This window comes from Pelodiscus sinensis, chromosome 8, assembly GCF_052426305.1.
Source record: "Pelodiscus sinensis isolate ZL-2025 chromosome 8, ASM5242630v1, whole genome shotgun sequence".
NCBI lineage: Eukaryota > Metazoa > Chordata > Testudines > Trionychidae > Pelodiscus > Pelodiscus sinensis.
The window spans coordinates 22,822,577-23,101,246 of NC_143059.1; the positions used below are offsets into that span (position 1 = coordinate 22,822,577).

Here is a 278,670-nt window from a genome sequence, read left to right on the forward strand (position 1 = left end):
GACCTGGTCTTCGGATATAATATTTGCAAAACATTATGCAATCGATGCTATCATTTGGGATTCAGCACAGGCCTCCGCAGTGCTCTCCACAGCACAGACATCTTAACTCCAATCCCACCGCCATAGACCAGACGACTGCTCTGTACTCACCTAGAGTGGAGCACCCATGGGGACACTACCTGAAGAAGCAGAGGAAGTTACTCACTTTGTCCAGTAACGACAGTTCTTCGAGGTGTGTGTCCCCATGGGTGCTCCACGACCTGCCCTCTTCCCCCGCTTTGGTGTCTGTCTTTATGTCTTTCAGAATGACCCGATTGGGAGGAACTGGTGGGAGCCGGACCACACACAGACTCAGAAACAGAGTGAAGGGCATGCAACACCGCCATGCATGCGTGGTCCAACTGAATCACGGCTGATGAATCTCTGACCTGTGGCACAGGGATGAGCCCGAAACCTAGAGTGGAGCAGCCCCGGGGACACACACCTCAAAGAACCATTGTTACTGCACAAAGTGAGTAACTTCCTCATCAGAGGCCAGATCCTGCCGTTAGTAAATGTAAATCCAGAGTAGTGGCAGGGAGCCCAATGAAATACATTTACATCAGCGTATGGAGAGCAGATTTTTGTCCTGCAGTAGGTGTGATTGTGTTAGTAGTTTGGATTAGCAGTATCCAACTGCAGATACAAATTCACCAAATTATTTGCTTTGCTCTCTGTAACATGTTAATGAAAGTGTTAAGCTGTGACAGGGAGAAGTCAAGCCAGGAACAATAAGTTTATCTTGGAGAATTCTGGTATTGCAAACAAAAGGATACAAAACTGTGTCCAAGGTAAATATTGCTCTGACTCAAGAGGAACTAGTAAAACTCGTAATGAAGCTGAAAATACTGCATGCAGGAGATGATTGTTATAAAATATGAAGCACTTGCATGGAAATGATTACAAGACGAGATATTTTTATGTAAACCAATGTGGAAGACTATCTTTTGAAAGAAGATATTGTTGCATGTAATTAGGGAAATGGTAATCAAAATATATAAAGAGTGCTTGAATACTGAAAAGGTATAATCAGTAATTCAAAATGGAGTCTGCCTTCATGGAACTGTAGGGTAGGGATAGAACCATTCAGATCTGGGTTTTTCCTGCCTAAAGTGCTTTGCACTCAGCGCACATGGTGTTGCACTCAGTTCTAATTTCTGCACCCAGCCTAAAATCTGTGCACATGATACGCTAGATTTGTGCCCACAGTACCAATGTGATGCACTCAGCGCGCTATTAATTTTCCCGCCTCTAACTCAATAAAAGCCTCCTGCAAAGAGAGTTTGGGTTGCTGTCTGCTTGTCTCTTTGGACCAAGGATGCGTCGTTATTGTCATTGTTGTCACCTACCTGTAGCGAAGGCTCAGGATACGGACTGGGCACTTGGGATAATAGCAGCCTTCTCTTCACTAACACCTTCTGGACTGCCCTCTGGTGTGCATAGTTATACTGAAGAGTTATCCATCTCCACACTAAGGAACAACTGCCGCCCATTGTGGACTTAAAACAGCTTTGGGTTCCCTCACCATCCTGTGCTGAAGGCCTGGATTCATGTTTCTAGGGATTTCCTTGTAGTTCCTCCTCCGTGGCTTTAAATTAGCCAACAAGTAGTAGGTCACAAGCAACACCAGTGTGCCACAATCGCCTCCACTTACCAGGAGTGTGTAACATATTTCCTTACCATGTTTTTAGGGGCTTTTCTATCTTCTTTCTCTTCTGGGTTAGGGTTGGTTTGGTTCTTAATTGTTGTAAGTTTCATGCATTGTTGTTTTACAAAATTTACAATATATGGTTTGGCCCTAAACTGGATTCTGAGTGTTATTTGTTTAAGGGAAAAATCACTAGTAATAGAGAGTCAGTAGTTCACCAGCGGGCCTGGCTTTTGGCTTCAAGGACACTTAACATCTTCTTTAGAAACAGAGCCTAAAATAGTTCAAAGTGTTCTAAATTAATCCGTTGCAGAGATCCCTGTGCAACCATATAAAGTGGGTGCATGTTACTTGTGAAAGATGGTAAAAGTGTAATGTCATCAAACTATAAATTAATAAGTAATAATGGAAACAAACTGGGATATTCAGAGTAGCTTTAGTCAAATAAATATTCCCAGTTCATCAGGGTTCCAGAATCCATCCACTGACTGCTGAACTTACTCTGTGTGTGCACCACAAGGTCAAATTTACCCCCTCATTCCATATAGATATATCTACACAGCAGCGGGGGGCAGAGGTGGTTGCTTCTCAGCACAGATAGCTCTGTCTGAGCTAGCACACTAGAAATAGTAGTGTGGCTGCCATGACATGGGTGGCAGCTAGCTGCCTGATAACTGCCCTGACCAACCCCTGGGTGTGCACTGAGCCACAGGGCCAAGCCGCCATGGCACCCACTCTGCTATTTCCAGGGCAGTAGCCCTAGCAGAACAAGCACGTGTATGTCTACTCCTGCAGGGAAGCACGCTCCCAGCTGCTGTGTAACCATACCCATAAAGTCCCACTTGCTGAGAGGCTGAGCAAAAACACCACGACATCCAGGAGGGCATTCCTGAAAGACGAAACTAGGCCAAGAAAAAAATGTTGATGCAAATGGGAACTACAAGGAGTAGTTAGTTGTCAGTGTTGCCCTGGGAGGCGGCTCTTAGCCAAGATCTACAATGGGCAAGGAAACATAGAGGCAGAGAGCTATACAAATAAATCAAGGTCAAATAAGATATCAAATAATGTTTTTGTTATGTTTTCAAATGCATTGATTTTGTGTTCATTAAACCATTGATGGTTTTTAAGAAAATGGAAATGAGAGAGGAATTAAACACCAATTCAGATAATTCCTGGAAGATTTTTTTGTTGCTTGTCTTTTTGCACCATTTTATTCTTTATGTTGTCTTTATACCAGGTCAGTCGCTTTTCTTTTTTCTCACTGTTACTTGTAAGTCAGAAATTGCAACAGTGGACATTCAGATGGTTGCATTTTTAATGATATATGAAAATTCCACAGCTGTGTAGTTATTTTTCATTTTTGTTTTATGAACAAGATAGTGTTTGTGCAACATAGGGTACACATCTCAGATCAGCATGGCTTTGTGTGAGGATGCATTTCTTTCAATACAGTAGTGTCTAGGTTGAATGTGTTGCAGGATGAAGGACTTGTTAGGTAAGATAATATTCTTGGGATACATCTACATAGCACCCTAAACTTGAAATAAGATACACAATTTGCGCAGCACAAATTGTGTATCTTATTTCGAATCTATTTCGAAATTGCTTATTTTGAAATTTGGCACATCTACACAGCACCAAATTTTGAATAACGTGCTATTTTGAGACATCCCTTAACCTTCGTGGCATGAGAGTTACCAGGATGCCAAAATAGTGCACCTGTTATTTTGAAAAATATTTTGAAATAACAGGCAGCTTGTGAAGACGTGGGGTCACTATTTCGGGATGCCTCCGATATCCCAAAATAGCCGTGCAGTGTAGACGGAGAACAGAATTTCATCTTGGTACTATAATATTCAGGAGCGTCTTAAACAACAGATCACTAATATGGGAAACGGGAGTTCTGGAGAAATGTAAAATGAACTAAATTAATAGGGTCCTCTCTTCCCCACTATCTATAGGGATGTGCCAGGAAAATATTTTTAAGTCATGGATTATTTAAAATCAGATCATTTTTTGTGTCCTTTTGCAATGGTTGTGAAGTCACATTGTAGGTGATAGTAGGTACTGATAAGTTCACAGCCCACTCAGCAGTTGAAGCAAATTGGTCACTGGAATTTTCAGGTTCTGTTCAGTAGCCCCAAGCCACTGTGAGTAACTTTGGAGTTATAAAAAAATTGTTCAACCCAAGTAGCAGAAGAGACTTCTATTTGAGATTTTTCCTATCCACAAGTTTGAATTTGTTTTGAATGGTGGGTTTAGGGTTTTTTTATTTTGTTTTATTTTTTGCCATGGTATAAAAAGAAAATACATTGAAGTTTTAAACATTTAAGATCCCTTCTTCAAAACTTATCTGAAACTATAACGGGATAATTTCCTGAATGTTGTCAAACCCACCCCAGGAGGGGAATTCTCAAAGCTGTGTGTTTATTTGTGGGGTATGGCTAATTAACATTATATAGCATAGCACTCTTTCTCTGTAGAATGAAATTTTACTGTACTGTGTACTCAGGAAGCAAATAAAGTTCTTGTTCTCACAGCCAATTGCCTTTAAGCTTATATCTCTAGCACCAATCCTTGATGTTCATACTTCGCTTTCCTTGTGAATCTTTCTTTAAGCAGAAAGTATGTCGCCAAAAGGACTGATCTTATGATCCTTAAGCAGTTAAAAAAAGAACCAGAGTGAATTCTGGATTATCTCTGACACCTTAGAAATTCAGACAATTGTTTCTTATGTGTCACTCTATTTGAAAAGCAATTTATCTTTTCCTTTTGTTCTCTTTTCATTTTTGCTTCACTTTTTAAATTATGTTTCTAGGCTTGGTATAGATGGGAGGGTCTACAGTTCATCTATTTAAAGGCTTAAAAATGTCTTTTTGTAATGTACAAGAGCATATGCTTTCCTTTGTGGCCGTGTCTAGTGATAGACTATAAAATGAGATATATTGATTCATATATTTTAAGGGTATTGCTCTACTTTCTCTGTATTTAAATAATTGTCAGTCACTTATTTTAAAGGGATTTATAAAAGTAGATCCAACAGAAAAATAACTTTTTAGAAAATAGCTCAGCATTTCAGAAGGCATTTGTGTATATCTGATGGGGTAGACTAGGCTCTGAGGAGCCCTGCTGGAGGCCTTGTGAGCCTTACTACACCCCAGAAAAAGGGCAGTAGAGAGGTCCTTGAAGCAGGCTAGAGTGACTGTAGGGGAAGCAGCCAATCAGGGGCAAGGAAGGCCATATAAAAGCAGCTGCAGAATGGAGCATCAATTAGTTACTTTGTGGTGTTCAAGGAATGAAGACTGGGTGGCTGGCCAGAAGAGTAATAGTGCTGTAGACAGCTAGTGTGGAAAATTCATGGCAAACAAAACAGAGCCCTGAAGTAAGGGCAAAAATGGCACAGGGCCTTGATGAAGAGGCCCACAAAACCAGAGCAGCAGTGGAACAAACAAAGCAGACAGCTGCTATCTGCTGGGGCCCAGAATAGAGGGTGAGACTGGGTCTCCCTCCAAGCCCACACCAGCCCCTGGGGGAAGTGGCCTAGATTTTGAGGCATCCCAGAGGGGGAAATTGAACTATAGTAACCCAGCCAAAGGGCAGGAACCAGAAAGGCCCTAAGATGTTGCCTCCAGGAAGGAAGCTGTGGGGGCACTTCTCTATTCCAAAGTGGGAATAAGCTGGGCGACATTACAGAGGGCACCAAGAGAGGCCCTGTTAGACTTGTACCTCGAAGAGGTTTATTTTATTTTGCACACAGACTGTGTGAAACTTGACAGGAGGGCAGAGTCACCAGAGAGACTCGCAAAGAGCAAGTACAGGCGCACATGCATGGCTTGGGGCACTTCTGAAGAGTGAATGCAACTCCATTACAGTTTGCCAAAACGTTTGGGGCCTGTGACCCTCTGGCTGCAGAACATGGTAGATACCTCTCCTCCTTTAGTATGATCAAGTGGTGATCTGGTGGTCCACTTCTTGAAACTCAGCCCTCCAGTAAGGTCATTCTTAGTCCTGCCTCTTGTGGGAAAACCCAAAGTCAGTATGCTACTGGTCTGGCAGCATTGCACCATAGTTTCATCTCAAAACAGGCTTTTTGGCCTTCTGGCATAGGGCTCTGAGGTCATAAAGGCCCCATGCTCCGGGGGGCAGATAGGAAAACCCAGGACAGTGCCCTACTTTGGGTTCCAGCTCAGGGATCTTGTATGAAGCAGTTGAAGCCCGTAGTTCAGAAACTCTGCTGTATCCATGATCTGCTTCCTGTGGTGGCCTGCAGCTAGGCTTTTCTCACAGTTTCTTCCTAGGTTGACTCTTGTCCAGGACTTGACACAAAGGAGATGCAAACTAGTTGAGGAACTAAAGAGTTCTGTACCAGGTCTACTTGCACCAAGGAGCTCTGACTCCTAAGAGCCCCTATTTAGGCTCTAACCTCGGGTGATCTTTATTCAAAGCTGCTTCAGTGCAAGCCTTCTTTCCCGGGGCTAGGTCAACAGGTTTACTCCTTCTCCCAGTCAGAGCCCCCGAGCTGAACTTCTCATCTTTGATCGCCTCTCTCCATGATTTTGATGAGGGCCATTTGAACATGCAAACCCTTCAGGCCCAGAGGAAAGTTGGAACAGCCCAACTGAGTCTGTTCTCTGCTTTCTGTCGCACCGAGCCAATCCACTGATGTGAATGGAGCTTTAGTTTACAGCAGTGCAGAGGAAAGGTGACACAGGCCCTATATTTTGTGTTCAGTGGTAGATGACTGAAGCATAAAAAACAAGTATTTGAAGGGCAGATGATATCTGAGAAGCTTGAGACATTTAATAGATTCATGGAGAAAAGTAAAGACCTTTTAGTTTAACAAATAGCAGCATTTTAATGCCATCTAAAACAGCACCTATCATCAATGAATCAGCAATGTGCTATTTTTAGCTCTGCTGTAGGAATACAGTTCATAATCTTGTTCTGTCCTTCCTATTTATACTTTGTCACGTGCCCAGCTACTCATAGCTTTGCATTTTTTCTATGTAGTGAGATGATGTCATCATGAAGCAGTCATTTGAACCGAACAAAGGCTTGCTTCATAATGGCAGGAGCCAAGCCAATGGAACAGCACAACAGCTGGCATAGATGGGTCTGCCCAGTGCATAAGTGAGAATCCCACCATTTTAAGGTAACTCTGACAGTGAGCATAAGAACTGCCATACTGATCAAATGAATGGTTCATCTTGTCCAGCATCCTGTCTGAGTGTCAGCAGAATGCACAAAGCAGGACAAGTGGAGTTATCCGTCCCGTCTGCCTCTCCTGGCTTTGGGCAGTCAGAAGGGACACCCTGAGCATGGGGTTGTATCCTGGCTTATCTTTGATAATGTAATCTACTCTCCCATGGCAAGTAGATTTTAGCCTGGCTCAGCCGCTTAGCGAGCCCTGATAATAGCCATTAACGGACCTATCCGCCATGAACTCGCCTTGTTCATTTTTAATCTAGCGAGCCGTCCTTTGGCCTCTTCGGAAACGTCTACACTTTGGGACAAAGTTGAATTAAGCTACGTAACTTCAGCCACATTAATTGCATAGCTGAACTCAAAGTAGATTAACTTGGCTTTTGGCGCTGTCTACACTGCAGGAAGTCCAAGGACGAACGCTCTTACTTCGACTTCCCTTACTCCTCATGGAAGCAGGGTTACCAGCATCAACTGGAGTGCCCCTGTTACTGCAAGTTGGCTGTCTTAACTACACTGCTACTTTGAACCCTGGAAGACTAGCAGCAGCTTTGATCTTTCTCTGTAGTGTAGACGTACCGTTTGAGACTAAATAATGTATTATTTATTAGCTTTCATGGGCAAAACCCACTTTATCAGATGAGTTGGAGTAGAAATTATAGAATTTGAGGTATATGTAACAGCAAAAAAAGTTACCTGTCAGACCAGTGTTAATGAAGCTAATTAAGTCAGGGTAGATGTGCATCATTCATTAACACTGGTGCTACACATAAAATCTCATGACCTAATAAATTTCTTAGTTTATAAGGGCACGCCTACAAAGCAGGGCTTAACTTGAAATTAGCTACATAAATTGAGCTGCATCAATTGTGTAGCTTATTTCTACATAGCTTCTTTTGCGTTTTTGGTGCTCTCTACACAACACTTATTTCAAAATAGAGCGCTCTTCCTCTGAATTCCCTTACTCCTCATATAATGAGAGTTACAGAAATTGGAGTGGGAAGTCCTCCAGCTTGACAGTATTTTGACATATCAAAATAACTGCCAGCTGTGTAGACACAGACTATGATATTTTGAAATAACAGTAGTTATTTCGAAATAATGTTGCTGTGTAGACATAGCCTAAGATGCCACAGGACTGCTCATCGTTTTTGCAGATACAAACTAACTAGGCTACCCCTCTGAGGCTTTTTAATTCAGTTAGGGTATGTCTACACTACAGCGTTATTTCAAAATATCTTATTTCGAAATAGTTAATTCTAAATAAGTTATTTTGAAATAACGCGTCTACACATAAAATACATTTCAAAATAGCATTTTGCTATTTCGAAATAGCGCATCCACACTGATTGGACACTGAATCGCATTTAAGGCTAGCTGAAACCGGTTCCAACAGGGCATCAGGTCAGTAGTTGTTTTGTGTGGCTGCTGTCTGAGGCTTAAAGGGACCCCCCTGGACATTCGGTTCTCAGGTTTTCCTGCTTGCTTGCCTACCTCGCTGAGGGACAGCAAAGCATTTTTTTTCTCCGATTGCTTTGGTTGCCCTGACTCGGGACACCACAGCACTCGGCACCATGGAGCCAGAGCTGCCTCTGGGCACTCTGGTGCTCATTTTGGATATCTTGCGGCAAGCTTGGCAGCAAGTGCTGGAGACTGCCTGGCAGCTTCTGTGACAGCCCAACCTCCAGGTCCTCTATCGGACCCCCCTGGGTGCCGTGGAGGAGCAGCGTCTGGATGCCAGTGTGCCCTGCCACATCTGGCATCTGGACAGCAGCAGCAACTGGTGGGACCACATCGTCCTGGAGCAATGGGGAGACCAACAGTGGACCCAGAACTTCAGGATGAAGAAGGACACCTTCCTCAAGTTCTGCGAGTGGCTCGCCCCTGCTCTGCGGTGATGGGACATGCACAAGCTCCGCCATTCCCCTCCAGAAGTGTGTGGCCATCGCCCTCTGGAAGCTCTCCACACCCAATAGCTACCGATCCGTGGGGAACCAGTTTGGCATGGGGAGATCCACCCTCAGAGCAGTGCTCATGCAGGTTTGGCAGGTTTGGCAGTCTCCAGCCACTGTGGTGGTGGGGGGGGAAGGGGAAGGGTTTGAGGAGGGGATGGGCTGCCCATGGGAAAAGAGGGGGAGGGGTGCAAGTCCCCTCCATGGGAGGGTTTGTTCTGTCCAAGCTGCACTACAGCCTGCACTGCCCATGGTGGCCAGGATTGCAGGAGGAGCTCCTGGGGAGGGGGCACAGGCAGGGAAGGAGCACTGTCAGCCACCCTGGCACCCCAGTGACTCTCGGTAGTTTTGTGTGTCCCTCTACAGATGGTCAAGGCCATCAATAGAGCGCTGCTCCACAGAGTCATCCACCTCACTGATGTGGACATGGTCATTGAGGGTTTTGACGCCCTGGGCTTCCCCAACTGTGAGGGGGAGGGGGGCCTATTGACAGGATGCACATCCCCATCTGGGCCCTGGGACACCAGGCCTCTCTGTACATTTACCGGGAGGGATACTTCTTGGTCATCCTGAAAGGCTGTATCTGACCACCAGGGCCAATTCTTGGACTTTAATGTGGGCTGGTCCGGCAAAGCACACAACGCATGGGTTTATCACAACTTCTCCATGTGCCGGAGGCTGCACGCCGAGACCTTTTTTTTTTTAAATTAATGGAGATTGCCTATCTCCTAGAATTGGAAGGGACCTTGAAAGGTCATTGAGTCCAGTCCCCTGCCTTCACAGCAGGACCAAGTACCATCCCTGACAAACTTTTGCCCCAAATCCTTAAATGGCCTCCGCAAGGATTGAACTCACAACCCTGGGTTTAGCAGGCCAATGCTCAAACCACTGAGCTATCCCTCCCCCCATTGTACTCACATGCGGAAGCCTCCCCGGCCGCGGAAGACAGCAGTGATATTGCTGCTGTGCTGACTCGGGGGTCCAGGGTGAGTGCCACGCTCCCTCCAGGCTCCTTCGACTCCTGACTGTCGTCCTCCTCCTCCGTGCTCTGGTCAGGGCCCTCTGCCCCAGGGTCAATGACCACCTGGGGGGTACGGACCATCTGGCCCCCCAAGATGTGGTTCAGGGCCTCAAAGTAGGGGAAGGAGTCTGGGTCTGCCCCTGGTTGGGAGCTGCCCCCTGTGCCCCTGGCATAGGCCTGCCTCAGCTCCTTTATCTTCATGTGCACCTACTCCTGGTTGCACATGTAGCCTTTGGTGGCCAGGCTGTCAGCCATCCATCTGTAGACGGCTGCGTTCCTGTGTCTAGTGCGGAGATCATGGACGTTGGGGGCCTCCCCCCAAACCATGATCTCCGCACTGGACCAGGAAGGTGCCCACCTTTTGCAGCCCCTGGCAGGCTCCTGGGAGCTGCCAGACTACTCCTGGGGAGCGGTGGAGGGCTGGCTGGCACTGGCTGGCTGGCTCATGCTAGCAACTGGGACAGGGGCAGCGCCTGCGGGCTCTAGGCTGGCAGGCCTAGAGATGGCACAGGCCCTGTGGCCAAACTGAGTCTACCCATTTAAGGGCTCTGGGCTTGGGAGGGGAGCAGAACAGTTTTCCTGGTTTGGCCCAGAGTGGGAAGGGCTGGAGGTCCCCTATTTTGAAATAAGTGTCTATACAGCGCTTATTTTGATTTAGCTATTTCGAATTTGGCGTTATTCCTCGTAGAATGAAGTTTACCAAATTTGAAATAGTGGTTTGCCTGTGTAGATGCTATTAAAGTTAATTCGAAACTAAAACGGCTACATCTCTATTACTACAACTATAAGCAGACTCTCTCTGAGGGTATGTCTACACTACAATGTTAGTTCGAACTAACGGACGTTAGTTCGAACTAACATTCATAGCCGCTACACTAGCGCTCCGCTAGTTCGAATTTGAATCGAACTAGCGGAGCGCTTAGTTCGAACTAGGTAATCCTCATTTTACGAGGATTAAGCCTAGTTCGAACTAGCTAGTTCGAATTAAGGGGTGTGTAGCCCCTTAATTCGAACTAGTGGGAGGCTAGCCCTCCCCAGGTTTCCCTGGTGGCCACTCTGGCTAACACCAGGGAAACTCTATGCCCCCCTCCCGGCCCCGGACCCCTTAAAGGGGCACGGGCTGGCTACGGTGCCCATGCCAGGTGCAAGCCTGCCAGCACCCAGCCAGCAGACCCTGCACCTGGCACGGCACAGAGCCACCCACCCGATGTCCCCCAGCCCACCCCCTCTTCCCGGGACCAGGCTGGCGGCTCCCAGGAGCTTGCCCTGGACCGCAAGAGGCGGGCACCTTCCTGGGCTAGTGCGGACATCGTGGACCTCATCCACGATCTCTGCACTAGGCACAGGAAAGTGGCCGGCTAGGGCAGGAGAGCTGCCAGCCTGGCCACCCAGGAGCAGGTGTGCATGAAAATCAAGGGGGTCCATTGAGACCCCTGACCCTGAGCTTACAATGGCCGTACTGGGTCAGATCAAAGGTCCATCTAGCCCAGTAGCCTGTCTGCCGACAGCGGCCAACCCTAGGGACCCTGGAGGGGATGGACCGAAGACAGTGACCAAGCCATTTGTCTCGTGCCATCCCTCTCCAGCCTTCCACAAACTTTGGGCAGGGACACCACTCCTACCCCCTGGCTAAGACTACTCCATGGACCCAACCTCCATGACTTGATCTCACTTCCCTTTCAACTCTGTTCTAGTTGTAGCCTTCACAGCCTCCTGCAGCAAGGAGTTCCACAGGTTAACTATTTGCTTTGTCAAGAAGAACAACTTTCTCTTACTAGTTTCAAGCCTGCTACCCATTCCTTTCCTTTGGTGTCCTCTAGTCCTTCTTTATGGGAACTCAGGAAGAACTTTTCTGAATGCACCCTCTCCACCCAACCCCTGCTTTTAGAGACCTCTATCCTGTCCCCCCTCCGTCTCCTCTTTTCTAAGCTGAGAAGTCCCAGTCTCTGTAGCCTCTCTTCATCTGGGACCTGTTCCCAACCCCTGATCATGTTAGTTGCCCTCCCCTCTCCCAGCCTTTCTCTTCCCCTCTCCCACCTCCTTTTCCCAGTTTCCCCCAGTTTTGTTCAATAAAGACAGAGTCAATGTTGGAAGAAACGTTATCTTTATTTTGTACATCAATAAGAAGGGGGGCTAGGGAAGGGTAAGTGGAAGGAGGTGAGGGAGGAATGGGGTACGAGCCCCCGATGGGGAGGACTGGGCTGGCTCTGCGGGCTTCTGGGGGTGGAAGCTCTCCTGCAGCTCCCCGATTGCCCCCTCTCCTCAGATGGCAGCTTGCGGCAAGTGCAGCCGGGCTGATGGCCGAGTGCTGTGATGTGCCCAGTGTGGGTACTCCGGGCACTCCAAGCCAGGACTGCTTTGCAAGCGGGGCACCCCTTAGAACTGTCTGTCCGGGGTGGGGGTCGGGACCCTTTAAGCACAGCCCTCGGCTAGCCTGAAACAGCATCTCCACGCTCTAAGTCCTCCTCTGATGCCCTGCCGGCACTGCTTCCGGCCATCCTTAAGCCCTGTTCAGAGTCCACTCAATGTGGACTTGCTAGTTCGAATTAGCAAAACGCTAATTCGAACTAGTTTTTAGTTCTAGACGCGTTAGTTCGAATTAGCTTAGTTCAAATTAACTAATTCGAACTAAGTTAGTTCGAATTAGCGCTGTAGTGTAGACGTACCCTGAGTGAGTTTTTCCTCCCCTCCCTTTGCCCCATTTATCAAACCATGCATATACCATCTGGTCAGTGTGAAAATCTCCTCCTATTTATTTGGTAGTGCCCTTTATTATGTGTTGTTAATTTAGCTACAATAATGAGATGTTTTATATGCAGCATATGAAACCTGGGCAAGATCCTCAGCTGGTAAAAATCATTGTAACTCCATTTAAACTAATGGTGCTAGAGTGATATATGCCATGTGAAGCTCTCACATAGATCTGTATCCAGAAAGATACAACCAGGTCATTTATTGCTCATCCATTACTACTGCTATCTTTCAAGAAGGCCATAAATTAGGGTGACATTTGACATTCATTTCAGAGATAAATGCTCAAAAACCATTCTGCTTAAGCAATGTAATAAAGGAGGAGTCAAAAGAGAGAACCTTTCAGAGATGTGTTTGGCTCCTAAAGTCTTTGGTGACGGTGCATGAGAAATGCCTAGATATACAAATGGAGTCAAAACCTTGTGTGTAAGAATTGGCTACAGTTATGCTGACCTTCTCCAGAAAGCACAGCATGGAATCAAAGGAATATATTGTTTCTGGAAAAATAGACATTGATCATAACCAAACAACGCCCTTGTGATCCGTCAACATCTGCCACACCGTTGAGAAGTACCCCTTGCAGTTCATGTATTTTTTGGCAAGGTGGTCAGATGCCAAGATAGGGATGTGCTTTCTGTCTATCATCCCACCACAGATATGGAACCCCAGCATGACACAGCTCTCCACTATGTCCTGCACATTCTCCAGAGTCACTGTCCTTTGTAGCAGAAGGGTATTGATTGCCCTGGCTACTTGGATCATAGCCCAAGTGGTAATTTACAAAGTTCCATGAAGGTAGCCTTATTCATACAAAAGTTTTGCAGCCACTGGTCATTGTCCCACAGTTGCATAATAATGCAGTCCCACAAGGCTGTGCTTGTCTCCCAGGACTAGAATCAACATACCCAAGTACTACCAGCACATGCTAGATCGCTCCATTCCATTGGTTCTTGCACATCTGTGTGCGCAGCCTCCTCACATTCTTCCTCTCTCTGGCAGCTCCTGGCCAGGCTCTGGCCAAACCGCAGCATAATGCACAAGAGCTACGTCTACACTGGCCCCTTTTCCGGAAGGGGCATGTTAATTTCACCTATCGTAGTAGGGAAATCCGCGGGGGATTTAAATATCCCCCGCGGCATTTAAATAAAAATGTCCGCCGCTTTTTTCCGGCTTTAAAAAAGCCGGAAAAGAGCGTCTAGACTGGCCCCGATCCTCCGGAAAAAGCGCCCTTTTCCGGAGGCTCTTATTCCTACTTTGAAGCAATTCCTTTGAAGTAGGAATAAGAGCCTCCGGAAAAGGGCGCTTTTTCCGGAGGATCGGGGCCAGTGTAGATGCTCTTTTCCGGCTTTTTTAAAAGCCGGAAAAAAGCGGCGGACATTTTTATTTAAATGCCACGGGGGATATTTAAATCCCCCGCGGATTTCCCTACTACGATAGGTGAAATTAACATGCCCCTTCCGGAAAAGGGGCCAGTGTAGACGAGCCCAAGGTGTTTGCAGGGCTTACCACAGCAGCGTGCAGCTCAGCAGGATCCATGCTTGTTATGCTTTGGTGTCTGCACTGCTAACCAGGGGGAAAACAGTGTGAAATGATTGTTGGCTGTTGTTTTCAAGCAGGGCAAGAGAGAGGAAGTAAGTGCATCATGGGGAGGCGTTGATGACATCTACCTAGGACCATCTGTGACAGTGTTGTTGTCCCATCAGATGCTGAGAGCCTAACCTAGAATTTAAATGAGCAGCAGGAACTGTGGGATGGCTATCCACAGTGCATCACTGTTAGAGTCAATGGAAGTCATGGTAGTGGGGACAAACTCTATCGACCACATGTGCTCAGTGAGGACACGTGCCTTCGCCTTTATAAAATTGGATGCTAAATGTTGACCTCAATAAATCAAATTACTTTCATAGTATATGCTTACCCCTAGTGATGCTCATGGTCCCTGAGAAGTACAGCTGTCCTGGTGGTTCATCGATCATAATTCAGTCTTCAGTGTAGCTGGGCAGTGGTTCATTAATTACTTTTAAAAATAGACTCAAGGCCTTACATTGACCTTGGCAATCACTGCAGAGCCTTGAGCAAGGACCTCTTGTATTCATGGCCTCCTGAGCCAAGGAGAAGGAAGGGAGGCGTATTTGAAACCTACTGGAGCTTGTGCAGCATTTTCATACTCAGCATCAGATAGAAGAAGTTACCTACCCTGGAGCAATGGGGCCTCCATCTGGGGCGAGATCCCGTCCCTGGGGCATCTATCTGGGGCAAGGTGGTTAATTGGGAAACCTCAGTTTTTAGTTGCTAAATGCTTTGTCTTATTTCTTATTCTAAGGTGGAACCAGTGGGAATACCAGGGAATGGAAATAGTCTAATCCAAAGGAACAGCCTGGATACTCACTCACCCCTCTTTCTCTTGTGTGGTGGTTTTGTCATGATGGTATGTTCTGGAAGGCCTTTTTAACTGACGGAAAACCATCCACTGGCTGGAAATGTCCCTGTCCTCAGTGCACAGCATAGGAGGCAGGAAAGGGAATGGGACTGGGAGTTGGTATTGATGTGGGAGGGTTAACACACTTCTTCAGTTACAGCTAGGAGGGCTCACCCCAAACTATGCAAACTTCGGCAGCAGAGGCTGAAATACAAACTAGACTCAAGAGTCCGAGATTTACTGGTAACAAGATCCTTACATTGTTTTGAGATGCCGCATAAAAACCCTACATCCTCAAATTGATATGGTTTCATGTTCACCACAGACTTAAAAAAAAATCAGTGCATCACGATGGACAGAATTTAATCCTAACAAATCAGGAAGTTCAAAGTAATACATTCCTACAGAAACCTGGACTGTTACTTTATAAGGTTATATTTAAGAATTAAAGATAACCTCATGTTCAGTAAATTAAGATGTATGAGCAAGGAGATGGTTAAAATCTTTCCCAAAAAATATATTAGAAAAAAAAACTAGCAAATGTTTGTGGCCAAATTTCCCACACATTGATTCTTCTGCAAGTAAGCATCAGATTGGTTATACCTATATTCTTTTTTGTCATAGGTCTGCCTCAGAAAACCTTATTTTAGAGGCCTTGGTGAAAATGACTATTTTAGGCCTTATCTGTAGTAGCAATATGTACATTACTATAGCAACAAATTATGCAATTTAGGGTCTAAAGAAAGCAACTGGTGATGTCCCCTTAAGAATGGACCCTGCCAAGCTACCAGATTTAGCTGAATATGATGTCCTGATTTAGCATCCAGTCAAAATTGTTCATCAGCAATTTAAGAAAAGCTTATTTAAGACTGTAGACAACTTAACTGATTGTTCTTTGTCAAGTATTTGAAAACTGCATTCATGTTGGCTGTATTTTCTAGTTTTAGAGGAGCTGAAGGTTTCTTATAGAATTGTGATTACAATAGGTGATGTTAGAGTTTATTGCCTAATCACATAATAGAAAATAGTGGCCAGATGTTTAAAGGTGCATTAATTCAGCCTGTGTTGTAGGTATAATTTTGCCCCTACAAACCTGGAGGCATCTTTTGATAGTTATTTTTTTAAAAAATTAGGCCCAGAGAGTATGCTCTAAAGCATATTAGATGACAAGACTAGAAAGGCTATGATAAGTAACAGCCATTGATTGCATCATGTCTTTTAGTCTATAAGCTTTTGGAGCTTGTCCAATATTTGTACAGCACCCAGCACAATGGAGCCCAAATCTCACTAATGTCTCTAAATACTGTCACAATATAAATGACAAATAATGATCAGGGTAGAAAGATGGAGGGACATGGAAACTGTTTTACCTTCTGTTGGACTCCTGAGATTAGGGTTAAAAGTCTCACTCAGTGTCTAAACTATGATTGTATTTTCATTTATATAAAAGGATTGTTAAACCCTCAAAACTACTGCACTTTAAAATAGGTCACAACATACTGGGTGTAGTCAAGAGCTGCATTTATCACCGGCGAAAGACATGCTCCAATAAAATAAAACAAATAACAGAAAAATCAAAGTTAGAGAAACACATGTTTTTAACTCAGCATTGATGACTGTCAAGGAAATCATTGATGATTTGTTTCAAGCTTGGATGTGTCTAGACTACAGTTTTTTTTAAAAAAAACTTCACCTGCGTCTAGACTGCTTCCATGTTCTTTCAAAATTAAATCGAAAGAAAGCAGCAGTTTTTTTGACAGTGGAAAACCTCATTTTATGAGAAATAACACTTTTTTTTCGAAAGTGCTCTTTCCAAAAAAGGCATTATTGAACACAAACAGTGCTTTTATGAAAGAGAGAATCCAGACTTCCTGGGTGCTCTTTTTCAAAAAAGTGGCTCTCTTTTTTGAAAATACTGCTTGCTGTCTAGACCATCTCTTTTGAAAGAAGCTTGTAATCTAGACATAGCCAAGGAAAGTGGGCCCTCATGAAGCTGTAAGTATGATCCAGAGTCTCTCCTATGCAGGGCATTCTCCGAAAGCTGGCAACTCAACAAAATGTCACTATTTCACACCATACAGACTGATGCAAAGAGTTTTTGATGTTTCAGTTCAGACAGATTGAGGGCCCCGTGAATTATGATTTAATTTAATTGGGGGGGGGGGGGGCGTTCATTTATGTTTGTAAAACCACACCATGGAATTACATCTAAAACGATAAACCCCGCCCAAAATTTCTCATAACACAGGGAAGCCCTGGTCAAATATTTCTCCAGTCAACAAACCTTCTGACAAACCCAGAGAATGTTTCCAATTTGAAAGTAAGCCCCAGATCAAGTGAGTTTTGCAGGGGTTGGGATTTTGCTACTGAGATTCACTGTAGTCCTAATCTGAATCCTCTCTAGAGGGCCCGGTAGTGCTTTCACTGGTCATGTTTTCTATGATAGTCCAATTCCTGACTGATAGCGTAGCAAACACAAACAAGATAATAAATATCAATCTTTAACGTGTATTTATAGATCTTCAAGTAAACGCAATTTGGAGATTTATTCAAATTCTGCTTATGTCCATTCATATGTACCAATTTGTACAGTGCCAATTATTTTAAAGTATTAAAACAATGTAAAAAGCTGTATTATATACTTTTGTAAAGCAGGAAATTAATCCAGAATAAGAAAAAAATGCCACATACAATCTGTATATAACCAAATTCTGATTTTTTAAAATTGAGAGGTAACACCTCACCATGCTTTATATAATAACTGAACTTCACTTGACCAAGGAAACTGGAAGTAACAGGATACATCCTTGATGTTGCCTTTATTTAAAACTGCTGCCAGGATCTGTAAAACATAGTAGTTTTGAAGCAGATGGTTGAATTAAGATTATAGGAAATTCTTAAAAGTCCTGTGTTGTCTGACTGGTGTATATCAAGTAATAAATATGATCCTGGTGTACGAGTATCTGAGAATACATAGTCTCTTCTTTGCTAGCAACCTTTCAACAGCGAAGTTAAGGACAATCTAAGCTTTTTCTTAAGTGCTCTTATTTAAAGCTTTAGCTCAGCTAAGTGGAGACACCTGGTGTTTCTTGTTGCAATTTCACTAATACATCAAAGGTCAGAAAGCAGAAGTGTAACAGTTAACTGGATAACTATGGGAAAAGCACCTCACAATGCATCTGAGAAAATAATCTACCCCTACGAGGATTTTCCATGAGCCTAATTTGTTCTTGCATTTTTTGCTTAATTAAAAAGGCAATGGACATAGATAAATGCTTGTCAACCCACCAATACTGCATGTATTTAAGGAAAAAATGTCTCCTGTCAGGTAGTAAGTCAAAGTGCTAACTTTCATGTAATAACTGTTTTGTAATACTAATAAGTAGTTTATATAATGCAGTTATGGGGGGGGGGGGGAGAGGGGAGAAAGTTTATACAAGGCCAAAGGAATATTAAAGTTTCACTATAGAAGAAATACTGCTTGTTGCTAAGGTCTGATTAGTCATAAAATCCACAGAATTATCATCATCCCTCGCTGCCTGCTTTTAATGACTAAACTGAAAAGAGAGACATCAAAGTTTTAAAAGAGAAGTAAGTTTCTACAAATGCTGGGCAAATACTAAAGTCCAAAATATTTTGATAGAACCCTAACCCAAAAAATAGAAAAATCATTTAAATGAATCGCAAAACATATGTTATTATGTTTTTCTCTAAAAGCCATGAAGTTTATGCAAAGCTCTATTATGGTAACTGCTTGGCTTTTCATGCATTCCTAAATTACCATGTAATCTAAAACCTTGTTTTCAGCTGCTCTATATTGGAAAGTCCCTTGCAATAATCAGAATGATTATAGGCTAGGAGGAAAACAAAACTTGTTTGTATTATTGCAAAATAAATTTGTAATTTATCAGACATCCTATCTTTTTAAAGGGAAAAGAATCAAAATGCTTTTTTTTTTTTTTTTTTGGTCATCCTTCCTGGAAATATTTTTAACAAGGCTTTAATTTTGGCCACTCTACAACTTTAAAACACATGGATACTTGGTGTAAAAATATGTTTCTTTCCTGTAGGGACTTGACTGTAATTGGTGTGCCAAAACTATCTCAAAGAGATTTCATTGTCTTATCTACTTACATCATCTTAATGCGATTTTATTTTACTTTGTCAAAGTCTTATTAATGTAAATGTGTTCTTGATAGCAAACAGAGTTCTTTTTTATGCAAAACAGGACTCAGCTGACTCTAATAAAACAGCTTGCAATCCATTAGACTATAACAGTAATGTACTTATTTTGTTTTCCAAATCAAGACTGTGTCAGAAAGCTATATAAGGAGATTTGTCTTGTTTTTCCACAATAATTGCTTGGGTGGGGTTACATTATGATCTTTAAATGAATAGTATCGCTTAAAACAAACACTTCATATATCTTTTATCTTCCCCTGCATACATTTCTGAGTTTTCTTTGAAAACGCAAAGCTACTTTTTCCAGATAAGTCATCAAAATGTTTCCAAAGTATTTTAACTGCCAGATTAACTATATCTTGAACACAAAGATAGATGGCTTACATTCTTTATGCAGAAATCATGCCAATGTGTGGCAACTAGCAACAAATTAATTTCTTTTGCAACAATGAAAAATGTTTTGCTAGGCAAAGCTCACAAAGGTAAATAGATACTTGAAAAGAAAAAAAGGTTATTCATTCTGAAAGAGTAGTCTGATGAAGTAAATGAAGAACAGAGGATTAAATGTACTCTTTCTTTTCTTAACATCTCTGTTATAGCATCTGTTAATGTATTCAGTTAATTAAGGATTGCAGTGACCTTGTGTCAATTTGTGAAATCGAGGAATTTTTTAAATTCTGCCTCCCCCACAGAGTCTAACATAATCTGTTTCAGGTCAAAGTCTGTTTATGTCAGCAGTGTTCATAGTATGTAACTCAAAAATGTTTTAATAAATTTATCAGCTGGAAAATATTGCAAACATTTCATTTCCTTTGATACAGACACAAAAAACCCTCTTCCTTCATTGCAAATTCTTGCTCATATGAATCACTCTGAGTAATATTTGCTTTAACTTTCGTGTGGTTCTACAAACAGTCTTTATATGGCCAAACTTCAAAGCTGGTAGAAATAAAGGTTAGAAATGTGATAGCAGTAATCTATTATTAGACATGAAACACTAAACCACTTTTAGTTATAAACATTAAAATCTGAATATTCTGGGTTTTAAAACTTGCTGTATGTTTATTGTGTTTTCACTTACTTAGGCATATATCATGGAGGGCTGTTTTGAACAGAAATATTTTCCATAGGAGTATGAACCACAATTGGATTTAATTTTGCCTAATATTTAATTTAAAAAAACTGTACTCTTATAACAGGCTTCTCATATGTCAAAGCAGAAATACTTTGCTTGGTGTTTCTTGCAGGGTAAAATTAATCTCTTACCAGCATGCTGACCTAAAAGTCAGGCTTCAGAAAAATAGGCATAGGATAAGCAAAGGGGATTGGGAAGGGAGAGATAAAATCTTGTTTTTTGAATGGGGGTGGGAAGGAAGAGGAATGTTACATTCACCACTGACATCAAATAACAGAAAATAAACTGAATGTATATTTGAGTGAGAAGTACTGGGAAAATTCATTAGATTTATACATAGCAGCATACATGGTAGGAATGTTAATTGTTAAAATCTGCCCTATAGTATTTCTTGTAAGCCAAGAGAGTTGTATTTAATAGGAGCTCATGTTTGTCTCTTCACCACCACTGCTGCCACCCGCCCCCGGTATATTTACAGTGAAAAGAATGTACTAATGTTCAGAAATGAGTCAGATGTCAGAGGGAGATCTTTATAGAATTAGAGAACTTTGAACTGATATGCACATGTAGGAACAAAACTTAGCATTGGTAACATTTTGTTCTTGATTAAGTTTGTACACTAATACAGTAGATTAAAAATAAGTCCAACACTTGAAAACACATTACAGTTCAAACAGAGCAGGTCAGCCAGAAATAAGCTATCATTCAAACCCAAAATTTAAAATTCTTGGGAATTTTGGAAAAACAGGGATACAGCCTGAAAGCAAGGTTGAACAACATTAGGGGCAGATTTGCTCCAGCTGCAGCCAATGGGAATTTAGCCAGCGATAACAAAGGGAGCAGGAACAGGCTCATGAGCCCTAATTTTTGTTTGTTTATTGTGTTGTTTAAAGCCTGAAAATGTCATAATGGTTTCTCCAGTCACACTGTGGTTAGCACAGGTTTCATTTTTGTTATGTTTTCTCAGGCTACGAGGCACAGGTTTCACAAAGGTGCTAACTGAGCAGTGACCTGGAAATACAGTTGTATGTTTTTGCATGTGCCGATACAATATTCAGGGCCCAGATCTCCAGGCTTGCAATGGGGGCACTCCTAGAGGTCACTTTTGAAGAGATACTGTCAAAAGTAGCATTGGCCCTTTAAGAACAAAGAAGCTAATGTAAGGGGGACTGGTCAGCTGATCCCCAGATGGACTTAAAAGAGAGCACCAGGAGCCAAAAGGTGGAGAGACCTGGTAAGTGAGGGATAGAGCTAGGAATGTTAAATATCAATTAATTGAACAATCAAGTAACCTCATGAATTCTTATCGGTTACAACTATTCTATAGTACCCAGGAGTGGGGCTGGCAGGCAGTGCAATCTGGCCCCACTCCTGAGCAGCCCTCTGCCACTCTACACTGCTGCCTCTGCAGCAGCTTTGGGTGCCAGGCCGGAGCTGGTTGGTGAGGGGAACCAGTTTTAAAAAACAGCTCCCCTTGCAGACCGGATTCCTGTTGCCCCATGCTGCTGCCTCTGATATAGGGGTGGCAGCAGCCCGTTGTAGGGGAGGGAGTGTCTGAGCTCCTGGACCCAGCATAAGCTGCAACTGAGCCAGGCCGCCTATCCGACTACCTTCTAATACATTTTCAATGCAGAGCTGCAGCAGGGGTAGGTCCTGGACCCAGCACAAGCCAGGACTGAACCTGGCTGCTGGCCAGCCTGCTAAAAAATGTACTGGCAAGGGTGGGGGAATGCGTGTAGTCTGTAGCATTAACCTATATGCTTTTGCTTATCAGTTTATCACCTACACCAGTGGTTGCCAACGTGGGTGCCATGGTGCCCACTGGGGCATTTATGTGCGCCCGCCTAGTGCCACCCCCGGGAGCACGGTGCATGTGCGGCCCCTGCCCTGGGTGCGCAACACATGCACGGCCCCGCCGTGGTCACGCTGCTCATGTGCAGCCCTATCCCTGGGTGGCCTGGCACCACCACATGGCGCCCACCACTCAAAAAGGTTGGGGACCACTGACCTATACTGTTCTATCCCTAGTTAAAGTACAGACTGAGTCATCCAGGATAAGAGCAGGTGAGAGTGGTGATATCTTACTGGAAGGCCACAGCCCTGGAATGGAGTGTTGAAGATTGGAGGGGTGGGATTGAAGGAGCTTACCTGAGGATACCTTCATGCCAGAGCTGGCTGCAGGAGAACAATGAGAGAACTTCAGGAGTGAGGAAGGATGTGGAGAAAGAGTGGAGTTCTCCTTTACCTGGGAGAGATGGGGTGTCTGTCTTAGCAGAGCCTCAATGTGGCAGAAGACACCATAATATGATCTGGAAGGGCTGCCAGCAGAGAGGCTGGTGAGGACACCTGTTGTGAAGATCAGGGTGACAAGGACTATCTCCAGCAGGTGAAGGAAATGGACTTTGTTTGAGACTTCCTGTGTTGAGGATTATTTAATCTGTATTTTGGTAATAAATTAGCTCCAAAGAGGAGAATTATTAAGGCAAGTGAGCTGTTGTGAACATACTGGGAACTATGGAAGGGGAAACTATGTGCTGATTCACCAGCAGCCTGCTGCAGGAGGGGTTGCCTTATAACCAAGACCTTGTGGGAGTGTACCTTCATCTACAAAAGAAGTTGCCTAAAGTCCCTGACCACCTGAGAGAAATTAAATCTTTGCCATGTAAAAACATGTGAAGGGAATAATATTCCCATTAAAAAGGAGTCTCTGAGTCCCAGTGGTCTCATTTTGTGTTAGTGAGACTTGGCTGAAATTCAGCAGCTTTGCTTCTCTGGGGTTCCTAGGCCTGTTCCCCTGGGATTTGGTCCCCGCAGAGATTTGTATCCCCTCATTCTCCTTTCGGTTTTAGGTTTTAAACTCAAAACTCTGTCAAAATGGACACATTTTCCCTGATTTCACAGTAGAACTTTAAGCCATCATAAATTTTACAAGATGTCAATTAGGAGACAGATGCTGTCCTACGTCTAGGGATGGAACTGGGCCTATATCTGTAGGAAAATCCAAGAAACTTAGTAAACTTTCTAATGAACCTTGGCAGCCTTAAGTGCATAATGAAAGCTGAAACCAAGCAATTTTCCCTTTGTTTCAGATTATGTTTGGACCATTTCAGTCTACTGTAGTTTACAAACGATCAAATATCAGTACAGAGGTGAGTGGAAATATCTCTTCAGCTATTTACATCTAAGTCTGTGAAGCAATTCAAGCCACACCCACATACTTTTTTAACTTTAAAAAGCAACAACTACTTCCTCTCCCTCCTCCACCACCACCAAACCCAATATTTCTGGTTTGATAGGTTATCTGTTGCACATACGGTCACATCAGAGTTTGTGGTACTGGGGAGGTAACACATTCACAGGAAGCATACATGCACAAAGCTGTGACAGTCAGAGCCAAAGGAGTAATAGCTCTAGCAAGCAACTCAGCTATTAATATTGTGGGGAAAGGTGAAACTTAATAGAAACAGTTTATTTTGGGGAAGAGGGGACTGAACAAGATGATTGTTTCTGAGCAACAAATTCACATGTTATGGTCTTACAGATTTCTAATTTACTCTGCACATGTGGGGTACCTAAAGAACATGTAAACACCAGACAGAGTGTCCCATTCCACACTAAACTTTTTGTAGGTTGGAAGACCTGTCTCATGGGATTAAACACAGAAGAGGACAAAGATGCTAGCCCTACTGTAAAAAAGAGAGTAGGGTATTGCCATTCAGCTCTGACATCTTAAAAGATGCTTTTGAAAATTCTAGTCACTGAGTCTCCTTTGGAGTCATTTGTTACCTTCACTGTAAACAGATTGTTTACTTGCGTAAAGTTTTCCCTAGCTGGTGGTTCTCTGGAATCTCCTATTCAGGGACCAGATCCTGCTAGCCTAGCAGGCATTGAGTATTCAGGGGTGCTATGAACAGGGCTATTGACAGTCTTGGGATTCCTTGTAGAGAATGTTAGCACTCAGAAGCTGCCCTTTTATTCTCCCTTTTTTTAAAGGTCCCAAAACCCAGTAAACTTTCTTTCACTATATTCCACCTGTAAAGCAATAGCTGAGATGCTCCCAGAGTTTGGATATAGTCTGGGATTTTTAAAATAGCCTAAAACACTTAGGTACCTGATTCCCATAGAGATCCCCATTAAGAGTCTCCTAGGAACCCTAGAAAATCCCACCATAGTTGTCTCTCTTTGTTGAAAGGGTTTTTGAAGCTCCATGTATAGAACAGATCCTACTCCTCCTATGGTCTGCTTGGTATCCCAGGAGACGGAGAAAGAGCTACATTTCATTAGCCAAACATGGGGAACGTATATAGAAGGAAAGGTGAGAAAACTATGGGTAGAATAAATATTGGGCCTAGTGGGAAGGATAAAACCAAAGAGAAGAAATCCTCCTCTTACCATTCTTTTCTCCACTTGCTATTCCTTCTGTCCCTTCATCTTTGCTCTCTCATTTCCTCCTATCTTCTGCTCTACTCCACTGCCATCTTTATGAGTTAAACATGCAGTTGTCACTCTTCCTTTCAGCCCACAAGTCAAACACCAGAACTGGTGCTTTCCACATGTGGCTGGAGTTTAACAGCTAGTTAATCCCTTAACAGCTAGGGATTGTCTCTTTAATAATGCAGCCCTAGGCATTTTGCCAGGAAGGTCAAAAACATTTCTGGCACACACTCAAGCCAGTATACAGGAGAGGTATATGCAAAGAGTGCAAATGAGCTACCCATATCCCCCCGAGTAAGCGCGAGGGGGCTCCACAGCTCGAGCTCAACCCCTCTTCCTCCCGCAGCAGGAAACCGGCACTGGAGCTAAAGCTTCGCCCTCCCTTCACCCCCTGGAAGGTTGGAGGCCAGTGCCAGCTCCCAGCTAGGGGTGGGGAAGAGAGAAAGACCTGAGTCTCACTGCACAATCTGGCTCATGGGGAAGAAGCACTCCCCCTCCCATGGCTGAGGGTACAGCACCACACAGATATGCTGCCTCAAGGTTTGCCCTGCTGCTCCCTTTGACTAGAATCTGGCCAATGGGAGCAGCAGGAGGCAGTGCCTGAGACCAGCGTGGGGCGCAAAGGCAATTAAATGGCCCCCACCCACTTGTACCCAGACACCAATCCACCCTGTTCCTCCCCCTCCCCCAGTGGTGCTGGAGTGCCAGAGGAGTGAAGTGCATCAATTAGGGGCCACATCAGTTGAGGGGTTTTTTTTTTCTTTGGGGTTTTTTTTTTTTTTGCTTCTCACTTTGCCTGTGGGTCAGACCCCAAGCAATCCATAAAAGGCTCTCTACCTCTGCCATATATAAAGAAAACACAGGAATCTTTTGTGTTTGACATAAATTAATATTTTACTTTATTTAAAATGAAGTTTGATAAACGAACATGAGAAAGTTAAAGCGCTTAGTCTGTTTAATAATTTAATATTTCCTTTCTTACTGGTTGAATTAAACTGTTCTCCCTAGCTGCAGCACCAGCAAAATAGCTCGGGTGTAATTATGTATTTAACAGCGAGTTTCCATTAGCAGCTGGTGGTCCATGGGAAGGTTTGCATTGAGCCAGGTGGGTCAAAAAGTTTGAGAACCGCTGTGTAAGGGGGATGGGAGAGCACTGTGTTGTGGGGTGATGGGCGGCGGGGGACTGGTGACAGTGCAGCAGGATTGGGGGAATGGTACGAGAAGCAGCCCGGGCCTGACCCCGCTGGCCAGAAGCCCTGCCCACACTCACCCGGTCCTGGCCTTGCTGAGCAGGCAGAGCAGCAGTAGGAGAGCCAGCTGAGGGAGCTCAGAGCCATGGCTGAGCTCCCCACCATGATCCCAGAAGGTAATTTCCCTAAATCCTTTATTATGTATAAATCTTTAGAGAGTTATAACAAAATCATTGTACCAATCACTGTTTCCACTCACATTTTTCATAAACCTCTCTTACGCACACTCTTTGCAGGACTAGTTTGAACTCCTTTGTATTTAAAAAATTAAAGTCCACATTTACAAAAAAAAGCATCCCCCAAGGAGCAGAGCAACAACAAAAAAGTGGGGGCAGCAGTTCAGTGTCTCCCAGAAGAACTGATACCCAAGATCCCACCTGCTTGCTTGCCTGCTGCCCCCCAAACCAACCCTGTTTGTATAGCACAATAAAGTCCCCTTGATAAGGACTAGTGGCATTACTGTAGAATAAATAATAATCAGCTAAATGGGGAGAGACACAATTGTGTTAGGGCCAAGAGTATAAAATGTCTGTCACAGCACTGTTAGAAGGTGCACCCCCAGATGTAGTCCAGTCAGCAGGTGTTCGGTCATTTCATTGATAACATTGCTCCTCCAGAGCTCAGTGCTATGGTATGTACTTGTACCTCACTGCTGATTCCTAACAACGGTACTTTGGCTATTCTGCTTCAGCACAGGGAGACAGCACTGTAGTCACATTGGAGATCACTACTACTGCAAGGTGTCCAGAGGCAGCTTGGGTATTTGGCAGCCTATTTGTCTTATGTACTTCTATGCTGTAGTATCTGAGAACTTCAGTCTCTCATGTATTTATTCTCTCAAACACCCCTGTTGTGCATGGAGAAGATCTATAAAAATCTATGTAAGGGGACATCCTAAGTTAGTAGCAACGAAAAGATGAATATCAAGCAAATGTGGTAAGTGTTATCTCGTCTCCCATGCTTTTCCTGGGAAAGTGCCTTGGTGGGGGTTGGAGGTGGAAGTTATTTGATGGCTGTTGAGATCTGGAGGGATATTTCTGATGTGTTATAGTTGTGTGCTGGATCTGTAAGGGTCAATTGAGGTCATGAGGATACTGCTTTGTTTTAAGGCTAGGATTGTTTTATAGCACATTTGTGAAATGTATGGGGGCTCTCTAAAAATGTTGTAAACGCCAAAGGATTATTAAAAGATACAATAAATCTTAAACCTTAAACTGTCTGCCTATTGACTGCTGGGTGCATTTTAATATGTTGATTTTTGATCTATGATCCCTGAGGTTTTGTCTTGGCTAGGAAAAGTGATTGAGTTTAGTCTGGGTGCATATAAAACATGCTAACTAAGTATGACTTAACCACAACCTTTTTTCCGAACCTAGATGCAGGGGAATCTGTAGCTGAAGTTAGCTGGTCCAAGTTCTAGTCTATCCTAGTCTGTGACTCAGCCAGCTAAAATCAAGCTACAAAATGTTTCCCTCTGTTTTAGTTACTGGCTTTGTTAGCACATATTAGTTCAATTTGACCTAAACTCAAGTGCTTTGTCTCATCCAGAAAAAAACCTAAATGGCTTAGGAGCTGCCTGATTTAGAGATCAGTTTCTCCCTCTGCCCATCTGCCATAATTAATTCACATCAGCTGCGGTATTTGTGCCAAACTCCACTGAGTTTAAAAGGGAGTCATCTGGTAAAAGAGCAAACTCCATGAAGGGCTTTCAGTTGCAGAACCTGCTTCCCCGTTGTCATTCGAATTTGCTTGAGTGTTTTTCCATTTAATAACCAAGTTTATGGCAGGTCCTAATGGCCTATGAAGAATGGGGCCCTATGGTGCTAGACACTGTACAAAGTAGACAGTAAGAGCTTACAGTTCTTTGATTTTTTTTTTTTTTGAAAAACCAACAGTGATTGGTCCAAAGCCAGTTCTGAGCAAAAAAAAAATTTTTTTTTCAATTAAACATAGAAATTTTCTGAGGAAAGCAGACACTCTTCACAAAATGAAGGGTTTAATCAAAATCCAATTTTCTATTCAAAAACAGTTTCAACAGCTCTTTTGTGGAGTAAGATACTAATCAGCATGAGTGGGGTACTGGCATCTGGATTTTGTGAAAGATAAGGTTTGTTGGGAGCTAATGTTCCTGGTTGTCTTTCTATGAGCAACCAGTAAGTTTGCTGATACTCCTGTTTGACTTAGTTACTCAAGGCACCGAATAATAGGTAAGGGCCTTGCTTGTACATATCCACAATCTCAAATAAGTAAACAGCCTTTTGCTTTTCAAACAGATTTCAAATCAGTCTGAATGTGGCAGAGGCCTCAGTATCTCGATAACACATAGTTGCCTTTACCATTTCTCTCCATGCTTTATTGAAATTTGACTTTTTAAAAAAGTATATTGTTAGATATTAGCTTTATGCAGATCTTCTGGTAGCTTTTAGCCACTGGCTACGTCTAGACTGGCATGATTTTCCATAAATGCTTTTAACGGAAAAGTTTTTCCGTTAAAAGCATTTGTAGAAAAGAGCATCTAGATTGGCATGGATGCTTTTGCGCAAAAGCACTTTTTGTGGAAAAGCGTCTGTGCCAATCTAGACGCGGTTTTGCACAAGAAAGCCCCGATCGCCATTTTCGCCAAAAATACATTTGCGCAAGAGGGCTTTTTCCCCGAACGGGAGCAGCATTAGTATTTGCAGAAGAACACTGACAATCTTACATTAGATCATCAGTGTTCTTGCGCAAATTCAAGCGACCAGTGTAGACAGCTGGCAAGTTTTTCCACAAAAGCACACGCTTTTGTGGAAAAACTTGCCAGTCTAGACGCAGCCACTGTGTTTACACCTTTGTTTTACATAATTAAACATCTAGCACTATTCAACAAAGAAATAAATAGCATATCAATAAAGTAGTAAATACTTAGATGCAGGCAAATACCAAAGCATTATGCATCAAGCAGGGGCTGTGAGCATTAACTTTGATTAATCAATAATGTTATACAATAGGTAAAGGATGTCGGTCAGGGCAAAACTATTAATTGGATCCTGAATTAAATAGAACACCCAAAAGCTCCTCAAGACACTTGAAAGGGTTTGTCAACAGAGATCTAGTGGTAGAAATATCTCAGTAAGCTCCCTCTGCAGAGAATTTTTACCAGTAGCTTAAACCAGTTCTCCACAGGGAGTAAACTATGCCAATAAAGGACCTTTTTTGCTGGTCCAACTGCCTCTACACTAGGGCTACGTCTACACTGCAGGCTTTTTGCACAAGAACAACTGCTCTTGCACAAAAACTTGCGGATCGTCTACACTGCACACGGGTCCTTGCAAGTAAATTTACAGTAAAGCATCAGAACAAAGGGCTTCTTGCGCAAGAATTATTCCTCTCCCCATGAGGAATAAGCCCTCTTGCACAAGAGCTCTTGTGCAAGAAGGCCGTGTGGATGGGCAACAAGGGTTTCGTGTGCAAGAAACCTCTATGGCTAAAATGGCCATTAGAGCTTTCTTGTGCAAGAAAGCATCCACACTGTCATGGACGCTTTTTCACAAAAGCACATCTCTTGCGCAAAAGCACATGGCAGTGTGGATGCACTCTTGCACAAGATCATTTGCACAAGAACTCTAGTGCAAAACAGTTCTTGCGCAAGAAGCCTACAGTGTAAATATAGCCTAGGGTTTTTGCCTTCTAAGCCATAAGAGTGATAAAAGTGCAACATCAGTGGTTTCTATGTCAATGTAAGCAGGGCTTAAACTGCTACTTGCTATCAGCCAGCTAAAAGGAGAGAGCTGCCCTGGGGATGGGTATGCTCACTCCAGGGCTATGTCTACAGTGGCGTCTTCTTGCGCAAGAAGAAGGGTTCTTGTGCAAGAACACGTCCACACTGCCATGTGCCAGCTGTGCTTTTGCACAAGAGCATCCATGGTAGTATGGATGCTTTCTTGTGCAAGAAAGCTCTGATGGCCATTTTAGCCATAGGGCTTTCTTGCACAAGAAACCCCTGCCAAGCATCCACACTGCCCTCTTGCGCAAGAGGGCTTACACCTGTTAAAATAGAGCATAGCTCTAGCGCAAGAAGCCCTCTCTTACCATGCCATACTGTAGGGCTATGTCTACACTGGCAGCTTCTTGCACAAGAACATCAAGAGGACTTACACCTGTTACAAAAGAGCATAGCTCTTGCGCAAGAAGCCCTCTCTGACTGCGCTTTACTGTAAATCTTCTTGCGCAAGAACAGGCGGGCAGTGTGGACGCTCTGCGGAAGAACAGCCCTTCTTGCACAATAAGCCGCCAATGTAGACATAGCCTAAATCTTCTTGCGCAAGAGCCGTTGGGCAGTGTGGATGCTTTCCAGAAGAACGGCCGTTCTTGTGCAATAACCCGCCAGTGTAGAATAGCCAAATTGTTTAGCTCTGCAAGATAATTAACTGTTAACTGTTGATATGTAAATACAGCTCATGCCAGGAGGGGGAAGGAATTTGGGGTGTGGCTATATAAATCCAATTCAGCCAGGGCTGACGGAGGATCAGTTGTTGGAATGGAATGTGATGTATTGTAACTAATTTGGGCTGCTGTGGGGGTCACAAATCATGCTACCCCTACATTTGGGAACTGTAAAATATGACACCAGTGCTTGCAGGAGAGACACCATCATTGTAAGAGGTCTCAGATGAACAAGCCTCTCTGTTCCAGAGTTGAGTGTTCTGAGCTAGGGGGAAATGGCTTGAGTCAGCCTGCTCATGCCTGCCAGGTGTGAGTTGTAAGACTGGTGCAACCTGCCTCTTTCCTCCTTGTTTTAAGGACAGACCTAAAGCAGACCCCAGCAGGAGTCTTTTTGCTAGTCCAGTGGGAGCTGGAATCGTTTGCCAGCGCAGGTGGTGGCTAAAGAGTTGAAATCACTAAGAGCTGAAGTCACTGGTTTGGCCTGGAGCCAGACCCCTTGCAGCCAGTGGAGTGGCTGGTGGGCACGACGAGCAGGAGGCCGGTAGGAGCAGCGGCAAGCGGCTGGCAGGAAGGACTGGCAGGAGGCCGGTAGGTGCGGCGGCAGGCGGCCAGTGGAGCGGCTGGTGGGAGCAACCAGCAGGCAGCCTGTAGGCGCGGTGGCAGATAGCCAGTGGAGCAGCTGGCGAGAGCGACCGGCGGGCGGTTGTAGGAACAGTGGCAAGAGGACCACAGGAGCAGCTCAAAGGTGGCATGGCCTCAGGCTCAAGGAGTGGAGTCATCAGGATATTGTGTCAGGGTCTGCACTGACTGGACAGAGCTGTAAGTGGGGGGTTTGAAGTGGGGTACGGAGAAAGTTTGGGTAAGTGAATGGAACCCTGACACTGTTGGACTAGTGAGCCTGAGAGGCAAAAGACATTGCTCAGTCCTTTTGAGCTGGGATGGTTACTCGTGGGAGGGGGGTTATGAACTCTGTAGCATTTTCCCAAGTTAATGTCATGTGACTTTTCTCTCTCTTTCATTAAAAGTTTCTTTTCTACACTCAGACTCTGTGTTTGTGAGTGGGAAAGCATTGCCTGTGAGAGGCGCCTGGGGTGTGTGAATTTCCCGGACTACTGGGTGGGGGTTCGAGTCGGTTCCGTGTGAGATGATATTGAACCCGACCCTGGTTGCTGCTGGCACTACCTGGCAGAAGGGTTACATTAAGATGGCCGTTCTGCAGTGTGTTAGTTTTAAATAATCTAAAATCTAACAATCCCAGTATCATCCAGATAAATGCTACAAAGTGAAATCAAATTAAATTTACTGCACTGTTCCCCTTAGAAAACAGAAAGTAGATTGAAAAAGTGTCAGAAGAACCTTGCTGCCCATGGACCTGGTCCAGCTCACATTACAATCAATGGAAATGTTACCATTTACTTTGATGAGTATGAGATCAGGCCATCTGTTGGGAGAAAAGTCTCCCATAGTTGTGACACCACCTGTCAAGACGTACAGTTTGCAAGGATAAATTTGGTCTGGGTTAAACTTTAAAAGGTAAATTATGAACATTAATCATAAATAAATATATTTTCCCTGAAAGGTTTTGATTTTTTTTAAACAATGAATGCCTTGAAATTGATGAATGTCCTCTATGGAATTTCTTTCTTCCTCACGACCGGGAAATGTACCAGTATTCCAGAAGTGAGGGAAATGTTAAAAATATTTGGCCAAGCTCCTCCCTAGTGTGATTCTACTGACTCTAGAGTGTAGGAGAATGTAGTTGTTGTTACCAGATTTGCCCAATACTCTGGGGTATGCTCATTTATTGGGGTTACTCTTATTGGACTGGGGGGAGGTTAACAATTCTATCAGTGTGCTGCTTGTGCTTACCTGAGCTCTCTTAGGGTGTGTCTAGACTACATGCCTCTGTCGATGGAGGCGTGTAGATTAGACAGATAGGCAAAGGGAAATGAAGCCGCGATTTAAATTTACATGGCTGCCACGCTGAGCCGACAAACAGCTGATCAGCTGTTTGTCGGCTCAGCGCGCTAGTCTGGACGCTCCGCGCTGACCTGAAAGCCCTTTATCGACATCCCCCTTATGCCGCGTAGGATGAGGTTTACAGGGGATGTTGATAAAGGGCTTTCATGTCGGCAGGGGAGCGTCCAGACGAGCGCGCTGAGCCGACAAACAGCTGATCAGCTGTTTGTCGGCTCAGTGCGGCAGCCATGTAAATTTAAATGAAGCCGCGATTATTTAAATCACGGCTTCATTTCCCTTTGCCAAATAAACAAATCTACATGGCTCCGTCAACGGAGCTATGTAGTTTAGACGTACCCTTATGGAGCTGAATTCTCCCTGCTGCCAATTCCCCCTCCCACTGGAGCTCCCCTGCAGGAACTAGGTTCCTCAGGATGGGGTTCTTCCCCAACACACACAGACACTCACCCCCACTAACAGAGCATGCCTGAGAAGACTGGGTAATCAGCACTCCCAAGATGACCCCATATATATCCCTGGACTCAGCAGGCTGAGTTTTAACAGCAATGCCACACTGCACCCTCATGAGTCTTTGGACTCAGTGGGCTGGATTATACAGCACTTTAAGCTCCCATCCTCATAAACCCCCAGGTTCAGCTTTTCCCTATCCCCACTTTCACACCACAATCATTCTCAGGTAAACCACACGATGAGCAAACCCCATAGGGTATGTCTACACTAGCTTGTTAATTTGAGCTAGGTAGGCAAATCAGGCAACCAGAGTTGCAAATGAAGCCTGGGATTTAACTATCCTGGGCTTTATTTGCATGTTTCCATCGGGCCGCCATTTTTAAATCCCCCTTAGTTCAAATGAACTGCCCACGGCTACACGCGGCAGTTTAAAGTTAATCCAAACTAAGTCCTTAGTTCGGATTAACTGTTACACCTCATTCCACGAGGAGTAACAGTTAATCTGAACTAAGGATTTAGTTCGGATTAACTTTAAACTGCCGCATGTAGCCACGGGCAGTTTGTTCGAACTAAGGGGGATTTTAAAATGGCGGCCGGACAGGAACATGCAAATAAAGCCCAGGATATTTAAATTCTGGGCTTCATTTGCAACTCTGGTAGCCTGATTTGCCTACCTAGCTCAAATTAATGAGCTAGTGTAGACATGCCCACAGGATTTTGGGCACTACAGGGATCTTTAGCTTGGGTACAAGAAGCGTTGTTGCAGAGTGAATGGGGAAGCCAAAACAGCACCCCTTGAGGAAGAATGAGCGAAAGAAAGAAAGAGAGAGAGGCAACCAGCTTAACAAAGTTATTTATTATATGTATAGGGAACCAAACACACAAAACAGTTACAATATTAAATCTAACAGTTAAAATGTTAACTCTAAATTGAAACTGATCACAAATGTTAGGGCTAGCTAGCCATATTAACAGTTTACATAGGGCAGAGTCAGGAGGCTATGCTTGGGGTGGGGTGGGGTAGGGGGAAGAGAGACACAGAGAGAGAGAGAGACCTCACCACTCCGTGGAGCTTGCACTGATTGGGATTCCCAGATGGTGATGGGAGCTGGGGGTCCAGAGAGCAGGAGACAAGCGGAGCAGAACCCCCAGCACGATCAGACAGGAGATGAAGAAGTCTCAATGGAACTGATTCAGTTTAAATCCAGGTATCAGAACAGTTTTTCTTGGACAAGGGTAGGAGTTTTTATAGGGATAGGACAATAGTTCAAAGAGAACACTGGATTTGTTTATGGGTAAACAGGCGAGACAATAGAGACTGATCACACCTGGCTATAGGTGATGTTCCTTGAACACCTCACAATGCAACTAGGCAGTTTCAGTATTTTGGATGTCAATAGGATCCATTACTAGAATTGGTCAGATAATGACTAATCTGGGGTTGAGCAGGCCTGGGTTTATTAGCATCTGGAGTAGAGATTTCCCAACAGGCACTGCTTCTCTGTTTTTGGTATCCCATAGTTCAGTGCGTTTCCTGCTTTGGAAGAGTTGGTCTCCATTCTGTATGCTAATGGAGATGTCTATGGGTATGTCTACACTAGAAAGTTAGTTCGAACTAACGGACGTTAGTTCGAACTAACTTTCCTAGGCGCTACACTAGCACTCCGTTAGTTCGAACTTAATTCGAACTAACGGAGCGCTTAGTTCGAACTAGGTAAACCTCATTTTACGAGGACTAACGCCTAGTTCAAACTAGCTAGTTCGAACTAAGGGCTGTGTAGCCCTTTAGTTCGAACTAGTGGGAGGCTAAGGCTTCCCAGGTTTCCCTGGTGGCCACTCTGGCCAACACCAGGGAAACTCTATTGCCCCCCTCCCGGCCCCGGAGCCCTTAAAGGGCCACGGGCTGGCTACTCACTTTGTGCCAGTTGCAAGGCTGCAAGCACCCGTGCCTGCACAGCCTGCACCTGCTACACGATGAGCCAGCCATCCGAGGGCTCCCAGCCCTCCACTGCTCCCCACGACCAGCCTGGCGGCTCCCAGGAGACTGCCCGGGGGCGCAAAAGGCGGGCGCCCGCCTGGTCAAGTGCGGAGATCGTGGACCTCATCGAGGTTTGGGGGGAAGCCTCCAATGTCCACGATCTCCGCACTAGCCACCGGAACGCGGCCGTCTACGGACGCATGGCTGCCAGCCTGGCCGCCAGGGGCCACCAGCGCAGCCGGGAGCATGTGCGCTGCAAGATTAAAGACTTGCGGCAGTCCTACTCCCGGGCTTGCCTGCCAGGGGCCGACCCGGAGGCCTGCCCCCACTTCCACGCCCTGGACCGCATCCTGGGGCCTCATGCCGTCCCTGCCCCCCGGGACGTGATTGACCCTGGGGCAGAGGGACCGCTCCTGGACACGGAGGAGGAGGAAGAGGGCTCTGAGAGCCAGGAGCCTGCTGCCAGCCTGCCCAGGACCCGGGACCCCCGAGGCACGCCACAGACCCGCTCGCCTGCATTGTCAGAGGCCGGGGAGGCGTCCACCTGTGAGTACCCTCGTGTTCCCCTTATGTGTACGGGGGGCTGGGGCAAGAGGGAGCCCTGGGACCGTGCGCCTGGGCCTTGCCCACCACGGAGCAGCAGCTGGGGATCCTGCAGGGGCCCTGGCCTTGCAGAGGGGAGCTGGGTTTCACACACCTGGGCCCCTGGGGAAATTGACCGCTGGTCTTCTTGCACCACAGCTGCAGCACCGGGGCCTGCAGGGCGCACCACACCGCCTGCAGCAGCCGCCCGCGCCCGGGCAAGCAGGACAGCCAGGAACCAGGAGGACTACCAGAGGCGGCATCTCCGGTTCCTGGACCGACAGCTCCGTCTCCAGGACCACTGGGTCCAGGAGGACCTCAGGCTGCACCGGAGGAGTCTGGAGGCCCTGGAGGAGCAGGGCCGTGCCCTGTGAGGCCACCTCCAGAGCCTGCTGGACCGCTTTCCATTTCCTCCTCCCCCTGCTCCCCCTCTTGCTCCCCCTCTTGCTCCCCCTGCTCCCCCTGCTCCTCCTGCTTCCGCTCCTGCTTCCGCTCCTGCTTCCTCCACACCCCCTGTCCCCTCTGCACCCCCCACAACCATTTCCCACCGACGCCCCCGGACCCGCAGTGTGGCGAGACGGGAGAGGCAGCCGGACTCCCACCCCTGAGCTTTCCTTTCCCTTCCTCCCTTCCCTCCCCTCCCCTTCCAGCTCCCTCGTCCCAGGTTTCCCCCTCCCTTCTCCCACCTTCATTCCTCCCTCCCCCCACCCCAGTTCTGTGAAATAAACAGATGTTTTTGTTTGAAAAACAGGTGTCTTTATTTGACAGTAGGTAGGGAGGGGAAAGGGGAAGGGAGGAGGTAGGGTGGAAGAAGGCCCCGGTGGGGCATGCAGGGAGAGGTCAGTCCTCCTCCTCCTCCACCTGGACGCTCTCCCGCAGGGCTTCCCGGATCCGGATGGCCCCCCGCTGGGCTTCCCGGATGGCAGCGGTGCGGGGCTGACCATAGTGTCCAGCCATGCGGTCAGCCTCAGCCATCCAGGTTGGCAGGAAAGCCTCCCCCTTCCGCTCACACAAATTGTGGAGCACACAACATGCCGCCACCACGGGAGGGATGTTGTGCTCGGCCAGGTCCAGACGTGTGAGGAGGCATCGAAAGCGGGCTTTCAGTTGCCCGAAGGCCCCCTCCACCACGATGCGGGCCCTGGTCAACCTGGCATTGAAGGCCTGGCGGGAGGGATTGAGGTGCCCCGTGTAGGGCTTCATGAGCCACGGCTGCAGTGGGTAGGCGGCATCCCCCACCAGGCAGACGGGCATGTCCACGTCCCCGACCCTGATGTGGCGGTCGGGGAAGAAGGTCCCGTCCTGCAGCCGCTGGCACACGGAGGAGTTCCGGTACACCCGTGCGTCGTGTGCTTTGCCGGACCAGCCCACATTTATGTCCCCGGTGGTCACACACGGCCTGCAGGATGATGGAGAAGTACCCCTTGCGGTTCACGTAACGGGACGCCTGGTGTTCCGGGGCACGGATGGGGATGTGCGTCCCGTCGATGGCCCCCCCGCAGTTGGGGAAGCCGAGGGCGCCGAATCCCCGGATGACGGCGTCCGGGTCGGCGAGGTGGACCACCCTGCGGAGCAGCACCCGGTTGATGGCCTTGACCACCTGCGGAGAGAGACACAGCAAAGCGCCAATCAGTGGGGCGCCCGGGTGGCTGGGAGCGTGCGTGCCCTGGTAGTGCCCCACTCCCGGAAGCAACCCACCTGGCGGCGTGTAGTACGGCCGGGACAGCCCGACCCCTCCGGTGCGGGGCGCTTTCGCCTCCTCCCGCCCCCCCCTTTGTCCCTGGGGCGGCCCATCCCCTCCTCGCAGCCCCCCTCCCCCCCGGCTCGGTGGCCGACGAGCGCCGTACCTGCATGAGCAGTGCTCCAACAGTGGATCTCCCCACGCTGAACTGGTTCCCAACGGATCGGTAGCTGTCCGGCGTGGAGAGCGTCCATAGGGTGATGGCCACCCGCTTCTGGAGGGGGATGGCGGGTCTCATGCGAGTGTCCCTTCTTTGCAGGGCAGGGGCGAGCCACTCGCAGAGCTCCAGGAAGGTGTCCCTCCTCATCCTAAAGTTCTGGGTCCACTGTCGGTCGTCCCAGCGCTCCAGGACGATGCGGTCCCACCAGTCGCTGCTGGTGTCCAGACGCCAGATGCGGCGGGGCACGCCAGTGCCAGGGCGCCGCCGCGGCTCCTCCACGGCCCCCAGGGCGGCCAGGCGGAGAGGCAGGGGGCTGACGTTCCCCAGGTGGTGCCAGGCAGCCTCGAGCCATTGCTGGCAGGCTTGCAGCAGCAGCAAGTCCAGAACGTGCACCAGAAGGTGCAGGGGGAGCCGTGGCTCCATGTTGCCACCTGCGGCAGTCCCCCCCGAAGGGAAGCACCGACACAGATGGGCACAGAGACCGACGCTTTGCTGTCCCTCGGCGAGGTTGGCAAGCAAGCAGGAAAAGCTGAGAACCGGCTGTCCAGGGGGGTCCCTTTAAGCACGAGCCTCAGATAGTCTCAGACAGCAGCCACCCAAAGCAACTGCTGACCTGATGCCCTTCCAGAACCGGTTTCAGCTGCCCTTAAATGCCCCCCTGCGTCCAATCAGTGTGGACGCGCTAGTTCGAACTAGCAAAACGCTAGTTCGAACTAGTTTTTAGTTCTAGATGCGCTAGTTCGAACTAGCTTAGTTCGAATTAACTAATTCGAACTAAGTTAGTTCGAACTAGCGCTGTAGTGTAGACGTACCCTATCTGTGCTGTTTTCCATGCAGATGAGGCTGGGGTGTTTCCTTAATTCTATCACCCTTGTCTGAAGCAGTTTAGGTGTGTCTTCCCTGGCCTTTTCATTGCTTTGTCTTTGATTCTAGCAGAGGCCTGGGGAAAGGGAATGGTTTTCTATGAGTGTCACTCCTTGGCTCCCCAAGAGCACAGGGCTGGTAGGTAACATTGTACCGGGGTTGACTCTGACTGACTGGATATAATAATACAGTGCACAAGGAAAAATATGAATGCCACAGTAGATAGACAACATAATTAATTATAATATGGGATGCAAAACAAGATCATCTTTCTCTGGAAATGGAACATATCTCGAGACAAAATGCTTTAAAAGGATCATGCTGACTCACCATTAAAATTCACTTTATCTTAACTGAAAGAAAGTTTGTTTCCCTTTTCGGCCTGAGAGATTAGCCGAGATTCAGGGTTTTGCTGAATGCTCCTGCGAGGTCCAATGAAAAGCTGATGATGGAGTGGGATATTTCTTTAATGCAATCCAATGTGTTTACAAAACTGGGTGGGGTTGCAACTTCTTTGGAGGATAGGGACATAATTCAAAATGACCTTAGCAAGTTAGAGAAATGGTCAGAGGTAAACAGGATGAGGTTTAATAAAGAGAAATGCAAAGTGCTCCACTTAGGAAGGAACAATCAGTTCCATACATACAAGATGGGAAGCGACTGTCTAGGAAGGAGCATGGCGGAAAGGGATGTAGGGGTCATAGTGGACCACAAGTTGAATATGAGTCAACAGTGTGATGCTGTTGCAAAAAAAGCAAATATGATTCTAGGTTGTATCAACAGGTGTGTTGTAAGCAAAACTCGTGAAGTCATTCTGCTGCTCTACTCTGCACTAGTTAGGCCTCAGCTGGAGTACTGTGTCCAGTTCTGGGCGCCACATTTCAAGAAAGATGTGGAGAAATTGGAAAGGGTACAGAGAAGAGTGACAAGAATGATTAAAGGTTTAGAGAACATGACCTATGAAGCCAGGCTTCATGAACTGGGCTTGTTTAGTTTGGAAAAAAGAAGATTAAGGGGGGACATGATAGCGGTTTTCAAATATCTAAAAGAGTGTCACAAGGAGGAAGGAGAAAATTTGTTCCTCTTGGTTTCTGAGGACAGGACAAGGAGTAATGGGCTTAAAGTGCAGCAAGGGAGGTTTAGATTGGACATTAGGAAAAAATTGCTAACTGTCAGGCTGGTCAAATATTGGAATAAATTGCCAAGGGAGGTGGTAGAATCTCCCTCTCTGGAGATATTTAAGAAAAGGTTAGATAGACATCTGTCAGGGATGGTGTAGACGGAGCTTGGTCCTGCCTTGAGGGCGAGGGGCTGGACTCGATGACCTCTCGAGGTCCCTTCCAGTCCTATTATTCTATGATTCTATGATTCTATGATACAAGAAGTGTACACAAGGTCCTCTTTCTCTGAACACAATAGAGGATGCAGTTTCCTTGTTCACAATTCCAAGCCTGCCTTGCTAGTTAGTACTCTACCCAAAACCTCTCTCTGGCTGGGCCTGTTTTCAAGACCACACTACATACATGTGGGTCTCTTCTTGTCTCCTAGCTTTATCACTGCTTCTGAGCACACAGCACACACAGCTCACCGGCTACCACTCTCGCTTATTTTGCATATACAGGCAGTCCCCGGGTTATGTACAAGATAGGGACTGTAGGTTTGTTCTTAAGTTGAATCTGTATGTAAGTCGGAACTGGCGTCCAGATTCAGCCGCCGCTGAAACTGATCAGTTTCAACAGCGGCTGAATCTGGACGCCAGTTCTGACTTACATACAGATTCAACTTAAGAACCCCAGGCATCCCCAAGTCAGCTGCTGCTGAAACTGATCAGCGGCTGATTCCAGGAAGCCCGGGGCAGGAGCTTCCTGTAGTCAGCCACTGGTCAGTTTCAGCAGCGGCTGACTTGGGGACGCCTGGAGCAGAGCAGCTGGGGTGCTGCTGGGTTGGTCCAGTGGCGCCCAGAGCGGCGCTACGGGACCAACCGGCAGCGCCCCAGCTGCTGTACCACAGGCGTCAGGAGCAAAGCTGCGGAGCACGGGGGCAGCGGGACAGCCCAGACGCGCCGTGGCTGTCCTGCTGCCCTCAGGCTCCGCGGCTTTGCTCTGCTTTGCTCCCCGTCCCCCTGGTCTGCAGACCAGGGGGACGGGGAGCAAAGCAAAGCGGCGGAACACGCAGGCAGCGGACAGCCCAGACGCGTCTGGGCTGTCCGCTGCCCGCGTGCTCCGCAGCTTTGCTTTGCTCCCCGTCCAGACCAGGGGGACGGGGAGCAAAGCAGAGCAAAGCCGCGGAGCACGTGGGCAGCGGACAGCCCAGACGCATCTGGGCTGTCCGCTGCCCGCGTGTTCCGCCGCTTTGCTTCCTCTCCCTGGTCTGCTGGAGACCAGGGAGAGGGAGGGCCCTGTTCGTTACTGCGGATCCGACGTAAGTCGGGGACTGCCTGTAATCTAGTCTGAGGACAGAGATGAAACAATGGAAACAAATCACTAAACAAAGGATATTTAATTGTTCCTGCACTGAGTCTGAATGGAAGGGGGTTAACAAGCCCATTAGCTTCAGTGAGGATCAGTGACTGTCCATAGATCAAAGCCGTTCTTGCAGGGAGCCGTGCATCTCCATCATAACATTTCAAATATGGCTATGCTCAGATTTTCCGAAGTTCCTAGTGAGTTAAGTGCCTCAGCTGTTAGGTGCTGAACTTGAGATGTTTTAACGGGCTAATTTACAGACAGTGAATACTCAAATGAAATACTTTATGAAACACATGAATACTTCATGAAAATCAGTCCATGTGAATCACTCAAAAATCACTAGTCATTTTTAAAAAATGTGCCCTAAATCTTTCCTGTGACTCTCCTTATGTAGCTGTTACAAATTCAATGCCTTTACACTAGGTTACCACAGTAAACAAGGTTTCTTCTGCAGGGATTTCCTTATTAAACATTGCCCTTTGAAAACCTTCTCTAGCCATTCCTTTTCAATGTATGCACACAGGATTATGCAACTGCATCATTTCAGGCTATCCAGGGTAGTTTAAATCAGGTTAGGTATAATCAAGAAGAGCTAGAGCATCTGTCTCTCTGGAAGATTAAAAAAAATTCCTTCGTCCCCCAAGACTTGGGTCCATATTGATTGTAGTTTAAAGACCTTTCTGTCCCCAGAAAAGTGCCTAACATCCCCTTCAATAAAACCAGAAATATGTTACAAAAGAGGAAGTAGAAGATCCCTTGGTATAAGAGGTTTGTATGTCAAACAGTAGTTGGAGAGTGTGGCACATTTAGCAGAGCTGGATTTACAAATCAATTTCATTTCACTTCCTGTGGTTTAATTTGACAAGCTTACATGAACCAGTAGAATGGAAAATTATTTCTGCATGGTCTCTGGTATTTATTAGGTAAATGATGTGTTTAAAAATCTATTTAAAATAGCCAGGCATGTCAGCTGGGTTTTAACTAAGGGTTAGTGAAAGGCACAATAATGTCAATCAATCATTCTGCTAACGTTGGGATCATAGAAGTCAGGGATAGAAAGAACACTCAGATGATTGAGTCCATTCCCCAACATGTGCAGGATAGAACCTGGTGACTGAGGGGGCTGGTGCCAGATCCTGATGTCCTTTTCCAAGTAAAGCTCCCATCAAGTTGTGTGCTTAGGGCCCTATCCTGAGTCTCAAGAGGGCTGTGTTCAGTTCTCTGCTCCTGAGACATTGGGCAAGTCACTTTGTCCTCTGTTCCTCGCCTGTAAAAGGGGAGGAACAGCATTACTCTGTCTCACAGGGTGTTAGGCGGGTACCAATACACAGTGAGGTACTTGCATGCCAAACACATGGGGATCATCATATATCATTGATAGAAACTAACTCTAAAGCTTTTGCTCACAATAAAAATAATACTTGACCAGATCAATTGCAATGAACCACAGGCTATTCGTCCAGCGATAACATAGAATTCACTATCCTGCTATCTTAAACATGGTCTTCAAGAGATGGTTTTGAGTACAAGATAAATATAAACTGAGGGCAGCCCAGGATTTTTCTCTTATGGAAAATCCCAATCTTTTCCACCTTCTCCATATCTTCTCTTGGGATTTTTCTATGAAAACTGCAATTCTGTTTAGGTTTACATGTTTGACTTTTCTTGTTTCATCTTTCAGCACAGAGACTATATAGTTTAAAAGGGCAGATGGGAGAGTGGCCCATATGTTCCTATTTTTGATGTAATTAATTTACTCCAGGCAGGAAGGTTAGTCATGTGTGTAATATTTAAGTGGTATTTGATTCCAAGTGAGTGTCCTTTTTATGGGGGAAAACCTCTTCATCACAACAGCCCACGAGTACTTTAAACTGTAAATGACATTTAGGCCTTGTCTCTTACTATAAACAAAACCATGTTTGACATTCGTTGTCATCACAGCTCTCCGTTCCCCCCAACCATGGTTGAACACTATCATCCTGCTGGTATTGACTGGTTCAGCCAAGGTAACCTGTTTGTAAGAAAGATGCATCAGACTCTTGTTGGAATTACAGTCTAGCATGGTGTATTTCAGTAAGTGTTTGGCTCTATCCATCTCTTCTTGCCATGGCTTGGAAGGGGCAAAGAGGAAAGCCATATTTGAAACCCTGTGGCTCACTAAGTATCTACTATATATTTGAGAGAGTCCATCTGTTTGTCTGTTCAAGAACTCCTCCTAAACAGTAAGAAATAGGAGCACTAAATGTGGTACAAAGCTTCCTCTTATCACAACTTACAGCAAGGTCAGGGTTTGGTTGTACCAGGAAAATGGGATGTGCCTGGAATGGGATTTCTTCTCATAAAACCATACAGAAAAGAGAGAAAAATCACAAGGCAGGTGAAAGGGGCTAACTGGGGGTGCACCCCACCCGTGTCTGGGATTGCCCCAACTCTGAGCTTCTCACCTGCCAGATGCCTTTTAAGGCTGGCAGGGAGGTCTGAATCTCCTTTCTCCACCACCACCCCCAATTTGTATAGGAACATTGCTAGCTGTTCCCCTTCATCAGAGAGTGAGGAAAAAGTGCACCTTTTGCTGCATTCCTCACTCTGGCTGTGGACTGCAGGTAGCAGACAAACCTAGACATGCACCCCTTCCCCAGCTATGCCCACTGCAGCTGCCATGGAGAGGCACGTCTCCTCTGGCCTAAGCTGCTCCGATGAGTCCTTCCTCCCGAGGCCAGCCTGCACACTGAACCCACGATCCCCAGAACAACGACTGAAGTGAAGCATGGACATTTTCATTTTATTTCCCAAAACCCCAAAATTAATTGAGTTAAGGAGCTGAGTAGTCTTCTAGTAGACGTATATTAACTTTGGAAAAAGAGAAAAACTTGTGCATTCCAATACCTTGCTTGTCATAGCTTACATGGTAGCCTAGTGAGATCCAAACCCCTGAATCTGCCTCCCTTTGAAAACTGGAGCTCTCTATTTGTTAACATACTAATTTTACAACTATAATGCGTATTCATGTGAGTAGTCTCACTAAAGTCCAATGGACTACTTGAGTGAATAAGTGCTACTCAGTGGTTGTAAGCTAAGCTGTTCTCTTAGCACTTATTTTGACTATTAAAGCCTTAGACACAGAGTGCCCAATATGAACAAATAAAAGGCTGCAAAATACACAGAGTGCACTGGCCAACTGTCAAACTAGATGGACTTTTGCCATAAATCACTGCTGATTAGTTCTTGTGCTTCCATACGAATAATGTCGTAGGCCGGGTCAACACTAGGACTTTACATTGACTGTAGTCGCATACGGTCAATTTTCTAGGTGATGAATCCACTCTACAAAGCCTGTCGCGTGCCTCAATTCCACGAGGCATACAGCTAGTTCGGATTAGAAGCCTAATCCGAACTAGCTACTCCGTGCCGCATGTAGCCGCGCGGCACGGAGTCTGAACTAGCCGGCATTTAAAAATGGCGCCGGTCGGCTTCATGCAAATGAAGCCCGGGAAATTCAAATCCCAGGCTTCATTTGCAACTGCGGATGACTACATTACCCCCGCTAGTTCGAACTAGCGGGGTAGTGTAGACATACCCCCAGATAATGCAGGAAGCCGCCCCTTCCCACCTGCAGGCTTCTGCTCTGGCTGGGAAAGTAGCAGTGTCTCCCATGAGGCTGTGTGTGCTGGACACAGTGGGAAGCCACCCTCTCCTCTCCCTCCCCCATGCCTCCCACCTGCAGGATCCTGGCCTGGCTGGCTCTTTACCATGTCTGCTTGCTTCTGGACTGAGTGCATCCCACTGCTCCCCTGAGATGTCTGGTCACCTGATGTAAGTAACTGCTTTAAAGCAAACATTTGGCCTTGCATGGAACACTTCTCCATTGTCTTTACAGAGACCTTCAGTGTATGCTAAGAAATCACAATGTATCACATGTAATGTCTGCCCTTATAACTTTTCTTTGCAGCTCGACCAACAGCCAGCTCAGCGTATCCTCCACCTTCTACAGCATCTGCCCACCTAGCTCAGATCTGCAGGTGAAAATGGACAAGGGTAGAGATGTTCCTCAAGCAAATGGACTGCATGAACTCCCTTGTTCAGGAGATCCAGGCCGAGTGCCTGGACCAGATTGTGGGGCAGCAGGAGAAGAGTGCCACTAGGGAGCAGCTTGTGAGGCAGTATGAGATGATGTTTATCTCCCTGACTGCTGGCCACCTCTCAGAACACCACCCACCCCAATGACACTGCTGGTGCCGCCTCCTCCTACCCCATGGTGTCCCCTTTCAGGATCCCCAGGGATTGCTGGGACCCCAGGACATGGGAGGGGAATCAATGGGAAGCCATGCCCTCCTGGGCCTGAGGAGGCAGGAGGCACCTGCATTCCTGAGCCCCCCTTCCCTTCCCGTTTGTTCATTTTCCTGTTGTTTTTTCCCAAATAAAAACTCATGTCTTTACAATGGTCTTTTTAGTGCTTGATCTGGAGTGGGGTGAGGGATTAAAGGGAAACACAGGGAATGCAGGGGCATCTTGTGGAGAGCCCTGGGGAAGAGTCTCAAAACTGGCCTTGCAAAAACTGTCCTTTGGGTTATCTCTGATTAGTGCTGCCCCTTGCTGTGCTCTCCTGATCGTGCTGGTAAACTCTCTGACTCAGCCCCCACTCTCCCTCTTGTTCTCCCACAGATTATGGAGCACACACAGGCCGATACCACAAAGGGAATGTTTCATTTGCTGAGGTCAACCAGTCAGGAGCCTCCTGAACATCTCCTTTTAACATCCAAATGCACATTCCACCACCATTTTGCACCTGCTCAGCCTGTTGCTGAACTCCTCCTTGCTGGGGTCCAGGCTGCTTATGTAAGGCTTCATGAGCCAGGGGACCAAGAGGTTGGCTGGGTTGCCCAGGATCACAATGGGCATTTCCACCTCTCTGATACTGATTGTCTGGTCTGAGAAAAAAGTTCTGGCATGCATTTTTCTGAAGAGGCGGGAGTTCCTAAAGATGAGTGTGTCATGCACCTTTCCTGACCATCCCATGTTGATGTTGGTGAAACAGCCCTTGTGATCCGCCAGCTCCTGCAGCACCATGAAGAAGTACCCCTTATGGTTCATGTACTCGGAGGCATGGTAGTCGGGGCCAAGATGGGGATGTGTGTTCCAACTATGGCCCCATGGTGGCAAAGCCATCCACTATGTTGTCCATGTTTCCCAGAATCATGACTCTCCATAACAGAATGTTGTTGATGGCCTTGGCTACTTGTATGACAATGGCCCCCAGTGTAGATTTCCCCACCCCTGAACTAATTCCTGACTGGAATGGCAAGCTTCCATGGGCAATTGCCACGTGCTTCTCCATGGTCAGAGTGGGTCTCATGCAGAAATTCAGATGCCTCAGCGTAGGGGCAAGCCATGTGCACTGTACCAGGAGTGGCTTTATGCTTTCGGACATTCTGCAGCCACTGCTGATCATTCCATCTCTGCATCATAATGCTTGTCTCACAACGTCAGACCCGGTGTTGCACTGGGTCCAGAGTATTGACTGGTGGCTCCACTAGCATGAGTGTCAGGCCTTGCCTATGTACCATGTCCATTCCACGCCAATCTTCATACCTGCCCTCTTCATGGTGGAGTGCCGTGAGTACGCTCTCGGAGTATAGCACCATGCAGCGCACCACAACAGACATGAACATGACAATGCTTTTCTGCATACCAGGCTCTATGCCAGTGGTGCTGTGGCATCTGCTTGGGCAACCAGGGTACCCTAATGCATGAGCACACAGCTTCCCCTTTATCTCACACCCGTGGGGCAGGACGAGATGAGTGCTTTATGGGACACTGCTAACATAAGCCCCTCTAGCTACCCACTCCAGAGTTTTGGACCCAGTGGGCACTGGAAGCAGAGCCCAGACTGTGAAGTTACCCATGATGCCTTGCTCTCTGAGTCAATATTGCCTGCTCTCTGAGACACAGTTTGGAGTACATTCCATTCTTCCCTGCAGTGAGGACACAGACCTTTAACTTCTCAAATTCCGGTGCCCAGAAATCGAATCATGTTAAATTCAACTGCATCTTGCAGTGTAGACGTGCCCTTCCAGCTGAAACCCACAACAGAAGTAGTGGTTCTTTGTTTCCTTCTGAGTGCTCCCCAAAAGAGAGTTCTACAGTGACCAGCTGGAGGATTCAGTCCTTCAACTCAAGAGGCAAAGGTTCTTTCCAATGCCCTCTGAAGCCAGCAGGAGGATTTTGCATTGGTTTCAATGAACTTTGGATCAGGCTTTAGTACTGCAGATTGAGTTCACACCCACCTGGTGACCAAAGAGGGATCAATGCTACAGCCATTGTGCCTGCTGTAGTGAAATCTGTGACTCGGAAGCACGTGACTCATTGTGCCAGTAAAGCTGTGCAAACAAACACTTTTTCTGTTCATCTACCAAAGTGAAAAGTCTAAAAGAAAAAAATTGAGGGGGGCAACATGAAACTCAAATGTTTGAAATGTGTGGTTAACTAAAAAGGTCGAAAATTTTTAGCTCACTCAAAAAGAAACAAGGTTGGTGAGGTAATATCTTTTACTGGATCTGCTTCTGGTGGTGAGACCTGCTCTGTGTTGCTTAAAAAGGCTGTCTCTCTCACCAACAGAAGCTGATCCAATGAGATAGATTACTTTCCATATGCTGTCTCACTAATTTCCTGGAACCAACATGGCTCCAATGACATTCCAAAAAGAAACAGTTTGTTCAATTTTGAATTTAATTTTTTTAATTCAAATTTAGGGATTTCTGTAAAAGTCTTTCCAAAACTGGAAATGCTGAAATGAACCACTTTAACACTTCTGATTTTTCTTTCTTTTGCCAATCAAAACAATTTGTCAAAATCAACACAAACTCAAATTGTTTCATTTCACCCAAATCTGAATTTTTGGCCATTAATAAATGGTTTTAACACACAATATGTCACCAGCTCTAGCATCATTGCTAGGAACAGAAAATTTTTGTAATAGTTTCCATATGTGAGGCATTGCATTGTGGAATGATACTGAGGACCAGCGTACATTCTGCTTCTTGCAACATTTGTCTCTTCCTGTCTTCATTGGGGATAAAGCTTGCACCAAGTCAGCCAGATCTGAGCTCCTATGACAGACACAGTTTGTAAAATCCCTTTTCTGTGTAAATGCACATGGCATTGTACAAGTCCTGCCACCTAGACATTGTAAGCAGTGGTTTCTTGCAAGCTCTTACACAATGAAAATAATGGTGGAAGCAAGGTTCATTCTTAGTGTCTATAGTGGTACCTGAAAATATCCCTATCCTCTCTACACTGGTATTTAATTTCATCCGGAACTAGGTCAAGGGGATGCCACTGCTGACAATTTTTTTCAACAATGAGGTCCATTCGCAGTGTAAAAAGGCTCTACAGGCAGATTCGATAGCAGGGGTGAATCATCCATAATCATTACTAGGTCAGATTTCATGATGTAAGCAAAAAATGTAAAGGAAAGATATAGTCCAAAATGAAGGGGTAAATGAAAATGTCAACAACAGCACACAAAATGGTGGCAAAAACATTCAAACTTAAAAAGGACATGAGAACCCCCTCCTGGGGTTCTCCCTGTGGAATCCAGATGATCATACCTCCATCAGCAAAGAATTCCATCTTTCCCTCCCAGAATTGTTCCCATTTCTATATCTATGCCTTGCTACTTAAGGTCATGTGACCATCCTCACTGATGCTTCCCTCTGTGGTCAATCAAATTCATAAAAATCCAAGTATTACTTTAGCTCTGAATAAAAATGAAGTGGAAAGAAGACAATTTGTTTACTTAAGCTGACTGCAACCTGGCATAGTGAGAATAGCAACTTGTTTTGATCACTGACTTAAGTAAATACGGCATGGGATTCTTATGATAATATTTACAACTCTTAGCTCTCCGTGTGTGTGTGTGTGTGTGTGTGTGTGTGTGTGTGTGTGTGTAAATTTCCACTAAAAATGGTTTGAGGTAAATTATTTGACAGGAGATGAAATGTGAAATGGTTGGTGTGCATATTTCCTGTGCATCATTTAGAAAACGCAATGATATTTAAAGCTGCAACAGCCGAGCTTCCTTTCTGTGAGCTATGAATAAAAACCTTTTGGTTACATTTATTATTGTTTCCATTGAAGAGGTTTTATTCTGGGTTTTGTGAAAGAGCAACTATTTTCAGTAGGGAAATTAGCATGTTTTCTGTAGTTATAGAAACAGAAACAGCCAGCTTACTGGATAATGTGATGGCTTTGAAATGACAATTCAGTTCATGCAGCTCAAGATAAAATGAACTCAGTGGCCTTCACTCTTTCTCTGTTTCACAGTTGTCCACACTAATGCCACCCATAACAAGGCATAATTTTACATAACTAGCAGTCTGTGCTCTGAGTCAGTATACAAGTCATACCTGATTGAATATCTCCATTTCAGAACTGCTGTCTAATCACGTTTTTTCAGGCTGCATGAACAAAATAATGTTAATATAATTACATGAACATAATTATATAACTATTAATGACATTTGAGATAATATTGCTTCTATGAGCTGTTGTGGTATTAATAAGGTATGACAGAAAGTTATTTGATACCATTTGAAACCCCACTTGTATTTCTGCATCTCTCTTGCTAGTAATTTAGGGACTTGATTTTTCTGAGTTATGGCTCTGGTGACACTTGTGTTTTTGCCCATAATGGGTCTCTCTGGAGCAACACTCATGAACCCACATTAATAACATCTCAGATGTGTACCTTCGTTAATAGCTGATCAAGTGGAAACCTCATGATTTTATTTTAGCTGAGTGATTTTCTTGTGCTATTGTAGGAAATTGGTCTTCATTTAGCCTGGGGAGATTACCTCAACTTAATTTTTGCACAAGAATAAACAGTTTGTTAAACTTCTCCGGGTCCAGCCCATGTTAAGGGGTTCACATAATCAGAATGGCAACTTATCTGTTGTTATGGACTGTGAACATCCAACAGCTCTGCCTGTCCTAGAAACTTTCGTTTTCACGACAGTAGTGCAATGTTGCCAACTCCTCGCAATTTAAGCTCGAGTGTCACAATGTTCAGTGGATTTCTTAAAGCCCCACCTCTGTACCTAAATGAGAATCTCAGCATTCATGGTTTTTAGAAAAGAAAATTTGTAATCCTTCTGTTTGCAGGGAACAGCTAGAAAACGTGATGTCGAAAGTTTAAAAAATGAGGAGTTCAATAAAAAGAATGTTAAAAGCACTGGTCTGGTTTAAAAGTCAGGACATGGAAAAACAAACAAACATATTTTGGGGGAGCCTGACTCATGAATTTTCAGTGCTCCAACTTGCTAAGGTTGTGATCTGAAGAATTGCATGACACAGCGCAGGGCCGAAAGCCTGATGAAATAAGTGCACAAGCATTATTGACTTTCAGCACGGTTTGGATCGTGCTCTTCTATCTGGTCTGGTGTGCTCAGAGCTTAATTGTTCCTTGATCTACCAAACCAAACTCTTTCCACAAAGCTCCTCCACAATTAAAAACCCTGGGAGAGCAACACTCTAAACAGAAAATAAATAAATGAAATAAAACAACAAGCCTGCTCTCTCCACTTATGCAAACATACAAAGCTTAGGATTGAATCTCAGCTGCATTTCATTCTAAGGATTAAAATGGGCTTAGAAGACTTCAATTTAAAATTGTTTCCTGTCTCCTAACATTCTTAACCACAAATATTTTTAATTGTAACCCATGAAAATAGAGCTATTTAATATATGTACACTTTAAATGTTTTTATTCAATTTTGACGGTTTTTAATAAGTCTTATTTTGGCTTTTATGCATTCAGTTCCAGCTACTATGCTGTCTGTACCCTATCTTATTTCCTTCATGTAATCTACAGATCTTCCGTTATTGTTGCTATGTTTTATGGTTTTGCATTACTTTATTGACTCATTGCACTGTAGCTTCTCCTCCCTCCGTCTCTTGAAAACAGCCTTTATGAGAAGCTTAAGTAAAAGCCCCAGAATGTCAAAAAGAAAATGTAGGAACATTACAACAGTTTGCAAATTTTTTTTGGACAGTGAAGGTTACAAAATATGCACACAAAGAAACTTAGCTTGTGCCTGCAGGACAAAATCCAACTTCTGTTTATACGTGGACTCTAAATTCCTGCTATAAACAAACTATTTAAGTGTATGGGGTCTGAAAAAATAATCTATCTAATTTATACCATCACAGCAATGAAAAGTATATATTCTCTTGTTACTGGGAATAAATGTTCCACTCACTAGGGCAGATGCTATTGACACCACATTTGAAATATTAAATGCATTTTAAATTTAAACAGGATGTCTACAGTCATCAGAACAAATAGAGTTGGTTAAAGAAACACTGTCACTATCCTCTCAGAAAATCACAACTTCCCTCACAGTTACCCTGCTGCTCCAGGTAGGAGTTAGCTGCGCAGGGTCTTGTCTCAGTACAGTGTATATCCCCCTGTATACTAGCACAGGTATGCCAGTTGCATTTTGCAGTGACAGAGCCAAAATCCACTTCAGTCCAGTTCATTCTTTGCCATCTATGAGTATCCTCCACCCTTCCCACATAGCTACAATCATTCAGGTATAAATGGGATGGAAAAGTATAGGCCCAGCGCCAGCTGAGCCACAATCTGGTCCTAAACAAACTGGAAGAAGACAGACATGTGTTTTCACTGACTTCTTTCAGTTGGAGTTATCTGTGGTGTTATTCGTAACTATTATTTAAATCAGGGCTACTTGACTTTGGAAGCCCTGGGGGCTACGATACTCACAGCACATGCCAACATCCACAACTTAAGTGCGGTTGCATATACATACAAATATATGTGCAAATATATGCAAATAGTTTCTTTCACACTGACGGGCATGAATACAAAGATTAAGGCAAGACTACACAACACGCAACTACACAACACACAATTTAAGTCAGTTCTGCTGATATTAATAAAATGCAATATTTACCCAATTTCCACCCATATGACAGAACTTTTCATGAACAATGGCAGCCCAGGAGTTTAACTACTAAAATTCGTATCAACAGAAGTCCATTATATTGACTACTTTTTGGTTTTGGCTCCCACCACGTAAACCCAAATTGCGCTGTGGGCCACAAACAAATGGGCTGCGGGCTGCATGTAGCCCACAGGCCGCATGTTGAGTAGCCCTGATTTAAGTCATTGGAACTACTTGAATGGTTAGATGTTACCCTGACATATGAGCATCATTCTTTGGCCTGGTAGTAAATATTGCATTTTCTTAGAAGTGTGTAATTTTTCAAGCTGATGGTATCCCTTTAAGAGGGCCTTCCAAAAACTTGATTTGGCACTGCTTTCAACGTTTTGATTTCTAAAAGTCAGCTCTTGAGTCTGACGCAATGAAAAGAAAATGATAGAGGGATCTATGGGGGGAAATGCTATTGCAAAATACTCTGATGCTGAATATTCACATTTTTCATCCATGCATGCATGCATTCATGTAAGGTGTGTGTATCTTAAATTAGAATACAATACAGTCCATTAAACTTTTGGTGTTAAGTCTGCCAGTAAGGGTCTGCTTCCTGAAAGATAAAACTCCTGTGACATTTGGGCCAACCCCATATTTGAAGGTGTTTGAATATGTTATTTCAGATTAACCTTCTATACAAATGGGCTCAGCTGTGAATTTTGGATCCGAACTTTCCCCAAAACTGAAGATTTTGTAGATGCTGGTCCTTGGTTCTGATCTCTGGCAGATGCTCCACCACAAGAGAGGCTTGATGGAGAAATAAACAGAAAAGTAAGAACAAGTTTCTGGTCTTATTGTAGTGCTACATTTAGATAATGCAAGAGAGTCAGAGGAACTCAGACATGGATGGAGAGTTGGGCTTTTTCTGCAGTGCTCACAAATGACTTAGTTCTTTTTGAAGAAATTGTAAATGAAACAAGCAGATCAACCTGCCCGAAGTACAACAAATAAACAAATGAAAACCCGTTTGTGCCCAATACTTTCCAACAATTGTCTAAGGCTAGTGTGTCTGTGCGAGAATATACAGTAACCCCAATAAATCTTCAAAGGTCAGTGCAACATACCTAGGGTGTTATGGGATAAGAAGGAAAGTCCTTTCATGGACTGATAACTGGTTAAAAAGGAAGAAAGGGTAGGAATAAATGGTTAGTTTTCAGAGTGGAGAGAGTTAAATAGTGGGGTCCTCCAAGGGTCTGTCCTGAGACCAATCCTATTCAATTTATTTATAAATGATCTAGAGAAAGGGGTAAACAGTGAGTTGGCAACATTTGCAGATGATACCAAACTGCTCAAAATAGTTAAGACCAAAGCAGACTGTGAAGAGCTTCAAAAAAAACTCACCAAACGAAGTGATTGGGTAACAAACTGGCAAATGAAATTTAATGTTGATAAATGTAAAGTAATGCATGTTGGAAAAATAATCCCAACTATACATACAATACACTGGGGACTAAATTGGCTACAACTACTCAAGAGAGACATCTTGGAGTCATTGTGGTTAGTTCTCTGAAAACATCCACTCAAGGTATGTCTATACTGCAGGGCTACGTCTACACTGGCATGATTTTCCAAAAATGCTTTTAACGGAAAACTTTTCCGTTAAAAGCATTTTCGGAAAAGCTTGTCTAGATTGGCAGGACGCTTTTCTGCAAAAGCACTTTTTGCGGAAAAGCGTCTGCGGCCAATCTAGACGTGCTTTTCTGCAAAAAAGCCCCAATTGCCATTTTCGCGATCGGGGCTTTTTTGCAGAAAACAGTACTGTGCTGTTTACACTGGCCCTCTTGCGCAAATGAGCAGCACAGTATTTCTGCAAGAACACTGACGATCTTACATGAGATCGTCAGTGTTCTTGTGGAAATTCAAATGGCCAGTGTAGACAGCTGGCAAGTTTTTCCGCAAAAGCAGATGATTTTACGGAAAAACTTGCCAGTCTAGACACAGCCCAGGGGTTTCCCAGGATACCAGAGGAACGCATTTGCTCTTCCTCTTTTTTTTGCGGAAGAGCAATCACGCTCTTTCGGGGATCCCTGTATTCCTCATTCTATGAGGGATAAGGGCTCTGCCCAAAGAGGAGGCTCTTCTGTCTAGACTGGGCCAAATAGCAGAAAAGCCTTTTCCGGAAAAGCAATTGGAAAAAGCTACATAAATGGAAGAGGACAATTTGAGTAGCTTTTTCCAACAAAGGACTGTAGTCTAGACCTAGCCTCAGTGGGCAGCAGCAGTCAAAAAGCAGATAGAATGTTAGGAATCATTAAAAAACAGGCTAGAGAATAAGACAGAAAATATCTTATTGCCTCTGTATAAAAACATGGTACGTCCACATCTAGAATACTACATACAGACGTGGTCACCTCATCTCAAAATATATATTGGCATTGGAAAAGGTTTAGAAAAGGTCAACAAAAATTATTATGGGTTTGGAACGGGTCCCATATGAAGACAGATTAAAAAGACTTGGACTTTTCACCTTAGAAAAGAGGAGACTAAGGGGGGATATGATAGAGCTCTATAAAAACATGAGTGGTGTGGAAAAAGTGAATAAGGAAAGGTTATTTACTTATTCCCACAATATAAGACCTAGGGGTCACCAAATGAAATGAACAGGCAGCAATGAAATGAACAAAAGGAATTTTTTCTTCACTCAGCACATAGTCAACCTGTGGAACTCCTTGCCAGAAGATGTAGTGAAAGCTAGGACTTTAACAGGGTTCAAAAAAGAGCTAGATAGATTCATGGAGGTTAGGTCCATGAGTGACTGTTAGCCAAGATGAGTTGGAATGGTGTGCCTAGCCTCTGTTTGTCTGGAAATGAGTGGCAGGAGAGGGATCACGTGAGGATTACCTGTTGTGTTCACTCCCTCTGAGGAATCTGGCATTGGTCACTGTTGGCAGACAGGACACGGGGCTAGATGGACCATTGGTCTGACCCAGTATGGCTGTTCTTATGTAGGTTGAAATGCTGCAGAAATGCAAGTTACACAGGCTAGAAGTTTATGTTGGTTAAAATTAACATACATGCCCAATTTTTCAAGGGTATTTAAAACCAGTAGGTCTCTCACTTGCATTATCTCCTTTCCCTTTCAGAAATGTCATCACTCCTTTAAGATGACTACACTCCCTATGAACGAGCACCAGATTTTAGTAGAAAAAGTGCCAGCAACATGCCATTCAAACAAGAGTAAGAGGGCTTCTCCCACTGTGCTCTTCTAAGGTACACATAAGAGAGAAGTATGTGGAAAAAACTGAGAACATAATGTTTGTATATGTTTGACTGCCTTGAAATGTGCCCAGTCAAATGTTCCCCATTAAATTCTCCCTAATAAATCCCCATGTATAAACGTTCCTATCACTTATCCTATCCACTCACCTCCTCCCCAGATAACCTGACAATCTGAGAAAGTGCATAAGCTTTCCAGTGTGACCTTAAAGTCTTGATCTCTAGAAAAACAGGGGAAGCAAGAAACCATGTTCAAGGACCCCTCACTGAAAGTGTCCTGCTTCCAGCCCCCTCCTGTTTCAGCCAAACAGCTTTTAGACTGACCACCGAAGGTCTCGCAGAAGGAGGGAGGGGGTCACTGAAGTGTGCAGGAACCAACCAATTGAGGGCTTTGTAGATTAAAGGACACTTTTGAGTTCTCTCAGTATCTGAACTGGAAGCCTGTGTCGCTGATGGAAGGAAAGCAGAATGTTCCCAGTGAGAGGCACCACTGAAGTGGCCAGGGGCATTTTGTATCGCATGAAATTGTCAAATGGTTTCAGAGTCCAGTCCATGCAGAACTCACCACAATAATCTAGGCTTGCCACAACAGTGACAGGAATCACATTGACAAAGTCCACATACAAGAGAAAAGGCTGCAAAGTTCTGGCCAAGTTAACATGACCGCTGCTATGCATCTAGATACTTATTTGGCCTCCAGTACCTTAGTATCTAGTGCATCATCATAACCCCCTGCGAGGAAGGAGAATAGCATCCCCATTTTACCAGTGGCAAAGAGAAATTAAATGATTTGCCCTGAAAACATGGTAGATCTGAGAACTGAACTCAGTTCTCCAGAGTCCCAATCCAGTGCATGCTCAACAAGGCCTTCTTTCTTACCTTCCTTCCTGTCTTCCGTCTTTGAATCTTGTTGGGGCTATGGAGAGAGCAAGTTAGGCAAAGGGCCCAGGGTCATCACAGGAGATCCTCCTTGCCATCAGGGAAAGCAAGGGCAAGACACCTTGCTATGGAAAGGCCTCGATCCAAATGAAAGTTGTGATTATCTTTAAGAGGCAGAAGCGTTACATTCCAGGAGGCTTTTGTTTTGTCAAACCGCTGGAGATAAATCTGCGCAGGACAAAGCCTGTTGTTTTGGCCCACAGTCCATGTGGCATTTCCTGATGCTCATGGAGCTAGCCGGAGGGTGATGACTGTGAGTGAGTTGCAATATGGAGTTACAAATCTGTTGAAGTAAAGGGCTAGAGCCATGGTCACCAACCAGTCGATCGTGATCGATTGGTTGATCGCGAGGCCTTGACCAGTCAATTGCGAGGAGTTCTGGGCCCCCCATTTGCCTCCACCCACAAGAAGCTCCACTACCTACCTCGAGTGGCAATGGAGGTAGTGGCAGCTTCCCGCAGGGTGAATGAAAGTCCTGCAGCTGAGTGTCACTTCCAGGGGTTCCGGAAATGCGCTGGCTGCTTCCTTGCCCCAAGTCTGTGGCGCGCTGGGACTTCCCTTCTCTGAGGGAGGAGGGAGTCGGGCCTGGAGGGGGCACGTGCATGGGCTTCCCTGCACCACGGGAGAGGGGGGTCAGGCCTGAGGGGTGGTGTGCCTGGGCTTCCCAGCCCTATGGCCTCCCCTACTCCGCTGGAGGGGGGAGTCGGGCTCAGAGGAGGCATGCAACAGGGCTTCCCTCTTGTGGGAGGGGGAGAATCCTGGGAGGAGGTGGATGCAGGATACTCTCTGCCCCCACTAGCCCCCTGCCACAGAACCCTGTCCCCTGCCCTCCTGGCACCCTGTTCCCTCTCCCCTGCCCCCAGCTGCAGAACTCTGTCTCCACTGGCACCCTGTCCCCTGCCAAAGCACCCACTAACACCCTTCCCCGGTGCCATGTGCCCTGCTCCCACCAGCACAGTTGGGGCCACATTAGTGAGGCTTGGGGGGGGGGGGTTTGGAGGAGGTTTTTTTGCATCTCACTTGTGTGGCCCCAACTGACTTTTCTTGGGTCAGTGACCCCTGACTCAAAACAGGTTCCCCGCCCTTCTCAGAAATAAAGACAATGCAGAAACTTTTTGTATTTGACATGGTATTTTATTTAAAAATGAAGCCTGGCCAACAAACTCCCAATTGGGGCCAAGCCCCCATCTGGCCACAGCATCATAACACTCCTGCACTCCCCTTTCTCCCAGACCCTACATCTGAACCTATCATACACTGGAACCCCCTGCCCTGAGCCCCTCACACACTCCAACCCAAATTCCTGCACCCTCACATCCACAAGCCTGTGGCTTGCTTAGTATCCCAACTCTACATCTGACCCCAACACTGCCCGGCCTGCAGCCCCCTCCCCAAGCCAGCATCCCCTTCTCCACCTCCTCCTGCATCCAGATTTCCTCCCAGAGCTTGTACCTCTCACCCCTTCCCACACCCAAATCCCTCATTCCCACCCCAAAGCCTACACATCCTGTGTCAACCCAGCGAGGTTACGACTAGACTGCAGGAGCTTTTCAGGATTCTGGAGATATCCCAGAAAAACTCTTCTGTATCCAGGGTTGCATTTGTTCTTCTGCTTCTTTTAGTGGAAGAGCAAACATGCTCTTTCGGTCACCCCTATATTCATCTTTCCATGAGGAATAAGGGGGCTTCCAAAAGAAGGGGGTTTTCTGACATTTGGTCCAGTCTAGACAGGCCAAATGTTGGAAAAACCTCTTCCTACAGAAGAATTGGGGGAAAAAAGCAGCAGTATAAGGGTTGGGGATAGCAAGTGATGGAAAGGAGAAGAATAGAGAGGGTGGGGCTTCAAGGAAGGGGCGGGGCGGTAGATCTTGGCTTGTTCTGTCATTTAAAAAGTGATCTTGGGGGTAAAAAGAGACCACTGGGCTAGAGGGAACCACAAAGATGATGATTTGAACACCTCTTGGGATGGAGATTCCACCACCTCCCTAGGTAACCCATTCCAGTGCTTCACCATCCTCCTAGTGAAACTATTTTTCCCAATATCAAACCTAGACCTCTCCCACTGTAACTTGAGACCATTGCTCCTTGTTCTGCCATCCCTCACTACTGTGAACAGCCTTTCTCCATCCTCTTTGGAACCTCCCTTCAGGAAGTTGAAGGCTGCTATCAAATCCCCCTCACTCTTCTCTTCTGCAGACTAAACAAATCCAAATCCCTCAGCCTCTCCTCAGCGGTCATGTGCTCCAGCCCCCTAATCATTTTGGTCGCCCTCTGCTGGACCCTCTCCAATGCGCCCACATCCTTTCTATAGTGGGGGACCCAGAACTGGACACAATACTCCAGATGTGGCCTCACCAGAGCTGAATAAAGGGGAATAATCACTTCCCTAGATCTGCTGGCAATGCTTCTCCTACTGCACCCTAATATGCCATTAGCCTTCTTGGTACAAGGGCACATTGTTGACTCATATCCAGCTTCTCATCCACTGGAATCTTGTGTCAGCATTGGTTCCTTTCTCTCCCAAACCTATCCCTGGAAACCAAACCTTTCTACCTGGTCAGCAGCTGGAACAAGGGCTCATCAACAGGATGAAAAGCTGTCCAGGGGATGAATAATATTGTATCCAACTGAAACTACAGTGGAATTTAGGTAGGCATAATACCAATGTGCCCACTTTGAATTCAGTCCAAGACACTTGTGCCAGCCACCTCCTTTTACAAGAAGAGCTTTGGGAATTTTCAGTATCTTTATTTAATATCACAAGGGAAATTTGCTTAGGCAATATATGCTACATAGGAGAAGTATGAACTGGATGATCTTATAGGTGCAGGCATGTTGTGATCATATTGGCAACACAGTTGGAACCAAAGGGCTGCACCTAATTTCACACCTTTTAGTTGAAAGCATAGGTGCATGCTCCTATTTTACTTCTATCTTCTTTGAGATATAGAAATTAGGGATGTAAGCGACTAGTCAACTAGTCCCTTGACTAGTCATCCCCCCCTTGATGCCTGGATCAGAGGCAGCGGGGGGGGGGGGAGAGTGGGAAAGGAGCAGGAGCTGGTGCTTGGGGGAGCTGGCTTAAAAGCCAGCACCATTTCTGTGGGGGACTGGGGAGGCAGGGGGGTAGCAGGGACCAGGTATAAGCCAGGAATCAGCAGATTCCCAGTTCACGCCCAGTCCCAGGACACAGCACCTTTGCTTTTTAAATGTATTAAGAGCTTGCTGGCTCTTAATACATTTAAAAAGCAGAAGCAGAATGGGAGGGACCCAATGGGAGCTGGGACAGCTGATTCCTGTCTTGGGCTGGCTCTTAATACATTTAAAAGGCAGAGCCACAATGGGGTTAGCTCCCAGAGCTGGAAGCTGGAAGCTAACCCTGCTGTAGCTCCCCCACTTATTGTCTAATCAACTAGTCAATAGAAATTCCATCAACTAGTCAAGTAGTTGTATAAACTAAATGTAACATCACTAATAGAAATTGCTCCTTATCTTGCATTACCCATCACAGCAATCTAGAAATGATCAGCATTGTCAACACCTTATGTTACAGGCAGAAAGCAGCATCAGAACATCCCTGGTCCTTAGCCCACTTTGTGCCTTCCTCCATTGCTAACTTCATAGTTTAATGCCCATAAATGGACAGAAGCCCAGATTCCTCTGAAAGAATGGGACTTCCAGCTGAATAGCACCTCCTAGCACCATGCTAAGGTATGACTTTAGGCCAGAGTTGGGTGCATGAGAGCCATGAACAAAAAATCACCCCCATCACTTCCTGCAGTGCCCTTCAATCCAAGCCTGAGATGCTCAGGGTTCTAGTTGTTGGCACAAATAAACAAACATTGAGCTACAATGTATCTAAGTCTTGGGGCACATGTATACAACATATGACTTTAAACAGGGAACACTATTTCTAAACCAAATATAATCAAAGCAATGGGCTTTGCAGCAAGGGAGGTTTAGGTTGGACATCAGGAAAAACTTCCTGCCTGTCAGGGTGGTTAAACACTGGAATAAATTGCTAGGGAGGTTGTGGAATCTCTATATCTGGAGATATTTAAGAGCAGGTTAGACAGACATCTACCTGGGATGATCAAGACGGTACTGGGTCCTGCTGTGAGGTCCCTTCCAGTTCTAGTGTTCTGTGATTCTGTAATTCCTATGAAAGGCGTCATACATTTGCCCTTACCAGAATCTGAGCCTGCAAGCTCCTAGGCGTGTGCTTAAGGCATGTGGCTAGTTTCATTGAACTATTGAATTAGACACCTCAGCTAAGCATGCGCCCAAGTGTTGGGTGTATGAGGACCCCTGGGATACGTTTTGCCTATGGATGCGCAGGGAGAGGCACTCCTGCGATTTGAGGGGAGCACTTGGAGAGCAGAATTCGCCTCTTAAGAAGAGTTACATTTCAAACTTTAAAAAGGGGTCCCCAGCCATGACACCCCCGCCGCACGGCCCTCGTTGGCATGCCCATTCATTAAAAACCAGCCAAGTGGGATTACAGAGAGGGTTATTAATAATAAACACCAACAGTGCGCTTGGCTTCCTCCGGACTCCAAAGATAAGGACATTCCTGCCCTCCCGAGCTTGCAACGGGCAAGTGTTGGGCTTTCTGTTATGGGCATGGCAGGGTCCGAGCCCCCAGCGCTGCGTGGTGTCCTCTGCCCCGCGAACAGCTTGCCATGAAAACGGGTTTGTAAAGCCTCCTCCTGGATGGCCGGAGCGCGGCGATGCGCCCATGAAGTCGGGCCTTAAAATAGCCGGGCGCGGGGGGAGCCTGGCTGCAACAAGCTCTGTATTGAACCCAGGGCAAACGCACGGAGCAGCCAACGCAGCGCCCCGCTGCCACGCAACCGCTGGGCGCTAGGAGTCGCCAGGAAAGCTCCGGCCAGGGGAACCTCACGCCCCCCTCGCCCAGAGACTTGTTGCTGTCTCGCTGGCCGCGCCCGGGCTCTGTCGGATCGGGCTGTGCAGGCTCCCGCGCGGAACGGCCCAGTCTAAGGGCAGGGCCGGATTTGTTCCGAGGCTGGGCTGGGGGTAGGGCGCATCCCGGTGCGGGCTGGGATCGCGCTGGCAGGCTCCCCTCTCGCAGGCTGGCCCTCGGGCCGAGGTCCTCAGAGGGGAGCAGCGGATGCTCCAGCTCGGCCAGTGGGCAGCGCCGCGCACCGCAACGGAGCCACGGCAGCGGGATGCCTCGCTGCGCCTCGGGTCTGCCTGGCTACTCCGGGCGGCTCTTCCTTTCTCCTCTTGCCCCCTCGCACCCACCGGCCTGGGGCAGAGCTCTCGGGGCCATTCGCTCTCTGCCGTCTGAGCTTTAGTGTCGCCGGGAGAGAAGCGGCTGCTGGCGAGGAAAGCGGGGGGGAGAGGGGTGCGGGGGGAGGAGAAGGGGGTGCATAGCCAGCCAGCTCGAATCTCCGGGTCTTCTCAAGGCATCGTTCACCGGCGCAAGAGCGCTGCAGTTGCGGAGTCAAGCCACATGCGGTGGTGTGTAGCAATTAGTAGATAAACTGCTGACTAAAGTACTGAAACATAAAGTAGTATTGAAGTCAAGGTCGAAAGGCTTCAGCTCGCTTGCAAAATAAAAAATAAAAAATAAAAAGTGGAGCGAGAGAAAGGAGGGCGGGGCATTTGCCCTTGCCAAGGAAGGTCCCATGCCTGCACAGCGGACTGTTTATGACAGTGGTTATTACAGATGAAGGTCCCCTGATTATTTCACTGCTGGTTTAGCAGCTAACTTAATCCTCCGGTTCTTTTACGAAAGGGTTCACAGACCCATTGAATAACATCCCCCCTCCCTCGGCCTTCCCGCCTTATTCAAGAAATCAGATAAAAAGGGGAGGGTGTATTATAGCTATATTAAATATAAAATACATCCACACACAATACACACACACACACATCCACACACACCCTTTTATCTATATAATGAGACCACGAAACAAACTAGAAATATAAACACCCCAATCTGCCTTTGTCACTCTTTTATATTCCGCAAATCCCAGCTTCGGGCTTTGATAGATAAAGAAAGCAGTTGCTTTCATGATTATAACTGTCCTGACTGGATTGTCTTCCTCCACCATTCAATCTGTTTATGAGTATTTACTTTACATTAGTAGAGAGACCCTGCACTGCAGGAGTTTGCTTCTTTTCCCCTGGGTGTCAGTGTCTGAAGCCTTACATCTGCTCTGTGATTGATGGAGCCTTGAATACACGTTATTACTCTTTCACAAGCAGAAATCAAACAGGCTATTAACTACATTACTTCAAAGAACAGTTTCTATACAATCTACTTATCTTAATTGAAACTTTCTTTGTATGGATATTTGCAGAGGAGATAATTTACAGGTGTGTAGCAAGCATCACATTAAGAGAAGGTAAAGCAGAAGTGGATTTAGATCATGATTTTTAAAATACACTTTTAAAGCCATTCACAGAACTGGACGCACGCTTTGATTTGAGGTAGTTTCTTGGGTCGAGAGGCTATTACTTTGCCTGGATCTGGCTCTCTGCAGCACCAATCTGCAGTTTTTCAGAACTATCCAAGGCATTGCACTGCAATTGTTAACCTCAGAAAAACCTTACCACTGATTTTTCCCTTCAAGGATTACGCAGCATGCAGTACCGTGGAGCGCCTACCTTTAAGAGACAGTGATACAGTGTTTCTAATTAGATAAAGTATCTTATAGACACTTGGAGACGCAGCTTCAAACAAAACAGAAGTTGCTCAGCTATTGTAAAACGTTGTGCATGGAGGGGGGAGGAGGTTAATATACAATAGAGGAATGCCTGGAGGCTTTCTATTGAGGTTTCCTGCATAAATGCTGCTGCATTGCTTATACAGGAAACTGACTCAGTCAATCTTAAATATGATCTTGTCAAAATACTGCAACCCAAGTTCTTTAAAACAAGCTTACTTCATTTGCACTAGATGTTTACCAGAACAATGCGTTGCCTAATTCACGCATCAGTCGCCTCTAGTGTTAAACAATCTTTAAATGCCCTCTCATCACCTATAGGCATGCTATTTGAAGATGGATAAAGTAGGTTAATTTAATTAGATGTATACTATACTGACTGCATGGTAAAGAAAGGCACAGTAGAGTCCTTTAATTCCGTAACCCTATATTCCACAGACTATAACGATCACATGAACTTTCAAGAAAAACTCATTAGCCTGATGCCCACAGATCATCTAAGGCAGCTATGCTGAAGAATGGAAGAGAACTCTACAAACTGCTGCATGGCCTCCTACATCTGGCAGAGTTGTAATATTACTTTAAATTATTAAAATAGTTTTCGACAGCTTCCAGTTCTTTGGCATGGGCTTTTATTTCTTATTGTAATCTGAGGATCTGCCATTTTCTTTCCTTTCTCTCTACAGAAACAAGCTAGATCTCGCATGTATTACTTCAGCATATTTTTAAATGTGGTTTAGATAATGCTAAATACGCTAATCTCACTGAAATGAACGCATGCATTATGAAAATATAAGAAAGTCTATGATCTAAGCTGCAAGTCACTGAGAATATACATTTATCACCCTAGTTTTCCCATACTATTAACTTCAGCCATGTGAATATAATTTTCATTAGAGTAATCGTGTTTCAACTAGACTCTGTGACTAGAGGTGAAATGTTGCGAAAGCGTTAAAAATAGCTTACTAGTAATTTCAACATCCTGTAATTTTATCACAGATCAGGTTTCAACTGTCATACTGTACAGACCTTATTTCCCATATATTGTATGTTTACTTTTTAATATGCCAGACCTAGTTTAATAGAATCGGTGTCAGTATAATCAAATCAGAGCAGGAAGAGAGAGAATGCACCATTTTACACGAAGGCTGTGAAAATGCCTCTAAGGTTGCTGGTGAAAATATAGGCTGCTGGATTGGCGCTGGGCTTTGCCATTTGATTTCATAGCTCACTGTGCCTTTTCCTTGTTCTGTCGCTCCTAAGTTTCTCAATGTTTGCATAATAACCCTTGCAATGCTTGAGGGCTCCCGAACAATAAATATACACATTTAAAGCCTTTATTGTCTCACGGTTCATGCCCCCGGTTTTAAACAGCTTAATTTCTAGTTGTATTTAACTAGTTTCCAAATGGATTTTTCCCTCTCCTCCCCCTCCTCCCGGTTCCAAACTATTACTAAGGTAGCTCTCTAGCTCTCTCCAGCGTGTGTGTTAAAGTCAGTATTTCTGCGGCACTTGGTTATATAAACACATTAGGCTTTGCGATCGCCCTTGGCAGAGATCAGCATTGTAAACACGTACTAATGTATATACATCAAAATTAAAGAATGCACACGCAGATCTGGGAGCAGCCTGAATTCATAGGCAGAGAAGACCCGGTGCTCCCATGTATTGATTTATCATGCATCGTTTATTGTTCCATTCCCTATATGCAGTAGCTGGCCGTTCAATACTGTTTGCAAAATCCCGTGGTTCTGTGTGTGTGTTCATTAGTCCCGTCTTTTTTCCAAAGCGAACAAATGCATTAATATTTATATGTTTATATAATCGATAACCCACTTTCTCCCTCTCTCACAGAAAACAGGCACCAAGCCGCTAATGTAACGTATTAAGTTCCTTGAAAATATGGCAGTAAGGGAGCGTAATTTAACTATCAGATAAATCTACATGTCTAATAAAGGCAAATCTGCTAAAGAGAATTAGAAAGACGAGCTGCGCCCCAGAATCTCTGCAGGAAATGTTCTTTATATTAGACATATACAAGCAGGTCCTGTCAGATCCGCAGCTGAACATGGCAGTTTTTTGCCGATCAAAAAATGAAACCATGATCCTGTCCTTCATCATTAGGGGTTTGCAAGAATTAACTCGAGTCTCCGCACAATCTCCAGTTTTGCAATGTTTTTTTCAGGCTCTCGATCTCAATTTTGCCTTGATCCCTCCGTCTCTGTCTTACTCTTAGATTCAACCCCGTCCCATGTTGCCAATTTGATCAGGCAGCAATCGGGATTAAAAACTCGTCGTTTCCACATCTCTGGGAAATTGGGGGCCAGGAAAAATATTAGGCTGCTTTTCTGGTCATTTTAGGTGAGCTGGGAAGGCGGGGTTCAGGTTTTATATTGAGGGTTCGGGCTGGCTGCTGGCGAAGAGAGCTTTACCCTGCCAGGACCTGATGCAATCCATTCAAGCCAACAAGTTTGGAGAGAATGTTGAGTTCAATCAATTCAGAACGTCGAGATGGAGCCCAACTCAGTCCAGGTATTCGTCTCTCCTCCGCTTCTCTGCCCGGCCCCCCCTCCAGCCGTGCCCCCCGTACCCCAGCACCCCACCAACAAACTTTCCAGTAAACTTTTCCCCTCTGCACCCCAAATGGCATTTCCCCCCTTTTACAATTCCTTCGCTGATCATACATAGCCACAGATTATTATCACATAGAGGATTATTATTTGTTTGGGGGGGGGGGGGAATCTTTGCTGGCTACTGCCTGACTCCCTATTTTAGGTGATGTTATTCCCACCTCCAGCCTATTTGTGTTCTTATATGCGATTGTCTTATTTATTATGATGATTATATTTATTTTATTGACTTGATTTTTTTGTATTCCCTGCAGTGGGTCGGCTCTCCGTGTGGCTTGCACGGTCCTTACATTTTCTACAAGGCTTTTCAGTTCCACCTTGAAGGCAGACCAAGAATTTTGTCCCTTGGCGACTTTTTCTTTGTAAGATGTAAGCCAGAGGATCCGATTTGCATAGCGGAGCTCCAGCTGTTGTGGGAAGAGAGGACTAGCCGGCAACTTTTATCCAGCTCCAAACTTTATTTCCTCCCAGAAGATACTCCCCAGGGCAGAAATAGTGACCATGGCGAGGTGGTAAAACATGTCTCTGCCTCTCTGTGTATGTGCGCGGCTGTGTGTGTCTGTGTGTGAGTGTGTGTGCGGACTGCCCCCCCCCCCCCAATGTTTATTAAAAGACAGGATTGAAATGTTCCCTTCTGCAGGCAACGCAAGGCTCTTTTAAAGGGACAGTGTCACAAACAAGGGCTCGAGCTGTTTGCCATTGTAAGAGTTTCGATGGCAGCTTTACGGGGGGGGGGGGGGCAGCTCGTCTGCTCTTTAAAATAAACCCTAGTCAAATAACTTATGGGGAGGGGAGGAATGTAAGGATTTTTAAATGGTTTTTTTTCACTCATTGCTGATGCTCTGGGAACGTCACATGCTGTGTGTGGTGTTTTATGTTCTCCCCCACCCCCGGATTTCAGTGGCTGGCTAGGGGCCGGGGGATTTGCTGGGTTTAGATATCGTTAACATTTTTTTAGTATTTGATATATTTAAGAGGGCGGAAATTACGAAATGGTGGCTGAGTGAGATCAAAGCTATTGAGCTGGCAAAGACGTGTTGAATAAAGTGATAAATGACAGGTACTGGAATAATACATTCAAATAACTTGCAGATATGCCTGGGCGTATTTCAAAGCAGTCATGTAACCAGCACAAACACGTTAAGCATTCACAACGATCTCTCTGTGCTGGTGCATTTCACTAGATGGGCTAGTTTAAAATGACTATGAAAAAAAGTGGGCATTTTCCAGGAAGACAGGGGGGCGGGAGGGAGGCAATGAGTTAAAGGCTAATGCTAAAGTCAAGCCGTTTGGTTTCTCCTGCAGTCTCCTTGAGTTACTTCTATTAGGGACAGCCCATTGTCAATTTCACCCTGGACAGTTTGATCAGAAGTGCCTCCGTCAGTTCAGAGCCAAGGGCTGGAACCCAGAGATTGCGTTTACCGTGTAGCCTGCTAGCTCTGTAATTTCATGTGTGACCGCAATTTTGCTGGCTACTCTAGTCAGCTGACTGCACTGTGTTATTGAGGAACTATTTCAGTGGGGTGTACACACGGCGCTATGTTTATGCGGAGAGATGGCCAGTTAAAGAGCGCTCAGAAATAGCCAGATGTGGCTGCAATAATATTTCAGCTTCCCAAAGCATAGGGGGAAGTGACTGGAAGCCTTCCTTATTTCCACAGTGAGCCCCCATACAAATTGAGCTGCCAATGCCTTCAACAGTCCATAGTCTGATGGAGTTAATTGTAGTTTTTCTCAAGCTCCCCCCCCCCGAAGTATCGGGTTACCCATTCCTATTATATGTTACTTAATTACTGTAACCTTTGAAATATTCCCTTATCCACTGCTTCTTCTGAAATTAACATGTAGTTCCGCTGTCCGACTTTATTTTTTTTTTAAATTGCCCATCTTTTCTGATGTCAATAATTAAGAGCTGACATTTTGGAGCATGGAGAGGGTATTGAAAAACATTAACAGGTTGACCTCTCTTCTACTGAAAGTGCCTCTGTCCCCTCCCCCTGTCCAACTTTCCTGTGCAGCTGTCTCTCTTCCCCTCCCCCTTACTAGTACTTATTATTTGCTTTTCAAATTTATTACTTCAACATGGGCTGTGATCTGGAAAAGGGGAGGATTAAATATCCAGAAAGGACTACACGTGTAGTAGACATTCTGCTAAACCAGACAGGAAATCATTCTGAATTTTATTAGACATTTTGTGGTAACTTCTTTCGAAAATGTATTTGAAACATTTCTTGTAAACCTCTTCTCAGTTGACCACTTACCTATTTTAATTTCGGTATTCACAATTGAAACTGAGGACTCTTTCCTTAAAGATTAAAAAATTACAACCAAGGATGGATGTTCCTAAAACTGCTCCTGGTGAATATTTAGAAGCCATATAGGTGTGTGTGTGTGTGTGTTTTTAAATGAAAGAGTTTTGGCTGAGAAGGGGTGGGGAAATGGGCACAAATCATTTTAATATGCTGTAATGGTCAGATCATGTTACTGTGGTATGAACATCAGAGAACATTAATCCTGCCATTACATATAAGAATGGTCCTGCTATGCAGTCATTCTCAGCTGCATGTACATTCATAATATTATGCATGATTTGATTTTTAAAAAAATGCAAACACTGATAGTAATTAGCAGTATGATTATACTTGTATATTTCATTAGAGCTTTAACTGATGTCATTCTGAATTATTCAACCATTTGAAAACAATTTTCAATTGAGATAATGGCATGCCTTAGAATTATGCAAATGATTATTGCATTGTATAGAATAATTATGACAAATGTAAAGCAGGTGGAAAGTTTCCTAATGCAGTACTATTTTACACCCCAGTGATGTCATTTCTCCTCTGGCCTAAGTTAGTCATTCATTAGCAGAGTAACAGCAGCAGCAAGAAACAGCAACAGCTCACACAGATACTTCTTTGGCAGAGAGCCTACAGAAACCAGCATTTAGAGCCAGGGCCTAGAGAGGGCAACATAACACTCTCATTAAGAAATGTACTTTGTTTTCACTTACTCCATTAACTTGTTTATATACATTGACATGTTTTTATCATTGATTTTAAATAGTTTTGAATGATAAAAAGATCTGTTCAGAAACGTGCAGCTAAAAGACAAAAGGCTTCATGTTGATTGGCAATTTGTTACTTAAGGAAAACATACTGTATTTGTACCTAGTACTGTTATTTTAAGTCATTAAACCAGAGTAATAATTATTTTATGTTAAGTGACATTAACATCTATTCCTAAAGCACAGGCAGGGCTGTGTTTGGAACAGAGAGATTTTGTATGTTTTCTGGGTATGGAAATGGTATTCTTGAGCTATAAGTAATTTATAACCATAAAGAAGACATTCTTCTTGGTTTAAGAAATAGATGCATTAAAACTCCCTATCTTGCATTGAGAAAACTGGTATAAATGGAGATTGCACTTTTATGTGTATTGTAAATCTGCTTTATCAAAGGCTTTCTGTGATGTCAAAGGTCAACAGAGACACTTGTTGTGAATAAAATTGTTTATTAGCAGAGCAACTGGTCTGATTGTAACTGTTGATCGAGCCAGTCAGAGGTATAATTATTGTCAGGAGCAGATATCTTTGCTCGTTTGATGATTAGTAGTACCAGCCTTTTCTAAATGTGGCATCTGCACTACTAATGAACAATTTTTCACCATTGTAATATTCAGTCAGTGGGTACTCATAGAAGAAATAGCAAAGTAGGTGTGTAATGGTTATGTTACTCAGAAATTCCTGATGGCATATTTTATCTGATTGCCAAATGTTTGAGCTAATCAGAGATGGGTTTATTACATCCCGTTTATCCATCAACTGTATCTATATTTAACTCTCTGTGCTGGTAAAACTGGATTTTGCTACCACTAATACACAGGCTCTATTTTAAGCATGTTTTGCAGTCCCCTTGATGCCAATAGAACTACTCATATGCTTATAGTTAAATATGCTGGATGGGGCAGTAGAGCTTCATTATACAATCAAGCAAGCAAAACTCAGTGGACTTCAACTGACTTTTGAATGTGCAACAAATGCAGGATCAGTCTCATAGTTCACTGAAAGTGTAGGTATTAATATCCCAAAATTAACCTCTCTGGTTACACATATGTAACCCCATTTAGAGTTAGGGGAATGAGAGCAGAATAGAGCCTCTATGTTAGGTTTATGCTGATGTTCTTTCTGTGCACTCTTGGGCTACGTCTAGACTGGCATGATTTTCCAGAAATGCTTTTAATGGAAAAGAGCATCTAGATTGGCAAGACGCTTTTCCGCAAAAGCACTTTTTGCGGAAAAGCGTCCGTGGCCAATCTAGACGCAATTTTCCGCAAAAAAAAAAGCCCCAATCACCATTTTTTGCAATTGGGGCTTTTTTGCGGAAGACAAATCTGAGCTGTCTACACTGGCCCCTTTGTGCAAAAGTTTTGCGCAAAAGGGACTTTTGCCTGAACGGGAGCAGCATAGTATTTCCGCAAAAAGCACTGATTTCTTACAGTAGGAAGTCAGTGCTTTTGCGGCAATTCAAGCGGCCAGTGTAGACAGCTGGCAAGTTTTTCTGGAAAAGCGGCTGATTTTCTGGAAAAACTGGCCAGTCTAGACACAGCCTTGGAGAATGTCAGTAAGAGTTACTTGTTTATCTGGAGAGGAACTCAAACTTTCAAACATGTAGTTTTCTAATTTCAGGACAAATTCTAGTGCTCTGATATACACAGTGGATCTCCATTATAGGACAGAGCTCTTCTTAACAAGACACCAGGCATGTGAGAAGAGCACAATATAATTTGCCCATACAGATCCTACAGCAGAGATTTGCTCTTAGTTGGGGAAAAATGCCATTACATGTTTTGGAATCTGTGGGCTAAATCATATAAATGCTTTTCAGTGCATACATGCACCTCCCCCAACCATGTAATCAGTGGGAGGGTTGACATTAGCGAGAGGATGAGTGAAAGTTGGTTTGCCTCTGGTGGTGGTCCCAAGTTCCAGGGGAAAACTTAACTTTCAGCTCCTGGGGTATTCACAGCACTACTTTTTGAGACCTTACTGAGTCATGTTGCCAGGAGTTCCTGAAATGCCTAGTGGCCAGCTCCTGTAGGCCCCAATCCAGCAAAGCACTTAAGCAGATACTTAACTGAGCACAGGACAAGTCCTTTTGAAGTCAGTTGGACTAATCGCATGATGATAGTTCAGCATGTGCTTAAGTGCTTTGCTGGATTGAAGCCTCAAGGAGAGTTGCAAGTGTCAAGTGTGAATTTGCATAAACCTGTGCAGACTGTGTCAATGTAATCTGATGTTTGGGGGGGAGGGGAGACTGGAGAGGGAATGTTCCTAGTGGATTTGCAGGAAATTGATGCCATGAAAGCAGTTCTTCCTTGATTTTGCCCCTCCATACCCTCCTGATACCAAGTCTACAGCCCTCCCTGAATCTCTCCCAGACTCAGCCTATGCACCCCAAGCCATATAGATCCAAAGGTACTCACAGAGGTCAAAGCAAACTGGTGGTGATGCTACACTGACTTACCCACACCCCACAAATTCAATGGAATTGTAGCTAAAGATTTCTGCAGATTTTTCTGCTCATTTAACCCTCTCCTCTGCAAGCCACAGAAGGGAAAATTTGGCCCTATAAAACACTGACCTTTTTGGAGAAGCTCTGTTAGAATACAATGCTTGTTAGCAACTTGTATTTTCATGTTTTTAAAGCTGTCAGCATTAATTAGCCTATTCTTTAAAAAAAATGAAAAGCAGAGCTCATTAAATGTACGCATGGTATTTGATAGGGAATGTACAAGCTAAAAATACTAATTTTTTTAGTCTGAAATGTCACTCCTTTGAATACATTGTTATTAATTTTACTTCTACTTATACGGTACCATTTGTTATGAACTACTTGAAGTGAATGTAGCTAAATCTAGCTTTTTTAGATATCAAACACTGAGTCAGTCTACCTTGCCAAATGATGAGCTGATGGTGTAACTTTTACTCACACAAGTAGTAACTTGCTCACCACCCTATCCCTGTAATCAGACAGTATTTTGTATTTTCAGACTATTTTCCCAAATTTCACTGTTAAAAATATGTTGTTTTATAAATACAAGACTGACTTTTTGAGACAGTTTAGAAAAGCAACAAGTGTATCTTTTATTTGTGGAGGGTCAGATTCTTTCACCTTTTACATGTGCGGAGTAGTAATTTGTTTCTCAAAGAATTTCCCAGATTTCAGTGTGATTATTACATGAGTAAGTGCTATGCAAATAAGTAAGGGTGGCAAAACCAGGGCCTTGAACAACTGATTGCATCCTCAGATACATGGTCATGCATTGCCACCTTTCCCTACTATTACACTTGCATGCTAATGGTTTTTTTTTTCAATCTAAGTCGGGATTGGTGTACTCTTATTTAAAATTAGAAATGAGCCTTAGACTTCAGAAAGTGTATCTTGCATCCAGGTCTGTACACATCAATTAAGATAACAAATTTCAAATATGCAGAGTACTGTTATTAAAGGATGGTTTTAAAATAATGTTAATAACATCAATCACCAGTGTATTGTTGCTCAATTGAATGCAGCTTTGGAAATCAGGTGCGCTATAATTGCAACGTTAGAGGTATGACATCTGTCATAAAAGATCATGGTTTTGGCAACTGCATGCCCACTCTTTATATTTTTGTCTCTCCCTACCAGTAACATACACTAGGGCTACGTCTACACTGGCATGATTTTCCGAAAATGCTTTTAAAGGAAAAGTTTCCCGTTAAAAGCATTTTCGGAAAAGCACGTCTAGATTGGCAGGATGCTTTTCCGCAAAAGCACTTTTTGTGGAAAAGCGTCCGTGGCCAATCTAGACGCAGTTTTCCGCAAAAAAGCCCCGATCGCCATTTTTGCGATCGGGGCTTTTTTGCGGAAAACAGTTCTGTGCTGTTTACACTGGCCCTCTTGCGCAAATGATTTGTGCAAGAGGGCTTTTGCCTGAACGGGAGCAGCACGGTATTTCCGCAAGAACACTGACGATCTTACATGAGATCGTCAGTGTTCTTGCGGAAATTCAAACGGCCAGTGTAGACAGCTGGCAAGTTTTTCCGTAAAAGCAGATGACTTTGTGGAAAAACTTGCCAGTCTAGACACAGCCTAGCAAAGGAAGAAGCGGGAATGATGCTACTCAGTGAAGCCACATGTTGCTAGCCATTAGCCAGCAATCTGGTGTCTATGGTCACTTAAGCAGATATTTTTCCCCTTATCTTTCATTTCTCACTGTATTCAGAATGTAAAATGTACCCACTGTGCTCCATAGTTGCTGTTCCTAGCTTGATCAGTGGCACTAAACATTAAACTCTTGTCTTTTGAGAATAATAGGCTTTATATGCTACACCCTCAAGCATGTTGAGATACTGTGCAGGCTGGAAAATAAAAATGTTCTAATTGTGTCTTTTAAATAAGCATAGAAGTGAATTAATTAGACTATATTTTGTCTTTAGTTGCTTAGTTACACAATAGTATTCCTAAGCACAAGGAAGATAAATTGGCTCTTTTTGTGCTGTTTGGCCCTTAATCATAATTACTGTATTGCGCAGGAGAGTAAAGCATACATAGGTTTTGCATTTTTAATAATGTTCAAACACTATGCATATGGTATAGAAAGTATGTTCTTGTTCAAGTTCTTCTGTGGTTTTATTCATGAAGAAGTTCTACACTACAAGAGCAGTATTTATATTAGTTGTCCAGAAATGGAGTTCTGGGAAATGCATAACTGAAATATTCTTGAAATGCTGATGCTGGATCTTTCATTCATATTCAAAATAACAATGCCTTATGCCTTAGAACAATCATATATCTTAGACAGATTTTTCTTTGCGTGTATGGGTGTGGATGCACACCCTGTTTTCCAGCCTGTAGGGACTAATGTATGTGTGATTGATAGTGTCAGATCAAGTTGAGCTTTTTATTTTGTAGCTAAAATGTAGTCAGAAGGTCAGAAGGACATCAGCGTTTTACAGCATTAATCCAGTGACCTTAATATTGGCAGCCATCCAAGTTGCTGTGGGAAGGTGCCAGGGTTCTAGATAATAGTCTGTTTTCATTTTGAAGATATTTTAGTCTGAACAAACAAGTCTCCTTTGAGGTGTATTGTGATGGGGCTGCCACTGGTGAGCTAAGAACTTTACTTTCTTTCTGCACTGCTCAGTGTTGGCTATGAATGACGGGCAAATTGATATAGATATTGAACAATGGAAGATTCTGGCAAGAAATCTTCACATGCTCAGTAGATCTATGTGAAAATTGGCTCCATTGTTCTGTTGTATGAAAAGCAAGTAAATTATTTACAGATATTTGCTAATTAAAGCACATATTGTTTTACCAGCACAATAGAACACAATACAACAAAAGACAAAAGAATATGCTTGCATAATTTAAACCTGCTAATGCAATGTACTCTTTGTTTAAAAAAATATAATTATGTAATCTGCAAGGAAACCTTTTCAAACTGTAACAGTACTCGGGAAAATTAGCAATGAATTGCTTATCAATTTGCCTAATCTAAAAAAACTACCTGAGATGCATAGCCCATCTGATGAGAAAACATTCTGAGTGAAACCTATATTCTCCTTGGTCATAACTTCTATCTGCACTGGCACACAGAAATTCAATTTGAACCTCTGTTCAGGAAAACACAACAGTTGCTATAGAAATCAGAAATCTAAGTGTTTGCACTCATCTCTCTAAAAAAGCATCACAGACCAGATTTACTAGTATCCCACAAAGAGCCGGTAACACTCCATTCCTTACCATTTTACGAGATTCCTTTTGCAAATGCTGAATCATGGAGAGGAGATTGCACAAAAGATGTATTAATGCCAAGGGAATAGAATCCCACATCGTTTTAATTATGTTACTAAGATCCCTCGTGTTATGTCTTTGCCTTGTTTATGGACCCCAATAGGTTAAGAGCTACATGATGGGTCTTAATGCTCCCAGGCTTTGCATTTGAACATAATTCAGTTGCAAACAAATATGTAAACTAAACATACACCAGTATGCAAATTAGAGAAATGGGAACAACACCTGTATTAAATCAGATCTGTGTTTCCCTTTAAAACTGGCCAAGAATATAGCTTAAAGGTTATAGCCTATAAAATTCTCCTGTGTCATGTAATTTCCTGTGCTGTATGTATTTTCAGTTCAGACTTTATACAATGCTCTCAAGTGCTTGGCTGAAAAATGGTGATCAAATAAATGTGATTTTGATGTGCATATATAGGTTTTCCCTCCCCACGTGCTTGCCTCTTATGGGTAACTGACAAATTAGTTGCTTAGTTAAGAAAGCTATTTGCCCAGATGCCCTCCAAAATGCATGAGTATGTGCTGGAATCACAGTGTGTAAGAGGCAGTGAGAGGGTTGTTTGGATATGATGTGCCAAATGAGGATTTTAGGGTGAAAAGTGAAAGCATTATCTGCTTGGTAAAGCACCTAATTGATCAGTCAGCGCATTTCTAGCTCTGCTACTGGCTCACCATGAGATCTTGGGCAAATCACATAACTCCATTGTGCCTCAGTGTAAACATCTGCAAAATGGGAGGACTGGTACCTACCTCATTTAGATGCTGTTGGGCTTAATCTGTGGCTTTTTGCAAAATGCTTTCAGTGGAAATACAAAGTATTATTATTGATTAAATGACATCCCAAGCCTTCATGTGCTCTAGAGATTTAATATGGCATCTACTTTGCCACTGTAAGGCAACTTGCTCTGCTACAAGGGATGAACACATACTTTGGAGCTTCATATTCTGAGATGAGGATTATTAATTTTAATAATTATTAATTATTAATGTTGGTCTCTTTAAAAAGCAAAACTCTTCAGGAATAGAGCCATAAATGTCATGAACTGATTTATGGCCTTAATGCCTTCAACAGTATTTGCCTACAATAGCCAGAGTTAATTAGCTTGAAGAGGGGAGAAGGTAGATGCTGCCTACATTGGAGAGTTTGTTTAAGAATGATTTACTCTGATAGAAATGTTCCTTACCCCTTTCATGCTAGTGAGGTCACTGAAGGGAGGATGGTTTTGTGATTAAAACTATTGGCTGAGACTCTGAAGACCTAGGTTCAGCTCTGTCACAGACTTCAGGTGTGACATTGGGTAAATCATTTTATCTCTCCAGACCTCAGTTCCTTATTTGTAAGTGGGAGTGATAATACCTCTCTTAAGTAACAGGGATGCACCATGGATAACTTCTTTAATTATAGATGAGAGGTGCTCAGACACTTTGGTTATTGGGTCTATATAAGTAAGTATGCCGTGACCTATAGTAATCTGCTGACAGTGGGTAGCTGAAGTTAAAGCTGCATGCACAAAATATATTTGAGATTTCCCTTTGTTTGTACATTAACTTGATAATTTAAGATAATATCTCCCCTTCCCCCCCCCCCCCCCCGCCCCTTTTTGGACTTGTACCACAGTCCTCACACCTACCAAAGTGATCAAAGTGTGCACACGGTTCTAGGGGCAAGAACAAAAACAATTTTGTGTAATTTACATGAGGATCATGCAGTATCAATTTCCATCTAAATTGCAGAAAAATAAAAAATACATGAGGTGTAAATAAAGACGATAACAGAGCCCTTTATGTCAAAATGGAATATACAGCTCTATGTTTCTTAGTGACTATAGTCCATAATAGTCTAATTGTGTTTTGAACTCCTATGGGTGAATGTGTTTTCGGCAACAATACCCTGGGTTGTAAAATATGCATCCCCAGCTATCTATTGTGGAAAAGGTTTACAAAAAACAAACAAACAAAACCTGAAGATATTTTTCTGAAGCAAATTATACTGATCAGATAAATGGCACACAGTGTCTCCTATAATTATCAACAACGGTTTTTACAGTATGTCCCCTGTTTCTCTAAGCCTTATATTTGATGTTACTAGATCAGTAATTCAGTAGACAGCCGAGCAGGTGTTCAAATCACTCTTGACCTCCAGAATTCCTTAAATGACCCCTGGAAGCACTGGAGTGAAAACATTCTCAGCATGTCAAAGTTTTGAGATATCTTAGTTGCCATAATTTTTAAAAAGCTGCTTTCACTTTTTTTTTAAAAAAAAACCTAGTTATTGGCAGTGAGTGTGAAGTTGTGATGCATGGTCTGCCTGCTTTGAATAAAGTTGTACAGTCACACCAAGTTGCCTTGTGGCAATCTGCCTTCCAAGAGTTAATTTGTCTTTTCAAAAAAATAATAATCTGTTTTAAACTGTTCAACTACCTGATCTCTTTCCTTGGATATAAGCCTTCCAACCATCTGCTGAGTCAGGCAATATAAGGTTTTGTGCTTTCAGGAGGCTGTTATGGTTGCTTAGACAACAATAACGTATTTTAGCATAATGGCTCTCAAAGAGGTACCATCCCTTTCTCCAGAACTTCGCCTCTGAAAATGATAATCTGACACCTTCAGATGGGCTAAAACCAGAATACAAGAAAGAATCATTTGTATCAGTGTGTTTTCTAATCCTCTCCCCACACCCCAGCTTGATAGTAGAAAATATTTTACTTCACTCTGGAGGCTTGTAAGATGTATTACAATTATAGTCTCACTAGATACCACATTTTACTGGGATAGAAGAAAAAAGTGGCTCCTTTTATAGTCAGTTATTTCAAGATTTAGACAACTGCATGTACAGGGAAAATATTCCCATTGTCTGGTCAATATTCTTAAGGGGGCAGTAGAGATAAATCTAATTTCCAAGCAAGAGTTGAAATTCACCTCTGTCACAGACCTAAGATCATTGTGGTAGGAAAAATTTGTAAATTCCCTTCATTAAAGTCTTACCATGCAACAGAGATTTCATAAATATATCTCTTCAGAGCATAGTTAATCTGATATGAGTTCAATATATTTATGCAATAATCAACTTGGGTGTTTTTTCATGTTTATATGGAGATATAATTATGGATGACATAAATGGGTATAGAGCAGATTTCTTTAATCTTCTAAAGATTTGGTAGTCATAATTCATGGTATACCTGTTTTTATTTATTTATTTAACATTTCTATTAACTTGTCATCTTATTTAAGGGTTTTTTTATAACCAGGGAATCTGTAGAAATAGGTATGGAACAATGTATGTCAAATAGTTAAGAAGGCCTCACTGTGTTTGATTCCAGGATTTGTTGATTTTCTGAGGGATTCCATGCTCTCAAGAGATTAATAATTTGGTTGTGCCTGGTACTGTGAAAATTCCCAGAGATGTTATAATGCCATGAGGGACACTCGACTATCATTACTTGCATCATGCTGAAATCAATTCCGTTGAAGAAAAAGTCCTACTCATTTTCATTTTCTTGCTCAAAAGATGTCCCTTCTAGTTTGGGTTTTAACAAAACACCAGAGAATAGAAAAATGTGTAGTGGTTTCGGCATTGAAATATTGAAAGGTGCCCTGTAAAAACAAAGGCAAAGATGTTTAAAATTGACTAGTGATTTGGGGAGTCACCTTTTTCAGTTGCCTAATTTAGGAAACCTTAAAGTAGCCTGGGGTTGGTTGGTTGGTTGGTTTGTTTGTTTTTGGGAAGAAAGAAGTGCTCAGGCCTTGAAAATCAGTCCCCTTTACATTGGTTCAGTTGGAGCAGCCAGCATATGAGGCTTAAAGCCACAAGTCAAGTTTTGGAAATGCTAATCCAAATCTATTTTGTTTTCAAGGATAAACATTGATCATTTAGCATTTAGAACTTGGTACACTGATTCTTATCTGTTTTGCAGCTTGAAAAAGCCCCCTACATGCTGTGAATTGTTGTATACAGTGAGGTTTTGGTCCATGGGCCCTTCTTACTGATACAGCTTTTCATTCATAAAACTCAACATGCTTTGTAAAGTGGGATAAACATGATTACTACCCCCATTCTGTAGAGGGAGTGACTGAGAAAGTGTGAACTTGGGCAATTGCTCTGTCAAGGATCAAACCGGGATCTAGTATCCTATCCAGGGGCTCCAAACTGACTTTGGCGGAATGAATGCCGCAGTGTGAATAGACGCAACACACTAGGTTCAGCTTTTAAGGGACAAACGCATAAGCTGACTTTTTAACCAAATGTGCTTTTTGGACACTTTAAAGCATTTGCCTATCCCAGTCATCGATCCTGATTGTAAATTTGCTCTTTCTTTAATGTTAATTTAGTCTGCCTGGGGGGAGAGAGACTAATATTTTTCAAACTAATTGACTGTGTTGATGGAACCCTGGGTTGATTTCCATTGAAGTCCACGTGGGTAAAGGGATCTATCTGCATGGAGTCAATTTCAGAAATCAAGGTTTAAGTTAATTCCGTTAGCTATATCAGTCTGTAACCTGAATTATTTACCAGAGTGGAACATGTCAATAACCCCACAGTGCAGAAACTCAGACTCAAGCACTTTTTCAACCATCTCACAAAGGGTAAATATTTCTACACACTGTAACCAAAGCTGTGATTCCGATCCTTTAGGGTTTCAACTATGTAGCTCCAGCTCCCACTGCTGTGTGTTTACTCCCCTGATTGAAGTCAGTGTGACTATTTGTATGAGTTTGTAAGTGTTCACCATCATGAGTAAGAGTTACAAAGTCTGGCCCTTAGCTGGAATTGCACATATCAAAGCTAAGATGAGTTTGCAAAGGGACTAATCCAGAGCCTACGGAACTCATTGAAAAAGACTCCTGTGACTTTCAATGGTTTTAAATCATTGTGAACAGAGTAACAAACTAAGTCCAGCAAGAGGGAGCATATCTAAAGTATGATTTCATATAAGACGAGATTGCATAAAACAGAAGGAGGTACTTGGTTTGTGCTTTAAAGCATAGAATAGCCTGATGCCTTTCTCCATGAGTCAGCTGTGCAAATGTAACCATGTTGCTCATAGCACTCCCAAAGTATGTTTTGTTAGATTATTCCAAAAACAGGAAGGACTCATTCAGATATGCAATAGGGGGGAGGAGGAAGGTAAGTTGCATTTTTTTACTTTTAAATTAATTCAAATGTATTTGCCTTGCAGAATGTCAGGGCTGGCCTTAGGAGTGAGTGATGTGGGCAACTGCTCAAGGCACTGTTGTCCAGACTCTGTGGGTTGAGTTCAAGGTCAAGGGAGGGAACTTGGAGTAGTGGGGGTGGGCAGCAGGGCCACGGGTGATAGGGTATTGGCTGGGGAGGAGCAGGGCCATAGGTGGGAGGGCAATGGCTGGGGAGGAGTAGGGGCTAGGGAAGATGGGTGAGGCTGGGGGAGGAATTGGGGACCAGGGATGATGGGGGCAAGACCAGAGAGGCAACCTGGATCAGAAGCACCAAAACAGACATTTTCCCAGGGCACCATTTTCCTATAGCAGGCTGGGAATGGTCCATCGAGAGAACACAAAATAGGGGTAACACATACCTTAGAAGCTGTTTAAAAGACTTAGAAGAAAGTCCAGGAATCTTGCTTTGTTTTTCCCTTGCCAGACTATTGGATTCAAATCCCAACCTAGACCCGCGTGTCTCTTTAGCCTTTTATTTGAATGTTAGGATGGGTGTTTGTGTTTTGTTTAATGGCTACAAAGAGGCTTTGAAGCTAATATCCCTTAGTAAGACAAATCTGGGAAATTCACCCCTCTGGTGTTGCTGTTGCATCAGCATCTAGGGCTGCAGATTCGAAAACCCTGCAATGCTCACGAAGGGTGGCATCACAACATAGGATTTGTCTACAGGCTGCTGACGGGGGGCGGGGAGGACAAATGGGCAGTTGTCCCAGGGTCCAATGATTGAAAGGGGCCTCGGGGCTGCCAGCTGCTGTCACTGCTACTGCATTTGCAGCAGTGGCTAAAGCCCTGGACCCTTTAAGTTGCTGCCGGAGTGCCACTAGGGTTGCCAGTTGTGGCAAACAAAAATACCGAACCCTCTTCCCCCCAAAAAAACACAGTGAAAAAATTCTGTTTAAGAAAAAAAAGGGGGGGGGACCAAAGTTGTAGAGAAAAAAAAATTAAAATAAAACAGCATGTCCCCTTTAAGAGTGAGTGCAGGGATAAGAACAGGGGAGCAGTTATGCACTAAGACCCCTTAGTTGGCAGCCATCTTGTGCCAGCAGCCTTGCAGAACCAGGTAAGCATGGGGGCTGGGGTTGGGGGTTTTGGGAGCCGGGGGGGGGGGGGGGGGGCGTCAGCAGGGGAAGGGGGAGAGGCCAGGTGCTGAGTGTTTGTAGGGTTGCTAGGTGCCCAGCATTTTTGCCAACTGGCCGGGGAAAAAAATCAGAAAATACTGGACATTTTAGGTGTTAGGTATTCTCTGAATTTTTTTACCGAACAGGAGGCAAAAATACCGGACTGTCCGGGTGAATACTGGACACCTGGCAACCCTAAGTGCCACATGATTCACTCTGGTCGGCTCTGGCAGTTGTGAAGGCGCAGCATGCTCTGGGCAGCATGGGGGGGCTGGCTGTCTCCAGCCCAGCCCCTTCTGCCAAGGCTCTGTCCCCTTCCAGGAGCACAGCGCTGCCCCCTGCATCTTGACCAGGTGCACACAGAGGCTGTCAATACCCCTGATTGTCTACGGAACAACCAGGTCAGACCTGTAAGTCACAGCTAGCACAGCTCCGCCAGTTGGATTGGGAATAGCTATAGTGTGGACAAGTCATAGTTGTTTTTAACCATCGTGCTTTGTAACCTCGTTGCCTCCAATAGATAATCTTCTTTGCTTGTTTGGGTATTAAGAGGTAGATCAGGCTAAAGAGAAGGGCCTTAAATAGAGTATCAGCAGCCCAAATTTTCCATACATGGAGCTGGATTTCCCTTGCTACAAATCTATCCTGGCATGGAACAAAATAATTGTTTATCCACAAACGGTCCTTTTCCATATGCAAATATTTTCAGTGCAGTCAAGGAAGTGCTGGAGGTACCAATATAGATGTTTTCTGTGTTTTGCTTTTAAGATTTACTGCCTGGCAAGTAAGAATGGACTGAGACGGATCATGCCGGAACATACATTGTAGGTTCATGAGCCCACTTAAAGGGTTGTGCTCCAGTTTAATATGGTGTGGGATGATGCACCAGCGTGGAGATCTGCATTGATTTGCATTAGTGCAGGGATAAATTCTGCCACCCAGTGTAGCTCAGAACGCCCAGACGAGCTCAATGAGAATGTTGTTGATTAAAGATGGCAAAATTCAGGTTAACATGTCTTTGCATTAATAACGCAAATGGCAGATTACAGCTACTGCACTAGAGAGGCACCAGAGAGCCTCCCCATCTCCAGCACTCATCACCAGAGGCACTTAGGGTGCTGCATCCATTGTTCCCCAAGAGTAGTTGTGGTGGTGTTAGTGCTGTCTGAGGAGGTGTGTTTGGGTAGGTTGGGGTCATGGCAATGCCAGTGCTCTAGCCACAATGGCAGGTGGCAGGAGACCTTACCAGGAGTAGTCAGGTCACATGAGCTAGGATTACTAGCATTCCTGCTCCTCTGGGCACTGGAAGCATTCTGCCTACCTCTGTCTTGCTTTCCTCCAGGCCCCTAGCAAATTCTGGCTCCAGTAGCCTTAATCAAAGACAACACCCACATTGAAATCAGAGAAACTTTGGAAGGCAATGGGAGATTCTGCTTCATAAAGACAGTGGAATCAGGGTCTTGAGGTGCAATTGGCTGCAGTTCTGAACCATTTTCATCTTGTTCCCTAAAGATGCAGGCGCGCGATAACCCCCTTGCTATCCCACCTCTAAGGGAGCATTAAAAGGAAACTAAACAAGGTGAATCCATAGTCCTTTAGCCCCTTTCTGCTGATTCTACTGTGGCCTTGGCTACTGATCTGTGACATTCACAGTATAGGGCCCCATTCAGGAAGATATTTATGTACATGCTTAACTTTAAGCATGTGAGTAGTCTCATGAAGGTTAATGGAACTGTTTAGGATGAGATTTTAAAAAAATCTATGGGAGAGTCCTATCTTCACTTAGGCACGTCCGTGAGATTTTCGTACCTTTCTCCATTCCGCATTTTTGAAAATCCTATCCTAAGTGTTTAAAATTATGTGCACTTAGCTACCTTTCTGAACCCATGCCATTGGGACAGGACTTTCAAATGCATTCAGCATTAGCCTAAAACTGTTCCCCCCGACTTTGATGTGAGATGAGGCAGGCCAACATAGAACATTTTGAAAATATCACATCTAAGAATTTCTTTATAGATAATGAGGCAAAGAATTATTTATAGGTTAAAGCAGCTAAATGATTTAAGAGCACATGTCTCATTGATTTTCAAAGATATTTGTGCTCCTAAGTCACTTAGGTACTTTTGAAAATTCCACACAATGTATTTAATTGCATTTTGATCTGTTTTTTCCTCTGCACACATCTATAAAACGTTCGGAAAATGAGACATCCTTAATTGCATCCGTTTCCACAGTAACCAGATAAATTTTTGTTATGGTTTGTATTCATATACTTGCCTTATGTGCTAATCTGATTCAAAGTGCCTTTTGGTGCATACCTTTTGTATTACATTAGCTGCCACAACAGTATTTATGGTCCTAATATTCATTCTGCAAATTGCTAATGCGATCACATGACATCTTTTGTAATGATTCTTTTCTTAGCATTCACACATGTAGACAACACGAAGTATAAAATGTGTTGGTTATGGCTGCTGCATGGTCATTTTGCTGCCACACAAAACTTGAAATGTGAACACGTGATTTATGCTCTTTTGTGTTTCCTGATTCTTGTATCTTCCATATTTTTCTGCTTCTTTATCAAATTTCCAACTAAATCCTGGCATAAAACTATGTTTCAGAGTCAGTTTGCTGGTGAATTGGTAGTGAAACACATGGATTGTTTTCCCACTCATTTTCTTGGATTTATGGTTTCTGCATGTACTATGTGTGTGACGGTTGTAGTTTCAAAAACAGGTTTACTCATTGATGATGTTACAGTGATTGTACTTTTCTTTTAGTTAATAGATTGTTTGCTTGACTAACTTTGTATGCTAGCCAAAGTTAGTCATACCAGTTCTTGGAAAGGAAATGAAGAAACTGGTAATTGAAATCATAATCATTTGGCCATGAAAGTTATTTTGAAAATAACACTTTAACCAAACATATATCTAATCTAGAAGTCAGATTTCTCTGAAAGCTGCTGCTAAATAGATTGCTTCTAAGTATTCAGTATAAGAAATTGTGATACTTAATGATTCCATTCAGTATCCTATATAGAAGAACCCATCCAGAAGCTGTTAAGTCTGTCTTCATGCAGACTCAATTTTTTCACTCTGACATTTAATAATCACCATGTAATGGCTATAAAATGCATAGCAACTACAGATCTTTTATTTCAAGTGGATGGTGTAATGAAATTGGGTGAAACCATCCATTGAAAATGTGCTATGTAGTATGCAGCATTGTTTACAAAGTAATAACATTTGTCATAAGCAGAAAGTTAAAATATTGTCTGCTTGTTTGTTCAACAGAAGTTTATATTCAGCACAATGATAAAGGGAAAGATTCCATTACTAATATTTACTTAGCATATGAGTCTGATTTGTTTTTGGGCAAATATTTGCTACTGTACTAAAAGTAATAGAAAATGACTGCTTATAAAACAACTTGATGTTATACAAGGAAGACTGACATTTCAGATCTCTGTTTTACCAGAGCTACTGTGCAGGTTTCATATTGTGTGTAACTTATAACAAAACATACCCACCCTCCCTCCCCTGAGGAATGTATTAAGCCAAAACAAAACAACCCCCCTCCCCCCCAAATCCACACATCAACCATATCAACCATGCATTTGTTTAATAACTGCAAGAATTTCACTTACTCTTTCTTTGCCCCCCTCCTATTCCTAAATAGTTGTGTATATTTTGGAAAAAAGAAATGATTATGGTTAATACATTTAAAGTGGCTACATTACCTACGTTTTATCTCGAAATGTGTGGTGTAAATGTCAGTTCAAGTTAAAACATCAACTGTTTCAAATATTGAACTTAGAAATCACAAGTTTCAAGATCTAAAGTAGGAGTTGGAGTTGGGTTTTTCTTTTTCTGAAGCCTTCTCAAGCCCTGCTTACTGTAGGCAGCCATAAACCATTTTGCTTATTCATCATGACGAGAAGAGTTGATTGTTTCCTGGAAGGATAAAAATGTAGCAATTAGAGATGTTTAATTCACATATATGTTCAGCAGGCTAAACTAAGATTAAATTGCTTTTTCTTAGACTGTATTCTTAAGATTAGAGAAAAATACAGTTATTTTCTGTTCTTGAAAAAGTTTTAAGAAACATGAGAATATGTGAGTTTCTTTTGGTGGGAAACATACAAGACATTTATGAAGTATTTCTTTTGGGATTACATCATAGTTTTATTTAATTTTTAGGACAAAAGTTAAATTCAATATTTGTGTATAAGCCAAGGGAAAATGTACCATAAACAGAGGAATTTTCTGGTGAGTCAGAGTTCTAAGAATCTAAGATTTACGTAGCCCATTTATTTGAGGACTAGCTATAACCATTAGTCATCCAGCCATGAGTTTTTACATTTGTAGCTAATTGCACCTAAAAAGCAAGCTTTCATCCGAGCCTTTGGGATATACAGAATGCACTTTGGCAGTACACATTTAAAATGCATTTTAGGACTACTGCCTTGATGTTCTTGGACATTTTTTATCACATAAATATTTGCTCCAAATAAACAACTAACAGTGACATTAAGATGGCATGCAAATTGCATGAGTTATTGGATATTCTGTATCACAGAAAAAGTGATCTGCCAGGAGCAAGATAAAATTTTCCAATAACATGTCAAAGAGGCAGTGCGACAAGCTTATCATTCATCATAAACCCCACATGACATGCTCTGTTCTTGTTTGACTACATCTTGCAGGATGAAGTTATTGCTGTTTCAGAGAAGGTGACTGTGAAGCTTGAAGACTTGGCAAAATGGGCACATTCCGATTTCTCCAAGTGGAAGTGTGGTCTCCGGGCTGACCCCGTCACACCCATGGAACTGGGCAAGAATGGACAGAAGGAAGCCCTGATGAGATATAGGCAATCCACACTCAACTGTGGCCTGAACTTCAAAGACATTCTAAAGGAAAAGGCTGATCTTGGTAAATATAGTTTCCTTTTTTAAAATCGCTGTTTGCCTACTTGTGAATGCATTTCTAAAGGTAATGGGCCCAATCCTGCAATGCTCATTCAAACAAAACTGATAGTGACTCTAAGACTACATCTAGACTGCATTGGCAACGCCGCATCCAAGGAACGCGTCCACTTTTTCAAAAAAAAAATGAAAAAGCAGACGTGCTCTTTCACCATCCCTATAAACCTTGTTCTACAAGGCATAAGGGATGTGTTGAAAGAGCACTTTTTTCCAGACATTTGGTGTCATATGGATGCATGAAATTTTTGGAAAAGGCTCCTTTGAAAGTAAATCAAATTGCATATCTTTTTCCAATTTAATACTGCAGTCTAGACATAGCCTCAGACCGCAAGCACTAAAGCTCAAATCCTGAAGCTCCAAGCAAGGTAATTTACAAGAGCTTCCCACAGAACCTATGTCGGCATGGAGACCAGTGCATGCTAGAGATCATATGGGATTGAATCTGATGCCTTCTCTTGAAGTAGTTAGACTCACTGAAGAGAGAAGTCAAAGAAAGACCTATTCAGTCATACTGGATATGATTTTGCCAACTTCGGCTTGTTGCCTATCACTAGTGCTTGTCTAGTCTTTGTCCAATGAAAGTGTTAATTGTCTTAAGTAATGAGGTTTCCACACCTAGCTTTGGGACACTGATCCTCAGTCTAATGCATTTTACTTTAAAGTTTATTGTACCATTCAGCCTTCATTTTTAAAAAACATTCCCATTTCACAGTACTTGCACCCATTGGTACTGGCACTTTGTTTCATGAGTCCATGGATCTTTTCTTTCTCACTTTTCCCTCCCTGCAAAACTGGAGAGGCATGGGCACTCATATGGATAGCTTCTCCCCAGCATAGGGTCTCTTCCTGCTTTGGCTCTCTGCAAGTGGGCATTCAGTATTTGGGGCGCTTATTGTTCTTCATGTGCATATAGGGCCTCACTCCTATAAGCTGGGTCACGTGGATGAACTTTGCACTGCCTAGCTTTTCTTTGACTTCAATACATCAGTGGGATTTGGATGCAGGAATCTGCCCAAATGTATCAGCTGGCAGGAGTGGGAACTAAATGGGAGCAGTATTTGGGTTTACAAATGCCAAGTTTGTAGAAGTTGTGAGCACACAACTCCCATTTCCTTTAATGTGACACATTCTTATGATGTCTGAGGTGGTTGGTTTTCTGTTGGTAAATACACATAATCCCATTAGTTTTATTGGGAGGTTGGCATGCACACCGGCTGATAGGAAAATATTTTTCTATTTGTATTATAATAAATGTATTTCCAGTCATGCATTTTTTAAATAAATTAAGCATAGGTAGCTTCACGCTTAGCACGTACATGAATGAAAAGTAAGAAATAAAAAAAGTTGAGGGTGATACCTCCGTGTGCAGAATTTTTTTGCCAACCTACATGAATTGAAGGTAGCAGGCCAAGTTCTCAGTTGGGTAAGCAGCATGTCTGTCTACACTAGTTGAGGTTTTGCCTTTTAGAACTTGCCTTACAACTGTGGTGAGTCTCTGGTTTCCCATCTGAACAAATGTGAGGTGATTTTGACAGCCTTGCTTTATTTTATGGGCTAGTCAAGATGGAAGTTTCACATATGATTAAAACTGATATTTTTAATCAATATCTACAGTAAAACACTTAGAAAATTTTTGTTAGTGGTTTCTTCTTCTTTGTAATTAGACTATCTCATATTACACTTCAGTCTTCCTTGTACACTTCCTTGCATCTGTTTGGTGTTGCAAAAAAATCTGAATGCTTTTCAGACAGAGCTTATGGGTTGTAATGTTCTTTGTTTTGTTTTTATCAAACAAACAAACAAACAAACCCTTTGGGGTAACTTTATTAAACCAGTATTATTGACTCACAAGCCAAAGAAATCATCTTGAAACCTCGAATGCTCAGTTCATAGCTGCATGTTAAGCCTTTGAAAAGAGGGATTACTCTAAAAATGCACACAGAATCTGAACTATAATCATGTAATAGTGAAAAACCAACACTAGGAGCACAGAATGTGCCTTTCTTTTAGTTCATGAATCAGATTGCACTGCCATTGCCTATACAAAAAATAGTGGCCTCTCATAAGTTTCTCTCTCTGACTGGCTATGATTGGTTTGAAACCAACAGGAGCAAGAAGATAAACCAGATAAATAACCAGTTGGGCATGTTGCTTTTGAGAATGAGTCCAGAAACAGAAAGAAGGACAAGAAAGCCTGTAGGCTAGCAAATTTCTGATATTTTGTTGACAGGATCTAGATAAACAATGTGATTGCCTGAAAACCATTTTCCTTGTGGAAATTTACATTTCCTTGATGAAAAAATTCTGTAGCGTTGAATAAAATGATTACTTTCCTATAGCATATATTTGACCTTCCTGTAAAATTTAATAGAAAATTATATCCCTGCTAAAGAATTCTAAAGGATGGCTCAAAAACATATAGAAAGCATATTATTTTCCACTGAGTTCAATAGAAACTTGATTTAGAATAAATAAACCAATAGAATCTTGGTTTATTTACACATAATATAAACATTAAAGGGACTAAATAAATGTACAATAGAACCTCCATTGAGAACTCTTTGGGAATGGAGGTTGTTTGTAGCTCTGAAATGTTTATAATACTAAACACAACATTATGGTGGTTCTTTCAAAAGTTTACAACTGAACTTTGATTTAATACAACTTTGAAACTTCACCATGCAGAAGAAAAAAAATGCTGCTTTTAACCATCCTAATTTAAATGAAACAAGAACAGAAACAGTTTCCTTAGCTTGTTCAAATTTAAAAAAATAAACACTCCCTTTATTGTGTAATTGTTTACATTTAACGTAGTACTGTCCTGCATTTTCTTTTTTGGGGGGAGGTGGTAATTACTGCCACCTGATTGCGGACGTTGGTTCCAAAGGAGTTGTGTGGTTGACTGGTCAGTTTGTAACTGGTGTTTGTAACTTTGAGGTTCTACTATAGGTTTCCTGTTTAGTAAATAATCTGGAGGAACTATGATATCTCTTGCTAAGGAAACAATTAGAGACCTGACGCTGATATTTGGTTTGACATAGGATCAGGATTTAATCAGTGACAGTTCAAAGGATGTTTAATTAAATTTACTCTCCTCTGCACTCACTGTTCATTTACAGAGAGCATTGTGTCATCTAATTGACTCATCGCAATCATACGTTAACACAATAAAATTTGTAAGAAGAGGGAATCAGTTAGGGTGCGTCTACAGTGCACCGCTATATTGAGATAACTAGTGGTATTTTGAAATAACAGTGCAAGCATCTACACAGCCATTCCGTTATTTGAAAATAGCAGATGGCATGCTCCGAAATCTGTACACCACACTCTGGATATGTCTGGATTGCATCCCTCTGTTGGCAGAGGGATGCAGAGTAGGCAGGTTGAAATTGCAAATGAGGCAGAGATTTAAATATCCCGTGCCTAATTTGCATAAAAATGGCTGCCGCGTTTTGCCGACTCAGCACTTTGTCGGCAAAAAGTGGCAGTCTAGAGAGGGATCTGTGGAGAAAGAAAGCCTTTTTCGACAGATCCCTTATGCCTCCTGGCTTTCTTTCTCAACAGATCCTCCTCTAGACTGCCACTTTTTGCCGACAAAGTGCTGAGTCAGCAAAACGCGGCTGCCATTTTTATGCAAATTAGGCATGGGATATTTAAATCCCTGCCTCATTTGCAGTATCAACCTGACTAATCTGCATCCCTCTGCCAACCGAGGGATGCCAATATGAGGAATTACGCCTATTCTGAAATAAATGTTTTGAAATAAGGCGTGTGGACTCTCCACTGCTGCTATTCCAAAATAGCCCTTCCCCAGGGCCATTCTCAGTTATTCCTCCCCAGGGCCTGTTGGGCCTCTAAATCGAGATAGCACGTCTATGTAAGGGAAGCCTGGATTGGACTAATTTTGAGGTTTCCTTGGAGTGTAGACGTGTTATTTCGAAATTAGCTATTTCAGAATAACTCCAGAATAGCTTATTTTGAAATAGCTACATAGTTAGATGTACCCTTAGAGTAGGGAACCTTGCGCTGTTGACCTGTCTGCATGGTAACTTCACTTTTGTCAAAATGGCACCTTTAGTGAGTGTGAAGTACACACCCATGAGTTCATCCAACACTGGATCATGCCAACAAACCAGTGCATGCTGCTATCAGATTGTCTTGCTCTAATGATGGCAGGTAGGGTTCCAAGAATGAGTTCTTAAGCCACTGTGGGTAAGGTTTTTTCTCATCTTAAAACAGTTCACGAAACGTTTCTATAGATGACAGTGCAAAGTGATGGTCAGTTTCATAGTGGAGCCTCTCCCTTAGGGAGGTAGTTTATAGCCTAGTTTCTAGGGAGAAAAAAAATCTTTGCTTGTATTTGTCAGGAAAATGATTCATGATCTCTGCTATTAAGACCAATGTTTAATGCTGGATGTAGGCTAGCAAATTTCTGATATTTTGTTGACAGGATCTAGATAAACAATGTGATTGTCTGAAACCATTTTCCTTGTGGAAATTCACATTTCCTTGATGAAAAAAATTCTGTATAGTTGAATAAAAATGATTACTTTCCTATAGCATATATTTGACCTTTCTGTAAAATTTAATAGAAAATTATATCCCTGCTAAAGAATCCTAAAGGATGGCTCAAAAACATATAGAAAGCATATTATTTTCCATTGAGTTCAATAGGCTTTAAAGGTACTTTCTATAGAAACAGATTACATTTCCACAGAAACTTATTGTTTTCACCCCTATTAAATTATGCAGTTCTTTTCCTTAGGAAATGCATTAAATATATAAAAATCTCATATTTCTCTGGTTAAGTTTTTCAGCCTGAAAAATGATTCCAAAAATTGTATCCCTGCCTCTCTGGGTGTGTATTTTATACATTCTCTCTCTTTGCAAATATGTCAGCATTAAATGTGAGTAATTAATATCTTAAGTCTATTTATATTTTTGATTGCTTATTTCAAAGGTTTATACAAATAAGAAACAGCAACAATGCAGAATATTAAAAATAGAACAGTTGAGTAATGTATTATTCATAATAAACACGGGAGCCTATTTTTCCCGAAGAAGTGGCCTGACACTACTAGGGCTTCTAGTTATTTATTTTTATCTTTGGAATTACTTAGGGACTTGAGGTTATTTGTAATAAATGGACTTGAATGCCCATATTTGGTAAATCAATTGGAAGTAGCCAGATGAGGAATCATTTCATTTTTTTATATATTTTTTCACAATTAAGCAGTGTAAAGACTATCAGTTAAACATGGGTAAGTTACAAATTTGTATTCCTTGGGCTATAGTTAAAAATATTTCAGATTATTTTATATAACACTGTTTCTTACAGAGTTCCTTTAAGTGAAGTATGAAAGCTGTAATGTAAGCTTTATTGGCCTATAAATATGTCATTATAGTTGGACTACATTTATATGCTTTGGATTGTTGTTTAAGCCAAGAAAATATGTCTCTACAGGTTGACTTTTTATTGAAACCCTTTGGGGCATACAACAGAATGTATTTTAGGCTCAGGTTATTAAAATAGCATTTTCCTTTTTGCAGTAGACTCATTGTCAATTATGCTGCCACAAACTGTCTGTGGATAGGCAGTTATGAATGGGCTCATCTCTAAATGTGTCTTTGGAAACAGAAATAAAAGATAAAGAAGTCCAAGCTGAAATTGAGAGAAGAGACTGGAGGTGGGTAGGGGGATGACTAAATATAGCACCTGGGGGCACCATTGATTGGGATTCTGCTGTACTGTGGCAGTGCTTGTGTTTAGTCAAGAAATGGTCTGTTCCCCCACCTCTTCTGTGTTGCTGCACCGAGCATGAAGGGATTTTAGATTTGGGGGGGCGAGAGGGTCTGACTGCTGACTCGGGGTGACTTTATTGACTCTTGACCTTCTTGGGCTAATAGATCACTTAAGATGGATAAATAGATTCTCATGAGCATTTTAAAGCAACACTGTGGATCTGGGCCATGAGCAATAAAAAAGCATCAGCCTGCTAGGGTTAGTCCCTCGCAGGCCGCCGCTGCTATGTTTACCTGGGCCTCCGCAGGTATTGGATGATCGCAGCTCTCATTGGCTATGGGTCGCTGTTCATGGCCAATATAAGTGGCGAGAAGCTGCGTGGACCAGGACGCTGCTTTCTGCTGCTCACATTGGCCGTGTATAGCGATTCTCAGCCAACCAGAGCTGCCATCCTCTGATCCCTGCAAAAATGCAGGTAAACATGGAGGTGGGCGCCTGCCAGGGACTAACCCTGTGGACCAAATCTGGCCCACAGGCTGGAATTTTCCTACCCATGATCTGAGCCCCTACTTTTTATTATGGCTTATATCCATGGGGTTTTTGTTGTTGCCTTTTATCATGCCAAAAATTGCAGCTGAGGTTGCCACACTGTGATGTTGTCTGAAGGAGTCATCAGGTTCCGGGACAGAAAGAAGTTTTCTACTGCAATCTGTGCCCATTATTTTGCCCTTTAGCTTTGAACTCCAAAATGGTGGTGCGGAAACTGAACTGATAATACACCTTCTCTGCCTGTAGATAATACACTCAGGAGGCTAATACATATTTATGTAGAAATATTAGTATCCTGGCTATTCCTAAATATCTAAGAGCATTGAGCACTGCCATGACTGAGGTTTATCTTTCAGCAACCCTTCCCTCTGTTGATGGAGGATAAGGGGCAATGCCTGATTCTCCCCCCTCCTCTTTCTGCTTTTCTGTCAATTCTCTGGTATTGTTTTCTTGTGAACACTTTGGGTCTGACTTGCATGGAGTTACACTGCCATAAAGCTGGCGAAGCATGGAAGCAAACTGCTCATCCTGCCTTTTCCTGTCCCATCTTTTAATTTGCATTGGGGCCAACGCGTGGCTATGCCTCTGTGTAAGCTCTCTTAGGGCACATCTACACTTCAGTGCTAAGGTCAAATTAAGCTCCGTCAATTGCGTTGCTGAAGTCAAATAGCTGAATTCAGCTTTTGGCACTGTGTAAACAGCAGGAAGCGGAAGGAAGAGCACTCTTCCTTCGACTTCCCTTACTCCTCGAGAAATGAGAGTGAAGGTGTCCTCCATCTTGACATTATTTTAACATCATGGCTTGCTGTGTAAACGCGCATTTTGTTATTTCAAAATAACATCAGCTATTCCGAAATAACCTTGCTGTGTAGGCGTACCCTTACTGACACATAGGCCTTGCCCTGCAGCTGCTGTTACTTCTACTATGGCAGCAGTGGTGGCCGGAGGCCTGGGCCCCTTTAAATCGCTTCCAGAGTACCATGCCACATGCTCTGTACAGCTCGAGGGCTGGGGGAGGTCCAATGCCTCTAAGTGGTGCTAAAGGCTGGCTGCCCCTGGCCCCAGTCCTTCTAACCTAGGCCCCACCTCTTCCAGTGTGCAGAGCAACCCCTGCACCCTGGCCTAGGGGCCTGTGAAAGCTGTCGGTCCCTCTCCTGCCACTTGTAGTGGCTCTGCAACATTTTTGCTAATCCGCAGCACATCACTGTGGACTTGGGAGGAAGAATGGAGCAGCTCCCTGGTAGGGATGCAGGCTTTTCAGAATTTAAGCAGTGCCACCTGGGCTCTGTGTCCTGGTGAGAGCAGGGTCAAGGCAAGGCCTGTATGGTTTCATGAACCAGTCACAGGAGAACAGCTGTGAATTCTCTCAGGGAATATTAGGAGTGATTTGGTTATTGGGACATCCAGCCTTACAGTTCTTGGTGACTTTAGAACTGACATCAGTTCCTTTATTCACATTTTATCACGGTCTTTTGACTTCTCAACCGTCAGGCTTAATTCAGTTTGCTAATTTTCTGATTAGCTGTTTGTCTCCCATTGAATGTCATTGTTGTTGCTCTCACTTCCCCATGGCTTCCTGTCTCTGTGTTCTTATCCCGCACCATCTTGATCTCGGTTAACCTTGTGTGAACATCCCGTCCACATTATTTCATTTTCCCTTTGATACTCGGGGCTACCTCTGCACCAGCACTCCTGTCATCCTCTGCTAGGGATCAAGGCAATCTCTTACTGCTCTCTTAGGAAGCGTAATCAATGCAGCCCCTCTTCAGTGGGTAATCAACCTTATTACTAGGGATGTTAAATATCAGTTAATTGAATAGTTGAGTAGCCTCAAGAATTCTTATCGGTTAGTGGACTATTTTATAGTCCCCGTGGGTGGGGCTGGCAGCCAGTGTGCTCTGCCTCACCCCTGCCACTCTGCGCTGCTGCCTCTGATACAGTGCAGGGTGGCAGGCAGGAGCTGGTCCGTAAGGGGAGCCAGTTTAAAAACTAGCCCCCTCACAGACCAGCTGCCTGTTGCCCTGTGCTACTGCTTCTGATACAGAGGCAGCAGCGCGGGCTGGCAACAGCCCCTGTCTAGGATGGGTCTGAGCTCCCAAACTCGGTGTGAGCTAGAACAGAGTGAGGCTACCTGCCTTCCCATTTCCTAATACACTTTAAATGCAGAGCTGTAGCAGGGGTAGGTCCCGGACCCATTTCAAACCAGGGCTGAGCCGGACTGCTGCCGAGCATGCTAAAAAATTTGGCGGGTGCGGGGAATGCATGTAGTCTGCAGCATTAACCTATACGCATTTGCTTATTGATTAATCGGTTAATCGACTACACTATTACATCCTTACTTATTACCCTGGCTTGTCTGTGGGGATCTGAGGAGTTTGAGAAAAGAAAACTGGCTCTTTGGGAAGAGAGTTAACTCCAGATGTACATTCATACAGCTGCTAGCACATTTTGAGCACCACTGCATGATAAATAACAGCATGTGCAGGCTGGGGTACCATACTCTGTGGATCACTGTATGGAGTGTCTTTAAAGTAAGGGCTTTTTTTAATCATACCCATAGTAGCTCAATTTACATACAATTTCTAGCAATCAGTATCTTTTGCTCCTTTTTAGAATGGGGATGCCAAGGCACAAAATGGACAGTTAACGTTGACCAAAGACACACAGCAAGGGGCCCAATACTGTAAGATACCGAGGAAATTCCCACTAGGGTTGCCAGGTGTCTGGTTTTGAACCGGACAGTCCAGTACAGGCAGTCCCTGGGTTACATGGATCCGACTTACATCGGATCCCTACTTACAAACGGGGTGAGGCAACCCTGCACTAGCTGCTTCTGCCCAGCAGACCAGGAAGATGCAAAGCTAGCGCCCCCCCCCCCCAGCAGACTAGGGAGACGCGGAGCGGCTTTTCTCAGCAGACACCTCAGCTTGAGAATAAAGGACTGAGGGAAGTGAGGTGTGGGAGAATAAAACTGAGCTCTGGAGAAATGTTTGGCTAGAGTTTCCCCTACAATATGTACCAGTTCCGACTTACATACAAATTCAACTTAAGAACAAACCTACAGTCCCTATCTTGTACGTAACCCGGGGACTGCCTGTATTTGTGCTTTCTGTTCGGGAAACAAATTGAGAAAATATAAATGTCCAGTATTTTCTAAATAAAATGTAATGTAGATTGTGATGTAATGTCAAATGGGTCTGGTATTTTTGTTGAAACCATCTGGCAACCCTAATTCCTGCTGAAGCCAATGGTGGCTGAGTTCACACAGCATTTGAGATCCATATACAGATTTGATGTTGCAGAGTTGATCCACATTGTTCTTCAGACGTATCCACATCTTCATCTACAGCATTTTCTCCCAATAAGCAGTTTTCTTATGATGATTTATTTTTGCAGCTAGGCCCTGCAACAACTTCTTGCACCGCTAACACGTGACACGTTTTCCTGTTTTACCCAGGAAACGAATTTCTTCAAGCTATTCCCAGATAGGATCAGAAGCCATGACAGTTTTTCTGTGACAAAAGCATAGAGGACTATAGAAAGCTGCGTGTGTGCTGAATAATGTCCTCCCTTTTCTTTTTGAGGCCCCTCCACTGTTCCTTTCCATACTGCCTCCTTCCTTTCCTAGATATTGTTTCTGTCTTTAGACAGTGTCCTACCTAACTATTCCATGCTTGGCCCAGGTTCACTTCCACATAAGCACAGAACAAAAACAATCCCATCCAGCCTGTGCCCATCTTTGCACATGTGTCTCAGCAGACTAATAGAAACTGAAAGCCCGAACTTTTAAGGAGCAAGAGCTGGTTGTTACGCTGGACAGACTAGTGCCATTCGCTCATTTTGATGAGACTGTAAGCGCAGGTGTAACATATTTGTGAGGACATTGAATTGTAACTGTTAAAAACTGTTAAAGGAGAAATTTAGTATTTTATTGAAAGACCAATTTAAATTTCAAAAATCCATTTTTTAATTTAAAAAAGCATTGATTTCTATCCAACCTGTTTAGAATCACCGGTCCCTCTTACATGCAGAATGGCCATGCTGTTCTTAGGGCTCACGAGTCTTCATAGCCCTCTGTGGCTGTTGCCTTTCTCCCTGCTTGGATGACCGTAGTAGCCTCTGCACCTAGCTCCCCATTAGCAGTCCCTGCCCCCAACACGCTCATTTTACCTTGCCCCAGTCTGCTAAGAAACTGGTTTTCTCCTTTGAACGTTCATCAGCAGCAATCTGAGGGCATTGATGGTGTTTAGCCAACTGATCTTTCAATTCCCTGGGTGAAGGGGTTGCCCAAGCAGTATTTGGGTGATTTAAATACTGTGATTTTCTTCTGTTCTCCGGAGACCAGGCATTTTGTTATATTTGAAGCTTATTGTAATGCTGTGCCCTGGCTTCTAACTAGCTTGCTTGGTACTTTAATTATCTTTTCTCACCAAGAAATTTAACCAAACCCAAAATAAATACTCTTGTTGTAAACCCTACAAGAACAACATGTTTTCCCTTTGATTCCTACAGCAACAGTAAACTAGCATTGTCCTCAAAATGTGCTGATATCAGTTATCATTGTCTGCATTTTCAGCTATGTACCTGTATGATAGGACATTTTGCTAGAGTAGTGTACAGCCATTTGCATTTCAGTTCCATTCCAAACACTAGGGAAAAGCAATGTAGCTAAGTGGAAAAGAAAAAAGAGACAAATTCTGGTCTAATTGAAGTCAGGGGGCACAAGTTGTGTTCTGATTTACACTAGGGGCTGTGCCCCCTGCTTGCTACACTCGCCAACCCCTGTCTCGCTGGCTGCTTTCATGGGCAGAGACCTTTTTAATCTTGCAGTGAGCCCAGCTGCGCTCTCCATGGCTCTAAGTCACTCATACACTTCTCCCCCTGCCACCTCTGGACAGGCCCCTCTATCCGAATGCTCTTGGCCCATCCTGCCTGCTCGTGCCCTTCAGTCACCAGCCAATCCCCCCCCCGTGAACACCCTTCACGTTCTTGCCCCCCCGCCAATAAAATAGTCCTTGGCCCACAAACCGCACCCTTCCTTCCATTCCTAGCCCCACCTCAGTCCTCCATTCCTACACCCCCATTCCCCTGCCTCCATTTCTACCTCTACCACTCAGGGCCTGTTGGAGGATGGGGCAGCAGGCAGCAAGGGATGAAGAGCCAGCCTCTGATTCCATGTGAGTGGGTTACACCCTGAGCCTCATACTAGCTGAAGCAGCCCCCTGTACCAAGCCCCTGCTTGAGAGGAGCACAACTTTGTGGCCCCCATCCCTGGGCAGCGAGCCAAAGCTCAGCCCATCTCACACATATGGTTGTGCACCACAGCCAGCTGCCAGAAGGGGACTTGACACAGTGGTTGCTTCCCCCAATCAGGGGGCCACCAGGGCTGGCTCAGTGTGCAGCCAGCACCTCTCCTCAGCCAACAGGCCCCACGACACTTTCCCTGTGGGCCTTCTCCATGCGGCACCTCAGGCTCTCTGGCCGCTGGGAAGGCCTCCAAGATCCCCAGGTCCAGCTTCCCGGTACCCTCTACCTGGGGCTTCCCCTCTAAGCAGGGGCGGATATAGGGCAGGGCGAACGGGGCGGTCGCCTCAGGCCCCGTGCTTCAAAAAGCCCTGCGCATGCGCCGTGGCAAAGGGGGGGGGGCGTGGAATTATGCTGCCCGGGGCCCCGCAAAACGGTCATCTGCCCCTGCCTCTAAGCAATGGTGGCAGCGCTGCTGCAACTCCATTCCCTGCAGCAGGTTGATCCAGAATGGTGCCCAGGCCCAGGATGGAATCTCTCCCTGCCCCGGACACTGTTCAGGGAAGGCAAAGCCGCCTGGCAGCCCAGCCTGGCAGATTCTGCCTCTGAAGGATCCTTCCCATTCAGCTCTGGCTGCAGCCTTTTGTGTGGCAGAATCTGCCCAGCCCAGGCTGCCAGGCAGCTTTACCAGTTCCTGAACAGTGTCTGGAGCAGGGAGGCTGTGGGAGGGTGGAGTCTCTGGGATGCTGGAAATTTTTTTTATATATATAGACAGACTAGTGTTAACCTGAAGCAATGCCAATTTGTTCCAGAATATAGGTTGAACATCTCTAGTCTGGCACCTTTGGAACCTGACTGGTGCTGAACAATGTGAGGTCAATATTTTCTGGCAGCATTACCAACACTTCAACTGCTTATTGGGCTCTTCAAAGACATTTCAGGATAAATAAGAGCTGAATAACAACACAGAATACTGAGAGCCCAAGTCCTAGGCCCTAGTCCACTCAAGAACCCACCCCACCTCACCCCACCCTACTTTCAGGGCATCCCTTATCTTGCCTTCCTGATATGGGAGGCAGCTTGATCCCTGGGGCAGTCCGTGTTGGCTGTCCGGCTGCTGCCTGAGTGGGTGGGTGGGGTGGGGGCCAGGGACTCTAGTCCACCACACCCTGTGCTCCAGGTGCTGATGCCCTAGGCCACTTCAGAACTCACCCCACCTCCCAAGGGACCCTTATCCTGTGCTGTCTGTCTGTTGGTTGTAGGTTGCCAGGTGTCTTGTCAGGGCTGGATTAAGGGTGGGAGCTAGCCGGGCAGCTGCCCGGGGCACCAACCTATGGGGGGGTGCCTGATGGCAGCTGGAAGGGATGCTGTGCGCCCGGGGTAGGGGGCTGCATGACACCCCTCAGAGCTGCAATCAGGCACTGCGCGCCCGATTGCAGCTATAAGGTGCGCAGCACACCGAGAGGGCGGGGCCATGCATGCGCCGTGCGATCGGGGTGGAGCTGCACATGCATCGTGCACCCACTGCCTGGGACACAGGAATGGCTTGAGCCGGCCCTGTGTCCGGTAATGACCCGGACAGTCTGGTTTTTTTGCCTCCTGTCCGGTAAAAAAAATCAGAAAATACCGGACACCTAAAATGTCTGGTATTTTCTGATTTTTTTTCCCCTGTCAGGAGGTGAAAATACCAGACACCTGGCAACCCTATGACACACTCAGCAACTGGGCCTAGTCCCCCGGCCTCCTCGCTGCCCCCCCCCCCACCTGGTTTCGCAGGGGCTTGTCTTGTGGCTGAAACAGAAAAACAAAATGGCCACCGGCAAAAAAGGCCTCTTCTTAAAGGGGCCATGCTGATTTTGGCCATGTTGATTTTTTAATTTTTTATTTTTCATTTATTTATTTATTTATTTATTTTTGCTTTGGTCACCCCCTTTTTTTTCTCAACAGAATTTTTTTCCTGGTGTTTTTTTTTCGGGGGGGGAGGGGAGGGTTAGTATTTTTGGTTAAACCATCTGGCAACCATGGGTGGGTGGAGGGTGGGCTGGTGTCTGTAAACAAATTTTATGGGATTGTGGGAAACTTGGACACACCCATGATAAGTGGACATCCAGCTAACTGAAGACAAGGAACCAAGAATCTTTCTATGATTGGATACACATGTGACATTGCAATAATTTCCCATGACCTCCACATCTGGAGCATCCCGTCTAGTTCTGGGCCTCCCACTACATAAAGGATATGGACACATTAGAGAGGGTCCAGCGGAGGGCAAAATGATTAGGGGGCTGGAGTACATGACCTACGAGGAGAGGTTGAGGGATTTGGGCTTATTTAGTCTGCAGAAGAGAAGAGTGAGGGGGGATTTGATAGCAGCCGTCAACTACCTGATGGGAGGTTCCAAAGAGGATGGAGAGAGGCTGTTCTCAGTAGTGACGGATGGCAGAATAAGGAGCAATGGTCTCAACTTACAGTGGGGAGGTCTAGGTTGGATATTAGGAAAAACTATTTCCCTAGGAGGATGGTGAAGCACTGGAATGGGTTACCTAGGGAGGTGGTGGAATCTCCATCCCTAGAGTTTTTTAAGTCCCAGTTTGACAAAGCCCTGGCTGGGTTGATTTAGTTGGGATTGGTCCTGCTTTGGGCAGGTGGTTGGTCTCTCTGACCTCCTGAGGTCTCTTCAGCCCTATGATTCTATGATTCTATGAACTCATCTCACTAGTGATGAACTAAGCAAATGGTGTTAGCCTATCTGAGGAATAGGTGGTGGACCCCTCACTCTGCCAATAGCAACTGCTCAATGGTAGAGTGCACAGTACCCACTGGCTAATCTGCCACACATTGGATGGGAGGAATAGAGATCTGCCTGAGTGAGTGCATAGCTCTAATTAATATTAATGGGAATTATATATATATGCATCCCCTCTGTTTGGACTCTGAACAATTTGCCCTGCTAAATGAAGTCTTAAGACTCCCTTTATTAGTGTAGTGACTTCATAATCTCTTTCATTTTAGATTATACTTGTCATATGCTTGATGATGTTTGCAGGAGGTGGAAGTAATTGATAGTTTTGTTTAACCTAGTAGATGGAGACATTTGAAAGGTGTATATGTGTTTAAAAATCTATAAAATGCCATGGATTCTAATTTACTGGATGGCCTCTTTGCTGCATTGCCTTTATTTACTTCCTTTAGTGAAAGCTGTACCATGTAATATGAGTTCCTCCTCAATTTTATTGCTACTGATAATTTGCTAGTAAAAATAAATACTCAATATTGTGAATGTTCAGCCTATATCTCAATCAAGCTGACTCTGTTATGTTGTGAAGTACAAATACTTAATAGCAAAATAAAGCTTTAGTGATAGGTAATGTATGTCATTTTAAAAGTTGAGTAGCTCATGAAAAATGAAGTCTGTGTATTGCTGCATAATTGATATAAGATGATGTTGAAATGGAAACATGCTTTTACAAAAGCATACATTTGGCTTTCCTAAACATTTAAATATGTATATCTCACTCTCATTTTAAAGGGCTGGTTAATGACTTTATGAGCACATTGGCAGTCAGAACATTGCATATGGTTTGAGAAATGTGTCTAGTTGTGCCTGGTAAGCAGTATTATTCTGACAGTGAACTAAAGGCCATCTTCAGTTTGACTGTGCTCTGTTTTGCTATGCTGTGAAAGAAAAAGATAATTCAGCAGAGCATTGTGCTGTCGGCTAGAGAAACCACACTACAGAATACAAATATTACTAAGGATAAATGAAATCATTAAAAGAACAGTAGCATAAAATATTTGATGAATGAACTCCAGGAATCTGTGTTGGAATACATTTAGCGTTCAGGGACAGTACCATAATACATGAACTAATAATATCAGTTCTGCGCTCAGATGCCAGAAACACTGATAGCCCCAGAATAATTGTGAATTACATGGCTATAAATACATAAAGAGAGTTTTGCTGATATCACAATAAGCCATGAGAAAGTGGTTTCTAAAAGTTACCAGAACCTTGGGGGATATATATGAGTCTGTGTGTGTTACCCTATAAATTTAAGAGAGTCTCTCTGTCTGTCTCTCTGTCTGTTCATTGGGACAGCCAGGGCTAGGAGTGGAGAAAGGGATAGCTATCTACTATATATTTTTAGAAGAGTTTGTCTGTTTGTGTGTCTGTCTGTCCCCTGGGGGACATGCACCCTTCCCCCAGCCACAGATAGGCGCTGCTACAGTGAGAGAGGGCTGGGGTTATCCTCTCCCCACAAGGGGAGCCTGCATACTGAGAACCTCATTCCCACCCCGCCCCAGAGCAATGATTCAAGTGACTCAACATACTCATGATTGCCATTTGTGCCAAAGGAAGTTATATATGGGTGCGTCTACACAGCATCCTCAACTTGAAATAAGATACACAATTTGTGCAATGCAAATTGTGTGTCTTATTTTGAATCTATTTCAAAATAGCTTATTTTGAAATTTGGTGTGTCTACACAGGGCCAAATTTCAAAATAACGTGCTATTTCAAGCCACCCCTTATCCCTCATGCAACGAGGTTTATCGGGATGGCAAAATAGAGCTCCCGTTATTTCAAAAAATATTTCAAAATACCAAGCGGCTTGTGTAGACGTGGGATAGCTATTTCGGAATACCTCTGGTACCCTGAAATAGCCGTGCAGTGTAGATGTATCCTCAGGGTGTGTCTAGACTACAGGATTTTGTCTTACAAAAGTGGACTTTTGTCGACAAAACTATACCTGCGTTTCCACTACCGCCGAGTTCTGTCAACAGAGCTCGGCAGTTTTGTCAACGGCGGTACCCTCATTCTACGAGGAATAACGCCTCTTGTTGACAGAGTTCTGTCGACAGACAGCGTTATTGCATCTACACTGTCCTTTGCGTCTACACTGTCATGTTGACAAAGCAGCTTGCTTTGTCAACCGAACTGGATGTAGTCTAGATGCTCTTTGTTGACAGAGGCTTTGTTGACAGTATCTGTCGACAAAGCCTCGGTCGACAAAAGCCTGTAGTCTAGATGTACCCTCAGTGTATCTATAGTAGAATAGATCCATGTATGTTGTATAACATAAAGGTGTAACAAATCCAAAATACAATTAATAAGAAAATTTGCCCTTTAGTTCCCATTTGTGCTCCCTTGTGCCCTGTTCATTTCCTCTTGACTAATGCTTGTAAAGGAAAATAGGTAGAACGGGACAGCGTGGCTCTTGCTTCCCTTTGTGCTATACCCGCTTTTTCACTCTTGGTTCTGGCAAAACTAAACAATCAAAACCCAAATGTTCTGGTGCCAGTTTTATCTGAAATAGAGATTGACACATGTAATAAGCATGTTTTAAATATGAAGGAAAAGTAGGAAGAGCTAGCATGTCTTCTAAATGGGAGGCTTCACAGGTGGAGGATCAGATTTGTGCATGAGTAATGCAACTATTTAATACATTGAGATTTTGAAATCTTGGAGGCCCAAGTCAACTAAATACTTAGGTGCATGGATAACTTTAAGCACATGAGTAGGCCTAGAGAGGATGCACATATATATGGTTTAGACATGCTCTGAAATACCTGTTGTGGAATTGGGGTTGTGCTAGATATTGGTTTTGTATATAACTAGTACCGTGCAATAAATAATCTGCCAGTGTGAATATTGTTTCATATTTATACCAGTATCTGGCCTCAGGAATTGAATATCTTTTCTTTAAATAAATAGCTCCTTTGCAGCTCTCAAATACTTTTACACGAGACAATTACCAGACAAATTATACACATTGTTTACATATCCAACTTAAAAGGGAAAAGAACATAGAGTATTTCAAAGCATCAGTACAAGCTTCCATCCCCCCATTTTTTTCAAGAATACTATAATATAATGCAAATAATATTTTGGAAATGTGTTCTTTAATTTATACCTCTTGTATAGCTTTTGGGTACATATTGTACTGTCACATGTATCAAAATAGAAAGCAATTTTTCAAAAAAAAAAAGTGTGCAGTTCCAGATGCCCAACAGTAATGGACTACAAGCTTTGGCTTTTTTCTACTAACAAATGTCTTTGGTGCTAAAATAATTTTGCTGTTGGGCAGAGGATATGTTTCGTTATCCATATGGGAAAAATAATGGCTAGTATGCGTGAAGAAAAATGTTAAAATAATGTACTAAACAGGTAGATACCATAAATGGGTAGCTAATGATTAGCTGTTCTCAGTCCTAAGGGACAAAGTATCTTTTTATAGTTTTATGAGCTTTGCCCAGCCTCTCTTTAGGGGGAATTGTATGGTTAGAATTATATATTTTGAATGTTCAACTATTTAGAATTGCTAAGCTTTACAGATTTAGAATATCCCTATTTAAAGGCTGTTGGGGAACATAAACCGAGACTCATATTCTTACTGCTATTTTTTTTCATTAAAACATCTTGAGGTGAACCTAAGTAGAGGAGAAAAAAAATCTGGTTTTAAAACTGTAATCCAGAATCCATTTGTGTGAGTCACTAAAATAAAATCACTCAGTGGTTTGGCTAAAAAAACCTTTGCTTCCAAAGGGAATGTTCTATTAAATTTTTTAAGCATTTGTCATGATGCTTCCTGAATTATATGTATATTGTCCTTGTGTAAAGCACCAGGGTCAGATCCTATCATTCTTACTCATACATAAGTCCCCTCATTTCAATGGATTTGTGCACTTGAGTTAGGGCTTTAGGATTGGACGCTTGGAAATGTTCAGCCAATTGTGTCATACAGTTAACGAAATACTCTGATCCCTGTAATTTTCTGCCCATGGAAGATCTCTGACTTTTCCATGTGGCAGAGGAAGGAGATGTACCAATGGTGATTTCAATAAAAAGTGGAAGTGCTTTTTTTAATAGTGATTCTTCATACGGTTATAGGGAGCCCTCAAGCTATGTTCCTGAGCCTAGGCCTGCTTCCTTTGATTTTAATAGCAAATCTTCCAATAATTTTATAATAGGAGCAGGATCAGACCCTGTATGTACTAACAGATGAGCAGTCCAAGGGAGAAAGGGAAATTGGACCAATTATCCTACCTTCCTACAATGCACTATAACACAAAAAGAAGCACAATTCAATTTTAATCTTATGAACCATCATCTCACTCCCAACCCATTCAGTCCTTCATTTTTTAGAGGTCAGCACCCTCTTCCTTATTGTTATTCTTTAACAGTTAAAATTGGCCTGGAGAAACCACGTCAAATGTATTATAGGACACAATTCTGTGCAGGCAGCGATTGGCTGCATGTCTTTCCATAACTATGATGGGACCAAGTACATTGGAACGAACCTATTTTTGCTGCATGGGGGCTCTTAGTTTTCCCTTCCGTGGTACAGAAGAAGTCTCTGTGATGGCATCATGCACTGCAGCTCAGAAACAGGAACATGATCAATCAAAGGGCATGGTTATAGGAATTATGCCCAGTGCCAAACCACCAGGGTCAAACCCTACCCTGGGGTATGTCTGCCACTTCTGTTCCTGTTGTAACTGGATCCGGCTACATTGGTGAGAAGCTTCTAGGGCATTCTGAGGATTACTTACTCCACCCTTTCTGCTTTGGCATATTTTTCTTGGGGTAAAGTGCTGTGGCTTAAATTTTAATCAATTTTTTAGGATTTGGCTCTCTGACTCCTGTGGATTGTATGTGAATGAGCCAGGATTTGGCTATGTTTTTTGGAGCTAGCAGGGTATGGCTATAGCATGTATTACAGTGGTCTAATGGACAAGGCAGTGGCCTCCTAAGCTAGGAGTTGTGGGATTGAGTCTCATCTGGGGATGACAATTGTGATGCTTCCTCTCAGTAACAAAATAGCTTGGATATTAGGAAAAACTATTTCCATAGGAGGTTGGTGAAGCACTGGAATGGGTTACCTGGGGAGGGGGTGGACTCTTCATCCCTAGAAGTTTTTAAGTCCCAGCTTGACAAAGCCCTGACTAACATGGTTTAGTTGGGGTTGGTCCTGCTGTGGGCAGGGATCTGCACTTGATGACTACTGAGGTCTCTTTCAGCCCTAGGATTCATGTGTACATGTGACTTATTGGTTTAGGCCTATTTGCTATCTTGGGAGTATATAATAGGAGAGCAGAAGTGAGCATGGCAGCTTTTACATACATCCATTGACAGTATACTGGGTGTACACTTAAAACTATGTGAAATATGCAGGAAATGAGGCCAGATTTCTGTGGGTGTCACAGCTATGTCTATAGGAGTATGTCTACACTACCCCGCTAGTTCGAACTAGCGGGGTAATGTAGGTATACCGCACTTGCAAATGAAGCTCGGGATTTGAATTTCCCGGGCTTCATTTGCAAGTGCAGTATGCCTACATTACCCTCCTAGTTCGAACTAGGAGGGTAGTGTAGACATACCCTAGGAGAGTAGGGGGTTAGAGAGATGGAGCATGTTTGGATAGGAATACGTGTGTGTGATATCAGTGCAAATGCAATGGTGATATTTTCTCCAGTGCAGCAGGAGTTTCATTGGTAGTTCTTTTGCCTTTTTGAGAGATGACACCTATCTGATGAGTCATCCACAAATCTACATATAAATTAATATTATAAATCATTACCTCATTTCTAGCCAGTCGTGTCCTTCCTAAGTATCAGAATTAGGTATGTACATGAAAAGCACAACTCCTTTGTGTTCTTTTTCAGAATGTAAGATGTCAGTACCCTTGAAAGAGCAAAGACAAAGCACTGCTGCTATTAGATATTGCATGTTCTTCCCCCTTGCATTTGATAAGCATGCTGTGTGGATCAATATTAGATAGTTTTCATATTTTTGCCTGTAGTATGTTTGTGTTGCATTTTCTGTAAAGCAAGACATCCTCGCAGGCACAATGAAATTATAGTCTGATTGCCTGAGAGGTCTGAAATGATTTCTAATCGTGCCATCACTGTCCTCTTCTGCGGTGTAAATGAAATGTTCCAGTCTCAGCAAGATTGTCAGACTACTTGGGGTAGGGTTGTTTTTCTTAACTAAGCACTTCACTTTTTACTTGCGAGGAAACCAATACAATTCTCTTATTTGAAGAGAGACTGTTATAACAACACTTGGAAATTATACTGCCTGGCATGTCTTGGACATGTAAACATTTTGAGGGAGCATGTCAAAGCTTGTATCACATACCTGATCAAGCATGTAATAATTCTGAATAAATAAAGTACTGAAAAGTTCATTGGCAATAGTGATGTTTTGGGTCAACACAAATGCATGACTAGGCCAGTTACATTTTGGCTACATCTAGACAGCGGGGATGTTTGTGATACCGGAAGTATCCTGAAATAGCAATTTTGCGTCTTTAAACACACCCGTTACTTCAAAATATATTTCTAAATAACAGGTATGTTATTATGGCATCCCTGTAGCCCTCGTTCTACAAGGGTTAAGGGATTTGTTGGAATGGTGCTTTATTTTAAAATTTGGCACTGTGTAGACAGCGTAAAATTTCAAAATAAGCTATTTTGAAATTACCACAAAATAAGTGACGCAAATTGCATAGTGCAAATTGTGTAGCTTATTTTGAGGTAAGGGTGCTGTGTAGAGGAATTTTCTATTCTTTGAGTGATTGCTTATGTGCATTCCAATAAGTTGTGTGTATCTGTGCCCAGTCGCTGGAAAGCTTTTATCCTAGCAATACCCGTCAGGTCTGCTGTGGAGCCTCCTGGAGTGGCACCTCTATGGCGATGTGTATAAGACACTGCCCATCCCCTCTGACCTCTCAGTTCCTTCTTGCTGCCCAGGACTATCATGGGAACAGCTCCAGTCTCTTGCTTTGCAGGCTTCTCACAGTTACCCAATGTAGACTTCCAGCTAGTTGGTCACTTTAGTTAGCTGTCCCCCCACCTTAATTCCCTTTGCCATGCTCCCAGGGGTTTAAAGCCTGCAAGAGCTGTGGCAAACAGAAGCCCTAGGGTGACTCTCATACTGATTTCCTCAAGTGTCTGGGAGAGGGCCATCAGACTGACAAGTGCCCTATTTATTGTAGCTTCTGTCCCCAAGCAAAGAGGGAGCAAGATCCCCGATTCAAGCTCCTCCTAATGGAAGTGGTGCTCTGATCCCAACCAGCACCGAAGTCAGCCTCTGCTCCAATGGTGCACGATGCTCCTGCTTCAGTATGGGATACCCCGGTGCCGAAGAAGCACTCCAACCGCAGGCATCGCTCCCCTGCTCACCCGACAGGGTGGAGCCCACGGCACCACTTTCAGTCTCCAGTGCAACACTAGCAGAAGTAGCTGGAGAGGGATCAGTTGCCTCCCAAGGCACCATACAAGACCCGCATGGGACATGCCTGGTGTCAGGGCACCAACAAACTGTATCACAGGCCCTAGAGCCATCAAGCCTGCTCATCCCACTCTTCCCACTTCAGGAACAACCGGAGGAAAATCTTGACTTCCCTTCAACACCTGGTGCATGTGAAGCCACAAGGGCCCTCAGAGTCATGACAGCGTAGCCCCCAGCATGACCAGGCACCATTTCAGCACCAGTGCAGGGTCACTGCAAGGATCAGCACCTTTACTTCTGGCTGGCAGCAAGAGGTGCTGCTAATGCTGGCCCCACATACTACAAGGTTCTGGGTGCCAATGATGGCAGCACTGCCTATTCAACAAAGGTCCAAGCCTAAAATGCTTCACCATGGTACAGCCCTCCAGCACTGTCAGGCTCGGTGCCTCTGCAGCTCAGCATGCAATACTCTTTAGGCTCTGGGCATGAATCTTCAGTATCCTCCCATAGCCAGTACCAATCTTGCATGGTTCTTGGCACCCCAGACCACAAGACACTTCAGCACTGATGGTTTCCTGGCCCCCTTAGTGACAGGGTTCAGCAAACTGGGCCTTCTGGACCTGCTTGGCCATCTACCATGCCCAGATGCTGGGCTTGTGAGTGGCATTGGTGGTGTTGGTGCTGCAGGCTCCTCCTGCAGCCACCAGTAAAAAGGCTGCCCACCCTAGCTGGCACCCACTCTTGTGATCCTGGACTACCTGCAGCAGCTGAAGCAGCGAGGCCTCACAGTCTCATCCCTAACTGTGCACGTAAGCAGCCATTCCCACATTCCTCCCCAAGGGGCTCACCTCAAGACCGTGTTCACTCACTTCATGGCGGCTCACTTCTTGAAAGGAGAGATTGTACCCACATGTCAGGCAGCCCACCCCCCAGTGGGACCCTACCCTCGTGCTGTCCAAACTTATGGGCTCACTGTTCAAACTGTTGGCCACCTGCTCCCTCTTGTACCCATCTTGGATGGTGGCCTTTTTGGGGGTGATAATATCTGCTAGGAGGGTCTCCCAGCCTTGAGCACTGAGCCCTTGTACATGGTATTTTATAGCGATACAGCTCAGCTAAGCCCACACCTGGCATTCTTACCAGGAATGGTCCCACAGTTTCACATGAACCAAACTCTGTTTTTGCCTGTGTTCTTCTCTAAGCCCCATGCCAAGGAGTGCATGCTCCAAAGCACTGGACTCAGGCCTGCCTTTGCCTTTTATATGCAGTGCACAATGCTGTTTCATAAGTCACCATAGCTTTCTATTGCCATCGCAGCGAGGACAGGAGGACTTCCCATTCCCTTTCTGCACGTCTGCTATTGGGTCACAGCCTGCACAAGCATGTGCTATGACCACACCTCTTTGGCAGCATTCCTTGCATACGTCCCCATATAGCAGTCAAGGGATGACACAGCCCACACCCTTTCATTTGCTGCTGGAGCACTACGTGGCGCACTTTGGGTGGCTCTGCAGGCTGCGGGGCAGCATGCTGCCCTCTGTGCAGCAATGAAGACTGGCTGGCCCAGCCCTGTCCCTTCTGCCCAAGGATCCACCCCTTCCAGGAACACAGCACCACCTCACCCCCACTTTGCCTAGGGGTGCAAGAAAGCTGTAGGATCCTCTGGTGACCAGAGTGCCTGATCTGTCACAAAATGCTGTGAAATTCATAGGATCATTTAAAAACACTTTCTTGGAGAAGACAAGCAAACATCTTATCTAACGTCAGTACCAAGCAAATGAGTTGAAACTATAGTTAAGAATAGAATTGTCAGACATCTAGATGAATATAGTTTGTTGGGGAAAAGCCAACATGGATTCTGTAAAGGGAAATCATGCCTTACTAATATACTAGAAAAACTTAAAAAAACAACCAATCGTTTTGCAGAACCTTGGAGACTAACCAAACATGTAGATGGTATCATGAGCTTGAATTTCACAGAGATTTCAACAGATTTCAGAATTTCAAGAGATTTCCATCCCACCATCAACCTCAGCCTGGACCAGTCCACACAAGAGATCCACTTCCTTGACACTACAGTACAGTTACATGATAGACACATTTCCACCACCTTATACTGGAAACCGACCGATCACTACACTTACCTTCATTCCTCTAGTTTCCATCCTAGATACGTTTCCCAATATAGCCAGGACCTAAGATATGACCGGATTTGCTCCAATCCCACATACAGAGACAAACACCTAAAGGATCTATATAAAGCATTCTTAAAACTGAAATACCCACCCGGAGAAGTGAAAAAACTGCTCGAGAGAGCCAGAACCATACCCAGGCCCAGAAAAGAAAACAATAGGACATTGCTTGTCATCCCCTAGAGCCCCCACCTTAAACCCCTCCAAAGCATTATCAACAATCTACAACCTATCCTGGAAAATGGCCCCTCACTCTCACAGGCCTTGGGAGATAGGCCAATCCTCACCTACAGACAGCCCCGCAACCTGAAACAAATTCTTTCCAGCAACCACACAGCACACCTCCTTCATACTCATCCAGGAACCTACCCCTTCAATCAGCCCTAGTGCCAACTCTGCCCACACATTTACACAAGCAATTTTAGCACTGGACCCAACCACATCAGCCACTACATCAGAGGATCATTTAACTGCACATCCACTAATGTGATCTATGCCATCAAATGCCAGCAATGCCCCATCACCATGTATATTGGCCGAACTGGACAATTTCTCCAGGAAAGAATGAATGGACACAAATCAGATATCTGAAAAGGCAACACACAGAAACATGTTGAGGAATATTTTAACCTGCCTGGGTGCTCATTAATGGATCTCAAAGTCACCATATTGTTTCAGGCCAATTTCACAAGCTAACTCCACAGGGAAGCCTTTGAAATTAATTTCATTTACAAATTTGATTCCTATAACAGAGGCATGAATAAAGACATTGGCTGGATGGCCTGCTACATTCCATATCCTAATGACATAAAAAACCAAACAATGGGTATTTAAGAACACTTAGTACCTTCTCTATCAGCTTCATGTAACATGGACACACTGACTATTTCTTTCCCCTTTTTTTCTTTCTTTTCCTTCTTTTTCCTTCTCTCCTCCCCCATCCCTTATTTATTTAGTAACTGGACCTTTAATAACTCCATTCAGCTGAAGAAGTGCGTTATGCCTACGAAAACTCATGATACCATCTACACTTTTTGTTAGTTTTTACGGTGCTTCAAGAATGTTTGTTGTTTTTTATGTTTTTCCAGTTAAAGATAACTTGGCTACCCATCTAAAGCTTTTAATCTACTAGGGTATGTCTACACAGCAAAGTTATTTTGAAATAATAGCTGTTATTTCGAAAAAACTATGCGAGCGTCTACACAGCCATTCCGTTATTTCAAAATTAAATCAAAATAACAGAGGGCTTATTTTGAAATTGGTAAACCTCATTACACGAGGAATAACACCAATTTTGAAATTGCAATTTCAAAATAAGTACTGTGTAGACACTTATTTCAAAATAGGGAGCCTCCAGCCTTCCCAGGGTACCCTGGTGGCCACTCTGGCCTCAACCAAAAACACTCCTCTCCAGGTCCAGTCCCAGTGGTAGTTTGCCTCCTGGAGCTCTGACGTGCCTCCTTCCTCCTCATAGCCAGCCCAGACTCAGCCTTTCTCTAGGCCTTTATACCTGGGCTGCAGTCCGAGCATGTCCAGCAGGGCTGCAGGGTTTAGACTTCTTCAGCCAAGTGAGACTATACAGCCCTTGCTTTCCCAGTGCGTGGCTGGTACACCCCATCACACCACTCAAGAGAGATCTTGGAATTACTGTGGATAGTTCTCTGAAAACATCTACTCAATGTGCAGCAGCAGCCAAAAAAACAAACAGAATGTTAGGAATCATTAAAAAAAGGATAGAGAATACAACAGGGTATGTCTACACTAGCCCCCTATTTCAAACTAGGGAGGCTAATGTAGGCATTCGAAGTTGCAAATGAAGTCTGGGATTTAAATATCCGGGCTTAATTTGCATGTTCCCGTCTGGTCACTATTTTTAAATTCCACTAGTCTGAAGTAACTGCCCGTGGCTACACACGGCAGTGAAATGGCAATTCAAACGAAGTCCTTAGTTCAAATTAACTGTTACACATCATTCCAGTGAATAAGGAAAATCTACAAAAGCGATGAGGAGTCCTGTGGCACCTTATAGAATAACAGATTTACTGAAACCTAAGCTTTCGTGGGCAAAGGCCCACTTCGTCAGATGCATTTGACGAAGTGGATCTTTGCCCACAAAAGCTCATGCTCTAATAAATCTGTTAGTCTATAAGGTGCCACGGGACTTCTCGTCACTTTTGCAGATTCAGACTAACACGGCTACCCCTCTGATACTTGACACCATGCAAGGAAAATCTACTTACTTGTTCCCATCACATAAGAACTATGGGTCATCAAATGAAATTAATAGATAGCAGGTTTAAAACAAACAAAGGGAATTTTTTCTTCACTCAGTGCACAGTCAACCTATAGCACTCGTTGCCAGAGGATGTTCTGAAGTCGAGGACTTTTAACAGGATTCAGAAAAAAACCAGATACATTCATGGGGGTTAGGTCCATCAAGGGTTGTTGGCCACGATGATAGGAACAGTGTTCCAAGCCTCTGTTTGTCAGGGGCTAGAATGGATGACAGGAGAGGGATCACTTGATGATTAAACTGTTCTGTTCGCTCCCTCTGGGGCATCTGGAATTGGCCACTGTCAGAAGACAGGATCTTGGGCTAGAAGGAGCTTTGGTCTGACCCAGTCTGGCTGTTCTTATGTAAGATCTTCTTTCAAAATTATATGAACTAAGGGTCTGTGCAAATGGTGCTTTTGCTTCCTCAAGTAGTGTGTTCCATCTCTGGGCAAAGAGATATTGAAGTTGGTCCTGGATCTAGAGTCTGACATACTGGATCATTGTGTACTGCTACCCAGGACCCACAAGCCAACACTCAATGAATACATTATGGGTAAGAAGAAAAATCTAAATTGCCTGTAAAGTGCATTCAGGTTGAATAATTCTCTGACCTTCAAAATCATTGAATTCTAAAACAGATTTTAATATAGACAAAGGAAATGTTATTTTAGTGTAGATTAAACTTACATCTAAGATATAGAAGGATTATTGTGCTTGTTTCGGATGTAATTTCATGCCTGAGAATTTACATTGAAGAAAAACTGGTCTGGATCACATTAGTGAGGGCCCTGTTTTGCTGTCAGTTTAATTAAATGGAAACTGCTGGCAAGGAGACTGGAGTAGGTTTATAGAAGCAATACTATTTTGTATGTTGAAACAGGAAACTGTCTTCCAGTTTGAAAGAGACACACAAATGAAACCTGTGATTCATTCTTGTTGACAAACTCCCAGCTAGTTTACAATGGCCTTTGGTGATAAATTAACTACAATTACAAGTTATAAATGGAGAGCTTTACAATAGCTGAAGACTTCATCGTTATGAAAACTTTGACCTTTGACAGTGAGATTAGAACATAAAGTTTTTTTCCAGACTGTACATTGATCTTCCAAAGTAGGCACTGTCTCCTTTCTATTTTATGTGAGTAGGTTGACAAGATGTGTAGTGGGTGTTCTGTTTGCTTGTTGCAAGTTTGTTGTCAGGCAAAAAAAAAAAAAAAATCCCTTCAAGAACAGTGATTTATCTGTTAACTGTGTTTGGCATACTGCCTTTTGGCTTTGATTTTTGAGAGAAACATATTTGGTTACTTTAATAGGCAAAAGCTCCAAACTTCACTTGTAGAAAAAAATGTTTTCTCTTTTTCAATTCTGTTTATTGTGTTATGACATCCTGTGTCATAATTGTAAATTGGAGTGAAGAACAGTGGAGCAGGGCTTTGGACTCCTCCTTCCAGCTGAATTATTTGAAATCTAGTTGTTATGAATAACTCACAGATCTGACTGAAAATGAATGTTTATGCTTTTGAATAGTCACCTTTTGACATACACTGAGATTACACCAAATGCTTTCCCCCCCTCTAAAATTGTTTTTTTGTAACTCCCTTGTACGTACATCTTTTGGAAATTCTCAGTAAAATTTGTAAACAGAAAAGGGGGGCGAAATGGGCTGGTGCCCTTTATTGCTTCTTCAAGGTGTATAAAAAGGCCTAAAGTATTTTTGACTGAAAATTATATTTCTTGTCCCTCCCCGCTTCTCTGCCTATTCCTGTTTTTTATTTTGGAAGTTATGGGCTTGTCTACCTTCTCTATGGCAACTGGAGAAATGATGCCATTACAGGATACTAAAAATTGAGCATTTGACAAGGGAAAGGTTTTTAGTGAGCTCATTAAAGATGATCTTTGTTAATGCCTGTTGAATTCTGATGCCTAATGAGCATTCTGGCAAAAGAATGTATTTGTTAAAGAATCTATATCATTTAGCTAAGGTGTCATAACCACCTATATGCATTATTTCATACTTGCTAGGGTAAGAAAAAGCAATCGGAAAAGGAAATACTTTACAAACAGAGCAACAACAACAAGCTTTCAGGCCTTCCTCATACGTCATAGAGAAGCAAAATGAAAGGCACAAGCACATTTAAAAAAAAATCCCATGTAGGGATTTTTTCAGGTAGTAGGGGAAAATAAAAAGATTTAAGATGAGATTTGCCAAAGCCTAGGTGAGGCCTAATTAGGTGAGGCCTAATTCTGTTCCTTTAAAATTCAATAGATGCTTTACCATTCCCATTTAAAGGAATTCCGTTTCTTTAAAATTAAATAGAAGCGTTACCATTCCCATACCGGGAATAGATTCTTCAGGGGGTAGCCGAGTTAGTTTGTTACAGAAAAAAAACAACAAATGGTCTGGTAGCACTTGAACAAAACATGTAGATGGTATCATGAGCTTTCGTGGGCACAGCCCACTTCTTCAGATGACTTCAGTGGTAGCAGACTTCAGCCAACGTGGAACACTTTTGAAAAACCTATTCTGAGAAATCCCATGGTTAAAGGGCTAGCTTTATTTTCTTTCTTAACTCTTTAGAGGCTTTGAATGTGTATGTGTATAGATATGTTTCAGTCATCCCATCAAATGAATTGTTGAATCAAATGACCCTTCCATGATGGTGTTTGATTAAATGACTAGACCCTAGCCGAATGACTTAAAACAATCACCAGTCATAGAGCATAAAGTTGCTGAAGGATACAGGAAATTGCCACGTAGTGGGTCAGTGGTTCATCAAGTGCTATATCCTGTCTCTGACTGTGGTGCTGAACTGAATAGCCCAAGGAACAAGAGCACTGCATTTTACTGCATACTGTCTATTGCAAGATAACATCAGTCACTCAGTAATTGTGAATACTGCATAGTTTTGTATCACCGTGTGCCAGCTGTCGGTTCCAGTCTCTTCTGGAAGTCGTTATATCTATTGGTTTTATACTTCTAGCATCCTGATCAGTTTCATTTTAATAAATCCTCAGCCACCAAAGGAACAGCCCCACTTTACTGGTACACAGAGCTCCAAACGTACAGTTTCATATGTCTTTGGAGAGGGAGTATCAAGATGGCTACAAAATATTTCCTTTTCATATCCCTGATGTCATATTCATTTTGATTTATGTTCTTAAGAACCCCAGGAATGTTTCTTAGATTTCCCAGGTCTCTGCCCACTCATGACATGGGTTCAAACTAAGTTGCCTCTCTCTTTACTGGCAACCACTAAGATTTAATTAGATTTCACTTTTCTGCTGCAAATCATGGTTTTAATATTGTCTTCCTTTTTTGAGGATAGATAGGATCTCCTCAACAGCTACTTGAAGATCCCAATGACTTCTTGTTGAGCTGCTGCTGGAAACTTAGGCTTTATCTATGCTACCAAATTTTGTCACCAAAACCTGCTTTTTGGTGACAAAATAGTTACATCCTGCAATGCAATTTTAATTATAGTTATTTCAGGAGTTATGATTTCAAAATAACTTATTTTGAAATAATCTAGCAGCGTAGACACGGCCTCACAGATGTCAGCAGAAGGGCAATCTTTCTTCAATTTGTTTACATGGTGCATTTCACAGCACATAGTGTTGAAGTCACTCTGCTTCCATGATGATCAGTTACATCACTTCCATGTCCAGCCATACTGGGTCAGACCAAAGGTCCATCTAGCCCAGTGGTCAATGTCAGATGTCTCAGAGGAAGGGAATGCAACATGTAATCCTCACATGATCCCTCCTCTGTCGCCCATTTTCAGATTTAAGCTCGCTGCAGTATATATATTCTCTGCCATGTTAGTTTCACCCAGGTCAGTCTGCTGGAGGCAACCTGAGTTAGATAATCTGCTGGGGGTGACAAAAACTAGGACCCAGAAGAGCCTTCTGTAAAACCAGAAAGGGCAGTCAGAAGATGCATTATGAGTTATTTATTTGTTTATTTATTTTGCAGGGTATGTAGCAGGTTGGTTCCAAAATATTTCACAAGACTGGCAAAAATGCAAGGGCTTGACACTTCTCCCCCCAGAACCACCAGCATTACTTTGACTTTTAATAGTGGTGCTAGATATTCTGGGTCTTATCCAAGGGGTCTTCCTGTTGACTTCAATAGGCTTTTGAGCAGAAACGCTCTAATTCCAGACCCACCTTCAGACCTGGGTTACCCTAGTTAAGTTGAAAATTCCTGAGCAATTGTAATGCAAATGTGTCCATTCTAATATGGTGTTGTAGAATTCTTTTACATAGCTCATACCAATGTATTGAAAGTTACAAATGAACTCTTAATGGAGAAATTGCCTTTTAATCTTTGGCACTGAGATAGTTTATATTTGTGTTTGATATTTTACCTAGAAAGGAGAAAGGCTTTGCCAACTGTCATGTTGCTGGGAATCAATGCCAGCAAAAAGCTTTAGAAAGCAAAATGAGATTCTCATGTAGCTAGTTTATTTTATTTTTTTTCTTGTCTTTTGCAGTTCATGATGGTATGCCAAATAGGTATGTTGATTTATGATTACAGATATCTTAACTCTATTGGATGCTATAACAAAGCAATGCCAGCTTATTTTTTCTGGCCCCATACAATTATACAATCAAGAATAGGCATGTAATAAAGCTATAACAAAAATATCCATCGTACTGGATTGAATTTCATGAAGCATGATGTAAGGATATTTCTAGCTTCGCTCTTAAAGCCACTGCTTGGTTAGAATATGCCTGCTTGGTTTGGCTTTTGAAGAAAGGACCTTTGCTAAATCCAGCTCTAAGCCTAATATGGAGCTACAGCCCAGTGACAACAAAGGAGGACATTTTGACGGCAAGCAGAATATGATAGAATAGAGTAATTATTTCCACTAGAAAATGAGAATCCTGCATTATTTGTACTACAGCACAAAGTCATTATTTGGCTACACCAAGTAATGAAACAATAAAGATCATATTTAATTTAAGTATCATCGCCCGAGGGACATCTTGTTTTCTTTCAAGTGTTTTGGCTACTAAAACACATTTAAATTGTTAGTAGAGTTTCCCACTATACTTAGAGAGGGAATAAATGGATTCTCCCCTCCTCCCCAGCCCACTTATATGTAGACCTCTGGCATTCCAGAAATCTGACCTTGTTTGTAGAGAATGGTTCATTTTTGTAAAATGTAATATGAAGCACTCTTGTGTTTTGATTCCATGAACTAGAGAGTTTAATGTTCCAGCTTGCCATGATAAGGATATGATCTGTTTAACATAGACCCACTAAAGGAAATTAGCTATTGTACTATTCTTTAACATATTGTTTGTATAACAGTTTACTTAGAATAATTTTGAGTAATCTTGAAGTTCCTTTTAAAAGATTTTTTTGGCCCAGATAAAAAGTGCAGCTTTAAGATATTTCCCCTAAAATAAATTTCAGACTGCCTCATTTATAGTCAGCATGCCTTGATTACTTGCAGACATACTGGAAATTTACATGCGCTTTTCTCCATTATAAAACACTGATCTGTTCATATCATTAGTTCCCTCATGACTAGAGTTTGGCAGCAAGCCAATGCAGTCTAAATCTGTAGCTGTAAATCGTGAGTTGAAATAGCAGAAAGTGGATTTGTAACTTTAAAAGTGTAAACAGTTTGGAAAATGAAGTAATTTTAGAGTATGATTGATTGCCTCGAAATTGTACTTTAAATTAGCCCAGGGTCTGCAATGCAAATATATGCACTAACTGCTTATTATACATTTTCACTATTCTGTGGAATAATAGCATTGTTGATACGCTTCTAAACAATGTAGGCTTCTCCTAGACTGACCTTTTAGGAAATGAATAGTTTTATTGTATGTCCATTACTTTGCCTGAAACAACATTTTTTGAGTTATTAATTTGACTTGTTTTATAAATAAAGGATTCAAAATGCAAAGCAGCTGCATTACACAGTGTATAGTTTATCAGACCTACATTTAAACATCACCATTTGAGATTGATAATGCACACCAGAAATAGTTTTTCTGTGATAAATTAGTAATGTTTTGTGTAGGCTCCAGTTACTGAAAATTAATCTGTGAATATTATAGTGGCAAAAATGATGATTATTTTAGCACAAGTAATTAGCTATTATTATGGGGATTCTCACACCCACTTCTTTCAAGGGCTCAGGTTCATTTAATTCTATACTTAAGCATCAGAAATATTTTACTCTTACAGGAGAGTTTCTGGATAAAGAAACGCAGGGCTATTGCTGTTACTGGTTTTATAGATATGTCCTTTATAGTCCTGGATAGATCTTGTGGATGTCAGTTTCAGGTCTCCTTCCCCAAGTCTTTTCTTAAGAAAAGGAACATAATGAAGACTGTGTGTTTGTACAGCACCCAGCACAATGGGGTCCTAATCCTGACTGGTCACTATCATAAAATAAGTATTTGCCACTCCTACTTACTACAATAATAATGGATCCAGTTTAGTTGAAGCCAGATTACCAGTTTCCCATGATGTAAAAGAAAGTTGCATAAATCAGCTCTCCTGTCTAGATTACATTACAACCTGAAATGGGCAGGATATTGCAGAAAAACGAGGGCTTGTAGGTGGCAGGCGTTGTGGTGGGGGTGGACATTAGAATCACCGTGCATTCATCTTCTAGCGCAGGAGGAACTGGAGAAGAAAATTTGGAGGTGCTGTAGCCTGTAATAATGTTCGTGAACAAACTGGTGCTTGTGGACAGAACTGAACCTGCAGCAGAGGGCAAATTAAATGAATAGGAAAACATGCTGGGGAGAGGCGTATTTAAAAAGAACTTTCAAAGAAAACCTTTAATTGAGAGTCCAAAGATTATCAGGGAAATCCTCTCTGCCTGTGCATTGGAGTACTGGGTAAAGAAGGCAAGAGGATGAAGGAAGAGTCTATTCTTTCCTTTGCCTTCTGGACAGGAGTCAGACACCATATCAATGCATTGATGCCCCTTGTCTGCATCAGTACTCCATGGCTTCCAGGGCCAGTTCAGAGGATAGTTGGGGCCCACACCTCAAGTCAATATGCTAGTGTCCATTAGCAGATGCTGGCAAAGCACCTGATGTTGCTTTTCAATGAGCATCGTGCAGCATGCTCTCACCTACCTCCCAGGCCAGCAACATGCATCTATCTCTGTAGATTAATTTGGCTACATAGATGAGTTCAAGAATGGCAAATGTCAGCAGGCTTGGAAGCAGTTCCCTGGAGCCTACATGAAGATGCACGAGGCCCTGCAGAGCCGAGCCTTTTTCAGACTGGTGCTGGTTGCTCACAGGAGGGTGGTGAGGCTGTATTGTCCTCTAGAGGAAGCTCTCCATTAGGGGCAGGACAAGGCAAGAACTACCAGTTTGGTTTCATTCCCAAAAGCCCTGGTATAGGGGAGGCAGTTGCTGTGGAAGGTTAGGTTCAGGGGTGTGTGATGCCTTTATATCTAGCTCAAGGCAAGGGAGTTGGTCGCGTAGGGTCCCTGCAAAGACAGCTCATTGGAACCAGAGGGACAGGGCAGCCAGTTCTGTTTACTGTGCTGGTGGGGAAAAACAAGGGCTGGAATATTACCTTGCAGCTCCTGTATGTTGGGACTTTCCAAGGAGGCCTGAAGGAATTTGGGACCCAGCTTCCATTGACTTTCAATGTACACTAGGAACCAGAGTTCAGATCCAGCTCCCGCGCACATCTCTAGTGTGAATCATGTCCACACACTGGGCTTATCTCTGGGTACATAGTTGTTGCAAGATTAAATCCCACTGTTTGCAGTTGTGTATTCCTTTGATAGCTACATGTGCTATAGTGCTGGAGGGATAGTGCCGTATTTTTGTCAGTCCCCACAATTTGAATACTGGAAGTCAGACCTCCCAAGATCACGAGAGTGGCTTAAAAACCAGGAGATTTAGAACTAGTAAGAAATGTTGGGGGGCTTTGGTGTGGGGGTTCCTGTTTGTGGCACTGTGTGGCATTTGCAATCTATCTCTATCCCTATGGATTCTTGCATCTCGCTTAAGGATGCCATTAACAAGCAAAGCAGAAGGGGCCAAGTTCTAGTTTCACTGAAGTCTGAGAGCTTTGCTAGATTTTTCAGTGAGACCAGGACTTGAGCCAAGTTGACTAGTCAAATGCTTATTTCTCTCCATGTGTGCATCACACTTCCCCCAGGGGATAACTAATGTTCAATTACCTGAAGAAACCATCTACCATGGCCTAGACAGTACTGGGTCCTGCTGTGAGGGCAGGGGACTGGACTTGATGATCTCTTGAGGTCCCTTCCAGTTCTAGTGTTCTATGATTCTAGCTGTTCTTTACAACTACCAGGGTTAAGAGCTTAAAAAAAAAAAAGAAGTATGAGAGGAAGCACTAGGATTACAATGAAATCACATGATGCCAGTAGGCTGGGGCTTTCAACTCCCTCCTACTGATCACCTAGGGTATGTCTACACTACCCCGCTAGTTCGAACTAGTGGGGTAATGTATGCATACCGAACTTGCTAATGAAGCCCGGGATTTGAATTTCCCGGGCTTCATTAGCATAAAGCCGGCGCCGCCATTTTTAAAAGCCGGCTAGTGGAACGAGGAGTACAGATAGTTCGGAATGGCTACGTAGTTCGAACTATCTAGCCCGTGCCGCGTGTAGCCGCGCGGCACGGGGTTCGCACTAGCCGGCTTTTAAAAATGGCGGCGCCGGCTTTATGCTAATGAAGCCCGGGAAATTCAAATCCCGGGCTTCATTAGCAAGTTCGGTATGCATACATTACCCCGCTAGTTCGAACTAGCGGGGTAGTGTAGACATACCCTTAGAGACTCATAATAAAATTGTAAGATAATCAACTGATTATGTTAAAGTAAAGGTAGCAAGGCAGCGTTGTCTCAGTTTCCTTGCTACTTGCCTCCCCTGTAATTTACTTTTGGTGCAACATTTCCAGCAGTCTATAGGGCAGCTGGGAAGTAGGCATAATCAATGTGGATTGCTGTTTATTTGTTTTTTCTAAAACAATGTTTCATGTTATATCTGCTGCAAATGAAACAGATTGCAGTATAACTATGGAAAATAGCTGCTTAGCTTATAAATTAATTTAAATTCATGGTTACATAAAAAGACCAAGAATTTGATATTGCCCTATTTAAAACCATAACAAATACTTATCGCAATAAGTGTCTATCACTACTTACGGCAAACATGTAAAGGAGAAATTATAGTCATGGAATCTGAATATACTTACCTTGTACAGTAGACTTCTGATAATCCAGAACCTTTGGGACCTATGTGGTGCCGGATTATCGGATATGCCGGACTATCAGGAGGTACATAAACTGGTTATATATATACAGTATATATTGTATATAAAGTGTTTTTAACCCTTTTTATTGTAGCACAAGCACTGTCCAGCATCACGCAATGCCAGTGGCAGACTGACTTGGTCCCGTCCGGTTTTGCTTGGTTCAGCTGCTGCCGCTGCTGCCTTGTGATTCTTTTTTTGCCGAAGCTCACTCACTAGGTTCTTTCCATTTTGATGCTGGACTATGAGCAGTGCTGTACAATTGGATGCCGGAATATTGGAGTTTTACTGTATTACATTTGGGGTGCAAGACTTGATTTTGGGGTCCAACAGAGTGCAAGGTTTTGTCGTCTCTATCCCACAAATGATAGCCAATCCCTTGAGAGCTTCATATTTGTTCTCCTCAGTTGTAATTGGTCCTAGCACATTGGTAGTGGCTTTCCTCATAAAGTGTTTTCATGGGCTATTTCCCCTTCTATCTCAAAGGTTTGCTGTTACGTTTGTGGAAGAGGTATAGTTTAGAGTAGTGGTCACCAACCAGTAGATCAGGATCTACTGGTAGATCCTGGAGCCTCTGATGGGTGATCCTGACTGGTTTGGCTGAGAGGCATTTCAGTTGCCCCTCCCCCCTCTGTCCTGCTGCTCCTGCCCAGAGCCTCAGAACTGCTCCATGGGAGCCTCCTGCTTGTTGTGCAGGATGGGGGAGACAGGGGCAGAGGGGCAGTGATGTCACTCTCTCCCACTGCCCTTTACCCCATCTTCACAGACTGAGGTGGGCGGGGCCTTGGCAAAGGGGTAAGGCAGGGGCAGGACCTCGATTTGGGCCACCCCCTTGACATGGATCCAGGCTGGCTACACTGTCACCCACTAACAATGCCAGAAAAGAGAATCAGGCGATTGGGCACATCGGCTTTGCAAAGCTAGATGCCCTAGGTGTCTCTGGCTGAGGTGATAGCTGGTGACCTCAGCCTTTCTGCAGGGCCATGAGGGTGCAGGTTAGGATTTTGAAAGACATCTGAGTTGCACCCAACTCCTGTTGGAAGTTCTAGTCCCAGTCACCTTACATGGCTAGCACCGTCCAATCTTTGTCATTAAAAATTTCGTAATTTTTTCATCCATTATGATGATTCTGCTTCTTTTTGGCAATCTCACTAAAACAAGACATGCAGAAAATGGTAAATAAATTGGAATGTGCATGTCATCCATGAGGCCTTCTTGGTAACAACACCTGTCCACTTAGGGTACACCTATCCTTTCTTAACGATCCCAAGAAGTCCATCCAAGCGCTCCCTGATCCTAAGTCTGTTATAGTCAATGAGAATCTTTGCATTTCCTTCAGTGGCTTTCCAATAAGGATATGTGTCCCTTAACCAGCAGGGACTTCTTTACCTCTAGGGCTGACCAGCTAGTTTCTTTTTTCACTTGCACATCTCTCTCCCCATGGATTCTTGCATTTCTCTTAAAGATGCCATTAACAAGCAAAGCAGACGGGACCAAGTCCTAGTTTCACTGAAGTCTGAGACCTTTGCTAGATTTTTCAGTGAGACCAGGACTTGAGCCAAGCCAACTTGTCAAATGCTTATTTCTCTCCATTTGCGTATCACACTTCCCTCAGGGGATGACTAATGTTCAATTACCTAGAAAACCTGCAGGAACACTTTCAAGAAAATTTAGAAGTAAGTTTTCTAACTTTTAATACAATTAATACGTTTTCTGGGCACTTTCTCAGATGTCCTGGTATTTCACTGAATGCTCATCAGACACTCTGGGTGTCCTTTGCAACAGAAACACTCCTTTAAAAATAAGGCAAAGAGCTCTTCCTTTTACAAAAAATAAGCTTACATGGACAAGAATTGGCATAGTACACCCATTCCCAATATGCTCCCTTCCTTGGCAGTGGGAGGAATACAGATGCAGGAAGAGCTGCCCCTTCCAAACCTCCTGAGAAATGCAAATGTGTCCCAGAGTGACTTAGTACAAATCAAGCAGGGCCTCTTCAGCCCAGCTGAGAACCAAACAGAGATCTCATGAATACCAGTCTGGTACTGGTTTCACCTCCCTCATCTCTCCCTCATCTCTTTCCTGCATATCCTTCAGTCTTCTGTCAAAATGCTATTTGATGGCAGAGGGCAGATTTTAGCTACCTTCTTCTTCTGACCCTCCTATTCATTGTTCTCCTTCAAGATAAGGAATTCCTTGGGATCTGAGGTCACATTAGTTGATTTCTGGCCTTATGATCTATGAATTTATGCTCAGCTTCCATCTCTTCCTTTTCTCTCAGGGTACATCTAGAGTACAGGCTTTGGTCGACAGAAGTTTAGTCCACAGATTCTGTCAACAAAGAGCATCTAGACTACATCCAGTTCTGTCGACAAAGCAAGCCGCTTTGTCAACAGGACAGTGTAGATGCACTAACGCCGTCTGTTGACAGAACTCTGTTGACAAAAGGCGTTATTCCTCATAGAATGAGGTTTACAGCTGTCGACAAAACTGCTGAGTTCTGTCAACATTATGTCATCAGAATGCAGTGGCAGTGTAGACTCAGGTATAGTTTTGTCGACAAAACCCTGTAGTCTAGACACACCCTCAGTCATGGAGAAGGAGGAGAAGTGCTCCTAGGTAGTAGTGAATTACAGAAACTTTCTGGAAGGAGATTGGTGGATGGACAGAAAAGACCAAAGAAAATAATTCACAAGTGGAAATGTTCAATTATTCTTATTTTTAAAACAATCACATGTTCCCAGCATTAAATGCATTTTTCACTGTAGGCTCTCAGAGCACAAATGTGTAATTATGCTGAAAAGAAAAACATGAGATTATCTGTAAAATATTTTGAACGGGGTTTTTGCTTCCTGGCTTGATTTTTTTTCCTTTCCTTTGATTGACTTCCAAAAAGTTATTAAAATGTTGCAAAACAAATATAAAGAATAGTGGAGCTTCTTAAAATTGGTTCTTTTGTTCATATCTGGCAGTTGACAAATTGTCTTGTGCTCTATCTTACCTGTTCTAGTGTGAAAGGTTAACAGAGAAAATGGCTGCAAATAAATTGCTACTGAATGTTGTTGAAGATTAAGCATACTGCGTCTCTATTAAGGATCTCTTTTAAGGCTCTCTATTCATAGTCCTCCCTGCATGTCTCTCTAACACTTGTCTGTTACAGTATGTTTGGCACACAAGGAAACATTAAATAGAAAAGAAACGCCTGACTGTGGTGTTACTAGACCCTATTATCTCTCTGTCACATGTCTGCATGAGAAAGGTACAATATTGGTCCATATTGATGAAGTTTTCTGAAGGCTTTACTAACCCCCTTCATAGAGAATTGCTAGAAACAAATGAAATTGAAAATGATATTTTTGCAGCTTTGAAAATCTTATATAAATCAATGTAATGAGACACTCGGTAAAATGTAATTATTCTCACTTCTCCATGTGTCAGAGAAATCACTGTAGTGAGCTCATTATTTTTATACAGCGCCAGATATTGCCTGTGTGTTGTAAATTGTAATTCGTGTAAAAGGCAATTTTTATGTATACTGAATAAATTATACCCTGCAAGAATTAACAGAGTTGTAATTTCATTAAGGGTTTCAAAGAGGGCATAAATGTCAAGAGCGAAGCTTAACTATTTAAACCATGGGACTGTTTCCACCCTCCACTCCATATCACATATTTTGTGGGAGTGGCAGCTACTGTACTTGCTATTTCAAGGGGGCCAAAGTTCTACTGAATTTTCAGAATGATTGTGAAAGGGCTCTTGCATGAAAAACAGAGAGAAGACTTTTGATTCATACTTTTGGGGGTAGTGGAAAGTGAAAGCACTTCATTCTGCCTTATAGGAAAAGACAGTGATAACAGTCCCTTTTAACTAATGGTGCATGAACGTGTGTGTGTGTGTGTGTGTGTGTGTGTGTGTGTGTATCTATTTCAAAGCTGCCAGAATAAGGGCAACATAACCTATTTAACCAAAGTTTAGGACCTTTAAGAGGAATTTGGTGGGACTGATAGTTGGGCTTCATCTTCTCAGTTTCTTCTGGTCAGACACCAAAGGCAAGGTACCCGTGGATGTCGCAGAAATTTCTTATTACTGATCAAATCAATAGCTTTGGAGGTTCTGTAGAAATGCTTTGATTTTTGGCATCAGAACAAGATATATTTGTGCCCCCTCCTCAGCTTGAGGTTGGTAGCCTAAAAAGGCTACCAAACAGTAAAGAGCACATCACAGAGCTGGAGAGGCTCAAAATGCCTAGACACTGAGGGTACCTCTACACAGCAGGGCTAAAGTCAAATTAAGTAATGCAACTTCAGCTACATCAATTGCATAGCTGAAGTCGAATAATCTTGAAATGAGGGTTGCAGGAGTCAGAGTAAGAAGTCCTCCAGCTCGACAGTATTTCCAAATAAAGGCTTGCAGTGTAGATACACATTTTATTATTTTGGAATAACGTTAGTTATTCAGAAATTACGCTGCTGTGTAGACATACCCCCTGAGACAGAAAGATGGTGTGAAAACATTAGGTTTTCCATTTCCCCCCCAAAATCCTGCTGCTAAGCATCATGTCATTGAGTTATAGCCTCAAATTAAAGTTGTTTTGTCATGGGAAGTTACGCACATGATTTGATTCATGGAGCAACCCAGCAGCACCCCAGCTGTTCTACCCCAGGCGTCCCCAAGTCAGCCGCTGCTGAAACTGACCAGCGCTGACTACAGGAAGCCCGAGGCATAGTTGCTCTGCCCGGGGCTTTCTGGATTCAGCCGCTGATCAGTTTCAGCAGCAGCTGACTTGGGGACTTGGGGTTCTTAAGTTGAATCTGTATGTAAGTCAGAACTGGCGGTCAGTTTCAGCAGCGGCTGAATCTGGACGCCAGTTCCGACTTACATACAGATTCAACTTAAGAACAAACCTACAGTCCCTATCTTGTACGTGACCCGGGGACTGCCTGTATTAAGGATAAAATACAATATATGGCTCCAGTCTTGAAAAAAATTAAACATGTGCGTAACTTTAACACGAGTAGTTCATTGAAGTCAATGGAATATTAACATAAGTAAAGTTACTCACCTGTTTAAGTGTTTGCAGAATCAGGGCATGTGCTCAGCAACTGCTGTTAATGGTACAGTTACACTGCACTTTGTGAATTGCATTTAACTGCAAAGTGCTGGTTCAGTTATGTCTGTGTGAATGATAACACTTATTATCTGGCTGTTCACTGTGCAGATCCCATGGCAGGAAAAAATGAAATGGTGTCTGAATTCAGTTAAAGCAAAATATATGATTTTCCCTTCATTATTAAAAGGGATATTTACTGTTTGCTAAACCTGAAGCAGCTGCCATCTTAGGACATTAGATTGTTTAAAAGGAAAGACAGAAAAATAAAAACATTTATATTGCAGCCTATTTAGATTACAGTCAGCTTATTTGATGTCACTAGATACTTCTTCTTGATCTCATCATATTCCGAAATTATATTTTAGTCCCTTTTTTAATTATTTTCATTATCAGCAGAATTGAATCTTCTATCAGTAACCAAGACAACCAGGATAAACATTTGTTTCAAAGCTGATGTTCATATAACTGGAATGTTCCACATTACGCAGAACATTCTGTGTGTTAAAGGGTCTATTTTCACTAAGCCTTTCCCCCATCTACATCATATTTAGAGGTTCAATAAGACAGATAGCAAAGCCTTTTGCATCACAGTGTGTGATTTCCTGATCAGATCCCTGATGATCCGAGATCTTGGAGATTTGAGCTGACCCAGTCTCAACACTGGTCCTGTACCTTTAAAAATAGAGAACACACTTTTAGTTTCACTTTTGTTTGGGTTGGGTCATACCACTCTAATCTCTTGGGGAGGGGGAGATAGGAGAGCCTATCAGAGTCCATTTCTGAACATGTTGTACCCTTTGTAATAGCTACATTTTCTGCACCCCCAGCTCCTGTGGTACCACAATTACCTATCACTAACTAGGAAATGAAAACAAGGGTCTGAAAAATATCAGACAAGAGAAGGAAGACAATATGTTCCAGCCCAGAGTGAAGAACACCAATAAGAAGCAAAATATAATTCTGTAAAGTAAGGCTGAGATTTCATGGGACACTGAAAACAATTTTCAGATCAGACTTTTTTTTCCTTAAGAAAGAAAATGGTGGCCCTCAGTGTGTGATTTGTGAGCTGTAAGGGAGGTAATTGGTTGACCTAAGAGAGTCTTAAACCAGCTCTCATTTTCTCAGCCTAGTTTGTCTCTGGAATAGGCAAGAACAGCCTTGTAGAGTTGTTTGATGATGTCTAAGATGAATTTTGTGAATTTCTCTGGTCTTTCTTGGAAGCATGACACCTGATTGGTGGATAGTGCATTGGACTATGAATTGAGAAAAATCAGGGAGAAAATCTTGGCCCCATTAATGTCAATGGCAATATGTCCATTGACCAGGTTCTCTTCCCTAATTCTGTTACTGGCTCTGCCATTGACTAGAATTTGTGACCTCGGATAAGTTAGTTAAGCCTTCTCTATCTCAGTGTCTCTATCTCTATAATGGGGATAATAATATTTACTCATCTATGTAAAGGATTCTGAGGGCTATGAATGAAAAGTGTTATATAAGAGCTGAATGTTATTATGTTTGTCAGGCAGTCCTCTTCAAATCCTAAAGTACCTCATAACCTGCTTCCCAAGATATACAAAAGATCTGGGGGGAGGAGGAGAGCTTAAGAGCTGCTGTTTTGATTAGCTGAATATTAGTTCATAGTATAAAAAAGGATGAGATTGCCTGGCTGGTAACCTGTATAGATAAAGCTCTCTTTTTTTTTCAATATTAAATCTCCTTCATCTTCTTCAAAAATTGAATTTATTATTTGAATTCAAAATGATTTAACAAGATAAATATTATGAAAGATTTGATTAAGTGGATCCACTGCCAGTCGTTGGATCAACATGCTCCATTTTGACTCAGTTAAGTAGGACTGGAACTGATCAGATCCAAATCACTAGCTGTAAAATAATGTACTTCAGCCTCAGGCTTTAAGTACATATTAGTTCTGGGGGTTTTATATGAGTGCATTACCATGGAATTGAATAATAGTTTCAGTCTTTAGTAGATTTGTATTTTCTTTCTTTCAGATGCTAAACTAATTTTAGGAACTCTCTGAACTGGTGATGTTCTTACAGAAAACAGAAGGGTTGTGGAATGACATAAAACTCTGTTCTCTTTAGAGGGTGGGGGGAAACATTTGACACACAGAGAAAGATTTTGTATGTATTTCTTTATGTATATTGGTCTTATATCTTTTCTATTTGAAGATATCAACTAAAAAACCAAAATAGGATGGCTAAATATCCATGGGAAATTATTGTAATGGACAACTTGTCAGTGTAGCCACTATCTAGTAAATGGATTAATAATTACGTTATTCCATATACTATAACATTTTGCCTTTGTTCTTGATTGCATTAGTATTCAGAGGGGCGTAGCATAAAACAGAGACATGTGTGGATTTGCTTCCTAAAGGTCCTGTTAACAAAGCAATATTCCTGTTGTGTGGATAATTTGCCCATATTTCTTTAACCCTCACAACAAAGACCAACAGGTTTATCTAGCAAGGTTATCTAATTATTTTATTTGCGTTTCTTCATGAACTAAATATGATCATTCAAACATTAATATTTTTTAAAATGTTGTAATTAATTACCTAGCCATGTCATATTAAATAGTTTTACAAGAACAAATGAAGACAGGGAAAATTAAATGAACTCTTAACATTGTTCTCCTTTCTCTTCGGGGTCATCACTGGTACTCTGCAGAATGTACAAGATGCTCCACCCACATATCACAGATGATTGAAGCCCTTAGGGCATGTTTGCACTAGGAGATTATTTTGAAATAACTTATTTGGAAATAATAACTCCTGAAATAACTATTTTGAAATAGCGTGTCCACACCTCAGGTAGCTCCCTTAATGTGATGTGCTACCTCAACTTAGAGCCCCAGGAAGCCTTGGGGAGTAATTACGTTGAATGACTCTGGGGAGTAGTTATTTCCATATTGCAGCAGTGGAGCGTCCACACTACCGCTATTTCTGAATAAGTGTTATTTCTTGTGAAAAGCAGGAGTTATTATTTCAAAATAACCAGCCCATTATTTCAAAATAATGGGCTTGGTAGTGTCAACACTCCACTTGTGATGAAGTTGAAGCCAGAGCTGTTTCTTGGGACAAAGAGAAATGGTTCCTATTGGACCCATTCACCTCCTGACTAGCAGAAGGGACCACAATGTATGCTGATTAATTGTCACAACCCAGCCAACAAGAACTCACCTTCAAGAGCTGTTTGTCTAGGAGAAATGGCCTATTCCCCACTGGACTAATCAGAGATGTAGCGTGTTCTTGACCCTGAAACTGCATCAATTGCCCACCCCTGGCAATAGACAAGGAAATTGTGACTGGATGGTGGTAAAAGTGGCTGGTGAGGAGTGATGGTCCTTATCGCCTGTTGACTCTGTTTGGAACTCTGCATCCCAGGTGTGGGGTTTTTCTTGACCCTCCCATCTCATAGGTCTATTATTTTTCATAATTACGTATATGGTTTGTTTGTGCCTGTTGGACAGCTGTGTTACAGCTCTCTGATTTTATTGGAATGTTCATGTTCACAGCACATGTTTGTCTTTACATCCTTTATGGTGATTGCTTTTCACTGAAGCACTCTCACATCTCCATTTCTCATACATATGTATATTGGTTTCACAGATGTTATTTCATGATGCAGACAGTCCTACCTAAAATGTTTGGAGGAAAGATAGGAAGAGAGTGTTCTTCTTTCAAGGCTGGCAGCTCTGTGGTTCATTAGCACTCCTGAGTAAAGCTTTATCATCTTGGATGGCAGGTGTGGGTAAAATGGTCTCTTCCTGTACAAATTTGGGCCATCCCCTTGACATGGATCCAGGCTGGCTACACTGTCACCCACTAACAATGCCAGAAAAGAGAATCAGGCGATTGGGTACATCTGCTTTGCAAAGCTAGGTGCCCTAGGTGTTGCTGGCTGAGGTGATAGCTGGTGACCTCAGTCTTTCTGCAGGGCCATGAGGGTGCAGGTTAGGATTTTGAAAGACATCTGAGTTGCACCCAACTCCTGTTGGAAGTTCTAGTCCCAGTCACCTTACATGGCTAGCACCGTCCAATCTTTGTCATTAAAAATTTCGTAATTTTTCATCCATTATGATGATTCTGCTTCTTTTTGGCAATCTCACTAAAACAAGACATGCAGAAAATGGTAAATAAATTGGAATGTGCATGTCATCCATGAGGCCTTCTTGGTAACAATCTGCAGTGAAAGCAAGCAGCTGGGTTAGTGTTCTTCCTAGTTTCCTTTGCAGTTGATTCAGAAAAAAAGTTTGATGGTCAAAAACTCACATCTTTCTTTATTTTCATTGTGCTTTCAAAATCACTGCCTGCCTTGTTCAATCTGCAGCCCATACACCAATCCATCACCCTGCTTTATTTAGTTCTTCTAATACTTTCATTGCTTATCTTATGAAGGTCTGAGTTAACATTTATCAAAACAAACGGCAAGCCTGGGACCTTTTAGTAGTTTTTTAGTTAATAAAACTAATCTTTTAGTTCTGTTATGTTAAAAGTACATTATCTTTTTATTACAAACGCTGCCTAGCTCTGTCTGTTTTCCTTCTTGGCAATTTCGTGACTGCTTTAGTTGATTGCTGTATAGAGAATTACAAAATCATTAAGGGTGGGGCTTTACCAGCTGACTTACAGTACAAACCATTTCTCAAAATAACCACAACACTACAATACTGTTGTGCAATTTACGTCACAGTATGTTTTTATTAAATAATTCATGGCATATTCATTTAGATTTAGGACTGAATATCTCTATCTCATTTTAATCAAGCTTTTTACTTTTTAATGTTTTCCACTCCTTGCCTTGGCTTGCCTCCAATTTAACAGCTTTGGTGAGAAAAAAAATAACTGATCTTTTTTTCAGCAGCTTAACTGCAAGTGTATTTTCCTCTTTGATGTATACATTTCTGCTAACTTAGCAGCCTTGGGGGAGATATTTAGATTTGTGGTTGGCTGCATTGCACAATGCTGAAACAGAGAACTGATAAAGTTGATGCACAAGTTTGGAATTTTAAATACTACCAGCCAATTCAAGCTATTGAGTCGTATGCACTAGCACATTTCCCTTTTACAAATGTCTTTCTGTATAATGTCTTGTAATTAGAACAGGAAATCATTGAGTAACTGTAAGATGACTAAGAGCACTTAGACTGAAAGGAAAATTACCTTCCGAGAAATTATATTCACATTTTTTTTTTTTTTGCTTCACATTACAGTGTTGGTAATGATAGTAACAGATGTATGTACTCTTATCTGTATCATTGTTCTGCTTATGTTTTCTGGAATAAAAATTCATTTTCAGTAATATCAAAAATGAATGGATAGAATATGAGAAATGCCTTATTATGAAAAATATTCTGTGTCACAACAGAGTAGCAATTAAACTGAAACTTCAATATAATTATCAATAACAGTGGAATCTGGAATTGTGCCAGGTACATAAAGTTGGTGCTCAGCCTTTGCTTGGTTGCTAGGAGCACAGTGAAAGTATAAAGCTTAGCGAAAGGAATGTCTAATATAATAAAGTAACAGAAGGTAGCATAAATCATTGTGAGAGCAGTGCATATTGACATTATTTTGCTTAAATTGGGCTGAAACTAGACATTTAGTCCTACGAGAAGAGCAAATTCATTATTTCTTTTGAAAAATAACTACATCTACTCTGGGAGGAAATGGAGAATTTGTATTTCTAACATAGGCCTAATACATATTTGGAATCTTTTAAGCAAAAATCTTTAAATGTTTGTTTCTGTTGGCATGAAAATGCATTCACACTAATATGATTAAAAGAACTAAAGGGCAAAATAGTTGGCAGATTTTGTAGTTGAGGCAATTAGGTGCAGGAAGGAACATGCATACTTTTTCCATCAAGCTCTATAAAATCCTAGTGTGAAGGTCTTTCTAAAGAAAGAAAAAAGCTCACTGATGTTAGAAGTAGATTATGGTGGTTAGCAATAACCACTATAGTCTGATGTTTTTGAAAGAAGCAAACAAAAAGCAAGTTTCTGTATATCTCTTTTCTTTCTATGTGTAATTTTTGATCAGAAAGATCTTGTCAGGAATTCATGGAAGGGAAGGTTTGTGTGTGCATGTGTGTGTGTATGTGTGTGTTGTCCTGCATAACATATTAAAAAGTCAACCCCGCATAGATTCATTGTGTTTGGTATTTCCTGCAGTTCTTACAAAGACAGCTTGAACGACATGCAATTCAACATGACGGCTAGACCATGCCAAAACTGCCCCGCCGCTTCAAAGAAAATACATGGATTAAAGTTATACATATATAATTAGTATTAATGTTTGCAAAGCATGGGTTGAACCTCACATGGTGATTACCATTTCTCCACAGAAATCTATTTTGAACTTGAAATATATAAATAAATGAAAACTTGACATTGAAAGAGGTTATTAAATATATAATTATGATATAAACATAGGATTAGAGTAATTTCAGTGGAGTTTTACAAGCTACATACTGTAGGTATAATCTTTTATTATGTACAATACTCATTTTTGAAACTAAAATTAGCTTCACTAATTTAACATGTTCTGTTCAATAAGATCTTAATGAAATATTTTAAAATAAAATTATTTTTCTGTATTTTAAGAGTGATTATCATTGTTTAAATATCATTCTGATTATTTTATCGAAAGCACAGCAATATAGAAAACTGTAATCAGATTACATGTACTAGATTATGTTAGAAGAAAACTTTTTTCCTCTGGGCTGAATTTTGTTAGGGTTACATCTACTTTGGTTTTCTTTTCTCCTGTGGGTGTGGTTGAAAGCAAATCTTTGTTCTGGTAACACTGTCTTTTGCTAAAGAAATGTGCAGTTTATCCATTCTTTATTCATTCTTAGATTTATCAGTTGAACCAGTTGTGAATAGAGAAGGGGGAAATGCATTACAAACAATTTCTTAGAGACAGTTATTGCATGGTTAGCTTTCCATCCAAATTTGCTTATGTTCTAATGAATTGTGTAAGAAAAAAAGCGAAAGTAACAAATATGTAGAATAACAGCTCTTTAAATGGCTCTAATTGATGGTATCAGCTTGTGTTAAAATGTCATTCATCAAGCCCAGAATAGCATACTGAATTCTGTGTAGTGACATCATACATTTTAGTGGAAACAAATGGTTTGCTACAAAGACTTATGGGAGGCATATTTATATATACCTTGTTACAAAGGCTGACCACATCCTGGCATTAAAAAAAGTGCTGTCTGATCCACAGATTCAATTTACTAATATTTCTATGAAGACACAGAGTAGCAATAACTAGCAGGCTTACATTAAACCTTCATACTACCTCAAGGACAAATCATGCGCTTGCTGTCTCTTGAAAACTCTGGCTCCTGATCCAGATAGAGGGGTTCTTAGTGTAACAATTTAGATATTGTCATAGATATTAAGTGTGCAGATGATACCACGCTGGGAGGGTTGCAAGTGCTTTGGATGATAGGATAAAAATTCAAAATGATCTGGACAAACTGGAGAAATGGCCTGAGGTAAATAGGGTGAAGTTTAATAAGGACAAATACAAAGTACTTTCACATGTACAGAATGGGAAGTGACTGTCTAGGAAGGAGTACGACAGAATGGGATCTAGGAGTCAAAGTGGACCACATGTTAAATATGAGTCAACAGTGTGATGCTGTTGCAAAAAAAGCAAACATGATTCTAGGATGCATTAACAGGAGTGTTGTGAGCAAGACTTGAGAAGTCATTCTTCCTCTCTCCTCTGTGCTGATTAGGCCTCAACTCGAGTATTGTGTCCAGTTCTGGGCACCACATTTCAAGAAAGATGTGGAGAAATGGGAGAAGATCCAGAGAAGAGCAACAAGAATGATTAAAGGTCTAGAGAACATGACATATGAAGGAAGACTGAAAGAATTGGGCTTGTTTAGTTTGGAAAGGAGAAGATTAAGAGGGGACATGATAGCGGTTTTCAGGTATCTAAAAGGATGTCACAAGGAGGAGGAGAAAAACTGTTCTCCTTGGCCTCTGAGGATAGGACAAGAAGCAATGGGCTTAAACTTCAGAAAGGGAGGTTTAGGTTGAACATTAGGAAAAACTTCCTAACAGTCAGGGTGGTTAAACACTGGAATAACTTGCCTAGGGAAGTTGTAGAATCTCCATCTCTGGAGATATTTAAAAGCAGATTAGATATCAATCAGGGATGGTCTAGATGGTATAGGGTCCTGCTGTGAGGGCAGTGGACTGGACTCAATGACCTCTCAAGGTCTCTTCCAGTTCTAGTGTTCTGTGATTCTGTGAGTCTAACCTGGAGGCATGGAGGCTACATCTACACTACAGCAGAAAGTCATCTTAAGGTACACAACTCTAGCTACGTGAATAACATAGCTTTAGTCAATGTACTTAAAGTTAAGTTGCCACGGGGTCTGCACCATCGGGAGTGGGAGGGGGGAGTCGATGGCAGAAATTCTCCCATCGGCTTCCCTTACTCTTCTCATCCAGGGTAGAGTAACAGGGTCTACCAGAGAACTGTCTCTAGTCAATTAGGCAGGTCTTCACTAGACCTGCTAAATCAACTACCAGTGAATCAATCTCAAGAGCGTCGATCTCTGTAGAAGTGTAGAAGTAGCCTGAGTTTACTGAGAGAGATTGGTGAGTGGGCTATACAGCCTTAGTTAAGGGCTTTTAGCTCATGAAGTAGAAGCTTATGCTTTTAGCTCCAAAGGTCCCAGGTTCCATCCTGTCTGCCAAGGGCCTGGGTCTGTCAGTGTTACATTAGTAATGAAGCAAGACTGCACATACATCAAAGTGCTATTGTCACAGTTATGTTGCATAGGCTCACAGGATAAATGAAAAGATCATGCTCACATCCTGACTAACCAAACGGTAAAAGTCTACTTTTCTTAGATGAGTCATTCAGGTGCTGTGTACCAAAAGGTATTACCCAAGTTTGTAGACATAGGAATGGTTTTGATTTCCTCTGTTAACTTGGGGGAAGAGGGAGAGGCTTGGTACTTTAAAAAGTGATTGTTTTCAAGAACTGTTTTGAAAAAATACAGATTGAATCTCTCCTGTCAAGGACTCTCTGGCCCTGCATTGGGCTGGACCATGGATGTTGCAGGACCAAATAGCTCCTGGACCAGAAAGCCCTAAGAGCCTAGCAGCCTGGGCAGCAGAGTCCCACTGCCCCACAGCCCCAGGACAGTGGGAGCAGTGGCAACTCTGGCAGCCCCGGCAGCCCCAGTTACCCCACGGCTGTGGCAATACTAGTGTACCCAGCAGAGACCCGGAAGCCCCAGCAGTCCATCAGCAGAGGGATGGAACTGATCTCCCTTGGTCCACCAAACTCCCTCATTTGGGATAAGTCAGGCTCCAAGGGGGCCAGACCAGAGAGGTCCAACCTGTAGTACTTTTAGCTTAACATTTAATATTGATTTTTCAAATACTGCTTTCATCCATGACAGTAGAGTTTTGGAGACAGTCAAAAGTATGGCAGTATTTATTTTTTTCCATATAAATACTCGATCGCATATTTCATACCTTTTAAAAAGCTCTGTTTTTATGCTTTAGAATCTCAATCAAAATTAGCATTACTTGCAGACATGAAAAATACAATCCTATCAGTGGGAGTTTTACCTTTGATTTCAGGGGAACTATTGTTCTTTCCAACATTTGAAGTAGACTTTTTACTTAAAAAAAGAAAGATTATGTAGGCCTTGGTATTGTGATTAAATATTTAATTATAAGGTCAATGACCGGAAGAGTGGCTAGGTTAACTCAGCAATGAAGCAGTAGAAAAAGTAAAGTACAAACTATAGCTCATCTCAATAGATATGCAGAGAAAGATAGATCCAGCTAACCAACACGACGACCTAAATGAACAAGAATAGAAATACAGCCGCGTTGTGACCTGAAAAGATTATAGCAAATGCCTTCTGTTGCTTTACATGTAATTTATTTTTACATTTTCCACTAGTTACTGGTTAATTAAATGTTATTGTGATATTTCAAAATCAGCTACCTTGATGCTTAATTTTGTTTAAGGCATAACAGAATGGAAAATGCTCAGTTCTGGATGTTTTCCATTTTGGTTCTGCAATTAAGACACTATGCAGACGTTCATTTGACTACATTGTATTGTACATATATTTTTGAGCAACTGCCTTTACAGTTCATGAGAGTTATTTCCATTTGGTGGGATTGCTTAGGATCAAAGGCATTCCCAGCCTCGATCAGACCAGTGGTCTGTCTAGTTCAGTATCTTGTCAATGACAGTGGCCAGTAGTAGCTATTTCAAAGGAGGGTGCAAGAAGTGATCAATTATAACTGTCCTCAAAAAGACTGTAAATGGTGTAAAGGCTAATTCAATAACACTATCAGATTGACCCTCTCTAGTCCGGTACTCTCTGATTTGGCAACATTCGTGGTTCTTCATGATTTTAGTTAGCTGGATGTCTGCTTACCATAGGTGTGGCTAAGTTTCCTGCTGTCCTGTAAAATTTGTTTTCAGCCACTAGTCTTGGCTCTCAGTGTTCTGTGCTGTTGTTTGGCTCTAATTACCCCAAAATGTCTTCTAAGAGGTCAGCAAGCAGTGGAAGTGTTGGTAATGCTGCTAAGCTTAAGCATGGTTTTCATGCCAATATAGTAAAATTGTGTAACAACGCTAATAAATACTTTGTTATGAAGACAAACCTTGGCCTGGCATAGGCTAATATGGGTGTATCTGTATAGTCATACATTATTAAGTGGCAGTGCAAGCATTGTTTGGTTTATTCACCTTAGAGAAATAAAAATATAAAGAGACACACTCTCTACAATATTGACCTTCAGTTATTTGGCAACTTCACTGGCTCAGTGCCCGTCAGATCCTAAGGGTTCCAGAATAGAGAGGTTCAACTCATAGTAAGAATTTAGGGTGAATGGTCATGAAATATGTCTATTAAAGCATTTACAACAAATGTAATGAAGTGCAAGATCATTTTCAGAATAGCTAAAGGTAGATTTTGCCACTCTCACATAAAGTATTGCTTTGCTCTACGGGTGTAAAGTCAGACTCATTGTGAGTAACAGAGTCTGGACCTGAGTCTGTAAGAAATAAATGTGTCTGAATGTATCAGTCTGTATTACTGTTTGGCTCTCTCTGAGTATGAAACATAGAACTTTGAAGAGCAAAGGCTGAATCCTGCTCCCATGTAAATCCTGCTCCCATGTAAAACTTTTGCCATTTCCTTCAATGGGAGCCAGATTGTGCCCCAGAAGTGACTGGTACATTCCCTTATGTCCCTTATTTGTTTTTTTTAGGAGGGGGAGGAGTTTGAGGGGATGGAGTGTTGCCCTACTCCTTGATTCATATTACATATAATTTATATATTTTTATTTCAGGCGAAGATGATGAAGATTCAAATCTGCTAATCCTTAGTTATCCACAGTACTGTCGATATCGTTCCATGCTAAAGCGTGTCCAAGACAAACCATCTTCCATACTAACGGACCAGTTTGTTTTAGCCCTTGGTGGCATTGCAGTAACCACCAAGAATCCTCAAATCCTTTACTGTCGGGATACATTCGATCATCCAACTCTTATAGAAAATGAAAGCGTATGTGATGAGTTTGGTAAGTCATTTTGCCTTTTTTGTATGACAAGAAAAAGCATTTTCCCCTATTTAAGAGTTTGCACATTTCCAACTGAAAAATAATACTGAGAATCCTTTAAAGAAGAGCAACACTTTATTTGAAGTGTTAAATATCGAATGTGCTGCCCAATGCTCTATTGGGAACAGAGAGCTTTGGCAATGGGCTTTTATCTACTTGCAATCTTCACATTACAACTTCTGTTTATCATACCAAAGTTAGGGTGGAGTACATAGTGCAGTTATTCAGTGTAAATTAAAGGGACTCGTGTTATGTTTTGAAATACCTACCTGGTCAGTTAACCTGTACTTTAGCTTTCCCTTAGGACTCTAGCGTTATGAAGTTTTGTTTTTATAAAGAAATCATTGCTGCAGCATGCTAAGTAATGCAAAAGAAAGAAGACTCTCTTGGTGTTTCATTAGCATAGTGCATATCTCTTATCATGGTGCCCATAGTAATTATATAATGCCTACTGTTGCTATCGCTCTTTAAGTTTACCAAGTACTTTACAGATAGTTGTTATTCTTCACACCAGCCTTGGCAGTAGATAGCTGTAAATATTATTATCTTCTTGGGGAGACCACGTAACTTGTCCAAGGTTTGCAGTCACACAGTTGCTTTCACTGTTCCACGATTGCCATTCAGAAGAAAAAGATCCAGGATTAGCACTCAGAAGTGCTTGGCTTCTTGCTAGATGCTCAACCCTTTAGCCCACACAGTTTGATTCTAAGGGTATGTCTACACAGCAGCCGTTATTCTGAAATAACAATGCGAGCATCTACACAGCAATTCCTTATTTTGAAATAAATTCAAAATAATGGATGGTTTATTCCAACTTCTGTAAATCTCATTCAATGAGGAATAATGCCTATTGTGAAATAGCTATTTCAGAATAGCAGTAGTGTGGATGCTCCACTGCTACTATTTCAAAATAGCTCCTCCCCAGGCCATTCAAAATAATTACTCCCCAGTGCCTCCTGGGGCTCTAAAGTAAGTAGAGTGTTCACATTAGGGGAGCCTGCCTCTGACTAATTTTGAGGCTTCGCTGTAGTGAAGATGTGCTATTTCGAAATAAACTGTTTTTAAATGATCTATTTCAAAATATGTGTGCAGTGTAGCTGTACCCTAACAGTGCATAGGAGAAACAGTGACCATATACACGCATTATTGGTGGAATGACTGTCACAGTAACATCAATTAATGGGAGTGTTGCCAAAGAAAAGTGCTTGATTCTGCAAGTGCTAAATCCATCCTATGAGTTGCTCCCTTGATTCAGTAGGAACAGAAGATGCTCCATAGTTCCTAGGAGACACTCAGAACTTTGTATGTTCAAGCCATGAAGAAGGTCTGTAAGATCTGCCCCACTAAGACTACCAGAAAACTATGATTTTTTTTGTCAGATTAACTGGCACAGATGTATTTGTGACAGAATACATGCTCTGTGTACACGCTGGATAACTTCAGTAATAGTCCAATGTTATTTGTAGAATGTGCTGTGAGAATCAAATTTTATTAGCTATATCACCAGATGGATAAATATTGCAGTGGATGGCAAAGAGTATTGTTTATGGCATTAAGACCTTTGACACATTAAATTAACAAATCTCTGCAAGATAGCATCTGTTTCTTTTAGAAAAACAATTTATGTTTATCCATTTAGGTCATAGTAATGTTTTTCAGGAAATCTAAGTAGAGAGAAATGTTCCCTCTGTTTTGTTTCCCAGCACCCACCTGCTAGCTGGTATTATTTAAGTCTTCTTCCTTTCAGATTATATTGTTACCCTAAAGCTGTAAAACCCACCTCTGTGACTAGATTTGGGTGTTTCCTATATGCAGTGCAGAAGTGTTTTATTGTAAGTCAGTAATACTTGTAGGGCCTGATCATGCAGTCCTTAATGTATGGGAGAAGGTATTTCTTCCATGAATGGCAGCACTGAAATCTGTGATTTCTTATGATTAAAACTATTCACATGAGTAAAGAAGTGGGCCCTATATGTCATTGACATTCAATAAAAGTCCTAGCATTTTATTAAACCGTTGAATTAAGACATTGGTCGATATTGGGGAAAAATAAAATGAATGAAATATCATGAAAATCTGATCCAATGTACAATAGTATCATCTTCATTTTTAGTTCCATTGAGTTATCCAGAATGGAAGATAATGTTCAAGTTTAATGAATGGTCCTTCTTACATTACAAAGGTTATTTTATGCTTAGGAATTTGATGAGCACGCCATCTTTTTTCTGCGTTGTATCTTACTCAGGGTCATTCCTTGATTACAGCTTTGCTGAAATTGTTGAGCCTATAATGTAAGCATATCATGGAATATTAGTTATAGGTGAGGCAAAGAGAACTGGAGTCACACAGGAATCACATTTAGTGAACTACAGCAAGTGCCTTTGTTCAGCCTCTGAAAGCTATGCCATTCTCTTGACCTTTTCTAGACAATTATCTGATTATCAAACCAGAGCTAAAGAAATCTTTTTCCCCAACATTAATTATGTGGATTTTAAATTCGCCTTAATTTAACCAGGAGGATTTTTAAATATCCAAAAGAAAAAGTTGGACTCTTTTAAAATGTATTTTCAAAACTAATCATGCTGTAAAATTTGCAAGAACTGCTGTGTTAGGATATTGCAGACTGCGCTTCATAGAATTCTGTGCCTGTGTCGTAAAATGTGTGGAGTCAGTTAGATTACCTTGGTTGCATGCAGTACACAAAGGTTTTTCTTCTTTTCTTCCTGGCAGGACAATAAACGTGCAACACTTTGTTATGCAAACTGTTTACCCTGATATCATGAAGATTGATGTCACATGTGTAAAGTAATGACTGCTAAATGTAAACAGTGGCAGGGTGGTATAGTACATAAATGGATTACTCTAAGGCACTGTTGTTTATCGTCAAATCTGAGGAGGAGATTATATAAATGAGAGTAAAATTCTTAAAAGGTGTTTACTAAAAAAATCCAAATACACTTCATTTGACAGTCTTGGATATTTCTCACACTGGGAAAGAGAACGTGAGGGAAAGGGCGTGGAAAAGGTACAGATGTGTATTTCTCCCATTCCTAAAATATCTACATCAGTGTTTCTTAAACTTTTTGAGACTACGGAACACCAAATAATAATATGTTTTATGCAGAACACCTATGGAAATGTTCTTAAAAAAATGGTTGTCACACCAAAAAAAAAAAAAAGACAAAAACAAAGAAGTAACAAAAACAAAGAAGAGGTCGCGACACACCTGCGAGTTGTTCACGGAACACCAATGTTCCGCGGAACATAGTTTAAGAAACACTGATCTACATTAATTACAAAAGACGTGCACTTCTTTAGGAGGGAGTCTTATACTTATTACTCGTCGTGCAAGCCCTGATATGCACTCTTATTTCCAATGTGGATACTACATTACTTATTGTGCTACTTAGTAAAATTGTACACTTATATTTTGGGAACTGCAGTACCTTATGATAGATACAATATGTAATAAGTGAGATACCAAAAACACCTTGACAAAGAATTCCATTCACGAAAGCATAGGAGCTTCTGTACACATTAGACCACTTTAATAGAGAGAAATGTTCTTCCGTAAAGCTTTTCCCCAGTTTTATTATGCATTTTTAGCAAGAACATTGTGTTCTCCTGCATATGACCTTTTTTCTATCCTGTTTTCAGTTTGGTGAAGGGGGAAAAAACAGCGACACAAGGGATAAAAAAATCTTGTCTCAGTGTTCTTCATGAAAAAAAAAAAGAAAGGTGGGAAATTGTTCTGCAACTGTCAAGGGCAGCTAAACTGTGTCTGTCAATCATCAAAGGCATGGTGGAAAAATAGTTCACTGTCCCATCTGTTGGCACCAAGACCACTTACAGAGAGAATAATGACTGCCCTATAGCCTTACCTGAGAGCCAGCTGGTGTTTAGCTTACATGGTAGAGGCTCATGCCCTAAGATCCAACAATCCCAGGTTCAGTTCTGCCCACAGATTACTGGGCTATGCTGGTGTTACATGTGCACCATTTAACACCCTAATCCTGCAAGGGATTTCACATTCACAGGATTGCCACCAGAGTCTGGCCTTAGGTTAATTAAAATAAATTACTGCAATGAATGCCCACAGGCACTTCAAGCTGAGTCTGGGTATAAGCACATCCCTTTCTTCTTCTCCCATATCTTTCTCCAGAGACATTATGGATACCTCTACACTGTTATAAAACTCCTGTGGTTGGTTCATTGGGATCAGGCTGTGGGGCTGTAAAATTATAGAGTAGATGTTGGGGTTAGGCTGGAACCTGTGCTATGGGCTCTTTCTCTTTGCCAGGTCCCAAAGACTGTTGCCTGAACTCTTTCCCTCACATGGGGTTCTAGCCTTTCCCCTTGATGGGGTTTCCCTTCTTGGGTCTTTTAGGCTCCAGCCTGAGCCCAAACATCTATATGGCAGCTTTACAGTCATGCAGCCCTAGCCCCAAAATCCTGGGTCAGCTGACCAGGCGGTTGAGTTGCAGTGCAGATATATCCTACAAAGGCCCAGCTTAGCAAATTAGCTTCTGAGACTGGTTGCTATCACATGTGTAAGGGGTACAGCTCTCCACTGGAGAGACTGGACCCATCCATATCCAGTCTTTTAGTTCTCTTAAATTTACCAGGGAGAAGCTTGTGGTGATTAGGAAACCTGGAAGTGTCACCCTCACGAAGGGTAAATACCAATATGACTTAAAGATCCCCATCAAAGGAAAACAGGCTTAAAAGTGGAGAGCTTGCATGTGTACAGGAAACAGAAGGCATCAAACTGAGTTCACATCTCTTAATACCCAAAGTGAATGGTAACAGCTGTGGTAAAAGAGCATATCTCCACCCCAAGGAATATCAGTTAGATACCCCTGCAGACAAGCACCACCCATATAGAAAACAAGCTGCAATAGTTAGTGATTACAAGCAAGAAAACTGAGCAATTTGGACTTGGGCAAATTTCCTAGGGCAGGAACTCTACAGGCCACTGTGGGGGAGAAACAAGGGGCTTGATCCCTCTCTGTGGGCACTAGGCTTCCAGATGGCCAACAGAGAAGCTGTTCTGAATATGTGTCCACGCAGTCAGTCTAAGGGATGGTCAGGGATGGTCTATGGTGTTTGGTCCTGCCATGAGGGCAGGGGACTGGACTCGATGACCTCTCGAGGACCCTTCCAGTTCTAGTGTTCTATGATTCCATGAAAGGTCAGGAAAGCATCAGATTCCCTGCTACCTTCTCCCTCTTCTCCATCCTAGCATAAGGATGAAAATGGGCCAGAGAAAATGGATCAAGAGGGATTGGTTCTTCACTTTCACCCCCATTGTATTTTCATGCATGCATGACTAGACTCCATACACATATTCTCTTCCCTTTAAACACCAACATAAATTGGTATGTTCAAAAATACCCTAAAAAGATTACTGGGGGCCAGTGAGTAATTCCATTAAACAGAAGATCATCAGCAAAGTACACACTGCATATGATTCATTTTTTTGGTTGCTGTTATTGAGAAACTATTGTAAAGGCGTGTCATTTACTTTTATTGCTGTAAAGATAAATAGAGAGAAAAAAATTAAGGACCCCCATTGATTTTTATTATAAATTCCAGTGGACTAGCCAGAGTTAAAACCGTTTGTATAGATCTCAGCAGCCACTCTGTTGAAAATGGGAGTTTGGGGTCAGTGTGCAAAAATGTGAGGTGCAAATGTGTGTATGAAGTTGCACGTGCACTTAGTACATTTGGCTTTGCACATCAGATAAGGATGGGCTTCATTCTCCTATCATTGCCAAATTCACTCCCAGAACTGCTGCTGATACATAGTGATGACAGTAGGAGATGGATCAGGCCTTGTGTGTGCAGATGGGTAGATGTCTAATTACCTGTTTATGTTTGCTACTGTCATGTTTGTATGGGGGGTTGCAATAGATGCACACACAATGTACACAGTTGCATGCAAAAGGAGGCCTCTAGCTTCTGGGAAATTTGTCTTCAAACGTCTCTTCTTTTGCAGTAATGAAGGAGATATCAGATTGGCTTCAGGTACAAGTAGCAAAGAGCAAGCAAGTAAATAAGAATGTTTGGACACAGGCCTTAAAAGCCAGAGGATCAGATGCACAGATGACGTAGCTCAATACAGTTCCACGGACCTCACCAGCTGAGAGGCTAGTGCAGAATGTGTCATCACAAAAGTATGGTGGCTAATAACATATTATGGCTACTGGAAGTTAAGGCTTTCCTTGGTTTTGTGAGAATGTTTGCTCTAAATAGAAGCAGAGTGTGAGGGGAAGCTGAATAACATTTTTTCTTTATTTTTTCAAATACGATTGTTAAATTTTAAATCATTCCGGATTACTTTCATAATGCGGTGGGCCCCAACTACCATTAAAAAGCTGTTTGGTCCCCGAGGTACAATGAACACTTCTTTACCACCCAAAGAAGGCTAAAAGTTTTATTAGTGTCTGCAAAAGCCACTCTTTTAGTAAACAGATCATACCAAAAAGTGAGAGAGCTGTATCTAGTTTAACTATTCATATCATTTTTTCCTCTGAAAGATGAAACTGATTCCTTTTACATAAAAAGAGCAATGCACAGTAAAAACCAGCTAATTGAAAAATGACACGTACAATCATTACAGTACCCATTTCTCTCCTCCACCTTAAAAGCCAACAGTATATGACATTAGGAGAAATAATATACTTAAAAATCCACATTTTTCCTTAAACAATGTATAAAGCAGATTTATGGGGTAATCAAAAGATGTCCTGTGGTTTACAAGAAATGCTATCACCCAGGTCTTCGTTGGCTAGGTAGGGTGTGGCTGAGATGAGGGAGCTGTAAAACAGAGAGGACTGTGGGGGGCTAGCTAACATTCCATAAAGAATGTAGAGGAGGAAAGCAGACTACTGTAGAAATAGCAATGGTGCAGCTAGTTCTAGTATACCTGAAATTGTGTCATTGCTTTCAAAATATGTCTGCACATCCAGAGTTTTGTGACTCATAGATAAAATCAACTGTTTGGAAAAAATGGCATATAAAATAACTCTTAAAATATGCATGGTTCCAGTGCAATAAAATATAGAGAACTTCACTGTTGGTGACACTGCTTTATTCCTGTAACTCAAAAGCAGCTTCCTTTTTAAACCAACTGAAGTATATAGGTCAGATTATTGACTAAAACATTTTTTTATAAAGTAAAATACTGAAGTTATTGGCATTTGGCTACTTTACATGCGCTATAGCTTGTTTTAATGGAAGGAGGAAAAACCAGGACTAGAACTAAGGTCGCCTGATACCCAGGACTGCCTTTTAATCTCAGCACTGACCTTCACCATATAATAATACAAAAAGCCTATTGCCTCTTCAGGAAAGGTATCTGGGGTTCCTTTTTTCTCTTTTTGTGGTTCCCATCACTTTATATTTATCTCTTACGTGTAAATGAATGTTGTTGTTTTCCTCAATATTGATCAATAATTGCTTTCCATGAATAGATCATGTTGCATGCTATTCTTGATTCAGTCTGGATATAGTCTGTGTCAGAAAGTAGCACCTTAATCAGAAGAGTTCTACTCAAATCTAATTAGCTGGCATTAACTGTGATCAAAAGCAACAGGCCCCTTCTGGGGACTGTATCCAATGCTAGAATGTGCTGGTAGATTTGACGAATTCAACAGATAGCATCTTCTTTCATACTGACATGATCCCTAGACCTGTCTGTGTTGCATTACTTTTTTATTCTTTTAAAATAAGTGCTTCACTGTTCTCTTTACAAGATGCCCGCATCCATGCATAGCCTTTTGTGATAACATGCTATGTGAGTTCCTGACATAAGAAGACAAAGTGGGCTTCCTAACTTTCAGGTTTCTCCATGCATCCAGGCAAAAAGTAGGGTTGTCAGGTGTCCGGTATTCACCTGGACAGTCCAGTATTTTCGGCTCCTGTCAGATAAAAAAATTCAGAGAATACCGGACACCTAAAATGTCCGGTATTTTCTGAATTTTTCCCTGGCCAGGATGCAAAAATGCCGGGCACCTGGCAACCGTACAAACACTCAGCGCCCGGCCTCCCCTCCTCCCCCTGAGCCCCTCCATGGTTCCCAACACCCCTAACCCCTTGACCTCTGCCCCCATGCTTACCTAGGTTCCCCAAGGCTGCTGGCCAAAAGACCTAGGGGGAAGCAATGCTTTCCCCTGGGTCTTAGTGCTCAACCGCTACCCTGTTTCTATCCCTGCACTAACTCTTAAAGGGAACATGCTGTTTTATTGCTGGTTTTTTTTGGGGGGGGGCTTACTTGGGAGTCCTTTTTTTTTTTTCTCAACAACTTTGGTCTCCCCCCCTTTTTTTTCCTCTTCAACAGAATTTTTTCCCTTTTTGGGGGCAGAGGGGGGGTGTTCGATATTTTTGTTTCAACCATCTGGCAACCCTAGCAAGAAGAAAATACAGTGGTCTTTGTTATGATCTTACTTATGCTGCTTTTATGCTAGTGTAACTATTATTTGCTTGAGATGAGCTATTCGTGATTTACCCGTGTGTCAAGGCCTGATTCACACTTTTCTGTAGTTTTTCCATTGACTTTAGTGAGCTTTGCATCAGGTATTCAGTGAGATCAGAATCAGGCCCAACATCTTTGCTGAGTAGTCACAGAGGATCTACGACTATGTTGTGGAAAGCCTATACCTGGGAGTCTACCCATCCTATGTACTACACAGCTACCCTGCCAAAAAAGTGCATTAGTCTAAAAGCTGTATATTGTAGGGAACAATAGGCCATTTCTGGCTGTCTCCTGCTCATGCTTTGTAATAGTGAATGTCACCTGGTCTGCCAGGATAGAGGCTTCTGTTCTGTTCCTATGACTTGTATAATAGGAATTAGGGTTTTAGTTGAAACCCATTGACTTCATTGGGACAGCTCTTAAGCTTAAAGATAGGCATGGGTCTAAATGTTTTGCTACTCAGCAATTTTCTAGATGGAGCCTAGAACCCCATACAAATAAAATTCATTTTGTTTTCAAGATATTAATACAAACAGTGAGAAAAACTCACATGCATGGTTTTTGGAAAATGTATTCTTTAATCTTTTTTAAAATCTATTTTTTTCTGCCACCATTTTTAGTGTTCCCAGGGCATGCTATCCAGTACTGTATTTTAATACAAGTGTGATACGATAACAGGAAAGTTGCTAGAATCCCAGCGGTAAGGCTAGAACATTTTAGCATTTATATGTATTCTTAAAAATGTGATACGAGTATATGAAAACCTTTGTATTAGCATGGATTCTGGGACCTCCTCAGATGTAGCTTTACAGTGGCATCCTCAACAGTCTGAAAAATATGCAAATCTTTTTCATGGCTCTGGGTAGAGTGGTTTAGCTAAATATTGTAATTTTTAACTTTCTCAAAACAAAAAATAGCACATAGCCAGAGGGGTAATAATGATTAATGCATGAATGTTATATCTAACATATATATATATATATATACACACACACACACACACACACACACACACACACACACACACATTTTTTCTCATCTCTGCACATATAAGCCTTTAGTTTTAAAGAGAAAATCTGGAAATGTTTTGAATTCTTGGTCAGATCTTTTTTTTTTATTTTGTTAATCCAACTGCAGAGTAAGTTATTAATGATCCCCAGATGTTGTTTATAATGATTGATTTTTCAGTTGTGCAATAATACTTCCAGTTTTTTAAACAAGTGATATTTCCTAATATGCTCTGCAGCATTTGAATAAAATATCTAAAGCCAGAGCTGTTTATATGCCCAGCATAATTGCTTCTGTTAAGTGATTTCTTCATTCTTAACAGTTTTAGCTCTAATTGCTTTTTCCCCCACATCTAAAAATAAATATTTTCAAGTTTTGCATTATGTTGCTCATTGTAAAGTGTAAAATATTTGTATACTTGAAGCAGAAAGCTCTGATAATTGATCCTCTAATGGTAAAAATCCAGAATAACTCCATCCACTTCAGAGATGTTACTCAAGATTTACACCAGATTAACTGAAAGCAGAATCTAGCAGAATTGTTAACAATGAGCTGCTAAGTGAAATCATGTAACATGTTTTAAAGTGAGATGAATTTGGACTAGATGACTTCTCAAGATCATTTGTAGCCCTACGTTTCTATTATTCTGTGATCCATATAAATTCAAAAGAAACTATATATATATATTGCTAAATACATTTTTCAATAGCAACCATATTTTGGAGTTCTACACATAATCATGTAGATTTACTTTTGCTGAACAAAATTAGAATATACAATTTCTGTGTTAGGAATATCTATTGTAGGCATTTTTACAGGGCAATTTATTACTTTAGGTTTCTATGCTCCCGCCCCGCTCAGTAAAACCTATTGGAGCAGAGAATCCCTTGTGGAATCTCATTGGCTCCTTTTAAGCTCTGCAACCAGTCTTCAGAATACAATTGTATTACAATTGTAATACACATCCTCAACTTCCACCTCATTCCCTCGGCACCCAGTATCTACTAAATGCGCCCTGAGGTATATACGCTCTATAATGTGTGTGCATCCGTCCACAGCAGGAAAGCTAGACTAGTTCAAAACACTTACAAATTATGCATTGAATGAGACAGAACTCTATAAGAGCTTTAGCCCATTCTGTGCTCACCTTGCCTCACTGGTGGCACACAGTACACCGTGTGTCGATGAGGCAGCTCCTCATTCAGTACTTTACAGGAACCATTCCCTCAATCTCTTGTCATTTTGAAAGGTAAAAGCGTGCTGCTTCTGAGATGCAGAAGACAAGGGTTCCCGCCTATAGATCTTTGACAGAGGTAGCATCTGGACCTTCCTTTCCCCTCTCCCCATCTGCTTTTCTTGTAACTAACAAACAAAAACCCATACACACACATGCCTGGAAATTCTGTACAAAAGTACTATATTGAAGAAACACAAAGGCTGTAGTGTTAAGCACTTGAAAATAAAAAATTTCCCAAATTAAAGTTTCACATGCAACCTTAACTGTGCCCTTTGTGTATATGTATAAAACAGTACAGACAGATTGCATGCTAACATGTTGTAACATAACATGATATGTTTTATTTTACTGAAGTTTTATTGAAGAAGTCTGTGGCTCAGTCACCATAAGAATTTAGGTCTTTGGTTCAAAGGTTTTGTTTTCTTAGATTTAGGACAATGATAGTATCAGAAATAGTTCCAGCAAAGAAAGATCAGTGGGCAGAGTACAGGTGAAGTAGGCAAATGTATGTGATGTATGTAATTTATCAAATAAGTATCGCATTGGTAGCCATATATTGGTTTCTGTTAATTAAGTGGGTATAGAAATCACTTTTAAAATTGCTGATTACGATATTTGATTTTCAGAATGTTGCTGTTTTTGTGATTCAACTAGCAAAGCCATATAAAGAGCTACATTTTCAGGGTAGTAAAACACAGATTGTGTTAAGCTCACGGTGACTGTGAAAACAAAGTCATTTGGCTATGTTGCTATTTTTGAAGCCATTTTTCTTTATATCTATTCTTTAGAGCATCTTTGTTTAATGTTGCTCCAATTTTAGTCTCTTCCCCTTGGACCACCATGTATTCTAGAGCTCTTGAGCTTTGCCTTGGAAGAATTTTCAATCAATCAGAATACCAAATTCACATTGTTAATTCCATCAGGTGTTCAAGCCCTGGAATCAGTAATTGTTGTGAACAGAAAAGAACTTTGCACCCAGTCAGTGCCAACATTCCAAAAGCCAGTACAATGGAAATGAGATGCAATTTATGTCAGAATACGGTCACATTCTTCTGATTAAACCCACTCAAAAAAAAGACAACATTGTAATATTTTCCAATGACTGTTTATCATGAATTACGTCAGCCTTAGTTTAAATTGCTATTATTTCTTCTTAATGCTTCATGGTGCCTGCATAATTTATAGCATTGGCAGCTGTGGGGCTATGAAATAACCTTTCCAATCACCATACAATAGCAAAGAACATGAAGTTTTTGTTGTTAATTATTATGGGACTGCTTTAACTTTTTACAAAGTGACATAAAATATTGTTGAGGTACTTATGGTTAAAGCTATTTTTACATGGATCTATTTTGCTTCTGGCTAGTTTCTTAACTAAAGCAGCCATTTGTGGTTCTTATGCCTTGGGAGATATTATGTCAGAACAAGTTTAAAAGAATTATTATGTATCACATGTCATACATTACATGTCAGCACTTGAGGCTGTCTTTCAATAAAAAAAATGTAATTTTAGTTAACACTGTTTTACGGATAGTCCATTTGTAAACTTACCTAAGTTAATTTGAAGCTTTATTCCTTCTGTAGTGCACTAGAATAATTTCATGTTGGTTTTGTCTGGAAACACCAAAATATTTGTCATTATTTTAATCAGAATATAGTGATGTGTCTAAAAGCAGATAGTTTTTCTAATAGCAGGGTTAATTTACACATTTCAATGGGTTGGAAATTATACCCATTACCTTGTTTAAGGCTTTTTTAACATAAGGTATTCATAATGGTACTTCTAATAGGGGCAACCAAGGCTACTGAACTGCTTAATGATGATACTTCAGTTTTGTACATCTTGTCATTGTGTAACTCGAAATGGTTTATATAGCCTAGATAATCCTTGAGTGAAGGATGGTATAAATTAAAGGTTGTAGGCAGGTCTTGAGTTTCCTTAAAGCTACATTTCAGATATGGAAAATGCAAACTTATACAACAAAGCAACCTTTGAATTAATGTGTCATTCCCTTTAGTTCCAAGTACTGCATATATTTTCCAGTGCTTACTTATGTAAAGCATGAAATGAAGCATCCAGAGTGTGCTAGCAAGTTTACAAAGAATAAAAACACATGAATGACTCATGTGAACATTTTCTGATTTTTCTTACATGTAATTAGTTACTGTGAGCCAAAACAATTTGCATGATTTTCCCCATTATCTTTGTTGGAGGACCATAAAAATGATCAAAGCCTCTATTTGTCTCTCCTGGGGTAACATTTAACTCCTTGGTGATAGTGGTTTTGGTGACTCTATTGTTGGCAGTGGACACCCTGTTGGGAGAAAAATCAGTCTCTGTCCCAACACAAATGGTCAAGTTAAAGACTTCAGAACTGTAAATGTAACTTGAGAGAGAGAGAGAGAGAGAGAGCGAGAGAGAGCATTTCATCTAGTTACTTAAAATTCAACAGGGAAAAATGACTCTTATGAAACTTGGATAAATTTACATGTATCCTGATAGATTTTCAAAATTGGACAACATGCTTGAGTGCTCTGGAAATGAGTCTGCAATGCAGATTTAGAATTCTTTAGTTTTTTAATCAAAGGCATTTTGCAAGCCAATTGTGAGTGGAAAGGGAATCTAGCATTACATAAGAGTGTAGCAATTTTTTCTGTTTAATGAGTGAATATTAGGTATTTATAAAGCAGATAAAAGATGGTAAAGCAGGAGACAGAGCTGAAGTTTCAGAAATTTTAATAAAGACTGAAGTTAGTAGTGAAAAGGTCAAAGTGCCATTTGCTGAGCCCCTCATTTTGGCATGCTTTCAAAGCTCACAGAACTGACTGTGGGACTGTGATGTGGGTTAATGAACAGTTATGGCACTTAACTGAGATCATGGGTTTGTCACATGAATATATATAAAAAAAATTATGAGAAAAGATTTTTTTCATTTTGCTGCATTGTGTCTGTTGGAAGGACTAAACAGTTAAAAGAAACATTTGAACACCACATTGTTAAGTCACATAGCTGGACTGTAAAGAAAACTAGTTTTGAATAATTGAATACTGATGATAGTTAAATATAGTTATTCCAAATTGTTTTTAGTTACAGATGTTACGCCATTTTAGAAACTTAGACTAAATAATGTCAGATCTTGTTTGCTTTTTTAGTATGTTATTCATTTATTGGGAAATTCAAAATGTAAAACAGCTGAGAAAAGTTTGGTGTTCGCAAAGCAATCTTTATAATGTGTACATTTCAAACCCACTCTTATAGAGCTGTTTAGAAATGTCAGAGCTGTATATTATCGTTCATAAAGCTCTGTAAACATACTCCAACATGTATATGACAGAGAAACATGAAATAGGAACATGAGATAATTTTAAAATAAAAATCAATTTAGTATAGTCTATAAAACAGCAAATTGCTCTTAATTCAAATAATATGTAATCTTCAATAGCATGCATTAAAATTATCTATATTACATGAAAAATATCTGAAGAAAAATTTTCATTCATATTTAATTCTCTCTGTGATGCTTATTTCAAAATGAAGGAGTTAATTTAAGAGTTTCAATGCATGAGTTAGAGCTGTACAAAAGCAATCATGTAGAAATAATAGGCTATCACTGGAAATACTGTACTATTGCAGTTGCAATATCTTTTCAGTTCTGCTCAACAGTTAGTCCAGATGCTTTATATCTGGGCCTTTAAGAAATGAGCACACTCAGCACAATCACTGTAACTGGGAGAGGATGCAAGGTAGAGACATGTCCAAGGACAAATTCACAGCAAATCTGAATAGTTTTTATAATTTAAAATATCCGAGTAAGATGATCTGGAGACCAAGATTACCAAGATTTCTTCAGCTTTTTAAAAGTGTTGACATAATTGTACTATATGCAACATTTGCAAAATACACATATACAAAAACTGTGATTCCATCTGATCTCTGATGTTAGATGCTAGAATATAAGGAAGCAATTCTAAGCCTACTGAGTTCAAAAGGAGTTTTTCCACTGTCATCCATGGGCTTTGGATCGGGCCCTTAGTCTCCAAATTCATATGTTATAAATCTGATCAGAGAGGAGTATGGAGAATGACAGCTTTCGTTCTGACTGGTTCATAATTCAAGCTAGAAACAGAAGAACCCCTCAACAACCTGTTGTTTTACTCCCCTGATATTATCGGACCTAGACCTGTGCCTTAATTTCTAGCTAGCACCTCTTCAGCATAGTCAGTGGACATGCTGTCCCTTAAGGTATGTCTACATTACAGTGTTATTTCAAAATATCTTACTTCGAAATAGCTTATTTCGAAATAATGCATCTACATGCAAAATTCATTTTGAAATAGCATTTTGCTATTTTGATATAGCGCATCCACACTGAGTGGACTCTGAATCGCATTTAAGGCCGTCTGGAACCAGTTCCAGCAGGGCACTAGGTCAGGACTTACTGTGGGGGCTGCTGCCTGAGGTCTGTGCTTAAAGGAACCTCCCCGGACATCCAGTTCTCAGGTCTCCCTGCTTGCTTGTTTACCTCGATGAGGGACAGAAAAGCATTTTGTCTCTCCGTGCTCTGCTTGCCCTCACTCAGGACACCACAGCACTCCGCAACATGGAGCCAGAGCTGCCCCCTGGCACTCTGGTGCTTCTCATGGATGCGTTGCTGCGAGCCTGGCTTCACTTTCTGCAGGCTGCCATCCGGGAGGTCCATCGGGGGGCTGTCAGTATCCAGGAGGCTCTGTGGGAGAGCTTCCACCCTGAGGAGCAGTAACAGTCTCCCTGGTCTGCCCCACTGGGGTCTTGTGCCTCATTCCTCCCTCACATCCTTCCAGTTTCCCCTCTCTAACCCCCTTCCTGATGTCAAATAAAATACACGTATTTTCATGAACACAAACTCTCTTTATTTAACAAAACTGGGGGGGAGGGAATGGAACTCTGGTGAGACTGGGGAAAGGAGGCAGGAGAGGGGAGAAGAGAGGGTGGGAGAGGGCGGAACCTGGGAGGAGGGAGCTGGAAGGGGGAAGCAAGGGGAAGAATGCGTACGGGAAGCTCAGGGCTCAGGGTTGGGGGTCTCACCGGACCAACTTGATTGTCATGCACGTGGCCTTTGGTGGCCAGGCTGGCAGCTATCCTGCCATAGATGGCCACGTTCCTCCATCTAGTGTGGAGATCATAGATGCTGGGGACATCCTCCCCAAACCTGAGTAAGGTCCATGATCTCCACCCTGGACCAGGAAGGTGTCTGCCTTCTCTGGGCCCTGGCAGGCTCCTGGGAGCTGGCAGACTGCTCCTGGGGAGCAGTGGAGGGCTGGTTGCCAGTGGCTTGCTGGCTCATGTTTTAGGGCAACTGTGTCGGGGCAGTGACTGCTGGCTCTGGGTTGGCAGGCTTGGAGCTGGCATATGCACTATGACCAAAGTCAACCCCTTTAAGGGCTCTGTGGAGGTGGGGAGGAAGAGAAGTGTTCTTGGTTGAGGCTGGAGTGGCCACCAGGGAACCCTGGGAAGGCTGGAGGCCCCCTATTTCGAAATAAGTGTCTACAAAGCACTTATTTTGAAATAGCTACTTCAAATTTGGCGCTATTCCTCGTAGAATGAGGTTTGCCAATTTTGAAATAAGCGCTCTGCTATTTCAATTTAATTTCGAAATAGCTGTTGGCTTGTGTAGATGCTAGGAAAGTTATTTTGAAACAACAGCTGTTATTTCAAAATAACTTTGCTTTGTAGACATACCCTCTGGTATTAAGGATAAGCAGTAACTATATTTTAGTAACTAGATAAACATAAAAACATAATTGTCTTCTGGAGAAAAAGTAAAGTGTTTGGCTTCCCTGAGCTTTACAATACCCTTCAGAACTTTTACCATGACAGTTTAAGGACTGTCTGTTTGCTAAGGACCAAATGTCAATGATACCACAGAACTTTTGACATTGGCTTCAATGGCACTATGATTTGGCCTTTAATACATGTAGCTTTATCTCAGTTCTTTAATTCAAATCAGTCAAACATCCTCCATATCAGTCAGGTCAGATGTGTTGGTCCTTGAGGCTTAAGGATAATGGTGGACAACCAACTGTGTGGTACCAATGCTGTTATTAGGACTGCATATATTGTTAGAGAAGTTACTTTTGGAACAGTGTGTCCCATTCTGTATTCACAGTAACAGTGATGTTGCAAAATTTGAAAGGGTTCAGACAAGACCTACAAGAATGATTTAAGATCTGGAAAACTTGCCTTAAAACAAGATACTAAAGAAGCTCAATATATTAAATGGTCTGGTAGTACTTTATAGACTAACAACACATCTAGATGGTATCATGAGCTTTCGTGGGTACAGCCCACATCTTCAGATGACCGGAGTTTTGAGTTTTCGATGTGCAGACCGAGGAAAGCTCATGATACTATCTACATGTTTTGTTAGTCTATAAAGTGCTACCATACAATTTGTTTAAGTTTTTTTTAAAGTTTATCCTGTACAGACTAACTTGGCTACCTCCTGAAACCTCAATATATTAGTTTTTCCAAGAGAAAGAGATTACTTGAATTCACAGTTTATAAGTAAGTATAGGATGAGAAGATTTTTGATAGTAGGGGGCTCTTTAGTTTAGCAGGCAAAAGGCATAACAAGATCTAGTGGCTGAAACTAGAAAAATTCAGGCTTAATCCAATCTTTAGTGGAATTTGGAGAATTCACAGAGTTCTGTCCCTTTTCAGCCACATACATATGCCTCTCAATTTTTACTAGCAATCTGTACATTTGAAGCATAGTTGTTGGCTTTAAATTTCACAGATAGTGCCTAATCCATTAGCCCTGTATCTGCCCTATTGTGTTTTAGTTGAGGCAAAATTTGAAAATCTAACTTGATAGCATCTCATTTAAATAAGTTGACTAATACATGCTCCAAATCACATACAAACTAAAGGCAGATCTACACTAAGAGACAATGTTCATCTAAGGGATACAACTCCAGCTATATGAATAATGTTGTTGGAGTTGACATACCTTAGCTTGAGTTGCAGCAGGGTCTCTACTGGGGGCGGGGGAGAAGGGAGTCAACAGAAGAAACTCCCCCATTGACTTCCCTTATGCTTCTCATTCCAGTAGAGTACTAGAGTTGATGAGAGTGCAGTCAGTGGTCAATTTATCAGGTCTTTATTAGACCACTAAATCAATCCCTGGGGGATCAATTGATGCTGCGCCAATCTCTCTGTAAGTATAGACCTGCCCTTAATGTGACTCCTTTCTTTATAGATCTTTCAGATTCAGGGATATCTTTAGTTACCTGAACTTTTTGCATAATGATTTGAAGCCTTATGTTAACTGAAAGTTTTGGGTTTGCAACACATGGGTAAGAGATACAGAGGAATTTTATTTTAAAGAATTGGCTTCAACCCATAGAAATGGTAACAAGGTGTGACGGCGCATTGGGGGTCCCCGTCTCTTGCACCCCGAAATGGCACAAACAGACTACACCAGCCGGTGGAATAGAGGAAGTTTATTGCCTCTCCAGGATACAGCACAGCACAGATGTAATCTGCTAACAGAGCTGGGCTAGGATGCCTCAGGCCCCCTTGAGATGGGGGAGACTGGGCCCCTAAACTCCAGCCCCTTCCCCTAGGCTCTCCTCCATGCTCACAGACAGCAACCAACTAACTAACTTCCAGCCCTGCCCCCCAGCCAGGGCAGCATCCCCCTTCCTTTGTTCCTCTCCATGGGGGGTGTCTGATCACTGGTTTGCATAGTGACTCATCCTGTTTCGCTGGGTCGTGGTACCCACGGCAGCCAGTGGGGGTTACCCCAGAGCCAGCAGCATAGAAACCAGCCAGGTACCCCCACTACGTCACACAAGGTAACTGAAAAAGGAAACTGTAATAACCTTGTCAATGAGGATGACATACACAAACCACAGCTGGCATCACGATGATAGGTATACTGCTGTAAGAAAGCTTCCAGCATCATTGGGTTTCGTTCCAGACTTGCTATTACCTTAGGGTACGTCTACACTTTCACCCTAGTTCGAACTAGGGATGCAAATGCAGGTGACCGAATTAGTAAATGAAGCGGGGATTTAAATTTCCCACACTTCATTAGCATAATCTTTCCCACGCGCTGTTTCAGAACTCAGCTGTTTTGAATCAGGAAGTGCACCCCGGGCCGCATTAGTTCGAATCAAACTCCTTGGTTCGAACTAACATTATTCCTCATTTTTTGTCCGAAACAGCGTGCGGGCGAGATTATGCTAATGAAGCGCAGGATATTTAAATCCCCGCTTCATTTACTATTTCGGTCATCTGCATTTGCATTCCTAGTTTGAACTAGGGTGCAAGTGTAGACGTGCCCATAGACTACAGTGAAAGAAGCAGGGAAAGTGGAGGGAAAAGTTAATAGGACAGTGAAAGCTATGCCTTCCTATGGTATAGCATTCTACAGTAAGCATTGATGGTTTTATTTCTCCTTTCAGTGGTGAAATTAAGCATGACATGGAATGTAGATCCTTATCTTGCAGCCCTAACTGTACTGGCTCTATTGAACCTTACAAAGACAGGCCCATGGCCTATTCTATAATGATATAGATGAAAACGCGAAGATTGAAAAGCGGGGAAAATATCTTTAATGACATACTTAAGATCCTGTCTGAACCTTTTGTAGCAGAATAATACATTAAAGTATTAGCGGTGTAGTTATCCTTATTAGATTGTGTCAGGATGGACTACAAACATTTGACTGATTTACCAAAAATGATAGCTCTTTAGGGTTTTTGGTGGTGGTAATTATGAAACACTTTCTGTAATTATGTTGAATGTGTGTTGTATATGTTTAGTTATGACAGAGAGGGGTTTGTTATAATAATAAAACTTAAAAAATCCTACCTAGCTTCAAATCTTTTCAGTTGTTTAGTTTAGAAGTTAGAGTCAATTTATGGAAGTCTGTGTTTACTGTCTTTCGAGCTTGATCATGACATTGGAATGTTTTGGTGTATTTTTTTTTAAAGAAAAAAAAAGCCCTATAAAATAAAATCTGCATTTACTGGTAAGAAGCACAGAGCATTTGGCATCAGCAGTGAGGCTACAATATCTGTTTGAAGTGAAGAAAATACTTGTTGGTTCCATTCTGGGTTTAGAAGATAATTGGCCGATATGTTCAGCAAATTCTAAAATTAACTGTAATAACAGAGGAGCCCTAAGTCATCAGTGACTTAAAAATGAAACTATAAAATGTACGTGTCAGGGAAAAAGTATGAAAAATTGTAAACAAAGTAACAACAAGCAAAAAGATTAACAGGACATGAAGTAATTTATCTGTTGAATAAGGCTGCGTTATAGAATGAGGTTATTAATTATTTTGGTTTGCTTCTGAGACTTGCACTGCATGTGAATTATTATTATTATTGAGACTCATCTATCTCCTGACATACTACAGCCATAAACATTCCCAGCCATAAGAGTTGCTTGATATAAGGGAACTCTCCCATTTTAGGTATCATGACATTCTCAATTTTAAAGCATTTTTAAGTACTCAGACAATTCATGCTTCATGCATGATTTCAACAATAGCTGCAAGAGGGGCAGAGATAAATGACTAGACATCTGAGCTCCCGATTCAGGTGAGTTAAGGAAAGGTGTTACTTGGGTCCAAAAGTTAATATCCATGGAAAGGAGAAAGTCTTAAGATAAAGAATATCCAAAGACAGTCTAAATAAGATACAATATTTCATCTATACACTGTGGAACGAGGCCTGAGTCTGTTAGGCTTCATTAATCTCACAGCCCAAAGCCCAAAAAGTAAACCAAACAAAAGAACTCCTCAGTTTTGAGGGGAGGGTTTGTAGCTAACACCCTGGGTGTCACGTACCACCTGCTGCTGGACAGCCTTTAAAATTCTGGTGGCTTAGTGGGGCTTTTTAGGCCCAAGTCTTAAATACATAAGTAAAACCACCCTCTTGGACTTTGACCTGACCTATCTTTCTCTTTCTATTTTCTGAGTTCCCACTTGCATTTTTTTTTAACTTCTGTTTTAATTCTGGCATTATTTTAGCTACTTATATTTCATGAGCATGAAAGATGAGCTGTTTGGAAATTTCCCAGCAAAATGTTTTTTTTATGAAAAATGGTATTTCCCCAAAATCAAATGTTTCTGCAGAACATTTCAGTTGTGCTGAAACGCTTCTATTTCCCATCAGTAAAAGTGAAATAAAGCATTTCATTTGGGATATGGTTGTTCCAGATCAGAATATTTTACTCTGTCAAAGTGAATTGAAATGTTTCACATCCAGTCATTTCAACAATCATCTGTTCACCTGGCTGTTGTGGTGCCATGTGGGATCTGTAGGATAGATGCTCATGTCCCTGTGGTCTGAGTTGACTGGCTTGACTTCATCTTCCATGATATCCTCCAGTCTCTCCTTTTTGTGAACTAGTATCATGGGAGAGTTAGTTTGGCAAAGAAACCCAGAGGAGTGCTGGGACATGAGGCACTCAAATTACATCTCCGACAAGACACTGGGAAAATTCAGGGGAATACAGGCAATGAGTGAATCAAATCAAAATGAAAGATTTCAATTTGGGAGTATAGAAACATTTTTTTTTGCTTGCAGATTTCAAAATCAAACATTTTGAGTCTTCCAAATAAAATGTATTGGAATTTTCTACTCCAAAAAAATTGATATTTGGGGGGGTTGTCCTGATGTGGGATGAAAACAAATTTCAAAATACTGGGATTTCCCATTAAACAGAAATTCTGAGTTTTGACAAGTTTTCCTTCAAAGAATAAGGTTAACAATGAGATTCTGATATCAGATCACTCATGTAAAACAAAAGGAGCTCCAAAGGAGTCTATGAAGTAATTCTTGGATTTACACCAAAGTAATTTAGATCAAAATATGCCATGAAAGCTACCTGCGTCTGATCCTGCTCCCACAGATGTCAGTTCAAAAGTGCCATTGACTTCAGTGGTGCAGAATCAGACCTTGTGCCATCTGAAAGCTGAGACTCGACTTTTGGCAAGAATTGTTGTTATTTGCATTGTGGTTGTGCCCTGAGGGGGCCATATAAAACACTGGTTTACTAGATTTAGTGGTTGGAGAGATTAACTGCTAAAATGCTGTTATCGAAATATGTGGGGGAAGCAAGATGGCAATCAAAATACTACAGTTTTTGAGTTTGATGTTTTGTGACCTGACAGGGCCAGAAGTAATTTGTTTGTATCGTGAATGTCTGAGAATCCCACATTTTCCAATGATAAAAGACTTTTTATTTCTGAACCTAATGGTTGATAAGATATTAGACTTAAATACTTCAGTGGTTATAGCTTAATAATGGCTTTTTGGCACTGCTCTGCAACTAAATATAACCAATCCTGAACCAGTGTGATTAATGTTCAATTCCAGGTTTAACAGAAGATTCCAAATAGGTAAATACAGTACCGGAAGTAGCTATTTTGGACCAAATCGTTAATATGTTATAACTTCCTTTGTTACATTTTTTTCTGTTTGCAAGTATTTGTCTGGCAACCATCCAAAGATTTTTGGTACAGAAAACTGTTAACCTAGATACCTCATCAGTTCGTATTGATGAATGCTGAAGCCTAAATTTTCTTCATAAATTGCCTTTCTTCCTTTTTTACCAAGAAGTGGCATATATCCAATATTTGCATTTCCAACATCACCAGTTGTCATCAAAGCAGTATAGTTGGACCATGCCTACTCTCATGTAATATTGTCAGTGTAGCAATATTTATCTGTAATATACTCGTGGAGGGTTTGGAATGTAAGTTTTGGAGGCGGGGAAATCTCTGTTTTTAAAAGTTGAACTTCTGAAATTTAGCATTATTTCTATATTTTAGTAAGGATCATTTCCCCCCCTTTTAACTCACATATTTCTAACAGACTATTGTTTAATTTCAAGAGGGTTTCTTTGGTAGAAAGATAATCAAATATAATGTCTTCCACAACCTTTTCATATGCATAACTGCATGAAGTTTGTGTAATTGTTTATTATTGTAAAATTAGTGTAGCATAATATAGAACAAACTGGGACCATAGCCAGATGAAATAGACAATGAATAGTTATATAAGGTTTTGAAGCACATGTAGGAGAACACAAGCATACTGTATTTTCTTCACAACTGTCTGCTGTGCTTTAACGTTTCCCTTTCAACGAGATTACATCTCAGTTTAATAGCACTTGCCATTTCGGGGCTTACAGTGCCAGCACTTTACATAGTTATATCCCCTCCATGCTATGAGTTCTGCATGTGTATATTAAAACTGAACTACACATTGTTAGCTAATGGGTTTTTCAAGAGATAGGCACTTGTAAAATTAAGTGATGTATGCAACTGTTAATTTTGTGTTAAGTTTGAAAAGTGTATTTCACCAATAACTATAATGCTTAGTTCTATGAAAATGTGACTTTTTAATTTTTGTCAAATGATTTCTACCTCTATTCTGGGGTTTTCATGGCAGGATATTATTTTGCTATTGATGCAAAAGCATTATTTATTAAAGTATTACATTATTGCAAATTTTAAATTTCAGATTTATCTCCTGTTTAGAAAAAGCATTGTATTGATTTTTTAAAATTACATATTTGAATTTAAACTCAAGTTCTATATTATGGATTGCATATTATTACAGAAGCAGACTGGTTTTAGCTGTTTGCTAAGACCTAAAGCTGCTTTATAAGAAACAGTGAATTTTACACACCTAAGCATACACCATCATTAAAGTTTAGAATTATGTACATGTGGATTTTGTTTATCAGAACAAGCCTGAAGGAGAAGATTCAGAATGTCAGAACACTGTTGTTGCTCATTGAGGCTATGTCTACACTAGAAACACTACAATAGCACAGCTCTAGCAGTGTAGACACCACAGCAATGGAAGTGGTTCATCTCCTACTGTAGTAAATCCACCTCTCAAAGAGGCAATATTAAGTTCAAATAAAGATTTCTTCCATCAACCTAACTGTGTGTACACTTTGGCTTAACTACATCACAGAGGATCTGACATTTTTCACAGCTATAAGTGATATTTAATTCAACTTCACTTTGTAGTGTAGATGAAGCCTGAACAAAGATATAGGGTATAGCTGATGTCATTTAGACTTCACAGCAAAATAAGATAATCTCATTCACCAGTAGAGAAGGAAGGTGATAGAGAAAGAAGAGTAAGATTAAACACAAAACAAAATGAATATCTGAATTGAATTGTTAAACAATTACTGTTGACATCAAGGGCCACAGGATCAGCTGCATAATACATTTGAAGACACAAAGGTGAGAATGTGTGTTCATTACTATGTTTTGGTGCTTGAATCTGGATGCATAAAAGAGACAGAACAACTGCTTACTTTTTGTTTACTTAGGCTGTAATTGTCTGAGAGAGATAGAATCCCCAAACCCATTGAAATTCTATGGGATTTGGGTATATCATTTCCTCTTGCACCTCAGAAAAATCTTAGCTTTTATCAATTATTTGGAATTTTTATTTTATATAGGCCAGGTCTAGAAGGCTAATTGAGAACACTCCGGCCTCAATAAAAAATAGCAAGATGGAAGATCTATTCAGAAATGAGATAATATGTCTGAAACCTTAGATAAATAGTAGGTCTCATAAGATTGCCACAGCTGTTAATAAGGCTGTACCTACTTCCCCCAAAGCTTTTGATTGACAGAAACCTCAAAGTAGCTTGCTTATGTGAAGCAGAACCCTGAGAGAAAGTTTCCACCTGCATTTCTATATATTTGAGAGGGGAGTGGGGTACAGTCCTATCCAAGAAGAAAATCCTGTTTGTCTGAAATAATGTGTGATGCATCAGTAAATATTTATTCTTCACATCCTCAGAAGTCAGTAATTCTGAGGTCTGGAATGCCAACCACACAGATAGTATACACCACACACCTAAGGTGCATCTGGCAAGATTTTGCTTTTGTGCAAAAACTTGCCAGCTGTCTACACTAGCAGCTTGAATTTGCACAAGAGCACTGACTTTGTAATGTACAAATGTGCACTGACTTTGTAATGGCTAAAATGGCGATCGGGGCTTTCTGGCACAAAATCGCGTCTAGACTGGCCACAAATGCTTTTGCGCAAAAGCACTTTTTGTGCAAAAGCATCTTTGCCAATCTAGACGCTCTTTTGCAGAAATACTTTTACCGGAAAAACTTTTCCGGTAAAAGTATTTCTTCAAAATCATGCCAGTCTAGACGTAGCCCTAATGTGGATTACTGTCCCATGCAGTGGCACCTAGACACAGCAACCGATAAGAAAAAGAGCCCTCTACAACAGAGACTGAGAGCCACCTGTCTTTTAGCTCAAAGCATAGCAGCTCCTATATTAAGCTTCAGAGTTGATCCCAGGTTCAAATCCGCCTACTGGTAGTTATATGTTCCTTGGGTCTGGTTACAGCTGATCAATGAAAGCTATAATTCACCTTGCACAGTAGAGGAATAATAGTTTCTATTTGTTGCTAACTTCTTCTCCATTTAGAATGTTGATTTTTAAGGAAACAGGGTTATACCTTTGAAATCCTTAGCCATAATGAACACTTCCAGGGTATGTCTACACAGCAGTTATTTCGAAATAACAGCCCTTATTTTGAAATAACTTTCCTAACATCTACACAGCCCTTATTTTGAAATAACATCTAACATCTACGAGGAATAACGCCAAATTCGAAATAGCTATTTTGAAATAAGTGCTGTGTAGACACTTATTTCGAAATAGGGGGCCTCCAGCCTTCCCAGGGTGCCCTGGTGGCCACTCTGGCCTCAACCAAGAACACTTCTGTCCTTTCCCACCTCCCTGGAGACCTTAAATGAGTAGACTCTGGCCACAGTGCCTGTGCCATCTCCAAGCCTGCCAGCCCAGACCCAGCAGGCACTGCCCCTGACCCAGCGGCCCCAAAACATAAGCCAGCAAGCCACGGGCAGCCAGCCCTCCACCGCTCCCTAGGAGCAGTCTGCCAGCTCCCAGGAGCCTGCCAGGGGCTGCAAAAGGTTGGCGCCTTCCTGGTCCAGTGCGGAGATCATGGATCTTATTCAGGTTGGGGGGGAGGAGGATGTCCCCGACGTCCATGATCTCCACACTAGATGGAGGAATGTGGCTGTCTATGGCAGGATAGCTGCCAGCCTGGCCACCAGAGGCCACATGAGAACCCAGGAGCAGGTTTGCATGACAAACAAGTTGGTCCAGCGAGATCCCCAACCCTGAGCCCTGAGCTTCCCCACCCCTTTCATTCCCTTGCTTCCCCCTTCCAGCTCCCTCCTCCCAGGTTTCCCCTTCCCCTCTCCCACCGTTTCTTCTCCCCTCTCCCTCCTCCTTTCCCCAGTCTCACCAGAGTTTCATTCCCTTCCCCCCCCCCCCTCAGTTTTGTTAAATAAAGAGAGTTTGTGTTCATGAAAATACGTGTATTTTATTTGACATCAGGAAGGGCGGTTAGGGAGGGGTAAGTGGAAGGATGTGAGGGAGGAATGAGGCACAAGCCCCCAGTGGGGCAGACCAGGGAGGCTCTTAGTGCTCCTCATTGTGGAAGCTCTCCCACAGGGCCTCCTGGATACTGACAGCCCCCCGATGGACCTCCCGGATGGCAGCCTGCAGAAAGTGCAGCCAGGCTTGCAGCAACGTGTCCAAGAGAAGCACCAGAGTGCCAGGGGGCAGCTCTGGCTCCATGTTGCAGAGTCCTGTGGTGGCCTGAGTGAGGGGCACTACAGCCCCACACAGTAAGTCCTGACCTGGTGCCCTGCTGGAACTGGTTCCAGCCAGCCTTAAATGCGATTCAGTGTCCACTCAGTGTGGACGCACTATTTTGAAATAGCAAAATACTATTTCAAAATGCTTTTTGTGTGTAGGGGTGTGTCTAGACTACATGCCTCCTTCGACGGAGGCATGTAGATTAGCCAGATCGGAAGAGGGAAATGAAGCCGCGATTAAAATAATCGCGGCTTCATTTAAATTTAAATGGCTGCCCCGATCTGCCGATCAGCTGTTTGTCGGCAGATCGGGGGAGTCTGGACGCGATGCCCCGACAAAGAAGCCTTTCTTCATCGACACAGGTAAGCCTCGTGAAACCAGGCTTACCTGTGTCGATGAAGAAAGGCTTCTTTGTCGGGGCATCGCGTCCAGACTCCCCCGATCTGCCGACAAACAGCTGATCGGCAGATCGGGGCAGCCATTTAAATTTAAATGAAGCCGCGATTATTTTAATCGCGGCTTCATTTCCCTCTTCCGATCTGGCTAATCTACATGCCTCCGTCGAAGGAGGCATGTAGTCTAGACACACCCTAGATGTGATATTTCAAAATAACACTGTAGTGTAGACATACCCCCAAAGATTTCTGATGGCCATTCAGAATGTATGTAATATTACATCTAGATTTCATGTGTCTTCAGTAAATATTGACCACTGTTGACCTTGCTTTGCCTCGGTCAATATTTACCTATTGAGTGGATGTGTTTTGATATTCATCTCAGCAGAAGTCCATCTCTTCTTAACACACTACATGGAATTCTGTTAGAGATTCTCATTTCTTATGCATCTGCTCAAGCTATTTGAAGCTAGTGAAAAGCAGTTCTATAGAGGATGCTGGTGTTTTTTCTGATTTATGCTATGATTTTTGTCAGGTATCCTAAGCTAAGCAGCACTGGGCTGTGAATATGTGGGTATTGTGTTTCTTTCAGCCAAAACAGAACCAGTGCCACAGGAAGGTGTTAAAACAATGTGCAGAGGTCTTTCCAGATGATGTGTAAAAGTGAGGTCTTTACCAATTGTTGTCATGAAAAATCCCTTGTGTCTATACAAACTGCAATTTAGAAAAATATATTTGTATTCTGCTTCTTATTGTAATAGTACCTGGGGGCCTTCATGGGGATGGGGAGACCATCCAAGACTTTGATAAGTGGTCAAGAGCCACACTTTTCTCTGGAGGGTGTGATTAGAGAGGGGCAGCATGTGAAGTGTGTGTCCCCTCTGCCCACAGGGGTGCATAGCTCTTAGAGGGAGCTGCCAGCCATTTTGAGCAGCCTCAGGTTGCAGTAGGCAGAGAGCCTGGCTCAGGGTCTTGGCAGAGCAGGCTGGATCAAAAGGTTTAGCGGGCCACATCCGCTAATAGCGAGCCATATCTTGCCCATCCCTGCCCTAGGTACTACCCACTATTCTGTAAACACATGGTAGGGAGATAGGCTTTACTCTGAGGAGCTTGGCTCCTTTAATGAACTCTGCTGAGGTGCTGCAAAGTATACAGCGCTCCTCCCATATAGAATTCATTGTATGGTCAGGGCCTGGATACGTATCTGAATTCCCGCTTTAGTTTTAGACATGTAATTGTGCCTGTCCTAACATGGTTGCGTAGTGTGCAGTGTGCCGCTGAACAAATGCCTCATTTTACCCTGGAGGTGGCTGCACTTCAGTGGAAAAAGTGATTCCTTTACCTTTATTTGTATGCTGAGAAAGATTAAAAACTGGAAAAAAAATCATTGTGCGATCCATTGGAAAGAATACAATACACTATGCTACCTAAATATTAGATTATGTGAATCCAAATCTTTTGTTTAAAATGTTCATTTTGCCTTTTCCCTGATTATATTTTTTGAATCACCATATATACTTCTTATGGCATTTCTGTCTTGTCAAACTACAGAGAGAAAGCCTCGTAATTAACATTTTATGGATTTGTTTTTCCAAACAGAGCTATATTTATCTGTTTTGAATGTGTAATCCTTGAGTAATATTGTAGATAGTTTTTTAAGTTCTTCCTTAAAAAATTTCTTCAAACTTGTTTTTTATAAACATTCTAAGTCACTATCAAATGCATATGCTTGGGAGAAAGGAATTGGGAAAGAAGAGGATTTTAAAGTTGCACAATTGGGAAAAAAACCAGAAAAAGGCAAATCATGCATTTCTAAAGATCATATTGTTGTTTAATTTTATAGTAACGATCTTTCAGAAATGCAGATGCTTCACAAGAAATAAGTGAATAATTCTAATTGTAAAACTTTGTTGGTTTGTTATATTAAAATGTTAAGATTTAATCAGCCCTGGAGTTGTATTAAGAATAAAAGGACATTAAAAAAAAAAGAAAGAACCCTGACTGAAGCAATAGTGCTCTATCAAAGCAGCTCTCAAATTAAATAAAGGTTTGGCAGGATAGGCTGGAAAGTGAATTTATGTTTTCATATATTATTTTTTCCTGATATACCCTTATTGGCTTGTTTTAGTATTAATGTTATTTACATTTCTGGGTTGGGCCTATTATGCAGGAAATTGTTCAAACCTCTACATCTGTATTTTACATTGAGATGTATTTTTAAATGAAGTGCTTGTGCAGACTTAATTTGGTAATCTATTATTAAATTTATAGTTTCAGGCTGTCTATGTATTTTTGCTTTGTATAGAATGAAAATACCTATGTAGGGGGATATAGACTACATATACACCTGCTTTTGTATATTAAATCTTTACATATGTAGTCCATTTTCAGAAACAAACTGATTCTTTAGCAAATTCCACTTCTCTTCTATATTAGTGAGTTCTACAGACTCCTGTGTTCCCTAGGTTCATATAATAGTTGAACCAGGTTATACATCAGTCTATTTTTAATTATGAATGAACTGTGTAGAAAGCAGTAGGTATAATTTCTTTCAGAGATTCTAACTCATGAAATCATTGTGCCATAATCTGCAACTGTAATGTCAAACATAATCCAAATATTATGTTTCAAACAAAGAACTGTAATTTCCATAAAGTTAGAACTTCCCCCTCCTTCTTTATAATAAATATTATTTGCACAGTAAATCAAATAACATGAAATTAGGGTAAGGTCTGTGACCTTTATTTTTGAAAATGTTCATCCCTGGATATTTTTAGCATGGTTGTACGCTTTGTGTATATTTCTCTCTCCCTTGCTGCTGTTCTGCATGACATTCATATAACACTAGAGGGCAACTTAGAGTTTTCTTTAAACTAACAAAGCTGGAGATGGTTTTAATATCAACTAAGTGTTTAAACTCAGTGAGGATTTATTTCCCTGTCTGCAAATTTCTACATATGTAACCTCTGAGTTTCCATTGACAGCAAATAATAATCCAAATAAAGTTCTTCTGAGGGAAAATATAGACAGAGTGGTTGAGAAAGCTGCTTTTGCCCAAATAAGGATTTTTTAGAGACCCCATGTGTTAGATAATGATCAACTGACAGTTGGTCATGAGTTAATAATGCTGGATGCTGAAATATGCATACCATGTGGTATAAAACAGTTCTGTGGAGGGAGACAAACAGGGCTATAGTTAGACATCAGAAACACAAGGAAATGTGTAAACTGTTTAGTAGTGTTTCTGTTTAATGCACCCAGATAATTTCCTAAGACCCAGCATTGACAGCAAAAGAACATTACACAATCATCACACAGTTATGTAAAACTTGCTGTACAGAACTAAAAAGCAAAAAATAATTGTATACTCTCACAATCTATATCTCTATCTATATTTCTATCTAAATTTTTTAAGTGCTTTAATATAATTGGATATGAGCCTGATTCTGATTTTATATATGCCAGTGTAAATTGGGAGTAATTAAACTGAACTCAGTGTGTTTACACTATTTTACCATTGAGATTACCATCAAGTGCTATTATATTGAAACCCACAAACTGAAAGGTGGTGTGGTGAAGATTATTGTTATTTATTTTGCATTTATATTGTATTTTTGTTTGTACTGACTTAGCTAGTGCATCTTATGCAGCCTGTTGTAAAACTAGACACATCTCTAGATATAAAATATAATGGAAATTGCCTATCTTCTAGAACTGGAAGGGACCTTGAAAGGTCATCAAGTCCAGACCCCTGCCTTCACAGCAGGACCAAGTATCATCCCTGACAAATTTTTGCTTTAAATGGCCTCCATGAGTATTGAACTCACAACTCTGGGTTTAGCAAGCCAATGCTCAAACCACTGAGCTATCCCTTCCCCCTAATGAATTGAGTTATGCCCTGGAAAACATCTGCATATCCTGAGGGTTACAGGTACTCCTGGTTCAGAACCACTGATATATGGAGGGACCCATATAGCTATATTAAGATTATTGGGTCTGCTGTCAAGAAGGCAGAATGTTGATTCTACCAACAGGTAATTACATAAATAGGCACATTTTTTAAACTCAGCTCATACAGCAGCTAGAGAAAAATGTTTATCATTGTGGCACCAATAATAATTTTTCAGTTGATCCTGGGGTTGCACAGAAGAGATATTGTGCAGCCAGATCTGAATGTTCACCAGTAACCCAATGACTTCTAAAGGGGCAGGGTTAGGCCACTTGGAGCACTTTGGAAAATTCAAGCGTATTCTTTGGGTTGCCTTTCCACCTGATTCTCTTTTGCCCTGTTCTTCCTAGTGGAAGTTATGTGTAGATATCAATAACTGAGCACACTGTAGTTCCTGCTTAAATCCTCCTCCAGTGTGAATGTCTCTCGCAAATTCTAATGACATTTCAGTGCAGTGGCAAAGTGCTGAGAAAAGGAAAGAGAGAAAGTGAACCCACCACATTCTTAGATTTAAAGTAAAGCTGTTTTACTTGGGTAATGCAATAAGGGGCTTAAATAACTCATTTGTCATCTCCACATGTAGGCAGGAAGGTGTTTATGGCTTCATAGCTCCCCCTATCAATCCCAAAACCAACATTCCTAGAAACATTCCTTTTTACTCCTCTTGGGTGAATCTCCATGTATTTATTCAGTTTCTTACACAATGCCGATTTCTTACTTGTCTGACAGCTCCTCCGATCTGTCTAATCTTTCTATCTGTGTGGGAATGATTGGTTATGTAGCTATCTTATTATCAAGGTATGTAGGTCATGTCTTCATTGTGTAGTGCTGACTCTGCTAGAGAGCAATTTAATGAATGCTAGTTTTTGTCAGCAATAGACGGAAACACTGCCAGGAAAACCTCCTTACCATGTGCTATATGTTCTTGTTTGTCTTTTATTTTGTAAAGGTTCCTAATGAGAAATTAGTTGCTATTGGTACATTGTGTGTTTTGCCTAGTTTGGATGAGTTTAATTAATTTACATGGGTTTGCAGTCCACCGTCACTTGTCACTGCTGTGTTTGCAAGTCCTTTGTCTTGGCTATTACATAATCAGTTGTGCTTGCTCGTCCTTCTGCCTGTTATTCTTTTACACACAGAATATTCTAAAGAGTCAGATTTCTTTTTGCCAGTGCTGTGATATGCATACACTTCTGTCTGATCCCAAATTCATCGTCCATTGTAATTAGAGGCAACATAAGGAATTGTCAAGTGAAGTTTGTGTATATGGACTTTTAGTCAATTTCAAACCGGGGGAAAGAAAAACGTTAATGAAGAAGGGTTCATTACTCTAACACAGTCCAGACGTGTCCTACTTTATAATTGTCTGATAGCTTCTTCTTTATGGGCTAAATCCTGCTCCCCTTACTCACAAGTGTCACCCAATTCAGGGTTGAAGGTTCAAGTCAGCAAAGCTCTTAAATATGTGCTTTATTTTAAACTTAACAGCTAGTTTCACCGAAGTCAACAGAACTGCTGACTAGAGATGTAATAGTGTAGTCAATTAACCGATTAACCAATAAGCAAAAGCTTATAGGTTAATGCTATAGACTACCCGCATTTTCCTTCCTCCCCCCATACAGTAATTTTTTTAGCAGGCTGGCCAGCAGCCTGGCTCAGTTCTGGCTCACACTGGATCCGGGGCCTACCCCTGCTTTGGCTCTGCATTTAAAGTGTATTAGGAGACAGGCAGGCAGGCAGCCTGGCTCAGTTCTGGTTTGCACTGAGTCCGGGAGCTGAGACAACCCCCTACCCACCAGACAGGGGCTGCTGCCACCATGCACGGCTGCTTCTTTATCAGAGGCAGCAGCAAAGGGCGGCAAGCAGCTGGTCCACAAGAGGAGCTGTTTTTTAAACTGGTTCCCCTTACAGACTAGCTCCTGCATGGCACCCCGAGTTGCTGCCAGCCCCACCCCTGGGGACTATAGAATAATCGACTAACCAATAAAAATTCATGAGGTTACTCAAGTATTCAGTTAACTGATATTTAACTTCCCTACTACTGACATGCTGGTTCGCTGTGTGGTTTGTTGAATCACGGCCATAACTTTGAATGTCCATCTTCCTGTTGTGAGTATTCCAAAAACTCACTCTTTTCTGAAATGCTAACAGAGCAAAAAGGAAGCAATAAGCCCTTATAGCAAAGTTTTTGAACTCTAGCCATACAGCAGTGAAAAAAATTAGTCCAAGTGCCTGATCCTGCACGGTTCAGTGCTCTCAATTTATATTGTATTCAATGGAATTTGAAAACATTCAGTCCTTTGCAAAATCAGGCCTATAATTATCCAGTATGATATGTGCAATTCTTCCAGTCTTGGTTTTAAAGAAATCATTGGAATAGTCTTCCATACAAATGGTGATCTTTGCTTCTATTTTTTTAACTGGTAGTTTGGGGGGATAAAAAAGCAAGCCCCAAATCAATCTTCAACAAGTCAAATGTCTCCATATTAATCCCCACAAAAAGTGTCTGTTCCACTTCTTTCCAAATGAGGAATGTTTTCTTTAGAAAGGTAGCAAATTGATTTTCCCCACATTGAGAATAGAATATCTCATTTCCAAAACAAAACCTTTAGAAATGGTTACACAAGTATACTCTTTATCCTTCAGAGTTAGAAAATTGTTCAGATGTTTAGTGCCTCTCTCAAGGATATTGAGTCCACAATAGTTTTTAGATTTATTCTGACAGGTTCCATTATAAATCCACAGTGTATATAAATTACAGAAAAGAATGAGCAAGTCCTTGGATTAGAAAAACATGAAAAAATACTTTAGTATTAGAACTATGTGGAGACTCTGAATATCCATCTATTTAGAGTGTAACAATATTGACTGTTGTTTATAGCAATAGCAGTAAAATCCTGCTATAAAGGGATCTATTGTTCTGAAGCTTGTGTTTGGAAGGGTTAATATTAATCTCTATATTGAAAAAGGTAGAAGCCTAATCTGGCTCCTATGAAATCAGTAGGAGTTTGCCATTGATTTTTATAGAGGGCGAGATGGGACCCTGTCTTGGTTTATACAAGGGTTCCCAAACTTTCAGCTGCCAGAGCCATATCACTCTGCCTTGTTCTTATGGTGGGCTGGAGTGGGTAAATTCTAGAAAATAACACATATATTTTGCATATAAATCTAAAGGTGTAAGAGACTATTCCTACCTTGAAGGGCTTACAGTTAACATAGACAACACAAAAGCCACTTTCACAGTGAATGGCTTGCTAACTACAAAAGCAGCTTCTACTCTCTTGGAATTCACACCTCCAGATCAGCTACTAGAAGTGGGCCTCATCCTCCTTGATTGGATCCACTTCGTCATCTCCAGCCTGATTCTGGCCTGCATATTTATACCTGCCTCTGGATATTTCCACTACATGCATCTGATGAAGTGGGTCTTTGCCCACGAAAGCTTATGCTCCTACACTTCAGTTAGTCTATAAGGTGCCACAGAACTCCTTGCCGCTTTTGCAGATTCAGACTAACACGGCTACCCCTCTGATAATAGACAACACATGATCCGCTCCTGGCAAAATCAGTGACTTGGGATGATGAACAGAGACTAGGGATGAGGTGAGAGAGAGAAAGAAGAGAAGGCCAAGAATAGGAGGAAGTTAGGAGGACAGTTACTCCAAAACAGCAGTACAATCTACTCCTGGGCTAGCTTTTGAGATGTCATCTAAATATAGCAGTATGTTCATTCTTATCTTCCAGATACTGTAGGATGCTAAACTCTTCCCTGTATGGTGGTAGAATGGTAAGGGACCTTTCTTCATTAAAGCAGTTGGCTTTCTAGTCGGTACATTTTAAAAGGTGCAACATGTAATAATATTCTTCCTCCAAGAGCTAGCCGTTGCCATGCTACTCTGAGTGTGCAATGCTCCTCGTGTGGCTCTTTGCCCCCTTCAGGGTTGCTTGGTCAGCTCCAGACTTTTCTGAGATCCATGTCCTGGCAGCCATCTCTTTACCTTAAAAATAAAATTCAAGGCCTACGTGCATTTATACCACCCTTTAAGAGGTGTTTGCCTCTTGAATCATGTGCTCTGAGTGTCCCATTCTCACCTTGATGAAATCTGAAATGCTTCAGTCTCTCTTGGACCCCACAGAGCTCAGCAGTACTAAACAGGGAAGTGTGCAGCTGGGGAAGGGCCACGCCTGTAAGCTTCTGGGTCCCACATTTGATTTTGGTAAGGAAGGGATTGCTGCAGTGAAAGAGGATTCACGTAGGAGAAGGCAGAAGAGAAAGTGGGAAGATCTGTTAAGCACTCCACACATGAACCACCCTACCTTGTAAAACCTGTCCATCCGAGCCCACGCTCATGTGGCCCCAGTTTGTAAAACCTCCCCTCATTCCTCCAGGGAGAGGAGCTCTAATTTCACCTCCAGTGTTATGATCAAACTCCCCCAGCCCTCAAATGATAGGTACTTCATGGACCTTCTGCCACCAACCAAAACTATACCATAAGTCTCCTTTTCAGTTTCAAATCACCCCTTCAGTCTCACGCCAAAAGTCCAAAGCATTCCCCTCCCCTTATTTGACTGGGGGAATTTCTAGACTACGGAGTCTGCTCCAGGGAATGTGTCTGCTCTTCTGAGATTTTTTGCAGAAGAGCAGACGTGCTATTTCGGAATCCCTGTGTTTCTTGTTTCATGAGGAAGAAGGGATCCTCTGAAAAAGGGTTTTCCAAAATTTGGCCCAGTGTAGACGGGCCAAATTTCGGAAAAGCCTCTTCTCAAAAAAACTATTGGAAAAATATACACAAATTGTGGAGTGCAATCTGCGTACCTTTTTCCGATAAAAAGTGGTGGTCTAGACTTAACTTGTGGCCCTCAATATTATGACAAAGTCACTCTGTTTCTGTATTGGCATGGCTAATCATCTCTGCTGTAGGCAAAAGTACCTTCCTCCACTCGTTCCACAAAACAGAATGCAAATTCAAGAAACTGCAAGCAGTAGTATGGCAAGACAAGTTGGAAGCAGAAATGCAGAACAGCTATCCCAGCACATTCCTCATTTAAGGAAATGGCAATAGGCTTTTTTTGTTCTTTTTAAGTGTTTCTGAGAAACATTACGACCAAGAAGCTAGGATGAGAAGTCATATCAGGAAATAGTTCTGCAGATCAGAGAGCCCTGAAAACGTCTGGGACTTTGATCATGGGCATTACAATTGCTTAGACGTTTGCTAGAATAATAATGTGGAGTGATCAAGAAAGGGTACATGTTTTAGACATTACTACAGGACTATTTACTTACATGGTTTATTGAGCAGCCAGCAAAGTCCAAGGTTATTTTGGACTTCACATGCGTAAGGGATCCAGGTATGGCAAATGAGGTAATACATTCCACTCTCATTACAGACTCTTGGCTGCAGCATCAAGTTTGACTCAATGCCAATGTAACTGGATCTCAACTGGGCAAAAGCCACTTTTTCTCACCCTTCCTATAACAACATATCTTTTCTATCAGTCCAAATTCATGAATCCAAAGATCAGTATTATCAAGAGGATGTAACTAGTTGGACTTGTGATAATAATCAATGTCCAAAAATATTTTTCAACTGTAATACTATCCTATAAACTGCATCAGGCTGGCATGCTGCTGTTCCTTTGTACCTACAGTCCAGCAAGGCTGTACCCATACAGTGCTATGAGATCTCTTTAGTATCAGGTGGACACAATCTAACTAAAGAAAAGATTGGGAGCTTAGGTTTGTACTTGTCTGATTTGTATAAGGCTTAGAATTTTAATATTACATAAATATACTTCATAACCATACTGCATCTCTAGAGCAGTGGTCCCCAACCTTTTTGTGGCCAATAGTACATTCATGTTTTCAGAAGAGTGTGGCGGGCACCAACAATTTTTCAAGGCTTATTTTGTATTTGTACATTTTATATAGGTCTCCTGAGAACATGCTGCTAAGAGCGACTTCTCTGCCCTAGCCTCCCCAGGTCTCCTTTTTCTGCACAGTGGGTGGGAAAGAGAGGATTGTGTTCAGACAACAGTCTGTGGAACAATTTGCCATTTGAAGGCTCCACCATATTTTCTTCTACTAATTGACCCCTTAGACATTGTACTGTCAGAAGGATGTGGAAGGAGGCCAATCACCAGGCCACATCTATTTCACTCATGGTACTAGGAACTTTGGAGCTTTGATGTTGCCATGTGAGACTGTGGCAGTTCTGTTAAAAGGCAGTTTTGGGCCCACTGGACCCAGGGCCAGATTTTTTCAGGTGTTAAACTGAAGTCATTGAAATTATGCCCGTTTATACCGGCAAATAATTTGCCCCTGTTTTGTTGTGCCATTTATAATATGGAACAGTTGCAGTCTAGGTGATAAAAACACTTGTGGCATTTGTTGTGATGTATTTTTAAAGCTATATGATGTTCAGCCCAAGTCTGGAAGGAGGTGAGCTAGCAAGAATGACATAATGGTTAACTCTTATTTTCAAGATACCAAGAGCTAGTTAGTTGTTAACTAGCTGCTGATTTTCTTTTTAAATCATGTATCTGTGTACCCTTTGAACAGTGGGAAAAGGTTTCAGCAACATATACTCATAGCTTTCCAAGAGCTGGATTGGGTAAGGTTTCTTTTGTTTGAGTGCCATTATAGAAGTTTGTGGATAACCACAAAGGGAACATTTAAAAAAAATTCAGCATGGCTAATGATAGTTAAACTTGGTTTCTTTTGCCAGATGGCTAGAATATTCTAAGGATGCTCATCCCCCACCGCTGACTAGGCAGTAGGGAAAGAAATGGTACCTTATGCTTTGCTGTGTATCATTGTGGATGTTCTTGCCTGCATATAGTGGACCAGTGCAGCACAAAAAGTGGATGGGTTTGGCTCTGGAAGGTGGGGGATATGCCTATTGAGAGCTTCTCCTCAGGAGCCTCTGCTGGCAGGACCCCATGAGTGTGTCTAGACTACAGGGTTTTGTCGACAAAAGTCCACTTTTGTCAACAAAACTATACCTGCGTCTACACTACCGCTGAGTTCTGTCGACATAACGTCGACAGAACTCAGCAGTTTTGTCGACGCTGGTAAACCTCATTTTACGAGGCATAACGTCTTCTGTCAACAGAGTTCTGTCGACAGAAGGTGTTATTGCATGTAAACTGTCCTTTGCGTCTACACTGCCATGTCGACAAAGCACCTTGCTTTGTCAACAGAACTGAATGTAGTGTAGATGCTCTTTGTCGACAGAAGCTTTGTCGACAGTATCTGTCAACAAAACTTCTGTCGACAAAAGCCTGTAGTCTAGACGTAGCCCATTAGAAACTCTGGTGGAAGTGAAAGCCATCTCCCTTCCTACCATTAACTCTGAGGGAAGGAGCCACCGATAGCTCCATCTAGCCTCAGTGGAGGTAAATGTGACCTAGAGTTCATTCCCTCTCCTTTCAATGGCAAGGAGATAAGTAGTCTGCATTTCTTTGTTCTTCCACCCCAGCATCAGTGTTGTCTTTGTTTCCTGGCTTGTCGCCAAATTTATGGTCACAAGAGTTAAATATCCATGATCTTTCCAGGAACACTGACCTCTGATATCAAATTTGTGTGAAACACTCTCTTGCAATCTATGTGTGTGATCAAGAAAAAAGTGTTCCAATCATTGAGCAGGTGGTAATTTTTTCCTGAGCATTTACGGCTAAGGTTGCTTTAAGCTGCTTTCTGGTGTGGGAAGAGTTGTTAAGGGATGGTTATCTTCATGTCTTGAGTAACTGTTGATATTCATGCTATTTCAATTTCCTGCTCTTTCATCTAATCAAGAACACAGAACTTCACTACCAGGAAGTAGTAAACTGAAAAACAAGAGCATTCATACTGTACATTTACCATTTACTTTGTCAGCAATTTGTTAGACTTCCCTTTTATTGCTTTACTATTGCAGATATTTGGGTATGAATTAGATCTTTCTTCATCTGCACCTCTTGCTTGATTCTGCAGTGGAGTCATAATCCTGCATCCCATGGCTTTGGACTTCTGGCCAGCATTATGACTTTGTTGCATGACCACATGGGAAGGATGGATGGGTTGTGAGATTGAAAATCAAATTTTAAGAAACAAGGTTCTGCTGCTCCATTCAGCAAAAGCAGTCGCACTGCTGCAAAATGGTGTAAGTCAGTGATGAATTAGGTCCACTTTATCTCTATTAATTGAGCAAAAATGGCCAGCAAAATCATTAAATGCATGGGAAAGTAATAGTTATAATGTGTTAAGCCTTTTGCCATTGCTTATTAGCATACCCCTGAAATCTATAGAATGTTAGTTCATGCCTGCTACAGTTTGCAGCACAGTTGCATGTGTTTTACCTGGACACACCTGACATGTCTAGCAGTCCAGCGCAGGTGAAGTAGGATTCTCTGGTGAAGACTTTCCATTCTCTGTTTTAGATTGTTGTCCGAGTCACAATTTTAACTGAAAATATCTGCCTCTGTGTGTGTGTGTTTTTGTGTGTGTATGTGTTATATAAACATTTTGTAAGTGAAAATTCAATCCTTCTGATGAACTACTAAGCTTGAAATAAACTTTAATCCAGAAGAGCAGGATCCACTTTTAAGCACATGAGTAATCTCATTGACTTTAGGGGAGCTATTTGCATGCATAAATGAAGACATATGCTTAAGTACCTTGCTGACTCATGGCCTACAAAAGCTGATTTAAACCTTTCATATTGTGAGGGGACTCTCGGTAGGTTTCACCACACAATTCCACCAGTGCACCTCCATCCTGAACTTCTGCACTTCCGTTGTTTTCATGCCTGAATCTGTGAAACCCAGATCTTCAGTGCTACGGAATTGTTTAGATGTGGGAACTGATTGTTGGGGACACGAATGACACGAGGAAATACATTTTATTTGTAATTTAAGATTGAATTGGATTCCAAATGTGCAGAATTGAAAAATCTCATAACTTAGTGATTGGGGCTGTTGTTCATGCTTCAAGGTACTGTGCTCATTGCAGTGTGCACTTTCTGAGGGGGAAGGGCTCCAAACACCTTTTAGCCCAGGGGTGGGCAAAAGGGCCTCCGTGGGCCAGATTCAGCCCACCAACCAGGTTGATCCGGCCCATGAAGACCCTGCTGTTTCCCTGCCCCCAGGTCAATTAGGGCCTGGGGGCAGGAGGAGAGCATGAAGTTTCCTCCACCCTGCCCCCTCCCTGCAAAGAGTGCATGGTGCTTAGAAGTGCCACACACTCCTGGTGGGGCAGGAGGAGGCTTTGCACGCTTCTCCACCTCCAACATCTGATTGGCTTGAGGGAGGGGGAGCGTGCAAAGTCTCCTCCCACTGCCAGAGGCATGGGTGCCCAGGGGGGACTTTAGGGGGGAGGGAGCAAAGGCATTCCCCCACTCCCAGACCAATCATGGTCTTTGGGTTGGGAATCAGAGAAGTATCCTGGCCCCACCCCTTTCACTTGAGGCCCCGCCCCTTCTGGAGTGGCCCGGGGCCACTTCAAAAATTTCTGAAGTGACCACTGGCAAAAAATTATTGCCCATCCCTGTTTTAACCCTTAAGATAGACTACACCATGCTGATGAGCATGTGCTGCACCCTGCAAAGGGTTCCAATGACATTTCAGTGACTGGATTTGCTCCTTTCAGTTGGCTATAGGAGAAACGAACATACAACCAGGTAGATAAAGTGGAGTATGCTGTCAAATTTACAGCAAAAGTAGCTTTTATTTAAACTGATAGTATTTCAAGTCTCCCAGATTAATTTTAGACATCGGGGAGCTCATATTGACTAGCATGATGACAAATAAATGCTTCAAAGTTTTACTATTATATGCTTTTCCTATGTTGACTTTCTGTGATCTCTCAAGTTATGAGATCTCACTGACACAAAGGTTTGCAGGAAGTGAATTTCAAAACCATGTACAAGAATAGTTCCAAAAACTTATTTTTCCATTCACACGTGTACATGAGTATTCATGCCTAAAGTTCTTATCCAGACAGGGAACAGGAAAAAAATGGTGTGAATTTCTGGTCAGTCACAACCATCAACTCAACTTGAAAATCCAGTTCTCTTAGAAATCTGTTCATACTCAAACTGCCAAGTATTTTTTTAAAACTGCAGTAGAAATAACTATGAATAAAAAATTCAAGGAAATAGCAGTTTGTTCATAAATATGCCACAAGTAAAAAAAAGTCAAAATTAATCAAATACATGAATTGTTATCAATTATTCGCTTAGTTCCAGTCAATTATCATAGCTCAAGATCACAAAATAGGTATAGTCGAGATGTAAACAGATTTAGAACAATATCTGTATCTGGAATGGGTTTGAAAACAAATGTTAATGGATATGTTTCAAGTATGAATGGAAAGATTTCAAATATTTTCTTTATAGAGTGAATATTAGAGGCAAGCGCCTTATCCTAAGCCATCAGAGTGAAAGGCTATTGTCAGCATTAATTTATATTGATGTTTTTCTGTTATTTCTGTGAATCTGATTTGAATTTGATATAAAAATCTAGTATGTCATCTGTGAGGTAATTCTAGAGCATTCACGAAAGAGCCATTTTTTTGCTGCAACTTCTTAGCAATTGAAACTATACAAAACATTGATTTTATAATAGTTTTGTTTTATTCCTGCCATTTAATGCTCCAATTCAAACTGTGTTTTATATTCAAGCTCAATATACCTAAAATGCTAGTAACAATTTTTTTTTCTTTTAAAGCTTTTAACAAAATACTAGGAGTGCTTTTAGTATGAAACACAATTCAATGCCACAACTCAGGGGAGCAAAGTGTGTTTGAAAGACAGCAAGTCTTAAACTAGTCCTGTTGTTTCTTTCTATAAATAAATAAATAAATAAATGAAATAAAATTGTTCAAGTAAAAAGCATATTGGGCTAAAATGCATCCCTGTAATTTCAATTCCTTCAGTAGAATTGTGCCACGGAAGAATTTGGCCCATTAATTCTACAATGGTCATTAACATTTTAGTACTTGTGCCAAGTTGTTATAAATCCGAGGAAACATTTTTTATATAGAGTCTTTTAAACAAGATATTAACATGTTGGCTTAAGGCTACGTGTAGCTTAGGATTTGTGGAACTCAGTATCACGTCCCAACAATGTGCAGGAGGATCATCAAAACAATTAAGATGAAAACACCATCCACAGTTATAAATAAAGTGAGATGAGATAGTAATGCACTAACTGGCAGCCTGGCAGCAAAAGCTGAAGTCCTGCAAGCTCATCCCACACTCTGTGCTAGTCACTCATCAATGTTTATATGAGTAATGGAGCAGCTGGGGGGAGGGAATTTGTAAGCACAGAGCAAATACTCTTAGTGCTCATTTTGTGTAAGACTGACGTCCACACCAAGTCGAGACTTCCAGGGATGTAGTGTGCAGCCACATGCTGTAGCATTCATGAGTACAGATATTAATCAGACAGATGTTTGTCGACTGGAATGGGTAATAATTTCTTTATCTTTTTCTTTGATTTTTGCATGTTAGCTTCAGAGGACAATTTCAGCATTGCTTTCTTTGGTACTTTTCAATAAGCTGAATGTGATTCAGTGAGTTTTTTACAGTGTGTGTCAGTGCTGAAACAAACAAGGATGTTATTTGGACTTCTTGTTTTAAACCTAGGATTGCTATCTCTTTTTTCTAAACAGACCAAACATGACACGGTTGTTCAAAGTGAAATATCAAAGTAGCACCATTTATTGTTTGCAAACTGATTAAAATGTTATATGTCCTGGAATCACTGGCTTACTGTGCAACAAATATAAGATTAGAAACAATTAGAAGACACTCCAGAGATTTGTGGTGTTTAGATTTCTGACATTGTTATAATCATCCTTTGAAGTAATGAAAACAATGGTTACCTAGAAATTAAACGTTTACAGCAAATTATCTTCTCTAGTATAGTCATTAGTTAATGATTATTTATCATTTTTAATGTTCCTGGAATAGTTTAGTGACCGAGACTGATTTAAATTTGAAAGTATTACATGCAGGACATTTTTCATATTGAACAAATCATCTGTGTTGCCTTTTATTTCCCTGTACATGTTATAAGTGGTCTTGTGCTATAACAATTGAAAGAGAAGTTTGATTTTTTTTCTCTTATATGACCTATATACTAGATTTCTAAATATAGCTCAGAATATCCAGGCTTTTTTCACTATGGTATTTCATAGCTTTCTTACTAAAACATCTTAAGTACAGGATAAAAGTGGAAGTCATTCATTTTCATTTTGATGTATTGTAGCTAACAGTTATGTATTATGAAACGAATCAATTATGTTAATATTTTTGTACTTCTGGAGGTAGTTTGGGTTTTTTCTTAAAGAAAGAACTTTGAAGGAATAACCTTTTGTACTAAAACTTCTTACATGTGTTGGGAATTTTAACACTTCAAATCTCTTCTGAAGGACCAATATTTTCAAAAATTTAAAACTTCTCTTAATATTTACACTTCAGACAAAATAAATGCATCATGCTGATTAATGCGAAGTTTTGCGTCAATGTTCTGTTTTGGTCTTTTGATATGATGCAGAAATACTTGTGCTTCTGTCAGTGTTTTTTGGAGTAAAAATGTTGACTATATTAATTAGATATGTTAAATATGAGATACACATTGGGAGATGTGATATAGAAATGTATAGTATATTAAATTGTAACCCATACAGGATGAGAACATCATAATAAACCTTTTCAGTAGACAGATGTGTACATTTCTGTGACTGATTTTGTTGGAATGATTTATTAACCTCAAATTGTTCTCAATTAATTTTCAGCACCAAATCTTAAAGGCAGACCCCGCAAAAAGAAGCCATGCCCACAGAGAAGAGATTCAATAAATGGTCTAAAAGATTCCAACAATAATTCTGAAAACAAAGCTGTCGCCAAGGTAAATAATTTAGTAGTATTCTCTTAAATACCCTTTTTTTTAAAAAAAGATACAGTCCTCCTTTTGTTTGTCAAATTTAGAGTATAATTTTTTCTTTTAAATAAGTGCAGATTTTTTTCAAGGAGTTGTATTTTTTATATTAGGCTGCCTCGACTGTAGACGTTACTAACAGCAATAATCACCTGGAACCTAATCACTCAAAACCTAAGGCTGTGGGCTTGCTAGGAAAAGGGCAGTGATTATGCTTTTATGGCATCTAGTGTTAGTTTTCACATTCTGTGATACACAAACATAGTTTATCTCAGTATCTTCATATTAAAAATAAACCAGTAGAGCCATTCCAATGTAATTCTAAATATACAATTTGAAGATAGACTCTGAAATTAGAGCAGCCTCTAAATGATGGTTTCCAACAAGCAAGAAAAAGTACATTAGAGGAGGAATGTTAAAGTTCTGACTTAAAAGGAAGGAAATTCAGAATGTAAGCTTAAAGTCTGGACTGGATCTTTAACACATGCTCTTGTGCCTAGACATTCCAGGGTTCTGAATTGTATATATTCTTACATAGTGTACTGTATGGGCTGGGGTATATAGCTACACATTGTGAGTGAAAGTTGTATTGTCTGTCTGTCATTTTATACTTGCCACTTAGGCTTTTGTGGGTTTCAATTCATCTGCTACAATTATTTTAAAAAAATTTCGGTAGATTCATTTACTTTATATTGGGGGGGGGGGAGGAGTTAAATATGAGTTTGGTTTCTCTTTCAAAATAATAATTCACACTCTACAGCCTTCTTCAAGACCTTTATGGTAAGTTAAATTTGAGAGCAAATTATCAGGGGAAAGCTGTAAGATGGAAAGACTGAAGGTTAGAGACGGACCTGCCAACAGGCTGTTTGTTACCTATTGCAGTACGAATTCCGTCATTGTGATATTGTCGATGTAATGGTGCATAGATTTAATTTCCATGCCAACTCTTTGAGTTTTATATTTTAGCAAATTCTGTGGATGTGCATCTGAAAGGCATGAATATCTCTTTGGGAAATACAGTGAAAACCTCTACCGAGCTGTCCAAGTTCTTTTTTGTTTTACATGCTTCCTGTCCTGGGGAGATTACAGGGTTAAAAAGGTTAAGTGACAAGGCTATATTCTCTGTTACTTATACAAGGGTATATTAAATACCATCTCTTAGTCTCCAGTTTTCAGTTTTGGTAAAATCACAGTGTAAATTGATGGCAGCAAAGAAATCCAAAGTTAATGATGAGATTCTGTTCTTAAGTCGTCATTAGTCCCTTTGTGTGCCCTGTTTTGCCCAGACATCAGCTAAAAGGAACTGAATCCTGATGTTTTGACTTTCAGGATACTTAGAGAAATATGATAGACTTTGTCGGAACATTCTAGCTGTAGATATATACAAATTTGCAAAGCCTGCAGGGCAAACATCCCATTTCGGATAAATTCCCCAGGATTTGCTGTTACAGCAAATCTCTTCCTCCAAAGCACATGACACATTTTCTGAGCACAAGACAAGGAAACACCATACTGGTAATTATGGTCTACATTGCATACAATGTCTACCTAGACAATTTATTAAAACACACCTTATCTGATTATCTGTATTATAGCTACATAAATGTGGACACTTTTACTCATCACATATAAGAATGTTTCAAATAAGAGGAAATATCTACCTTTTTTTCTAGCCATACTGCACTTATTACTGTGCGGACATTAGCAACTTTCATTATCCTAGCCAATTTAATTTCATTATAAATAATAAAAGTGTTAATAATTTAAGGCAGTATGTTGAAGTTCTTACACATGTGTGTAGTCTCACTGACTTCACTGGGACTCTTCATATAAATATGCGTTGCAGGACTGAGTGTATATTTTATTCAACACTGGGGGTTCGTCTACACAGCAGCATTATTTCAGAATAATTTTCCGAAATAACAATGTGAGTGTCTACACAGCAATTCCGTTATTTCAAAAAAAATTGAAATAACAGATGGTTTATTCCGACTTCTGTAAATTTCTTTCCATGAGGAATAACACCTATTACGAAATAGCTATTTTGGAATAGCAGTAGTGTAGATGCTCCACTGCTGCTATTTCGAAATAGCTCCCCCCCAGGCCATTCAAAGTAAATACTCCCCAGGGCCTCCTGGGGCTCTAAATTGAAGTAGCACATCCACATTAGGGGAGCCTGCCTCGGACTAATTTTGAGGCTTCCCTGTTGTGTAGACATGCTATTTCGAAATAAGCTATTTTGGAGTATTTCTTCCGGAATCGTTTATTTCAAAATAAGTGTGCAGTGCAGATGTACCCTGGGTGAGTTACCAACAAATGAAGATAACTCCAACACAGGATCATTGCACTTCAAGCTGAGTCTTGGCCTAATGCTTTGGGTCTGCTTTGTGGCGAGGGTTGCAGCCATCCCAGTTTCTCACCGTTATTGTTGGATGCTTGGGTAACACAGATGTCAGATTTGGATCCAGGCTAGGTTGCCCCTTAAGATTTTTCCCTTTTCTGTCCTAGGAAATTGGTAAATATCCAACAATAGCTGCCAAAGAGTCCACCTAAACCAGTGTTGAAAATGATTTAACTGACAGTGTGGATGGCACAAAACCACTTTCAGTGTCAGTCACAAGACTGTGTTTAGTAATGATTTTGGGGATGGTTTTGTCTCATCTACTCTCACCTGTAACTATCAGTTGCACAGTTTTCTGCACTGATACAGGACGTCCCATTGTTGACAGCTGTTATTAGCCACTGGAAAGTCTCTTAGTCAAGACATCTTTTGCTGATGGAGGCAGTGTGGCCTGTCAACATTTTCATTACTGGAGCCCCACGGGTGAAGCAAATGGGAAAAGTGCCGGGATTCTGAACATTTTGGTTTTGATTCCTTCATCTGTAAAGGACCATCTCTGACCACGTAGCAATAACCACTTGCTAAACTTCATATTCTGAGCTGTCACTGAGTGATTAAAAAGCTTTTAAAACCATTCTGGGTTTAGTTTTCATTAAGCTTGTTTATCTAAACTATGAGCAAACAAGCGTGTGGACTTTTCTTGTTACTTGACACACATAAAGGCATTTGATTTGGTTTCGGTAGTGCTGAATACATTCCAGGTCATGCAGCCTTTCAAAAACTGAATTATAGCACTATTCCAGTGTTTGAGAGTTCTACTTTGGGAACCACTACCTCCATAAGGCAATGAGCCTGCTCTGGCATTTGATCTTTGTGCTGGCCTTTGTGTCCGTCTTATACCAACTAGGAGTTTCCTTGGATTGAAAATCCTGACCTCACTGAAGTTTGCTGTTAACTTCAGTGGAACCAGGATTTCTTCACAGGTGGGATGAAATCTCAAACCCTCTCTTTTATCAGCAGTGGTTTATGCTCTCCCAGGTATTCTCAGGCTTTAACATTTCATATGTCAGTCTTACTGGAGAGATTTCCACAACTTTTGAGTACAGTGCAAATCTAACCACATCTGAAACTAAACCAGCATGTTCTCTTGGCATTGTGCCACCATAGAAGTTCCCATTCAGTGTCTGTAAAAATGGGTTATAAGATTTGTTAAAATGGTCTGATCTGCCAGTTCTAGGAGGTGGAAGGATTAATTTGTTAAACATGGAAATTGTTCCCCAAGTTAATGTACTCATTACAGCATCCCCTAATGCAAATACTGAAATTGAATTCTCACTTCATTTTTGTGACAAGGGGTGGAAAATAAGTTTTAAATTACCAACACATGCTCTTCCTAAAGCCACAGGTGGTCTGGCATGCTATCAGACCTGGAAAGTTATTCTTAGATCCCCAACATTATCTAATTAAAAGAATTTAATCTGGTTCTGGAGGGAGCTGCGAGGTGCATATTACATGACCTCTGGCAGAATAAAATGACTGTAAGGTGTTTTTATTTTCCATGAATGTTATCCCCATTGTCCATAATTGGAGGGTCTTCTGTCCCTTGCCATGGGTGACACAGCCAGTGCTAGAACAAAGAAATGGATAAACATTTTCCAGGGTCATCACAGAAAAAAACACCCCGTTCTTTATATTCACTGACTCTATCCTCAACCTTGTGTTGTTGGCAATGAACTGTTATTTTGGAGCAGGGGAATCAAATTTCATTTTGGATTAGGATTTTTTTTAAAAGAGGCCTGTGGGAATTAGGCACCCAAACTCAATTGAAAATCTCAGTTTTTGCTATACGATTAAAAGAGCAGGAAAGGATTTTCGAGTTTTCTGAATACGCTCGGCAACAAAATGATTTTCCCAGGACCAACCATTATCAATCATGCAAATGAGCTACTTTTAGTGGGCTCAACAGGGTTGGGATAACTTTCCCAGTGATCTGGATAGTATCTGAAAGTTTACTGGATCCAGGTGAAGGAGTCTGGTCTGAGACATAGTAAAGGGGATTCATCAAAGTAAGTGTGCATGTGGGTTCTACCTTGCCTCACCTGTAGAAATGTGTATTAGAAAGTGGTTCAGATTTTTTAGAACTTTTTCTGGCCCAGGGCCGCTGACCCACAGAAAAATCAGTTGGGGGCTGCACACAAGTGAGAAGCAAAAAAACCCCAACTCCCCCCGCTCCCCACAAACACACAAAATCCCTCAATCCCTCACGGATGTGGTCACACATCCCCTCACAGGTAGGGGACCCAGCCTAGAAGATTTTGTGTGCTCCGGTAGATGGGGGTCTGAAGTGCCAGCATTGGAGACTCGATAAAGGCATGCTGGGGGCTTCATGTGAGCCTGAGGTTTCCCACACCTGTTTTAGAAAGTGATTTGTCAGTACTGTCAAGGGTGTCTATAATGAAAGGATAACTCCTACAAAAGAAATTTAGAACTTTGATTTTATAACAGATTTAATAAAGCTAGCCAAGCAGAATGCTGCAGAGAATGGGGGAAAGAAGGGGTACCACTCCATGTTTGTTGTCTTTATGCATCTTGCCTTCTGGGAAGTTTTTAAAAAGTAGCCAATACTTCACAAAAACTTACTAAACTGGATCAAAGACTGTGTTTAAAGCACAGGTTTTCAGATGCCCTAAAAAATTTTGAACAGAGATCCAGACCCCTTTGGAAATCTTAGTCATGGTATGCAGACCCCCAAGCGTCCATGGACTACAGGTTAAAAACCAGTGGTTTAGAGTAGTGTTTCTCAATCTTTTTTTATAAAGTACCCCTTTAAAAACAATTATAAGTACCCCCAGTACCTACAGTTTTCAGACACACAAAATTTTTTCTACCATTGCAACACATTTGTTTAAACAACTTAATTGTAGCCAGGCAGGCGATGAAATTTTCAGTGTAAAGAGTATAAAATAATAAAGTGCTGTAAAACTTAAAACAAAAATTCAGTTTTCTCCAAATTTCAGTTGTGTTGACATACTCCCCAGACTTTTCTCAAGTACCCCAAGAGTACTCGTACCATTGGTTGAGAAACACTGGTTTAGAGAGATGAGAATTTTGGGGTCAGTGTCTGATTTCGGTTGTGACAGTGTAAACATGGAGTAACTGCATTGACTCTAGTGGGATTATGCTGAATTTACCAGTTTAATCAAGAACAGAATTTGGCACTGCGACACCAAATTATTCAGTGATCATTTGTTCATAATGCTTGTCACATGGTGGCGAAATTGTACGTGGAACTCTGCAGGCTTTCTCAAGGGGGTCAACAAATCTGAGACTGCTTATGTGCCCTTCCTAGACATTTTTGGTTTTTTTGAGTTCTGCAGACACTTTGACTTCCCTGTTCTGTATATTGAGGTATAGGGAGCTGTGTATTACATGGATTCCCCACTTTCAATTTCTTTTTTCTTCCTTTTTTTATTCCATTATGTCTCCAAAGGTGTGTCTACACAACACCCTTAGCTTGAAATAAGCTATGCAATTTGTGCTATGCAAATTATGTAGCTTATTTCAATTATATTTCAATTTTATTTCTACACAGCACCAAATTTTGAAATAACACACTATTCCGAAATTCCCCTTAAACCTCATGGAAAAAGAGTTACTAGAACCTTGGAATAAGCTGCTCATTATTTCAAAATCTATTTTGAAATAACAAGCTGCTTCAATAGACGCGGAATAGCTATTTTGGGATATTTCCGGTATCCCAAAATAGCTCTGCAGTGTAAATGTACCCCTAGAAAATAACCTTCCTTACCATTAATTTGCTTTTGTGTGAATCAGTCTGCTTCTGATTTATAATTTTTGTTTAAGCCATCATTGCTTTGTTTGTAACAGCCTATTTTAAAGTAAAACATTGAAAATGGGCAGATGGACTTTTTTCTCTCAAGTGTGTTCTGAAAATGAAAAATGCTCCCAGGTGAAAAATGTTTATTCCAAGTTTTGTCCTTCAACAAATTTATGGCTCAATTTAAAACCCTAGAAATTATTGAAATTATCATACGGAATAATTTAGCACTCTGTATAGCACTAAAATGCCTTTAAATATTTGTTCAGGTCAGCAGGGTAAAAAAAGCTCCAAGGGATTAGTTACTGACTGAAAAAAGGAGGGCTTGATCTAAAGCCCATTGAGTCAATGGAAAGACTTCTATTAGCTTCACTGGGTTTCAATGAGACCTTGTTCTTTACAGAAGTCTCCTCAAAAACAGTACTGTGACTAAAAGGCAAAAGACAATATATTTATTGCAGGATGTTTTCTTCCTAACGTCAGATCAAAGACTATTGAGAGATATCAGGAAAGCACCTGAATGGATGGATAAATAAATAAATCTAAAAATTCTCAACCCCATTTTTTAATCCTAATGATTCTTTCTTGTGGAGGAGTAAGGCTCTAAAAGGCTCTTCCCTAGGGTTTGGATAGAGAGGTTTCCTCAAGAAACTACCACCACACTCCTTCAGGTTTGCCATCCTTGGCCCACGTAAGAGGGAAACATCCTGCTCTGTGTTATTCTCTCTAAGGCTTTCTAAAAGAGACCTGCCTGTGCTGTTTTAGAAATGCTAGCAACATGCAGAAGGGTATGTAAGATAATTTCATTTGATATAAAGAAAACGTGATAATTTGGCTCTTTTCTAATTTATTTCTGTTTCTACATGGCACTTACCTAACATGCTTCAGCTTCAAGGCATTTACTCCCAAAACATAGAGAAGTTCCTATTTTACAGGTGGAGAAACTGAGTCAAAATAAGATCAAATAACTTAGTCCTGGCAGTTTACAGCACCAAAGTAAATAAATGCCAGTCTATCATTACAATCCCAGGATTCCAGACTCTCATTCAATGTTTGTGCTACTAGTCCATGCTGCTCCCGCTCGGCATGGAAATGAAATAATTTGTTTATAGTATTCTTTATCCCTTTCTGTTTACAGAAAAAAGGGTTCTACCTGGGTTATGGAAACATCAGAAAGTCTCTTGCAATGCGTGCCTGTGTAGAAGGATCAGTTTGCTTACAAAATAAATCATGTAACCATCTTCAGCCCATCTAGCAGAATATTTTTTACTGACAGTATTTAGTGGACAAGTATTGATCACACATTATAAAATAACTTGGTTGGCTAACTTCCAAAAATAGTTTTGACTGTTCATTGTACTCTTTGTTATTTAGATACAAAACCATTAGAGGACTGAAATTTACTTTATTGGCTGCAACATCATATGTGTATAAGGACAGCAGGATTAGTATACTTCTTTCTTTTGTTTTTCTTGTTTCCAGTACTGGAGAATTAACATGGTTTCATATTATTTACTCCCTTATTGGCACACTAATATCATTGGCTGTAAAAAAATATATATGAGGAGTCCTGTGGCACCTTAAAGACTAACAGATTTATTTAGGCATAAGCTTTTGTGAATCTAAATGTCAAAAAATGCCCTAATAAATCTGTTAGTCTTTAAGGTGCGATAGGGCTCCTCATTGTTTTTGCAGATCCAAACTAACACAGCTACACACCTATGAGAATTGTTGGCTGTGTCAGCAAGAAAATAGACAGTTTGGGGAATCGTGTGTCTAGAGGCTACTGATTATATACATGGGAAAAGGGAGAAAATGCATGGGCTTTGCCTTCACAAACAGCCAGGTCTGACCCCGCCCACAGAATGCCTGCGCTAGGCATTCTGGGAGAGAAGAGTGTTGCTGCCTACAGCACCTGCCCTCTCATTGCTCAAGGGCTTGGGCCATGCCACACATCCTCCTCCCTCCCCCACTGCTCCAGGGCTGGGGAGAGTGCACACCCACCAGATCCCCTCCCTCCCTGTGGTTGGGGGGCTGGTAAGGGACAGGGCTTCAGCAAAAGGGGCAGGGCCGGAGTCTTTTGGCTCTCCCAGCCCTACCTTCATCTACCACCCATGAGAAAATGGCGCACATTAAATGGTCTCCTGATTCAGCAATGTACTTAATTTTGAGCATATTCTTAAGCTCTATTGACTTAGGTCCAAAACCATACTGAACAGACAATGCCATGAATGGGATTTTTGACCTGTGGGATTTGGCCTACATTTTAGTGGGCCAGAAAACAAGTTGAGGCCTTTATGAACATGCTGCTACCAGGCAGTGGGCATTCCTGTGCAGTAATGAGAACTCGTACCACCCAGTGAATTCAGTGAGAGTTGAACATGCTCACTATCGCACATCAAGCCCTAACGGAGTGGAGGGTGGCTATTCGTCTTGCTGCTGTTTGATTGTGTGTGAGGTCTGGGGGCTTTCTGTAAAACAGTGATGCACAGTAATATGAATACAGACCTGGAGAACATTGCATTTAGGCTAAAACTATGTGAAATGTGTAGCCATTTGAAAGTGTTGTGACTAAAATTCACAGCAAGACAACAGGTCTATAATTAGTTTCTCCGTCCCTCCCTCACCCCTCACCCCCCCCCCCCCAACTCAATAGTGTGGTTTGGCCTTCGTATTAAAGAGCACACTTGTTAGATGAGGATGTGGGAGCAGTTTGTTAATCTCTTCAATGAAAATTAAAGGTCAGACAGTTACCCAGATCTGATATGACATCCCTTCATTTTCCAGGTAAAATGTGAAACAAAGTCAGCTTTGCCCAAACTCAAAAGTAACAACAGCTACTGTAAGAAAGTCTCAAGTGAAGAAAAATCAAAGGTTGCTGTAGGTGAAGAGTGCCGAGCCGATGAGCAAGCTTTCCTTGTGGCTCTTTATAAATACATGAAAGAAAGGAGAACACCCATTGAGCGAATACCCTATTTAGGTTTTAAGCAAAGTAAGTATAATTTTTTATCATTTTTTGTTGACATTTTAGAGCTGTTTGGCTTCTTTGTAGAAAACATTCACACACTGAGACTATTTGAAACCCTTTTTGGTTTTGTGACTATGTTTATGTTTACACAGTTTCCAGTCCAGACATTTTACTGTCTCTAACTTCTAGATTTGCATCTCTTCCTTCTGGGGCAGTTGCTGCAGGATATTTATAGGTTTAAATCCACTGATTATGACTAGAAATAGGCATGCTGAAAACTCTCTAGTTTTCTGTTTTGTAAATCTCCAGTGTCTGTAATGCCTTTCTTCTGAGTTAATAACGTGACGTACGTTTATTGTGCCCAGATGTTCTTTATGAAAAGACAGATATTAAAGAGAGACATTTAAAGGGGGTCAAGAAAGGCACAAAAGGGATCGCATTTTAAGCCTAAAAATTTGTTTATAGGCAATAAATTACTGACTTCAGAGACTATAAAAATAGACTGTATCTGTTTAATACAAAATACAATGTTTAGAATTGGTTTGGCATGTACAGTTTTTAGTGACACAATTTGTAAAGCAATTGTAGGTGGAGGAGATACAGTTGCAACTAAATTCTTCATAAATATTGCATAGTAAGTAGGAGTGTTTAAGAGTTTACAACAAAAGCTGTATCTCTGCATTTGTGCATGTGTATAAAATATACTATACATACACACATTATATATACATGATACATATTGCCTATAGGTTGAATGGTTAAATTATCTAAAAGGAGAAATCCATGGTTTTAAATATTATTTACTCAAACTTATCTCCCAAGATTAAAGCCATGTGTTATTTTGATGAAGAATGTCAAACCTGTATGTTTTACATAACAATTTACATACTTAATAGCAATTGGCACTGATTGCAGCAGACCTCTAGCAGCCATTATAAACTTATATAACTCTGAGTGATTACAATGTTTTGGCTGCTTGAAATAGAAGTAAAATTAATGTACTATGAACAGCTTTGTTGCATTATGCATTGATTCAGATTAAATCAAGGCCTAAGCAAAGCTCTTGATAGCTTTGAAATAGTACAGAGTTTGTTCAGTGAGACTTTCCAAGCATTTTGTGTGGAAGAATGCTTTTTTTATTTTCATTTTATTTTCATGTTATCCACTCTTTCCAAACCAGGGGATACTGTAGGTTCGAATGATGTGAAAGGCCATTATTTCCAAAATACCCAAGTCTGTGATAGGATCACACAATAATATTTAATGGAACTATGTGTGATTGCTTGAGCCTAGTCCTGCCAGTGCTTAAGCACATGATTAAATTACTCCTGTGAGTAAATTTATTCATGGGTGTAAGTGTTTGTAGGATTAGACTCTATATTTGTCTGAGATAGTATGTGTAAATATTGCCAATATAAATAGATTAGAGGAGACATCCAATACATACACTACAACAGAGAATTCCCTTGTGGGTGAACAAATTCCGTCCTCTTTTGATCTGCTGCATTATTGCTGACTCTGGCTTTAGATATTTATATCGATATCACTGGGAATCACCAAGTGTTGCTGAACTCCCATGTGGATCTTTAATATGGAGTTGCCATCAGTTACCCTCCAATCAATTAAATAAACACACAAATAAGTGAAATATGGCTAATGTGTCACAGTAAGACCTTGTCCAGCTGTGGAGTATGAGATGGGTGGCAGGCAGTCATGTGCAAGGAGGCATTATTCAGTAGGGAGTGCAAAGAAGAGTGGCTCTTGCTATGCCTTGTGAAAGGTGTTGTCCCCTCTCACCACTACCACTGACACCATATTTACTAGGACAAAAACAATGCCTGTGTATTCCACCTTCATTACTGCATTTTCAAACAGCCTATGGTTTATTGATTATGGAGGTTCTTATTTGAGCAGAGATGGTTGTTTAATGAATGGCTGCTCTATAGCACATGGCTGCATCCCTTACTGTTAAATAAAACTGTTTAAAAAATAGTCTTTGTGGTAGATTTTACTGTCAAAATTATGGGACCATGAAAAAGCAGCTATTATACTGTGTTTCTTAACAAAAAAGAAGAACAAACTCTCTAATTCTGTCTAAATGTATCTTTACTCCTATAGACATAACTAAATGTGCTCCTTCACATGTTATTTTTAAAAAATATAGTAAGGAGTGACACTTGCTCTTCAAATTATGCAAATACCTTTTGTAAATTGTTTTCCAAGGGCTTTTTCAGGGTTTGTGAACTTTTTACTATTTTTCTTTAAAATAATAGTTTAATTGACATTTCTTTGAAATATGTTGGTTAATGGAATGCTTATCTAAATACTTATTGTCCCTCTAACAGTTAACCTTTGGACTATGTTTCAAGCTGCTCAAAAACTGGGAGGATATGAAACAGTAAGTGTTTAAGTAACTTAAATGGAATAATTGTGCAATCAAACTTTCCCCAGTTAGAAAAAATGAAAACGCAAACAATCATTTACTGCATTTTAGAATAGCTGTACACATTGTGGGTTTATTGGGCCATTTTTGGAAATGGTCCCAATTAGTTCCAGGTTTGGCAAAATTGTAAACTTGTCGTAAAAACTACAAGTGGAAAACATATGTAACTCTTCCCTGTCAAGGAAATTAGTTGGGTCTGTAATATTTTCCCATGTTGAGAAAGGGCTATTATTGTACAACAAGCCAAGATTGCATAAAAGAAATTTCACTTGGCAACATCTCTGACATCTGTTCATGTCTAATATGGGAAATGTATTAAGGGCTTTCAGAAGTAATCAGTATTGCCATTAAGGGATAGTATGTTGCAGTATCTTCTCCTTTTTGCTAGTGTAGAAGGCCTTTATTAGACAAGGGTCAGTACCACATAAACAGGAAGTTATCAAAGTAATTCAGAAAAGTCTCTGACACTTTTTATCAGCTAACCATATCTGACAAGAGCAGTTTATTTTTAGCTCACAGGAAAATTTGATGGCCGTGGATTTTAGAGCATGTATTTTGAGCTAATAAAATATTAGAGCAACAAACAGATTAAAATCTTGAAATGAGAAGAAAGAGCTGCATTAATGCCGTACGTAGAGATGACATCTGTAATAAAAGCCAATTGACATAGGAAGATGTCGTCATTGGAAATATTTTCTTTGCACACAATGATCTGATTAAGTTGTGCAGTTCCTGCTTCAGTTGGATGGGGGAAATTATTTTTTCTTTGTTTACAAAGTAATCTGGGCTGTATCTATACTGTCAAGAAATGACAAGAAACACAAAATCTAGAAACTCAGACTAATTTGAGCCAAAATCTAATAACCACCCATTTTTTCCATGCAATAAACATATTGTTCTATTAATTAATATCATGACTATACTGAGGTTAGTGTAAATTTTGTGAAACTGAGTATTTAGCATTCACAATAAAGATGTTTGATTTGGCTTTTATGATTTAGCTGCCTTTTGTTAATCTACATGTTCTCATGTGTGTATGTGCGAGGCTGTGTATGTATGTACACATACTGGGAGATTTATATGGTGTTACTAAGGTCCTTAACTCAAGTAATTTTTGTTTTTCTTCATTTAAATCATTTCTCGGGGCTGGGCTGGGAATGGGGGGGGAGGGGGGCCATATGCAGGCTGCCCCGGGATCAGAGGACTACCCCAGCCCCCTCTCACTGCAGCAGCTTGAGGCCAGGTGAGAAGCGCCTCTCCATAGCCGCTGTAGCTCCAGTGGTCACTGCTGGGGGAGGGCATAGTGGGCACAGCATGTCCCCCTGCTGGGGCAGATCCAGGGTTGTCTGCTCTCTGCTCTCCCAGGCAGAGTGAGGAATGAAACAAACTGTGTACTTTCCCCTTGCTCCTTGATGAAGGGGAACAGCCTTTTGTTGGGGGAGGGGGAGCTTTAGCCTTTTCTGCCCTCCCTAAAAATGTGTGAGGAGAGGGTGCGAGGCGTGGGGATGGAGCAGTTGTTGATGGTGGGGCACCCCCAACTAGCCGCTTTCACCTGCCTGGTGATTCTGTCTCTTTTCTGTATGGTGTTATGAGAAGCAATCCCATTCCAGGCACATCCCGTTTTCCTGGCATAACCAAACCCTGACCTTGCTTTAGGTTATGATAAGAGGAAGCTTTGTACCACATTTGGTGGTCCTAGCTCTTACTGTTTAGGAGGAATTCTTAAACAGACAGACAGAAAGACTCTTTCAAAATATAGTAGATATATGCGCAAAAGCTTCCATAGATATTACATCTACAGTAATTACGAGCTTTGGATACATGCACCAAGTTGTAAAATGTGCTGAAAGTAAGCACATTGAAAACTTGAACCTGATCCAGACAAGACAATGAATAAGAGAAAGCAATGAAGAATATGAGAGTGACATGTTCAGAATGCTCAGGGAGGCAGATAATTTTCAAAGCAACCGGTTTGAATATACTTGCAGAGAATGAGGATGGAAGCAGAGAAGGTCAGTGTGGAGGAGCTTGCAGTGGATATATCAGACTTAAACCTGGGTTTTAGCACTAGAATAAGAAAGGAAAGAATTAATTTAGGAATATTAAAGAAAGTGGACTGTCCAAATTTGTGGAAATTCTGAATGTGTGTAGAGAAAGGAAGAAGTTGACTAGGACACCAACGCTATGTCTACACTGCCCCTTCTTGCGGAAAAATAAATGCAAATGAAGCTAAATGTGGAATATTGCCGTGCTTCATTCACATAATTAACGAAACTCCGTTTTTGTGCAAAAAACCTCTCTTGTGCAAGCACCGTTCTTCCTGAAAAAAATGAGGAAGAAAGGCTCTTGTGCAAGAGCGCGGTTTTGTGCAAAAAGGAGCCGTGTAGACAACTCCTTTTTGCGCAAAAGCCTCTTGTGCAAAAACAGAGCCTCTTTAATTATGCAAATGAAGCACAGCGATATTCTGCACTTAGCTTCATTTGCATTAGATTTTCCACAAGAGAGTGGCAATAGAGCCATAACCCAAGAGTGTAAACTTGGGTGACAGATAAAACAGTGGGATTATGGTTTGTAATGTCAAGGGGAATGAGGGTCTGAGGGGAAAGAGGAGGTATATCACCGTTTAGTGTAAATTAGCAGCAGCACATTCTACTCTCAGACTTCTTTTCCTTTTTCATTAAAAAAGGTCTTCAAATAAATGGGCGGGAAGGGGGCGGGATTCCTCATCATCCAGAAGAGTAGGTTTATTGGGATTATTCACCTGTAAATTAAATGGTAGTGTGTGCTGGTCAAAACCAAGGTGTAAACACAAAAGTAGGATCATTAGCAACTAGATGTACAAAATGAACATCATTTTTCCACCAGTTTGATATTTGGCAATTTGATTTATCTTAATCCAGTGGGCTTAATCCAACGCTTTTTCAGATCAGTGAGAGTGATACTTTTCTATGGTTTGGATATAAATTAAACTGAGTATGGAGTGGGGAGCGCTGCTTTATCTTAAACATTCCTGTTAGCTGCATTTCCTACCACACCTCTTCTCTCTCCACACCCTCGTCCTCTGCTCAGAACCCTGAGTGTAGATTGTTGCAGTGTTGTGTCCCTTTCACCCACCTTCACACCTTTCCTGACCAATTCACACACCATGCATCACCCTGGAATGTAGCAGACTTGTAATCAACTGTGCTGTTGTGTGTATTGATGAGAGACCAAAAAAAAAAGGGCAAAAAGCCCCAGGGACCTAAAATGGGATGGATGACAATATTTCTTCCAGAATTAGTGATAGGTTATTAAGGACTAGATTCTGCCATCAATATGCACTCAGAATAGACTAGTATGCAAATAAACTCCAGGGGCACTGATAGTTCTAACTGCATGGCAGAGATCTATTCTATTTTAAGAGTGGCAGTATCTGTCCTTCAAGAGCATAAATAGGTCTAAATGAAATCTACCCCCACTTGAACTTATTTATTTTTGTTTGTCTTCTTTAAATGTTCCCAGACTTCTGGTGTGGGTTTGAGATAGTGAGGTTATTTTAGGCTGGCCATTCACACTTCCAGTTTTGATACAATCCCACACATAGGCCAGGTCTACACTGGGAAATGATTTCAAAATTACTAAATTCAATATAAGAACTCCTGATTTAACAAATTCAAACTTGTGTGTCCTCACTACAGAGAAGCCTTGAAATTAGTCCGAGGTAGGCTCCATTAATGTCAGACTTAAGAGTCCCAGGAAGCATTCTGGACAGCTGCAGGAGGCCTCCCAGAGGTCAGTAAGTTCAAATTGGGAAGAAGGACTATCCAGGGAATTATAGGCCAGACAGTCTTACCTCGGTTCCTGGAAAAATCATGGAAGGGATCCTTAAGGAATTTATTTTGAGGCACTTGAAAGAGAGGAAAGTGATTAGGAATAGTCAGCATGGATCCACAAAGGGCAAGTCATACCTGACCAACCTGATTAGCTTCTATGATGAGGTACCTGGCTCTGTGGACATGAGAAAGTCAGTGGATGTGATATACCTTGACTTTAGCAAGGCTTTTGATACAGTCTCCCACAATATTCTTGCCAGCACGTTAAGGGAATGTGGATTGGATAAATGGACAGTAAGATGAATAGAAAGCTGGCTAGAAGGCCGTGCCCAGCGGGTAGTGATCAACAGCTCGATGTCAGGATGGTGGTCAGTTTCTAGCGGAGTGCCCCAAGGTTCGGTTCTAGAACCGGTTTTGTTCAATATCTTTATTAATAACCTGGATGAGGGGATGGGTAGCACCCTCAGCAAGTTTGCGATGACACTAAGCTGGGGGAAGAGGTAGATACGCTTGAGGGCAGAGATAAGGTCCAGAGTGACTTAGACAAATTGGAGGATTGGGCCACAAGAAATTTGATGAGGTTCAACAAGGACAAGTACAGAGTCCTGCACTTGGGACGGAAGAATCCCAAGCATTGTTACAGGCTGGGGACCAACTGGTTAAGTAGCAGTTCTGCAGAAAAGGACCTGGCGGTTACAGTGGATGAGAAGGTGGATATGAGTCAACAGTGTGCCCTTGTAGCCAAGAAGGCTAATGGCATATTAGGTTGCATTAAGAGGAGCATTGCCAGCAGATCCAGAGATGTCATTATTCCCCTTTATTTGGCTCTAGTGAGGCCACATTTGGAGTATTGTGTCCAGTTCTGGACCCCCCACTACAAAACGGATGTGGATGCATTGGAGAGGGGTCCAGCGGAGGGCGACCAAAATGATTAAGGGGCTGGAGCATATGACCTATGAGGATAGGCTGAGGGAGTTGGGTCTGTTTAGTCTGCAGAAGCGAAGAGTGAGAGGGGATTTGATAGCAGCCTTCAACTTCCTGAAGGGAGGTTCCAAAGAGGATGGAGAAAGGCTGTTCTCAGTAGTGACAGATGGAAGAACAAGGAGCAATGGTCTCAAGCAATGGAGAGGTCCAGGTTAGATATTAGGAAAAACTATTTCACTAGGAGAGTGGTGAAGCACTGGAATGGGTTACCTAGGGAGGTAGTGGAGTCTCCATCCTTAGAGGTGTTTAAGTCTTGGCTTGACAAAGCCCTGGCTGGATTTATTTAGTTGGGATTGGTCCTGCCTAGAGCAGGGGGCTGGACTTGATGACCTTCTAAGGTATTTTCCAGCTCTATGGTTCTATGATTCTATTAAATTAGTGGCACTGGAGTATCCACTCCATTATTTAAAAATTACTATTCCATAATTAACATTATAAATTCGAACTTGAAGGAGGTGGGGTATTTTGGAATGCGGTTCTAGTGTAGACCAGGGCATAGGGAGAAATGTGTGCTCAGTACTATTTGGATCATGTGCCCCCTTCACTGTGGTCAATGGGAGCTGAGCGCTCAATACTTATCAGGCCAAATGGACCCTACCAAGTGCATGAGCATAGAGACTGGATGGAAGAATTAATCTCCATGGCTTTCTGTGCTGTCAGTGACTTTTTTTTTCACTTTTCTGTTTATGAGCAATACAAGCTAGCTCCATTCCTGCTGAAAACAGCCTTTTGCCTTGCAGTAGGAATATTCTTGTCAGAAAGAAAAGAGCACGTACAAATAGAGATATTCTTATATACAGAAAATGGGCACAGTTTAAGATAGCATGCATTTTACAAATATAGATGAGGTTAAAATTACCCATTTGCATTTACAATACCCAGTTGCTTGGCTATTGTTGAATAGGATGTTCAGATACTTTTTAATTGGAATAGATGTAAAGTTTACATTCTCACATTTGGTGGAGTAATTAAAGCTGGCAGATTTTGTATTCCCCATTCTCCCCTGCCTATCCCACACACATGCAAACTCTTTTAAAGAGTCTTAAAAATGGGTACACACATGTATTGGAAAAGCAAACAGATATGGTATAATGGTATATAAAGGCAAGAGTTAACTGTTGTGGTATGGTTCTCCCATTTACTAACACCAGTGTAAGCCCATTGAGCCTGATTCTGATGTCACTTACACTGCTGTAAAGCCAGTATCCCACTAGGCATTTTGCTAATATCTACTCATTATCAGTCCCAGTATGTTGTTTGCATGAGTGTTTCTGCTAAAGATTCTCAGTTTCTTATTTGTAGTGAAAGGTCAGAACATTTTGGTAACATCATAGTCACATAACCAGCAGCATAGAACTCTCACTAGCTCACAGTGCAGGCTAAATAAAAACCAAAGGCTTGACAAGTTCCTCTCAAAATGGCACCACCTCTTTGAAACCCACTTTCCTTCAAGCAAACATTTAGGTAAGCTGCTGAAATCAACCTCTTCATAGTAACAATACTAAAGTACTTTGCATAGTGTGGCTTCGTACCTGAGGACCTTAAAACTCTTTACAAACATGAATGAGTTAAAGCCTCAGAGCCCCCCAACAGAAAGGTAAAATGATCCAGTTTCTAGTAAATTAAATGTTGTTGCAGCTATACTACCTTGGACTATGATCTTGTTGCTCTTCCTAAACTAATCAGAGTCAGGCTAGAGCAGTCCTTAGAGGAGAGACTTCCAGGGAAATTGAAGCATTGAAAGAGCTATTTTTGGTGACTCAGGAAATGACACCTTTCCCTCTGAGTCAGCATTAGAGCAGCACTGCAGCCTATTTAAAGGAGATACTGTGGTACTGGAGGTACTAGCGTACAGATGGGATTTAGGCACCTAAAGCCTAAGTAACCTAGGAACCTCTGAAAATTTTCCCCATGGTCCGAAGACATCAATCACTGGTATTCTGGATAAAATCCAATGTGCATAATTAATTATCCTATTCTGTTCACCACAAATCTGTGTTGACATTTGAATATATTGTGATCGTCTTCTTCTTATTTCTATAACTGTCGCATGGTGGTGCCATTGTTCCCTTCCACCCCAAACATGCGTATACACCAGCCATAAATTAGGGATGCTAAAATGTGGGTGGGTTGGTAAGTGTACATCCACTGCCATTTTCAGCAGCTATGTGTTTACACGTGGATGGGGGAGGGGGCTCTGTAGGAGATGGTACATGTGAATCAAGCCATGTTGTTGTAAATGAGCTTGGAATAATGGAATGGAGCAAATGTATGGAGAGTTTTGAAAACCAGGAAGGCACTTTGTAATTAAATCCCACACTGGTGAGAAAAGCCACTGAAGGTAAAGGTGGGGGTGATAAATCTGATCCATCTTCCTTGAAATGTAGAGTGGGGATTTGGGATTCCAAGCATTCAGGCCTCAGGAGCAAAGTTTGTCAAGAGTACTGAGAGAAGCACACAAAGGACAAACAAGAAATTTCATTCAGGAGGGTAGTCTCAGCCTTTGAAGCATTTAGTGTGAGAGCAGGTCTGTGCAATGGCACACAGACAAGTTATACCAGATTAACAAAAGGTGTGACTTTAATGCATGAGTTAAAACCCATCAAAACCCCATGTGGACTCTCTCATCCAGGAGCCTTAGTGAGATTTTGCTAAGCCCCTTCAAAAACTGAAGTCTCCTCCCTTCAGAATGAAAGCATCCACATGGGTGTAGTGTGCTTTAACATAGAGATCTATAAAATCATGAGTGGTGTGGAGAAAGTGAATAAGGAAACATTATTTACTTGTTCCCATAATATAAGAACTAGGGGCCACCAAATGAAATTAGTGGGCAGCAGGTATAAAACAAATAAAAGGAAGTTCTTCTTCACACAGCACACAGTCAACCTGTGGAACTCCTTGCCAGAAGAGGCTAGGACCATAACAGGGTTTAAAAGAGAACTAGATAAGTTCATGGACGTTAAGTCCATTAATGGCTATTAGCCAGGATGGGTAAGGAATGGTGTCCCTAGCCTCTGTTTGTCAGAGGGTGGAGATGGATGGCAGGAAAGAGATCGCTTGATCATTACCTGTTCGGTTCATTCCCTCTGGGGCACCTGGCATTGTCCACTGTAAGCAGACAGGCTACTGGGCTGGATGGACCTTTGGTCTGACCCAGTATGCCGTTCTTATGTAACTAATGCCCAAATATAGACATGCCCTTTCTCAAGAATATGTTAAAATTTTTCCAAGTCAGGATGCTATTTGAATTGACCTAGCCTGACTAATCATTTTACAGTATATACTGTCTCAGGATAATGACAGTGGAAAACCATTACCAAAGAGCACTTTTCTAGAATCGGTATCAGAGAGGTAGCCGTGTTAATCTGAATCTGCATAAACAACAAGACATCCTGTGGCACCTCATAGACTAACAGATTTATTGGAGCATAAGCTTTTGTGTGCAAAGACCCACTTAGTCAGATGCATCCTTACTAGGATGTCCATCACTAAAGGCAGATGCGAATGACTTCAATTTAAGGAGAAGGAAGCTTTGATGTTGACCTGGTAAACACTAATGTTAAATTTGAATGATCATACCTTTAAGGACAATAGTTGTAGCTGCTCTTTGTAAAGTTTTCATAATGCAGTACTTTGTTCAGGTTGGTTAAGAAGATTATAATGACATTTTGGGGCCTTTTGGAAAAAAAAACTTTCAAGAACAAGGGGAACTCAGCTTCATACTGTACTCACTACATTATGTCAGATTTAACAGACACAACCCCGTTGATTTCAGTGGCATTCTGGCCCTTACAATGGCCTGAATTTTTGTAGCAGAAATAAATAATTTAGTGACCATATTATGTAAATAATGATCTTGTTATTAGTATAGAAGAGACAGAAATATTTGAAGCCTATTGTACTAATTCAAAGAATTGTGACATTTCAATTTTAGGATTAGATTTTCAAGGTAACAAAATTATTTAGGAACCTAATTACCGTTGCCTTCCAATGTGACTTGTGCTCCCAAGTGCCCAAATCACCTCTGAAATGGAACTTGGGCTCCTAAGTCACTTAGGCACTTTTGAAAATGAACGTGCCATCTTTTTGTTGCTGTCTCTTATCTTCTGCTTTAATTCAGAAACTGTGTAAATATTCTGAACTAAGTAAGCATTTCCCCCGCATCCTCCAATCCTTTGATCCAGCCCAGCTGCGCTTGGCTCAAGACATAAGATGGGGGTCAATGGTAGTTTTATACGTTCCACTAATCCCTGTGACTGATGGAGACCTATGGCTGCTCTAATTTACAGCCCCCTGCAACAACCCCCATAGTGCCACTGCAGCACCCAGGGATCAGAACCCTCCAACACCCCCACAGAATACCTCTATGAGAAGGGAACTAGAAAAGGGCCAGCGACACTATCCAGAGATTCCGTGATAACAGGAGAATCCAGAGCTACCAGCTTTCTGGATTTAAGGTTGTTCAGTACTGCTTAAGTGGTGCACAACAAATGTATCCGAGCTGGATCTGTATTTGTCCCATCAGATCAGATCCTGCTAGTACGGAAGCCAATGGCAAAACTCCTTTTGACTTCACCTGGAGTAGGAGGAAGTTGATGGTGGAAGCAGTTGATGGTGGAAGGAGAATCCACTAATTCTCACATGCTCACCTCACTATGCGGTTAACTCATGACTTCATCTTTTTTGAGCTGTTAGTTTAATCCCATAGCGGTGATGGACAGTATGATATATAGCCATGACAGTGATGAGATGATGTAAGAATCTGAACGAAATATACTTACAACCAAACTATGACTTCAGTTGAGTGTATGATTCCTATTTAAAACACCATGTCTCCAAAATTTGTATGATACTTGTAGTATATCATGTCTTATTTCCCCCTCTGTGTGGGTTAAGTAAGAAAGCAAGGAAATGAGTGAATGCTATCATTCCCTTATGTAAAGCAAAAAGGTTGGATGAAGATTGCAGCTAAATATTGAATTTCCCCAAAATAGACATTAAATATTTTCAGAGACATTTCTGTGACAAGCTCCACCTACTGATGAATAAAGTACTGTTGCATTTTAATTTTACCTGCAGCTAGAAGTAGGTGGTGAATATTTCTAATGAGAACTAAACAAATTATAAACATCAGAAATCTTCACAGAAATTAGAATATAACGAAGTAACATGTCTCTGGCTAGCTTTTTTTCCCCAGACCATATTTTCTGCAAAGAAAGGTTTTTCCTTTGATGCAAAGCAGAAGAAGGTGCCATTTAGCCTGTTATATTTAACTATCATACTAATCTCTTCTTCTTTAGATTAAAATTATAGGCCCCAGATTGCAAGTTATGATATTTGTTTTCCTATGATTGCTGCCTTTAGCTCATAAGTGAACTCTACTGACAGCTCTGTGGGTAACTTTGAAGAAGCCTCTAGGTCTGAATATATTAAGCTCTACAGCATTCCAAAGCAAATGACAAAATTCCCCCACAATCTTTCCCCCACAATTTCCCACTGGCCCTTTTTATGAGCTGCATACAGAAGAGACCGATCTATTACATTTGTCCTATTCCTGTTTTTCTTCCTGCTTTAAATATAGCAGAATGTATAAAATAATGAAATGGTATTCAGAAACAATTCTTTTGCCAGGTCTTCCATCTGTTATTCTGCAGAATCCTAATTTTTGTATAAAAAACAAAACCATGGAATGCAACTCAATATGTTACAAGATGTTTATTTTCATTGACTTAGTCCAATAAAATACATAGCTCAAATATTAATATTGGAGTAAGTTAAGATTTCATTACCATTTGATCTATATATTTTACTGACATAAATGGATAAAAATAAACAGCTTGTAATGTATAGAGTTACAGCCTATGCTTTTGTGGATTTAGAGAGTCTGTGGTGGATTTCGATTTTGCAACAGATTTATTTTCTCTCATTCAGTTAAAATAACTACGTAATCATTATTTGTGGTTAGTTCTAGGTTCATTTTCATAATGCACCATGGGATTTGTCTGCATAACTTCTGATGGTAATGACTCTCTATTGATTGAGATTCTTTATTGTGAGACTGAATTGATGATGACTTGACAATGAACTAGTGGTAAAACTCCCATTTTAGAAAAAAGAAAACATTAACATAATGTAATCTTACCAAAAATGCATAAGAACAGTATGGATTCTGTGAGGGCTTTTGGAGATTTGCAGTGCATGCCATTCTGAAAGTACCACACATGCATTTGTTGCTGTGAACTCAAATGCTGTGGAATCTGTAAAGATGCAAGATTAAATTTTCCATTGCCATTTTTACAGATAACAGCCCGTCGACAATGGAAACATATTTATGATGAATTAGGTGGTAACCCTGGAAGCACAAGTGCTGCTACATGTACTCGCAGACATTATGAAAGGTAAGATAACAAATATGAAATGCTTGTTTAATAAAGAAAAAAAACTAATTTGGAGAGTCTTCAAAGCATTTTGTAAAGAATTAGAGAAAGAGAGAGAGAATGAGAGAGAGAGTATGTGCTCTCTTACAGGCATGGTAAATATTCCTCCAACAATGCAGTTTTATAATCCACAGTAATTTAAACCACTGTGTGTGTCTCCAGTGGCAAAACAAACAAAAAACGTATCTGATTGCTTTTTGCTTCATACTCACAGTTTACCATAGCATTTCTAATAGAGAAGCTGCAAAATTGAACAAAACATTAAAGAGAAAATAATAAATGACAACTAATTGAGTCTACTATTTGTATTCAAAACATTTCAGGAACAAAATTCAGGCAAGTTGTCATGACCAAAATAAAGGGGTGGCTTGCATTGTTGGATGCAGTTAATATTGCAGGTCATACAAAGCATTGCGTTTCTATTCCATGGTACTTTTTTCTGTCTTCCCTGCATAGAAGCTGCTGCCAACACTTTTTTTCTGTACTGCAAGTGTTGCTGGTTAGAATTGCTGATTTTTTTATTCTTCCAATGTAGATAATAATTTACAGTGCTTAGGAAGACAACACACATAAATTAAAATACTGTAGCTGGAATTTTTTGAAAGGCATTATTTTTATATAGGTGTGTGTGTGTGTGTGTGTGTTCAAGTTCAAATATGGGAAAACTGACTTCATGTTCCAGATTATGAAGTGGCTGCCTGCAGAGGTCAGGAGGAAACCATTTGTTTTAGCCCATTAAAAGTGTTGTATAGTTAAGCTACAAGCAGCTTGAGTTCTGCACCTTCCTCTGAGCACTAGATATTGGACATATAGCTGGACACAATACAATAACTGATGGTGGGAACTGCTAATTTTAGATTCCAATATCAGTTCCCCAGAATAAGATCCTTTGGTCCATTATGAAGAAGTTATCATAAAAGTTAGAAACTTTCTGTAGTCCAACCCAAACAGGCAGGATAAACATGGTAAAATGTTTTGCTTGGCTATCAAGGCAATGAGCTTGGGGGTGCATGGGAAAATTCAAATTGACGCACTTTGCAGTATACATGAGAACATAAAAAAGGCCATACTGGATCAAAACAAAGGTCCATATAGCCCACTATCCTGGTTTTTCAACAGTGGTCAATGCCAGGTGCCCCAGAAGGAGAGAACAGAACAGCTAATCATTGCGTGATCCACCCTCTGTCTCCTATTCCCTACTTCTGACAAATAGAGGTTAGGGACACCATTCCTGCCTGTACTGGCTCGTAGCCATTTATGAAGCTATCCTCCATAAATTTATCTAGTTCTTTTTTGAACCCTGTTAAATTCCTGGTCTTCACAACATCTTCTGACAAGAAGTTCCTTAGGTTGACTATTGTGTGAAGAAGTACTTCTTTTGATTTGTTTTAAATTTACTACCTGTTAATTTCATTTGGTGACCCTTAGTTCCTGTGTTATGGGAAAAAGTTAAAAACTTGTCCTTATTTATTTTCTCCACACCAGTCATGATTTTATCCTCCCCCTCCCCAGTCATCTCTTTTCCAAGCTGAAAAGTCCCAGTCTTTAAAATGTCTCCTCATATGGCAGCCATTCCATACCCTTAATCATTTTGGTTGCCCTTTTCTGAACTTTTTCCAGTGCTAAGATATCTTTTTTGAGATAAAGTAACCACATCTGTATGCAATCTTCAAGATGTGGGCGTATCATGGATTTTTATCGAGGCAATAAGATATTCTCTGTCTTATTTGCTATCACTTTTCTTAATGATTCCTAACATCCTGTTTGCTTTTTTGACTGCCCCTGTACATTGAGTGGATGTTTTCAGAGAGTCACTCCAAGATCTCGCTCTTCAGTGGTAACAGCTAATTTAGTCCCATCAGGGGATTATGTTTTCCAATGTGCATTACTTTGCATTTTTTAGCATTAAAATTCATCTGCCATTTTGTTACCCCGTCACCTAGTTTTGTGAGATCCTTTTGAAGCTCTTCACAGTCTGCTCTGGACTTAACAGTACAGGCAGTCCCCGAGTTACGCGGATCCAACTTATGTCGGATCCGCACTTACGAACAGGGCTTTCTCGCCCCGGAGCTCGCAGGCAGCGGGACCGCCCAGAGCGCAGCGGTCCCGCCACCTCGACCTCCGGGGCGAGAAAAGCTGCTCCAGGTGCCCCTGGTCTGCTGGGGACCGTCTCCAGCAGACCAGGGACACCTGGAGCAAAGCCGGGGAGGCGGAGGGGTCCCGCGCCTCTGAGGCTTTGCTCTGGCAAAGCATCAGAGGCACAGGACTCCGCCGCCGCTGCGGCTTTGCTCCTGGTGTCCCTGGTCTGCTGGAGACGGTCCCCAGCAGACCAGAGGCATCGGGAGCAAAGCGGCAGCAGTGGCGGAGTCCCGCGCCTCTGAGGCTTTGCCAGAGCAAAGTCTCAGAGGCGCGGCACCCCGCCGCCGCTGCCGCTTTGCTCCCGGTGCCTCTGGTCTGCTGGGGACCATCTCCAGCAGACCAGGGACACCTGGAGCAAAGCCGGGAGGTGGAGGGGTCCTGCGCCTCTGAGGCTTTGCCAGAGCAAAGCCTCAGAGGCGCGGGACTCCGCCCCCGCTGCCGTTTTGCTCCTGGTGCCTCTGGTCTGCTGGGGAATGTCCCCAGACCAGGGAGATGTGGAGCAAAGCCCCGGGCCTGTGGTAGAGCAGGTGGGGCGCTGCCAGTTGGTCCTGCAGCACTGCTCCTTGGCTACTGGACCAACCCGGCAGCACCCCAGCTGCTCTGCCCCAGGAGTCCTGATTCAGCCGCTGCTGATCAGTTTCAGCAGCGGCTGAATCAGGACACCTGGGGCAGAGCAGCTGGGGTGCTGCTGGGTTGGTCCAGTAGCGCCGAAGAGCGGCGGCGCTACTGGACCAACCCAGCAGCACCCCAGCTGCTCTGCTCCAGGCGTCCTAAGTCAGCCGCTGCTGAAACTGACCAGTGGCTGACTACAGGAAGCTCCTGCCCCGGGCTTCCTGGAATCAGCCGCTGATCAGTTTCAGCAGCAGCTGACTTGGGGATGCCTGGGGTTCTTAAGTTGAATCTGTATGTAAGTCAGAACTGGCGTCCAGATTCAGCCGCTGTTGAAACTGATCAGTTTCAGCAGCGGCTGAATCTGGACGCCAGTTCTGACTTACATACGGATTCAACTTAAGAACAAACCTACAGTCCCTATCTTGTACGTAACCTGGGGACTGCCTGTATAACCTCATCTGAGTGCCCAAGAAGTCACATGAGTAAATCTGTATGCAGCAAGAGAAGAGTTTACTCCAGGGTTGTAGGTGTAAAATAATTGACCACTTACATGAAAGGGGAATATACAAATGTTTTGTATGACGGATCAGATTATGTGCTTTTCAGAACTGTCATTAGGCTCTGCCTCTCCATCACTGCACTTGGGCTCCTTGTCTGTCTGTCCTGGCTGGGCCAGCTGAACTGTTCAAAATGAGCATGATGGGACTCCCCTCACCAGATGTTTTTTGTTGTGTATTGCTTATTTGACAGGGAATCTCAAGAAGTGCATGAGATTTAAACATTTCATTTCAGTTGGGCTGTGCCCAGAAGAGATACTGGGCTTTAGTATGAAATCATAAAAGCAGCAAACGGAGACTTTGCTAAGCAGAGTCCATTGTAGTCATGGAGAGATGAATGAGCCAGACACATACATAGGGCCATGAACACCCCTTTCTTTCATTCTCCTTTCATGTTATTAGTTTATTATTTTACATATAAAACCATATATTTGTGATAACTAGAGATGTTTTTCATGTGATATCTTAAGTACTTCAATGAGGATATGCTGCAAAGTGTGCCGGTCTGAATCCGTCCTTGTGTGCTGGCTGCCAAGCCAGCGATCTAATAGCAAAGTGAACCAGATTCTTGACACTCCTTAGATTTACGAGCATTTACTAGGCTACCAAAGCACAACTATTTCCCTACAGACTTCTCAATAAGCTATTATTAGCAGAAAAAGGGCTTTTTTGTTTATCTTTGGGATGGGCCTTATAAGGAATCTTAAGTCTAAACTCCTTCGTATTTCACATGGATTTGTATTTGAATGCTCAAGCTTAAATTCTTTCTTATAGTTGGGGTTCTGGGTTAGACTTGAAACCAAAAGAGATCTGTTTCCTACCTTATGTGCATGCCATCTTTTGATGACACTTGTTGAAATCTTGTCAGATTTGGCACCATTATGTCTGAATCCTAACCTTCATTTAGCCTCAACCCTAAAACTCAAATTCTATCCCTTACCAGATCTTGATCCAAAAAAGAAAAACCCTGGGCTAATCTCTGTATTTAGAGTATTAGCTACTTTTTCCACCATAAGAAAAAGTGTATTAATCTTGAAAAAGACAAAGTTGCCTTAGTTTGTTTCAGTTGGTAATTCTAACTACAGCAGCTGAAAATGTACTGCTCATTTATAGCCAAAGTGCTCTGATGACATTTAATCTAAAACTACTGGTGCTGCACTACAAAAATAGATCCGAATTTCTGATTCAGGACACATGTACACTTTTTAAATTAAAGGTATGCTGCAAAGATAACTGGAAATTGAGTTAAGCATGGATGTAGGCACTGAATGACCCCGCAATTCTGGCTGTGGGAGGCGTTCACCTGAAAAATGAACTGGTTTACAATTTACTTCTCCTCTCTGAAGTCTACTGCCCTTTCCCTGTTTACTAGAGACAGAACACATGATTCCCTCACATCTCTGATGCGACTGTTGGTTGGTTAGCCTTGACGTTCTCCTTTTAAAACTGGAAATCACTGGCAGTCATGTTGTCTTCACTAGTTTTTCTGCAGATGAGGAAGAAGTTAGTAGTAGTGTTACACACTGGCTTTAAGATATGGAAAATGCTTGATTTGAATAATGTTTGAGCAACTGGATTAGTAAGCTGTGGAGTGAAATAGTATTTGCCGCCCATTGGTTTAGTATTACCTTACTTTGATGCTGAAGAGGGACATGCCTGCACTGCACTGGACACATGTCTGCCAGCATAGGGTGGGACAGATTGCACCAGCTCTGCATTAAATATAGCAATGTGGATTAGCCCAAGCTTCAGGCCCGGCCTTAGGGCAAGGAGAACATGTCAGTTGCCTTGGGCCCCGCACCTTCAGGGCCCCGCTTTTCCTGGTGCCTGCCCACCCAGCTGTTCACTTGCTGCCCTAGCTGAGAGCCACCCAGCCATGAAGCGCAACCAACCACAGTTCACCAACTTGGGCCCCACAGATTCTTTGGCCGGGCCTGCCAAGCTGCCACCTGAGTTGCAACATTACACTGCTATTTTCTGCCCACTCACTAGAACAGAGCTAATATAAGTCTTAATAACCTGGCCAGAGGCCTGCTGTCATGCGCTCTGTGCAAGCCTTCCCTCCTGTTGGATGGAGTTTCACAAAGTTCTGAACTGGTTCCAGGGAAATGAGCTGAATCTTCTGATCACTGGCATGGAGATCAGTAGGTCTGATTGTCTTTCAGTAGGTGCTAAAGACTCATAGTACGTAGGCAGAGGGCCAAGACATCACTTGCAACCCATTGGCATCCCGGACAATATCACCTCCTCTAAAGTCAGTGTTGTGAGGGGTCACTGCTGCAGAATTTTGTCTGGAGTAGGATGCAGGGATGCAAGCTCACAGAACCTTGAAAGTGGTTGTAGTCGACAACTTGGAATGAACGATTCCCTAATTTTGTTACCTCAGCATTGCTCTGTGACTAAGATCACTTGCTTTTAACACTGAGTCTGTCTGCTTTGTTTTTCTAGAACAGAAAAAAAGATTTAGTGTGCACTATCAAGTGATTCATTTTTCATGTAATATGCTTCATGTTTCCAGTAAATGTTTTCATTTTAAAACAAGACCTGGTTGCCAATGTTTCAGTACGTGTTATTTGTGTATTAGTTAGACTACTTTTGGTTTATTAATGAGTGTCATAATGAAAGTGCAGGTTGCTGGATCGACTCAATGGATGTTTTTATTTAAAGCCTTGCAGGAATCATATAATGCCAATGAATGCATTATTGTTGCTGTAGGCCTGACTGGTCTGAACCTGCCTCTGATTGGTTTAAATCAAATAGGCCCAAGCACTTCATAAAAAATGCCTTTGTCAGCCTAGTTTTGCTTCCAAACCTATTCATCTCTGTCAGTTTTTAATATTAGTACCAGGCTCTTGGCCATAGTCCATTAGTACTGTTCTTAATTGCTCATGTTACAGATGATTACCAATATAAAAAGTATTAATGTTTTCCCATTGTGGGGCTCTTCCTATGTAGATCACTCAAACTGTACAAAGCTTATGAGTTGTTATTTTGGTCATTACTTTAATGCAGTTACCTTCGGTGATGACAGAAAGAAGCTCAGTATGAGTGTGTTATTAACATTATCTGCTTCAAACTGAGCCTGTCCTCCCTGGCCTACAGAACTTCTCACTGTCAAGAACTATATCTTTTATCATGGGCATAAGCAAACAATTCAGAAATGGCTACTTTTCTGTAAAGCAATATTCTTCATAGTGTACTCTGGGACATTAGTAATGATGCAGGTGTGGTTTTCACACATAGGGTTTGGGGTTTCTTTTGCTTTCACACAAGGTACATGGCTGATAGCTTCAATTGCCCAAGGTAAACAAGAAGCCCTGCTTCTACAATGCTCATGCCCTGGCATTAGGGATTTTTCATATGAGTTACAAGGAAAGCGCTCTGTGATATATTTAAAAGCTCAAAACAAAAGGTAATAAAAAAGTAAAATAGGAGCAATACAATTTAAGGGCTTTGTTCTGACTGCCAGCCCTTATCCACCTATCTTTGTTTCCTCCATAGCAGAATCTACACAGAGAGTGCACACATTCAACTTGGGATCTGCTGCCACTGCTAATATTTCTAATAAGAAACTTCTGTCTCACAGGCTTTGATAAGCAGTGAAATAGTTAACTGTGGACACTGACAGTATTTCATTGGCATGTGGATTAGCACCCATTGAAACAAATGGGGCAATTAACGCCCCAGAGTCATTGTTTCTGCCTTCTGCAAACTTGGATACCAACTACCCCACTTTTCATTTGGAAAGTTTTCTGCACATCCGTAACAGTGATTGTCAGTGTTTTTAAGAAATGAAAGCTGAAACCCTGGGGAACAACTGAGAGGTCTGTTTGTACCCCTTTGGGTAGTTCTCCTTGACCTACAAGGAAAGATGTGTCCCATACTTTAAGAAAAGTCTCTTAGTTTAGCTGTTTCGGGTTTTTTAAACTGCACTTGGCATTATAATAGCTGAGTATCTTCAGAACATAAAACATATCTAGGTGACCACAGAACTTTGCAATAGCTAGGCAGGAGAGCCCCATTCTGTTGATTTTTCCATATGCACTGCTCTTTCCTACCTCTACCCCTTCCCCTCACTCCACCCCATATATACAATGGTGGGTTCTAAATTAGCTATTACCACCTGAGAATGAGCTCTTGGAGTCACCATGGATAGTTCTCCAAAAACTCCCACTGAATACAGAGCAGCAGTCAAAGAGACTATGGTCCACTGCCAGAGACAGGGTCCTAAGCAAGTATGGCAGCTCTTAAGTTGTTATGTAAAATAAAAATAAGAAACCCTCATCACTGTGCTATTGAAATATAAGCCAGGTCAAAATAAGGCCCTTAAAAGGCTTTTCTTTAACAACTATAAAGACTTTCTACCCTAAGGATATTGTAAAGTAATTCAATATGCAAGAGAGTCTAACATTCCACACAAATACTGTTTGGTTTTTGTAAAATGTTTGATAACTTTGTAAACCGTGGGCATTTCAACAGTGTTCTATAAGAAATAGCAGGCAGTCTCTCAGATAGATAGAAAATAGGAGCCTATTATAACATCTATATAAAAATGCTTATGGTTGTCTTTAATACAAGTTGTAATTAATAGAAGGTTTTAGTTTACACTGAATGTGAAAACATCCTCAGGCAAAAATTAATTAAGTGTTATGTCATTCTGTAAACTACAGCCAGTTCTTTGTTTGACCCAAAAAACTTGCCAAACAGCAGTTTTTCTTTGTCATACTAGTTTTGTTGTTTTATTTTGCTTTTCTCATCCTTTTTACCCCTAACTATTCATAGCCTCTAAGAAAACTTTGCAAGTTGTGAATTGTATTAATAGTTTTCCATCAAGCATGAATATAAATTTGAGGATAGATTAGGTATCTTAGCCCTTTTTTAAGTTAAATAAAAAGAGGTTTCTACTTATGATTTTCTGGCCTCGGGGCTTTATCATTAAGATTAAATAACTGTACTCTCAAGCATGCCACTGAACAAACATCTTTTCAATTATGGGAGTAACAGATGCTTTAACAAAGGAACTATTGAAAATTCAGAAAGCCTGGAGCCCCCCCTCACAAAATTTTAAAAAAAATAAAGTATCAGATGACAGAATTTAATTGTTTACCATGAAAACAGATTCTTAACTGCCATTTCAGAACACAGTGTTTTTGCAGAACTTACTCAAGACTTGTTTTGCAGTTTTAGAGGTTTACTGGCCAGCACTGCAGTCAACAGGAATAGTTTACATGTAAGGGTATTTCAATAGAAGGACATTCTCTTACAGTGTTTAATTTAAGGACAGATTGTCTTTGTCTCTTGCATGGAGAGGGAGGGTCCCAAGGAGCTGTTCTCCCAATCCCTTGCACATCCCAGGTAAGGATTAGGGCCACCTACAATCTCTATACAAAAACAGCACTCTCTGGGCGCTACCCCTTTTTTTCACTAGATTTTGCTGGGGACTGAGGATATCCAGGGGAAAAGGTTGAACGCTGCAAAGCTGTGCTCTGAGAAGGGTTGGGGGGAGAGCAGCCATGTGGATATACTACTACAGTGGTCTCCAACCTTTTTACATCCAAGATCACTTTTTAAATGTCAGAACAAGCCAAGATCTACTGTCCCATCCTTCCCCCAAAACCCCACCCCCTCCCTGAAGCCCCACCCTCTGTTCTCCTCCTCTCCATCACTTGCTATCCCCAGCCCTTATACACTCTGGCTGTGTCTAGACTGGCCAGTTTTTCCGGAAAATCAGCCGCTTTTCCGGAAATACTTGCCAGCTGTCTACACTGGCCGTTTGACTTTCCGCAAAAGCACTGACTTCCTACTGTAAGAAATCAGTGCTTCTTGTGGAAATACTATTCTGCTCCCATTCAGGCAAAAGTCCCTTTTGCGCAAAGCTTTTGTACAAAAGGGCCAGTGTAGACAGCTGAGATTTGTTTTCCGCAAAAAAGCCCCGATCATGAAAATGGCGATCGGGGCTTTTTTGCGGAAAAGCGCGTCTAGATTGGCACGGACGCTTTTCCGCAAAAAGTGCTTTTGTGTGAATAGTGCAGATTTGCAGGTGTGTGGATGGTGCAGGAGTGTTGTGGCAGAAGACTGAGGATGTGGGGCTGCAGGAGTTTGGGGATGTGAGAGGCTCAGGACAGGGGGTTCCAGTGTATGATAAGCTCAGATCTAGGGACTGGGGAGGGTGTTATAATGTTATAATGCTGTGGCCAGATGGGGATTTAGCCCCAATTGGGGGTTTGTTGGCCAGACTTCATTTTTAAATAAAATATTGTGTCAAACACAAAAAGTTTCAGCATTGTCTTTATTTATGAGAAGAGCGGGGAACCTGTTTTGAGTCAGGGGTCACTGACCCACAGAAAAGTCAGTTAGGGCCACACAAGTGAGATGCAAAAAAATAACTCCTCCAATGCCTCCCCAACCTCACTAATGTGGCCCCAACTGTGGTGATGGGAGCAGAGGACATGGTACTGGGGAAGGGTGCTAGTGGATGCTGGGGCAGGGGACAGGGTGCCAGTGGGTTCTGTGGCAGGGGGCAGGAGTTAGGGTTCTGCAGCAGGGGACGGGATGCCAGTAGGGACAACGGTTAGGGGACAGGGTGCCAGTGGGGACAGGGTGCCAGTGGGTTCTGCTGCAGGAGACAGGGTGCCAGTGGGGTTTTGGGGCAAAGTGCCAATGGGTTCTGCTGCAAGGGACAGGGAGTCCCCAGCACGCGCCACCTCCGGGGACTCCTCCCCCCCGAGGAGGGAAGTCGGGTCATGTGCCTCTTCTCAGGACTTCTAACCCCCCGCCCACGTGGAGGAGGGAAGCCCCAGCGTGCACCTCCTCTGGGGATTCCTCCCCCCTCCCCTCATAGAGAAGGGAAGCCCAGGCACACGCCTCTTCGTGGGATTTCTAACCCTCCCCCCCCCACCCGCGCGGAGAAGGGAAGCCCCAGCGTGCGCCTCCTCTGGGGACTTCTACCTCCCCCCACGCAGAGAGTCCCCGGCGTGCCACAGACGTGCTTTGTGGTATGGCGCTGGTTGTTTAGGGGAGGGGGAGCAGCCTGTGCACTTCCTCAAACCCCGGAAGTGGCACATAGCTGCTGGACTTCCATCCACCCCTCAGGAAGCCGGCACTACCTCCCTCGTTGCTGGAGGTAGGTAGTGGGGCTTCTTCGGGGTGAAAGGAAATGGGGGGGTCCCGAACGCCTCGCAATCGATTGGTCAGGGCTTCCCAATCGACCAGTCGATCGCGATTGATGGGTTAGAGACCACGGTACTTCTACTACTGTTGTTGCTGTTTCTGCTGTTACTGAAGCTTCTCAGGACTGGCCTGCAGGAGCCCCTCCCCACTGTACCTCTGGCCCAGTACCCATCCCCTGCATTCAGCTCATCTAGTTGGTCTGGTCACTGGGAAGAGGATTTGATCCTTTATCTTTCCCTATTGACTTATAGAGCGGAGAACTCCTAAGCTTTCATAGAATCATAGAATCATAGGGTTGGAAGAGACCTCAGGAGGTCATTGAGTCCAGCCCCCTGCCCAAAGCAGGACCAGCCCCAACTAAGTCACCTGTCAATGTTTCCACTTCTTGTAAGCTTCCTTTTTGTGTTTAAGCTCGCCAGGGATTTCCAATCTGGTCGCCTACTGTATTTGCTTTTCTTACTGTGCATCAGGATGGTTTGTTCCTATGCCTTCAATAAGGCTTCTTTAAAATACTGCCAGCTCTCTTGGACTCCTTTCCCCTTCATGTTAACATCCCAGGGAATCCTGCCCATCAGTTCCCCGAGGGAGTCAAAGCAAGGGTGGAGTTTTGGGAGGATGCAGGGGAGGGGATGGGCAGCTGCTCCGGGATGCGGCTTGCTTTTCATTCTGTTCCCAAACTATCACGGAGTGAGGGGACAGTACTTGTATTCTGTGCATGCCTCTAACACCTCGCTGGTGAAGGAAACTCACCACATCACCTCTATTGCTCCCACCTCTAGGCTTAACCCAAAGACTCTCAACAGACTTTTCTCCCAATTTATACTGGCACTTTGAGCAATCATACTGCTTTCTTACATACGTTGCAACTCCGCCACCTTTTTCCCCCTCCGGTCCTTCCTGAACAGTTTATACCCTTCCATGACAGTGCTCCAGTCATGTGAGTTGTCCCACCAAATCTCCATTCTCAGACTGCTCAGCCATATCAACAGCTGTGTTTGTAATATCCCTAATTTCCAGTTTATTTCAAGCAAAGTATAGTTGAACTGCCTTATACACAGGAAGATCCTACCTGTGGGTGGTGTGCGAGCTCTCAGTATGCAGCAGCACCCCCAGTAAGCAGTAAGGCACGTTGTTGAGGAAAAGATGAAAGATCCATTTCTGTAAAAAAAGAAAGTTCTCTAGGAACAAAATTGAGCTGAATTTTGTATGTACTGATAAAATACATGCCTACTTCCTACTTCAGACAAATGCAAATGACCCAGTTGCTATTGTATTCTCCACAAAAGAGTACAATGCTTGCTTTAGGAACATCTGCACAGTACAGATGAAATCAGCCCTTGGGAATACATTGATGGTGCCCCCAGCACACTTCCTTTTCCTCTTTTAGAAGCAGGGTTCAGAACTCTTGGTTTGAGTTTCTCTGTCACCACTTCTGTATCATAGCCTTGGTCAGTAGGAGCTGTAGTCTTGGCCCAATTTTCCTACCATTCAAATAGCTGAGAAGTCTATCCCATGGCAAAGCTTCTAGCTAAAGCGGTGACATGTTCTCCTGCCTTTAGCGACAGAGCCACTTCTAATATTAGACCATGTGGCTTTGAGAAATCCTGGGTTTTTATTTCAACAGCAGTGTATTAAAAATCCAAGAAACAAAGCCCACTGAGTTCACAGTGGTTCATTCCTGCTCCCCCTTCAGATAAATGGAAAGTTTGCCATGAACTGGAAAGGGAACAAAACCAAGTGTTTCAGAGGCTGTGAGATGAATTTTGCCATGTCTATTGTGCCCATCACCAGGGCTCGACAAATAATGCAATCTACTTGCCCATGGCGAGTAGATTGCAGCCCAGAAGAGCCGAGTTCGGGCGATCTGCACATGCACAGAATGATCTGCGCATGCGCAGATCGCTGGACAGCGCGGCTGGCAAGTGGGGCTCGCCACAGTTCTACGAGCCCTGTCTATCACCATAGCTGAAATGGACTGAATTTATTTGAGAGAACCATAAATGGGCAAGACTCACTCATCCCATTTTTATTCTACCTTCAATCTCATGTTCTTGCCACAAAGGTATTGGGGGGGCTGTTCAGGTGCTATTGTTCATGTGATGGGGCTGTTATTTTAAGAACATAGCATCTGCTATACTAAATCGGACAGGTGGTCCAGTTTATCTGGTCTCTGAGGGTACGTCTACACTGTGAGTTATTGTGGGATACTGGAAATATCCCAAAATAGCTATTCCACGTCTATTGAAGCAGCCCATTATTTCAAAATAGATTTTGAAATACAGGCAGTCCCCGACTTACGCGGATCTGACTTATGTCAGATCCGCAGTTACGAACGGGGCTTTTCTCGCCCCGGAGGACACGGACTGCGGGACCTCGCGGTCCCGCCACCCGTGTACTCCGGGGCGAGAAAAGCTGCTCCGCGTCTCCCTGGTCTGCAGACCAGGAAGACGCGGAGCAAAGCCGCGGAGGGGCTGGGGCAGCGGGGCAGTACAGGCGCGCCTGGGCTGCCCCGCTGCCCCAGCCCCTCCGCGGCTTTGCTCCGTGGCTTCCTGGAGACCCCCCAGTACACCAGGGAGACACGGAGCAAAGTTGGGGAGGATGCGGGCGGGACCGCGGCGCATCTCCGCGGTCCCGCCGTCCGGGTTTCCCTGGTCTGCTGGGGGGCGCAGCTGGGGCTGCTGGGTTGGTCCTACAGCGCCGCTCCTCGGCGCTACTGGACCAACCGGGCAGCACCCCAGCTGCTCTTCCCAGGCATCCCCAAGTCAGCCGCTGCTTAAACTGATCAGCAGCTGACTACAGGAAGCCCGAGGCAGAGTTGCTATGCCCCGGGCTTCCTAGAATCATCCGCTGATCAGTTTCAGCAGCGGCTGACTTGGGGACACCTGGAGCAGAGCAGCTGGGATGCTGCCCGGTTGGTCCCCGCAGCGCCGCCCCTGCGGGGACCTACCCGGCAGCGCCCCAGCTGCTCTGTCCTAGGCGTCCAGATTCAGCTGCTGTTGAAACTGATCAGCGGCTGATTCCAGGCAGCCCAGGGCAGAGCAACTCTGCCTCGGGCTTCCTGTAGTCAGCCGCTGGTCAGTTTCAGCAGCGGCTGAATCTGGAAGCCAGTTCTGACTTACATACAAATTCAACTTAAGGACAAACCTACAGTCCCTATCTTGTATGTAACCCGGGGACTGCCTGTGGCTTTTTCTGACATCCCGGTGGCTTTTTCTGACATCCCGGTAAACCTTGTTCCTTGACGGTTAAGGGGAATTTCAGAATAGTGAGTTATTTCAAAATACACTTAAAATAAGCTATGCAATTTGTGTAGGACAACACTAAAGGACAAAGTCGAATTATGCTACACAACTTCAGCTATGTTAATTGCATAGCTGAAGTCACAGTAGCTTCACTTGGCCTTTGGCACTGTCCATACTATAGGAAGTCAAAGAAAGAACACTCTCCCTTCGACTTCCCTTACTCCTCATGGAAGCAGGGTTACCGGCATTGACTGGAGTGCCACCTCACTCTTAACTAGACCACTAATTTGAACCTTGGAAGAATGACAGCAGCAGCTTCAATCTTCCTCTGCATTGTAGATGTAGCCTAGATGTGGCTAGGATCAGGTACATCAGAGTAAGGCTCAAAAAACCCCATTGTGGACAATGATGGAAATGCACATTTCTTCCCAGCTTCTGTCAGTTTGAGTTTCTTTATTCCCTACTGCAATGTCTAGACTGAAGCTCTTTTTGGGGATACCAGAGGGAGGGGTTGGGGTTGAGGAGGCAAGCCATGGGCCTGGGTTTCGGGGGGATATCACAAGCTTCTCCCTCCAGTATTCCTCAGGCCCAAGGGGCTGCACAGGTCTCCCTCAGGAAGGTTTGGGGTTGGTGTGGGAGGATGCCTGGCCCTATGCTTTGGAGAGATTCCATCCCAGAGTCTTGGGGGGATTGCCCGGAGCCTTGAGGGGGAAGCCTGGGATTTGGGGGGACCAGTCTGGGCTTTGGAGTAAGGGGTGGCTGGTTCAGGACTGGGTGTTAGGGCCACACAGCCCTCCCTGGCTGGTGGGGGGGGAGGGTTGTCACACAGGGACTTGGGGTTGAGGTGGAAGTTGAGATTGTGGGGGGTTGGCCTGGGACTGGGACTGGGACTTGGGGCCATGCATACCCTCCCTGCCAGCTCTGTCCAGTCTTGGCCCAGGAGATGGGAAGAAGGTGGGGGATGGGGGCACTCAGGCCTTCACTGCTGACACTGCACAGGCCTAGCCCGGGAGGTGGAGGAGAAGGTGAGGAATGCAGGCCTCTCCCGCCAGCATTCCCTCAGCTGGCTGGGGGGAGTGAAGTGGGGGGGCAGCACAGGCTGGCCTACCACAGCCATGGCGGGCAGCCCAGCAGTGCAGGTGTCGGTGATGGGTGCCAGTGGATCCTGCATGAGGGGGGAGGGTTGTGCTGCCTGGACCCAGAGATGGTCCCAGGAGAGACTGCACTGGTGAGGCCAGGGCTGGGTCTGAGAGCCTGGACGGAGGGATTTGAGGTAGGGAGGCTACTTTCCTAGGCCAGTGGGAGGCAAGATTGCAAGCCCAATCCTCAGCGGTCCACTCCGCTGGTGGTGCAGCTGCCTCCAGTGGTGATTCTGCAGTACAGCTGACCCCTGTACTCGCTGCCTCCTGTGGTGACTGTGAGGATTGCATCCTTCCTCTCTGCCTCCTCCCTTACCAGGTGATGGAAAACAATCCAATTCCAGGCACATCCCATTTTCCCAGCACAACCAAACTCTGATCTTGCTTTAGGTTAGAATAAGAGGAAGCTGCACACCAAATTTGGTGGTACTAACTCTTACCATTTAGGAGGAGTTCTTGAACAAACAGACTCACAAACAGATGCACAAATCTCTAAAATACATAGCGAGATTGTTACTATTCCTATAAATATCCACACTCTCATCTCCTACAAAGCAGAGCACTAGCTAAAATTGTCATTCATTCTGTGTGTCCATTAATCAGTTTTATGAAACATTAGTGGTTACTGGTTCAGATTAAATTTTGCATTGTTTTTTTCCCTATAGCTAGAAAAATGTTGATTTATAAAAAAAAAAAGAGGGGGGTTTCTCTTTCTTTTTATGAAACGCCAGTGATGAAGACGTATTTGTTATACTGTGAATTACATTTCTCTGATGTGAATTCTGCTTTTTGTTGAGAAAAAGATGCAGTCCCTGGAGGATTTTGGAATTTATAAATATAAAATTATCTGCCTCTGTGTTTCTTTTCTTTTCTTTTTTTTTAAGGCTGGCAGAAAGCCAGATTACTTACATTACTGTAATAGATTTGCTGACCTCTGACATCTGCTGCAGAGCAGTACATTGAATTTTTCATAATATCAGATGATGCAGATCTAAAAACTTGGTACACTCTGCACCATTATTTAATTCAAGACTCAGTAAAGCAGAATATTTTTAGACTAGCAGTTTATACGTGATTAAACTTAATATTTCTGATTGTAATAAATCAGGATTAGCAGAGCACTGATTTGTTAATCTAACTTGCATTGATTTTAAGTTGTCTTTATTTTTAAAAAAAGTCTTGGTTTTCACAGTGACTGAATTTAATAAGAAGCTCTGTGATAGCAAAGACTCCCCTACTGTTTCTGCTCTTGGCTGGAAAATGTTATTCTTGTATTATTCCAAGGGAAAAAAAAATCTCATGCTGCTAAAAATCTGCTGCCTTTGGAAAGATTTTTTTTAATACACTACTGCTTACATATTCTATTTATGTTAATTGCCTTATAAATAATACATTTTATTAATCTTAATATTGGAATCTTGATCACAATAAAGGTCCTTTTATTTGGACTGCTTGCAGACTTTAGGAGTAAATATTCTTTAGACTATAAAATATTCTTTTAATTTTTCTTCTGAATACATTGGTACTTTCCTCTAGCCCTGCCATATTGAAACACAGCTACAGTTCAAAGCAACTGAAAATTTAACTGTTGTTTTCAGTTAAATGCATTCTAGGTAGCCATGTTTTTAAAATGCCTTTACCTTTACATGCTTAAAGACTGATTACATCTTAGCTGTGCTGCAAATATTTGACAAAAATCCTGCGCTAGTTTCTGGCATGTTGAATTCTGCTAAACTATTTGTATAATAGAGAACCACATTTTTCCTGTGTTGAGCAATGTTGACCTTAAATTGGATAAGTACAGTGTGTTTTAATGGTATATTAGCTGGATGTTTAAATGTTCTGAAAGCTGTATTAGCTTTATTACTCTTGTACTATAAAAACTTCTAATAATCAAATGATAAGATCATATCCTGTGGGTAATCGTGTTGTACCATGACAGGATAACTGAAAAAACATTCAGTGCAAATTGTAACAAACGGAAATGTCTATATGAAGCAGCAATTGTTCATGGTGTTAGCCTTCCCTAGAGCCTCAAAGCGCATATTCATGTATGCTTCCTTTTTGCTTTGTATATGTGTGTGTATCTGTGCACTTAAAAATTATCTTTGTGCTGTAGCGAAACATCAGCACATTGGGCCTTATTTTTTTTTTAAAAAAAAGGGGATGGGGGGGACCTCTCTGGAACAAGCCATCCTTGTGTTTTGATTCAGTTTTACCTTAGTCATGCCTCTTTCCCGATATGAGAAACATTTAATTCCAGATTTCCTGCTGCTGGCTCTAGGCCTTTGACCGGCTATGTGAAGTGTATTTTTTCCTGCTGTCCTAGTGCCAACTGCTGAACTCCATGAAAAGAACTGAAGTAAAAATGGTGTACTCCCACATGAACTCTTAAGATCAGAAAAGGAAATTTAAGCTGTGGTTCCTAATTAGCACCAAACCTAATGAGTCCTGGTGCTCTATATGGCAACAAAGAGGAGGAGCCTTTGTCAGAAAGTGCCCTAAAAGGAACCACGGAAAGAACGCTAATGGTGATTAATTGTGTCAGGCCCAGCCTTGTTACAATTTCTGCCTTAACCAGAATGTTAATCACACAGTATTTTTTTATTAAAAGGCCCACTAGTGGTACAATATCATCTTCATCTCATTTAGAGATATGAGAAGCTATTGAAACATTTACTGATGGCATATGTAGATTGCAAATGGATGACATGTTCCCATGGAAACAAAACAAAAGTCAAACAATCCTATCACAGTGCGAACAATTATAGCAATAAAATGTGTTTTTATTAAAAGTGACTTTAAATATTTAACACATGGCAGCAAGATATAAATATTGCCCAGTATGAAACCAAAACGTGTCTCTCTCGTAAGTCCCAAATACTGCATGCAGCAGAGGGAGATATTAAGTGTTTCATGAATATTTGTGCTTTACAAATGAAATTTACCAGCCTCAAGTATGAACAAGAGTGTTTTTTTCTTATTCTGCTTAGTTATGCTTTTTATTATATAAATATTAACTGTAATATTACAGTGGGAAGCAGGTATTTGGCAACTATATATTATTTTGCTAAGGCTGCATAGAGGGAGCAGTTTCTAGTTTTAGCAGCTGTAACATGTTTAAACTCAGTTTGTAATGGGATCTGAAGATGAATATTCCCTGTGGGCTCTGCTTAGCTTCATTACTGGAGCACTGCCAAATTCAGGGCTAGAAAATATTATTCACGCCTCTTTGCACATACCATGTCAGAGCATGCTCAGTTACTAAATTTTGTTTCTAATATGGCATAAATTAGGTTTATATTTTAACATAAATTATGTTGTATTTTATTAAAATGTGAAACATTAAGATTACAAACAATCTAATTTCTGCTCTCTTAAGCCCAAACTATGTTTCAGCATCTAAGTATTTAAATCAAAATTGCATGTTTAGAAACTGATTGTAGGATAACAACCATATATCTAAACCAAAGAATTTTCTGCCTTGGAGTCTTAGATTAAAGATAATCAAGGATTCCCAGCATTTGCACAGATTTATATTGTTTATAAGCAAAGTACATTTTCTTCATTGAGTCAACTTGTCTTTTTTTTAAACAAATTATGTTTGCTGTATTAAAGTTCATATTTTTAAAGTCTGAGTCTTGTATTAATCCCACAGTGAGTCATTAATCATACCAAATGCATTATAAAAACTTTAATCACTGAAGTTGAAACTAAGATTGTAATGCAATCCATCCTTTTTAATTACATCAGTTATTTTTCCATTTAGATCAAGAGCTATATTGCAAAGAGAAAACAGATAGATTAAAACTCAAACTGTTTGAGGTTTTTCTTTTTTAGAAAGTGATTTCACACACTTGGTTGAAGAAAATTCTGCAATTAGTTTTTAAACCCTTATGATTTTCTTTGTCACACTTCCTTTGCCGCTATGCCCCTAGAAGCAATCCCTACCCCTCTGGCCCTTCGGCAGAAGAGCAAAGAAACATCTTTTAGAAAAGGGACCAACATAGCTTTCACTTCATGACTCTGCCAGAAAAGGCAGCTCTGTGCTAGTCAAATTGTTCTGCACCCACCATTGGAGGTTGGGAGAAACAATGTCTCCTCTGCACTCTACCAAGTTTCCCGTCTACACACAATTATACAGATTTCATGTTCACCACCATGCTGGAACTACATAGGTGTGCAATTAGGTTGTTTTAGCTTTGTACCATTTTCCTGGCATTCATTCTACAGGCTTAGGAGTAGACAGCCAAAAAAAGATATGGTTAACTTTTCAATCAGTTGAAACCACTGTGGGAAAGATCCTCAGCTCCCTAATCAAGATGCTCTATGGGCATCAGTAGAATGACACTATTGGCACCAGCAGAGAGTCTTGCCAGATACACAGCTTTGTCATACCTAGGATCAAATATCAAGGGCAAAGTTACAGAATTATTTTTATGCTTTAGAAAAAATTGGTTTATTAAACAAACTGCTTGGAGCTGTTACGTGTTTTTCTTTGCTAGAACTGAAAAATCTGATCAATTATTTGTTCCTTAATCCTTTAGATTAATCCTGCCATATGAAAGATTTATTAAAGGAGAGGAAGATAAGCCATTGCCTCCAGTGAAACCTCGAAAACAGGATAACAGCTCCCAGGAGAGCGAACCTAAAACAAAAGTGTCTGGAACAAAACGCATCAAAAATGAAAACCAAAAGAGCAAGAAAGAAAAAGATAATGCACAGAAACCCCCAAATGCATCTGAGGTTAGTTAATTTCCTGCTTTTTAACCTTTCAATTAACAATGTACTGCTTTAATATAATAAAACTCAATTATAAAATCAATCATTTAAACTTGAGAATTCCAAAATTAGCTGGCCATCCTTTGCTCAGTAGCCAAAACCCAATTGTGATGGCATTTTAAATGTTGTGACTGTGCTGGGCTATAAACAGCAACCAGCAAGTTCCATGTTCCATAGAAATGATGGCAAAATATCAAAATTGATGTAGGAAATAAAGTCTCTGCTCATTGTATTATACAGTGGTCACCGTTAAAATGGTCAACACTGGCCAACAGGAAACCACGCAGTTTCCACAGTGATTTCCTACTCTAAATATAGGCTGGGGAAACTGAAATACCTCTGATAACATTGTGGTAACTGTTGGAAAATGCAGACTTTTTAATGGTAATCCCTGTAATAGCACTTCTACACTTAGGGATGTATTCACTTTTCCATCACAAACTCATTTTTCCTGCATTATTAACCAGACTAAATAGCCCCTTGGGGTTGCAATCTAACATTTGAGTATCACAGCCCCGTACTCCTTACTTTTGATGGTTTTCCCAATGAACTCAATGGGAGTTTTGCAGTCTGTCTCAAGTGGACCTGTGCTGAGCCCCATTCACTTAAGTGGGCTCCATGCAGACCCAGAGTTCAGCCCTCATGGAGTAGCTCACAGGTCCAGAGCTTGTGACAGGCCAGCCCCAAGGAGTCAGTAGAACACACTTTTATCTCTTTTAAGACACGCATGGAAGAGTTTTCAGGATTGCACATGCTGGATGGGATTTTTGAATGTATGTAAGTGACAGAGGAGCATAAGTCCCACTGGTTGTTACAGTTGTGCTGTTACCATTATAATAGGCACTTTTGAAAATCCTACTCCCTCTCGTACTTCCAATCTTGTACACCCGATGCCAATCAAACTGTTGTTGTCTATTGCATAGAAAATATGCTGTGTCTTCCTTTATTAGGAAATCAGAATAGCTACATTGGAGCCATTACAAGCCTTCCTGAAAATAAGTATTTAAAGAATTTTTAAGACATGCATTATGTAGCCAACTAAGCTCAGCAGTGCCTTTGATGCCATTGCTGTCTGGCATGTACAGATGTACTGGATTTAGACCAGTCTGAAAATCTAGTTTGACATGACTCTGAAAAGTCCTTCTTTCTATGTCTTAAAAATAGCAAAACAGCTAAATATGTGCATGGTTTTGACCTTGTCTATTAAGTTTCAAGTAGAGTGAATTTTTATAATCATGCCAAGCACCGCCCGCGCTCACAAAAGTCAGGTTTACAATGGCTCCATAAGAGTCTGCCTGACTCAGAATATATGTTTTATACTGACTTGATCAACAGAGCTTTTAAAGTTGACACTTCACAGAGAAAGACTTTTCCTTTAATTTCAGTATGAAAGCAAGAAACATTGGAAAAATTGCCGCTACTAATTACACATATATAAAGGAAAGGGCACATAAAAACCTGTTTAGTAACTGCAAGGTTACGACACAAAAGGCCAAAAGCAAGGAAATTCAAAGTTAAGGCTAGCATTCCATTCCTCAGTCATCCCTTTGTGCCTGGTTATTTATTGCCATGGTCTCAGATCAGTGAATTATGTCACATACCATATGTACTGCAACAGCTAAGCACAACATAACGAGCCAGGGATGGACTGTCAGTCTTAACTTTGAATTTCCTTGCTTTTGCTGTTTTGTATCTCAAACTTCCTGCTGGCTAAAGTGCAGTTATTTTTGTTTGCAAATTTCAGGAAGAGTTCCTATCAGAGCTTATTGGAAATGTGTCAGCAATACAGCATAGACACTGTAACGCACAATTATCGTGGTTTCCAACTGCAAAATGTTATGTCCCATATCAAAATTATTCTCTTCTGTCTGATTGTAACTTGGATATTTGTATTTTAAGGGCCAAATCCTGTCCCTGTTTGTGAAGCCATAAGGGGAATGTCAGCCTCAGGGAGATGTGGGAAATGACTATGCTACTGGGCCAAGTTAGCTCAGGAGCTGAGCGTAGTTCACAACTGGCGTGGAAGGGAAATGCACCTGTTCTGTGGATGGGTGTGGATGGCCCTAGCTCAAGGAACTGATTTCCCCTAAAGAAGCTCTAGTCAGAGCTGGAACTACAAGCACGTACAGCCCACTCAGTTTCCCTAATTGTCAATAAACCATTCATCCACAAGTGATGCAGGGGCAATTCTGCCTCCCTTGAAAGCGTTACCTAGGGACCAGCTGCCATTCATGGCCTTCTGCGTTAGTGACATAATGGACCTCTGGGGTTGGGGCAGTGTCAGCTGAACAGGTACAATGTGGTCACCGAAGTTGGGGGCCTTTCTATCCTAGAAATATCCATAGCTGCTGAGCTCCTCTGTTCTTTGCATCTAGTGAGGGCTCCATGCTATGGGCTCCCAGATCACACCCCTGCATTGTCCCTGAGAAAGAGGGTCTCTGCTGCACATTCAGCTCCCAATGAGCTACCTTTGGGTGCAGTGGGACTAGAGTCCAGGCTGGAGTGAAAGGACTGGGCAAGGACTAGGATGGGGATGTGCATCACCATCTCTCTCTAAGTCCCCAGGAACATCAATTAGGAACCCTCAAAACCAAACAAGCTAACTGTCCATGAAAGGGAAGTGAATTAATCTCTCAGTCTCTTTTCCTGTGCCAGGATTCGTTCTACAAGTAATAACTAGGTGTCAGAGTACAGTCCTTCCTAGCTCATAGTCACCACTCACCTGGGTAAATCACATGATTTACACTGAGCTGTTACTGGGATACTGGAGTGTGGAGTTGATTACTCAATTTTGTACTAATTCTTTATTTGATTGGAGTCACAGTGGCATTGCGCAATGTAACTAAAAAGAAAAAAAAAATGTCATTAGCCCTACACTGTGCGTGTTTTTAAAACAGCTAAAACTTCATTCAAACTGTTGCTTAACAAAAACAAAGAGCAGAATGTACAGTTATTAAATTTGATTTGCCTTTCCCCCTGGCTTTGCTCATCTGTCTGGTATTTTCCTGTAATTGTATAATCTCAGGAGACCAGTGATAGTACTTTATGAAGGACTAATGATAGTATTTGAACTGAAAAAGGCAGCTATTAGGTTTTTTTTAAATAGTACTTGTGATGACTAACAGACACTGTAACTAATAGGAAAACCCAACAGAGGAATATTTAAAAGCAGCTGTGAAGAAAATAAATCTTTAAGATGGTTGTGATTCATTACTTACTTTTATATCCCACCCTGACTTGATAGTCCATAATGCAGCCTTTGGATAACTTTTTTGATGTCTCTTATCTTTACAACTAAAAAAAGAAAGAAAAAATAATAATAAAAGGCTCCCACAATGCTGCTATTTTCTAACTCTCTTCTACCAAGACATGTCAGAGAAGAATGACAGCAATTTTGAAAAGGGTTGTCAGTCAGCTGTATCACAGATGGAACATATAATGACCTCCAGGGTCACAGTTCATTCGTCTACATAATGGAATGAATAGTGTGAATTGTGCACACAAGCTTTATTAATGGAGAAGCATAAAGAGCCGCAGCCTCATTGACTATAACTTATAAAAGCTATATTTGTAATAGCATGCACATACTCACTGAATGTTGACAACTTCATTTTAATCCATTAATAAAAAAGCATTCCCCCATTAGGCGATATCAGTAATTTTTCAGTCTAAAGCATTGATTTGTAATATTCCATTGATGGAATTTTTAATAATTTAAAGTAGACCCAAATGCAACTTATCTGGTTTGCAATCAATGAAGGTCAAGATAGCCAAACTGAAGGGATTGTAATTACAGTATAGACATGACAAGAAAAGCCTACAGGGGCTGGTCTATATTTGTTATAGGTGGGACTGGACTACTGAGGATTTTTTATGTTCTTCTCAATGATGGTGTGAAAAGTGCAATTAAATATTTATGAAAATAGAAAGTTGTCCACCTTAGCATTAAACTGTCTGGTCAAGATGATCCAATTATTTATAGTCTGGTTACAAGCCTTTGCTATTTGAATAGGCCTTATTATGTCATTAATGTTGACATGACTACATTTTCAGTATTTGTGGGAATTAGATTACTTTGTTTAAAATCTGATATGAGGTATTAAAAATGTCAGACTTCAGCAAGATGATTGACAAGAATGTTTCCAAAATAAGTTTCTATGTACTGTATTTGCTTGTATAAGCAATCTGTCAACACACTGCATTCTTATTACTCTCTATTGAAACATTTTTTAGGTTTCATCGGAACAAGAGAAGGATCAAGACTCTTCGGATCAGAAAAGTTTATCTGAGCATCCTGCAACAGAAGAGATGAAAAAGCCTATCGAAGGGGCCCAGCCTCCTCCGCTACCAGAGGCAACAGAGCCAATAGCTCTGAAGAAGACAGGCTTGATGGAAAGCAGCTCAACCAGTGAAAAGCTCCAGGAGGAAGTTAAGCACTCAGTCCCTCTTTCAGATGCTTCAGGGCCTCCTGAAGAGGACACTATGATGGAGCCAGCCACCAACAAACCCTTGCACACCCCAACAGAGGTCCTCGCTGACACAAAGCAAGAACAAAGAGGATACCATTTTACAGACTGTTTAGAAAGTGAAGCTCAAGAACTGCCTTTTCATGGTTTTTCTGCCATCCCTGTACCGTTCCCAAGTCACAAGGATATGGAAGAGGATAAATTGCCAGAGATGGCCGATTATATTGCAAACTGCACAGTAAAAGTGGATCAGCTAGGAAATGAAGACATACACAATGCACTAAAGCAAACGCCCAAAGTTCTGGTGGTACCGAATTTTGACATGTTCAAAGAAAAGGAGCTGCCAGGTTCCATTAACGATGACCCTAGTTTTAGTTACACACCCTTAATCTATTCAAAGGGTAATCCAGGCATCATGTCACCACTGGCCAAGAAAAAACTTCTGTCGCAGGTCAGTGGGGCATCCCTGTCCTGTAGTTACCCTTATGGGTCACCTCCACCTCTGATTAGCAAAAAGAAATTAAACAGCAGAGATGAACTGTCTGCAGGCACATCACAGACTCACAGTGTCCCCAGTTCTGATTCAGTGGCAGTTAATAGACCTTCTGTAATACAACATGTGCAGAGTTTTAAAACCAAGAAGTCAGAGGAAAGGAAATCTATTAATGAAGCCCTTAAGCCTGACACGTTAAGTAAGCCAGATGCCCATCGTTGTGATTTTTCAAAACATCACCTCAACTCGCTTGCTGAATCTTATGTACTAAAGCCAGATATTCAGGACTGCAAAGATAAAATGAATGAGAAAAGGGCATTGCAACACTCCCGTGTGCCCAGTTTCTTGGCAGACTTTTACTCATCTCCTCATCTGCACAGCCTTTATCGGCACACCGAACACCACCTTCATAATGAGCAGACGTCAAAGTACCTCCCTCGAGACATGTTCAGAGATTCAGAAAACATTTCTACTTTTACTCAACACAAACACCAAGAAAAACTTAATCTAAATTATCATCCATCTTTGCATCAGCAAGAAAAAAAGGCTGCCGTGGAAGCCTCTTCAGATGATCAGCCAACGGATCTGAGTCTTCCGAAGAGTGTACACAAACAGACTGCAAAGATTGCAGGGACCAGTCTCCCACATTCATCAATGTTGCCGCAGGAAAGCAAAAGTATTTCTCAGTTCCAAGCATCAGGCGGCCAGGGGGTGAGCCTAGACTGTAATCCTAAAGCTTGCCGTGTTTCTCCGATGACCATGTCAGCACCTAAAAAACATGGTGAATCCCTTCACAGGGCCGGAAAACAACCGACTCAGAGACTTGAGAATTTAAGAAAGATGGAAGGAATGGTCCATCCAATTATAAGCCGCAAAAGCAGCCCCCAAAACATTGGGGCAGCTCGGCCTTTGAAACGGAACCTAGAGGATTTGGACAAAGTCATTTCTGAAAAAAAGATCCGAGCTGTCTCTCCTCTGCACTTACCAAAGGAGGTACCTGCGAAGGAAAAGGTTCCCGATCGAGAGGGTGAAGGCAGCAAATCAGTTCATGGTCTGCATTCTGGCAACATGTTGGAAAACCATAAATTTCCTCTCTCGACTCCTATTTTCACAGGCCTGTACCCAGGAACACTGTGTGCAGGGTTGAACAATCGCATCCCAGCTGGATACTCTCATCCTTTGCAGTACTTGAAAAATCAGACTGTGCTCTCTCCACTAATGCAGCCTTTGGCTCTTCATTCCTTCATGGTGCAAAGACAATTTCTTACCTCTCCTGCAAATTCTCAGCAGCTCTATAGACACTTAGCTGCAGCAACACCTGTAGGAAGTTCATATGGTGACCTTTTGCACAACAGCATTTATCCTTTAGCTGCTATTAATCCTCAAGCTGCCTTTCCTCCTTCCCAGCTGTCCTCTGTACATCCTAGCACAAAACTGTAAACCCTTTTTAAAAAGTATCTGAGAAAATAATGCTACATTCCTTTCCTTGTGATAATGTCTTGCAAAATTAGAAATCAATATTTTTTTGTTAACCAGTAAGTAGTCTCATCCCATGTAGCTGAATGCTTCAAATCTGATTGAGACAAGACTATTTTCTAGTTTGTAATTCCAGCTCACACACCTGCTCTCCAAATCATTTCATTCTGCACATTACTTTTTTGATAGATCTTACATACGTTGAAAGCAAAGGTCAGCGCAAGCCAATGGAAGTTTAGGGACAGAGCTTAATCTCTTTGAAGCCAGTGGCAAAACTTGCATTTGTTTTCAGGGAATGTAGGATCAAGGCCCTTAGATTATTTAACTGAGTCAAGGACTCCAGACAAATCTGGAAAAAAAAGAAGGAGGCAATTGCGCTTTTTGGGAGGAACTTTTCCTGACTTTCAAAGATTCAATCAATGCAATGTATAGTAAAACTGCAATAGATTTTTCATTTTAACACTATTAGAACAAAAAGGTAAACACTGTTTAATTTGACTGTACATATCTGCTTTGAAAACTATCAGTGTCACATTTGATAACATAATTTATATAGTTTCATTGGTTCAGTATAACCTGTGCTCTTTATTTTTTTAAATTAAACGGTATCATTTTATCTGCAACTTATTTTAAAGGCTGTGGCTCTCCTATTTTTTTTTTATGTGTGTGTGTCTGTAATTTTTCCAGTGCTAATACTTTTGAGCAACTTTTTTTTGGTGGTAATATTATTGTTTACAAACTGAAGCAACTGGTTCAGGCTATAAACATACTGTAGATTATACAACAGTGCAATTGATGCATACAACCTTTTTATTGATGAGCTATTCCTGAGAGGTGCTGAGCACCTGCCGCTCCTACTGGTGTTGTCGCAAAGGCTCATACACTGCTTTCCTGGCCACGGAAGCTTTTGGTCTGTGAATGTGTTAACAATTGTACTTACCTTACCTAGGCTGTGAAACCCTCCCGCATACCAGAGAAATAAAAAACAAAACCTCACTGGCAACAAACTGCTGAATAACATTGGAGTGCAGAAGACAGATTTGTGGGTTGTAAGAATATGTCAAGAATGTCAAAAATTAGAACAGGAGCCAATCTTTATTTTTTAATCAAAAGGTTTGAAGAGGCCTGTGCCTCCAAACAGGGATGATCTGCGGAGGGGTTGGGGGTGGAAAGAGGTGCCTCCCCCCACAAAGAAGATTGCCACTAACTAGTGGCCCGAGGTTCAGTCGTCTGAATAGTGGCTTAGGAGTGATGCTCAGTTACCTAGCACCTTCTGACTAGTTCACATCAAGTGAAACTCAGTGCACAGACTATGCATCAGGTAAACCCCATTCAGAGAGCTACCTTCTCAACTGGCTTAAATTCACAGAGTCCCACCGAAGTCAAAGGGGCTGTGTTGATTAGTATAGGTAGAAATCTATCCTACTGGGCTTACAGGAGACATAAGGCCTAAGCACCTTTTGTGATAGTCCTCTGCATGTATGCTGAATAATGCAGCCCAGTCACTGGGAGCAAAAGCCCATGAGTGAAGTTTTGAGTTTATAATAATGAAAAACGGTCATACGAATGTGGTCAGCTGAGAGCCATCACCGCCCTGCAGCTAAATATAGAAACTGAGATCAGAGAAGTTGAACTTGGAAGTATTTGACAATGTGAAAATTGGTTATTATTTATACCGTCTCAGTTATTATTCATATACAGAGTTATCAAAACTGTTAAAAATGGAAACACCTTGTACACCATGCATCTTATTAGAACTTCCCAGGATATGACACCAAATGCAAGATATAATGGAACAAATTTAATGTCCTGGAAACCAGAATTACGTAGTCCTCTAGCGTTAAAGATCCTCTTTCTTCAGTTAAATACTTTATATTTCTGTGGTAAAACAAGATTTAATTGATCAGCAAGACCAGCAGAATCTAGAACATAAATGTGCCAATGAAGTTTATCTGCTATTCCACATATTGTACAGAAAACAAAATCATATGCTTATTTGGTCACAGACCATAGCATCGATGGCATCTCTAGTGAAGTTGCATGAGACCTAAATCATGTAAGAATATGGGGTTGGGGGGGGGGGGGATGTATAAACATACAGCAAACACAAATATGCATGTGCCTGCCATTTAATCAGAAAACTGAACATTTATAGTGTTTATGATGATCTGTATTCATGCATTTCTTTACTACAAGTCTCTTATTTCACTTTTGATGACATCATCTTGGAACTTGATCACAGCATTTAAAAACAATGTTAACACAGAGGGGGGGAGGGGCATTTTTCCTTCATTTATTCCATGAGGAGACTCACTGTTTCTGTCTGAGGAAGCTCATAATATACTGGGGAAAACATTAGGACAAATAAAAAGAGATGGTAGCATAACCCCCCAACAGAAGAAGCACATTAGTTGTTTAAAAACTCTTACCAGAAATCTGGGAAATCTTTCAGAAAGACCATTGAATTCTCCATTGGCTGAGAATTACTTTTTTAAAATGTCTTAAATGGGGCTTTGTTTGCATTTGTTTGAGTTCAAGGGGACTTATTATTGAATGAAATTGCACAAGCCTTTCTTTGTGCAATCAAACCATTGTTATTGGGAGGGTTGTAAAGGAAACTGTGGAATCTAATTGGCAATAGAGTCATAAATATATTTATGAAGAATCAGTTCCAAGAAATGTTGCAATTCAAATGCATCATGTTCAAGATTTATCAGAGATTCTGAAGGTTGTGAGATTCAATTAAATATAAAAGCCCAACCAAAACAATATTGGTGTAACTTCAAAGTACAGACTAAGTTTGACTTTAGGAAACAGAAATTGAAAACAGAACCTGACTTTTGCAACAAAATGTATTTCTAAGAAGGATCAATTTGTAATGATTGCATTTTGCAGTAGATCTGTCTTATTTATTTTGTCACTGGATAAGATCAGTTCCCATTTATATTAGGGCATATTTACTTTACAACTTGTTTGAATTGGCGCGTGATTCCTTAAATAGTGTACCCTTCTACACTTATGTGTCTAATGGAAGTTTCTATAAGGTCAGTAACACATTTTGTGTAGGTTTTTTTTTTCAAAGAGAAAGGTTAATTTTTTTAATTCATTGTTCCACATAGTCACTTTTTTTTGTGGCGGTGGTCAATCAGGTCACAGCTGGTCTACTTTTACAATTGTCATGATTTTAATGCAAAATGGGAATTACCTCACTCATGTGAGGCCAGCAACATAGGAAATATTATGAGCACTTACTAGGTGTTTGATGTAAATGTGTTTGATATTTCATTTGTTCTCCTCCCCCCAGTTTTAAATCTGTTCTAATAATGGCAGCATAATCTACTAGCTGTTTATACTTTTTAAACTTTCATTTGTTGTATATATTGTATACTTTTTGTGATTCAAGTTATGTAGCCTATATGCGCTGTAAGGTGATTATCTGTATATAGCAAAATGGCCCAGTAATATTATATAGTATTCCACTTAAAAGGTTATTGAGTAACCTTTGTATTAGTTTAAACACTACCAGAAATAAAGCTGAGCCAACTATAAACACTCAATTTTTGTATGTTTTCCAAATTGTACTTATTAATGCTTTTGATACTGTATTATGTGCCAATAGTTTCCCAATCGCATAGGAGGCAAAAGATATTTTGTACTTTTTGATCCACTGTAATTATTTAATAAAAAATGCTACTATCTGTCCTCTTCTATGGTTGATTAATAATTTTGTAAACAGCTCTTATCACAAGGGATTACATATTATCCAAGCCAACCTTTCAACCCTTTTATATTGGCTTCTCCAGAAATATCCCCTCCCGCAAATGATTAAAGAAATGGAAGTTTACAGTTTACTAAATGAGGAAGCGATAGGCATCTTCAGTGTTCCTCTGTCTCTGCAATTCTCTCATTAGAGTGTGGCTCTGGTCAGAAGACTGACTGTAAAATAGCTCTTGACTGGATAACATTCAGGCTCAGTCAGTGACTTCCATAATACACGTATTCCATTTGCATTTCACAATGGGGTTTGTCTAACTGCTAGCACTGCAGATTCAGGATGGGATCTGAAAATCAATTTCTGTTCTTTCTGGCTCAACCAACAATAAAGATTATGGATTCAGATGTTAGCTGGCAATTAAGTTGATGACAGTAAACAACCTCTAACTAAAATTTGCATTAAATATATTCCTAGCTGGTTCCAGAAATCACAGTAGCCCTTTAAGAAAACTGCCTTTCAATAAAATATGCCAGTCCACTGTTACACTGTCCCAGTCTTTCTAGCAGGAGATGGAGAACATCATTTACCGCTGTACCTTTTAAGCATTTATTTATATTACAGCCACATATGAGGCCTCCTCAGCATTAAAGGCAAATTCACCACAATACTTCGGGCTGGTGTATCGTCCCAGTGAATGGCTTAAGTGATTCCATGGGCCCTCAGAACTAGGATACATTTCAACTTATGCATAGAATATACTGAAATCTCCTCTATATCCATAAATTTCCAGCATCTCATCACAATTTCCAAGAGCTGATGCTAGGGCTTCCCTCTCATCTGCTGTATCCTACAATATGAGTGGGTAAAGCCATTGGCAATGATAATGATGCTTTGCAGTCGCTTGGCATCGTCGAGCCACAAATTGCAACGTACTAAAAGTATTGACAGTCTGAACAAAATAAGCTCGCATCCAAAGGAAACAGTGCAGTGTGCAGCACAGCGAGTGAGGGAACGGTATCTCATCAATCATCAGGGCAACAGAACAAATACTGATTGAGAGCAGAACCAGATGAGGCTGCCAGACATACCTTGCGGTTAAGGGGACATAACCAAAAGAATTAGGGAAATAAAAGAAAATTCTAGAAGAACAGGGCCCAGCTGATCAGTGGGTGTAACTCAGTAGAGGTGCACTGAATCCAACAGCACCATGCTGATAGATACTGAGAGAGAGTTTGGCTCATGGGATCAGTTCGTGGTGCGAGTTACCAACTCACACCGCTGCCGAGACATGTTGCATACAGGCAGCAATAGTGTTTTACGTAAGGGGTGAGCTGGACTGCGGTGCTACGCCTTTTTCAAAGCTTGCCACATACCATAAGCCCCTCAGGAGGCTTCCCACACATGGTGGAGGGCCCCTCATGCCTGTTCGGAATAGGCCAGCATAGAGGAAGCCAGCTGAGGCCAGGGCAACAGGCACCATGCTCACACAGCTGCAGTGGCCCAAAGGCAGCACAGAGGAACCACAGTAGCTGTACAAATTTAAAGCCTGCAAATTTAAGTCATTCCATTCCTTCCCCTGCTGCTTAGAACTCTTCTAACGAGGCCTTGTGTCTTCTACATCACAAAATGCTGCTTCAAATACTAAGGAACACTGACAAAGGCATCAAGGCTTTGCCGTGTAGCTGGAGAAACTGAGGCACACTAGGCATAATGCCTGGTATTTTTCAAAGCCACCTAAGCGAATTAGGCAGGCAAGTCTCATTAATGTCTTTAGGCCCCCATTGAAAGGTGATTGGCCCCAAACGGGGAAGACAGTGCAGGCTTCCCAGGTATGGCTTAGCTGGATGTCCATCCGTCTCTCGTAGGGCGAAAGCATGGAATGTGAGCAGGGGACTAATTTGACCAGGTGCACATCAAATTTGAAAATGGTACGTATGTGGCAATGTTGTGGGCCCGCAAACTGTGGGTCATGGAGGAGCAGTCGGGGGAGGGCAAATGGGTGCAGCAAGGCATGGGACATCCCCCCCCCCCATGAGGGTGCTGCAGGGAGGGAGTCTTACACAGGCCCATTGTGCCCCCCTGACCAGCTCCATCCTAAGACCATTCAGCCCCCGCATGAGCCCAACTTGGCCTCTAGCTCTGAGTGCCTCCCCCAGGGTTGTGTCACTGTCAGGCCGAGCCGTGCTGCTGCGAATGCCTTGGCTGTGAAACAATTGGGTAGTTCCAAGGTGGGGGTAGGCGGAAGGTTGGAAAAGCTGCCGGGTCATTGTTATAGTGCTACCAGGTTGGCCAATGTGTTGCAGGACCTTTTTTTTAACCCCTTTTTGTCAGTGACATATAACCAGGCAGGTGCACCTAATGAGGTGTTCCCCCCCCCCCCCCAACATCTAGGGACCCATCTCTGTGCAGTGCTGGTACCACACAGAACATGTTTGTCATGCTATCACAGAGGTAGCCCATCTGGCCCAGTGGTACCCTTTGTCACGCATTGCATATAGCTAGGCCATGAAAAACTACTAGGGCACTATCTGCAAGTAAGTTGTCACAACTAGCCAGACGCCTGTGTAGGACAGTATGGCATGGCCAGAGGGAGCATGAGACTGCAGTTTGAACTGTGTTGTCACTGTAGAGCTGACACTACTAGAACCATTTTTTTAAAATCAGTAATCTATGCAGTCTAGATTTATGGTGTCAAACTAAGATATGCAATTTGCGCTACACAAATTGCATATCTTATTTTGAATCTACTTCAAAATAGCTCATTTTGAAATTTGGTGCATTTACACACCGCCAAATTTCAAAATAATGTGCTATTTCGAGCCATCCCTTAATCCTTGTTGAGGGGAGATTTACCGGGATGGTGAAATAGCATGCCTGTTATTTTGAAAAATATTTTGAAATAATGGACAGTTTGTGTTGACGTGAGATAGCTACTTCGGGATACCTCAGGTACCCCAAAATAGCTGTGCAGCGTAGACGTACCCTCAGATGGCACAGGGTGCCTCTGGTCCAGAAACAAGCAGCTAGTATCTCTGTATTACAGAAGGTGATATTGCACCTCATGCAAAATGGTGTGCAGCCAGTTTAAGTAATTTGAGGAACAGGTTTTTATCTGAACTTTACTAAACCACACTAACTGCAAGCAGAGCACCCATGCAGGGGCTTCAAGAAAACTGGCACAGGCTTGTGTGCATCCAATGCATGTGCTTACATAGGGCTCACAAAGTAAATGCTGTTGTTTAGTTTGAAAAACAAAATATTTGCTTTATAAATGTTGGGAAAACATTTCTATTTTGGAGCATCTAGTCATTTGAGCAGCCTGGGAAGCAGACAATCTCAGCATGAAGCGGGACTCTGCCACTGATTTGAGGCATTATCACCAACTTGTCCCTTCCCCCACTCTGTTTCAGTTTCCCCAGCTATAACTAATGAGTAATGCTTTGTGAATCTAAACATTGACAGTCAAAAGATTATTAGGGTGTGCTAATGCTTTCTTTTAGGTCAGCTCTTTTTGTAGGCTGTGCTTAATATTGGTCTGGATTTTTGTAATGCCAGGGTTAGCAGATGATTAGGAAAACATTGACTGAGCACCTAGTCAAGATTCCTGCACATATCCTAAGTGCAGCTAACAGGGAACTTCTCAAGAGCAAGTATGGGTTCTGGCTTTCTCCTTTTCGTTTTTCCTCTTCTCCATTTATGTTAAGACTCCTCAATCTTCTGACACTAATAACTGTGGTGACCATATTTCCCTATGCTGAATATGGGACACCTGGTAAAATTACTCACTTTCAAGTGAGTTCTTCAGTAAGCAGAACTATGCAGTACATGCGTTCAAATTAACATCAAGTTGACTAAGCCCTCATTAAAAAGAAATATTTGATGCAAAATGGTATGGATTTACCTGCTCATTGTTAAGATTTGTAGGTGTCACAAGGCGTGGGGGAGGGGGGGGGGCCACAACCCGCTCTCCTAGTTTCCCCCTCAGTATGGTAAGAAGTGAGATACAAACACTCTTCTACGCCTCTCTCACACGGGGCAGGGAGGTGACTGTCTGAGCATGGCTGGGTATGGCTGTCACATGTCTACCAGACTCCTGATGGGATTAACACCAGAATGTTGACACTGTGCAGGAGAGAGGGCTTGGGAGTGACTTCCAGTCACACAGTCATACAGGGAGGAGGGGGGAAGAGGTGCTCTGGCCTGCATGCTTGCAATGCTCGTCTCGTCGCTTTCCCCCATCTTCCATGGATGGAAGCACCTTGTTCTTACCTGCCCAAACCATGATGAAAGGCAGTTGACACCTCCAGGCTGCTGCTAGCCACATACACCAGTTGTCTCCAGTATGGATAGGAAGGGGTTAAGCCCTAAGGATGCATTGGGCACCGATGCCCAGGGAACCTGACTGCTGGGGCTTCAGTGAACCCAGCCAGAGAGGTGGCTCAGCAGGAAGGGTCCGGTGCCCTGGGGACAATGCAACCACTGGGATGGGGTCAGGGTTCTGCCAGCTGAGAGCCAACACACAGCAGGGGAAGGGCCAGCCAGGCAGGCTGCATCTGTGCCCTGCTGTCAACCTTGCACCCCTACACCCATCATTGATCACTGCACCTCACAGCCCTCAACCCCACTGGTGGGAAGGCAACTGGCAAGCAGCGAGTCTGGCTAGCAGCAGCACCCACCTGCAGCTTCAGCTCTGGGGAAACAGCACACTATTGTGCATACTGTGAGGACCTGGACCGCATCCTGGGGGGCCAGTTGGTCTGTGCCCCCTAGGTGGTCATTCACCCTGGGGTAGAGGGCCCTGACCAGGGCACAGAGAAGGAGGAGGAGGACGAGGACAATGGCCAGCAGTTGCAGGACCCTGGAGGGACAGTGGCACTCACCCAAGCGCCCCGAGCCATCACAGCAGCCATGTCACCACTGTCTTCCGAGGCTGGGGAGTCCTCGACATGTGAGTGCCATCACTGTCCCTTCATGTGGGGCGGGAGGGAGGTGGGGAGAGGGACCACAGGGACCGTGCGTGTGGGCCTTGCTGAGCATGGATCACGCAGCAACCTGTGCATGTGCCGTGCCAGCTGGGGCATGTGGCCCTGGCTGGCTGCCACATAGGGGCCCTGGCCCGTTACCCACACATGTGTATGTATGAAAGCACATAACATGCTCCTGACCCCAGTAGGGCCACTGCACAATGCCCTCCCTGCACAAGCCCCCCTCTACGCAGAGGCAGGGCACATCTCCCCTGCCCCCCCACCCCCACCAACACTATATACAGCACAGGGGCAGGGGTACAGTCCCGGGCCAGCTCACATTCCTGGGGATAGCAGGACATGATGGTGCGGAGACTGCCGTCCTCGCCTTGCAGAGGGGGGCTGGGTTTCACCTACTGTGTCCCCAGAGATAACTGACAACTTCTCGTGTTTCTCCCTATCCGCACCAGCTGCGAGTGCAGGGTGCACCACCCCGCCCAGGACATCCTTCCACACCCGGGCCAGCAGGCGCACCCAGAAGGATACTAGCAGCAGCACCTGGGGTTACTGCTAAGGCAGGTCCACAGCCAGGAGCACTGGATGCATGAAGACCTGCAGCTGCGGCGGGAGAGCTTGTGGGAGCTGCTTGACAAGGGCTGCGTCATCTATGACCACCTGCAGACCTGGTGCAGAGATTGCTGCCTGCTGCCGCACCAGCCCCTGCAGCCGTCCCAGCTATCACTCCTCCTCTCACTCCTACTCCCCCTCCCACTTCTTCCTCCCCCTCCCCATCTTCCACTCCCTCCATACCTGCTCCCCCCCCCCGGGATGCCGAGGCCCCCACACCTGCAGTGCTGGGAGGGAGGTGGGCTGGCAAGACCTGCAACCCTGAGTTTCTCCTCCCCCTTCCTCCGCTTGCCTCCCCCTTCCAGCTCCCTCCTCCCAGGTTTCCCCCTCCTCTCGCCCATCCTCATTCCTCCTTCATCCCAGTTATGGTCAATACAGAGAGTTTGTTTTTGCCAACACATGTGTTTTTATTTGACATCAGGAAGGGAGGTTACAGAGGGGAAAGTGGAAGGACGTGAGGGTGGAATAAGGCACAAAGCCCCAGTGGGGCATGCCAGGGAGACTTCACTCCTCCTCCGTCTGGAAGCTCTCCCACAGAGCCTCCCAGATATGAACAGACCCCCGATGGGCCTCCTGCCTGGCAGCCATGTGGGGCTGCATGTAGAGTCCAGTCAAGTGGTCGGCCTTTGCCATCCAGACTGTCAGGAAAGCCTCCTCCTTCCTTTTGCACAAATTATGCAGCATACAACACGCTGCCACCACATGCGGAATATTCTCCTAGGATAGGTCCAGGCGGGTGAGGAGGCATCTAAAATGGGCCTTCAACTGTCCGAAAGTCCCCTACACCACGATGCAGGCCCTGCCAAGATTGACATTAAAGGCCTGTCGGAAGGGTTTGAGGTGTCCTGTGTAGGGTTTCATCAGCCAGGATTGTAGGGGATAGGCCGCATCCCCCACCAGGCACACAGGCATGTCCATGTCCCCAGCCCTGATGTGGCAGGCGGGGAAGAAAGTACTGGCATGCAGCCTTTGGCACACAGAGGAGTTGCGGTAAACCCGCGCGTCATGTGATTTGCCAGACCAGCCCACATTAATGTCCATGAACTGGCCCCAGTGGTCAGACACAGCCTTGCAGAATGACCAAGAAATATCCCTTCTGATTGATGTAGAGGGAGGGTTGGTGGTCTGGGGCATGGATGGGGATGTGCGTCCTGTCGATTGCCCCCTCCCCCACAGTTGGGGAAGCCCAGGGCACCATACCCCTCGATCATCACATCCACATCGGTGAGGAAGATGACTCTGCAGAGCAGCACTCTGTTGATGGCTTTGACCAGCTGCAGAGGGACACAAAAAACCACTAAGAGTCACTGGGGGTATGTCTACACTACAGCGCTAATTCGAACTAACTTAGTTCGAATTAGTTAATTCGAACTAAGCTAATTTGAACTAACGCATCCAGACTAAAAAACTAGTTCGAATTAGAGTTTTGCTAATTCGAACTAGCATATCCACACAGAGTGGACCCTGAACAGAGGTTAAGGATGGCCGGAAGCAGTGCCGGCAGGGCATCAGATGAGGACTTAGAGCGTGGAGCTGCTGTCTCAGGCTAGCCGAGGACTGTGCTTAAAGGGACCCGACCCCCACCCCGACAGACAATTCTCAGGGGTGCCCCGCTTGCAAAGCAGTCCTGGCTTGGATTGCCCAGAGTACCCACACTGGGCACATCACAACACTCGGCCATCAGACCGGCTGCACTTGCCGCAGGCTGCCATCTGGGGAGAGGGGGCAATTGGGGGGCTGCAGGAGAGATTCCACACCCAGAAGCCTGCAGAGCCAGCCCAGTCCTCCCCATCGGGGGCTCATACCCCATTCCTCCCTTACCTCCTTCCACTTACCCTTCCCTAGCCCCCCTTCCTGATGTACAAAATAAAGGACAATTGTGTTCAAAAATAGAATCTCTCTTTATTGAACAAAACTGGGGGAGACTGGGAAAAGGAGGTAGGAGAGGGGAAGAGAGAGGGTTGGAGAGGGGAGGGCAACTACAATGATGAGGGGTTTGGAACAGGTCCCATATGAAGAGAGGCTAAACAGACTAGGATTTTTCAGCTTAGAAAAGAGGAGATGGAGGGGGGATATGATAGAGATCTATAAAAGCATGAGTGGGGTGGAGAGGGTGCATAAAGAAATGTTCTTCATTAGTTCCCATAAAGAAGGACTAGAGGACACCAAAGGAAAGGAATGGGTAGCAGGCTTCAAACTAGTAACAGAAAGTTCTTCCTCACAAAGCAAAGAATCCACCTGTGGAACTCCTTGCTGCAGGAGGCTGTGAAGGCTACAACTAGAACAGAGTTTAAAGAGAAGTGAGATAAAGTGATGGAGGTTGGGTCCATGGAGTGCTATTAGCCAGGGAGTAGGAGTGGTGTCCCTGCCCAAAGTTTGTGGAAGGCCGGAGAGGGATGGCATGAGACAAATGGCTTGGTCACTGTCTTCGGTCCATCCCCTCCAGGGTCCTTAGTGTTGGCCGCTGTCGGCAGACAGGCTACTGGGCTAGATGGACCTTTGGTCTGACCCAGGATGGCCATTGTAAGCTCAGGGCTCAGGGTCGGGGGTCTCAGTGGACCACCTTGATTTTCATGCACACCTGCTCCTGGGTGGCCAGGCTGGCAGCTCTTCTGCTTTAGACGGCCACTTTCCTGTGCCTAGTGCGGAGGTCGGGACAAGGTCCACGATGTCCGCACTAGACCAGGCGGGTGCCCGTCTCTTGCGGTCCTGGGCAAGCTCCCGGGAGTCACCAGCCTGGTCCCGGGAAGAGGCGGAGGGATGGGGGGCATCGGGTGGCTGGCTCGATCCGTGCCAGGTGCAGGGTCTGCTGGCTGGGTGCTGGCAGGCTTGCACCTGGCACGGGCATCGTAGCCAGCCCGTGCCCCTTTAAGGGCTCCGGGGCCGGGAGGGGGACAATAGAGTTTCCCTGGTGTTGGCCAGAGTGGCCACCAGGGAAAGCTGGGGAGGGCTAGCCTCCCACTAGTTCGAATTAAGGGGCTACACACCCTTTAATTCGAATTAGTAAGTTTGAACTAGGCTTAGTCCTTGTGGAATGAGGTTTACCTAGTTCAAGCTAAGCGCTCCGCTAGTTCGAATTAAGTTCGAACTAGTGGAGTGCTTGTGTAGCACCTATCAAAGTTAATTCAAACTAACGTCCGTTAGTTTGAATTAACTTTGTAGTGTAGACATACCCTCAGAGAGCTCTTAGGTCTTCATTTGTAACACAGGGTACGTCTAAACTACATGGCTCCATTGACGGAGCCATGTAGATTTGTTTGTTTGGCAAAGGGAAATGAGCTTCATTTAAATTTACATGGCTGCTGCACTGAGTCAACAAACAGCTGACTGTTTGTCGGCTCAGCACGCTATTCTGGATGCTCCCCTGCCAACATGAAAGCCCATTATCAACCTCCCCAGTAAACCTCATCCTACGAGGCATAACGGGGAGGTTGATAAAGGGCTTTCAGGTCGGCGCGGGAGCGTCCAGACTAGCACGCTGAGTGGACAAACAGCTGATCAGCTGTTTGTCGGCTCAGCGCGGCAGCCATGTAAATTTAAATGAAGCCGCGATTATTTAAATCACCGCTTCATTTCCCTTTGCCTATAACCCTCATGTACATGGCTCCATTGATGGAGCCATGTAGTTTAGACACAGCCACAGTGTCTGGTAGTTAATGCCTATGAACACTGCAATAATATCCAAAAACATTTGAGAATATTATTGGTAAGAGCATGCTATACCCAGTCATTTTATCACATGCCATCTTTGTTGCCCCTATAGACGCTTTCAGAAACCCAGCACCAATTCCCAGTGTTTCTTAGAGTGTGAAGAGCCTCAAGCTCCCTGTTTATATTATATTGAAAACTGACATATGAGTCATGACATATATAACTTTCTTGAGAAAATACTGCACAAAAATGTATATAGACATTCTGGTCTTCTGCATTGCAGTTACATATACTCATATTATGCCTGCTGCCATTTCACTTAGTTTTATTTACATATCCAAATTTTGGTTGCATAAAGCCATAGCTTAATTTAGGGTTGTAAAAATACAAAGTGCAATGTGGTGCAACAGTTTTTGACGTAAAAAAAGCCTTATGCAGGAGTGGTAAGAGCATAAGAATATGAAAACAGCCACACTGGGTCAGACCAAAGATATATCTTGCTCAGTAGCCTGTCTTTTGACAGTGGCCAATGCCAGGTACTCCAGAGAGAGAGAATAGAACAGGTGATCCATCCCAATCACCCATACCAAGAATCTGACAAACAGCATGTCCTGACTAATAGCCATTGACGGACCTATCCTCCATGAATGTATGTATCTAGCTCTTTTAGAAATCTTGTTATAGTCTTGGACTTCACATTCTCTGGCAAGGATTTCCACAGGTTGACTGTCCGTTGTATGAGGAAGTACTTCCTTCACTTTGTTTTAAATCTCCTACCTATTAATTTAATTTGGTAACCCCCTAGTTCTTGTGTTATGGGAAGAAGTAAATAACTTGTTTATTCACTTTTTCCATACTAGTTATGATTTTATAGATCTCTATCATATCTCTCTTTAGTCGTCTCTTTTCCAAGCTAAAAAGTCCCCGTCTTATTAATCTCTCCTGAAATTGCAGCTATTCCATACCTTCTAATCATTTTTGTTACCCTTTTCTGAACTTTTTCCAATGCCAAGATATCCTTTCTGAGATGAAGTAGCCACATTTGCATGAAACATGTAAGATGTGGGCATACGATGGACGTACATAAAGGCATTAAAATATTCTCTGTCTTATTCTCTATCCCTTTCATAATGACTACTAACTTTTCCTCCGGTTGTAGGGGTTCCTCAAAATTCTTCCGTGTTTAAAAGGGTTCCGGAGCCAAACGAAATTGGGAAACACTGCCCTACTGCATAAATTCCAGGCCAGCCCTAGCTGAAGGCCTTTTCCATACTCCTCTTTTAACTCTGCTTAGAGGAGAGAGGCTGAGAATCTTTTCGGTGTGGGGGGAGAGTTCTTAGACAGCTTTTTTGGAAATGCGATCAGACATATCAAAGACTGGGATATTGGGGGAGGGATGACATGCTAATAGGATTTGTATTATGAGCTAGTTAATGTCACTATGGGTAGGTTTACACTGCAGAGATTTCCAGAAAAAATATACTCACGTCCACACTGAAATTGTGTTCTTTTGACAGAAAGTCAAAAGAATGCAGGGGGTTTTCTGACAGTGGTAAACTCTTTCTAAGAAGAAGAAGCCTTTTTCTGAAACAGCTCTTTCAGAAAAAGGTGTGTGTGGATGGGGAAGAGGGTTTTTTTTTTTTTTTCAGAAGAAGAGGCGTTCAGGAAAATGCACAGGTGCCCTAGCAGCCACTCCATCCATAGTAATCACAACTTAAATGCGAGATAGTGTTGAATCAACGTAGACACTCTTTTGAAAAAGCAGATCGCTTTTTCAGTGTGATTTTGCTGTGTGAATGGTCTCTTTCAAAAAAAGTTTTTCAAGAAGATCTCATCCAGAAAAGCTCCTTCCAAAAGAAGCCTCTGTCTAGATGGAGCCTATGTGTACGTTGGGTATTGTTCCTCTGTTCTAAAGAACTCCTTAGGCACCACATTTTTAAAATAAGGAGGAAGCTACCTGATAGATGAGAATAAATTCTCTCTACTATATTTTAATATATTCTTGGGTCTGTAACTAAAATATGCTACAGGGCAGCTTTGCTCCCCTTCTGTAACTGGGATGTAGATACCCTCTCACACAACTTAGAGCTGGCTGCAGGATTTCCCCCTCAAAATGAATGCCAGTGAAAATTAGGCCTATGCTTTCATACCTACCTTTGATATGCATCGCCTAGTGCTTGTTTTCTCCTAGCTCTCATTTTCCTGCATTAATTGAAGTGTTTCTAAAATTTAAAATGTTACATACTCCATCTAGTGTTTTACCTGAGGAATAAGTCTTAGAAATATAGTAGAAACCCCCCTGTATGGGGAGCTCATTGGTATTTTAACTACTGTCCCTTGGAATTTTTTTTTTTTTTTGGCTGAATAATTTGACCCTTCTTTTTTGCATGCAAAAGAACAGTAATTGCTTTGGCTGATGATCTTTTAATAGACATCCTGGAAAAGCCATCTCAGGAGTTGATTGGAAATGTATTCGTGAACACTCCTCCCTGCAGTAAATTCTTTTAATGCTCATTTAAAAAGACAAGGACTGCCCCAGACTGCACTCAGGAGCCAGCCTATTGTGCTAGGTGCTGTACAAACACAAAAAGATGGTCTCTGTCCAAATAAGCTCGCAACATTGTTAAACTAAACTAAATGAGAGTCTCAGAAGCAGGAAGTGCATTTTCCAATTCACTCTCAAAACATTTTATTTAGCTGAGCTGAAGTGCCTAGCTATTGCCAAGACTGACGTCCTCTGCCTGCCATCCCTGCCTGATGCACCTCCCGGAGATTAGCAGAGGAGAGTCCCACTGTTGCAAACCTTGGGCTGTTTGCTAGCTGCAGAAGCCAGGGAAGAGCTAGACCTTCCACCATGTGACATCTCAGCAATAGCAAGCTCCCCACCAGCTCATCCAACTAGCTCATGCTGCAGGCTCCCTTCTGGCTCTTGGCTACAGCAAAACCCAGCGGAGATGTTTTTCCACCTAGTGCCCAATCTCCTATGGGCTCACAGGCATAGAGGTCTATGGGAGGGATGCCCCTGACCAGCCTCATGAGATTCCTCAGTGGACAGACACATCTTCCCTTACCATGTGCAGCCAGATCCCCTCAAAGAGTCTTCAGAGGTGCACATTAGCGATGCTCCCCTAGTGCAGGGCAATGAGAGGAAGGTCTCTCAGCCGCTGCTGCTCAGCAATGTTCCCACTAAGTTTTCCCATCCATGTGCAGAATAAATTTTGTTATGTGCACCAAGGCATGTGCAAATATGCACCACCAACAGAAACACATGCTGCTGGCTGTGGTCAGTGGTGGGTGCTCTGCCAATCAGGTGGGCAGCACCTGAACCTCTCCTAGGTGGCCATCCAAACACTCAGCTTACAGGGAACACTGTTGCTCAGTAGGATTGTATCAGGACTTCTTCTATAACTATGTAAATCTTCACCCCCACAAGCTTCTGGTGAGGTGAAGGCTTCAGGCTTGTCCTCAGGAAGCCCATGAAGTTCTGCTTGAAGACTTCACATTGGGCATGAGAGTGGGAGTCAAGAGACGTATCTCTGCTACTGACATTGCTGTGTGACTTTGACCAAGTCACCTTGCCTCTGTGCTTCTATTTCCCCATCTGTGGAATGGTGATAATATCTAATCTCCTTTGTAGGCTTTGAAATTGATGAGTGAAAAATAGAAGATTGGTGATGATATAACAAATATGACCAATGCTAGTGCTAAAAACAGTAACTAAGGCAGCCACCAAACCTCCTTAATAAGAAAAATATAACCTTTGATACCCGGCCATAAGAGTTTCATTTTATCAATAACTGCAAAACTAGAACACCTTCTTCTTAGTCACACAATGGCTGGGCTGCTTTCCAGCTCCCTTTATGGCCATGCACACAAGAATTTCACCCATCCTTGATTAGACAATTAGCACACTCGAGGCAATCATTCCTCTCTCGTTCCCATCCTGCAAGGTGCGGCCAGCTCTCAGCTCCTGGCAGCTGACTGCATGTGCCAGCCAGCTAGCTGAGTGCCCTCAAAAAGTGCACATGACCTCAGAGACGTTGCTATGTGAAAAAAAAACGATGGCACTCTGTGTACAAAGGGAAGGTGCTAGGTGCTCTGTGCGGCTTCCCCTTCTTCGAGCAGTGCACCTTTTAGTCTCCCTTTTTAAGGGTTACTTAAAACTAATGTTCTTAAAGTAATATCCTCTCAGATCACCTGTATGACCCTGCAAAATTAATGGAATTTTATGTTGGAATTTATATAGGGCCTTATTACTGCTCACAAATTAGAGGATGATCGCTATCTTTTGTTACAGATAAGGAAACTGAGGCAAACAGGCTCACACACAGTCACCTAGCAAGTCAGTGGCAGACTCAGGATAAGAGCTCAGGGCCTTCTGAGCTAATATTCATTTCTCTGTTGTCACCAGTCTTCTGACGGAGGAAGCATCCGCCCCTGGAAGAATGTCTGGAAATTGTTCCCACTTTTCTTTGAAATTCCTCAAATGCCACAGAAGGCCGAGAGGGGTTTGTGACTAAACTAAGTCACTTGGCAGTGGTGATTGGAGTTCCTGAAACTAATCCCACCCATCAAATGCCTTTTGTCCTGAGATTTATACAGTGAAATCTGATGTCTGGAATCAACTCAATAAAAGGGATGATGTTCAGTAATTTAAGTGCCAAATTTATTCCGTCTTAAAATAGTTAGGTTGGGTATTCTAAATATTTTTTATTACTCTATGCCCTCATACATGAGATGGAAAAGCAAATAATGCCACCTATTTATTTAGGGCCCCCAGTGTTTAGTGGTCTGCTGCCACAGCAGTAACAAAGAGCGATTAACAAACCTCTTCCCGGAGAAGCGTGGCCACTAATGTCACTAGTGCATCAGTAAGAATGTAAATTAAACAAAGTGATGATGAGTTGAGCTCCATAAATAACACAAGAAGGGGGGCAATTAAGGTTTGCAGCTGGGAGAAGAGGCCAAAGGTGGAAGGAAGTGAAATCTTGTTTTCATTTTTCTAAATGAATATGAAAAAAGGAGAATTAAAATAAATGAAAGCCATCCTAGTTGCAGCAGAGTGGTATCACCTTTAAGGCATCTGAGGATCTGGCCCTAAAACTATTTAAAAATTAAAAAAACCTTCTTGGCTGTGTAAAGAAAGTAAGCTGCATCAAAGCAGCCATTCAACTTAAACATTTCTTTTGGCTAAGAATGCACGTCAATTGTGTAATTCAGACTCTGATACAAAGAAAGAAGACCTGTTTGGAGCACATCACCAAGAAAGGAAGCCACAAAGTTACATTAACCCTTCACAGGACTCGTATTAGGCATAGGGATTGCCACCTACTTAATCAACGTTCTTCTTAACTGTTTCTTTTTATGTCTTTGTTGGGATTGGTCCTACATTAGTTGAATTGGTCCTGCTTTTAGCAGGAGGTCTCCTCCAACCCTATGATGCTATGATCTTCACTCCCTTTCTGCAGATAACAGAGGGTACGTCTACACTAGTCCCCTAGATCGATCTAGGGAGGCTAATGAGGGAGACCACAATTGCAAATCAAGCCCAGGATTTAAATATCCCGCACTTGATTTGCATCTTCCCGGCCGGTCACCATTTTAGAAATTGACTAGCCCAAAGTAACAGCCTATGTCTACATGTGGCAGTGAAATGGGATTCTGATTTAAAACCCCTAATTCAAATTAGCTGGTAAACCTCATTGCCAGAGGAATACCAGCTAATTCGAGTTAGGGCTTTAAATCGGAATTCCGTTTCACTGTCGCATGTAGACGCGGGCAGTTACTTCGGGCTAGTCAATTTCTAAAATGGTGACTGGCCGGGAACATGCAAATCAAGTGCAGGATATTTAAATCCTGGGCTTGATTTGCAATTGCGGTCGTCCTCATTAGCCTCCCTAGATCGATCTAGGGGGCTAGTATAGACGTACCCAGAGTCTTCTCCTTCTGAGTTCATGGAATCATAGAATATTAGAACTGGAAGAGACGTCATCAAGTCCAGTCCCCTGCCCTCACAGCAGGACCAAGTATGGTCTATATCATCCCTAATAGATGTCTGTCTCACCTGCTCTTAAATATCTCCAGTGATGGAGATTCTACAACCTCCCTAGGCAATTTATTCCAGTGTTTAACCACCATGACAGTTAGGAACTTTTTTCTAATGTCCCACCTAAACTTCCATTGCTGCAGTTTAAGGTCATTGCTTCTTGTTCTATCTGCAGAGGCCTAGGAGAACAATTTTTCTCTCTCCTCCTTATAACACCCTTTTAGATACTTGAAAACTGCTCTCATGTCCTCTCTCAGTCTTCTCCTTTCCAAACTAAACAAGCCCAGTTCCTTCAGCCTTGCCTCATATCTCATGTTCTCTAGACCTTTAATCATTTTTGTTGCTCATCTCTAGACCTTCTCCAATTTCTCCACATCTTTCTTGAAATGTGATGCCCAGAACTGGACACCATACTCCCACTGAGGCCTAATCGGTGCAGAGTAGAGCGGAAGAATCACTTCTCATGTCTTGCTCACAACACTCCCGTTAATGCATCCCAGAATCATGTTTGCTTTTTTTGCAACAGTGTCACCCTGTTGACTCATATCTAGCTTGCAGTCTGGTTCTCTATGACCCCTTGATCCCTTTCTGCAGTACTCCTTCCCAGGGCCAGCTCGAACCATTCCTGCGCACTGGGCAGCAGGTGTGCAACGCATGTGCAACTCTGTCCCCGGGCACACGGAGCATGCACAGCCCTGTCCCCCGGTGAGCTGTGCACCTTACAGCTGCAATCGGGCACGCGGCCCCCGATTGCAGCTCTAAGGGGCGCCATGCGGCCCGCAGCCCCGGGCACGTGGCGCCTGATGGCAGCTCTAAGGGGCGCCACGTGGCCGCGGCGCCCCTTACAGCTGCCATCAGGTGCCCCCCATAGGTTGGCGCCCCGGGCAGTTGCCTGGCTAGCCCCCCCCCTTAATCCGGCCCTGTTCCTTCCTAGACAGTCGCTTCCTATTCTGTATGTGTGAGACTGATTGTTCCTTTTTAAGTGGAGTACTTTGCATTTGTCCTTATTGAACTTCATCCTGTTTACCTCAGACCATTTCTCCAGTTTGTCCAGAACACTTTGAATTATGACCCTATCCTCCAAAGCACTTGCAGCTCCTTCCAGCTTGGTATCATCTGCAAACTTAATAAGTGTACCCTTTATGCCATCATCTAAATTGTTGAGGAAGGTATTGAACAGAACCGGTCCCAAAATAGATCCCTGAACAACCCCACTTGTCATGCCCTTCCAGATTGATTGTGAACCATTAATAACTGCCCTCTGAGAATGGTTATCCAGCCAGTTATGCACCCACTTTATACTAGCCCCAACTAGGTTGTTTTTCTCTAGTTTATTGATAGAAAGTTCCTTTGTGTCTCCTTCCATCTTTCTCTACCACTAGCATGTTCTCTTCAGGACTGCCTTTGAGGGAGGACAAAGGGGCTGTAGATCCTTCTGAAGTTTGAACATGTGACTTTCATACTTGAGATGTGCTTGAAATATACATCCTAGCCCCAAGATGTAGTTCTTAACTGCCACAGAGCTTGTGCTGCTCCCAGCTTTGCCTTTAGTGTGGGGAGTTTGTTAATAAACTGAGCAAGGCAGGGGTGACTCTTGTGATTCAAGTAATTGAAGAATCTTTAGATGATCATGCAGACATTGCTAGGCACTCCATTTAATAGATAGGAAAAAACAGGTAGGAATAAATAGCGGCATACTCCGGGGTCTGTAGTGAGACCAGTACTGTGCAATTTATTCATAAGTTATCTCCCAGAGGTAAACAGCTAGGTGGCAACATTTGCAGACGATACACTATTACTCAAAATAGTTAAGTCCAAAGCTGACTGCAAAGAGTTCCAAATTTCACTATTTGGTTGAATGGGCAACACAAGGGCAGATGGAATTCAATGTTGATAAATGCAAAATAATGCACATGGAAAAATATAATCTCAACTGTGCATACAAAATGATGGCATCTAAATTAGCTGTTACCACTCAAGAAAGAGATCTTGGAATCATTGTGGCTAGTTCTCTGTAAACATCTGCTCAGTGTGCAGTGGCAGTCTAAAAAACTAACAGAATATTGGGAATCATTAGCCCTTGCTATAACCCTCTAGACCCCAGTTCCCTCCCAGGACAGAAAATATCATATTGCCTCTATTTAAAATCATGGTATGCCCACATCTTGAATACTGCACGCAGATGTGCTCGCCTCATCGAAAAAAAGATGTATTGGATTTGGAAAAGGCACAGAAAAGGGCAAAAGAAATGATTAGGGGTAAGGAACAGCTTCCATATTAGGAGAGATTAAGAAACCTGGGACTTTTCAGTTTGGAAAAGAAATCACTCAAGGGTGGAGGATATGTTCGTGGTCCAGAAAATCATGAATGGTGTGGAAAAATTGAATAAGGAAACATTATTTACTCCTTCACTAACATAACATAAGATGGCCAGCCTGTGGAACTCTGCCAGGGGATGGTGGAAAGAGCCAGCTAGCATCGGAAGACAGGATACTGGGCTAATTGGACCTAGGTCTGACCCAGTGTGGCTGTTCTGATGTTCTTACACAGAACCCAGATGTATCTGCCCCGTTCTGTAACCCGCTATACCCCCCCACCCCCCGCCCCAGAGCTGAGACAAAAGCCAGGAGTCCTGACAATCTTTCTCCCCACAGAGACAGTAACAGTAAGAAAAGAGATTACAATTTTAAGCCTACCCCATAAGCCTTCAGCGACTTGCCCCACAGCATTAGAATATGTTAGTATTAGAGCTGAGAGGGTCTAATGTTTATTCAATTTTCTTTTTATATAAAAATTGGAAAGAGTGTTCCTGTCAGGTAATTGCTACATTATCTGCCATAAATCTAGTTTTCAAGAGCCTTTCTAGCCCCTGGAAAGAGGTGATTTGTGCGGGGGGAAGGGTGGACAGGATCTGTCTCTCCTCCCATAGCTTGGCTTGTATTGAACATGCTCAATAACACTATTGATGCCACTGTCCTCAGTCTGCCCCCCCACCTTCACTCTGTCCCCCCATATTGCACTGTTTACAGGTTCCCCACCTCAAATCTTAAATGGCACCCCCTGTATCCCATTTCTCTGCAAGCCTCCCACCAACTTCCTCCCTCCCAGTGCTGTCAGCTTCCTCATTTTCCTGCCTTATCTCTTTATGGACTTTCTGGCTACTGACTCGTACCACAGCATAAGCCACTCCTGTGTTCATTCTCCCAACAGCCTTGTAAGGTAGAGAAGTACCATTATTCCCATTTGGGGGATGGAGAGCCAAGGCACAAGGAGTAAGAACATCAAAAGGTATTCAGGGAGCTAACACCCAGATTTGCAGGGGCCCACATAACTTTAAAAGCCTGGGTGCAAGTAACTTGGAACTCAGTGGAGAGTTGAACCTAGACTTTTAAGTCCCAGCCTTATGCCTGATCCAGCCTTCTGCTCTGCTTTCTGTACCCAGTACTTCGTAGGAAACCATTTACAAAGTTACTCTTCCTTTCTCCTCTGTGATTATTCCACACTAGGGCAAGAAAACTAATCAACTTAGTTATGGTTAGTTCATGAAAGGGCAACAAAACAACTTGGCAGCTAATTAGAACTCCCCCACAAAATGAATTTCAACTAAGTGTAACGTTCCTAGAGTGTTAATAAACAGAGGGAGGCTCTTAATGGTTGCAGCAGCTGCACTGTGTGGGAAAAAGTCTTTGTCTGCCATTCAATGCTCCACTGGCTAAGAACTGCAGTTTAGTTACCTTGTGGTAACCCCTATCACATCCCACTCCTTCCCATCTGGTCAACCAGTGTGTCTCACCAGTTTTAAACACTCCAGGGCAGGGACTTCCACTTGCTATATATCTATATAGCACCTACCACAATGGGAACCTGGCCTGACTGAGGCCTCAAGGTGCCCTTGTGATACTTAACTATAAAAGACATTCCTTCTGGGCACGGAGACTCTTGGCCACTCTCATAAACCCACCAACTTCTAGCCCCTGCTGCTCCCTGCACATAGGGGAGAGCCCAGTATGTTCCTCCTCCTTGGTTCATCATCCCCTCTGTGCACTATACAGCCTCTGACATCTGAACATGGATATTTCCTCCACCTCCTGTCTCAGCGCTGGAGCAACATTCTTCCACCAGCAGTGGTCTCTGACATGCAGTGCGGAGAACAGTTTTTGCCCCCCGCTCTCGCTAGTCAGAGAGACAGAAAATAAACACTAGAATGAATTGGTAACTTGCAACTTCAATAGCAGAACTAGTACTGCTCGGAAGGCTGATCCTACACCAGTGGTGTGAGCAGGAGTCCTGCTACTCATCTTGCATTGGCAACAGCTCAGCACTAGTGTCTCTGCAAAACCATAAAAACAGCAGCCTGGCACCTGGTACCAGATGGAGTGAGGGGCACTACACAGTTCGGGGGGCTGATTTGTCTTGCTAAAAAAACTGCTACTTTTTCAAATGTCCACAGAGCTGTACAGTGAGAAATAAAGCCGCTTGTTTCTAATTAGAGCTGGCAAGCACTAGCACACATACAGCTCAGACTAGAGCAGGCAGTTTTTTGCTTGTGATTAAAACACTTCACTTTGTAAGCAAAAAGCAAGGGTTTCAATACACTCCTTCCCTCCATGCCAAGTTGGCAAGGAACAAACAGCACCAAAAGAGCCATCTCCTGCTTGGATTTACACAATTATTGATCACAAAACAAGAGGCAGAAAATCAAGTGCTTGACTTATGCTAGCCTAGGGCTGGCCCAACCAGGCCAGTGACTTCTTTTAAAACGTGTAGTCAGTATTCTGGTCTAATAGGAACAAAACACAAGACCCATCCTGTCCACGTGACTGAGGCCATGTCATTACATAGAAAACCAAAGTCCCTTCCACTGGCTGGTGTCAGTTCTATTGGTGACGGTGCAGGCTCAGTAGAACACTGATGGTGTGATCACGCTGTCAGATGATGCATGTGAGTCACTTGTGTTGCAATGTTCTCTCTATAAGGGAGTTTTAATGCTCCTCAGAACACCAAGGCTGTGTCCAGACTCAGGGGTTTTTTCGGGAAAAGTAGCCTTTTTCTGAAAAAACTTCCCCTGCGTCCAGACTCAAGCCGCGTTCTTTCGAAATTAAATCGAAAGAACGTGGCTTTTCTTTCGATGGCGGTAAACCTCATTTCACGAGGAAGAACGCCTTCTTTCGAAAGTTCCTCTTTCGAAAGAAGGCGTTCTTCAATGTAAATAGGGCTTCTTCAAAAGAGAGCATCCAGACTCACTGGATGCTTTCTTTCGAAAAAGCAAGCCGCTTTTTCGAAAGTTCAACGTGCAGTCTAGACGCTCTCTTTCGAAAGAGGCTCTTTCGAAAGAGGCTTGCAGTCTAGACATAGCCCAAGACTCACACAAACCCACATGCGTTTTTACCAGGCTGCTCTTTCCCCATTGCTTCTTCAGTTGATGCAAGGTGCCAGATTTCTCATGCTAAAGCCCTCTATGGACCATGCACACTGGGGCAAGCTGCCTCCAGATGGCCACATTTACGGACATGGGCTGTTTTTTGAGGCTATCAGCCCCATGTTCCTTAATCTCTTTGTAGAGCGTGTCACTAAAGATGCCAGCGTGGGAGGACAGCAAGGGAACAGGTGGCATAAGGGGTAGAACCCTATGCTGACAACTGCATAGACAGTCTCTGGGGCCTTGTGGCCCATTGGCTTCATGAAACTGACATGCATGGAACTAGCTGCAGTAGGTCACAAGACTAATTTGACCCCGGTCAGTGGTGGCTGTAAGGCTTTAGCATCTGCTAGCCGAAGAGAAATTAATTGAAGGCCTCAGTTCAGTGTTCCCAGGGACAGGTATCATCAGCATCAATACTTTGCTTGCTTGGCACATTTAACAAAAATTCTACAAACACCACAGTCCAGATTCTCAGCTGGTATAAACTAGCACAGCCTCATTGAGATCAATAGAGCTGGCTGCACAAGGGGTCTCAAACTCACAGCCTGTGGGCCATCTGCAGCCTGAGCAGTTCCACAATGTAGTCCATACACAGCAACTGGCACATGAGTCCTTGCAACTCTGGGGAGGGATGTCTGTACCTGTCCACCCTGCTCCACCTCTGTCTTGTCAATTTCCATCTCTGCTCTGCCTCTCTCCCCTCCTTCACAGCCCTTTCCTCAAGCCCCTTCCCCTGAGGACTGCAGCCTTGGAAGGAACCACCACAGTCTTGGGGGGAACCACCACAGCCTTGGGGGAACCCTCAGGGGGCCCTGGTGAAGGGTGGGAATAAGAGTTGGGCCCCTCCACAGTCACTGCAAATGTGGGAGTTGCAGGGAAGCAGAGCAAAGCAGCAGATTCTGCTCCGCCAATATTTCCCAGGTCAGCCCAGTTGCTCCGCTTCACTGCAGCAATGGAAAGCACAGTGCCCCAGACGCTGCCAGGGCTCACTTGGGAACCGGCAGTGGAGTGAAGCAGAGTGATCTGTAGCCCGCTTCCCCATGGCTCCCACTGCTGCGGTGAGTGCATGGGGCCCAGCCCCTGCAGGCTAACCTGAGTATGGGGGACCCCCCTGTTAATAGAACTGTTGAGGCAGCCACTGTAGGGGCCCCCAATGCACAGGGCTTGGGGCAGCCGCACCGAAGCCTCCTATGGACATGATGGCCCCACACGCCTCCCCTGGGCCACAGGGACGTGCTGGCAGTGTCACAGAGCTAGCAGCCAGAAGCCACTCCAGACCCGCTGCACCATCCCTGGTGGCACTGTGGGCTCCTAAGTTTGGTGATGGTTAAAATCCCCGGGAGTGGCAGGAGGACCTGTGAAGTGGGAAAATGTGCTGAGACCCCCCTGCCTTCAGACTAGGGCAGTGGTTCTCAAAGTGTGGTCTATGGACCACTACCGGTGTGCAACCATTTTGCAGGTGGACTGAGGACTTGGGGCTTGCAAGGGACCATGTGCTGGCACTCCCGCCCCCCCCCCCCCCCCCCGCTCCCCTGGTGAGGTTTCAGTGCCAGCACCAGCTTCCCACTGTGGCAAGTAGCTTGCTGGGGAAGGAAGCAGCTCTGTGTGCTGCCTCTTCCCTTCGCCTTGGCTGGCTCATGTGGCGGCCATTGCTCCCATTGGCCAGAATAAATATGAGCAGTGGGGAGTGGTGCCTGGGAGTGAGCCCCATCTCCTTCATGTCCAGCCCCTCCAGCCCCATACCTCTCATCAGGAGCAGCCCTAGACGAGCTGCTGGCAACTGGCGCCCTAGCTGAAATGGGCAATCGGCGCCCCCGCCTCCAAAGCCCTCAACGGCCATTTATCTTGGTGCCCTAGGCGACTGCCTCGTTTGCCTGCATTGACGGGCCACCACTGCCTCTCATGGCCATAGCCTCTGTTTGTGAGGGGCTGGAAGTGGATGACAGGGGAGGGATCACATGAGGATTCCCTGTTCTGTTCACTCCCCCTGGGGATCTGGCATGGGCCACTGTGGGAGGACAGGATACTGGGCTTCAGCAGTGCAGGTGATTTTGACCTGCCTGCCCCATAGGGAGATGTGGCTGATTTTTTTTGGAGCTTGTGATGGGTGGCTGCAGATATTTTCCTTTCACTCGGGCAAATGGAAAATAAGTATTCCATGTTGTCAGATCTTTGGTCAGTGTACACTGGCATAGTTGCACTGCAGATCAATGGGTTAGGCTGATCTATACAGGATGAAGATCAAGCCCCTAATTCAATGGATTTGTGCAAATCTAATGCAGACTTTGTCCAGCCACAAAGTCAGCCCAAAATCAAGAGGTTAACCTGGCAGACCCAGTAGGATTTGGTACCCATAAGCCATTTTTTCCTCTGGGAGCCTGGTAACCCACACCCCCAAGCTATGTCTAGACTACATCCCACTTTTGAAAGAGGGATGTAAATTAGGCAGATTGAAAGTGCAAATGAAGCGTTCAGTCGCTGTTTTGAAAAAGGGTATTTCAAAAGTGAAACCGCAGTTTAGACCCGGTTCTTTAAAAAACCCCACCTTTTTCGAAAGATCCTGTACTCCTGAAAAAAAAATAGGTTTTGATTGTGACCTTGCATAAACTGGAGAAAACATTTATGAGCTGGATGTAGAGTGATGTGAAAACATTCATCTTGAAGGTCACAGGATGAAAACCAGTCTCCCTGCTCCAGCGCTGGAAAAATGGTGGAAAGGGTAACCATTTTAAATCTCTGGTTTTTTACACATCTGTTAAGAACTCTTATATCAAGAATTGGGTGCCAGCCTCCAATTTTCTTTTCTGGGAAAAAAGATTGGGAACGGAATCCCTTACCCATGTATTGGGCCCGTAAGGTTCTATAACTCCCACTTGGAAGAGATCTTGCACCTCCTGAAGAAGTAGATGTTTGTGAGAGTGGTCCCTGAAGAGGGCCGACATGAGAGGTTGAGTAGGGAATATTGATATAATGGGGATGGTGCAGCCTAATCTGATAGTTCACAGAACCCATCGATCTAAAGAGACGGCATGCTAATTGTTGGAAAAAGGTAGGACACAGTTATCAGATATTTTAGAAGATCTTGCTGGAGCTGGAGGGGGTGAGAAGTTTTCCAAATCCTCAGCTAATCTGTCAAATCTTCTTATTGGATTGAGGGAGATGAGGTATGGTGAACGTCATGTGATGGCAGCTCTGAGACCTGGGTCTATTATGCTGAGGTTGCTGCTGGTCGTAAGGTCTCTAAGACTGCAGAGTAATGTGGTGTTGGGTATGGCTGACACCTATTTTGTCATTGCCTAGGTGCTGGTGAATAGATGCTCAGAGAACAGAAAGTAGTTCTGGAGTGCTTCATGGTATGGAGGACTGCATTTGTTTTAGCCCCAAAGAGTTTCTCTCCATCAAACCACAGGTCCTCCAATATAGATTTCTCTCCTGTGGGAAAGAAGTTAAACCAGGAGGCTCAACACATGACTAAAGCTGTAGTAGCAGACCTAGCAGCCCGTGTTTGCAGCACTGAGTATGGCCTAAATAGAGGTGCGGGCGATGGGGTAAGGCTCTGCTAGCCCCGCTATGAATTGTTGCCTCGTTGCCTCAGAAATATCATTAATAAAATCATTAAATTCAGAATAGTTCTTGTAGTCGTATTTGCTGAGGAAGGCCGTGTAATTGGCTACTCTAAATTCTAGAGGGGGTGAAGCATATATTTTACTGTCAAAAATATTCTGCCTTTTGCTATCTCAATCAGAAGGGGGAAGACGGAAATGCTGTTTGTTCTCTCAGTGAGTGGCTTTGAGAACCAGGGAGTTCGGGGCTGGGTGTGTGAAGACAAAATCTGAACATTTAGGATGAACATAATATTTCCTGTCTGCTCTTTTGCAGGTGGGAGTTGTAGTGGCTGGGATTTGCCAGATGGCTTTGACAGGGTCCATTCAGGTAGGGCTAATAGGCATCTTAGATGAAGATGAGACTGCAGAATATCAGTCAGCTCATGCTACTTTTCTGTAACTTCCTGAAGAGTGACATTGAGCTCTGCAACTACCCTCTTGAAGAGGTCCTATAAATGGGCAAAATCAGCCACTGCAGTAGGGGACGTAAAACTCACTGGCTTTGTCTGGTGGGAAGGATGAATTGGTGTTATCTGGCAAGGTGTCAGGGGTCGACGGCTGTATTGGTGGTGGAATCGGTTCTTCCTGTCCCTCTGCGGTTGACAGGTGATGGGATGAAGGAGGAGATTTGCTGTGAGTCACAGAATGATGGTGCTTAGCAGACATCCGTCTGTAATGAGGTATCCATGGGCTCCAGTACTACCACGGGTAAGACATAGGCAGCCCCCATCTATAGAGGCCCATACCACAGAGAGATAGTGCTGAAGAAGATAGTGGACGAAAAGGAGGGAAATGATGAGCTGAAAAAACTGCCTCGATGTCTTCCTCATACTCACTGGGAAAGGGGATTGATGAGGGGCCATGGCGCAATGCCAGTGCACCACCTGGATTGAGGCATGGTGAATTGAGTGTTGGCCATACAAGGAGATCACTGTAATATGCAAATTGCAGTGCCAGCACGGGTGGTGCTGTGCTCTGCAGAATTGACACAGAGTGAAGATCTTGACCAGTTCCAATGAAGATGTCAGGCCCATCAACATGCAGGTGGTGTCATTCAGAGGTGCAGTGATGGTGCAAGTGCCAAGGATGGCAGCAGTGCAGCTTGGCGGCACTGTCGGTGTTGGGTGGTTCCAGTGTGAGAGAGGAAGGCAACTTCAAGCCCATTGCCTTGGCACCAGAGCAGGGCACACAGGTAGTTTCTGAGGTGCGAGAAGTGCCAGGAATCCCTGGAACATCGCAGGTGACAACGTGTGGTGCAGTTAACACAGTTGGCACCGGAGGAGTCAGACAGCGCCTAACTCTCAGGTGAGCCCTAGGAGGTGAAGGAGATGCACACTTTTTTGAAGTCTTCTTGTGGATTAAAGACTGTGAAGAAAGGGGGGATTGGGCTATTCAAGGCCTGGGTCTGAGGCAGGGCAAATGAACTTTTCCTTAAGGATGAGTTTAAGTCTTAGGTCTCTGTCTTTTTACGCCTTAGCCTTCAACTTGCTGCAATGGACGCATTTTTGAGGAACATGGGCTTCACCCAAGCAGTGAGCACATTGGGAATGCCCTTCTGAGACAAGAGTAGCATCCTTACAGGATTAAGACCTTTAGAGGCCCTAAACACTGAAAAGATGATGGTGCCCCCCCATATGTAATTCAAAATAAAAACAATACTATACTGTAAAATAAAATTTTATTTTTCGAAATGACACAAAATGTACATGTATGCTGAAATTAAAATAGCTTCTTTCTAGATTTTCTGATTGCAAAAGTCTGGATAAATTCATCAAAGCATGTCTGCTTCCATACACTATAGGAAAAGTGAATCAAGTCTGTCCTGACATTACTGTTCTCTGAGGGTTTTTTATTCTTTTCAGATGAGAAAAAGAGCGTTCTGTGGAGTTCCGATTTTTCCCATGATGACGACTTTGATGCTTTTTTTGAAATATCAAATATCAAATTTTATCCCCCCCAAAAAAATTTTTTTTGGTGCCCCTGCTTTGCTCGTGCCCTAAGTACATGCTTAGTCTGCCTATTGGGTAATCCAGCCCTGCTTACAGGCCATGCAGCATTTAAATCCTGATGAACCAGACAGTCTCTATGAGGAAAAACAAATGAGGAAAAAATTGTTTTTGAAGAGAGCTGCTCCCCATCTCCCTGGTCTGCTGGCTCCCTGGTCTGCTGGCTGATCTGGAAGTGCCGCAGTCCGGCCTGGGTCCTCCGCCGCTTTGCTCCGCGTCTCCCTGGTCTGCTGGGGGGGGATGCAGCTAGTGCCCCCCCCCAGCAGACCAGGGAGACGTGGAGCAAAGCCCGGGGCCTGTGGTAGAGCAGGTGGGGTGCTGCCGGTTGGTCCCGCAGCACCGTTCCTTGGCGCTACTGGACCAACCCGGCAGCACCCCTCTGTTCTTTCGATTTTTTTTAAAAAAAGAACATGATTGCACTGTAGATGTAAGTGAAATTTTTTCAGAAAAACAGCCATTTTTCCAAAAAAACTCTGCAGTGTAGACATACCCCTGCCGACAGCAGCTGCCTTCTGTGTTTATCTTAGACAGTAAGATGTCCACTGTCTTTCTCCCAGCCTAAATGGAGACATATCAGAGTCAAGGGACGCCCCACTGTGCCCTGCCCAAAGGGCTCTGGTGCCAAGGGAGCATATGCTGTGTGGCTTCAGCTGGCCAGCAGAGAAGGATTTGGTCTAGGGATGTAAAATCCCAGTTAACCAGTTAAATATGACGGTTAACTGTTTAATCAGGATCCCCAGGGCAGGGGGCGGCTTGTGTGTGGGGGCTTCTCAAGCTGGGCACACTGCACTGTTCTGTGGGCAGGGGGCTGCTCTCACCGGGTTGGGCCCACTGCACCATGGGCGGGGCCTGCTCCAGCCCAGCCAGACACCATTCAACCAATTACATCCCTAATTTGGTCCACATGCGCATGAGCCTCTGTAGCTGAGCATTTGAAAGGCCACCAGGTGGCAGCAAAGGGGCATGGACTGTCTGAATGTCCATATTTGACCCAGGAAACAATTTGTAGCCCCTAAAGCACCCTCTTACCAAAAATAGCCCCATGAGAGGGAAACTGCCAAGATTTTCATTGACGCTCTGGATGTTTCCTTGATTTTGGTCAGCCACTGGATTAGTAATGGGACCGCTGCGATGGAGCTGAGAGGTGAAAATTAGGCCAAATGCATAGGATTTTCACAAAGACCATGAAGGAGGTAAATGACTGGCTAAGTGCCTTAGGAGAGATCAGGCTTTTCTAGGCCACCGAGGGAGAGGGGAAAATTACGAATGGGAGGTGACAAAGGGAGGATGAAGACCAGTGAAACTAGCAAGCAAAGGAAAAGCATTAGGAGATAAGAAATGGAATATAGGTAGCTGTATCAACAAGCTTGCCAAAGCTGGTTAACGTGATAGGACGTATTCATGAGAGCTGTCGGCATTTCTTTTACCCCACTTTGAGCTGCGCCGTGCTACAAGAATGTCTAGTCAGCCCAATGCTTTGTTTAAATATAGATCAAACTTTCCTTACGCTAATTTACTGAATCAGTCACTGCAATCGTGATACTAGCTTAATGCATGAGGAGACAGGGTTATTCAGGGACCTCATTTACATGTATTGTAGAGTTAGTTGAACTTCTAGTTCCAATGTTTACTATTTTGGTTGAATTAGTGAAAGCACAAGAATGTGTTTCAATCACATAATATTCAGCTGGAAGCTAACCAAAGGAAAGAGTAATGCTTTTGATGGCACTTTTTAAAATAGCAGAAAAACCATCTCAGACAGAAATTAACTACCCTGCAAGATTCTGTGGTCCATAACATTCTTCCCCAGGCTCCAAGACTTTAAAGTAAGATGAAAGTAATACTTTCCATAAAAAGTAGTTAAACTAGCATACAAATTTTTCTAGTTGTAATTTTGAATGTTGTACCAAAATTATACATTAAAGAAGCCTGATGGACACCAAATGGTAGAGCTACAGTATGAGAGTTCAGATACATAGATAGCAACAGCTATTAACATTTTTTAAAGATTACCTGCAAAACGGGAAACATTCTGTATGCCATTTTTCATTCCTTGTGATGTATAGAGAGAACCTGAAAGAAGTTAAACCTCTTCTTTTCATCCCTTCTCTCCTCCCCCATCCTATTTTATAATATCTGGAGAACAGTGGGAGACGCTGCTTGATTTTTACTTTAATTGCAAGTATCAAGTCTTGTCTTCTCTGCTTGTGCTCCAGAACTCCTTAGAAAACCAGAAAAGAAGAGTGGAATTTGTCAGTCCTCAGGTAAAAGGGTGGTGAGTTGAATCTGTCACTAGAAAAATTTCTCTCAATAGTTTGTTAGGCGTTTAACAGATAAACTGGGGAAGGCAATAATTTTTGACTGGGGGCTACTTCAGAAATGTTTGATTAAACAGTTAACCATAACATTTAACTGGTTAACTGGGATTTTACATTCCTAGACCCCTTGTAGGATAGGGGCAGGGTGGGAGGAGACTTTGCATGCTTCCCTTGCCCCCAGTCCCTGATTGGTGGGCCAGATCCAGCCTGCAGCAGCCCTTTTGCCCACCTCTGAGATAAACCAAATCAAAAGAAGAGTGGCAGGCATCCTGCATAAATTTTGTTTCCCTTGTCAATTGCTCAAATTTTATTTTCCTGTTCATGTCATAATCTTACTTATTTTCTAGACAGCCACAGTATTCAAGGAAAAGCAGCCTAGACAAAATTTTAATTTCTAATAAAAAAAATCATTACCGACTAGCAAACGTTGATATCTCTAAATGCTGCATGTTTCCATGTTTAGGCACGCATTACAAGCAAGGAAGTGAGAGTAATACTATACAATATGGTGGAATGTAAGTTGTATTAGTTCCTTAAAACAGTGAGAACTATAGATGCCCCATATTCTAGTTCTGCTGCTGCCCAGCAAGAGGTCAAGCTCTATGCCCATCCCTACTGCCTCCCTCAGATAAATGGAGGGAAATGCATTGGAAAAACTTTGGCAAATCAGCCATGAATCCTTCTCTGGCTTCACCCTACTATCTCCTGCTTAGGTTTCATCCCCCACAACAGCCAGGGAGGTGAAAGAATATGATCTGGAGACCACTGAAAACAGTTAGAGTTTCTTCACTGCTTTTGACAGGCGTTGGAAAGGACCTGCCATAAGGCAGTGCTGTTCACCCATAGCTGTGAGCAGTTTAAAGAAGAGTTAGCACACAGCCGTCTGCACATGGGATGGAATAGGGGAAAGGAATCCCAAAAGAGCTGTTGGAGCTGAAAGCTGAAGACTGGGGGCCCACAACTTTGACTGGCAGTTGTCAATCAATGACTCTCATGCTATTGCTCTGTATGACTTAACATACACATGTAGAAAACAACATTTTAAAAGTTGCACTGTAGCATGTAAGAAGCATCTGCTCCTCTCTCAGCAAAGTCCACGTGAACCCAATGTCATTACCCTGCACAGAGGTTCTGATTGTGAAAGACAAATCATTTTTAAAATTATGCAGCACAGATTTCTTCGGAAGCGAAGTGTATTGTGGTTTGAAATGCAGATTAAAAGCTTCCAGCAATTTCAAATATAAAACTGTATTTTGTTTTGGGGATTTGTTTTTTGTTATTTGTTTCTATAAGCATCTGTTCCACAGCAGTGTTACTTTTCACAGACTGAGATGTCATTAGTGCATGTTCATCTGTACTTAAGTGTTTAGCCACAAGAGATGGAAGTAGAAACACAGCAGTGTGTTTTCTAACCTTTCTTAAATATTTATATGACTTGCCAGACATCTGGTTGTTCTCCAATGTAAAACATTTTTTTCAGCAATTGTTCTTTTAAAGGCATACTAACATCCCAAAATTTCAAGTGAAGAGTTATGACCATGTGTCTCAGCCCAACTGATGGTACACATGCACAATTCCATTCATCTGCACCGGAAAATGAACATGGCCAAAAGTTTCAGATGTGCATCTCAACTTCTCCAAAATCCAGACAGCTGGATGCAGGATTTTTGTTTAGAGCACTACAGAGATCACTGTTAGGATTAAATTGGTAACCAGACCTGAACTGGATCTAGGGATTTTGCTCTAGTTGATCTTCGTAGGCCATTTGAAGTCTCATTTTAGGTCAGAGACCTACATTTTCGAAAGTGGCTAAGGATTGTGGGTGCTTCTGTTTTGGGGAGCACAGTCTCAGATAGTTGAAAAGGCTCTGGGTTTTTTTCCCCAAGGGCGAGTATTGAGCATTTTCTGATTATCAAGCTAGTTTAAGGTACCTCAATATTAGACATTACAAAACTGATACATGAGATTGTTTGCATTTGTCCTTTTCCCCTTAACGAGCTCTAAATTCATATCATTTTAAACGCTGAGAAATTAATCTGAAGAACAAAGCTACAGAAATGGCAGGGCTTTTGATTTTTTGAGTGGGGGCAAGAACACATTCTAGTTTTGGGCTTTCAAAGGCAATAGCTGGGCAGGTTAGTGCAGGGCTACTCAACACGCAGCCCATGTTTATTTGTGGCCCGTGATGCAGTTTGGGTTTACACGGGGCTCAGCATGTGGCCTGCGGGTAAGATCCTTTGAACATGGACTCCACTGAGAACATGCTCCACACCAGTAAGTCAATATAATGATCTTCTGATGATATGCATATTAGAATTAAATCCCTGGACTGTCATTGCTTATCAAGTGCTGTTATTTAGGGGTAAATATTGCATTTTATTAATATCAGCAGAACTGATGTGTTGTGTAGTTTTGCCTTAATCTTTGTATTCATGCCCGTCAGTGTGAAAGAAGCTGTTTGCATATATTTGCATAAATATTTGCATTTAAGTTGCAGCCCTCTGCATGTGCTGTGAGTATCATTATGGCCCCCAGGGCTTCCAAAGTTGAGTATCCTTGGATTAGTGCCTGGGGCATACAGATCCAAACAGGCAAAGTTGAAGCTTGGTGATGGGGAAGCCTTTGATAAAAGGTTCTAGGTCTGTCTAATTTTTGCCTAACGATTAACATGGCATTTGTGATCATGTACACAGCACGTCAAATACCAGCACAAGACACAATCATTTCCCATCTCATTTGGCTCACACTCGCGTTGTGCAGCGTTATAGTGTACATGCTGCACTTCCATGGGAACAGCCTGGAAAGGTTTCAGTCCCTTTCTGAGCAGCTGAAACACAGAACCATTTGGCCACAAGATGGCACTGTGTGCACCCGCCTTCCTTGTACAAACAAAAAGCTTTTAGAAAAATACTTCATGAAGTGTTTTCTAAAACACTTTGTATTTTAATTCTTTCAAGAAAGCATCTCACTATAGCCAAACTGAAAGTGCAGGCACTGTTGAGTCTAATGCTTGGTCTGCTTTTCCATTATAAACCCTTAGTAAGTACAAAAATATGCTCTCAGCTGAATAATAAGTATGAAGGAAGGAATTAGTGAAAGCTGGCCAATTTGCCTCCATTTACTTTTTCTGAAAGCAAGAAGTGAACAATGTTAGCAATGGGCAGAAAGCATTAAGTTTCTCCAGAGTCCGATATAGCGATTTAGTCAAGTGCTATCCCAAAATAATGTTTACCAGTCATAAATTGAGAGATTTTTTTCCTTTAGTAAACACACTGAGATCAGCCAAATTCATTAACTTGGGGACAAAATCAGATCAGATCTGATCTGCAAAGTTAGTCTAAAACTGCCACCACTATCACTGCCCTTTCCACACCTGGCTGACAAAAAGACCAGTCTTGTCCACTTCATTGATCAAAGGATGGGCCACTAATCCCTGGTTTTGGACTAATTCCCCTTATTTCAAACTAACACATGGAGTGTCCACACAACCCAGCCTGTTATTTTGAAATCTGCACTCCTGCTTTCCTCAAAATTCCTATTTCAAAATAGCGTGAGGGTAGATGCTCTGGTGCTGCTAATTTGAAATAACTGGCCTCCTGAGCCCCATCTCACAGCTGCACTTGTGGATACTCTGGCCACCCTGCCAGCTCCACTGTTCTCCTTCTCCTGTGGAGCTTAAAGCAGCAGGCTGCAGGAGAAGGGCTTGTGGCATGTGTAGACCTTTGGCAGCCCTGTGCCATACCATAGCAGCACAGGAGCCATGCCCAGACCCCAGCGCTCCTTCTGAGCCCCCCATGGCTGCCAGTACTCTTGCAGCACCCTCTGCTGCCATTGGCCAGCAGTGCAGGAAACCACTGCCCTGGACTGGTGTGGAGATCCTGGGCTTCATCGAGGCCTGGGGCAAGAAGATCTTGGACCAGGAAGAGAAACATCGATGATTACAGCTGGGTGGCCACCAGCCTGGCCAAGAAGGGACACACCCAGACCTTTGACTAGGTCCGGATGCAAATCAAAGAGCTCCAGCAGGCCTACAATAAGGCCAGGGAATAGAGTGGATGCTCTGGGGTGGCACCACACCCAGATCAATGCCATCCTGCGAGGGATGCCAGTCATCTCCCCCCCATCATCATCGAATCCAATCAGGAAATGACCAGTGTCAGCCTCCACAAGGGCAGGGTTGTGGAGGATGAGTAGGAGGAGGAGCAGGCCAGCCAGGTGATCATGCCTGCAAGCCAGGAACTGCTCCTCACCCTGGAGCCTGTCCCCCCACCCTCCCAGGCTGTCTCCTAGCCCTCGGACAAACCCGAGGAAGGCACTTCAGGTGAGTTCCATAACTTTTCCTATCTACACGCATGGGGAGGTGGTGGGCTCCGAGGGGCTGCATGCTCCCCACTTGGCCTACTCTGCCTGGGGGTCACACAATAGTCTGTGCAGGTGGATGCACATGGAGCATCAGTCCATGATGCTATCACATAGGAACCCCTCATACCTTCTCACAAGGTTCCTGGAGAGACCTGCCTTACTCCAGCCTCTGTGGTGGGACATCTTCCCACAACAAGCCGCCACTAAGGAGGCTGGATTCATGGAACCACACAGAAGTGCTGCAGATGGCACAGGCTCATACCTGCAATCAGGCAGCATCCACTCCTGGTCAAGCACAGCGATGCGGAGGAGACCGATCCCCTGCATGGGAATTTGCCAGGGGAAGGAAGAGGAGGAGACCCCACAAGCACCGTGTCTGGCAAGCGGCATCTGCCACTCACATACACCTCCCCCAGCATGCCTCCTCCAGCGGGCAGAGATAGAAGTTCTCTCTTTGCTGGATGCTGCCAGTGCTGGACCTTGCATCTGTGAGACACGGAAGCTGAGATGCCCTGTACCCCACCCTCTCACCCGTGTCTGCACCTTCCCATGCCTGCTTGTCCCCAAGCCATGGGTGTAGCAAAGCTCCCCTGGGATGTTCAAATATTGTTTCCCTAAGTAGCACTTACTGATTAAGGCAGAGCTTGCTCACAAATTCGGTCATGCTCTAAGGCATCCAATTGCATGCACCCTAGGGAAAGTGAAGAAAATTCTTCTTTAGAGTATTGGGGAGATGATCTTCAAAGATACTTATAAAACCTAAAGTCTGCAAGATTTGACTCTACAAGAAGTGACTGGCTAGCTGTTGAACCTCTCTGTGCTTTATGTGTTTAAGGTGTTCCACAATGCCAGTTACCATAATAAAATGAGCTGATATTTTTCAGATATGTAGGGGTGTTGCTCTGCTTAGTGTTGCAAAGCCTAAGGTTTATTTTCAAGGATGATTTAAGTGTCTATGTCACTTCTGAAAAAGACAAGCATGTACCTCAGCTAGGCCTCACTCAGCAGGACAACGCCTAAATAGCTTTAAAAATTTAGGTCCTGTTTCCTGTTAAATTTAATCTAATCTTATTTTAGAGCCTCATGCTAACTGAATAAGGCTATGCAGAAAAACAAATGAATCAGTTCAGAATACTTCCAGATGCCACAAAGTAAATTAATGTGATGGATTTACATAAACAAAAATGTGTTTAAGGCATGGTAATTCTTTATGCCTGTGTGGCAGACAATAAGCCTTCTTAAAGGTTCCCTCCTCCCACAACCCCCCCATAATTCCCAAATGAAACATTAAACTTCCTGCTAAAAAGTGTGGAGTTTAAGAAATTATTCTTTGCCAGAAATGATACATTCTGATGTAAGTTTCCCTGCAACATCTTAAAAGATCTCTCTCTGCAGGGATTTTAAGTTTCAGCAGATGCCACTGCAGGATTGCTTGAGGCTTTTCAGAAATCCCAAGGACTGGGTGTACTAAGAGGAAGATATGTTTATTATTTGATGAAAGAAACAAATTAGTTAACTCTTTGAACTACAATAAGCATTCACACAAATTACATATGGACCTTTTCACTATTTATTGCCTAAAAAAATTAGGCTTTTGGAAAATAAGTATTTAACTCAAGAGCCGTATTTCTGTCTGTCTGTCTCCTGTTTCTTAATATGAAACTAAGAATGAAACAGAGAATTACAAAGCTGTTGGTAGAAATATGGAGATAATATTTCAGGCTTTTGGAGCTTAATACTTGCCAGTAAATCTTGACCTTAATTTTGACAGGGTTTTACCACTAAATATCAGTTTACATGGGAAGCCCTACATAAGCTTAAGGAACCATGTGTTAACCTGATCCCTAGATGGATCTAAGTGTACTATATTAATAATCAATGCATCTTTAATTTTAAAAGCATGATTACTAATCATGTTTTCTTTTAATTCGTGATCTACAGTTAATCGTGTGCATTGTAAATAGTTTAGTTCAGCATCCATAGTGAGATCTCTCTTGCTATGGGAATTTTTAAAGTGACATTTCAATTCCTCCCTTCCCTATGGATTTAATTTAAATATTACTTAGTATTTACCAATGCCTTACCTTAATATTGTTACAAAAGTATAGGTCCATTAACTAATCACACTTGACAACTTGTGTATTAAGTAGAGCTACTATTTTACATCTCTTGCATGGAAAAATATTGTAAAAAACTCTGACATTCTAAGTTGATATTTCAATTAGTCAACTGCTGCAATCATGGAAAATTGAATTAACTGCCTTGAAGATTTCAGTTAAGAAATTCTTGATGAAATAAATGGCTTAACAAAATGTATGAATGAAAATGCCAAAGGAGAATCCAGCTCTATAAGACAGCTTGTTCCAAAAGGCATAAATGAGTATCAATAACACTGGTCTACAATTTTTTAGAAGTTGTCTGCTTCAGAGATAAAATGTGCTATTTATTATGTATTTTGATGTCCTGAATTCAAATATGACAATTAAAACAACTGATTGGCTACTGTTTCCAAGATATTTAAGTTTTTACATTTTACGTCTATGTATATTGTGTAGATAGAGTTTTAATCATAAATTGTAAACCTAGGTCTTTTCATGTGTTTATGGTTGCTTTACATGATAATATTTCACCTGTCCTGTTTATGTAACACTTTAAAAATCAGCAAAAGGGTTATATAAATAAAATTTATTACGAAACAAAAGGCAAAAAACTATTATGTACATAGTTTAGTCCTATTCAGTGTCTACTCGGTGCTTCTTGGCTTGTCTCTTGTATTCATTAAATGGAGCATCTCATGTCACTGTCCAGCAATAGTCTGCAAGCAATGATGGGCTCCATTTGCCCCGATAGCGTTTCTCCATTGTTGCAATGTCCTGGTGAAATCACTCACCGTGCTCATCGCTCACTGCTCCACAGTTCGGTGGAAAAAAAATCTAGATGAGAGTGCAAAAAATGTATCTTTAGTGACATGTTGCAACCAAAGCTTTTGTATGCCTTGAGGAGGTTTTCCACCAACAACCTGTAGTTGTCTGCCTTGTTGTTTCTGAGAAAATTTATTGCCACTAACTGGAAGGCTTTCCATGCTGTCTTTTCCTTGCCATGCAGTACATGGTCAAATACATCATCTTGAAGAAGTTCACGAATCTGAGGACCAACAAAGACACCTTCCTTTATCTTAGCTTCACTTAACCTTGGTAATTTTCCACGGAGGTACTTGAAAGCTGCTTGTGTTTTGTCCATGGCCTTGACACAGTTCTTCATCAGACCCAGCTTGATGTGGAAGGGTGGTAACAAAATCTTCCTTGATTCAACAAGTGGTGGATGCTGAACACTTTTCCTCCCAAGCTCCAATGACTGTCAGAGTGGCCAATCTATCTTGATGAAGTGGGAATCTCTTGCACGACTATCCCATTCGCAGAGAAAACAGCTGTGCTTTGTGTATCCAGTCTGCAGACCAAGCAAGAGAGTAACAACCTTCAAATCACCACAGAGCTGCCACTGATGTTGGTCATAGTTTATGCACCTCAAAAGTTGTTTCATGTTGTCATAGGTTTCCTTCATATGGACTGCATGACCAACTGGAATTGATGGCAAAACATTGCCATTATGCAGCAAAACAGCTTTAAGACTCGTCTTCGATGAATCAAGGAACAGTCTCCACTCATCTGGATCGTGAACGATGTTGAGGGCTGCCATCACACCATCGATGTTATTGCAGGCTACAAGATCACCTTCCATGAAGAAGAATGGGACAAGATCCTTTTGATGGTCACGGAACATGGAAACCCTAACATCACCTGCCAGGAGATTCCACTGCTGTAGTCTGGAGCCCAACAGCTCTGCCTTACTCTGGGGTAGTTCCAAATCCCTGACAAGGTCATTCAGTTCACCTTGTGTTATGAGGTGTGGTTCAGAGGAGGAGGATGGGAGAAAATTGGGGTCCTGTGACATTGATGGTTCAGGACCAGAAGTTTCATCCTCTTTCTCTTCCTCGTCTGACTCAAGTGAGAATGATTCTGGTGCATCAGGAACCGGCAGTCCTTCTCCGTGGGGTACTGGGCATATAGCTGATGGAATGTTTGGATAATGCACAGTCCACTTTTTCTTCTTTGACACACCTTTCCCAACTGGAGGCACCATGCAGAAGTAACAATTGCTGGTATGATCTGTTGGCTCTCTCCAAATCATTGGCACTGCAAAAGGCATAGATTTCCTTTTCCTGTTCAACCAGTGGTGAAAATTTGTTGCACAAGTGTTGCAGCATATGTGTGGGGCCCACCTCTTGTCCTGATCTCCAATTTTGCAGCCAAAATAAAGGTGATAGGCTTTCTTAACCATAGTGGTTATACTGTGCTTTTGTGATGCAAAAGTCACTTCACCATAAACATAGCAGAAGTTATCTGCACTGTTCACACAAGTACGAGGCATCTCTGCTCACTTTGGCTAAACAGAAATGTGTCCCTTTGCAAAATCAAACACGGACAAATAAGAGAGCATGACACTGTATGATTTTTAGAGCTGAAATAGGGCAATTTGTTCAGCAGAGTGATGTAAGCTTCATTATGATTGCACCATCTATGACTTCTAGGAATAATATAATGCAATTCATATAATGTATGATGCAATACTAGCTTCAGATTTCATCATTCATTGTTTTGCCTAAAAAGCAAGTACTGTCCAAACCCAGTCATAGATGTATTCATAGATCCAGTCAAAGATGTATTTTAGTCATTTTTGGTTTAAATTGAGATCCCTTCCCTTTATAACTCACTTATCCTCCACCATTCGCAAGTCAAGGGTCGTATATACTGACCCAATAGCATATCTTGAAAACTAGAGCCAATCAACAATTTTAAGCATCATTTTCGTTCTCAGTGTCCCAGAATTAGTAAAGTTTGACTACATTTATTTCAGAAGCATTTTGGCTATAGAGCAGTGTAATTGGTGAGTACAACTGACTGGAACAGTGAGTTGTCAGATGTGTGCAAAGTTTTTTTGAAGTTTTAATTTATTAAAACAAAAAAGCCCCACAGTTTTATAGGACTATTCCAATGCTGTGAGGACAAAAGCTATTATAACCACAAAGGCAGTGGCATACACCTATTAAAATGCTGCAAAGCAATGGAATGAAATAAAAAAGTTGCATCTGTAGAACCTTTGTAGCTTAGTCTTTCCATCTGTACAACTAACTCATAAGAGTGCTAAGAAGGTGCTTTTAAGATCCTCTGTTGAAAGGAGCTACAGCAGAATGCAGGCACTGTAATGTAGGCACTATACTTGTTTGTGCAGTATAAACCTCAAGACAGATTATCTGCATCACCAGCAGGTGGTACATCTCATGATCTGGACAGGAACGTGATTAATGAATTAACCCCATCATTTATTTAAATCATCTGCTGGTCAAAAAGTCAAACTAAATTAGAACCATACCGTAAAAAGGTTCCATTGGAAGACCAGTCAAAGTCCCACATTTTCTCCACTCCAGGCCAGCTCTAGAAGAATGAGCATGCATTTTGGCTCATGCTTGAAACATGAGACTGTGCTATCATCTCAACTCTTATCGCAAGATAAGCAGCACCTGCTTAGGCTACTGTGTGGATCAGAACCACACAAGAAAAATGTAGTTGCAAGTTTGATGGTTCAATATTGACCCAATAGCCAAGCATGGTGCCAGAAGCCACTGTCTTGATGAACTTAACACTATGACATATTACATGCCCTATTCTACATGACTACAAAAAGCCAAAGAGATGGTCATTTTTCATGGGTATTTTGCATGGGTCATTTTATTTCTGTCACATTTCTATTTGTGTGACTGTGCCTTTTAAGTGGATGATGATATTTAAACATTTTGTTCAGAATTTCTGGAGCAGTCTGGTGTCCTACATTAGGTGTGATGTTTCTCCCACAGAATAGTACATTTCAGTGGTGGGTGAATGGCGACATAACCTTTTGTCCTAAAGAAACTTAAAGTGCGATCTAAATCTAGCTTTGTACCTTCGTAAGAGGAACAAGCTACAACAAAAATTTTCACAAATGGATGCATCTTTTAAATAGGTATTGACCTATTTAGAAAACCTCAGTTTGAAAATAGAATACATTTTGGATACGCCAGCTGAAAATAAGAATTCAGATAGGGATTACTGTGTAATCACTCCCAATTCGAGCAGACCCGAGCAATAGGAGTTAGCTGTACCCTGATCTTTAAATGTGGTTTATACTTCAAAAGACATAATTTTGCACCCAGTTAATAGTACATGCAACTGCCAGTCCTTAGAAATCAAATTGCTAGAAGTCTGCAGTATCACTTGTTCCCACAATTAATTGTGAGAGCAAAATTAGACCTTTTTAAAAAAGGGGGACAATGAGGCTGTTTTGACAGTCCATACCATTATTATTCATTAGCCCTCTAGCATGACACGTATCTGTGTACTGGACCCTGACAACAAGGAGTAAGTTCTCAAATTCCCATAAGGTAGGTTTTGAGTACAGGATTAACATATAAGTTCTTGCTGGCAGCAAAATTTACCTGTGTACCAGTTAATGGCAGTTCTGCACACCCAAAACAAATAGGTCTTAACAACTTTTCAAATCTAGTCTATGGCATAAGGGTTAATTAGAATAGGAATAAAGAGGTGTGAAAATACTGGACAGATGAGTACTTTGATCAATCTGCTATAATGAACTAGATTAGGAAAGGATTTAGAATATACGCACACTCCTCCCTTGTCTCAATGGATAGTGGGTTAGCCATTACCTCAGGTACTGCTTCTCTATCAGCATAATGAAGGCCATACTAATGTTCCATAACAACAGGTTTCTGGTGGTTCAGAGAGTTAGCTAGTCACAGGGTATTAGCTCCTTGCTTTCAGGTGCTAAATTGCTTTAATGAAAGACAACTAAAAATGCTGTACATATATTCGCACTACTTTTTCCATGGTAACAAGTTTAGTTGCCACAGGGATGTTATGTGATGGTGAGTAGGAAGGAAGATGCTCCATGGAATTACAACTGAGAGGAGAAGTAGCCCAAGAAATCTCTGCAGTAAAAGTAGTCCAGATTATGATTATTGAGAACTGCTAACAAACTTAAGGTCTTCCAAAACCTAAGCACCAAAAGCAGAGTGACAGCATCTCTCATCTGGTTATAGGAAGATGAAAAAATTGCCCAATTAGCTGTAAGGTGGTAGACTAAAGTAGGCAGATATTGATAAAATCATCAAGTACATTGTGTACAGGTCATGTGAAAAGATTAATGTAGCTGGTGTCACTGTTCTTTTATTATATTGTAGCCCTCTCTGCTAGACTCCATTTTAGTAGGTGGGAAGACTTGAAATAACTCTATTTCAAGCCACTTTCTATCTTTTCTAAAGTTGAAGAATAGGACTTTGAGCAAAGAGTGGGAACCCAGCTAAGATGCAAACATACATAGCTTCTGAGAGATCTGGAAAATCTTTAGCTATGTTTAGGCAGTATCCCGCAAAAGCTATGCCGTGTCCAAGGAACATGTCAACTTTTCAGAAATTTTTTTTGGAAAAGCAGATGCATTCTTTCACCATCCCTGTCAACCTCTTTTCACATGGAAGAAGGGATGGCTTGAAAGAGAAGGTTTTTCCAAAATTTTCCAACTTTTCTTTGTTGTGTAGACCTAGCTTTTGCCCCCAATAAATAGGACAGCAATCAGTCCTAACAGAAATTATACCCATATTTGCTTAGAGCCGTAAAGGTGTACTAACCTCAAGGAAAGTTCCTCTTTCACTAACCAGGCATGTTTGCAGCTAAGTGAATTGAAAGGACTAAATAGCCTTCACTGCTATAGGAATGCTGTTTCTTAGCTTCAGAGGGGTAGCCGTGTTAGTCTGAATCTGCAAAAGCGACGAGGAGTCCTGTGGCACCTTATAGACTAACTGAAGTGTAGGAGCATAAGCTTTCGTGGGCAAAGATCCACTTCGTCAGATGCATGTAGTGGAAATTTCCAGAGGCAGGTATAAATATGCAGGCCAGAATCAGGCTGGAGATGACAAGGTGGATCCAATCAGGGAGGATGAGGCCCACTTCTAGCAGCTGATCTGGAGGTGTGAATTCCAAGAGAGCAGAAGCTGCTTTTGTAGTTAGCAAGCCATTCACGGTCTTTGTTTAATCCAGAGTTGATTGTGTCAAACTTAAAGATGAACTGTAGCTCAGCAGTTTCTCCTTGAAGTCTGGTCCTGAAGTTTTTTTGCTGCAGGATGGCTACTTTTAGATCTGCAATTGTGTGTCCAGGAAGATTGAAGTGTTCCCCCACAGGTTTTTGTATGTTGCCATTCCTAATATCAGATTTGTGTCCATTGATTCTTTTACGTAGGGACTGTCCAGTTTGGCCGATGTATATAGCAGTGGGGCATTGTTGGCACATGATGGCATATATTATGTTGGTGGATGTGCAGGAGAATGTACCAGTGACAGTATGGTTGATGTGGTTAGGTCCGGTGATGGTGTTGCTGGTGTAGATATGTGGGCAGAGTTGGCACCGAGGTTTGTTGCAAGGATTGGTTCCTGAGTTCGAGTTATTATGGTACGGTGTGTAGTTGCTGGTGAGAATATGCTTCAGGTTGGCGGGTTGTCTGTGGGCAAGGACCGGCCTACCTCCCAAGGCCTGTGAAAGCGAGGGATCATTGTCCAGGATGGGTTGTAGATCACTAATGATGCATTGGAGAGGTTTTAGCTGGGGACTGTAGGTGATGGCCAGTGGTGTTCTGTTGGTTTCTTTCTTGGGCTTGTCCCGTAGCAGGAGGCTTCTGGGTACACGTCTGGCTCTGTCGATCTGTCTCCTCACTTCCTCGTGTGGGTATCGCAGTTTACAGAATGCTTGTTGAAGATCTTGTAGGTGTAGGTCTCTGTCTGAGGGGTTGGAGCATATGCAGTTGTACCTCAGTGCTTGGCTGTAAACAATGGATCGTGTGGTGTGTCCGGGATGAAACTGGAGGCATGCAGGTAAGTATAGCGGTCAGTAGGTTTTCGGTATAGGGTGGTATTGATATGACCGTCACTTATTTATATCGTGGTGTCCAGGAAATGGACCCCCCCTGTGTAGATTGGTCCATGCTGAGGTGGATGGTGGGGTGGAAGCTGTTGAAATCATGGTGAAATTCTTCCAGAGTCTCCTTCCCATGGGTCCAGATGATGAAGATGTCATCGATATAGCGTAGGTAGAGAAGGGGTGTAAGTGGACGAGAGCTGAGGAAGCGTTGTTCCAGGTCAGCCATAAAAATGTTGGCGTATTGTGGGGCCATGCGGGTGCCCCTAGCAGTGCCACTGGTCTGGAGGTTTATGTTGTCACCAAATCTGAAATAGTTGTGTGTGAGGATAAATTCACAGAGTTCAGCCACCAGTTGTGCTGTGGCATCATCAGGAATACTGTTCCTGACAGCTTGTACTCCATCTGCATGTGGGATGTTTGTGTAGAGAGCTTCTACATCCATGATGGCTTCTCTACCTACGCTATATCGATGACATCTTCATCATCTGGACCCATGGGAAGGAGACTCTGGAAAAATTTCACCATGATTTCAACAGCTTCCACCCCACCATTCACCTCAGCATGGACCAATCTACACGGGAGGTCCATTTCCTGGACACCACGATACAAATAAGTGACGGTCATATCAAGCTCATCCGAGGAAATGGGTTTTGTCCATGCAAGCTCATATTATTTATATTTTTGTTAGTCTCTAAGGTACCACAGGACTACTTGTTTTTAAAGTTACAGGATAACATGGCTACCCCTCCAAGCCCATTAATTTAGACAGCACGAGGTGGAGGTCCCATTAGGGAATCATCTGCCTTACCTGGGAGTAAAGTCTGTTCAGGCCTTTCAGGAAACAGCTTACCACTTGGATCAGCAAACAAGAGTAGGTTGCCAAACCTGGGTGAAAGGCTGGGATAGCCATCAAGGCCCATCCCTAAGGGGTGAGAGGCCTGGGGCAACCTTCGCCGCCCTAGTGCCCCAGGCATGGGATCCAGTGCAACTTCCACCATGGCCCCTGCTTCTCCCCCAAGCAACATGAGCCAGGGTATTACCAGGGGGCAGCAGGCTTCCCTCCCCCTCCCCAACACTGCAACGGTCATGGTGCTCTGCCTCCTGCTACTGTGGTGAAGGGGAGCACAGCAGGGTGGGAGAGGCAGTGGGGCAAAGTGAAGCAGGCTGCCAGGTAGCTCCAGCTCTATCTGAGGCAGGGAGGTGATCCCTGCTGCTACCCTGTGTCAGGATCCCCAGATATTCCCGCGGGTCCCATTCTAGGATGGGACAGCCCTAAGTCACCCTCACTGAAGCTACTGCTGATCCCTGTTTAGATGAAAATGATAGTTCAGAAGAACTGGAACTCAGGCTTCCATCAGCTGGGTAACTCTTGGAAGAGACCAGGCTGAAAGTCCCTTCCACTTGGTGAGATACGTAACTTAAGTGGAGGGCTTTCTGCTACCTCAGAGGATTTTCTGATTGTCCTTGAACATGCTAGCTCCAACTGATTTAGACATGGTCATCCACGCTGTGAGATGAAGAGACTCCAAGTTGGGGTGCTGGATACGACTGTGGTCCTAAGAGGTAGATATGGAATCAAGAACAGAAGTAGCAGTATGTCCGCCAATAGATCTAGTAATGTGGCGAACCAGTGCTGCTAGGGCCATGCCGGAGCTACAAGGATTATCAATCCTCTGTCCTGACATGTTTGGAGTAGGACCTTGTCGGTGAGAGGGAATGGTAAAAAACATACGGAGCAGGTTGCCCTTCCGCTGTTCCGGAGGTGGCTCCTCTCGGGGAGCAGCGTCATGCTCCCTGGAGAGTGGCTCCTGCCGGGAGACAAGGATCTGGATCTGCACACTTATCAGGTGGGGGTTGGGGCTCTGTGGGCCAGTCCTGACCTCCAGCTGCCCCCTGCCCGGCAGCTGGTCTGAAGGGGGGTTGTGCCACAGTTAGAGGAAGCATTTGAGTTGATGGCCAGATGGGAAAATGCATGCTGATAAGGAGTAGTAACTGAGGCCCCAAGCCAAACTTTCAAAATTGGAGTTTGCTGCTAGATGATTGGGGTGGAGTCTGATCCTAGTTGCTCTGTCTTGGAGGAGAAGAGTAAAGGACAAGTCCTCCACTTTCAGTTTCTCTCTTTTAATATAGCTGATGAGGTGAGCCATGGTGCTCTATGCATGACTATTGCAGAGGCCACTGTCATGCATAGAGCACCAAGATCCAAGAAGATCTTGAGGTGGTTGTGCTGGTTCTCCTGTACCTTCTCCAGAGCTAAGAGATACTTGTTTAAAAAATTCTTGGAATTGGCAGAGGTGACATGACAGATTTGGCAGGGGAGGATGAAGAGTTGTATTCGGGTGACTCAGAGTGCTGAACTGGGTCATCCTCTATGTCCTTCTGAGGCGCTTCCTAAGAGGTAGAGGCTATAAGGGAAGTTGATGGTAAGTAGATATGCTCCTGCTTCTCATCCTACCTGCTGCCTCTGATGCAGAGGCAGCAAGCAGAGTAGGAATGTGAGTAGTCAACTTGACTACTCTCCTACATACCTAAATTAGAACAGCAGCCCCTGCTGTCAGCCTCCTGGGGGTAAGAGTAGGGGCCCAGGGCTGACAGCTAGGGCTCCTGCTCTTTGCCCCACATTATCTCCATGCATCGCTGGGCTCCCACTGTCAACATTGTGGTGGAAGCCGAATAATGCAGAATCCTCAATATTGCAAGTAGGGCCTTACTTCTGGGAATATCTCCAATCCAGCATACCTTTATTTTAAATTTTCAATCTTTTACTCTTTTAAAATGTACTTTAATGTTA

General features: G+C 42.5%; 1 protein-coding gene across 4 annotated transcripts; it reads left to right on the top strand.

The window, feature by feature from the left end:
• The first annotated feature begins 64,949 nt into the window (after positions 1-64,949).
• ARID5B (AT-rich interaction domain 5B) lies at positions 64,950-233,852 on the top strand. 4 transcript variants are annotated; one of them, XM_006129784.4, is made up of 10 exons: positions 64,950-65,072; positions 65,425-65,679; positions 85,030-85,255; positions 137,313-137,543; positions 181,104-181,216; positions 190,213-190,417; positions 192,739-192,791; positions 203,933-204,030; positions 223,476-223,674; positions 227,944-233,852. In XM_006129784.4, exons 1-10 carry the CDS (start codon positions 65,052-65,054, stop codon positions 230,107-230,109), a joined length of 3,567 nt encoding a protein of 1,188 aa, XP_006129846.3. In that variant the 5' UTR covers positions 64,950-65,051; the 3' UTR covers positions 230,110-233,852. The 4 variants fall into 4 exon arrangements, with proteins under 4 accessions (XP_006129846.3, XP_075790998.2, XP_075790999.2 ...); XM_075934883.2 differs by lacking the exons at positions 64,950-65,072; positions 65,425-65,679 and adding an exon at positions 116,041-116,062 and having other exon boundaries at positions 85,133-85,255; XM_075934884.2 differs by lacking the exons at positions 64,950-65,072; positions 65,425-65,679; positions 85,030-85,255 and adding an exon at positions 126,288-126,897.
• Positions 233,853-278,670: the final 44,818 nt, after the last annotated feature.

Bases quoted from the DNA above. Each gene is read 5' to 3' on its own strand.
- ARID5B (XM_006129784.4), top strand. From the start codon at position 65,052: ATGGAGCCCAACTCAGTCCAG. The intron at 85,256-137,312 runs GTAAATATAGTT...TTTTTATTTCAG, and splicing joins AAAGGAAAAGGCTGATCTTG to GCGAAGATGATGAAGATTCA. The intron at 137,544-181,103 runs GTAAGTCATTTT...ATTAATTTTCAG, and splicing joins AAGCGTATGTGATGAGTTTG to CACCAAATCTTAAAGGCAGA.